This window comes from Eptesicus fuscus, chromosome 7 (genome assembly GCF_027574615.1).
Source record: "Eptesicus fuscus isolate TK198812 chromosome 7, DD_ASM_mEF_20220401, whole genome shotgun sequence".
Classification (NCBI taxonomy): domain Eukaryota; kingdom Metazoa; phylum Chordata; class Mammalia; order Chiroptera; family Vespertilionidae; genus Eptesicus; species Eptesicus fuscus.
This window is the reverse complement of record NC_072479.1, coordinates 59,777,115-60,063,657: the sequence shown is the minus strand read 5'-3', so window position 1 is coordinate 60,063,657 and position 286,543 is coordinate 59,777,115. Positions and strand designations below refer to the sequence as shown.

Sequence of the window (286,543 nt, the reverse complement as noted above, 5' to 3'; positions counted from 1 at the left end):
GATATCTACCCAAGCATTAGAAGGATGAGGAGGCTTGCTCTAAGAGAGTTGACACCCCAAGCACTTTGTCCCATGATGACACTATTCCTTGTATTATATAAAGTGGTCCACAGGGACTTAGTCCATTCTATATATTTTTTTAAAATCCTCTGGTATGGTGTCATCTATGATATATTCTCTTGTCAGGTACATGCTTTGCTGGCATGTGCACATGCACACACACACACACACACACACACACACACAAAGTCTTTTGGGATTTTGGTTGGAATTGCATTGAATCTACAGATCAATTTGAGAACTGAATTTTTATGAGATTACTCTTCCAACCAATGGACTAAATATAATAATTCCATTTGTTTAGGTGTGCTTTAGTGCTTTTCCAAAAAAGTTATATTAAAATGCATCTTGCCCTGTCTGGTTTGGCTCAGTGGATAGAGCGTCGGCCTGTGGACTGAAGGGTCCTGGGTTCAATTCCGGTCAAGGGCACATGCCTGGGTTGCGGGCTTGATCCCCAGTTAGGGGTGTGCAGGAGGCAGCCGATCAATGATTCTTTCATCATTGATGTTTCTATCTCTCTCTCCCTCTCTGAAATCAATAAAAATATATTTAAAAAAATTAAAAAATACAATAAAATGCATCTTGCTGCCTGACTGGTGTGTCTTAGTGGTTGAGCATCAACTCATGAACCAAGAGGTCATTAGTTCGATTCCCGGTCAGGGCACATGCCCAGGTTGTGGGCTTGATCCCCTGTGGGGGGCACACAGGAAACAGCGATCAATGTTTCTCTTTCATCAATGTTTCTATCTCTCTGCCCCTCTCCATTCCTCGCTCTAAAATCAGTAAAGGCATATTTGAAAAAATAAAACTACTTGTCTCAGCAAATTTTGCTAGTAGCATGTAGAAATGTATTTAAAATGCATCTTGTGGAACACCCAAGATGGCAGCATAGGTAAACACCTGTACTTGCTGCCTCTTACAACCACATCAAAACTACAACTAAAAGAAAAAACGGATATCATCCAGAACCACGGGAAGGCTGGCTGAGAGGAAATTATACAACTAGAAGGAAAGAGAAAAGTGCATTGAAGCTGGTAGGAGGTGCGAAGGTGTAGAGGTACAGAGGCGCATGTGAAACGGGCTGACAACTGGGTGCACTGTTGTTTTTTTTAATCAGGAGGGAGATACAAACTCCTGATTGCTCTGAACTCCAGTTCCGGGCGAGACTCTGGGGACTCAGACTGATATGAGGAGAAACTGGACTGTCTGGCATCGGCCGGAACATGAGGGCAGCTTTCTCTCAGAGGTGCTCAACAGCGATCATTGTTCCTGCATGGAGCTGCGGGACACGGAGACCCGGGGACCTCTCTGGAGCAGGGCTGACTGGCAGCCATTGCTGTTTGCTCAGTCCTGGTGATTCCCTGAGACCCCGCCCCACCCAATTAACTCCATCCAAGCTGTGCACAGAGGCTTTTGCATATGAATGGCCTGTCCTTTTGCAACCTAAAACCTAACAAACTGCAGCTGGGTCAGAGAGCTACAAAGCTTCCAAAAGAAGGCCCAAGACCTGGCAGCAGCAGCCTGCATTGCTTCACAGCTGGGCCTCATCTGGGCACTTCCAAATCCCAAAGAGAAGGAATCTGCAGATCTCTCTGTAGCTCCTGCTGGGTGGCCTCAGGCAGTGGCTGACTTTGCACCTCCTTGGAGATCCAAGAGCCAGTGTACCCAGTGGTCAGTGTGAGATCATACAAGATTACAACTCTTCACATTCACAAGTGACATACTCAAGGGGCAGACTCAGTGAGCACCAAAGCCCCACTGAAGCAAGTCCTGCCCCATGAGGGTGTCTCTAGCACAGAAGTTCTCCCATTGTAGACACAGCTGGTCCTCACAGCCAGTTGGCCTGGAGATCAATTCCTCCCAGTGATACCAACAGCAATCAAGGCTTAAATATAACAAGACTGTGCACACAACCCACAAAGGGGTGCACCAAGAGTGTCCACCTCAGGTAACTGGGGAGGCTGAGCCACTGGGCCCTATAGGACACCTAGCACACAAAGCCACTCTATTAACTCAGGGAAGCAGCCAAAATGCGGAGACAAAGAAACAGGTCACAAATGAAAGAAATGGAGAAAAGAAAATGACTGGGTATAGAGTTCAAAACCACGGTTATAAGGTTTTTCAAGAATTTTCTAGAAAAGGCCGATAAATTTAGCAAGACCCTCGAGGATATGAAAAAGGACCAACTAGAAATTAAGCATACACTGACTGAAATAAAAAAATAATATACAGAGATCCAACAGCAGACTAGAGGATCGCAAGAATCAAGTCAAAGATTTGAAATACAAAGAAGCAAAAAAAACACCCAACCAAAAAAGCAAAAAGAATCCAAAAATATGAAGATAGTGTAAGGAGCCTCTGGGACAACTTCAAGCTTACCAACAGCTGAATTATGGAGGTGCCAGAAGAAGAGAGAGAGCAAGATATTGAAAACCTATTTGAAGAAATAATGACAGAAAACTTCCCCTACCTGGTGAAAGAAATAGACTTACAAGTCCAGGAAGCGCAGAGAACCCCAAACAAGAGGAATCCAAAGAGGACCACACCAAGACACATCATAATTAAAATGTCAAGAGCAAAAGACAAAGAGAGAATCTTAAAAGCAGCAAGAGAAAAGCAGTTAGTTACCTACAAGGGAGTACCCATATGAATGTCAGCTGATTTCTCAACAGAAACTATGCAGGCCAGAAGGGAGTGGCAAGAAATATTCAAAGTGATGAATAGCAAGAACCTACAACCAAGATTACTCTACCTCGAAAAGCTATCATTCAGAATTGAAGGTCAGATAAAGAGCTTCACAGATAAGAAAAAGCTAAAGGAGTTCATCACCACCAAACCAGTATTATATGAAATGCTGAAGGGTATTCTTTAAGAGAGGAAGAAGAAGAAAAAGGTAAAGATAAAAGTTATGAACAACAAATATGTATCTATCAACAAGTGAATCTAAAAATCAAGTGAATAAAAAATCTGATGAACGGAATAAACTGGTGAATATAATAGAATCAGGGGCATAGAAAGGGAGTGGACTAACAATTCTCAGAGGAAAGGGGTGTGGGGTGTGTGGGAAGAGACTGGACAAAAATGGTACACCTATGGGTGAGGACTGTGTGGATGGGGTAAGTGCAGAGGGTGGGGTGGGAACTGGGTGGAGGGGAGCTATGGGGGGAAAAAAGAGGAACAACTGTAATAATCTGAACAATAAAGATTTATTAAAAATCAATAAATAAAATGCATCTTGCCCATTTTTATCCTTATGTTTTGCAATTTTATCCCTACGCACTTTATACATGTTATTTGAATGATATCTTTTTAAAAAATATATTTTTATTGATTTCAGAGAGGAAAGGAGAGGGAGAGAGAGGTAGAAACATCAATGATGAGAGAGAATCATTGATCAACTGCCTTCTGCATGCCTCCCACTGGAGATTGAGCCTGCAACCTGGGCATATGCCCTGACTGGGAATAGAACCATGACCTCCTGGTTCATAGATTGACACTCAACCCCTGAGCCATGCCAGCTGAGCTGAATGATATCTTTTTTAGGTTAAAATTTCCAATTATTTTTAGTATATAATATGCAGTTGATTTTTATGTACTTTTGTGTCCAGCAATCTATATATATTTTTAAGTATTATCTTTTCTTCTTCTGTTCTCTTTTTTCTTCTGGAACTGCTATTATTTGCATACTAGAGGCCCAGTGCATGAAACTCATGCACGGGTAGGGTCCCTAGGCCTGGCTGGTGATAAGAGCCAATCTGTGGGGCGACTGGTGGGGTGATTGGGGGGCCCCCTCACTAGCACCCATCTTGGCCGGCCTAGCGCCATCTACTTGCTGTCCCTGCCCCACCGCTGCCGCTGGTTGCCTCTCTCTGTGGGAGGTGACTGGTGGGGTGATCAGGGGGCCCACTTGCACCCACGTTGGTTGGCCTGGGCCTGTGGGCTGTGGGCAGCTCCTACATTGAGCGTCTGCCCCCTGGTGGTCAGTACACATCATAATGACCAGTCATTCCACTGGTCATTCCGCTGTTAAATTTATTTTCATATTAGGCTTTTATTATATAGGATTAGATTGTAGGCCTGGCTAACAGCATGATTGAAACCCATGAGTTCTGGCATGTAACTCATTTGGTCTCTTCTAGAAATTGTTACTGAACTTGGGCCTTTTGTTCTGTGATATGCTACAGTGAGGATTCCTATGAATGCTTCCTGAATCCTGGGTTTTTGTCTCCCTCTCCAGATTAGACCTTGGATATCTTGACCTTCAACTTGCTGGACACTTGAGCTTTTAGCTGTTATTTCCCTAATAATGCCTAATAAGGGAACCAGACAGTCTGCCTCACAGGCCTTAGCTTGCATTCTTGATTTATTCTCTTTGAACTATTTCTGGGTACCTGGTCTTTTTTCCATGGTTAGCTTCTCTTTGCCATATTATCTAAGACCCTTCTGTCTTATTATGTCTTTTACTGGATTGGAACTGTTGGTCTATAGCAGGAGTTGAGAATGTCTGGCCTGAGGGCCATATAAAGCCCCCAAAATCATTTGGTTTCACCCTGCCAAGGCATTAGGAGTGAGTTAATTGAATGTTTGGCCAAATATAGCAGGCTAATTTTTTATTTTTATTTTTTAAAATATATTTTATTGATTTCAGAGAGGAAAGAAGAAGAAGAGAGAGAGAGAAACATCAATGATGAGAGAGAATCATTGATTGGCTGCCTCCTGCATGCTCCATATCGGGGATTGAGCCTGCAACCCGGGCATGTGCCCTTGAATGGAATTGAACCTGGCACCCTTCAGTCCACAGGCCGATGCTCTATCCACTGAGCCAAACCAGCTAGGGCTAGCAGGCTAATTTTTAAGTTGATAATTTTGTATGGCCTACTGATGGGTTGTAAATATCCAAATGTCCCTTTGTAGAAAAAAGGTTCCCTACCTCTGTTCAATAGTATTGTCATGCTCCTTCCAGCCCTCGGCCCTATCCCACCTCATTTATCAGATGGAAACCATGCCCTATGTTACAGTCGTTTTTTTTTCCTGTCCCAGTCAGTTTTTTTAAAAATATTTTTATTGATTTTTTACAGAGAGGAAGGGAGAGGGATAGAGAGCTAGAAACATCGATGAGAGAGAAACACCGATCAGCTGCCTCCTGCACACCCCCTACCGGGGATGTGCCTGCAACCAATGTACATGCCCTTGACTGGAATTGAACCTGGGACCTTTCAGTCCGCAGGCCAACGCTCTATCCATTGAGCCAAACCGGTTTCGGCCCCAGTCAGTTTTTATCCAGGTAGGATCTAACTCAGTTTCAAATTATACTCAGTTCCCATCATGGATGTGCTATTTATTTTATTAAAATTTTTATTGCTTGATTTTGAGAGAGAAGAAGGGAGAGAGAGAAATATCAATTTGTTGTTCCAATTAGTTAGGCATTCATTGATTGCTTGTTGCATGTGCCCTGACTGGGGATCAAACCCGCAACCTTCGTGTATTGGGACAATGATCTAACCAACTGAGCCAGGGCGTGGCTGTGCTATTTATGATGATAGTTGAATATATCCAGCTGGTTCATGTATGCAACTACATTTTTACCACTTTATGGTCTGCTTTTGTCCATTTATTTGTGTATAATTTTTGGGTGTATATTTTACATGCGCATGTGTATATATTTTTTGTGAAGAGTTTTGGTCTAGCCCTAAAATACTATCTAAACTTGTTTTGCTTTTGGAGAAGGGAAAGGATGGTCCAGTAAGTTTCCTCATTTTTCACCGTAAGTTGTCAGTCCCATTAGATTGCTAAAACATATGACCTTTTATTTAATTGCCAAATTCAATGCTATAATCTGCTTATACAGGGCAAAAGATTATAATCTTAAATACATTGCTGGTAATATCCCTCAGAAACACTGAAAAAAGGAATATTCATGAGATACAGACAGTCTCAACTTATGATTTTTCTACTTTATGTTGGTTAGAAAGTGATATGCATTCATACCATACTTCAAATTTATTTTATTTTTTCCATCACCATCTAAAAAATTGAATTTAAAGAGAGAGAGAAAGAGAGAGGTAGAGAGAGAGAGAGGTGAGAAGGGAGGGAGGAAGAGAGATATATATATATATTGATTGTTGTTCTACTTATTTATACATTCATTGGTTGATTCTACATTGTGCCTTGACCAGGGATCGAACTCGAAACCTTGCTGTATCAGGAGGACGCTCTAACCAACTGAGCTATCCAGGGCTTACAATGTAGTATTAAATGCATTTTAGATGTACAATATTTTCAACTTAATGATGGGTTTATCCTATGTAACCCCATAGTAAGTTGAAGAGAATGTGTATTTCCTAAAGAATTTTCAGTGTTTCAGTCCTCTAGTGGTTTTGTTTTGGAGAATCTAATGAAAAATCTCTCCACTTATGTGTGTAAGTCTTGTTTTAGTTATCTATTGGTATGTATCAAACCACCCCAAAACTTATTGGCTTAAAACAATGATTATTTACAGTATTCTTATGATTCCATGGATTATGGACAGTTTGTTAGTTCCATGTAGTGTCATCTGGTTCACTCATGCAGCTGCATTCAGCTGGGATCTCAGCTGGGGCTGGAATGCCTAGGATATTTGAACTCACAAGTCTGGAGGCTTTGTGCTAGCTGTAGGGTGGGGTGCCCTGGTTCATCTCCACATAACCTCTCTGAATGAAAACAAGTTGCCAGGCTTCTTAAGGGCTTGACCTGGATCTGGCACAAATTCTCTATGTCAGTTCTATTAGTAAAAGCAATCATAAGGCCAACTGAGATTTAAGGAGAGAGGAATAGACTCTACTTTTTTTTTTTTTTTACAGAGAGGAAGGGAGAGGGACAGAGTCAGAAACATCGATGAGAGAGAGAAACATCGATCAGCTGCCTCCTGCACACTCCCCACTGGGTATGTGCCAGCAACCAAGGTACATGCCCTTGACTGGAATCGAACCTGGGACCCTTGAGTCCGCAGGCCGACACTCTATCCACTGAGTCAAACCAGTTAGGGCTAGACTCTACTTTTTGATGGCAAAAGTACTTTGTACCTACAGGGATGAGATAAATGGTTAGTGGCTATCTTTGGAGACAAATCTACCACGAGCAAATTCACACAGAATTCTGCATACAACACCAGGGAGTTCTCCAATCCTTGAGAATCATCTATGAATACCCTATGCTTTCCAGAGCCTTGGGTTTGGAATCCCTGCTTTAAAATATAAACCAACTGTAGTTTAACCCAGGAATGCAAGCTTAGTTTCATATTCAAAAGGCAATGAATCCAATTCACCATATTAATAGAAGGAAGGGAAAAAAACATATGATCATCTCAATAAGTGGATGCTGAAAAAGAATTAGACAAAATCCAACATCCATTTATTTAAAAACAAAAAAGAACCTTGCCCTAGCTGGTGTAGCTCAGTTGGTTGAGCATTGTCCCATACACCAGGGAGACAGATAGCAGAAATCCAGTTAGTGCCATTTGCCAAGCACTCCCAAGGACAGATGAAGTTAAGGGAATAAATCTCATTTTGGTACATCAGCATAAAACTGATGAATATTCTATTGAGGTCCTCCCCTGAGATCGCCCCTAAACTTCCAGCCTTTAAAACCCCTCAGACCGAAGGTTGCATCCCACACTCTTCCTCCCAGGAGCATGCCCACAGTGCCTTTCTCATCCCCCTCCCCTTCTTCTTCACCCTCAGGCATGCATCTCCTAAATTCTAAGAGAACCCACACGGCTTGCAACCAGGGCAGCAAAGGGCAGCTGCAGTTCCTCCTGAGCAAACCCCCCGAACTGTCCCCAAGGCTCCCTTTCCTCTGACTTTTTAGTGAGCCAAAGCAGCCAAGCCTAGACTCATTTCCCCACCTAGTTCCTCTCCTGTTATCCTAGGCCCTTCCTTGCTTCACTGTCCCAGCTTTAATAAACATACTCTAAAAATCACCTGGACTCATGTTGTGAAATCTTTCCTGCATGAAGTTAAGAACCCACACACTACCGGCCCGCCCTAGGCAGACCAGGGCCAGGTCCCCTTTCTGGTAACAGGAATAGACAATCAAATCACTGTGTTTTAAAGTCATGTGAAATAATTCCCCACTCTGTAGTTAAGTCACTAACTTTTTTTTTTTTAAAGTAGATTTTCATTGATTTCAGAGAGGAAGGGAGAGGGAGAGAGAGAGAGATAGAAACATCAATGATGAGAGAGAATCATTGATCGGCTGCCTCCTGCACATCTCCTACTGGGGATTGAGCCCACAACCCAGGCATATGCCCTTGACTGAATCGAACCTGGGACCTTTTAGTCCACAGGTCAATGCTCTATGCACTGAGCCAAACCGGCTAGGGCAAGTCACTAACTTAAAAAAACACACTTTATTGTTGAAAGTATTACATATATCCCCCTTCCCCCCCATCGATCCCCTCCAGCCACCCCTGCCCCCCACCCCAAGCCCCCACCCCCCCACAGTCTGCGTCCATGGTCCATGGGTTATGCATATATGCATTCAAGGTCTTTGGCTGATTACTTCCCACCCACCTTCCCTCTGTTCCATGCTTCCATATCTCTGGATCCACTCAGTTCATCAGTTTATTTTGTTAATTAGATTCCACATATTAGTGAGATCATGTGACACTTACCTTTCTCTGACTTTAAGTCGCTAACTTGATATTAGGTTAAATTCATTTGTTTCATATGGATTAATTTTTAGAGATATTTTTCCAACTTGATTTAATTCTTTATTATCCTATCTAATAAAGAGGGAATATGCGAATTGACCCTCATGCCGTTGCAAAGATGGCGGCACACACAGCCAATAAGGAGGGAATATGCTAATTGACTGCCCCACTCTCAAAGATGGCGGCGCCCACAGCCAATAAGGAGGGAATATGTTAATTGACTTCCACACCCTCAAAGATGGTGGCGCCCACAGCCAATAAGGAGGGAATATGCTAATTGACTTTCACGCCTTGAAAGATGGTGGCACCCACAGCCACAAGATGGCAGCACCTAGTCGCCTCAGCCCCCGCAAGTTGGCAGGCGTGCAGCAAGGTCGGGCCTGCCCCTGCCATGTGCCTGCCTCCAGAGTGCCCCAGGCCCTCAGCCCCCAAGCTGCCCAGGGCCGGCCCAAGGCGCAGGAAAGCCTCGGATGGGGCAGCCACCCAGGGCCACCCAAGGCTCAGGTAACCAGGACCGGCTGATGCTTGTGCTGCTGGCAGTGGTAGCAGCAGAGGTGTGACAGGGCGTCACCTTCCCCTGATTGCCAGGTCGCCTCCCTCCCCTTAGGGGTCCCGGACTGTGAGAGGGGGCAAGCCTGGCTGAGGGACCCCCCGCTCCAGTGCATGAATTTTCATGCACCGGGCCTCTAGTCTATAATAATAAAAGCGTAATATGCTAATTAGACTGGACAGCCAAATGTCCTTCAGGACGAAGCTGGGGCTGTGAGAGCTGAGGCAACTGCCCGGATATGAGGGCCAAGCCCCTTGCACGAATTTCGTGCATTGGGCCGCTAGTAATTTTACAATACAGTTACACGTTTTTATAGTAAAACTAGAGGCCTGGTGCACGAAATTTGTGCATGGGGGGTCCCCTCAGCCCAGCCTGCACCCTCTCCAATCCAGGACCCCTCGGGGGATGTCCTAAATGGCAGTCAGACATCCCTCTCACAATCTGGGACCACTGGCTCCTAACTGCTCACCTGCCTGCCTGATCACCCCTAACTGCCGCCCCCCCCCCCCCCCCCCGCCAGACTGATCACCCATAATTGCCTTTGCCTGCCAACCTGATTGCCCCTAACTGCCCCCCCTGCCGGTCTGGTCACCCCTTACTGCCCCACCTGCCAGCCTGGTTGTCCCTTACTGCCCTTCCCCCCCTGCCGGCCTGACCTCCCCCAACTGTCCCCCTCTGTTGGCCTGGTTGCCCCAACTGAACCCCCCCCCTGCTGGCCTAACTGCCCCTAACTGCCCCCCTGCCAGCCTGGTTGCCCCCAACTGCACTCCCCCACCGCCGAGCTGGTCGCCCTTAACTGCACCCCCTGTTGGCCTGGTCCCCTCTTACTGCCCCCCCTGCTGGCCTGGTCGCCCCCAACTGCCCCCCCCACCCCCCGCTGGCCTGGTTGCCCCACGCAGCCTGCTTGTTCAGTCCTTTGGTCGTCCCTCACTAACCCCCCTGCCGGCCTGGTCACCCCACGCAGCCTGCTTGTTCAGTCCTTTGGTCATCCCTCACTAACCCCCCTGCCGGCCTAGTTGTAGGCAGTCATTTTGTGAGGGTCAATTTGCATTTTACCTCTTTATTATGTAGGATTTTTTGAAAAGCTTACACTTGATCTACTTTCCACATTAAAAAAAAATCTGAATGAGGACTTTTATTTTTTGTTCATCAGATATATTTGCATTGGCTTCTAGTAAAAACTGCTGAGCAGCCCTGGCTGGGTGGCTCAGATGGTTGGAATGTTATCCTATACACCAAAAAGGTTTCAGGTTAGATTCCCTGTCAGGGCACATACCTAGACTGTAGGTTCAATCTCTAGTTGGGGCATGTACAGGAAGATAACCCATCGATGTTTCTTTCACACATCGATGTTTCTTTCCAATCACTTGGAGGAGAGATACAGCAACAGGGTGGTAATATTAAGAAACCCACTTCTGTCTAGCTATCTCTATGGAGAAAAAGGAGCACAATGGTCTGGAAAAGCAGAGCTTGATTCTTATGTGCTGAAAGTCATTATGCTAATCTAGTTTTTGAAATTACTGAGTAATTACTAATGAGTTAGGATGAAAAAAAGTATAGTAAATACATAAATTAGTAGGATGGTTGTTTATTACAAGTATTATGGACTGTACACAATTGTGTGTGCTCTACTTTTAAACAATTGGCAACACAGTAAGTTTACACCAGCATCACTACAAACATGAGTAATGTGGTATGCTAGAATGTTACAGTGGCTACATTACTGGGTGACAGGAATTTTTCAGATTCATTATGTATGGGACTTCTGTCTTATATGCGTTTGTCACTGAAATGTTATGTAGCACATGACTGTATTTCCATTAACTTACATTAAACTTAGATTCCAGTAGCTACAATAGTATTACACCCCTTAGTTGGCAGTGTCAAAGGAAAGATAAATAGGCTATTGATACTAAAACAAACAAAACAAAATAAAATTTTATCACCACTGGATATTTTACCAGAACAAGGTAACATGATAGCACAAGACAATTTGTTATCCTGGATCCTTAGCCTTTTGGTCAGGTGGACTAGCAGGTGAACTCTATTGTTGAAGAAACCATTTGTTCAAAACTCTCTCTTACCATGTTGGTGCTGATGCCTACAATTGCACTATGAGTTTTATTCTTTGAAGTGATTGATCCATATTAAAGTAAGAATATCTTTGGAGAGCTAAAATTCAGATAAATAATTAACACATTAGAGTGAATAAAAAATTTTTTTTTTGTAAGAGAACATTTATTGGGTAAATTAGAGATAGAAAAAGTAATTCCTAGAATAAATGGGCTTAGGAAACAAGTTATAGAGATAAAGAGCCCTTGGGGTTGGGGAGTGAGGAACCTATTGGTAACATGAGGGAGAGGGGTGTAGGAAGGAGGGGAAAGGGAAAGGCAAGGGCATGCTCCTGGGAGGGAGAGCGCATAGTGAATAAATTTATAAAGATTTTCCATTGTCACATTCAGCTGAAAATAAGTTTGGAAAAAAGAAAGAACTAGGTAGAGCATAGGGGAAAACTGCTTCAAAAACAGACTTCTTTCGCAAACCCAGACAGAGGAAGCATGATAGCACTAGACACATGCCAAGTAGGGGGTATGAAAATAAGCTTGTAAGACCTGATGATGCATTTGGACACTCACCATTTTATGTTAGTTGTGTGAGACTCAGCAGCCAATTAGACATTGGCTGTGTATTAGCAAATGTCAGTTGTAAAAAGTACTGGCATTTTAAGTAACTATTAGAATGGAGTCAAAATTTAAGAATAGCATGGATATTATTTAATTATAATATTAGATATACATTTTATAATTTGTTTTATAATATATGAAGATAATATGAAATAAAGTCACTTTGTAATATATGTATATATCAGTCAACATTTGCCCTTTCTACTCAACGTACTAAATAAGCACATAAATATTTTCAGACACCCAAATAGAAAACACAAGTCTGAACTCATTTAAGACAGGGAATACTTTATTCAAACCCATCAGAGAAATTGACAATTTGGATCTGTAACAAAGCATTGTTTTAAAGCATAGGCCAGTAATTGTATGAGAGTTTACACTGCTCTACATACAGATGAACTGATCAGACCAGAACTTTTCAATGTTTAAAACAGAATAAGTTTCCCTGTAAAAGCAGCACCATTGTGACATTTTAAATTTAGTATTCCTCTCCTTCTTCCTCACCCTCTCCTTCAACAGAATCCACACCAACTTCCTCATAATCCTTCTCAAGGGCAGCCATGTCCTCACGGGCCTCAGAAAACTCTCCCTCCTCCATGCCCTCACCCACATACCAGTGGACAAAGGCACGCTTGGCATACATCAGGTCAAACTTGTGGTCCAGGCGAGCCCAGGCCTCAGCAATAGCTGTGGTGTTGCTCAGCATGCACACAGCTCGCTGTACTTTGGCCAGGTCTCCACCAGGGACCACAGTGGGAGGCTGGTAATTAATGCCAACTTTGAAGCCAGTGGGGCACCAGTCCACAAACTGGATGGTACGCTTGGTCTTGATGGTGGCAATGGCAGCATTGACATCTTTGGGGACCACATCACCACGGTACAAAAGGCAGCAAGCCATGTATTTACCATGGCGAGGGTCACATTTCACCATCTGGTTGGCTGGCTCAAAGCACGCATTGGTGATTTCTGCTACAGAAAGCTGTTCATGGTAGGCTTTCTCAGCAGAGATGACAGGGGCGTATGTGGCCAGCGGGAAGTGGATGCGAGGATAGGGCACCAGGTTGGTCTGGAATTCAGTCAGATCAACATTCAGGGCCCCATCAAACCTAAGGGATGCAGTGATGGAGGACACAATTTGACCTATCAACCTATTCAAGTTAGTGTAGGTTGGGCGCTCAATATCGAGGTTTCTACGACAGATGTCATAGATGGCCTCGTTGTCAACCATGAAGGCACAATCAGAGTGCTCCAGGGTGGTGTGGGTGGTGAGGATGGAGTTGTAGGGCTCAACTACAGCTGTGGAGACCTGGGGGGCTGGGTAAATGGAGAACTCCAGCTTGGACTTCTTGCCATAATCGACGGAGAGACGTTCCATCAGCAGAGAGGTGAACCCAGAACCAGTTCCCCCACCAAAGCTGTGGAAAACCAAGAAGCCCTGAAGGCCGGTGCACTGGTCAGCCTGTCAGAAAAGAATAGAGGAAGCACAATTATTGCTTTTTGTGATGTATTTTCGCTTTTCATACATTCCAATGATCTAAATCTTATTTTGACAGGAAACACTTTAGAAAAAATGTATGCCTTTCTGGAATAACTCAGCATTTATAAATTAAAAATATTTCTTCATTAAAAATTATGAAATGATTTCAAATAATTCATGTTTTAACAAACAATAAAGAAATAATTCATCTCCCACTCTATTACATTTCAATTCTGTGTTTTAAAAAAAGAGCATACTTTAAATGTCTACCTTAGGCTCATTAATTTCTTTATCTTGAGAAGAAACATACCAATTTCCGAATTCGGTCCAGGACGAGGTCAATGATCTCCTTGCCAATGGTGTAGTGTCCACGGGCATAGTTATTGGCAGCATCTTCCTTGCCTGTGATCAGCTGCTCAGGGTGGAAGAGCTGGCGGTAGGTACCAGTGCGAACTTCATCTGCAAAAGGGAACCAAAGCAGCCACCCATCACTAACAACCTGCACAAGCCTGCTCAACCCCAGGGCCTCAACGGAGCCCCCTGGCCACCCCTCGTGTCCCAGACCCCGGGGTATGTGTGTCTTACTTGGGTTACTGAGGTCAACTCACCAATGACTGTGGGTTCCAGGTCTACAAACACTGCCCTGGGCACATGCTTGCCAGCGCCTGTCTCACTGAAGAAGGTGTTGAAGGAGTCATCTCCCCCGCCAATGGTCTTGTCACTTGGCATCTGGCCATCGGGCTGGATGCCGTGTTCCAGGCAGTAGAGCTCCCAGCAGGCATTGCCGATCTGGACACCAGCCTGGCCAACATGGATGGAGATGCACTCACGCTGTTAAAAGGAAACAAGAAAAATTGTAATATTAAGTTGTGGTAGCATTTTGAATTTTCAGTAGATTTAAAAAAATATTTCTAGTAACATACAGGTTGTCTTCAAATTTATCAGAGGTCATATCCCTAACATGATAAAAATGATTTAAACAAAGCACCTGCTACAAATACTGCATATGGGTGTGGCCTGAATAATAATGTTGCACTGTTTAGCACATGGTGCAAGTCCATTGTTCCCATAGTCATGCTTAAATAGATTGTCCATATTAAAAAAATACTCAAAGCACAAATTTTATAAAATGAAGTTAAACTAAATCATTAATTGGAATCAATATTACTACCACCTTCCCCTTTAAATAAAGATAGGAGTTTCTTCTAAATATGATTTAGTATTTCAACATGGACATCTGCACTGCAGCTGAGGCTAGAAGCCACACCCTTCTGCAGCCTATCTGCAGAATCCATCTGTACCAGGGGGTTGGAAGCTCAACAAGGGCTGACTCCTGCATTGCTGAATTTGTGGTGCCTGGTGCTAGCCTGTACTGTCTGCTACATTATTTAACAGAGCAAGCTCTATTTCGAGAAACTGCCTACATGATCTCATTGTGCCATTCTGCCAGTTTTCCTCCTCTGAGCCAGGCTAGGACCATATGCCTAAATTGAAATGAATTAATGAAGATGCATTCGAACAAAAGACAGCTGGACACAGAGTATAATTCTTCTTTGTCTGCAGCAATTTCATTACTTTTTAAAAAAGTTTCTCCAGAATTTTCTCCACTGTAAAAAACTGAAAATTATGAGTATCTTTATTTTTTATCTTTTTATGAGTATCTTTAAAACAACAGTTCCTAAATTAGAAACAAATATCACATGAGAAGCTACCAAACAAAGAACCCAGTGAAAGAATAATAAAATATATATTTAAAAAACAAAATAGTACCTATTTTCATTGAGATTTTTCTACCCACCATAGGATGTTCATATTAATCACATTCAATAGATATTTCCTTCTCTATGGTCTTTATGACTACAACTTCTATTGTCTATCCATTGTCTCTTCACTGACATATGGGGGGGAGGGGCGGGGAAGGGCGTTTCCCAGGGTCCTGAACATTGGGGTACCCTGGCTCACACAGTGGTCTTTTTCATTGAACAGGCGGCTAAGCCCCCCCCCCCCCCTCTCTCCTCCTCTCTCTCTCTCTCTCTCTCTCTCGTCAGTCAGGGTGGGGTAGCCAAGGGCCAGACTTTAAAGGGCTTGTCAAGTAAATTGTGAATTTGCTCAAGTAAAACTATTTCATCTACAGTTTAGCAGTGAATGAAAAACCTTTTAACGCCTACAATTCTGCAATGATGAAAGACTTTTACTAAGTCTTCTCTTGACAGAAGAGGTTTAGCAAGAGTGAACCCCGCCTAGTGGCTCCAAGGCCAGAGAAGCCAGAAACAAACAACGCCCCTGCGCCGCCCCGACGCCGGCACCAACAGAAACTAACCACTTTCCCCCAGTAATATACGGGTATCTTTCTAAAATGCCGACTAGCCAGCGAGGGAACTTCTTTTTTTTTAACTAACCCAAGGCTCCGCTCTGTTCCAGTCCTTCTCTGCCCCCAACTCCTCCCGGATACACCCACCGACCCCTGGTCTTTTGGGCGACTCCTCTCCCAGTCCCTCGGGAAACACGCGAGGAGGAAAAGAGCCTCTCGGAGTCACACGAATTCAGTGTACATTGTGGGGAGACGCCACGATCGTCTTTCCCTGCCCGACCCTTTCATCGCCAACAGATGGGCTGCTTGTGGCTTGGAAAGGCTCAGATAACAAAAAACCCTTCCACGCCGCCTTTGTTCTTCCCCCACGGTTCTGCGGCGCCCTGGGCGCAGTTCTTGCTGGGCTGGTGCGCTCCGCACTGCGGCGGCGCCCGGCTCAAGGATTTGGGGTAGACGAAGGTTAACCTTGCCAACAAAGCGTAAGGCTACCCTTACCCAAGAAGTTGTAAAGGGAATAGGGCTTCAGATTTTCCAATAGACCCTGGAAGACTGACCCCACCCAACGGCCACAAAGAGCCTGGGAAAACAAATTCTTACCATGGCTGCTGCTTTGAGGCTGCCGAGCGGATGGCGGAGAGGAAGAGGAGAGGTTGCTGCTTCTTACAGCGCGACTCTTAGGCGGTCGATGTAAGAGAACCTGCGGCACATGGGCGGATGCAGCTCCCTATATACAACTCAGTCACCATGGGGATGGGCTGGGGCCTTTTCCTGTTGGTCCAGACCCCTCAATCTGCCCAGAGAAGCCACGACAGGAGAGTTGTGATTGGTGCAAACGACATGGGATGAGGTAATTTCTCCCCCACCCCCTTTTCCCTAGCATCCATAGACTGTTTGCATCCTTCAGACAAAGAGACCGAGAAAAAACAGTCGAGCATCCATTGTGGGGTGGGGCTGGGAAGGGGAGTGCAAAAAGGAAGAAAGAGAACTGGGGTTGGATGATTTTATGTTGCTTAAACCTCAAACTACAGTTAAAACCACCAATGTAAGGGTTTTTTTCCCCCAACACTTAATCGCAGAATTTGTGTTGTGATAAAATATTTAATGGAAAATTACTCCCAGTTCCTCCGTCAAAGTATGTTGAACTTGACCATATTCGGTGAGGATTCAATATCTCTAATTGCTTTAAAATAAAGTAGGAGAGACGACAGGAATGACGCTTAAAATGGCTTGGGTAAATGTGATTTTTAAAGGTTCAATAATAGAGCCATCCAAAATGGTTTCTCTGGTTCCAGTAATTTATTTTCAGACCTTCTTTTGCACCCCTCCCCGAAATAGCTAAACAAAAATGGAAGATGGAAAGAATAACCATACTAAATATGGAAGCACACAAGTGGTTCTAACATGCCAATAATTAAGATCTAATGAACTAAAGAGTTTACTACAAATATTTCTTTACCAGAAGTCTATGTAATATGAATCATATTTCATGATAAAGAATTGAGAAAATACAAGGAAAAGGAATTGAGTTGAGAAGCTAGTACTACTTGTGCATGCACTTAAATTCTACATTGTTCTGTTTTTTTTTGGAATGAGAAAAATAACTGAAACACCAAATTAAAAAGAACTGTACATTGTAAAAGGAAGACCATTTTGTAATGTTGCCTCCATCCACAGACAACTGTGTGATGTTAGCTCAATAACTGCATTTCTTTTTTTATGGATCTTATATGAATTCAGTAAAACTCCTCTGAGAGGCAACTGTGGGAATTGTAGCCAGCCTCACACCGTTGCTATTCAACTAGAGACTGGTGGTTGCTCAATTGCCTCTTGGGACAAAAAGGCCTTGCTTTCACCCCTTAGGAAATGGATTGCAGTAACATTCTTTTGCTACTTGGAAAGGCTCCATTATCAACAAGGATAGGCTATGCAGAATAAGACGGGACTGAGTACTCCTGACATGGCTAATTAAATCTCAGAGGTAAAGAGGTTTGTAATGGCCACAAAGTTGAAAATTTGTATTTTCCCTTCGGTTTTCAGCGACATATTTTTAGGGTCTGCAGCACCATTTACAATGCTCTGCGGAGCTCATTCATTCCTGCTGGGTTGGCAAGCAGAGCTGGGCGTGAGAGGGAAGGGCTCGAAGACAGCTGCTACAGGTTGTGGTGTTACAATGGTGGCCATGTAATTTTCTAGCCTGCTATCCACAGCTCAGCTTTACTTACTCAGATTTGCTTCAGTAGTCTTCCCTGGGAAGGGAAGGCGGGGGGCGCCCAACATACAAATTACTTTATCTACTTCTAGCGTAATTCATAGGGAAAGTAATCTTTAACATCATCTTATCTTTCTTTAGCAAATAGAAGTATGTATCAGTAAAGAGACAGGAAAATTAAGAACAACTTGAATGCTTCTTTCTAAGCTCAGAAGTACATTTAAGAAAAACACGAGTTAAATGTCATGGGCAAGTTTAAAGATTAATTAAGTAGCTCATTAAAAATATTTCTTTCAAAATTTTAATAATGAAATAAATTAGGTACTGCTGGACCATGGTAAAGTGTACAAATCTCCTTTTGGGAATGAAAGGCACAGTCTTGAATTTTATTTTCTTTACAATATAAAAAATATGTCATTGCCCAATAGTCCCAATTCTTGATGCAATTTATGCTGAGGATTAAATAAAAGAGAGGAGGGTTCTTGCAATTGATTCTTTGTAATTCTATCTCAGAGCCATTCTGTTCCTTATGTAAATGAGGATTTTTTTTCTCCCTCTGGGCATAAGTAACAATAAGATCTAGGTCAGAAATAGACTGTATGAGCATTGATAATCTTAAATATATAAATGGGAGAGTAGGGGAAATAACTAACCTAGTTTTGTTACTCATCTGATTTAATAGCATGCAAGCTATGGGAGGCAAAAAAATATATATATTTTTTACTAGTTTACTTCTTACCTTTACTGCCAATTTACATCAAATATTCCACTAATGGATTCATTCTTGTTCACAGTAAGATTAGCATAAAACATTTTTTCCCTTTCATAATATTGTGGAATTTAAATTATTTCTTTGTGATCCTGGCCACTGTGGTTTCCTTGATTGGAGGGTATGGCATACACCAAAAGGTCTCGGGTTCCACTCTGGTCAGGCACATGCCTAGGATGCAGTTTTGATCCCCGTTGGGGTACATGCGGGAGGCAACGAAGTTTTCCCCTTTCACATCATTGTTTTTCTCTCTCTCTCTCTTCCCTTCTCTCTGAAAATCTATGAACATATCCTTGGATAAGGATTAAAAATAAGTAAATTATTCATTTGTGTGTCAATACTTCTCCTCCATTAAAATGTGAATCCTAGTAACCTGGCAAAGTGCCTAGCATAGAGTAGACATTATATATATGTTTATTGAATTAAATGAACAGTTTCTGTCTGTGCATATTTTTCACTAACTATTACCATGGTGAGTAATTTAAAGGTATTTAATAAAGTATTTTACTTTTTTATACAATAAGAATGTGCTATAGTAAGCCCTGGACCATTCTAAATACTATGAGAATTCAGAGGTAGTAGCATGGTCTCCTTTCACTAGAATCTTCCAATCTAATTGAAGAAATAAAACAAGTACATGTATCTAGGTTTGAGAATGGTATGTGTTTGTGTGTGTATGGGAAGGAGTCTTGTAGACTCTATTGCATGTATCTAACTTATGTAGGAAACAAGAGTTGTCTAACACTTTTTTTTTCCTATTTCTTCACCTTGTACTTATCCCTAAATTCATTCCAATCTGTATTCTGCTCCTACCACTCCGTAAAACCAAATGCCCTCCATGTTTGTTGCTAAATTCACTTGACACTTTGTAGTTCCTGTTGACCTGTGAAAGCTTTGTTACAGTTGACTATTATCTCTCTCTCTCTCTCTCTCTTTTTTTTTTTTTTATCTCTTTCTTGAGACACTTTCTTCCCTTGGCCTCAAAAACTCTACATTATCTGGGTTTCCCTCCTACATTTTTTGTGGTGTTTTCTTTTTTCTCATTCTCTGCTGGTTCTTCCTCCTCTCCTAATCTTTAAATGTTGAAGTTCCTCAAGGTTCAGTCCTAGACCTTTTCCTCATTTTATTCTGTGTTTCATACACTCAGGATGGTACGTGCTTTCATTCCTAAGGCTGAAGATCCTTTCTATATGCTAACAACATCTCTTGACATCTCTTCTTAGATTCAGATCCTATAGTAAACTTTCAGTATCTAGCTGGTTTTCTCACAGGAATCCCAAAATGAACTAGTTATTTTCACATAAACATGCACCTCCTATAAGGTTTTCTTGCTCAGTATAATGGGGCAGCATACACCTGATTTCTCACATCAGAAATGAGAATTACTCTTGACATCTCCCCTTTCTTTTTTGACCACCATAGAGTCAGTCACTAAGTCCTGTTAAATCTACCTTCTAGCCCTGGCTGGTGTGGTTCAGTTGGTTGAGCATCGTCCAGTGATTGAAAGGTCACCAGTTGGGTTGGGGCATGTGCCTAGGTTGTAGGCTTGATCGCTGGTCAGGAAGTAGGCAATCGATGTTTCTCTTTCACATCCAGCTTTCTCTCTCTCTCTTCCTCTCTTTCTAAAGTTAGTAAAGACATATATTTTAAAAAATCAATCTTCTAGCCTGGACAGTGTCACACAGTGGTTGAGCATCAAACCAGGAGATCACGGTTTGATTCCCAGTCAGGGCACATGCCTGGGTTGCAGGCTCGATCCCCAGTAGGGGGCGTGCAGGAGGCAGCAGATCAATGATTCTCTGTTATCATTGATGTTTCTATCTCTCCCTCTTCTTTCCTCTCGGAAATCAATAAAAATATATTTTTAAAAATCTACCTCCTAAATATCTCTAAAATCTTATTATTTTTTTTCTATTGCTACTGCCTCCACTTTAGTAAGTACATTATCTCTTGTCTGGACAACCTCAGTACCCTCCTGGATTTCCTCTACATTCACTCCTACTCCTGCCCAGTCCAGTCTCCACACAATAGCCAATGATCTTATTATAGTATATATCACAGATTATGTCACATAATATCATGTCACTCCACTGTGTAAATCAGATCGATGGTTGCCTATTAGTTTTAAGGTGAAGATACCAAATCCTTAATATTGCTCCTTCAATTTTAAAAAATTTTATTGATTTTTAGAGAGAGGAAGGGAGAGAGAGAAACACCGATGTGAGAGAGAAACATCTATCGGTTGCCTCCTGCACATGCCCGACTGGGATCGAACTCAAAATCTGGGTAAATGCTCTGTCCAGGAATTGAACCCAAAATCTTTTTGGTGTATGGGATGATGCTCCAATTAACTGGGCCTCACTGGCTAGGACACTCCTTCAGTTTGATAATAGAAGTAAATCTTATACTTAAAAATCTCCTAGAAGACATATTGATTTTAAATTACATTAAAGTTCAGATAATTTCCTGAGAGTTGGTTTTGATAGAGAAAAGGGAGGCAAAGGGTATAAAAGCTAAATGTTCACTTAATAATTATGTATTATGCAATAAAAGTGTGTTTTATGCATTCTTGTTTTTATGCAGTTTTTATAATAAAAGTTTTAACAATATAAACCCATGAGTTCATAAAGATATTCCCACAAAGCAAAAATAAAAAAATTAAAAAGATAGAAAAGGTGAATTAAAAATAATCATCTGATATCATTGCATTACTGGAAGGAACTAGGGTACCAACTCCATACTCTACATTCAAATAAATACTGACATTCAAATAAATAAATAAATAATTGAGCTTTTGTCCTGCATTTCCTGTACAAACTGTATTTCAGGGAAACCAAATGACCCTGGTTAATTAGGGAAAATCATTCTTTTATAGAATATGAATGCCAGCTAGTAAATATGGGAGTAAACATAGAATTAGAAAAATCACCCTTTATATCTTCTAATAAAATAATTTATTCAGGCAAAGATAATCAGTGGATGAAAACTCAGACAAAATATTGATGGGGATATTTTAAATAGAAGAATTAGGCTATTACCATCTGAACTCACTTAGTTTAGCTTCACTAAAAGTGGGACAGCCAGACCTTGTCAATGTATTATGTGATCCAATAGGAAGTACATGGCATCATCTGTGAAGTGATCTAGCAGAAACAATTGTGTGGAATCTAATCAAGTCTTCAGATCCTTTAGAGACTCTTAACTTTCATTTATAGGAAATGCAGGAGACAGAGGGCTAACTCAGAACAAGTCATGAGAAGACAACAGCCAAGTGCAGAGTGTGGGACATTGAACAGGGCAAATTATCTGGTTCTGCAATAAATCAGTGGTGGAGTGGAGTTAAAAAGGCTCAGTGGATAGTTGGCCTGTGGACTGAAGGTCCTGGGTTCAATTTCGATCAAGGGCACATGCCTGGGTTGCAGGCTGGATCCCCACTTACATCAGGGTGCTCAGGGCGCCTGCGGGAGGCAATCAATTGATGTGTCTCTCTCACATTGATGTTTCTCTCTCTGAGTCTCTCCCCTCCCTCTACTCTTTCTAAAAATCAATGGAAAAATATCCTCAGGTGAGCATTAACACAACAAACAAACAAAAAAACACATGGATCAGCTGCCTCCTGCATGCCCATTATTGGGAATGGGCCCACAACTGGGGCATGTGCCTGACTAAGGAATGGAACCAGCCATCTTTCGGTACACAGGACAACACCCAACCAACTGAGTCATACCAGCCAGGGCTCATTTCTTCTTTTGGAAATAAATATTGATTGCCTACTAAGGTGCATATATTGGGCCAGGCATAGTCTAGGTATTTGTTTGGCTAAGATTTAAATGCATGTGGTACATTCTGAAAACTTTCAAGGAAGAGGCATGGTATGATCCTGTTCAAAGAGAAATATATTACCTACTAGAGGCCTGGTGAACAAATTCGTGCATGCGTGGGTCCCTCAGTCTGACCAGAGATTGGGGCCAATTGGGGCCAGCTGGCCGGCTGTGGGGAGGAACCACGGGAGGTTGGCCACCGTGGGAGGTTGGCTGTGGGAGCGCATTGACCACCAGGAGGCAGCTCCTGCATTGAGTGTCTGCCCGCTGGTGGTCAGTGCATGTCATAGCGACTGGTTAACCACTCAACCAGTCATAATGGTCACTTAGGCTTTTATATATATAGACTAGAGGCCCGGTGCATGAAATTCGTGCCCGGGAGGGGAAGTCCCTTAGCCCAGCCTGCACCCTCTTCAATCTGGGACCCTCAGGGGATGTCTGACTGCCTTTTGCAACCCAGGACCGCTGGCTCCTAACCACTTGCCTGCCTGCCTGCCTGCCTGCCTGATTGCCCCTAACCACCTCTGCCTGCCTGCCTGCCTGATCGCCCCTCACTGCTCTCCTGCTGACCTGATCACCCCTAACTGCCTCTGACTCACCCTGCACCCAGAACCCAGGCTTCCCTCCCTCTGGCTGGCCACAGGCACCCAGGACCCGGGCCGGCTTCACCTGGGCTGGCTGTAGCTACAGGGGACCACGGGTGGGGCGGGCAGTTTGTCCCTCTCCTGGGCTGCAGGCATAGCTGCTGGTGCCTGGGACCACGGGGACCGTGGGGCGTGAGGATTGTCCCTCTCCCAGGCCACAGGCACAGGCGCAGCCACTGGCACCCAGGACCGCAGGGCAGGTAGCTTGTCTCTCTCCCGGGTCCCAGCCTGGCTGGTCCCCATTCCTCTCTTGTGAGCTCATTTGTGCCTGGCTGGTCCCCATTTCTCTCTCACCAGCTCATTTGTGCCTGGCTGGTCCCCATTCCTCTCTCCCCAGTGTTGAGTGTCTGAGCCGTTACAGTGTGACGGCGTGAGGGCGTGATGACCATTTGCATATCAGCTCTTTATTATATAGGACTAGAGGCCCAGTGCATGATTAAATCATGCACGTGTAGGCTGTCTGTCCGCTGGTCGGGACAATTATGAAAGGACTTTATTCCAAACTCAATGAGAGCCACTAAAGGAAAGGAATAATGAACTTTGCATTTCACACAGATCCTTCTGACTGCTGTGTGCAGAGAGAATAGATAGAACAGAATTGGGGGTGGAGGACCATAACACAGGGAAACTGGTTAGAAGATTGCTGGTTAGTATGATAAGACAGATTGTAATAGCAATGGAAAGAAGTAGAAATATTTGGTAAATATATGGAGGGTTGGATCTAAAGGAGCTGGTGATGTGTAGGAATGAGGAGCAGTGAAGAGTGAAGGATGGTTACCGGCTCCAGAATCAGGCAGACCTAGGTTCAATTCTTTTTGTCACAATTCATACCAGATTAGAAAGACTGTTAGGGTTTTGAAGAATGGACTAGAAAGGTTTGAGATGGAAGGAAAGGAGACTATTTAGGAGGCTATTTTAGTCATCTAAGCTTCATGATAAGGGCCTAAGGCTAATAGAAAGAAAGAGAAGGATTGGAAGGAAAGAGATAGATTTAGGGGATATTTAGCAGCTTGACTTACCAGATTCAGGAACAGACTTAATAAATTAAAGACAGTAAAGTACTGCAAGAGAAAGAAGTGTCAGAAAAGGAAACAAAGAAAAACAGGTCAAAGAAGGAGGAGGAAAAGCAGAAGCCATTGATGTTATAGAAACAAAGGAAGGACAGTGTCAATATAGAGTGCTGAGCAATATCAACTACTGCTGAGAGGTTGTTCGTAAGGACAGAAGAATGTTCATTGGACTTAGCAAAAAGGAAATAAGTATACAGCATGGGCTTGATACAAAAGGCATAAAACTTGTTTCCTGGTCCAGAGTAGTTCAAGGTCCAAGGACAGAAACTATTATTACAATATATTATATTGAGTGCTGTGAGAGCAAGGTTTATGCAGGAACTGCTGGACACAAAGAACTGGGTTACATTCCTTAACTTCATCCCACAATGATGTTCACTGTCTCATGCTATATCACTGCCTCTGCATTCTTTGTAAAATGACCATCCTATCCACCTCACACTGCCTTCCTTGTGCAGGTTTGAGTTTTAAAAGGACAAATTCAAGCAAGTACGTTTTCCTTAAATTCTCTAACAAAAATACACCTCACATTCTAAATTTAAACAGGGTGATGGAGATGATTATGCTGACATGCTGAATTTACATTTATCTTTATTTCAGGGTTCAATACTGATGCATGTTTTGAGTGACTTGGTATTCACTGTGTATGGTCTTTAAAGACTATCTGCTGCATTCACATTGGCCAAATTCAAACATTAACAATTTAGGTAAGAGTATGATCCCACATCCTAATTCAGAACTTTATTTAAAGCTTAATATTATCTTTCTCAAACTCTGGTCAACACAATGCAATATGACTAAATAATAATTTTATTTATTTATTTTGGATAATGATGGTAAGAATTATCTGTGGTCGGCTGGCTGGCGTGGCTCAGTGCTTGAGCATCAACCTATGAACCAGGCGGTCACGTTCAATTCCCTGCCAGGGCACATGCCTAGTTTACAGGCTCAATCTCCAGTGTGGGGCATGCAGGAAGCAACTAATCAATGATTCTCTGTCATCATTGATATTTCTGTCTTTCTCTACATCTCCCTTCCTCTCTGAAATCAACAAAAATATGTTTTTAAAAAAGAATAATCTGTGGTAATTTTGGTAACTGAGTTTCATCTATTTTAGGAAGGACTTTTATGTATATAGCAGAGATAAATATTAATGAATTTCTGTTCCAGAAGTAAGACATAAAACAATGCAATAAGGCCTAGCCAGTGTGGCTTAGTTGGTTGGAGCCTTATCCTGTACACCAAAAGGTGGTGAGTTCAATTCTCTATCAGGGCACATACCTAGGTTGCAGATTCAGTTCCCCACTGGAGCATGTGCAATGTTTCTCTCTCACATTGATGTTTTTCTCTCTCCCTTCTAAAATTAATTAAAAAAACCCACATATAAAAACAATGCAATAAACATCTACACTCTGTAATCTACACTAATAAAAGAGAAATATGCAAATTGACAGTACCTCCGTGACACCCACCAGTCAATCAGGAGTGAGTATGCAAATTAACCCAACAAAGATGGTGGGTTAATTTACATATGCAGGCATGGAGCAGCTGGGCAGGGCAGGACGCCTGCTATGAGGGGGAGGGTGGGGGGCGGAGGGAGCTACAGGAGCGGTGCTCCGGCTGGAGCAAAGGCTGAAGGCTCCGGCCAGAGTGAAGGCCTGGGTCTCAGGTGCTGGAGGAAAACTGGTGCTGGCAGCCAGGGGAAGGAAGGCCTATTCTTGCATGAATTTCATGCAACGGGCCTCTAGTATTAAAAATATATCTCTGTTATTGTAATAAAATGCTTTGAGGTTACTCATTGATGTTTAGTAATTTACTGAACCACTCTTTAACAAAATACTTTTGCCTTGAGCTACACATTTTAATTTGTAATTTTGCTCTGGTACATCAAGTCTCCTGATGAAATCTGACATTTGGAAAAAGGGATACAACTTGAAGAGGCTCAGAAGCATCCTGAGAGGAGAAGAAAATGGAAAAGATGGATAATCTCAGTTTTCCATGCAACACAATCTATAATTTGGTTGCATTTCATTAACTCAGATTACACACACTCACAAGAATGCACACTGAACCACCTCTGTCCCGCCCCTCCCCTTCCTTCCAAAGCAGATGGAAATTAGGTAGCAGACTGGGAAGGTTGCCATGGTGCTCTGGCGACAGGGATTTAATAGGAATCAAAAGAAGCTCCAGAGTCCCCTCCCCCAAGTATCTAAATGTGTGTTTCTCTTTTTTCTCTCAAATCCTTGTCTTAATTCCATGTTATAGATAACCAGGGTGAGACTGATTTACTAGTGAACAACAACAAAAAATTACTGTTTCCAAAACTGTTTATAGGTGCATTGCTATTGTTAGAAGTAAAATACTGGGGAATTACAACTGGCCCATTTTTAAGTAGAGCCAGCCACACAAAAGGTAAGAATTCATTTAAAAAATATTTTATGCAACATGCCCCCAGAATTTTTTTTACTGATTTTACCCCCATCTATGACCTGTAGGCATCTCAAATTCAGTATATCCAAATGAAATTAGTTACTTTTCTCCATTATCCTCTTTCCTGTTCTAGAATCTAAATTATTCTATATCCTCACTACCAGTTCATTGTCACTATATGTCTAGTCTACCAAGCTAGATTAAAATAATAATAACCTCATATAATACTTATTATGTGTCAGACACCATTCCTGGCACTTTATGTATATTAACTCATTTAAGTTAATCCCAACTGATAACTAAATTCTGTCAATTATATTTCAAAATTGTCTTAACAAAAATTTACAGAATGAACAAATGACTAATCTTCTGAAGTGTGACCAATTTTATTAGCCAAGGGGCCTAGTTCAAGGGGAGGATGTGGCATAATATTTAGGACTTGGTCTTTGAAGTTTCTTCTTTAAGTGTTACATGTAAAAATCCAAGAGCCACTTCCTATCACTATTCTCCCCTCTCCCCCCGCCGCCCCGCCCCAGCCTCCGACTCCTCTCTATCTTTTCTGCCCTGGGAGCAGCTCCCCTCATCCCCTAAAAATGTATGCCTGCACCAAGTTTGTCTCCACCCCTCCTTGCTCAGGAGCACCTCTCAGCTGAGCTGGTCACTGTCTGCAGTGGTCCTGAAACGACCAGAGACACTGACAGATGAGAGCCTCAGCAGCTTGGCAGCCCCAAGTCCCCTGACCTCGCTTATTTCTAGCCGCAGCTTCCATACCAGTGCCATTTCAAGGTACATCAACACAGCTGCCAAGTTCATTGGGGCTGGGGCTGCCACAGTAGGGGTGGCAGGCTCTCGGACTGGAACTGGGACTGTGTTTGGGAGCCTCATCATTTGTTATGCCAGGAACCCTTCTCTGAAGCAACAGCTCTTCTACTACGCCATTCTGGGCTTTGCCCTCTCAGAGGCCATGGGGCTCTTTTGCCTGATGGTGGCCTTTCTCATCGTCTTCGCCATGTGAAGGAGCTGTCTCCACCTCCTATAGTTCTTTTTCCCGTGTCTTGTCTGCCCTGTATGTTCCTTTTCCTATACCTTCCTAGGCAGCCTGGGGAAAGTGGTTGGCTCAGGGTTTGACAGAAGGAAGACAAATAAATACTGTATTAATAATAATAATAACAAAATCCAAGAGCCAAAGTAGAAAATCCTTTGTAGCATATTGGAATCATCTCTAACCAGTGTTTCCTATGTGTGCTGAAATAACTAGAGTGCTCATTAAAAATACTGATTTCCTGCCCTACCCGGTTTGGCTTAGTGGATACAGCATCCGCCTGCAGACTGAAGGGTCCCGGGTTCAATTCCAGTCAATGGCACGTGCAGGCTGGATTCTCAGTAGGGGGCGTGCAGGAAGCAGCCCATTAATGATTCTCATCATTAATGTTTCTATCGCTCCCTTCCTCTCTGAAATTAATAAAAATATATTTAAAAAAAATACTGATTTCCTGCAACCCGCTTGGAACCCCCTCTCTGCTGCAAAGAGCTTTGTTAGTTTACCTTCTCTAATAAAGCTCTGCTTTCACTAAAAATATATACGAGAGGCCCGATGCACGATTCGTGCAAGGGGCTTGGCCCTCGCAGCCACGGTGGCTGCCTCTGCCTCGGCCCTCGCACCCGCAGCTTTGTCCGGAAGGATGTCCAGAAGGTCGTCCGGTCTAATTAGCACATTACGCTTTTATTATTATAGATATACATATTGGTTTCCAGTTCTTGCAACAGAGCATCTGATTTAGTAGGTCTAATTCTCTTAGAAGTACTAGTAGTATTTTCTTAGAATTAATAATTTACCATTTTGGAACTACAGAGTTGTAATGCTTTTGGGTGGTGTGGTTCAGCTATTTCTAAATTCTGATAACTCCTGGATAAGTTGACAGAGAATTACTCTCTAGACAGTTGTAATCCTGAAAGACACAACTCCCAATGACGCCGAGCCTAAAAAGGTGTTTTAGGAAACATTTCTCCATCTTCCTTTAGATTTAAAAATCAAATGTGCATGTGCAGAAGAGAGGAAAGGCTGCATTTTTCTTCATCTGCCCGGCCTAAAAGATCATTTAGGAAACAATTCTCCCCCTTAAACACTGATTATGCATGTGTTGCAGAAAAAGGATTAGAAAAGGCTGTGGGATTTTAATTTATCTGCTTTTAAGAAAGGCAATCTGTTGTTTTAGTATACGGCTTATAAGAGATGTAGAGGTTTACTCAAGACCGTATGGCCTGAAGTAAGTCCCCCTCCATGATAAGATCATCTCTGAATTTCGTATATTTTAATAAATAAGCCCCACTATTAATTTTTTAAGAATGATTTCAGTATTTCTAGATATGTAAGAGAAATACTCTCACCCCTCATGTTACTAAGCAACGTATCATACAGTTGCTAGGAGACAAACTCAAAAGCTGGGGGGATACTTCAGTGTTTCCTTATCACCTTGCATACCACATGATTCTATTCTAGAATGTTTTACAGCCGTAGAGAAAAGAGACAAAGGTTAAAGGAATGTAGAAAAGATGGAAAAGGAGAGATAATGGTGGGGAAATAGAATAAGGAAAATAGCAAGGTATTTAAGAAGAAGAATGTGTGAGGTTAGCAGAGGAAGGGCATTATGCAATTTCCTTGACTGAGTCATGGAAAAACCTTAAATTGCCAGTGTTTTAAATTCTGTATGCTTCTACATTTTCTAAAAATAAAAATAGAGAATAAACTTGGAGAGGACAATCTTTCATATAGTATTTCTGAATATTTTCAGAAGGGTAGAAATCAATTGTAACTCTTACAGAAGACTGGTGATTACAAACACATTAAACAAGTCATACATTATTTAAAATTCCAAATTCAGGTATACAACACTATTTCCTTTCATTTCTCCCTCAAAAGAGTAAAATGGGACAGCACTAAGAGGGAGGTTAGAATATAAGTGTTTTTGGCTCTTGGACAGGATATGTTTTTGTACAAAAATTTAAAAATCTAATATGAAAGGGGGAAAGAAGAAGCTATTGTGCTGTATTTGGAGGACTCTCTTGTATCTGAAATAAGAAACCAGGCTCCAGGTTTCACTGTGAGCATGTGAAAGGTTGAGTCTTTGTGTCTCTGTGGCATTTACTGTTGCTGGCAACCAGGAAGCTGCCTAGTGATTATTGCTAGGTCCTCAGTGCTTCTGTTTGCCTGAAACCTTAATCAGTGCCAGAAACACCAGAGATAAAAATCATTGCAGAGAATCCAGCGCCTGTTATCCTCAATGGTCCTACTGCGAACAGTCCACCTTGTGTTCTGTGAAAATCAGTGTAAAATGGAGACTTCACAGAAGGAGTTCATCCTCAGCTTCCTCTTCATGAATGCCAGTTTTCTCAGCGCAGAGTACTGAGAGGACTGGGGTATGGTTTAATTAAAATATGGTTTATATTTTGGTGTCCTCAGCTTTATTTTTTTATTTATTGAATTATTTAGAGAGAGGGAGAGGGAGAGAGAGAGAGAGAGAGAGAGAGAGAGAGAGAAACATTGATTTGATGTCCCACCTATGTGTGCATTAATTAGTTGATTCTTTTAAAAAAATATATTTTTATTGATTTCAGAGAAGAAGGGAGAGGAAGAGAGAGATAGAAACATCAATGATGAGAGAGAATCACTGATTGGCTGCCTCCTACATGCCTCACGCTGGGGAATGAGACTGCAACCCCGGGTATGTGTCCTGACTGGCAATCAAACCATGACCTCCTGGTTCATAGGTCGAAGCTCAACCACTGAGCCACTCTGGTCGGGCCATTGGTTAATTCTTGTATGTACCCTGACCAGGGATCTAACCCAAAACCTTGGATAATACTCAAATCAACTGAGCTGCCCAGCCAGGGCTTGCCAGCTTTAAATAACACATAATAAAGAGTCTGAAATAAGGAACACAGAAAAGAAATTTTTTTTTCAGATTTAGATGACTTCCAGTTCTGAAGGCAGAAAGGACCTGGCAACATTGCTGACAGCTTGAGTTGGCCTTAGTGGCCATAGAAGCCATGATACAAATGATGGTACCATTTCAAACAGGAGTCCAGAAGATTCTGATAAAGATTTATGTTAGCATCATCCCCAGAAATAACTGAAGTTCTCTCTTGAAATTAAACATTGGTTCATAGATAAACCTCACAAATCAGTACAGCCCATTTAAGTCATCTTGTGCAAGTGCAGACTTTAAATTTTGTTTCTTGCATATCTCCTACCCAGATGTAGATATTTATAGCTCTGAACTTACCAGGGAACAACTGCAAATCTCGGCAGATGTTTAGTAAAGATGGTGCTGAGATGACATAAATATCTACTTATATTAGACATCTGGCTTCTAAGAGTGAGTCTAAATATTTATTGTTGTAATTATTACTAATTTTGAACACCTAAGCAAAACTAAGTACTGTGTTATCTAATTTAATCCTCAAAATAATTCTAGGAAGAGATACACTTATATTCACTTTTTCCTCAGTTGAGAAAACTGATTCAGAGGTTCAGAAGAGTTAATATGCCCAAGGTCTCCCAGAGCTAATAAGTGACAAAATAAAAAATCAAACCTGGATCTATCCGGCTCCAGTATTTAATTCTGAACCACTATTCTATGTATTCTGCTTAAAAAGAATGCTTGCTCTAGCTAGTTTGGCTCAGTGGATAGAGCGTCAGCCTGTGGATTGAAGGGTCCCAGGTTCGATTCCGGTCAAGGGCACATGCCCGGGTTGTGGGCTCGATCTCCAGTGTGGGGCGTGCAGGAGGCAGCCGATCCATGATTCTCTCTCATCATTGATGTTTCTATTTCTCTCTCCCTCTCCCTTCCTCTCTGATATCAATAATATATTTATATAAGAGAATGATTTTTATATGGTAATAAATTGTGTAGTGCATCATTATGTCAAGGGGAAGAGCACAGGCTCTGGAGTCCCTCTGTCCCTTATAGAATGGTTGAGACTCAGAATGTCTGCTCCCTCTGGGGTTGGCTTTGCCATACAGGCCCTAACAGGACAGTCTTCCAGAACCCGGCAATTCACTATCCTTGCATTTCCCCAAATCTAGATTATTCCTAATATATTAACACCCTATGGGGTCTTTAGATGGACGGTTCTGATTGGGCTCTGCATTCCCAGTCCACTGAAACTGATAATTCTTTTTCAATGAGAGGCAAAGACTTGTCCCTAGAGCAGCGATTTTCAACCTTTTTCATCTCATGGCACACGTAAACTAATCACTAAAATTCTGTAGCACACCAAAAAATATGTTTTGCCAATCTAACAAAAAAAAAATAGGTATAATTTTGATTCATTCACACCAGATGGCTATTGTGTTGGCAGTTGTAATTTTTTAATTTGACAATCTAAGGGAAAAGAGATTAGTGCTCCGGACCAAATAGTCAAGTATAGCATGTTGTACAAATTCTTGTGGCACACCCAGTTGAAAATTGATGCACAAAGTGAAAAAAGCTGGACATGGGTGAGGCCGCACCCCTGGGTCCGGGTGAGGCTGCGCCCCTGGGTCCGGGAGAGGCCACACGCCCCTGAGTCCGGGTGAGGCTGGGTCCCGAGTCCAAGTGAGGCCGCGCGCCCCTGGGTCCGGGCGAGGCCGTGCCCCCCTGGGTCCGGGTGAAGCTGGATCCTGGGTCCAGGTGAGGCCATGCGCCCCTGGGTCCGGGAGAGGCCACGCACCCCGGGGTCCGGGTGAGGCCACGCGCCCCTGGGTCCGGGAGAGGCCACGCACCCCTGGGTCCGGGTGAGGCCACGCGCCCCTGGGTCTGGGTGAAGCTGGATCCTGGGTCCGGGTGAGGCCGTGCACCCCTGGATCTGGGTGAGGCTGGGTCCCAGGTCCGGGAGAGGCCACGCGCTCCTGGGTCTGGGTGTAGCTGAATCCCGGGTCCGGGTGAGGCTGTGCGCCCCTGGATCCGGGTGAGGCTGGGTCCTGGGTCCGGGTGAGGCTGCGCGCCCCCAGGTCCGGGCGAGGCCGTGCGCCCCTGGGTCCGGGTGTAGCTGGATCCCGGGTCTGGGTGAGGCCGTGCGCCCCTGGATCGGGTGAGGCTGGGTCCCAGGTCCAGGTGAGGCCGCGCCCCTGGGTCCGGGTGAGGCCACACGCTCCTAGGTCCGGGTGAGGCTGGATCCCGGGACTGGGTGAGGCCACGCACACCTGGGTCCGGGTGAAGCCGCGCCCCTGTGTCCGGGCGAGACCAAACCAGAGGGAGTCGGACCTGCATTACTATCATTTGTCCACCATCCAGAACTGAAAAGTCAGTGCTGACATGTACACATAAGGAACTGGTGGACATTGAAATTGGGTCTCAAAAGAACTCTTGGTCCAGAAAGAAACTTACTACAGACTGATTCATTTGCCTGTCAGCATAGCTATTATTGCTCGTCTCACATTCAGTTCTTATAAGTATATTTCTAGTAACACATGATCTCACTCATCTAGGGGAAATGATGAACAACATAGACTGAGGAACAAGAACAGACCCAGAAACAAGGAGGCATCGATCAGACTGTCAGGCCTCAGAGGGAAGGTAGGAGTAGGGGGGAGAGATCAACCAAAGGAGTTGTGTGCATGCATACGAGCCTAACCAATGGTTAAGGACAACAGGGGGGTGGGGGCATCCGTGGGGAGGGGTGGGGGATGGGAATGGGGGATGAGGACAAATATGTGACACCTTAATCAATAAAGAAATTTTAAAAAAAAGAAAAGAAAAGAAAAAAGCTGGACATAAAAGGCACATATTGTATGATTTTATTTATATAAAATATCCAGATTAGAATAATCCATAGAGACATAAAGTAGATTAATAATTGCCTGGGGCTGGTAGGGAGAGATGGTATAGGAAAAGATTGTGAAGGCTTAGATTTAGAATTTCTTTGTGGGATGATGAAAATAATCTAAAATTGATCATGGTGATGGTTGCACAACTCTGTGAATATACTTAAAACCATTAAATTGTGCACTTTACATGAATGAATTGTATGATATGTTAATTATATAGAAATAAAGCTTAAAAATTATAGCCATGAAAAAAATTATTTCCTGGTTCTGTTCATTGAATAGGCCTAGAAATAATGGCATCCCAGCAGCAAAAAGCTCCCTTAGCACCAAGATTGCAAATTTTAAAAACCATTCCCAAACCATTTAGGACGTCAGGGGGTCCCAGAATAGGACGTGATAAAACCATCTGTTAAAAATGTATGGAACAACTTCATTGAAGAGGATGGAGAGAAAAGGTGCTGATCTAAGTAACTTTGGAGACGAGTGGAGTCTGTGAGACTAAGGGCAAGAGGAACTGTGTATAAGTAAGCACTATACTCAATAACGATGTTTCCCAGGAGGGTACAGATGAACAATTCGGAAACCACTATACATGTATATTGGAGTTGAACAATTAGGTAAATGGATGGCAGCTGATGGTGGGAGCCAGGGTTCTTTCTTACTGTTGGAGTTGGAGGTTACAGACAAGCAAGAAGCTAAAATGATCCATGTGAGAGTTGGAGACATCAGTATGAATGTTTAGCTTAATATAGATACAGTGTTGCATATAGAAATACTAATAAGTATGTGTGTAATATACAGATTATATATATATTCATATATTTCCTCTCTCTGTCAGCTGAGAGTGCCTAGAAGCAATGATACCCCAAGAGCAACAGTACACTTATTTTGTGTTTCTAATAACGTTCTTTAATAAGAGGAACCAAGGCTCCTTGGAGAAGTAGGTTATTCTAGGATGAGGGCAATAAATATACAAGTTGATATTGTAGCATCTTTTAGTGCCAGAAAGTAATAAAGTGTTAAAAAAACACTCTCACAATGTTGGGGGTATGTCAAAGGCACACAGGAGCCAACTGAAAGAGCCCAATGACAAAGCTGGAGCAATTTGAGCAATAAACAAAGGAGTATTGGATTAAAACCCAGGATATAAAATAAATATCAGCAGATACCGATATAAATAAATAATTGAATAAATAAGTAAATGGAGGCAAACAGACAAAGCTATCCTGCACAAAAGTTTCAAATAATTTATGTAGATGCTCCCCATTTAAGGAGATGGAGCATAATTTACCACTCTTTAAGTGTGGGTTGTGCATAACTTCCTTCTAAGTATGAAAAGGGAAGAAAAGAGTGAGTTTACAGTGGAAAAGCCTGACAAACATTGCCTCATCCAGATGATCAAGGTTAACATCATCAATGATAAGTCATGCTGATAGCATGTACCCCTGATATGATGTGATGAGAATTGCACTTTATCTGCATGGTCTTCCTTCCCAAATCCTATGACCTCCAGTCAATCATAAGCAAAATAATCAGATAAATTCCTGTTGATGGACAGTCTACAAAATATCTGGCCAGGACTCCTCAAAACTGTCAAGGTCATCAGAAACAAGGAAAGTCTGAGAAACTGGGGTCAGAAAAACACATTAGGTAAAAACTAAGGAAATCTGAATTAAGTGTGGGCTTTAGTTAATAATAATGTAGCAATATTGCTTCATTAATTGTGACAAATGTATCATATTAATTTAAGATGCTAATAATAGGGGAAACTAGGTGTGGAGTATATGAGACTTCTTTGTACTATCATAACTTTTCTGTAAATCTAAAACTGTTCTATAACAAAAAGTTTATTTGAAAAATATTTTCTATTAAAAAAAAATCAGGGCTTCATTGAGAAGTGGCTAATTTCTATTAAATGGGAAAATATATTCACCAATGATACATCTGATAAGGAGTTAATATCCAAAATTTATAAAGAACTCATACTACTCAACACCAAAAAAAAGAACAACCCAATTAAAAAATGGGCAGAGGATCTGAATAGACACTTCTCCAAAGAGGACATAAAGAAGGCCAATAGACATATGAAAAGATGCACAACGTCACTAATAATCAGAGAAATGCAAATTAAAACCACAATGAGATATCATCTCATATCATCAATAAATCCACAAATGACAAGTGTTGGCAAGAAGTGGTAGAAAAGGGAACCCTAATGCACTGTTGGTGGGAATGAAGATTGGTATTGGTGCAGCCACTATGGAAAACAGTATGGAGTTTCCTCAAAAGATTAAAAATGGACCTGCCTTACAACTCAGTGATTCCTCTTCTGGGGATTTATCCAAAGAAACCCAAAACACTAATTCAAAAGAATATATGCACCCCTATCTTCATTGCAGCAATATTTACAATAGCCAAGCTATGGAAGCAACCCAAGTGCCAATCAATAGACAAGTAGACAAAAAACCTTTGGCACATATGTACAATGGAATATTACTTGCCCGTAAAAAGAATGAAATCTTACCATTTGCGACAGCATGGATGCATCTAGAGGGTATTATGCTTAATGAAATAAGTCAGAGAAAGACAAGTACCATATGATTTCACTTGCAAAATAAACAAACAAAATAGAAACAGACTTTTAGATACAGAGAGGGAACTGATGATTGCCAGAGGGGAGGGGAGGGTTGGGGCAATTAGTAAAAGAGATGAAGGGACTAAGAAGCATAAATTGGTAGCTACAAAATAGTAATGGGTAAGGAAGAAAAGCATTGGAAATCTATATATATAAAAGCCAAGTGACTGGAATGACCAGAACGACCTGAAGGACCAGAATGACCAGTCGCTATGACGTGCACTGAGGCCAGCCAACGGCCCTATCGGGGGCAGGGCCAGCTGGCCAACCTCCTGCAGCCCCTTCCCCCACTGGCCAACTGCTCCCCCTCCACACACACCGAATTCATGCACCAGGCCTCTAGTATAGTCAATAATAAAGTGATAGCTATGTATGGTGCCAGATGGGAATTATTGAGGGGAACACTATGTAAAGGGTATGATTTTCTAACCACTAAACTGTATACCTGAAACCAGTACATAATAAAAAGAGCTGGGGGAGAGAGAGAGGGAAAGAGATGAAGCAAGTGTTGTGAAATCTTGATTATTCGTGTATCTAGATGATGGGTATGTAGGGGTTAATTATACTATTCTACTTTTGAACGTGTTTGAAAATATCCAGGAAAGATTTTGAAAAGCAACTTGCAAAAAACATATTCCATTTTTATAGAATTCAAAGCTAGTGTGGTGGGCTCTATGAAGCACTGCCCAGATAGATCCCCCGTTACTGAGGGCTTGTTGCCCTGGCTGCTGAGAGTGCTGTTGGCCCCAACCATCAGTCCCTTCAGAGACTGTTTCAACTGCAGAGAGCTTTCTTGCCCAAGGTCATGCCCTTTCCTAAGGTGACCAGGTCTAATGACTGACTGATGTGGTAGTATAAAGCTCTGGCCATCTTGGCCCAACTTGGGACAATTCTAAAGGACTGTTGTTGTTCCAGAGTGCCCTGTGGAGTCGGCTAAGGCTATTGTTGAGTCTGCATCACAACTTGACTCCTCCATCTGCCTGATCCTGCTCCCTTCCCCTGTCTTTCCCAGATGTTGATCCCAAGCACAAGCTTGACAAACATTGTGATGCTAAACCCCATCTCAGAGTCTAGTTCCTTAAGGACCTCTATTTGTGACAGTTTAATGGGTAGAATTGTGTCCCCCCTAAAATTCAAATGTTGAAGTTCTAACCTCCAGCACCTCAGAATGTGATCTTATTTAGAAACAAATTCTCTAAGGAGGTAATTAAGTTAGAGTGAAGTCATTAGCATGAACCCTAATCCAATATGCCTGATGTCCTTATAAAAAGGGGAAATTTGGACACAGAAACAGACATGCTTAGAAGAAAACGATGCACATAGATACAGGGAGAAGATGGCCATTCACAAGCCAAGGAGAAAGGCCCGGAACAGCTCCTTCCCTCACAGTCCTCAGAAGCACCCTGCCAACTCTTCCATCTCGGACTCCTAACCTCCAGAACTATGAAACAAAAAATTTATATTGTTTAAGTCACCCAGCTTGTGGTATTTTGTTATGACAGTCCTAGCAAACTAATACAGACAACAAGCAGAGCTGAACACTTTTGTCCAGGGATGCAGATATAGGTAGCAAAGCTATCAAGAAAAGCAAGAGAATGAGAAGTACATGTAAAAAATCTGTCTGAATGGTGGGAACATGTGCAAAGCTCTCTTTGCAGAGTTTGGCATTACAAGAGAAGGAAGTATGGACAAACACAGAAATCTGTTCCTTTGTCAGTATTGAAGAAGACTTTCTTCGGTAATATTCATTTTTGGTCCTCCTGGGCCTCTTTCATAGCCAGTAGAATGTGTGTGTGTGTTAGGGGGTTGGGGGTGGGGGTGGATTTCCCTACTTTCATTTTTAATGCCCCAGGAAACATGTTGCTCATATGACCTCAACAATAAATCAGCTGGAAAGACTCATTTATATAGTTTTGAGAATGAGTTCAGCAGATTTCTTTAACTCCAACATTGACTGCAGTAGAAAATAATGTGCTTGACCTCATTCCACATCTTCCTGGAAAATAGGATTAATGTTTACCTCAGAACAGTAATAGGAGGCTTAATGTTTTAGTGGAGGTTTCTGATGAGAGGTGTTTAAGAAATCCAACCTGTTTAGACTGCAATTGAGATAGACTATTTTCTTGTTTAGCTAAACAGGAACTCTATATTGTTCTCCCTTTAATGCTAGCCGGTGCCTGGTACTACCCCAGAGGCCAATAGTCCTGGCCTGCTCACCTTTTGGGGATATTTACTAGAGTTCCTGAAGCCGTTGCCAGGTAGGTCACGGCCCGGCGCCTTGTGCGGTGTTGCCTTGTGAGGGTACGCCTTCCCTGCTGCTCAGGTAACGAGCTTCTTCCACAGCTAACACTTTCCATGCACAGGAGGATTGCTTAGGGCCAAGCAGCTTCAAAAAGGCCATTAGCACAAAGTGGGAAAGTAGTCCAGTCTCAGAACCTGGCAACTAAAGGGACTGTAACTCAGATTACACATCTAAATTCTGGGAGTAGGGAAACAATGAAAAGGAACAATTGCTTAGTGGACATTTAAAACCTTTTTCCTAAAGCATCGATTGTGTCTCTCTCTCTCTTTTTTTTAACCCAAAGTAAAAGACACACTGAAGCTCTTCTCGGAAAACAGGTGGGATGGAGGAGATTTATTTATGACTTTCTGGAAGCACAAAGAGAAGCTTTTATTGTTGATAGGCTAGGCTGGGTGGATGCCAGGAGACACATCCCAGAGGAGCTGTGCTGCCAAACGCTGACACACAAAGGGAGCTGACCTAGTCCTTTTTCATGCCGACTGCTTGCTCAGAAATTATATCAGAGGACAGTCCTGAAAATCCTAGTATGGCTTAGAACAATTAGGGAGACTTTAGAAAAATCCTAATTCTAAGGAACCATTTCAAGGGAAATAGAGAGGCAGTGTATTCATTAGCTTTGTGTAGAACTACTGTTCGGCTCCTGTACGGAAACTGCCCCGAGACAGTCCCATGGCTAGCCATTCAGTATCACATCCTTCCTGTTCCTTTGAAACTACAAATTTTAAGTCAAGTTTCACTAAATGCCTTCTAGACACCAACAGGGCCAGGGAGGGGAATGTAAGGAGCACATTATTGTAACCAATATTTTTAGACTTGGAAATATTTTTGAAATTCTGAAGAAATCAGAGGGAGAAGGGAATAGGATGTGCCTTCTGGGAAGGTTTGGGAGGAAGGGAGAGAGAAAGATCGATGGAAAGAAATAATATAAAGTACAGAATAATGCATAGATTTCTTAGACTCGATAGAATCATAAAATGTCAGGACTGGAAAGAGCTTTAGAGATCACATCCCTGTCCCTCACTGGTCATCTGATTGATGAGGAAACTTGTACCAGAAAAGTTCAGTGACCTGTCCGAAGAGGCAGAGCCAGGTGGGTGGCAGAACCAAGCAGGAAGCCAGGTGTGCTCACTCTTCTCATGACACCCCTGGCATCCCACCACATCTGCATCTGATTTCCACCTTGACCCACAGCTCTGGCTTTAAGAGGTTTTGGACAAAGAGAACCATCAGCAGGTAGGATTGTGATTCAGTGCAATTGCCTTCTAGCCTCCTTGTCTTGTATCTTCACAAATACATTTTATTTTTCAACCAGCTCTTATTTTTAAACCTTTCGTTGGGAAAATATGACACTTAAATGTAAAAGAAGAGGAATAACCTCAAGGAATTTTTTTAAAGTACTCACATTCTATGATCTTTTATGATAGTATGGGTCCCACACACCTCCCATGACTGTCTATGTAGTAGCAGCTGCTACAGTCTCATATTCCTCCTCTACAACAATAATTTATTTTCTCTATAGTAATATGAGTCGCAAGGATTTTATAGGATGCTTCCAGGGACTACATGGACTCAAGGCTTTGGCTCTTCCAGATAAGCTAGTTGAAGCCATTTAGTTTGTAGAGCATTGTGGGGAGGGGCATACGTGGTAATTGGTATAATATAAAATATAATAATAGCCTGTGTCTAGAGCTCAGCCTTGGGTCTTTAATTATCTCCTTCCCATCTTTATTATTGTCTTGTACTCTACTAGACATACTGTCGCCTCAACTACCAATAGGCCAATTTATGTTTGTTTCTTTGAGGCATGTACAATCAAACACAGAAAACTACACAAATGGAGACTTTTTAGTATGGATCTTAGCAGATGAGTTGGCACCCAGAATACTCTAGGCATCTGATTTCTATCTTGCCATTTAATGCTCATTCCCTGTTTCCTTATGAAGTGAGAGATTTAATCCTCTTGATTTCCTCACCTGGGTTCCAGGATCCAGGTGAGGGAATACATGAGGAAAATTATAAGATGTTCCTCAATATTTAGGAAGTAAGCCTGGCTGGTATAGCTCAGTGGTTAAACATCGACCTATGAACCAGGAGGTCATGGTTCGATTCCCAGTCAGGCCACAAGCCCAGGTTGCTAGTTCCATCCAGTGTAGGGGGTGTGCAGGAGGCAGCTGATCAATTATTCTCTCTTATCATTGTTGTGTCTATCTCTCTCTCCCTCTCCCTTCCTCTCTGAAATCAATAAAAATATATTTTTAAAAATTTAGGAAGTAGCCCTAACCGGTTTGGCTCAGTGGATAGAGCGTCGGCCTGCAGACTGAAGGGTCCCGGGTTCGGTTCTGGTCAAGGGCATGTACCTTGGTTGCGGGCACATCCCCAGTGGGAGGTGTGCAGGAGGCAGCTGATTGATGTTTCTCTCTCATCGATGTTTCTAACTGTCTATCCCTCTCCCTTCCTCTCTGTAAAAAAATTAATAAAATATATATATATTAAAAAAATAAATAAATAAAAATTTAGGAAGTAAAAGTGTCCTGATAAACATTTAAAAACTATTATTGTCTGTACAAATGCACCCTTTATGCCTCAACACAAGATTTCAGATTCCTTTAGACATTAAAAGATGTATATGCAACTTACTAAATCAGCAAAAAATAACTTTTAAGCATTTACACAGAGTTCAATGATAAGCTAAGCAATATGAGAGATAATAGTAAGAGTTAATGTTTACTAAGTTCTTACACTGTGCCAGGCATCTGCTGGGCACTGTACATGAATTGCCTTATGTAGCCATACAGCCAACCCTATGAGATAGGTACTTTTTTTTTAATCTTCATTTTAAATATTAGAAACTAAGGCATAGAGAAATTAAGCCATTTGCCCAATGTCACATACCTAACAAATTGAAGAGTAGGATTTGAGCATAGTTTATTCTCAGAATTTATGATCTTAAAGAATATAAATCATGGTTTCCAACCTCAATAAATTTATAATCTAGTTGGGGAAACATAACTAACATACATTAAAACAACAGTAAACTATGTTAGATGAGCATATATTACTAAATGCTAAATCAGATGCTATTAACTATGAATGCAGCAGGAGTTCAGAGAGCACATGGACCAAGCAGGCAGGATTTCAGGTAGCTGAGTTTTGAATGGTCCCTGAGATGTGCATAGGAAAAGGATTGCCCCAGACAAGGGTGTCAAAAAAGTGCTAGAGCCAGGAGTGAGCAAAATCTCTGCAGGAAAAAAAAAAATCTCTGCAGGAGAATGAAGCAGCCAGCCTGGCCACAGCTGGGTGGGGCCGATGGGAAGGGCTGGACCAGCTCTGAAGGCCTTTAAAGCAAAGCAGAGTTTAGGCTTGGTGCATTAGCCAGGACTCATTAAAGGCCCTGGATCAGTAAAGCAATATTAGGAAAGGAATGTGTTTGGCAGGATACAGAGGATCCATCCATCTTGTTAAAATTTCAGACGACATAAACACAGTGGAAAACATACTATGAAATTACTTTAAGTTGTTACCAATTCTTATTCCCAAGTTCACTGTTTGTACCAATTTTGTCTCCTTAATACTTTTCACATGTATCCATTTCTCTACACTTCTCTTGCCGTTATAGCACTTCAGTTTGGCCACCATCCCAAGGGTGAAGGGAGGTGTTAGGGAAGCCTTCCTGGAGAAGACAACATTTTCCCAGGGTCCTGAATACCTAGCAAGACTTAGCCAAGTTGGGAGGGAGGAGGTGGGAAGAGGGATGGGTGTGAGGAAGTGGGAAAAAGAGGCAGTGAAGGATAGCTGGTTGGGCAGAAGAAAGCAAAAAACAAAGAAACATATACAGAATTTGGTGTTAGACCTGGGGTGCTGCAACAAGAAAAATTAAATGTGGCATTCACTTACTGAAAGGGGTCACGGTAGGGCCCAAAGATTCTAAGCTGGAAGGTTGGTGATCCTTTTTGCATGATATCAAAACATTTAACCAAAACAAAAACAACAACAACCTTTAGCCAAAATGTCACCTCTTCTGGAAGGCAGACCACTTCCAGTTTGGTGGAGAGGAAAGGCCTTTGAAGAGGTGACAAATTGGCCTTCTCAGTGAAGGGAGCAATCTTGGCAAAGGCACAGGGCCTGGTGTTATGAAGAACAAGGATCCTAAGTGCCAGAATACACTCTGGAAAGGTTAATCTGTTTGTGGGGTATAGGGCACTGGGAAATGGACCTAAGTAAGGGAATCTAAATTTAAGAATAAGACCCATTTGGACACTGACTATAATCTTAGAGTAATGTTGAAGAATGAAGTAAACAAAAGTTTTAAATTATTTTTCAGAATCCAGTGAGTAGTGTTAGATTTTTAAAATAGCTTTACTGAAATCTAATTTATATATCATACAACTCACTTTTTGAAAGTGTATAGTTCAATGTTTTAGTATATTCACAGACTTGTAAAATCATCATCACAATTAATTTTAGAACATTTTCTTTACCCTAGAAAGAAACCCTGTACCCATTTCCACCACCTATCCCCAGCTCCTGGTAATTTTTAAAAAATATATATTTTTATTAATTTCAGAGAGGAAGGGAGAGAGAATCATGGATTGGCTGCCTCCTGCACACCCCACACTGGGGATCGAGCCTGCAACCCGGGCATGTGGCGTTGACTGGAATCGAGCCCAGGACCATTCAGTCCGCAGGCAGACACTCTGTTCACTGAGCCAAACCAGCTAGGGCAGCTCCTGGTAATTTAATGGTCTACTTCTATCACTATGGAACTGACAGTTTTGGCCATTTCATATAGACAGAATCATACAGGATGTGGTCTTTTGTCACTGGCTTCTTTCACAAATGCTAGATTTTGAAACTGATTTGATTAAATAACCAATGGTTAAAGTATATATTTTCAAATATACTAGGAAGGAATAACAGTAAATATTTGGAAAGCAGTCAATGGTATGAGATGCTAGAGTAACAATAAAGATCCTGAGGCTCTCTCCCTCCCAGAGCATGCTGGAGGCTTTCCCTCCCCTCCTCCCCCTCCCCCAGGCACATCACCTTAACCTTCCTCCTTCTTAAGCTCCTTGACCTCTATAACTTGTTTCCTAAGCCCATTTCTTCTACGAATTACTTCTACCTCTGTGATTTTCCAAAATAAATGTTCTCTTATAGTTTTAGTCTTGGCTCTGAATCCTTTCTTAGCCAGAACTCAAGTACCAAGTTTGCTGAACCCAGGTCCAGTGTGACCCCGTCAGTCCAACTCTGGTGCCGTTCCCACTTTCCCCAACATTATGGTGCCATGATTCGAATTGTGTGGCAGGATTCTGGAGAAGCCCACTTGGGACCACCTTGCAGACCCGGACCAGTGCTAGGTGCCAGCAGGGACCCATTGAAAACCCTTAGGACAAGGACCCAGGGCACTCTCCCTCCTGGGAGCACACCGGTCTGCACTTTTCCTTCCCCCCCCACCCCTCCCTTCAGGCACAGTCACCTTTACCTTCCTGACTTCTAAGCTCCAAGAGCCCTTCCCTTCCTTTACCTCTATAGCTTATTTCCTAAACCCATTTCTTCCACGAATTACTTATTCTACCTCTGTGATTTTCCAGATAAATGTTCTCTTACAGTTTGAAAAAAATAATAAAGACCCTGAGTCACGAATTATAGTCTTGATTCTGCTGTTAACCAGGTATGTGATCTTGGACAAGCCAGCAGCTTCTCTGAGCCCCAGGCTATCATCTGTAAAATTAGAGGAATGGGATTAGAACAGTGATTCCCAGCTTTTAATGTACAGCAGAATTGCTTGTGAAGCTTTTTGAAAAAGATACAATCTGGGACCTCACCTGAGATGTTTCAAAAGCTCCTAAGGTGAGTTTGTTGCTTATCAAAGGTTAGGAATTTCAGGGCCTGCATGCTCTTTAGGTTTCTTTCTAGATCTGATGCGTGTCCTATGAGATGCATTTTGCCTAGAGCCACACCTATGGCTTTTGGTCAAGTCCCTCTGTCTGTGGTCAGTAATGATATCAAATGAGAGGACTATGATGATATCAGCTCTGGATGAACAGTTGCTGGAGGCAGTGCCCCTGGGTGCCTGACTTGAACTCACCATGAGTCATAGTAATAACTAAGAGCAATTGACTTTCCTAATGCTTCCCACTTTGCAGAGGACAGAAATAACTGAATATAAGGAATGAACTTGGTGAGTAAGTAGCATTTATATGGTGTATTGCTAAGCACAGAAATGTGTGTGTGTGTGTGAGAGAGAGAGAGAGAATGCTTGGGATTTTTTTTTAGCCCACTTCCCCATGGACAGCTGGTCAAATTCCTAACTTGTGAGGCTGCTTGGATAGAAGTAGTTTGTAATAGAGTAACGCTTACTGAAAGTTTTGCACACGCTACAAGAGATACAGAACACACTTTAGAGGAAGCCTTGAGTTCCCTATAATCTGTAGACATGATTCTTCTCCTTGAGTATTAGTCACCATATCTTTTTATCTCTCATCAGCTGCCAAATCCCTTCTTTCTTTCTTTTTAATCCTCACTCATGCTTATTGATTTTAGAGAGAGGAGGAGAAAGAGAAAGAAACATCTATTGGTTGCCTCCTGTACGTGCCCGACAGGGATCATACCCGAAACCTAGGTATGTGTCCTGACTGGGAATCAAACCCACAACCTTTTGGTGGACAGGAAGACGACGTTCCAACCAATTGAGCCACCGGCCAGGGTGCCAAATCCCTTCTTTAAACAGGAGAGGGGGATCTAAAATTACAAGCCTGACTTCCACTTAAGAAAAAATAGAGAAAGAAACCTCACAAATGTAAGTGAATTAGCACTCACTGTTACCCAAATTAGCTGCTTGCTCCCTTCAGTTCAGTGACAAAATTAGCCTTTGGTACATGTCTCTGTACCCCTTCTGCCTCTTCTCAAAGCCTTTCTCTAGCTTCTTTTCACTAAAATAATTTTGTTCTGTAAACCTTAAAACACTTCTCCTCTTGAGTTTATCTTATCTAATGATTTTCATGTCCCATTTTCCTCCATCCCATCATCTCCACACATAATTTTTTGCCTCTAAACATATTATATTTGGTTAATTCTAAGATATATACTTTTTCACATTTTAACACCTCTGAATTCAGGAAACATTTTACAATCAATGGTATCTGAAATTCAATGAAACACAGTAAGTTCTTTCTGAGTGGTTGTTACCATTTGGCTCCAATTCATAAGTCTTACAAGAAGTCTTGCCTTACTTTTATGAAATCATTTGATATTGATATAATTCCAATATTTCTAGCACTCTGATATGTATGTTCATAAGAAGTGGCATATAAATCTATATTATTATTTTAATTATTATATAATATTCTATTTTTTAAATATATCGTAATTTTATTAGCCAGTCCCTATTGCTAAACATACTTTGTGAACTTAATTATTTCCCTACAATACATTTCTAAAAGTAGACAATAACTACTAGTGTTATTGGTCCAGTGCAACAAGCTTTCCTGTTCCTTAATTTCTGGTCTAATGATGACCTTATTCTTTCTTTTATTCATTTTTTTTTTTTTAATATACAGGGGCAAAGTAGATTTACTGTTGTTTGTATGGAAAAAGCTATTACAGCCCTAGCTGGTTTGGCTCAATGGATAGAGCACTGGCCTGCCGACTGAAGGGTCTCGGGTTTGATTACAATCAAGGGCACATATCTGGGTTGCAGGTTCGATTCCCAGTAGGGGGCATGCAGGATGCAGCTGATCAATGATTCTCTTTCATCATTGATGTTTCTATCTCTCTCCCTCTCCCTTCCTCTCTGAAATCAATAAAAATATATTTTAGAAAAAAGAAAAGCTATTACAATAGCTTTATTAACTCAAAAGAATGTCACTCACAACAGTAAACCTGCTTTTGCCCACCCCTGTATAACATCTTTAATTGAATAGTTCAGTGGCATTAAGTATATTCACCTTCCACCATCCATCTCCAGAAGGATGATCTTTTTTAAGGCTGTGGGTACATATTGCCAAATTGCCCTATAGAAATAAATAATTGCCGTTCCTCATACAACTTATTTATCTATTAAACACACATTCACTGATAGTCCCATGTGTTAAGCAATGTACTAGATACTCATAAATATTATATCAGTTAAGATGGTTTCATGAGAAACCAAGATGGCGGCATAGGTTAAACACCTAACCTGCAGCCGGGCACAACAATTTCAAAAATACAAATAGAGGTCAGAACGGACATCGTCCAGAACCACAGGAGAGCTGGCGGACTGAAATACCCACAGCTGGGGGGAAGGAGAAGGCCACGGGGACAGTCGGGGAAGCCGTAAAAACCTGAGGTATGGAGAAACGGGCGGAGACACGAGCACACGCGCCTGCGAGGAGGATGGAACCGGAGAGGAGGGGGCGGCTGATGACCTGGCCGGAGTTCACTGGCAGGAAGGAGATAAAGGCTCCGGAGTGCGCTGAGCACCGGCTCCGATTGCACTGAACCCCATTCCGGGCGAAACCCTGGGAAACTCACTCACTTTCGCAACTCTGCCGCCCCCGCAGGCCGCCCGGCCCGGGACGCTGGGGACGCCGCCGCAGCTGCGGCGCCCGGAGCCCGGCGGCCTCCCAGCACCCGTCCCCGCCGCGCAGCCCCCGCGCACCGGACGGAGGCCCGGGCGCCCTCTCCGTGCACCTCCCGGCGGCGCTAGACTTCAGTAGAGTTGACTGAATTCAAGGGATTAAGAAGTATAAATTGGGGGTACGCCGCGGCGGTGACGTCCGGAACGCGGCGATGGCGATGCCTGGAGCTCGGCGGCCGCCCAGCGCCCGTCCCAGCCGCGCGACCCTCGCGCGCCTGGTTCCGCGGGACGCGCGCACCGCGCACCGGACGGAAGCCCGGGCGCCCTCTCCGTGCACCTCCCTGCGGCGCTAGACTTCAGTAGAGTTGACCGATTTCAAGGGATTAAGAAGTATAAATTGGGGGGACGCCGCGGCGGCGACGTCCGGAACGCGGTGATGGCGGTGCCTGGAGCTCGGCGGCCGCCCAGCGCCCGTCCCAGCCGCGCGACCCTCGCGCGCCTGGTTCCGTGGGACGCGCGCACCGCGCACTGGATGGAGGCCCGGGCGCCCTTTCCGTGCACCTCCCAGCGGCGCTAGACTTCAGTAGAGTTGACTGAAATGAAGGGATTAAGAGGTACAGATTGGGAAGTATGAAAAAGATGGCGGCGGAGGTTAGGGGCTGTTCTGTTGCCTCGCACCCAGCGAAATCGGAGGGGATGAGGTGTGGAGGTGCGTGGGTCAGGCTGGTGGCGGGGGAGAGGGGCTTTTGTTCCAAACCTAGGGGAGATTGGCTCTCCATCACCCTGAAACCCATCTTCGGGCGAACCCCGGGAGACCCAGATGCCTGCGGGGAGAGGCGGGACTCTTGCGGAGGTGCGCCCAGCAATCAGTGTTTGCTGCGCTGGAGTGCGGAACGAGGGGACTTAGATACGTGGAAGGCAGAAGGACCAGACTCACAGCCATCTTGGCTCGCCGCACCATGGCCTGTGGGCGCCCTGAGACCCCGCCCCGCCCTGGGACCCGCCCCGCACGTTTTGAAGACCTGCCCCGCAAATCTTGCAGGCACACCTGCGCCCCAAGCAACGGCTTATGCATGTGGGTGGCCTGCCCTCTGGCAGCGGACCAGATGATCTGCTGTTCTAGTCGGACTGCTCCAGGGCCACTCAGACAGGAGGAAGAAACTACAGTTTTTGCTGTAACCCTTGCTGAGTGCCTAAGGCAGTAGCTGATCTACACCCCATTGGAGACCCAGAAACGAGGGCATCTGGTGGTCTGTGGGAGATGACACCAGATTTCAACCACGTGCATAAGGGACACATTCAACGGGAATATTCAGTGAGCGCCAAAGCTTTGCTGCACCAAGACCCGGCCCATAAACGTGTCTCCTACACAGCAACTCTTCCTTTATAGACAAAGAGAGCCCCCCCAGTGACACCAACAACAATCAAGACTTAACTATACAAAGGAGGACCAAGATGGAGGCATAGGGCGGAAGCCTGATTGTTGCCTACCACAACAACTTTGAGACTACGACAAGAGAGCAGAGCAGACACCATCCAAGACCACCATAGGGCTGGCTGAGTAGATGCTCTACAACTAGAATAAAAGAGGGGTATGTGGGATGATGCTGATGCCGGTGACCCAAAGACCACACTTTAAGAACTACGGCTCAGGCGACACAAAAGAACTAAGGCTCAGGCGATACAACAGCGGCCTGGAACTTGCTCGGCGCAGATCCCCCGGCGGTCTCCGGCTGAGGGGACGGCTCCACTGGCAGCCAAGCACGGACAGACGAACCCCTATGAGACATGGGGTGGGAGACTCCGCGCTTGCTGACCTCTGAGTCCGTCAAGAATCTCAACGCCCCGGAAGCGGCCAGGTGCGCATGCTCGGCGACCAGCCACCGATGCAGACCCAAGGGCCGACGCAGCGACGCCAGACTGGCCCACCGCCATGCACCGGGTGCACCGGAGCTTCGCCGAGCCGCCGCCCGACGAGTTCTGAAGCAGCCATACTGGAGCTCTGGAAGGATGGCCAGGGGAATTGCTGAGGGGGGATTGACCGGCAGGAATTGGGATCGGGAAGACGGGGCCCCGCTGAGACCCGGGTGCGGGCGGGGTTGCGCGCCTCTGGGCTCGGGTGTGGTCACACGCCTCTGGGTATAAGTGAGGCCTCACGTCCCTGGGTCTAGGTGAGGCCACATGCCCCTGGGTCCAGGTGAGGCCGGACTCCGGGTCCGGGTGAGGCCAAGTGCCCCTGGATCCGGATGACGCTGGATCCCGTGCCCGGGCGAGGCCAAGCTCCCCTGGGTCTGGGAGAGCCCACACACCCCTGGGTCCACGCGAGACCATGTGTCCCTGGATCCGGGTGAGGCCGCGTGCACCTAGGCCCGGGTGAGCCCAAGTGGCCCTGGGTCTGGGGGAGGCCAAGCGCCCCTGGGTCCGGGTGAGACCATGCGTCCCTGGATCCGGATGAGGCCTCGTGCACCTAGGCCCGGGTGAGCCCAAGTGGCCCTGGGTCTGGGAGAGGCCACGCGTCCCTGGGTCCGGGTGAGACCATGTGTCCCTGGATCTGGGTGAGGCCTCGTGCACCTAGGCCCGGGTGAGCCCAAGTGGCCCTGGGTCTGGGAGTGGCCAAACGTTCCTGGGTCTGGGTGAGACCGTGTGTCCCTGGATCTGGGTGAGGCCTCGTGCACCTAGGCCCGGGTGAGCCCAAGTGGCCCTGGGTCTGGGAGAGGCCAAGCATCCCTGGGTCCGGGTGAGACCATGTGTCCCAGGATCCGGGTGAGGCCTCGTGCACCTAGGCCCGGGTGAGCCCAAGTGGCCCTGGGTCTGGGAGAGGCCAAGCATCCCTGGGTCCGGGTGAGACCATGCGTCCCTGGATCCGGATGAGGCCTCGTGCACCTAGGCCCGGGTGAGCCCAAGTGGCCCTGGGTCTGGGGGAGGCCAAGCGCCCCTGGGTCCGGGTGAGACCATGCGTCCCTGGATCCGGATGAGGCCTCGTGCACCTAGGCCCGGGTGAGCCCAAGTGGCCCTGGGTCTGGGAGAGGCCACGCGTCCCTGGGTCCGGGTGAGACCATGTGTCCCTGGATCTGGGTGAGGCCTCGTGCACCTAGGCCCGGGTGAGCCCAAGTGGCCCTGGGTCTGGGAGTGGCCAAACGTTCCTGGGTCTGGGTGAGACCGTGTGTCCCTGGATCCGGGTGAGGCCTCGTGCACCTAGGCCCGGGTGAGCCCAAGTGGCCCTGGGTCTGGGAGAGGCCAAGCATCCCTGGGTCCGGGTGAGACCATGTGTCCCAGGATCCGGGTGAGGCCTCGTGCACCTAGGCCCGGGTGAGCCCAAGTGGCCCTGGGTCTGGGAGAGGCCAAGCGTCCCTGGGTCCGGGTGAGACCATGCGTCCCTGGATCCGGATGAGGCCTCGTGCACCTAGGCCCGGGTGAGCCCAAGTGGCCCTGGGTCTGGGAGAGGCCAAGCGTCCCTGGGTCCGGGTGAGACCATGCGTCCCTGGATCCGGATGAGGCCTCGTGCACCTAGGCCCGGGTGAGGCCACGTGCCCCTGGGTCTGGGAGAGGCTAAGCGTCCCTGGGTCTGGGTGAGACCATGTGTCCCTGGATCTGGGTGAGGCCTCGTGCACCTAGGCCCGGGTGAGCCCAAGTGGCCCTGGGTCGGGGAGAGGCCAAGCGTCCCTGGGTCCGGGTGAGACCATGCGTCCCTGGATCCGGGTGAGGCCTCGTGCACCTAGGCCCGGGTGAGCCCAAGTGGCCCTGGGTCTGGGAGAGGCCAAGCGTCCCTGGGTCCGGGTGAGACCAGGTGTCCCAGGATCCGGGTGAGGCCTCGTGCACCTAGGCCCGGGTGAGCCCAAGTGGCCCTGGGTCTGGGAGAGGCCAAGCGTCCCTGGGTCCGGGTGAGACCATGCGTCCCTGGATCCGGATGAGGCCTCGTGCACCTAGGCCCGGGTGAGCCCAAGTGGCCCTGGGTCTGGGAGAGGCCAAGCGTCCCTGGGTCCGGGTGAGACCATGTGTCCCTGGATCTGGGTGAGGCCTCGTGCACCTAGGCCCGGGTGAGCCCAAGTGGCCCTGGGTCTGGGAGTGGCCAAACGTTCCTGGGTCTGGGTGAGACCGTGTGTCCCTGGATCCAGGTGAGGCCTCGTGCACCTAGGCCCGGGTGAGCCCAAGTGGCCCTGGGTCGGGGAGAGGCCAAGCATCCCTGGGTCCGGGTGAGACCATGCGTCCCTGGATCCGGGTGAGGCCTCATGCACCTAGGCCCGGGTGAGCCCAAGTGGCCCTGGGTCTGGGAGAGGCCAAGCATCCCTGGGTCCGGGTGAGACCATGTGTCCCAGGATCCAGGTGAGGCCTCGTGCACCTAGGCCCGGGTGAGCCCAAGTGGCCCTGGGTCTGGGAGAGGCCAAGCGTCCCTGGGTCCGGGTGAGACCATGAGTCCCTGGATCCGGATGAGGCCTCGTGCACCTAGGCCCGGGTGAGCCCAAGTGGCCCTGGGTCTGGGAGAGGCCAAGCGTCCCTGGGTCCGGGTGAGACCATGTGTCCCTGGATCCGGATGAGGCCTCGTGCACCTAGGCCCGGGTGAGGCCACGTGCCCCTGGGTCTGGGAGAGGCTAAGCGTCCCTGGGTCCGGGTGAGACCATGTGTCCCTGGATCTGGGTGAGGCCTCGTGCACCTAGGCCCGGGTGAGCCCAAGTGGCCCTGGGTCTGGGAGAGGCCAAGCGTCCCTGGGTCCGGGTGAGACCAGGTGTCCCAGGATCCGGGTGAGGCCTCGTGCACCTAGGCCCGGGTGAGCCCAAGTGGCCCTGGGTCTGGGAGAGGCCAAGCATCCCTGGGTCCGGGTGAGACCATGCGTCCCTGGATCCGGATGAGGCCTCGTGCACCTAGGCCCGGGTGAGCCCAAGTGGCCCTGGGTCTGGGAGAGGCCAAGCGTCCCTGGGTCCGGGTGAGACCATGTGTCCCTGGATCCGGATGAGGCCTCGTGCACCTAGGCCCGGGTGACGCCGTGCCCCTGGGTTCGGCCGAGACCAAACCAGAGGGAGTCGGACCTCCGTTACCACCATTTGTCCACCATCCAGAGCTGAGGGGTCAGTGCTGACATGTACACATAAGGAACTACTGGACATCGAAATTGGGTCTCAAAAGAACTGTTGGTCCAGGGGGAAGCTCACTACAGATTGATTCATTTGCCTGTCAGCATAAATATTATTGCTCGTCTCACATTCAGTTCTTATTAGTATATATCTAGTGACATTTGATCTCGTTCATCTAGAGGAAATGATGAACAACATAGACTGAGGAACAAGAACAGAACCAGAAGCAAGGAGGCATCGATCGGACTATCGGGCTCAGAGGGAGGATAGAGGAGGGTAGGGGGAGGGAGGGGGAGGGGGAGAGTTCAACCAAAGGACCTGTATGCATGCATATAAGCCTATCCAACGGTTAAGTTCAACAGGGGATTGGGGCATGCGTGGGGAGAGGGGTGGGATGGGAATGGGGGGATGAGGACAAATATGTGACACCTTAATCAATAAAGAAATTAAAAAAAAAAAAAAAAAAAAAAAAAAAAAAAAAAAAAAAAAGATGGTTTCATTGCAAATGACAGAAAACCCAACACAAACTGACAAGCAATCACTTTTTTTGTTTGTTTTTCTGAATTCATGGCTGAATTCAGCTCTGTTTCCATCACTAGGACTCTTGTTTCCATCTCTTTTTATCTTGCTTGTATTCTCTCCAAGTATTGTTTTCATTCTCAAACAAGCTTGTGCCTTGAGGTATCAAAATGACTATAGCAGGCCTGCTCCTTTATTGACTCCATTCATGTCCAGCGGGGGGAGAGAGAGAGAGAGAGAGACAGAGAGAGAGAGAGAAAGAAAGAGAGAGAGAGAGAGAGAGAGAGAGAGAGAGAGAGAGAGAGAATCCCTCTTCCAGTAACTCGGAGGACTGATTAGGAAGACTTAGAGCTCATATTCATTCAAAGCACAGGAATGGGATAATAACTCGCTGATTTAGGCCTGTGGTCTCGTTCTCCACCCTGGGGCCAGGGGTGGAAGGAGCCCCATCCAGATCACATAGATTCAGAGCAGAGAATTGGAAAAAAAAAATAATCAGGCCTGTTGCCAGAAGAACAGGAAGGGAAACTAGGGTACAAAAACAATGTCCACTGTCATTCAGGAGTAGAGTGAAACTATCATATAAGAACCATATCATACTTTATATAAAAATGCAGTTAAAGAAAAGAAGAAAGTGAACAAAACTCTGTTCACTGTATCTTTTTTGTTTTTTACTATATATAGTACCAGGAGTTGTGGTAGGTAAAACAAACCAAAAAAAAATAATAATAATAATAATAAATAGCCTTGGCTTTTGAGAAACGTATATTCTAATGAGGGAAACAGACATATAAGCAACTCTAATTGGCTGAGCAGCAAGGGCGGTGGGGGTGCTGCAGAAGCCCAGACAAGGGCACCCATAGCCAAGTCTGAGAACCCAGGAAAGACTTCCTAGAATAGGTGACACCTGGGATGAATCTTCCTGTATGACATAAAGAAATGTGGAAAGGGATTTTAGGGTAAACTGCATGAAATGCTTGGAGGGGGATTATATAGTTCAATGTCCAAAAACTAACATCGATTGAATGCTTCTATATGCTAGATACTTCTCAGCCCTTTTTCTATAATATTTCATGTAATTAATATGTCCAAAGAATAGTGAATAGCCTGACATTCTTTTTTTTTCTATTTTTAAATAAATCTTTATTGTTCAGATTATTACAATTGTTCCTCTTTTTTCCCCCCATAGCTCCCCTCAACCCAGTTCCCACCCCACCCCATGCCCTTACCTCCTCCCCCCCACACTGTCCTCATCCATAGGTATATGATTTTTGTCCCGTCTCTTCCCGCACCCCCCACACTCCTTTCCCCCCGAGGATTGTCAGTCCACTCCCTTTCTATGCCCCTGATTCTATTATATTCACCAGTTTATTCTGTTCATCAGATTTTTTATTCACTTGATTTGTAGATTCACTTGTTGATAGATACATATTTGTTGTTCATAATTTTTATCTTTACCTTTTTCTTCTCTTCCTCTTCTTAAAGAATACCCTTCAGCATTTCTTTTTTTTTTTTAATTTCTTTATTGATTAAGGTGTCACATATTTGTCCTCATCCCCCATTCCCATCCCACACCCCTCCCCACGGATGCCCCAACCCCCTGTTAAACTTAACCGTTGGATAGGCTCATATGCATGCACACAAGTCCTTTGGTTGATCTCTCCCCCCCTCCCCCCAACCTCCCTTATCCTCCCTCTGAGGCCCGCTAGTCCGATCGATGCCTCCTTGTTTCTGGTTCTGTTCTTGTTCATCAGTCTATGTTGTTCATCATTTCCCCTAGATGAGCGAGATCATGTGTCACTAGAGATATACTTATAAGAACTGAATGTGAGACGAGCAATAATAGTTATGCTGACAGGCAAATGAATCAGTCTGTAGTGAGTTTCTTTCTGGACCAACAGTTCTTTAGAGACCCAATTTCAATGTCCACCAGTTCCTTATGTGTACATGTCAGCACTGACCCCTAAGCTCTGGATGGTGGACAAATGGTGGTAACGGAGGTCCGACTACCTCTGGTTTGGTCTCGGCCGGACCCAGGAGCACGGCTTCACCCAGACTCAGGGGCACGTGGCCTCACCCAGACCCAGGGGCGCGTGGCCTCTCCCAGACCCAGGGGCGCGTGGCCTCACCCGGACCTAGGTGCGTGAGGCCTCACCTGGATCCAGGGACACATGGCCTCACCCAGACCCAGGGGCGCGTGGCCTCTCCCAGACCCAGGGGCGCGTGGCCTCACCCGGACCTGGGTGCGCGAGGCCTCACCCGGATCCAGGGACACATGGCCTCACCCGGACCCAGGGGCGCGTGGCCTCTCCCAGACCCAGGGGCGCGTGGCCTCACCCGGACCTAGGTGCGCGAGGCCTCACCCAGATCCAGGGACACATGGTCTCACCCGGACCCAGGGGCGCGTGGCCTCTCCCAGACCCAGGGGCACGTGGCCTCTCCCAGACCCAGGGGCGCGTGGCCTCACCCGGACCCGGGACCCAGCCTCACCCGGATCCAGGTGTGTGCACGTGGCCTCAGCATTTCATATAATACTGGTTTGGTGGTGATGAACTCCTTTAGCTTTTTCTTATCTCTGAAGCTCTTTATCTGACCTTCAATTCTGAATGATAGCTTTGCTGGGTAGAGTAATCTTGGTTGTAGGTCTTGCTATTCATCACTTTGAATATTTTTTGCCACTCCCATCTGGCCTGCATAGTTTCTGTTGAGAAATCATCTGACAGTCGTATGGGTGCTCCCTTGTAGGTAACTAACTGCTTTTCTCTTGCTGCTTTTAAGATTCTCTCTTTATCTTTTGCTCTTGGCATTTTAATTATGATGTGTCTTGGTGTGGTCCTCTTTGGATTCCTCTTGTTTGGGGTTCTCTGTACTTCCTGGACTTGTAAGTCTATTTCTTTTACAAGGTGGGGGAAGTTTTCTGTCATTATTTCTTCAAATAGGTTTTCAATATCTTGCTCTCTCTCTTCTTCTGGCAACTCCATAATTTGGATGTTGGCACGCTTGAAGTTGTCCCAGAGGCTCCTTACACTATCTTCATATTTTTGGATTCTTTTTTTTATAATATATTTTATTGATTTTTTTACAGAGAGGAAGGGAGAGGGATAGAGAGTTAGAAACATCGACGAGAGAGAAACATCGATCAGCTGCCTCCTGCACACCCCCCACTGGGGATGCACCCACAACCAAGGTACATGCCCTTGACTGGAATCGAACCTGGGACCCTTCAGTCTGCAGGCCAACGCTCTATCCACTGAGCCAAACCGGTTAGGGCGTGACCTGTTTCTTTGTCTCCGCATTTTGGCTGCTTCCCTGAGTTGATAGAGTGACTGTGTGTGCTAGGTGTCCTATAGGGCCCAGTGGCTCAGCCTCCCCAGTTACCTGAGGTGGACACTCTTGGTGCACCCCTTTGTGGGCTGTGTGCACAGTCTTGTTGTAGTTAAGCCTTGATTGTTGTTGGTATCACTGGGAGGAATTGGCCTCCAGGCCAATTGGCTGTGAGAATCAGCTGTGTCTACGATAGGAGAACTTCTGTGCTGGAGACACCCTTATGGGGCAAGACTTGCTTCAGTGGGGCTTTGGTGCTCACTGAGTCTGCCCCCTGAGTGTGTCCCTTATGGATCTGAGGAGTTGTAATCTGGATGGTCCCGCTCTGACTACTGGGTACACTGGCTCTTGGATCTCCAAGGAGGTGCTAATTTAGCCTCTGCCTGAGGCCACCCAGCAGGAGCTACGGAGAGATCTGCAGATTCCTCTTCTTTGTTTGGGTTTTGGAGGTGCCCAGATGAGGCCCAGCTGTGAAGCAATGCAAGCTCCTGTGGGGCCTTGGATGTTCTGGGTCTCTCTGTCTCAGCTGCAGTTTGTTAGGTAATTTTAGATTTCAAAGGACCAGGCCATTCATAAGCAAAAGCCTCTGCGCACAGCTTGGGTGGGTCGGAATCTCAGGGCGGAGCAAACAGCAATGGCTTCCCGTCAGCCCTGCCCTAAGAGGCCCCCGGATCTCAGTGTCCCTCGGTAATCAATGCAAGCAGCTCTGAGAGAAAGCTGCCCTTGAGTTCCGCCCAATGCCAGACAGTCCAGTTTCTCCCCGTATGAGTCTGGGTCCCCAGAGTCTCACCCGGAACTGGAGTTCAGAGCAGTCGGGAGCTTGTGTCTCCCTCCCAATTGAAAAAGACAGCCACGTACTCAGTTGCCGGCCCTTTCCACACAGGCCTCCGTACCTCTGCACTTTACTTCTGCAGCTCCTCTAAGTCTCAGTGTGCTTTTCTCTTTCCTTCTAGTTGTAGAATTTCCACTCAGCCAGTCTTCCTGTGGTTCTGGATGATGTTTGTTTTGTCTTTTAGTTGTAGTTTTGAAGTGGTTGTGTGAGGCTGCAAGTTCAGGTGTTTACCTATGCCATCATCCATCTTGGTTTCTCCTTTAGCCTGGCATTCTTGAAGGAAGGTTCATGAAAAGGAAAACAAAACAAAAACAAGCAAACAAACCCAAAAAGATGGAGCTGTAAAAAGTAGGTTAGGCCAAAACCGGTTTGGCTCAGTGGATAGAGCATTGGCCTGCGGACTGGAAGGTCCCAGGTTCGATTCCGGTCAAGGGCATGTACATTGGTTGCGGGCACATCTCCCGGTGGGGGGTGTGCAGGAGCCAGCTGGTCGATGTCTCTCTCTCATCAATGTTTCTAGCTCTCTATCCCTCTCCCTTCCTCTCTGTGAAAAATCAATAAAAAATATATATATATATAAAAAGTAGGTTAGGATCAGATTATGGAAGAGCTTTAAATACCTATATTATACTTAATTCAGCTAATGGTAGTTTTGGGGCAAGGGTCTAAAGACTTTCCTGATCTGATACCTGCAAGATGGTATGGAGTGGAGGGAACTATATGTGGAAGACCATGAAAGAGGTTGTGAAGATACACCAACCAGCGGTCAAAAGAATCCACCTCTGTCCTCCTGATATTCAGACACTACTGACTTCCTTGTAAACATTCTTCAGAGGGCCCTCTGGAATCTTTGTTTCATTGTACCATCCCTATGTTCTTCATCTCCTCACCCTCCTCCTACTGCCTTAACTAAAATCTCTGTGTTCCCTCCACCCCCACCCTCTGCTCAGCAATCCACTTCTACTAAGCCCCCCTTGAGCAGAGGTTGGTGGTCATCCCATTGGACCCAGAGCTTGCCCATTTACCAACCATTTCATAGCCGCCTCCCTGCCAACTCCCTGTTCCCGTGAGGACCACGCAATGCAGCCATCCCCCATCTTCCAGGCTTCATTTGCTCTTCTCTCATTCACTTTCAGCACATTACACTCTCCTGAAAGTTCTTTGGTAATTGTTGCTTAAATCCATCGGGTTTCATATTTTAATTTGGGGCATTTGATTCCGTTGACCCACTGTTTCTTGACAGATTCACCAGAAATTATTTTTTTCCTGTTTCTCCTCATATCCCTTTGGCCATTCTTCTCAGTCTTTTTAATTTCTTCCTCTCCCCCACTTCTTAAATGTAAGTATGCATTTGGCTTCTCTCTCAGCTATCTTCCCTTTCTCACCTTCAATGCTCTTTCAGTGGTTTGAATCCCCACTTATATATTGGTGAACTGACAGCTCACAAATCCACACTACCAGTCGCAGGCTTTAAATGTTCATATCTGGGGGGACAGTAGTAACTCAGTGTTTCACTGAAATTCCAGTTCCACATGCCAAAAGAATAGACTAGTTTCCATCTACCCAGGCACCCAAACAAAAACCTGGACATCACTTTCTCTTCAACTTCAGTGACCACTTTTAACCAGTCACTGAGTGTTGTTAATTCTGCCTTTTTTTTTCTATCTCAGCTCTGTCCTCCTCTCCATTTTCACTATAACTTTTAAAAATATATTTTTTTATTGATTTCAGAGAGGAAGGGAGAGGGAGAGAGAGATAGAAACATCAATGATGAGAGAAAATCATTGACTGGCTGCCTCCTGCATGCCCCACATTAGGAAATCGAACCGTCACCTCCTGGTTCACAGATCCACACTCAACCACTGAACCACACCAGCGGGGCTCACTGTAACTTATGTAATTTAAGTTTGCATTATTCTTTGTCTAAAATGTTAGCTTTTTGTATTGAAGTTTTACAAATATACATAGAGTATAATGAACTCTTACATTTCCATCATCTGGATTTAATAGGTATAACTGTTTGCCATATTTATTTCATCTATTAGTTCTACCGTATTTTAGAGAAATCCAGATATCATGACATCTCACTCATAAACACTTTACTATGCTATTTTATATTACCATAGTAATGTTATCACACTAACAAAATTAACGATAGTGCCTTACTATTACCTAATACTTTGTCTTCCAACTTTTCTGTTTACAGTTGGTTGGTTTGAATCAGGATCCAAACAAGGTCCACATACTGCATGTAGTGGAAGCCGCTTGGGTACCAAAATGGTCTCTCCCTTTGATCCTTCCCATTGACTTGTTGAAGAGATTGGGTCAGCTGTCTTATCTCACCTAAATTTTTTGCAGTTGTCTCCTATGGTCTGTTTGCCTTTGTTCTTGCTCCTTCCCACCCCTTCCCCAATCTGTCTTCCACACTGCCATCAAAGTCATCTTTCTAAAATGCATTTGGGGTCATGTTATTTTCCTGCTTGAAACTCTGTCAATGGTTCCCATGAACTGCCACAACAAAATTCAACTTCTTTCTTTATCATATAATGTTTTCACTGATCACTACCTAAATTTCCAGCCTTACCTTTGGTGATACTTCCTCACACTATGCAGGCCAAAAGCCATCCTCCCCTCCCCGGCCCCGTAAATAAAAGCCACATAAAAAGAAACCACACCAGGCTCACTCTCTGTCTGAATACCTAGAAAATAACCTTTATTTCCCAAAGCTCACTTCTACCTAGAAAATAACCTTTATTTCCCAAAGCTCAGCTCAAGTATCATCTCCACTATGACGTTTTTCTGATTCCTTAAACCCCAATGAAGGAAAATTGACCATCTCCTCCTTCTATCCTGACCCCCACAGTGCCCCACTGGACATAAGTGTTTGCACTGCTGGCTCCTCCTGAGGCTCCTTAAAGCTGGGTCCTACGCATTATACTAGTCTTATCAGCCCCCAGATGCATAGAAAAAAGGGGCTTTTAATAAATGTTTATGAGTAGGTGAATTAACAATAAATGAATGGTTTTGCATTGCAACCTCAGAAACAGTAGATCTGTTCCCAGAAGAAATTCCTGAAAGTCTCTCCTGCTAACAGCTCTTGAAGCGGTGGGCACAGTCAGACTTAGGTCAAGGTCAAGGCCATTCTTAATTGGAAGCAGGGCCCCAGACCTCCAGCCTGTTGAGTTCCATCCTGTGCCCCTATGAGAGTCATGTGGTTTTGGGTGACTCAGGTTCTATTACAAGACCATTGGCGTCTCAGTAAAGGGAAGCATTTCTGAAAACATAGTCCTTGGGTGAGGAGATTCTTTCCTCAAAGGAAGTTTCTTTCCTGTTTAATATGACTTATTATCAAGCATAGTATAAATTGGGGAAAGGCAGGTTAGTGACAAAGCTGATTAGCATACTATTGTACACTGCCAGGTGTTTAAAGTCTGTGAACTAATTTCATGACACTGTGCATGTCACCTCCTTCTCTTGGCCTGTGTTTTTCTAATCTTCCAAATGAAAACATTGGACTAAATGATCTCTAAGATCATTTCCAGCTCTATCATTTTATTATCTAATTCTTATATAATACCATTGTAACGTGTTTGACATGATAAAGGCTCGAGAATTATTGGTGGCATTTTACAGATGTGGAAACTGAGGGGAATAGGGCAAGGGATTTGTTTCTGACATATGGAGGTAGTGCAGGGCCTGAATCCTTCCCAAGCTCTGCTTCATTAGCAATCCTTATTTCTTGGCTTCAGGCAGAGCTGCAGTATCTTTCTCTTTAGAAAAGCTGGTCTGCTTTGTCCCCCAGGGCTGCAGAAAAATACAAGGTTCAGAGTATTAACATGAAAAACATTAGAGCACACATTGCACTTCCACAGCCTATGAGGGTTTGAGGCTCATAGTACTGAAAGTAAGAAAAGTCGGTGGTGCTGAGACTGCGGGGGCACAGCAGGACGAGGCTGGAGGAGCAGAAGGAGAACAGATTTGAGCTGCTGGGGATACAGTATCTGTGGACTAGGATGGGGGGTGGGGGCGCCGATCCCAAGGGCATAATGACAAGGTCAGCCTCCTCTCTTCTCTCTGTTCTTGGCAACAGCCAGTCTAGCTAGAAAGAGCAATCTGTCAAGTCTAATTAGAGTAGAAGAAAGTGAACAATGGGCGCCCAGCTCTAAAATGACAGCTCAGTTTAATGGGGTGGAGGAGCTTGGGAGGGCTGTGTGCTTTGTGTGCTTGGAATTGGTCCCTTCAGATGTATCCTTGCTGAACTCACACTGCAAAACAACTTAAACTGGATTCTTAATTTACTTGACCAGGAATCTTCAGGTCCCCAAGCTTTTTAACATATGCATATCCAACAAAAGCAGAAGAGAACATGGCTGTTTCAAAGGTGAGGCTGTACTTGAAAATAGTTACATCATGTGGTGTGGACACTGCTGTGTGCATGCAACTGATATTTATTCATTTGCTCATGTTTTTTTTTTGTGTGTTTAATTATATGGGTGGTATTAATGTTTCTCTTATTATTTTTGTAACCCTTTTTATTAAAAAGCTTATAATTGAATTCTTGAAATTTAAGAGCAGCCTGAAATTTCAGTAAGACTGCAAATAAGCACATTTTCAGATGCAAAAAATTAAATTATATTCTCAGCTTATGCTTTAAATGGCCTATGTGATTTGGATATTTTAGTTCTTGCGTGAAAGTGGGTTTCACAGGAAAGGGGTATCTTTTATAAATGGAATCAAATAAATATATTCCTTAAAATAAATACCTGAATACAGGTTATTGAAACTTAGAAACTCTGTATGTGCATAATCTAAAAACTCAAATAACGAAGGCCTATTTGTTATCAGCAAATATATCAAAGATTAATGTTTTTCTAATTTAATTATATCTCAGTGTGGGGCACTTAAAGGTGTGAGAAAAATAATTTTCTGAAGTGGGAGAGAAAGAATGGGAAAAGAGTAAACACAAATGCAATTTAGAGGTTATAAGCCTCAGTTGGCATAATTTTGTTATTCTTTCCTGTGCATTATCTCATTTAATCCTGGAAGAACCCTATGAAGTATGTTACTATTATCTTCACTCCATAGATAAAGGACAGTAAGGCCCTGAAAAATTAGCCCAAGGTTACAGAGAATTGCAGAGTCAGGCCTTGAACCCAATCATCTGGCTCCAAGTCTAATGTACTTCTCAGCACTGCATTTCTGGTAGAGTCAGGAGATATTACATTTTTAAAATCATCCCATTTATTATAATAATGCCAACATGAGGACTTTCTTCTAATCTACTGATCTCTTATGGACCTGAATGAGGCCGTGGATTTTAGTTTGGTGTATGTGTACCACTTACCTTTACTGCGTCTTATTAAACCTTTATTTTCTAACAGCAGCATTTGTTTCTTTTCTGTCCTCCCCCCCCCCCCTTTTACATACACGTATTTGAATAAATTATTTTGTACAAAGGTAAAGGGAAAGTCTGACAATGCTATGCACCTCCCCTTGGGCCCAGTCCTCTCCCCAGAGAAACCAGTTATTTGGGGTATAACAAACTTGTTTCCTATGTGTGTTTGCATCATTATTTTGTGTGTATGACTTTTGAAAACATAAATGGTACCATGCTGTACTTTTTATTCTGTAACTTGCTTTTTATATTTTTTAACTTTATATGCCTGCTGAAGAGCTTTTCATGGCAGTATGTTTAAATCTAATTCATTGCTTTTAATTGTTATGTAGCATTTTATGCACTGTCACTTGTACTGTTTCCTCTCTACATTGCCTCCGATTTTAAATGCCTTAGTGACACAGCAAGTCAACATTTAACCAAATTTGTTTTTATGGAGTACGTAGAGACAGGCATAAGCTTTATGGCTCATTGGAGTGTTCATTAGTAAGAAAGGAAGAAAATGTAAAAAGCGCTCTGAGCTGAGCTGGGAGGCCTAGGGCAGGCACAGTGTTATCACAGCTTTGTTACCTCTCAGGTGCAGAATTTTAGCATTCATTTTTTCTTGAACTCACCTGTTCTCCAGAGATATATTTTTTATATGTAAGAAATAGTGCCTGGCTGGTGGGCTCAGTGGTTGAGCGTCAAGCTATGAACCAGGAGGTCATGGTTCGATTCCCAGTCAGGGCACACGCCTGAGTTTCGGGCTTGATCCCCAGTGTGGGGTGTGCAGGAGGCAGCCAATCGATGATTCTCATCATTGATGTTTCTATCTCTCTGTCCTTCTTCTTTCCTCCCTGAAATCAATCAAAATATAAAAAGAAGAGGGGGAAAAAAAGCTCTAGTTCTTTCAGAGCAAACTTAAAAAAAAAAAAAGTAATAACACATTTGACAGGGTGCTGTGAGGATGAAATGAGAATGCACAAGAAACCACACATACTGAGACGTATAAGTTATGAATTGGGTTTGCTTACCTTTTTCCCTCTCTCTCCTTCCCTCTTCAGATATTCTGTCGTCAGTAATTCCTCAAAGAAGGGTAGTTAGTACCTGGAGCTATGAATATTGCTATTAGACATTCAGGAGCAGGAATGTTCCTTTGGAAACGGACAGGTCTCTGGATTCAAGTCCTAATGTGGCTATTTATGAGTTGTATGACTTGGGTAATGTTTTGTTGTATGTAAAGAAAGGGTAGTAATCATAGTAAACGTAGCCGTATGGTGAGGTTTAAAGGAGATATGTATGTAAAGTTTCTGTTATATAGGAAAGTCAGCAGCCGTCACCGTAAGTCAGAGAAGTTGCAATATCCTCATTTCTGTTTTCCGTCTATAAAATATCACTATCCAGTTTCCTCAGATGTGACAATAAAGGCAGGCCTAATCTCAGGATTAAAGTGCAGCCATTCATTGTTCCTTTTTCCATAATTTCTTTTTTTTTTTAAAGCATGTATTCCCTAAGTGCCTACTGCATGTCTAATACCCTGCTGAGTCCTGTGTGAAACATAAAGGAAGTGCTGGCAGTTAAGATGAAGTGCCTTAATGTGCAAGGTGAACACTGGGAAGAACTTTGAACCTGCCAAGTGAAGGCATTCTGTAATACGCTCTCTGGGGAACAGTTAATAACATAAACACAGGGTAGTGTTATGGATATACATGCCCAGTGGCTATTTTATCAAAATTTTCTGTTAATTACAAAGGTGTATGCATATATACCTTTAACACCTGCTTATTTGTTCCTTGCCTAGCTTCAGGATTATTTTGGAAGCTGACCTGGGTCTCATCTATAGAACTTGAGCCATCAGATCCTGGGCTGACACGGGCTGGTTTCCTGGCTGGGGCTGCTCTCACTTCCTCTTGAGAGTGCGGCAGTGCGGCTGCTGCTGAACGGCTGCTCTGAGCCACATGCCCCAAGGCTCAGTTGAGTAGAAATGTGCAGATATATTCCAGAAAAAATAGCTGATATTTAGTGAGCAGATTAAAATTCCCAAAGAATAGGAACTGTCTTAAGGAGCCTGAGGATGCCATGTGAAGGGACTGAAAGTACCTGTTTTGATGGTGTGTGTGTGTGTGTGTGTGTGTGTGTGTGTGTGTGTGTGTATGTGTAAATTCCCAGGAAATAAACCTACAGTATTTCCAAAATGTCAGCCTAGTCCATCTCAGCCCACTAATCTTTTTCTGTGGTGTGTGTGAACCAATTCCAGCAGGCCCCACTGGACATAAAAGGCCATCTAAGCTGTCAAGTGTAGAAGCCACATGTGGCTTTTGTTTTAAAATCAGTCCAGAGATCTGGTCAGGTAGTTTGGTTAGTTACAGCGTCATCCCGATATATCAAAGCTATGGGTTCGATCCCCTGTCAGGGCTCATACAAGAATCAACCAGTGAATGCATAAATAAGTGGAACAACAAAAATCTCTCTCTCTCTTTCTCAAATCAATATGTTTTAAAAATAAATGTTTAATCAGTCCAGGCAGCAGATGCTCTGAGTGCTTGGAGAATGGCATGCTTATTCAGGAACAAGCACCCTTTGTCTTAATTCCACACTTAAATTAGGGATAGACAATTCTGAATGTTTTTAGTTTTAAAGGAGCTAAGTTAAATCATTCTTATAAGGAAAAAAAAATCACAATGTAAAAAGATGTAATTTTCCGAGAGCCCTTATACTGCTGAAGGGGTTTCTTAGCAGACAAACGAATTCGCTCACTAAACCCTACCTCTGTGAAGACGAGACTCTTAAGTGTAAGGTGCAGGGCCTGTAATTATTAGGTTAACTGGGATTCAAAACGTCTTTGTCTCTACCAACCTTTCTGGAGGTGAGTTATTTATTTATTTATTTTTAAGTGACGCTCAGACAGGCGTAGCCCCGGGAAGTGACCTTTTTATTTTTAATTTTATTTGATAAAGAGATGCACCTTTCTGAAATTTTTGCCTTGAAACCCAGAATAAAAATGTACAGCATGTGAGAACTTTATAGTTTGACCCTGCTTTTTTACTAGCAGAGTTCAGGGCTCCAAAAATATGCTTTTCAAATCATTACTGGCAATGAATTTATTTTGCCCTCCTGCAAGAGGTAAAAGCAGTTGGTTTATGAAACCTGAGAGAGAGCCGGCTTTCCAAGGAAGAACAAAGAGAAAGCGGCACCCCTCCCCCTCGGAGAAGCCTCTTGGCTTTGTCTGAGCCGACTGCCTCCCTCTGAGGACTGCCGCAGGGAGGCTTAGGGCCGGGTCTCAGCGGATTAGATTAGTAACACTTGGTTCAGCAGTCCTGGGGCTGTGGGAAGATGTGTGCCGGTCTGCACACTATTAATGCGATCAGCTGTCCTGCTCACACATCCTCTCCCCCAAGGACACTTCATAACACAGTAACACTTAGGGAGACATTGCTCTCCTTCACTTCAGTTTCTCTGCGAATACACACATCAGGCATCATCTTGGATCCTGTCCCTGGACAAGAAAAAAAATTCAGAGGTGTTCTAAATGCAAAGTACAGCGGCTGAGAGTGAAAGAAAGATATAGCACATTTAGTCTGGTAATAGCTGTGGTCCAGCTCTGACAAAATACTGCTCACATTTCCTGTATAGCTGTTGAAAGTTAGGATTAATTTCTAGATGGCTATTTCAGAGTTTATCCAAAAGAGAGAACAGCCAGGTGCTATTGAACCCCAGATGCCTCCGCTTCTCACTTAGACTTTCCAATCCGCTGCCCACAGGGAATCCACAGGCCGACACTTCTTCCTAGAGACTCCGCTGCACCTAGCGTACAACGCCCCTGCTTCACCTTCTCCCACCCCCTTTGTCTATAGCCAATGTAAACCCTTTCAGAATGGCTCACAGCTTTCTCCCCATACCTGAGGTATAAAAACACTTGCAAAACTCCGTAACGATGGACATACTGTCTTTTCTACCTAGCCAGGCTGCCTGTGGTTTAGACCCCAGGCCCTAAGACCAGTCTTCCTTTTTGCTAGCAACGACCTAATAAAATCTTTCTCCTAAAAAGATTTGTAGCCGTGCCAGTTAAAATGTTTAACACTCTGATTCACTAAGTTACTATATATCCATTCCTCTTTGTCCTCCGGACACTGAGCTCTCTGCGGTGCTCATCGGCTTGGATTCAGATCGTGAAGACTACATACAGCCCAAGTGGTCATGTACAGGACGTGGGAGCCCAACCTTTCTTCTCCTGGCCCCCCAAGAAGACTTCTGTTCCAGTTACATTCCTAATTACAGTGTTTCTGATGCTACTGGACGAAAGAGAAGGCCCTGTTTTGAACCAATGCCTGTAATTTATGCCTACAGCTACGCCCTGTTGGGAGCCGGGAATTTTCATGTCAGAGAACGGAGATCTGATAAACAACAGGACTAGTCCAAATTGTTACCAACTGAAGGGTAGGTTCTTGTTTTCCCCTAGATAGAAATCATGGGAGGGGACGAACAGAAAAGATTTCTCAAACTTTAGAGGGAAGAGACCAAAGCTTGATGCATCAAGGGAGCACATACAGGAAGTGGATGTGGCTCCCAACCTCTGCTGAATCTGCGTTTATACAGCACCGGGCGGGTCCCTTTCCTGGTTGATCTCTCAGGTCTCTCTTTTGGAGGGCTGGCGTTGGCTGGAGAAAGTGCTGTATGGCTACATGCTTTGACATACTACGCATGTCTCATTAGCATCTTAAATCTCCACACAGGGGTGTGTTTTTTCCTATTATAAAGAGCAAAAGTCACCATGAGGATAGTCTTAAGAGCTACTGTGGAGCGCAATTTTAGGGACTCTCCCTTAGCCTGATTGCATCTTGTCTTTAATGGAAAGCATTCCTAGACCTGTGTTTTTATTGGTAGGGGGAGAAACGGTATGCTGCTATTCTGGCTTTGTGGTTGAATCCAGGCCCCTATCACTTTCTTGCAGGTGGCCTCCTACAAAATGAAACTGTCCACTTATGGGTCTTCATTTCCTTACTAGAAGAAAGCAGAAACGTACAATTCTAACACTTAGCGCAGTCTCTGTAAGTGGAAGGGACAAAAGGTTATTAGCACATCATTTGGGCAACCTGAAGGACAGGGCTCTAGAAGCGAAAGCATCAGCTTAATGAAGGGCAACAAAAAGCTCTCTGCAGTATAAAAACCGGGAAGCTGCACGTTGGCATCATCTTGCAGGTCACAATTCCCAGCAATCACGCTGGCTCAAGAGCAGAAGTGCAATTCATCTTTCTGTGCTTCAGCCATAGGGGGAGAAAGGTGGTACCACAATTCTCCCCCAGTGGATGACGATGACGTGTTCTAAGCAGATGGCTGCAGAGGCTCCTGTCAAATGAGTGAAGAGGAAAAGGAAGTGGGGAGAGGAGGAGGGACTCTAAAATGGCACTGCAACAATCCTGGAATAAAAATGAGAGGCCATAATGAGAAATAAGCACAACCACCTTTGAAACTCAACCTCCTGCCCGTCCCCGCCCCCCCCCCCCCCCAATTTGCTTCTGATAACCTCTTTTAATATTGTGTAAACAACGTAAAGCAGGATAAGATAAATGAAAGAGAGAGAGCCCCTACCAGGTTCTATTTTTCACTCTCCCTTAGAATTGTCCTAACAATTATACCACAAAAATCAAATCCACTCTGTTTAAGCTTTAGGAAGCATTAAAAACAGTCAAACCCTCTGAAACATTGTATACCAAAACCATTTTAGGCCTCTAGGTTTCTCTTCTCAACGCAAAGGCTGCTCTGGTTGTACGCATGACTTTCAGTTTTGTTTGGTGGAGGCATTACGTGCTGCGCCCTGAGTGCAACCATGTTTGGAAGCTTGCGGGTCCTAGCGTCCCGGGAGCGACGCCACAGGCCTTGGCTCCCCTTTTTCACCAGCAGGCGGCGCTGTGCTCGGGGCTCCGGCGGCCGCCGCCCTGCCCGCCACGAAGGTCACTTCCGCCCCCGCCCAGCGGAGCTGCCCTCCGCCACGCCTTGCTGGTCTTTTCAGAGGCAGCCTGCGCTGCCTGCTAACATTTCTGAACCACTGTGCCCTTAAGAAAGTTTATGATACGTGATAACTTGCTTGTTGGGCCCTTTGAAAGAATGGAAATCTTAAACAAACATATTTGGGATTGCGTAATCACTGAATTTTTAAATAACTCAAATGAATTTCAACTGAGTAAAATAAAGATATCCTCTGATGTGTGTGTGTGTGTGTGTGTGTGTGAGTGTGAGAGGGAGAGAGAGAGAGATATATATATATATATGTTGAAAATTACAATGCTTAAAAAAAAAAAAATCCTCCTTCCTGTTTATTTCAGATTCCTGCAAGCTTAGAGAGCAACTCGCGAAAATTCAGCTGCGGCGCCATCTGCTGGACGCTCCGCGACGCTGCAAGGCCCTGCCCGGGAAGGAGAGATCGCGTTGCAGGTGAAGGCCCAGCCTTGGCCCAGGAAAGACTGGCACCAAGGTAGCATTTACATGTAGTCAACTTATCAAAAATGAGACTAAATTGTCCCTCTACAAGAAAATGATCTCAGTTCTGAGAAGCCCCCGAGCATAAATGAAGTGGCATATGTTTTTTAGGTGTCCTCTTAGGAAAACCTGGGGCTTTGGAGGAGGCGTAATTCATTTCATTACAGCTGCAGGACTGAAAACTAAAACTGTATTTTCCATCTCTGTACACAGAGAAGTACTAGGAACAGAAGTTACAATGTGGTTGTTCCCCTGAATGGAACTGATTTTGCTGAATGGAAGGAATTTTAAAAGTGAAGAGGGTGACAGAAATAAAGTTAATCTGGGAGTGGGGAGGTGCTAAAATGTGACCTTGGCCGTGTTTGTTATAAAGTCACTAAGCCCTGCTACCATTTTCCAAACTCTTTTTTTTTTTGTCTAAAGTTTTACATATGTCTCCTTTTTCCCCGATTAACGCCCCCCCTCCCCCCGCCCAGCCATTCCCACCCCCGCATTTTCCAAACTCTTAAGTCTGTTCTGATTTACTTGATAAATATTTTCTATTTAGGAGACTTCAGACCCTTTCCACATAAGGGTCTAAACCCATTTGCAAGCACATTTATATACAGCAATATAAACTTATCTTCACCATTGTTGCAAACTTTTTAAAGGCCATAATCAGATCATTTCATAATACATGTAAGTCAGATCATTATGCCCTACCCCTTAAACCTATACTGTGCTGTATGTCAATTATCTCTCAATAAAACTGGAAAAAAAGAAAGAAAGGGCTCTAGCTGGTTCGGCTCAGTGGATAGAGCATCGGCCCGTGAACTGAAGGGTCCGGGTTCGATTCCGATCAAGGGCTCATGCCCAGGTTACGGGCTCGATCCCCAGTGTGGGGTCTGCAGGAGGCAACCAATCAATGATTCTCTCTCATCATTGATGTTTCTATCTCTCCCTCTCCCTTCCTCTCTGGCATCAATAAAAATATATTTTAAAAAAGAAAGAAAGAAAGGAATCACTTTCCTCCTGTACTTACTAACATTGGCCTCCAGTTTGGCTGCCTTCCCTCCTTGTGTTTGTAGCATATATTCCCCATCTTATGTGAATGTGCACGTTTCTAGGGTCCTTCATTTTCACTGAATTCTTAGAACCTAAGGAGGACACCAGAAAAGTTCATGAGCAGCACTGGTGGGCAGAATTTGCTTCGGCCCTCTCTGTTGCCAGCTGCCTAAATTAAGAGCTGCACCCAGTTCAGATCCTCTGCCAATCGAGTGAGCTGGGAGAAGGAATAGTGTCCAAGCCAAACCCATTTCAAGCCACGATACCAGCCCCACTTGGTCAGGCGTCATGTGTCCCTCCACATTCCTCCATGTAGCCACAGACTGCATGGCTAGTGGGGCCAGCAGCAAAACAAGATGTCTGGGTTTCTGTTGAGGGTTGAAAGGATGACAATCATTTGTTCTTTGTATTGTGCTTTTGCTACCTAGATTTAGCCTCCACAGTGTACTAATATCAAATGTGTATTGCCGAAAAGGTGAGACTCTCATCACCCTTACCCAGAGGTTTGCTACTAGATGCTTACAACCAACTCTCAAAATAAAGCCCTGGCTTTCGGTGTTAAATATCTCTACATATAAAAGCCTAAGCGACCGTCGCAACTGAAACAACAGAACGGACAACTGAACAGGCTGTGTGGGCAAACAGGCTGGCAGGGGGCTTAGTGAGGGCCGACCAAATGACTGAGCAGCAGGCTGCGTGGGGAGACCAGGCCAGCAGGGGGCTTAGTGAGGGCCGACCAAATGACTGAGCAGCGGGGCTGCGTGGGGAGACCAGACCGGCAGGAGGGGCAGTTAGTGGTGACCCAGGCTAGTGGGGAGGGAGGGGCAATGAGTGGCAACCAGGCCGTCAGAGGGGGGCAGTGAGGGGCAACCAGGCTGGTAGGGGGGGGGGCAGTTGGGGGCAACCAGGCCGGCAGGGAGGGCAGTAAGGAGTGACCAGGCCAGTGGGGGGGGGGGAAGTTAGGGGCAACCAGGCTGGTGGGGGGGGGGCAGTTAGGAGTGATCAGGCAGGCAGGCAGCCAGTGGTCCTGGATTGTGAGAAGGGATCAGGCCTAAACCGGCAGTCGGACATCCCCCAAGGGGTTCCGGATTGGAAAAGGTACAGGCTGGGCGGAGGGGACCCCCCCCCCCCCCCCGTGCACGAATTTTGTGCACCGGACCTCTAATATATATATATATATATATATATATATATAAAGAAGTAAAGGCCATAATCAGAAAATGCTTGGGGAACTGGTAGAAATAATAATTGTAGAGCAGAATTACAGTTGGCCCACCCATCTGGAAAAATATGGTATCACTGATAGGAAACATTTATAATGGAAAAATATCCAACACAGGTCTGAGCCTGTAGAACTTGATAATAACTTTTTAACAAAAATAAGTTTATGTGTTCTGGGATGAATTTATAATGGTTTTCCTGAAAGAGATGAAGTAGCTTTACCAACAATATAGCCTGTTGGAACCTCACTCGTTATGGAGTCCTTGGGGTCCATGTCACATGACTTCCGTATATAGTCAGTGTTTATAAGGACATCCTTTGGTGCTTCAATAACTAAGCTGTCATGAGTGAGACCTACTGATTCTACTGCCATAGTGAATAGTGTCCTAGAGATGATGTTAACCTGCATATGGGTACTTGAAGAAGAAAACAGGATGAGAAAGAAAATAAAAATCTATTGTGATGGTACATGGGTGGACTGTATCAGAGAACTAGAACAGTGAGTATATTTTCTATTTTGAATGAACAAAGAGTTATTAGGAACTGAATTGTGACCAGTACAGGAAATATTTGATGCCGAATGCCACATCTGTCACGTCTCTCTACTATTGTATTTGTAGAGGAAAGTCTTCCATAGAAATAGGTAGCTTCATAACAAATGAGCATTGTGAGTGGTGGCGTGAAGTGGAGAACTGTACATCTCTCCGGGGAGTGCCTCCAAGGCCTCTCGCTTGGGGATCAGAGGTGGAGCAGTGGGAACCAGGTACCTGGAGCCCTCACAGTCTCTTCTGTGTGGCACAGGGCAGTCCTGGAAACAATGTTTTCTCTTTTGTGGTTCTCCTTGTTTCATTTTGTTTGTTTAGAGGGTGGCTCCACCCTCAGAACAAGCTACATGTATAAACTACCTGTCAGTTTCTTCACAGACATCCCAAGAGTATTCACTGAGCACTATTTCTGGTTAACCCTATATAAAAAGACTACCCATTCCCCCAGCAATTGAGGTTGGGGTTCAAATATTTTGTGTTTGGCAAATAGTGAGGGAAAGTTTTTCTGGAGATGACCTCTCCCTTGACTTTCAGCCCGTTCTAAATTAGGCCTTTGAGAGAATGTGACCATTCTCGCAAAAACACTGAAATAGATTGAACTTGGTAGAAATTTATATCTGGACCCTAGAATTAGGTAACTGTGTCTCTTATGGTCAAAACCCTGACTTCACAGAGGAATTGCTTTAACAAAGCCGATCCAACTCACTTTTGTTCCCTCAGCGTAGATCAGTCCTCTTCTCTCCCCTCCCTACAAAATGTCAGACTGACTCCTGTGTATCATTAGGGTTTGGCTTTTTGGCCACTTCCTCTGAGATTTCCTTGACACCCTCCCCCAAGGCTGAGTTCCCAACAACCTCAGGGTTCCCCATCATAGCTCTGTCATACCATATTGTCGCTGCTTATCCGTCTGTCTCCCATACTAGAATCTCATAGTCTATGAAAATTGGGCCAAGGCTATTATTATGTTTATTTTGCATCCTCAATGCCTAATTAGTGCCACAGATCAAGCAGGTGTTAGATAGGAATTCAGCACACTCACAGAGATGGGAGGGAAGGGTATTTCCCATGGAGGAACTGGCATAAGTACGTCCACAGTTAGAGTGCCCAGGGGCATGAGTGTGGTGTGGCTAACGCCTGGGAAGGACTGACAGGAGTTGAGCTGGAAAAGAGTGGGGTGGTTATGAATATTGTGAGTGTTAGCTTACGATAGTGGTCATCAGAAGCTGAAATAGTTACAAATGATGACATTTAAGGTATATTGTCTATTGGGTGTTTTGCATATATTTTCATCCAAAATGTGGAGCCACAGATGTAGCCCATTCCACTTGTGGAAAATATAGTCTACATAGTCAAACTGGTCAGTTAATTAGACTTAATTTATATCAGAAAAAAAGTTTAGCTTCATTTTTAAATTAAAAGCACTATCTTACTACAAGTTCTTCTGCAACCTCACTTGTGACTTCTAATTCTAAGATAGCCATTGTCCAAGGCACAGAGACTTGCCAGAAATTTGCCCAGGATGAAAGAAGGCACTGCCCTGCCAGTGTTTCTTACTTAAGCTCTCAAGAGATTCTCTCTCAGGGATGATGCATTCTCAAGTCATTCCTTCCTTTGGGGACAAAGCACAGTTCAGGATGGCTGAGGGTTGTCTTTCTGTTGTGAAAAGCCAGAGCAATTGGGAGGGGGAGGCTGGAAAAGAGACATCGGTTCAATGCCAGCCATTCCCAGGCACATCACTTTCAGGAGAGGGACCTTTGGTGGTTCGGAATCTGGAAACTGACCTTAATACTACCTGCTGGGTACTCTCAAGAAGACTATGATTCAAAAGAACCTGGATTTTATCTTACAAAGTGGGCTGTGCAAGAGGTACAGAGAGAAAATATTAGAAACTCTATACTTGTTCATGTATTTTGGTAGATGTTTGTAATGTACATAAAAGTGAAATGCAATAGCATATAAATAATTTAAAAATAAATTACGTGTGTGTGTGTGTGTGTGTGTGTGTGTGTGTATCAGAGAGGCTCTGTAAACATTGGTTTACTGATAAGCACATACAACCAAAAAATATCTGAGGACCGCTTTTAGGGACAGTGGAGAGTCACTGAAGGTTTCTGAGTGAGGAAGTAAAAATGAGCATAATTGTTGACTGCAGGTGACAGCAAGAAACAGTGCCAGCCCTGGAGGAGGATGCTCAGGGAGAGGTACCATGGCTGCCTTCAGAGAGCTGGCAACCTGGCTGACACATGAAGAAAACAATAGTGAATGGTAATTGGTGCATAGCTAATTAAAGGAAGGACAATGGGGAAGAAATTTAAGAGAACCTGGGGAGAACAATAGTTTTATATTCTGTTTTTAAACATGCATTTCCTGCAGAAATAGCTGAATTTTCAGCAAGGCCCTAAATGGTGATGGACTCACCACACTATTTTCTTTTCAAATTCCAAACATTCTGTTTGGCCATGTTCCTCCTTCTCCATTTTTAACCACCAAATAGATGTTTTATTTCTGATGGGGAGGGGGTGATGTCTTTCAGTTCTTAGAAGAAGAAACATCTAAAAATGTGAGTTGGTGATTAAGAAGGATTTACTTCTGTAATCCTGGTCGTTCAGAAGATATAAACATTCTAATGATTAAAATGTCCAGGGAAGAAGGAAGTTAAGGGAGTAATTTCAGGAGCTTCCCTATTTTTAGAAATTCTACTATGACCAAAATTTCCCAGAGAGGGATTTTTAAAAGTTCCCAAAGAACATCATAGTAAGACATAATAATACCGTTTAGATGTGTATAATAGAGCCAATCTCAAAGGATTTCCATGATCTTATCCTTGCATTCCCACCAGTTTATCTGCACTGAGTGTAAGGGTGATAAAAGAGGGTAAGAGGCAGCCCAGACTCGGTCTGAACAGGCTCTCGGGCCTCCGGATAAACACTATGTTGTCAAAGAACCCTGCAGTGTCCGCCCAGATGCTTATTCAGACCCCACCCTCCTCACAACAACACCAGAAGCAGTATTTTAGCCATTTAACAGATGAAAAAAAAAAACATGCTTGGAGAAGATAAGTATACTTGTCAAGGGCACAATTAACTAAGGAGAGCTGGAATTCAGCACAGGTCGATCTTAACCAGAGCCTGCTTTGTGCCTGGGAGACAACTGATAATTTTTGGGGGGACAGTTTCAGTAGAGTGGTAGAGGTAGAAAAAAGATTATCTTATTTATCAAATATTTATTGAAAAGGGTGGGACTTCTAGTTATGGCAAGTGAGGAGGTGGGCAAATCCTCTCCTCACAAAAAAAGCATCTATAAAGCTAGGGGGAAAAAATAGATGAAAACAGCCATTTTTAGTACTCTGGAAATCACCAAAGACATATAATAATTAGAAAAGTGTTTATGCTTGAATGCTGCTGAAGTTCAGCAATAACAGTGGAAATCTGTGGCATCCTTGCCTGGGAATTTTTCCCTTTCCCAGCCCAGTCAGCATGGATATTTTGCCAGGTTGGGGGATGCTGTGAGGACCAACAGCTTGCTGCCACAGTCGAAGAGGGCTCACTTTAATTGGAACAGGGGAAAGAGCCAATGATTCTACTAACCTGATGTTATATTGTGGTTGGGGCAAGTGTATTCCTGGGTGAGGTTTGTACACATTTACAGCTGAGAACATAGGGTCTAAGACAGCCACATACTCCTGGCTAACCTTGTGGGTTCATGCATAGAGGAGCTGTGAAATGGAAAGTAAAAGTAGAAGCCCAAATAGAAATGAAAACAGCCTGAACTTTGAATATGTTCCCCTGCCCCCACACAAATTAATTATCAGAAGAAGGAAGGAAGCCTTACTAGCTTGAGGTATTTGAGCACAATTTCTTTCCCATCATCGGTTGACCATTAGGCTCCTAAAACAGAGAGGCAACCCCTAGGAAATTAAAATAAAAACAAGAAAAAATAAACTGAGCAAAGATAGCAACCATACACTTCAGTGGAGACAGATTTCATAGATTGAACCCAGGCAAGTTACTAAACACACAGACACAAAAGACAGCCTTGAAGAAGAAAATCAGAATCAGGAGTTGCCACAATATATTTTTTTAATATATCCAGTTTTCAATAAAATATTCAAGGAGTTAGAAAGTATGACTCATTCTCAGAAAAAAGCAAGGAAAATATGACTCATTCTCAGAAAAAACAAAAGTCAATAGAAACTATTATCTGAGTGTCCCCAGAAGTTGGATTTAGCAGGCAAAGACATCAAAGCAGCTATGATAAATAAGTTCAAAGAACTAAAATAAATCATGTTTAAAGAATCAAAAGAAAGTAGAACAATAACGAATCAACAAATAAAGACTCCATAAAGAAAAATTATTAAATTTTAAAAAATATATATTTTATTGATTTTTACAGAGAGGAAGGGAGAGGGATAGAGAGTTAGAAACATCAATGAGAGAGAAACATCGATCAGCTGCCTCCTGCACAACCCCTACTGGGGATGTGCCCACAACCAAGGTACATGCCCTTGACCAGAATCAAACCCGGGACCCTTCAGTCCGCAGGCCGACACTCTATCCACTGAGCCAAACCAGTTAGGGCAAAATTATTAAAATTTTTAAAAATATTTTTATTGATTTTTTTTATCAGAGAGAGAGGAAGGGAGAGAGAGAAAAACACCAATGTGAGAGTGGAACATCAATCAGCTGCCTCCTGCACACCTCCTACTGGGGCATGTGCCCTGACCAGGAAGCAAACCGGCAACCTTGCTGTGCACAGTACAATACTCAACCAAGTGAGCATCACCAGCCAGGGCAGAAATTATTTTAAAATTTCAAAGTGTAATTTCTGGCCCTAACTGGTTTGGCTCAGTGGCTAGAGCGTTGGCCTGTGGACTGAAGGGTCCCAGGTTCGATTCCAGTCAAGGGCATGTACCTTGGTTGCGGGCACATCCCCGGTAGGGGGTGTGCAGGAGGCAGCTGGTCGATGTTTCTCTCTCATTGATGTTTCTAACTATCCCTCTCCCTTCCTCTCTGTAAAAAAAATCAATAAAATATTTAAAACAAAACAAAACACAAAAACAAACAAACAAAAAAACAAAGTGTAATTTCTGGAGGTGAAAATAAGCAATACCTGAAATGAAAAATTCAATAGAATGGCTGAAAAGCAGATTCAGGACTCAGTGAACTTGAAGAGATATCAACAGAAATTATCCACTGAAGAATAATAAGAATAAAAATTGAAGAAAAAGGAACAGAGCCTCAGAGACTTGTGGGACAACATCTAATATTCCAACATATGTGTAGTGGGAAAGGAGAGAAAGGGTCAGAAAAAATATTTGAAGAAATAATGTCCAGCCCAGCCAGTGTGGCTCAGGGTTGAGCATTGACCCATGAACCAAGAGGTCCCCAGTTCGATTCCTGGTTCGTGCACATGCCTGAGTTGCTGGCTTGATCCTCAGTAGCGGATGTGCAGGAGGCAGCCGATCAATGTTTCTCTCTCACCTATGTTTCTATCTCTCTATCCCTCTTCCTTCTCTCTCTAGAAAATCAATAAAAACATACTTTAAAAAAAAAAGAACTAATGTCAAAAACTTGGAAAATTTGATTAAAAACATTAATCTGCACAACCAACTAGATAACTAACTACAAAGACATGTAAACTGTTGAAAGCCAACAACAAAAAGAAAACATTAAACATCAAGAGCATCAATATAATTGACAGAAACAAGGGAGTTTTCTCATTCGAAACAATGCACGCTGGAAGGCAGTGGAATGGTTTATTAAAAGAAAAAAAACTAACAATTTTATATCTCACAAAACTATCCTTTAAATGTGAAGGGGGAATGAAAACATTCCCAGATAAACAAATCTGAGGGGATTTGTCACTGGTAGATTGCCCTACAAGAAATTCTAAAGGGAGTCCTTCAGGCTGTAAGTAAAATACATCAGATGGTAACACATCCACAATAGGAAATGAAGAGCACTGGAAATGGTAAATATGTGAGTTAATATAAAAGATTCTATAAATATATATTTCCTTGTTTCTTCACATAACTTATTTAAAAGATGTGAAATTGTATAAAGCAATAATTATAACAATATATTGATGGGTTATAACATGCATGTGACATGTGATAATGATCATTAATAATATATTATTTAATATAAATACAACTAATAATACATAATATTAATTATTAATATAAAGATATATCTGAGATATATAAAATAACATGAAGGGAAGGAATAGAGTTACATTAGAGCAAAGTTTCTATGTTTTACTGAAATTAAGTTAGTATTAATCTAAATAGATAATAATAAATTAAGTGTGTATTATAATCCCTGCAGTAACCATTAAGAAAGTAACTTGAAAATATATGGTAAAGCTCTGGCTGGTGTGCTAAGTGGTTAGAGCATCGGCCCAGTGTCCAAAGGGAATAAGGTTTGATTCTTAGTCAAGGGCACATACCTAGGTTGCAGGTTCAATGCCCAGCCCCAGCCAGTGTGCATGTGGGACATGCAGAAGGCATGTTTTTTTTTCTCTCTCTCTCTCTCTCTCTCTCTCTCTCCCCCATCCTTCCCTTCCACTCTCTCTAAAAATCAATGAAATTTAATTCTCAGGTGAGGATTAAAAATAAATAAATAAATCTATATATATAAAAAGCCAGTGACCGTAACACCGTAACGACCATAATGGCCGGTCGCTATGACGCCCACTGTGACCAGCGAACCGCTCGATCAGGTACATATGTCTCCCTTTTTCCCCCATTGACCCAAGAGCTCTCTATGTGGTTCGCTGAGGCTGATCCCTGGCCAGCATTGCAGCTTTACTTATTCCTCTGCTCAAACCTGCTCTTTTCCCATTCTTCCCCGTTACTGTTCTCAAAAGTATCCTTTAATAAGTACTGCCCACTACCAGACTCTCCCACCCCGATCAAGGGTGGGCTGGCAGGCCAAACGCCCCACCCCCTTCTCCCAACCCCCTCCACCCCGCCCCCAATTGGCCCACCCCACCATGATAGGCCCGCAGCCCCTCCCTCCGGCTGGCCCCACCCCTAATTGCCCCTCCCACCCCAATAGGGGGCAGGGCTGGCTGGCCAACCTCCTGCAGCCCCTCCCCCCACCCCAGATCAGCACCCCCACCCTGATCAGGGGCAGGTTCTGCCGGCCAACAACCCATGACCCCTCCCTTAGGCCGCTGGCCCCCGATCAGCACCCCCTACCCCATTTGGAGGCTGGGCCAGCCAGCCCACTGCCCACAGCCCCTCCCCATGGCCAGCCCCATCCCCAATTGGCCCCCCAACCCCAATCGGGGGCGGGCCAGCCGGCCAACCTCCCGCTATCTCCTCCTCCTGATAGGCCCAGCCCCGATCTGCCCTGATTGGGGCTGGGCTGGCCAGATCCCACCTGTGCATGAATTCATGCACTGGGCCTCTAGTAAATAAACAAATGGTTTAAAATCTACATTAAACATATATAGTAATATATATAGTTACATATATAGCTATATAGAGTAAAAATGTACATAAAAATAAATGGCATCCTAAAAATATTTAATACTATGGGTGGCAGTAAAGGAGGAAGAGGTGAACAATAAAGGATGGAAACATATTAAATCAGTGGAAGGGCTAGATGGGGAGGGGGAGAGAAAGGAAACATATAGAAAACAAATACCAAAATGGCAAATGTAAATCAAATCACAACAATAATTACATTAATTGTGAAAGGTCTGAACATCCCAATCAAAAGACAGAAATTTGCAGACTGGATAAAAAAAACCAACACCCCAAGATCCAATTATAGGGTGTCTATAAGAGATACCTTAGATTTGATGACGTAAATAAAAGTAAAAATTGAAAAAAGATATACAAGGGCCATTGTAACCATAAGAGAGCTAGAGTGGCTATATTAATATCAGATGACATAGAGAGGTAAAAAAAAATGCTATAGAGATAAAGAGGGACATTTAATAATGATAAAGGAATCAATCAGGAACATAGAATAATTATAAACATGAAACATATAAAACCAGATCTGCAAAATACATAAAAGAAAAATGAACAGAATTGCAGGGAGAAATTCAACAATAGTTGGAGATATCAATACCTCACTCTTGTTAATGAATAGAACAACCAGATAGAAAATCATCAAGGATATAGAATATGTACTTGAACAACACTATCAACCAACTTGACATAAATAGAACTCTGACCAAGGACTGGAAACTAGACATATTTTTCAAGTGCAAATGGAACATTCTCCAGAAGAAACCATATGTCAGGATATAAAACAAGTGTTCAATAAATTTAAAATAATTCAAGTCGTACAAACTATGTTCTCTAACCACAGTGGACTTAAATTAGAAACCAGCAACAGAATGAAACCTGGGAAATCCCCAAGTATTTGGAAATTAAGCAGATTTCTAAATAGTCCATAGGCCAAAGAAGATAGCACCAGGGAAATTTAAAAATCTTTTGAACTGAATAAAAATGAAAATACAACAAATGAAAGTTTCTGGAGGAGCATTTAAGATCTTGCTCCTTGGCATATGTCCTCAGTTAGACTCAAATAAACTCTTAAAAAAATTTTTTTATGGAATACAAGCTAAGAAGAGCTTTTAGGGAGACACTTATGTCAGAAAAGAAGAAAGGTCTCAAATCAATAACCTAACCTTCTACCTTAAGAAAGTAAAAAATACAAAAAGGTGCAAACTAAACCCCAGGCAAGCATAAAGGGGAAATAAAGATTAGAGCAGAAATCAATGAAATTAAATACACACACAGAAAAACAATACTTCTGTATTTTTGGTTCTTTGAAAAGATCAACAAACTTTTAATTAGATTAACCAAGTTGGGGGGGAGGACAAAGAGAGAGAGGGAAGATACAGATTGCCAATATCTGGAATAAAAAATGTCTACCCTACAAGAGTTAAAATATTACAAGGGTATGTTATGAATAACTTTATACCAATAAATTAGACAACTTAAATGACATTTAAAAAATCCCCAGATACAAATTACCAAGACCAACTCAAAAGAAATAGAAGCCTGAACAGACTTACATAAATTTTTTAAAAATTAGTATTCAAAAATTTTTCCACAAGGAAGAGCTCAGTCCCGATGGCTTTGCTGGTGAATCCTATTAAATATATATATATTTTCAATCCTCACTCCAGGATAAGTTCTTATTGATTTCAGAGAGAGAGCGGAAAGGAGAGGGAGAAGGAGAAGGAGAGAGAGAGAAACTTTAACTGGTTGCCTTCCATATGCACCCAGACTGGGGATCAAACCTGAAACCTGGGTATGTTCCCTGACTGGCCACCTTTTGTGTATGGATGCTCCAATCAACTGAACCACACCAGCCAGGACAATATTTAAAGAAGAAATAAGACCAATACTTGACAAACAATTTCAGAAAATAGAGAAAGAAACATTTCCCAATTCATTCTATAAGAGCAGCATGATACCAAAGCCAAACACACTACAAGAAAAGAAAACTGCATACCTTTATAATATCAATGCAAAAGTCCTCAACAAAATATTAGCAAACTAAATCTAGCTCTGTGTAAATGTGGAAAACACAATAAGCTATTTTATGGGTTCACTTTTATCATTTCCATAGGTTACACAATTGATCACGTAGACATTTTACTAGTGTTTGCCATGCTAAGCCCCACAACAGTGGTGCCTTCAGGTTCCTCTGAGCTCCATGTCCAGATCCCCATAGTTACTAGATCTCGCTACTGTGTGTTCTGAGGGAATCCGAAACTCTCTAATGGAAGGCCAAAAGCAATCTCACTTCAGCCTCACATCAAAAAAATTTAACAGAAGTAACTCCACACCCCTCCCCCACCACACACGCCTCCTCTGGTGTTTCCTATCATGATTTCCAGCTCAGGTTCCAAGACAGAAAATTCAGACCTTTTCATGTCCCAGTTAGACACCAATTTCTACACTGCAAACAGCTCTCAAAGCTTGTCCCTCCTCCTATTAGGATGACTCACAAACTGTCCAAAATCTTAGAAGGTTTACACATTCCAAATCGGGGCAGGGGAGTGAGGCAGATTGGTGGTGTTCCAACCCAGGCAGCGGGAACTAGCTCTCCCAGGCCAAATTTGCACACACACTTGGACGGCTAGGCTGCACAGGGCTTCCAGTCTCTGGTTCTCTTTGTGCGGGAACTCCCACATCAGTACTTGGGGTCTTGTCTTAAACTGCATCCCTGGCCTAAACCTCCACTTTCCTCAGGGTGGTCTCAGTGTCCTTTTCTGCCACTGGGCTATTGTCAGGCACTCCTAGTCTACCCAGACCGGACCCTGCCCACCCCGGGATCCATATGCATATTGATTCACTTCCTACTTCAGTTCTCTACTTGGATGCCTAATAGGCATCTCAGACTTTTTTTTTTTTAGTATTTTTTTAAATTGATTTCAGAGAGAAAGGGAGAGGGAGAGAGAGAGAGAAACACCAGTGATGAGAGAGAATCATTGATCGGCTGCCTCCTGCATGCCCCTACTGAGGATCGAGCCCACAACCTAGGCATGTGCCCTTGACCAGAATGGAACCCGGGACCCTTCAGTCCACAGGCCGACACTCCATCCACTGAGCCAAACCAGCTAGGGTGCATCTCAGACTTAATATACCCAAAGCAAATTCTGATCTCCTTGCTCATTACCACCCTTAAACCTGTTTCTCCCAAAGCTCCTCATCTTAATATCAGCTCCACTTTTCCAAATTCTTGGAGTCATTTTTTAAAAATATGTATTTTTATTGATTTCAGAGATAAAGGGAGAGGGAGAGAGAGATAGAAACATCAATGATGAGAGAGAATCATTGATTGGCAGTCTCCTGCACGCCTCACACTAGGAATTGAGCCTGCAACACGGCATGTGCCCTGAATGGGAATCAGACCTTGACCTCCTGGTTCAGAGGTCGATGCTCAATCACTGAGCTATGCCGGCTGAGCTTGAAGTCTTTCTTGATTCTTCTTTATCTCACAACTCACATCCAGTCCACCAGAAACTCCTATTCAGAATCTACCCACTTGTCACTATCTCTTCTCAGAAAAGAAGTGGCTCCTGCCCAGTTATTACAGTAGCCGCTTAACTGGGTGGTCTACTTCCGTTCTTGCCTCCCTCCCTACATTCTATTCGAAGCACAGAGACCACAGTGATCCTATTAAACAAAAGTCTAATCTTGTCATTACTTTGCTTAGAACCCTCCCATGACTTCAATCTCACGCCTCTGAGGACTACACAGTCTGGGTCCCTCTCTCTCTCTTTCTCTCTGATGTCATCTCCTGTTGCTTTTCCCTCACTCACACTGCTCCAGCCATTCCGAGTGCTCATCCCTCAGAAATCCACATGGCTCAGTTCTTCCTTCAAATCAGACAGGTCTTCTCTGCCATGTTAGGTAAAATAGTGCTCATTACCCTCTCGTGTCTCTTTCCCAAAGGCAAGGTAAACCCCTTGAGGGGCTTTGTCTTGTCTTCAGTTCCTAGTACGGTGCCTCGTACACACTAGGAGCCAAATAAATATTTATTGAAGAAAATAAAGAATAATGTAATTTTGCATTTCTAGAATAATGTAATTTATATTTTCAGGGAGCTATATAAAAGGAAGCTTAGAGGCTATATTTTATTTTACAAATGACAAGACTAAGATCCGATCAGTCAGTGGTACTATAATGAGACTCCAATCTCCTAAATCCCAGTGCAGTGATCTACTTACAGGCGGTTTCAGAGCAGGTCTGGTCCTCACCCCGCAGATGGAAAACTCGGGCTCAGTGCAGCCAGGGACCTGGCCAAAGGTTGTGCTCTTTCATCACACCAGAACCAGAACTCCCAGTTCCTACGTTATAACGGCTCCGAGAGTTTACACTCCTGTCACTGGGGAGTGGATAGAATCCTTACTTCAATGTTTTGTTATTCTAATCTTTACTTTCCCCAACCCCAGGGTCTTTCCCTTTGTGTTTTATTCTGTCCTTTCTCTAGAGGTCAGAGTGATCCCTCACCAACATCCATAACAATGTGCTTGAGACTCGGCTGTCTTTGCTTAGGCTGCTTAACAAAACACCAGAAACGGGGTGGCTTGTGTACAACAGGAACTTACTCCTCTCAGTCTGGAGGCTGGAAGTGCGAGTTCAGGGTGCAGCATGGCTGACTCCTCCAGGTGGCAGACTGCCACTTAAAAGAAAATTTTTGTTAATCCTCACTCAAGGATATTTTTTCCATTTTTAGAGAGAATGGAAGGGAGGAAAGAGGGAGGGGAGAAGGAGAGAGAGAGAAAAAGAGAGACAGAGAGGGAAAGAAACATTGATGTGAGAGAGACACATTGGTTGGTTGCCTCCTGCACATGCCCGGACCTGGGACCGGGGACCGGGGAGGGGATCGAACCTGCAACCTGGGTTGGTGCCTTTGACTGGGAATCGAACCCCCAACCCCTCAGTGCCAGGTGGCAGACTGCCATTTTATTGTTGTATTTCACATGGCAAGAGAGCTCTCTGGAGTCCCTTTTATAAGGGCACTAATCCCATTCAGGGGCTCCACCTCCCAAAAGCCTCACCTCCTATTAACATCACAGTGGAGGTTAGGATTTCAACATATGCCTTTGGGGGTGACACAAACACTCAGTCTATTGCAGGCTCTCTGGGCATTAAACCCCCCAATGCAACCAAGCAAATGATTGTCAAGGAAACAGGTTTCATAGCTCGCTAGGTGACCTACATTCCTGGTTAATTTTTCTTTCCTCTGAAACAACTTGGGTTTACTACCGGTCGTTTCAGGCAGAGTAAAGGAGGCTAGCAGCCCGAATGTAAAATTTGTTTCTTTGTTTTGAACACAAAGAATTCTTTCCTTCTCTCTCTTTCCCCCCCATAGTATGTGAACCAAGCTCTGTCCCTTGGGTTCTGTACAAACAAATGGAACTGGGTAAGTAAATTGATTTTGTAGTTACAGGCTGTTCCACATAACTCATTTACAAGGTCAGTGGGGACCACAAGTTACCAAAACAAAGAAGTATGTGATTTAAAATGAGAATCTCTTGATTTATCAGAAACAAGCAAAGACCTTTCAGGGTTTCTAAAAGGCTTATATTCCTGACTCTATCAGAACACAAAAGCTGGAGGATGAGGGGGAAAGTACACGGACGAGAGGATCAAAATAGCAAGTGCTATAAAAAGAGGCCGAGCGGGCCCACATCTGCTAGAACACTGTACCAGCCTCCTCCCTTCACGGAGCCATAACTGAAGGGTTTGGGGATCATTCCAGGTTTGGAGGACTTGGAGAAATAAACATGCAATTACAGTTGTAGATATAAAAGTGGTTTCATAGGAGTGTTTTTGGAGAGAAGGCAGTGGTTTGAAACTGAGAGCATTAACGAGCCCTCCCGAGGAAGGGCTGAGGATCCCAGAGAGGAAGGCTGGGCCTAACACAGCCGGGCCAGCGTGTCTCCAGACACACTCACCCACCCCCCGAGCCTCAATTTCCTCTTCTGTGAAATGGAGTTAATAAGAGTTTCTACCTCACAGGGTTAATTGAGGAGAATAAATAACTTAAAGTGTGTAAACTCGTCAGCCTGGGTGGAGATGGAAGCCGAGAATCCTGACACAGGAGTGGGGAGGGGGGAGAATAGAGGAGCTTGGGGGCTTATAGGACCGAAGAGATAAAAGGGCTGGGAACGCCCTAACGGTTTGGCTCAGTGGACAGAGCATCGGCCTTTGGACTGAAGGGTCGCAGGTTTGATTCTGGTCAAGGGCATGTACCTTGGTTGCGGGCACATCCCCAGTAGGGGGTGTGCAGGAGGCAGCTGATGGATGTTTTTAACTCTATCCCTCTCTGTAAAAAATCAATAAAATATATATATTTTTTAAAAGGGCTGGGCCCTAACCAGTTTGGCTCGGTGGATAGAGCGTCGGCCTGTGGACTGAAAGGTCCCAGGTTCAATTCCGGTCAAGGGCATGTACCTTGGTTGCGGGCACATCCTCAGTAGGGAGTGTGCAGGAGGCAGCTGATTGATGTTTCTCTCTCATCAATGTTTCTAACTCTCCCTTCCTCTCTGTGAAAAACCAATAAAATATATTTAAAAAGGGGGGGGGGGGCCTGGGAAAGAACCATGAGGAAGTTGATTGGGAGGTAACCCTTTCTTAACCCTGAAAGCCCAAACTAGAAGAAGCCAGGCTGGGCTTTGGGGCTTTGGCTGGCTGTGAGGAGAGGGTTAAAAGAACCAAGAGAAATGGCCTGACTTGATTAGTGTGGAAGGAGGGGCAGTGGTTTGCAGGGAGTGGAGGTGAGAGCCTAACTGGTAGATTCACCAATTTCCATGGTGTAAATGCATCCCCCACTGCTGATTTCAAACCACCAACGCAATGTCATGTCCCACTGGCTCACAAAATTCCTGAAAATCTAACCATTGGCTCTCGGAGGCTCTAGCACCGCAGGGAGTAGGGGAATCAGCACAAGAGTCCCACGGGGTTCAGTGAGGGGGACTCCCAGTGACCCTAAGGGGGAGAGACAGGCACTGGAAGAGGCCCAGTTCTGTCAGCCAAATTGAACAAATTACTTGAATACAGGAGACTGTTTCACCCCCAAGTTTCCTAACTGTGTGGAATTTATGCACTGATACTCCCTCGCATTGAGGTGCTATTGTACTAATTAGGTAGGAAAAAACAGTTCTTGGTGTACTTGAGAATGGCTGGTTCTGTGTCCTGGGAGGAGGGGGCAGGTGGAGAGATACCTGGAAAGGGGAAAGGGGAAAGGGGAAAGGGTATCCTGAGAGTCACAGGCTCTAAGTACATCCCCCGCTGTGCTCCCTGCTCCCAGAATTTACAGTCACAGGAAAGAAGATGCTCAGGCCTTCTGCTGGGGGTGCTTTTTAGGCATATGAAAAAGTGAAGTGATGAAATTAGCATCGCCATAAATAGGAAAGATTCCCGGATTCCAGGACACGCGTGGCCCACTTACTGGGTAAATAATGTAGGCAAGTGAAGAATGTGAGTCGTTCCTTTTAATTTTCTGCAAGAGAATTTTACCTGTTTCTCCTAAAGGGATGGGGAAGGGGATTAATTACAGAAGAGATTAGAAAGAGCTTGGGTAAAAGGGCTTGGCTGTAGTATGTAGAGCAGAAATATAAGGGGAACACAACCTATGTCAGTCAGTCACTGTGAGGAAACAACTCAAAGTATTACATGTTTAGGGGTTATAAAGCAGATTAGATCAAGTCAAATGATGTCTCAGTGGAAATAAAATGTGAAATTTCGGAGCTGAAAGCCAGTCTTCTCTGGTCATCTCCCAGAATGGAGCTAGCATTTCACATGCAGAGTCCTGCGGAAAGGGAAGAAGTCCAAGACACTCCCGTCAGGGGGAGGAGAGCTTTGAAAGAATGTGTAAAAAGTTGTAAAGGCTGTAAATATTTGCAGGATAAAAAGAGCAGTGAGTGAAAGTTAAAGAATTAAGGATTAGTTTTCTCCAAAAATAAAATAGCATATTACCTAGGAGATAATGTTCTGCTCTTCTGTATTTACAAGGATAAAAAAAAAAAAAACTGCCTGGAAATGCATAGGTTTTTAAAATACTTATTGTAAAAAAGGTGGTTGAACTTAATTGCAAGGAGTTCTAGCTGTCCTTTGGAGGTCTTGAAAGTTGGACAAATCCTCTTTTTTCTTGTTTTTATTTGCTTGGTTTGTTGTTGTTAATCCTTGGGGAGTGGGGGGAGCGGGGACGGAAAAAAAGAAACAGCGATCAGCTGGTTCTTTCCACACCTTCCCGCATGCTGAACCTAGGTACATGCCCTTCACTGGGAATCGAACCCAAGACTCTTTGGTCCCCCAGCCAACACTCTAATCACTGAATAACACCGGCCAGGGCTCTTTTTTTCTTGTTAAATTAGTAGTAGTGAGGAGGAAACTGGTCTTGTAAGGCATGTCAGGCCATAAAACTGTGAACAATGCACTGCCCTGGGGGGTGGGAGGGTTATTATCGCTGGCCCCAGGACAGATCATCAGATTTGGCCTGGGGACCCCCAACACCTGGGGGCCTTCCCACAAAAGGGGGCGGAACCACATCTGCAAGACAAAGACCCCAGAAGGTTATAAAAAGTGAAGCCCTCTGTGTGTTTCTTCACTCTGATTTGAAAATTATTCCCAGAGCCCTCTAGGGTTAATAAGCGGGGTCCCTCCCTTTCTCTAGGAAGTGTGCTTGGTATTTCTCTGGTCTTCTGCAACAGTAGCTTTGCCTTAAAACAATAAATTCAGCCCTAGCCGGTTTGGCTCAATGGATAGGCAGGCGTCCTCAAACTACGGCCCGAGGGCCACATGCGGGTATTTTTGCCGTTTTGTTTTTTTACTTCAAAATAAGATATGTGCAGTGTGCATAGGAATTTGTTCATAGTTTTTTTTTAAACTATAGTCCGGCCCTCCAACGGTCTGAGGGACAGTGAACTGGCCCCCTGTTTAAAGTTTGAGGACCCCTGGATAGAGTGTTGGCCTGCAGACTGAAAGGTCTGGGTTCGATTCCAGTCAACGGCACATGCCTGGGTTGTGGGCTCGATCGCATGCAGGAGGCAGCCAATCAATGATTCTCTCTCATCATTGATGTTTCTATCTCTCCCTCTCCCTTCCTCTCTGAAATCAATAAAAATATATTAAAAAAAAAACACAAACCAACAACAATAAATTCAATAAAGGACTTTTCTGTGACTTCCTCTCCCTGTGAACTACAGCCACTTCTAGGGAAGGGCCCAGAATTAAAAGAGGCAGGCGACTGTCATTTTAGGCATTTATTCTGGTTCTACCTCTTGTGTAGGGTAATCATTTCAAGTCTTAGGCTCTTATTTCCCATATTTCTATAATATATTTCTTTGTTAAAATATTTTTGAGCCGAAACCGGTTTGGCTCAGTGGATAGAGCGTCGGTCTGCGGACTGAAGGGTCCCAGGTTCGATTCCGGTCAAGGGCATGTACCTTGGTTGCGGGCACATCCCCGGTAGGGGGTGTGCAGGAGGCAGCTGGTCGATGTTTCTCTCTCATCGATGTTTCTAGCTCTCTATCCCTCTCCCTTCCTCTCTGTAAAAAATCAATAAAATATATTTAAATATATATATTTTTGAAAACTTTTCCAGGCACTATTGGAGTAGAAAGTGTTTTGTTATAAATTGCTATATAAGCACAAACTATCCTCGCATAGAAAAACAGGAGTTAGAAGAAAAAAACAGGAGGTTCAGTTTTATCTGAATTATTTTCTCTTTATTAATGTTTTGTGGACGTGCTATATTTATCACAGCAATTTGAAGTGTAAGCTCCCTGGAGCCTGAGTAGCTATGCAACACTTCTTTCCCTAAAGCATTGTAAGACTCCAGCAAAAGCCCATCTGTAAGTATTTATCTAATTTACTTGTGTTTCTTAGAAGACCTGAGTGAAGTTTTCATAAGTGGCTAAACTCAGTGGTCAAAGTTTTCAAGTTTGCTCATTTTTCTGCAGCTCACATGAACAGCAGAAGCCTCAAGTCACAGCATCACAAAATATTAGGGCTGGATGAGGCCTTAGAGATAATCTTGTCCAATTCCCTCATGAGAAACCTGGGCCCATGGAGGAGAAATGCCTGACCGGAAGTTATAGCACCAAAAATGCAGAGCACTGGCTCTGTTAATAATTCAACATGTTTTTGGTGACTTCTGCAAAATTTCAACTTCTGGAAAGTAAGATCAGTTTCTGCATCTCATTCAGTAATATTTAGGCCCATAAAGATCTGTTTGCTTTAATAAAGGTTAAAATTTTAACTGTCCACCCAGGAAAGAGATTCCCCACCTCCTCAAACACACACACACACACACACACACACACACACACACAACAATCTACTAGGGGGCAGCAAATGCAACAGGATGCACCTTCACCTCTAATTTTGTCCCTTACCACCCCCACCCACAACAGTAACAGCTACTGATTTTACTTAGTGCCTTACTATGTGTATGTGTTACGTATTATTTATCTTATTCAAATCTTATAACAATGTATCCACCTATGAGTTACATACTATCCCCATTTTAAATATATATTTTTATTGATTTCAGAGAGAGGAAGGGAGAGAGAGAGAGAGAGAGAGAGAGAGAGAGAGAGAGAGAGAGAGATATTGAAACATCAATGATGAGAGAGAATCATTGATTGGCTGCCTTGAGCCCACAACCTGGGCATGTGCCCTTGATCAGAGTCGAACCCAGGACCCTTCAGTCCACAGGCCGATGCTCTATCCATTGAGCCGATCCCCATTTTATAAAGGAGGAGATTAAGAAATGTGCTCAAACCCTGGCCGATTTGACTCAGTGGTTAGAGCGTCGTCGGCCCGCAGACAGAAGGATCTCGGCTTCATTCCTGGTCAAGAGGGCACGTACCTAGGTTGCAGGTTCCCCAGCCCTGGTAGGAAACAACCAGTCTCTCTCTCACCTTCTCCCTCCCATCTCTCTCTTACCCTCATCCCTCCCTTCCATCTCTCTAGAAATAAATGTGGAAATTATCCTCAGGTTAGGAGGGAAAAAAAGGAAAGAAAGGAAGAAGGAAAGGAAGGAAGGAAGGAAGGAAGGAAGGAAGGAAGGAAGGAAGGAAGGAAGGAAGGAAGGAAGGAAAGAAGTTCAAGGACCCATAGCTACAAAACAAAAAAGCCAAAATCAAACCAAGGTAATCAGGAATGCAAAACCCTTAAACATATTGTGGTTCCTCAGGGACTATCTGTTTGAATATGAGGCAGGAGGCAGTGAGTGGAAGAAAAATAAAGGTATTTTGTTAATAAACCATTTGCAAACAATCTAAAAATAAAATGCCTGTTGTTTTTATTTTTTTATATTTTTTAAAAATATATTTTATTGATTTTTTACAGAGGGGAAGGAAGAGGGATAGAAAGCTAGAAACATCGATGAGAGAGAAACATTGACCAGCTGCCTCCTGCACATCCCCCACTGGGGATGTGCCCACAACCAATGTACATGCCCTTGACCGGAATCGAACCTGGGACCCTTCAGTCCACAGACCGACGCTCTATCCACTGAGCCAAACCGGTTTCGGCATGCCTGTTGTTTTTAAATTGCCACGCTGAACTATTCTTATAAAGGTTACTACAGTGCTCAAATAGGCCAGGGTTTGAGCACATTTCTTAATCTCCTCCTTTATAAAATGGGGATAGTATGTAACTCAGAGATGGATACATTGTTATAAGGATTACTACCCAATGGTTATTTTTGAGTTCTCATCTTACTTGACCTGTCGGCAGCATTTGGCACTGCTGATCACTCCTTCCTTGGTTTCTAGGACCCCACACTCTTGTGTTTCCTGCTAACTCACTGGCTGTTCCCTCCCACTGTCCTTCTGCTGCTCCTCCCAGAGCTGTCCTGGGTCCTCTTCTATTCCTACACTCCCTCCCTCAGTGATCTCACCCAATGCCATGACTTTAGGGTGGCATTTACCTGTACATCTCTACCCAGATCTCTCTCCCTTGAAATCCAGACTCTCATGCCCCAGTGTGTATTGGCCGTCACCACCTACACGTGGATGGCAACATCTTGACTTGACCCAAAACAAACCCTTGATATCATTCCCCTCCAGCCTGCACCATTCATAGCCTTTTGCATCTGTCGGTGGCAAACCCACTTCTCAGCCGGTCAGGCAAAAAACTCTGGAGTAATCCTTGGCTTCTCTGTCCCTGACATGTGAGCCTTTGGGGAATTATTTTGGCTCTATCTTCAGAATGTGGCCAACTCTAAACACTTTCACCACTTCCTCCGCTACCACTCTGGTCTGAGTCTTCATTATCTCTCAAAAGAATTACCATCACAATGAGTTATCATCTTAAGTTTTCTTCCTGCTTCTACCTGTGTTCTTCTGGAATCTAGTCTCAACTCAATAACCAGAGTGATCTTTTAAAAAAAGGTAATCAGGCCATGTCACTTCTGTGTTTGGAACCCTGCATCCCCCGCCACCCCTCCACACACCCCCCACCCCCACCCCCTCCCCTGTGTCAGAGTAAAAGCCACAGGCCTTGCAGTGGCTTACCAGAAGCTACAAGATCTGGCTCTCTCCCATCTCCTACTCTTCATCTTTTCCAGCCAAACTGGCCTCCCTGCTCTCCCTTCCAAGAAGACGCTTGCGTCTGCTCTAGCTGCTCACTGTTCTGGGACCATGCTTCTCCCAGAGTGCCACTCGGCTAACCCCTCATGACCTTCAAGTCTTTGTTCAGATCTCATTTATCATGAAGGCAAATCCTGACCATTTTGTTTATATTGCAAGTGCTGGAGTCCAAGGTAGCCCTCCCCAAAATACCCCACAGTGGCATATTGATTATTTTGAATTAAAATCACTTTAGAAGCAGCAGGAGCCAGAGGAGCTCTCAGACTCTCTGTCTAAATGCAGGAAATAAATCTCCATGTGAAAAGTACCTTCCCTGCTATAGATGAGCAGGGAAGGAGCAATCCAAGGAACAAACAGCCTTATCTCCAGAAGTAGAGAATCCAGAGCCGAGAAGTCTCTGTAAACAAACCTTTGTTAATTTTACTAGCTTACTGCCCTAGTTTACGTTCTACTTACATTCCTCACTAGCCAGAATCGGCAAGAACTCAAGAAGGGTAGAAGAGGGAATTTCCTCTCCCAGACAGAACCTGCCTCCCACCCCACTCCTGCTAGAACTCTCATTCCACTTTACCTTGCTCTATATTTTTCTACAGCACTCTACACCTTCCAATGAATTATGTAATTTACTCTTTAAAAACATTTTTTTTGACAGGGTAGTTGTAACTTTATGGAGGATCTTTTTTTTTTTTTTAATATTTTATTGATTTTTTACAGAGAGGAGGAGAGAGGGATAGAGAGTTAGAAACATCGATGAGAGAGAAACATCGATCAGCTGCCTCTTGCACACCCCCTTCTGGGGATGTGCCCGCAACCAAGGTACATGCCCTTGACCGGAATCAAACCTGGGACCCTCGAGTCCGCAGGCCGACGCTCTATCCACTGAGCCAAACCGGTTTTGGCTGGAGGATCTTTTTAATTAAAATGCTTCACAGTGGAGACCACAGCCTGGAGGGGAAGCAGCCTCCTAAATGTTTCCTGCCCAATGACCCAGAGACTGCCCCAGAATTGGTTCATTCCCCATCTCCTTCAGGCTAAGGTGTAGTGGATGGAAATGGAGACAATGACAAAGAAGAGTCAAGACTGAGGCTCAGTCTTAAAAGAAATCCTAAAGGACTTCAACTTAAACTAGCTGAAGTTGGTTTTACAGCTGTTCTTCACCCAGTTCCAGCCAACCAGGAATAAGTTAATGTTAACATAAAAACATTCAAACTTGTAAAGAATTTTTGTGAGTTTATTTGAGCCAAACTGTCGACAATTGCCAGGAAGCAGTATCTCAACGGATAGTGCTCCAGAGAACGGAGGGTTTTTGTCTATTTTTATACATTGCAATCAAAGGAGGAGAGGTAGGTGGGTTACAAGAAATCCATTGGTGATAGGTTAGAGAGGCAGAAGAAAGCAAAGGGCGGGGTGGGTGGATGAGAGGAACCTCTGGGATTGGATAAAATGTAAAATGATAAGACACATACTTAGATGGGTGTAGGATAGCCAACAGTCAACAATTAACGTGGTAACAATGAAGGGATTTGTGGTATCTGTCCTGGCGCCAGGCACATCAGGTTGCGCCTCAAGGGGTCCAGGAGAGGGGAAGTTACTAGTTACCCAGACATTTCAAGGGTATGTTATTATAGATGCAAAAAGACAGATAAGCTCAGTTAAGGTAAAGGTTGACCTTGTCAGTGAGGATACCAACCTAGGACGTGACTACCCATCATAACCTGTTTTTTAGTTTAAAAAAGTTTTAATTTCAGGCCATCCTTTGTGGTGACTTTAGGTCTCTGAGTTTGCAAGGCTGCCATGCAGGCCTTCCCTGAGCTTGTCAGGTCAGCATGTGGCCCCTTTCGTCCACGTTAATATAGTTTTGCCACCTAAGCTGATGCCCATAGTATCAGCTGTCCAGAAGTTGGGCCTAATTGGCACTAGTTGCCAACATCACAGCTACCAAAATTGCCAAAGGAGATTTCCGCGCAGCTCCTCTCCCCTCTCCTCTCAGCGAGAGGCCAGGCTTCCCTCAGTGATCAGTCCAGCCGTCAGCCTTCATTTACGCTTCTTCTCCCGTTGCTGGTGAACCAAGAGTCTAGGAGCTTGTTGCTGTAGCATAACTTAATTTAATTTTTATTATTTTCATTGTCTTTCTTCCCTACCACCCTCTAACAGTGGTTCTCAACCTTCCTAATGCCACGATCCTTTAATACAGTTCCTCATGTTGTGGTGACCCCCAACCATAAAATTATTTTCGTTGCTACTTCATAACTGTAATTTTGCTACTGTTAATGAATCTGTGTTTTCCGATGGTCTCAGGTGACCCTGCTAGCGGTTCTCAACCTGTGGGTCGCCTAAGACCATCGGAAAACACACCATCGGAAAACACAGATATTTATATTACGATTCATAACAGTAGCAAAATTACAGTTATGAAGTAGCAACGAAAATAATTTTATGGTTGGGGGTCACCACAACATGAGGAACTGTATTAAAGGGTCGCGGCATTGGGAAGGTTGAGAACCACTACTCTAGAACATTCGCTCCATGAGGCAGAGATCTGTCAGTTTTGTTCCCATACCTCTTCCTGATGCCTATTCCTGTTCCCGGAAAGGGACCAGGCCCAAAGCGAGTCTGCCTCCGGCTGGCCTGTAGTGTGTGGGTTCTTGACTTCGTGCAGTAAAGATTTCACAATACGCGTCTAGGTGATTTCTAGAGGATGCTTATTAAAGCTGGGGACAGTGAAACGAGGAAGGGCCTAGGATAGAAGAAGCAACAGAAGAGCCTAGGTGGGGCCGCTTTGGCTCACTGGGAAGTCAGAGAAAAGGGGGCCTTGGAGACAGGTTCAGGGGGTTGGCCCGAGGAGCTGCTGCTGCCCAGTGCTCCCCTGGTTGCAAGTCTCTGTGAACCTTAGAGTTTAAGAGATGCATGCCAGTGGGGAAGAGGGAGAAGGGCAAGGTGCTGATGTGCTCCCAGGAGGGAGAGCCATACCAGGTCCTGTGTTTTGAGGGTTTTAAAAGGCTGGGAGTTTAGGGGAGTTCTTAGGGGAGGGTCCCAATAGAATATTCATGAGCTTTTCTAAGGGTGCCCTTTCAGAATCATGGTCTCTACTGATTGGTCAGTGCCAAGACAACTGGTTCTGGCATCACCCACCTGATTTTGCTGCTTTTGGGGGGCCTGAAGCCGAAATACAACTGAAGCCTAGATGCTCTCTCTAGGGAGGAAAGGTCAGGGGTGTAAACTGCGTGACCAGTGATATGCCAGGGGAGGAGAGGCCACCCTGGGGGTCGTCTAGCACCAGTTTTGCTCCTTGCTTGGCACCCTGGGCCTTCCGTCTGTATCTGGCTGTAAATTGTTCGCCCAGTTCAGCTATCTTCTCAGTTTCCCCATTCCACCTGCCAAGAAATTTTCCTAGCTTCTTACTATCCTGCCTCTTTCTTAAGTACCTAGAAACTGTGCTAAATATGGTTGTGGGATGAATCAAAAAAAGTGAAAAGCTCTACTAATTAAGACTAAAATATTTAGCAACAGACTAAAATGTGAATTTTTCCAAATTTCAAAATACCTGCCACACAATAGGAATTCAATAAGCGTTTGATGAATGAACTATGTACTGTAATCTCTGTACATATTTCCAAAGCATCCATTTTGTGTGTGTGAGTTGGAGTCTATTCAAGTTCTGCCTATTCGGTATCCAAAACCCATTTTTGCTTTCATTTTGCCTTTTTCTATTTCAGGAAAAAACTCTTTAACTTTTATTCTGTATAGCAATCACTATTGTTCCCTGAATATTTCCATAAGCTATCACCCAGAGCTGGTTAAGGAATTGAAGAGCTAAGATAACATAACGAAGTTGCAAAGAAAAACAATTGAAATAAAGGATGCTAAAGCCAGGGCAGGGGAAACTTTCTCCTAATCCCATTAGTTCTCCTGGCTGCTCAAATAATTCAAATGACATACAGCTGATTAACAGGAGAAAATAAAATTTTAATACAAGTGCACAGAGGAATTCACTAAGCATGAAAATTCCAAAAACAGTGAGGCAAAATGCGGTATGTATGCCATTTAAACTGAGGGGTAGGTTGCCAATTCACTGGTAGATGACAAAGAGCAAACATTTGTCAAACAAATTCTTGCAGAAAAAAATGGGACACAAACAGGAATCTAGCAAAAAGCTTTTTGAGAGAGAGAGAGAGAGAGAGAGAGAGAGAATCAATTGCCTCCCGTACGTGCCCAGACCAGGATGAATCCGACACCTTTTGGTGCACTGGATTACACTTCAACCAACTGAGCCACCAGGCCAGGGCAACACACTTAATGTTTCTTTTTCTTTTTTTTAAATTTTTTATTGATTTCAGAGAGGAAGGGAGAGGGAGAGAGAGAAACATCAATGATGAGAGAATCATTGCTTGGCTGCCTCCTGCATGCTCCCTACTGAGGATGAGCCTGCACCTGGGCATGTGCCCTTGACCGGAATCGAACCGGGACCCTTCAGTCTACAGGTTGATACTCTATCCACTGGGCTAAACTGGCTAGGGCAGTGGTCGGCAAACTGCGGCTCGCGAACCACAAGCGGCTTGCCTCGGTTTGCGGCTCTGTTGACTAATGAGTTTGCCGACCACTGGGATAGGGGCTTAATCACAAGGAACAACAACAGCCTGTAATTATTGGAATCGAGAGTCTAGGGCAACACACTGTTTCTGTGCTAAGGTGAATATGCTAAGATTCCCTTCCAGAAGCAGGTTTTGCTATGTGAATCTCTTTAGGCAGATGAGGGGTAGGTAAAAACTCTTCTTGAGTTTGTTGGGCTTTAATTATTTTCAGCTGGAAATAATCCGGATGCCAGAGTGGCACAGTCTGGGGAGACTCACTCCTGAGGGCCACACTTCTGGGAAATAAGGTAGCAGGGACAGTCTGAGTGGTGTATTTCCCGAGTCAGCACAAGGTGGTGAGGGCTTAAGCCAGCTCCACCAGGCCCGCTGTGTTCAACTAGTGTAATTCCTCAGTCCTAGTTTGCTCACTTGTAAAATGGGGATAACTCCCAGTTTGTTGCATGGATGGAATGTGATTGATACAGTGTAAAAACCAGCTCCTCTGCATAGTAAGCAATCAAAAATAGGAAGCTATTATTATAATGAACTTAAAAAAAACAAACCCAGCTTTTGCACTAAGTGGAAAGAGATTGTTGTTAGGAACCAAAAGGTTCATTTAAAAAAAATCTTTACTGTTGAAAGTATTGAAAAGGTTCATTTTAAAAAGGAAACAGGAAAATGAGCAAGGAAAAGTAACCAAAAAGGTGAGACCTCAGGCTGGCTGGTGGAAATGAAGACCTGGAAAGGGCAACAAGCCTCTCTGGTTTTGTGAGTGTGTGTTGTACAGTAATATGTTTTTGTTGACTTTAGAGAGAGGGGAGATAGAAACATCTATTGGCTGCCTCCTGCTCGCCCCCACCGGGGATCGAGGCACCGGGAATGGAATCGGCGACCACCAGGTTCCTGGGAGGTCGCTCCACCACTGAGCCACACCCGCGGGGCCAAGCCGTGTCTCTTGGAAACCTCTCGGCTCTGCCACGGCGACTGGCTAGAGAGGCCGCGCGGACCGGGCTCCGGGCTCCGGGACCGAGGGTGCGGCGCGCAGTGGGAGGCGAGGCGGCGGCTCCCTTTACTAGGCGCCTGTCCTCCCGAGGCTCGGCCCCCGGGCGCCCGTCACCCTCCCACGGAGGACAGCGCGGACTCTGCGTCTTCCGGCTCCTTCCAGTCTCCATCCCCTTCCCCAGCCGCCCCGCCCACGCTCCGGCCCCGGGAGTCTCCTCCCCTTCCTGATTCTTCTGGCTCCTTCCGAAGAGTTTGGTTTGAACTTTTGAACTCGCCAATCAGCGCCCTGTGCCCGTCCCCTCTCAGCCCGCCCTTGTAGGCGGGGCGCCCGGCCAGGTGCCGCGCAGCTGGAGGCGGGCCCCGGGGGCCGGGCGGGGTTCAGGGCCCGCCCTCCCGACGGGCGGTGGGTATATAGGGTGCCGCGGGCGGGCCGTCGGGTCACTTCTCCCCCGGATTCCTTGGTAATCTGTCAGTGGGAGGTCCTTGTTCCCGTTCCCTCGCATTTTTCAGCCCCTCCGAGCCCTACAAGTCTCAGCTATGGTGAGTTGTGGAGGTGGGGGTTCCCGGGGGTGGGGGTTCCTGGGGGTGGGGGTCCCCGGGCGGTGGTATGTGGGGCGGGGAGAGGGAGCCATCCGCGGAGCGGCGGGACCCGGGTTGCACGTGGGGCCGCATCCCGGAAGCCTCCAGGCAGACTGGCTTCTGGTGCCCAGGCTGGGGGAGTTGACTTCACCGGGCAGACTCCTCTGGGCTGGAAGGCGCGGCCCGGCCACTGCCCTCGGTGAAAGGGGGAAGCCCTCTTGGCCTCGGTGAGAGGGTATCGTCCTAGAGCCCGCCATCGCCCGAGGACGGCTATGGAGCCTTCACTTTGGCTCCCAAGGGCTTGTGGAAACTGCGAATCCCTCCCTTCCCATTTCCCCAATGACCTCACCTTCCCTTGCGCAGTGGAAGCACCTGGGGCACCTCGTGCGCTTCCGCTCGGAAGGTGCGAACGCTGACTGCCCCCCCCCCCCCCCCCCCAGCGCCCTGTGACTCGCTGCTGAGTCACCTGTGGCCGGGCTCTGGGGAGCGGCTCCCATTGCGCCAGGCCACCTGAAGGCTGCAGGCAGCTCCGCCCCACGCTGTCCGAGCCGGTATTTCTGGGGCTCATTTAGAGGGCTGTTTATAGCTTAAGCCAGCTTTTTAAAAGCAAGCCCATGAAAGGATTTTTTCTTGTAAAACCACAGAGTAAACTAGAACTGACGATGTATTTGTAGCTTTTTGTGTTGTTTTTTATATGTATTTGTAGTTTTAAAGAAACATGAAACTATACACTTGAGAATTTTCTATGTAACTTCCAGAGGTATTGGAAACAACTAAAAGAGAGCCTCTGTTTGTCTACAATAAGCCATGTTTTAAAACCAGTATTTATGTATCAACTGTTTCAAAACAGTATCTTTAGAAAAGAAGAAACAGTATCTTTAAAAAAGAATAGCCGGCAAGTTACATTCTTCAGAGATTACCGCAGTTACCAAAAGTATGTCTGACTGGAACAACTTGAGTGCTTTTCACCAAGCAAACCCCAAAATACTGGTAAAAGTGTAGTTAAGAAATCACTGTTTTAAAGCAGCGATTTCAACCAGTGTGCCACAAGAATTTTTAAAACATGCAATACCTGACTCATTTAGTTAGGGGCACTGGCCTCTTTTCCCTTAGATTGTCAAAACAATTTGTTTTTCAGGATGCTGCAGAATTTTATAATTAGTTTATGTATGCCCTGAGATGAAAAGGGCTGAAAATCGATGGTTTAAAGTGCAGCAGAGCAGCAGACCTATTTCAACAATAACATGTTACATTAATAGTTTTTTATGTAGGTTGCCAGTTCCATCCCAGGTCAGAATGCATATGGGAGTCAACCAACAAATACATAAATAAGTGGAACAATGTGGGGCGCAGCTACAGTGTTTGGACAGGTTCAAGCCTCGGACTAATGAGAGGGCACAGTCCTCTCATGGCCACATGCAAATCCCAGCTTGGAGGGCAGAGCCCTCCCAGCACAATGATAGCCAACAGCTATAGTTGTAAGCTTGAACCTAAGATCTGAACACGTGGCCCCACGTGCCTGAGTGATGTGGGCTTGATAGAGTTCAGGTGCATGTAATTAAGCAGATTCCAAAACCACGAGAATGTTGTAAACATCTTGACCACGCCCTTACTTTGCCTCCTGGAATCTGGCTATAAAATAGAGACAGCTTACAGGCCCTGGTGCTGTCTCTCTCCATCAGAGAGGGCAGCGACCCATTGAGGCCCAGCTTTCTTTCTCTTGTCTGTCTTTTCTAATCCTTCACCGCCCCGACTCAGGGTCATTGAACCTGGCTGAGCTGTCACGGCACATAAGGCACCTTGGGGCTGCGTATGCCATGGCCGTGCGGGCCCCACAAAACAACAAATTGATGTTTCTTTCCCACCCCTCTCTCTAAAATCAACAAAAAGAGAGACAGTGGCTACTTATCCAGTTAAAGCTAAACTAACTGACTCTCATCTGTGTAGGTCTGTCCATCTCCCTAGTGGCCATCGGGTAGTGGAGGACACAATTTAAACAAGGAATCTAGTTAGCCTGTTGAGCAATGAAAGAAAGTTTGGGGGCTCAAAAGGTTTCAATAGAAGAAGTGTTTCATTAGATTGAGAGTATCTTCTGAGATACTTCATCTCCTTAGACCTGGTTCTGTCATGGACAGATCTCTGACTCTCCAACTTTCTTGAGCTGTGGGATTTCCAAAGTCTAGTTAAAGGTAAACATGATGCAATGGTGAGTAGTCATGGGTTCATTAGCACAGACAACTCCTTTCTCCCACAGCCCTAGAGCTGGGCGAGTGGGTGCAGGTGACCCCTGAGCTTGCTTATGTGATCAGGAACCCGTGATTGTTTTATGGGGAGTATAGGTGGGAAGGAGGGGACCACAGTTCAAGGTTACGAGTGATAAGGGTTTTATTACCTCAGCTTATGAAACTAGACTCTTTGAGATCTTAGCTGGTGTTGAATTTTCTTTAACTAGTTTTCCATTAGTGGCTTTTAAAGACTTTAAACCTTATTTGAGGAAAATGGGAGATATTTATTGTCAACATTTTGAAAGTCCTCGAGTAACCAGTCCCCCAAATAACCAAAATAACACAGTAAATACTCCTTTTTTTGTTTTGTTTTGTTTTGTTTCCCTCTTAAGTCTGTGGGTATAGATTTTCATTGCCTTGTTTTACTAAACAGGAATGAATTTGGTAACAAACTATTTTGTTCAGCAAATAAAGGAAAACTTTTTCAATAATATTGTTAAATTCTTGAAACTGTAGATTTTTCCCACAGTTGCCAAAGATATGTGGACATTTCACTAGGAAACTGCTAATTTCCAAAATTGTTAAGTAAAGTCTTGGCTTTTATTTAGATGTGTCTCCACCCCACCCTACCTTCCCTCAGTGAAGGGAAAATGTTGTTCCTTAAGATCAAATTCAGTTAGAAAGCTGCCTCTGACCAGTTTTTAAAATACAGCTAACCACTGCTTATTTGGCACTTTCTCCATGAGTCATATGGCTGTAGTTTGCTGGTTTAAACTGGTTTTAAAGGGAGGGAGAAGCTCTTTTACTATTTATTGTTAAATATTTTTATTGATTTCAGAGAAAGGGAAAGGGGGAGAGAGAAAAAAAACACATCAATGATGAAAGAGAACCATTGACCGGCTGCCTCCTGCATGCCCCCACTGGGGATCCAGCCCACAACCCAGGCATGTGCCCTTGACCAATACAAACCTGGGACCTTTCAGTCTGCAGGCTGACACTCTATCCACTGAGCCAAACCGGCAAGGGCAAACTCTTGTCTTTTAAAGAATAGGATTAAAGAGGGACCAGAATGAGCTCAATAGTTACACAATCTCACAGAATGAATCACGGCTGAAAGATGAATTTTTGCATGCCTTTTAAGGGCTCAGCCAGCATATTTTCCAGGAACTGGGGGAAATGGATTGCTCTACAGCAGCTTTGTTTTTCTGAGGTGGGTAGAAACCTGACCTCTAATGTGGCTACAGAGGAAGGGTCTGGTCTCTAGCCTGCCTAATAGTTAATTAACATATCTTTGGTTTTCCCAAACATTTTTTTTTCTGAATCAGTCTTCCACAGACTGTTGCTTATGCAATAGTCCTGGGGCAGGAGTGGCCTTGAGGAAGTTGATTAATCTATCCTGAAGTTTAATTAGTCATCTTGGTGTGAATCATTCCTAAATGTCCCATCTGATGTGTCACATTCTGACATTTTCCTTTCTTCCTACCACAGCGTGAGTGCATCTCCATCCATGTTGGCCAGGCTGGTGTCCAGATCGGCAATGCCTGCTGGGAGCTCTACTGCCTGGAACACGGCATCCAGCCCGATGGCCAGATGCCAAGTGACAAGACCATTGGCGGGGGAGATGACTCCTTCAACACCTTCTTCAGTGAGACAGGCGCTGGCAAGCATGTGCCCAGGGCAGTGTTTGTAGACCTGGAACCCACAGTCATTGGTGAGTTGACCTCAGTAACCCAAGTAAGACACACACACCCCGGGGTCTGGGACACGAGGGGTGGCCAGGGGGCTCCGTTGAGGCCCTGGGGTTGAGCAGGCTTGTGCAGGTTGTTAGTGATGGGTGGCTGCTTTGGTTCCCTTTTGCAGATGAAGTTCGCACTGGTACCTACCGCCAGCTCTTCCACCCTGAGCAGCTGATCACAGGCAAGGAAGATGCTGCCAATAACTATGCCCGTGGACACTACACCATTGGCAAGGAGATCATTGACCTCGTCCTGGACCGAATTCGGAAACTGGTAAACACAGTACTTTATTTAAAATGGGGTGAGCCCTAGCCAGTTTGGCATTTTTAAATTACTAAAAAAAATCAATGAAATAGGCCTTACTAAATAACTCGATTTCTAAACTAGACAGTCCTGGGTGTGGGACTACTATTTGGGGTAGGGATAAGAACGATAGGCAAAAGAGCAATGCCTTACAAGCAGATTTGGACAATTGCTCATTCAGTGAGGGCATTTTACCAGGAGTCGGGGTGATTTTCCACAGAGAGGAAAAGAGAGAGGGATAGAGAGTGAGAAACATCGATCAGCTGCCTCTTGCACACTCCCCACTGGGAATGTGCCCACAACCAAGGCACATGCCCTTGACTGGAATCGAACCTGGGACCCTTGAGTCCGCAGGCCGACACTGTATCCACTGAGCCAAACCGGTTTCGGCTAAATGATCAAACTTTTGAAAAGAAAAATCTGGGCTGGTGCCTTATGTTGGTACAAAAAGTTTGGGGCTCCAGAAGCCAGTATAGCACTGATTAGAAATGGCCAACACTGGAAATGTTGAACAACACTGAAAGTAGAGTTGGGGGAGCTCCCTTATCCTATCTAATAAAAGTAATATGCAAATTGACTGTCACTCCACTACACCCACCAGCCAATCAGGAACAATTATGCAAATTAACCCAACCAAGATGGCTGCGGCCATGGAGAGAGCAGGAGGGAGGCTTGGGTTTCACCAGCAATGGAGGAAGCCAAGCTTTCTGCACACCCTGGCCGGCCCAGGCCTCTGCTTAAGGCTACAAACTTTCAATTATAGAAGATAAATCCCAAGAAAAATGGCGGCAGCCACGGAGCTGGAGAGAGCAGGCTAGGGTTGCCCCTGGCGAGAGAGAAAGCCAAGCTTTCCACCTGCCCTGGCCGGCCTAGGCCTCCACTCCAGGCTACAAAGTTTCAATTATAGAAGGATAATAAACCTAAACAGAAATGGCTGCCACCAAGCAGAAGGCTTGGCTCCACTCCAGGCTACAAAGTTTCAATTGTAGAAGATAAATATATCTCAGATACCAGGGCCTCCTCTTGGGTCGCCGGGGGGCATGGCCGGCCTGCAAACCACCACAGGCCCCTCGCCCAGGCTGCCCCATGCCCTAAGGGAACCCCCACCCTGATCCGGGACACCCTTCAGGGCAAACCAGGCCTCTATCCTATCTAATAAAAGAGTAATATGCAGATTGACCATCACTCCAACACACAAGATGGCTGCCCACATGTGGTCAAAGATCGTGCCCCCATGTGGACACAAGATGGCAGTTGGAAGGGACCAGGCCTGCAGGGGAGGGAAGCTAGGGGTGACCAGGCCAGCAGAGGAGGGAAGTTGAGGGCAAACAGGCTGGCAGGGGAGCAGTTAGACATAAATCAGGCTGGCAGGAGAGTGGTTAGGGGGTGATCAAGCTGGCAGGCAGAAGTGGTTAGGGGCAGTCAGGAAGGCAGGCAGGTGAGCAGTTGGGAGCCAGCAGTCCTGGATTGTGAGAGGGATGTCCCAGATTGGAGAGGGTGCAGGCTGGGCTAAGGGACACACTCCCTCCCCCCACACCTTGTGCACGAATTTCGTGCACCGGGCCTCTAGTTTTATATATATATACATACATACACTTGAGTGGCCAGGTTATTATGATCTCTGAACGCATAATAATCTGGCCACTCAGTGTATAAACTATATAATAAAAGGCTAATATGCAAATTGTTCCCTCGACCAGGAGTTCGACCAGCAGGCAGCTGGCCAACCGCCCACGTCCCCTCTCCCTGGCCAGGCTGGCCGGACCCCACCTATGCACGAATTTATGCACCGGGTCTCTAATATATATATATGTATACACACACACTCACACACACATTCTCCAGAGGCCCAGTGTATGAAATTCATGCATGGGTGCAGTCCCTAGGCCTGGCTGGTAATCGAAGCGTGAGTGTCTGGCATGGAAGGGCAGCTGACCTCTGGGCCCCTCTGAGCCCCCATCCGCCTGAGTCATTGGGCCCCTGCCCAGCTCCCTCAGTGCTTGGGAGCCGGGCGGCAGCCCCAGCACCCACTTGCACCCACCTTGGCCAGGTGCCGCCCACTCACATGCTCCACCACCTTGCTGTGGTCCCCTTTGCACCCGCCATGTTTTGCACTGCCCCCCCCCCCCCCCCCCCCCCCGCTGGTCAGCGCACGTCATAGTAAGTGGTCGAACTCTTGGTTGAGAGGATAATTTGCATATTAGGCTTTTATGATATAGGATATATATATATTTTAATATTTTTATTGATTTCAGAGAGGAAAGGAGAGGGAGAGGGAGATAGAAACATCAATGATGAGAATCATTGATCGGCTTCCTCCTGCACACCCCACACTGGGGATCGAGCCCGCAACCCCGGCATGTGCCCTTGACCGGAATGGGACCTGGACCCTTCAGTCCACAGGCCAACACTATCCACTGAACCAAACCAGCTAGGGCTAGGATATTTTTTATTGATTTCAGAGAGGAAGGGAAAGGGGGGAGAGAGAGAAACATCAATAATAAAAGAATCATTGATCTGCCTCCTGCACGCCCCACACCAGGGATCGAGCCTGCAACCCAGGCATGTGCCCTTGACTGGAATGGGACCTGGACCCTTCAGTCCGTAGCCTGACGCTCTATCCAGTGGGCCAAACCAGCTAGGGCAGAGCTCCCTTATTTTAGAAGCAAGTATCGATCACTGAAACGAGGAAGGCATTGAGATAGAAACACAAAAAGCAGCAGGCTTGTTTTTCTAATAGAGCTCCGGGCGATCGGACTTGCCCTGTGGTAGAAAAATCTTAGACAATTGTGTTCACTTCAATGACGTTGATAACTGTTCTGTTTGGGTCATTTTTAAGAGTCTGGCAGTCAGCTGACTCTGCTCCTTAGACAGCTTGTAAGTAATTAACCCAAAATCAAGAATGAATGCTTGGGTAGACTAGCTTATTAGCTACCAAGTCCAGCCACAACTGGTCTATTCTAAAAAGAATGGCCTTGCATCATTCATGGCTTGATACTTTTCCAGATGTTTATCATGGTCGCCCCAGCAAAATTGGGTTATCGGTTCCTATGTTTGCAAGTCAAGCTACAAGCACTGACTTGGAAATCAGGACCCGCCTTTAGGGACAAATAAACCTACTAAAAGCCACTGAGGGTTTATGAGTGAAGTTCATTAACTACCAAAACCATTGTATTTGTCCTTGGTGTTACTACTGTGTCCATATGAGTAATGGATGTAATTGGTAAACTAGGGTTTGCCTTCTACATTGATCTCATTCAGTGCAGGGATCTACTGGAGAAGTGAGCTCTGAGGGGTTGGTAGAGAATGTCCACAAACCTCAGCACTTTTGAGAAGTGTAAGGGTTGTCAACAGGGTACTTTGTTTGAGAGGTCAAATAATCTTGGAGTTGGCTAACCAGAACAGCTCCGTTGAGTGCTGAAAGGCCCTCACAGTCTTATGGAACCGTGACAGTACATCACCTTTCCCGAAATGGCTGGGTTTTCGGGTGACTGGTGCTCACTGTGCCAGGCACTGTTCCAAGAACTCATGTAGTTCTCAACAACCTGAGGTAGATCGCTATTCTCGTTGATGAAGAAATGAATTTGCCGAAACCGGTTTGGCTCAGTGGATAGAGCGTCGGCCTGCGGACTGAAGGGTCCCAGGTTCGATTCCGGTCAAGGGCATGTACATTGGTTGCGGGCACATCCCCGGTAGGGGGTGTGCAGGAGGCAGCTGGTCGATGTTTCTCTCTCATCGATGTTTTTGGCTCTCTATCCCTCTCCCTTCCTCTCTGTAAAAAATCAATGAAATATATTAAAAAAAAGAAAGAAGAAATGAATTTGGTCAAAGTCACAGCAAGGCCCTGGTAGAGCCAGATCCAGACCCAGCCTGATTCCAATACCAGAGCCTTCAACGGGGCTGTTCTGTTGTATTCCAGTTCTGAAAGCCTCTGCCAGGTCTCTGTAAGACAGACATCCATTGTACGGAGCTGGTGGTCCCAGGCCTGCCCTTGGTAGCTCCCCAGCTGATAAGAGTTGCCCTTGTTGTGCTGTCGCGGCAAGGGCACCAGAGGCCGCCCTCCCAGTCACTAAAACTTGGCCCTGCATCCGTTCCAGACCTCATGATTCCTCTGCCTTCAGAGATGAAAATATTTTACTTTAAAATAGCCTTTTAGAAAATATAAAATAGCCTTTTAGCAGATTTCCCCTTCCCCCAGGAGTTGATTGTGAAAAGTTTCTCTGAATCACTTAGCACTTTGGAAGCTTTTTGCAACTGCTTTCCTAGCAAATATTCAAAAGAGTTTAAAAATCTCAATCAATGTAGTAATTAAGGATTTAAAGAAGTCACTACAGCTTTGACCAAGGCTAAAATTAACACTCTCTTTCTTTTCTGACAGGCTGACCAGTGCACCGGCCTTCAGGGCTTCTTGGTTTTCCACAGCTTTGGTGGGGGAACTGGTTCTGGGTTCACCTCTCTGCTGATGGAACGTCTCTCCGTCGATTATGGCAAGAAGTCCAAGCTGGAGTTCTCCATTTACCCAGCCCCCCAGGTCTCCACAGCTGTAGTTGAGCCCTACAACTCCATCCTCACCACCCACACCACCCTGGAGCACTCTGATTGTGCCTTCATGGTTGACAACGAGGCCATCTATGACATCTGTCGTAGAAACCTCGATATTGAGCGCCCAACCTACACTAACCTTAACCGCCTTATTAGCCAGATTGTGTCCTCCATCACTGCATCCCTCAGGTTTGATGGGGCCCTGAATGTTGATCTGACTGAATTCCAGACCAACCTGGTGCCCTATCCCCGCATCCACTTCCCGCTGGCCACATACGCCCCTGTCATCTCTGCTGAGAAAGCCTACCATGAGCAGCTTACTGTAGCAGAAATCACCAATGCGTGCTTTGAGCCAGCCAACCAGATGGTGAAATGTGACCCTCGCCATGGTAAATACATGGCTTGCTGCCTTTTGTACCGTGGTGACGTGGTCCCCAAAGATGTCAATGCTGCCATTGCCACCATCAAGACCAAGCGCAGCATCCAGTTTGTGGACTGGTGCCCCACTGGCTTCAAAGTTGGCATTAATTACCAGCCTCCCACTGTGGTCCCTGGTGGAGACCTGGCCAAAGTGCAGCGAGCTGTGTGCATGCTGAGCAACACCACAGCTATTGCTGAGGCCTGGGCTCGCCTGGACCACAAGTTTGACCTGATGTATGCCAAGCGTGCCTTTGTCCACTGGTATGTGGGTGAGGGCATGGAGGAGGGAGAGTTTTCTGAGGCCCGTGAGGACATGGCTGCCCTGGAGAAGGATTATGAGGAGGTTGGAGCAGATAGTATTGAGGGAGAGGATGAGGGTGAGGAGTACTGACCTGTCAGCTGTGATGTCACACTCCAATGTCTTGGGATTGTCTTATTTCTGTTGTTCTGTCAAGTCTATTGTGTCCTAAATTTTGCAATAAAGTTGTTTTCATTTTGAATGTCAAACTGGTTTGTTCTGTATCGCAGTAAATACTTGCCCCTCTTATTCAAGGCCAGTCAGGGATGGAGGCTGGCCGACAGACCATCCTGATCATTTGATCAACCTTCCCAGTGACTTCTGTGTGTGATGTAATGTGCTAAGTGGTGTGTCTGTTTCACTTAAACCTGATTTGATGAGTGGTGATGAAATCATTTAAGTGAGGCAACAGGCTCAGATTGGGCCGGTTTCTCAAACCAGCGTGGATGTGTCACCTGTAGCTATTGAAATGCAGATCCAAGCTTCAGATACTGCATTTTTCAACAAGCTTCCAGCTGATGCTCTTAGTCTACCAAAATTCAACTAACCAGTCAGGCTGCCATGAGGTATGTCAGTATTAAAACACTCAAGTCTCATGGGGAAGCCTTTGGAATTGTGTTGATAAAGAACATAATTAGCCCTGGGTGGTAGCTCAGTGGTTAGAGCATCAGACCATGCACCAAAGGGTCATGGGTTTGATTCCTGGTCAAGGGCAGGTGCCTGGGTTGAAAGTTCATCCCCAGCCCCTGTCAGGGTGCATGCATGCAGGGGGCAAACAATGTGTCTCATCGATGTTTCTCCCTCCCCACACTCCCACTTTGAAAAATCAGTGGGAAAAATGTCCTAGGGTGAGAATTAAAAATAAAAAATCCATACTTAGACAAAACCTACAATGGCAAATATGATTGTACTTTGCGGATTTGCTGCTTGGAGGCAGTGAAGTTGGCCGAGACAAAATTAGGAGTTACAGGTGGTTGTATTATTGGTACTTGACCCAAGGTATGTCCGGAATATTTGAAGTAGGGGACCCAGGGAAGTTGAAGAACGATGTGTATGTAGGAAAGATTGGAGAGGGGAGGTGTCCTGATGAGGATCCTCTTCCAAGCACCTGTTGGAAGCAGTGTGGTCCTTAAGGGGAGCGAGAGGGACTATGAGGTAAGGGTGGGGGAAGAAGGGGCAGTAATGTGAGTGGCTGGGGAGCTTGGTGACTGGTCCTTGGGTGCCAGTGGTGTAGCCTAGAAGGTTGAGCTGAGCAATGGAAAAGGACAGGATGACCCAAGGGCCAGGGCTCGTGCAGAAGGGAGGGGCCAGTTTGGTGCTGGGGTACTGGCCTGGGTGGAAACGCCCACGAGTGGCAGGAGATGGAGGCCACTGCAGAGCTGCAGACGTGTTGCCTTTGCTCCCTGGTGGCCCTTTTCTGATGGTGCTCAGTTGCCATCTCTCCCCCACTGGTTTTCACCCCTAACCCCTTGCTCACCCCCTGGCTGTGAGAGAAGAGCATCTGAAATGTGCCTGTTCCACCTCCGAGCTCAGGGCACTGTGTCCACGGGAGGTGCTGCACCCTTGTGCTCAGGGAGGGTCTCACCGCATTCATCACAAGTGCAACCCTGGCCCTACGCCCTCAGGCCCGCCCCATCCTTGCGTACAAAGCCAGCTATTTCTGCTTATCATATGGGACAGATTCCTCCTGCAGCCCGAGCATCGCGGTCAGGGATGAAAATGAACCTTGGATAAGCCGGCCAGCCAGCGCAGCCACCAGAGGGGCGCCCTGAGACCTTCCCGACCTAGGAAATAAATCTGCCGATTGTCAGTGTGAGCACTGGAGGAAACGGGGCACTCACGTGAAAAGGAGCAGGTGAGTCATCCAGCCTTAGCTGAGCGTGATGTCCCGTGACACCTGAGAGGCCCGTCTCTGAGCCAGCACTGCCCAAGCACAGCGCCCTGGGAAGGGGATGCGGGGTTTCCTGGGCTGATACCCCTGGCCAGGAGCGTTCCTCCAATGACCTCAGTAAGCCTTAAGGTCAGTCATTGTCTACATGTGCCAGCAGCTGCCATGGTGTGGGGGTGAAGGAAGGTGAGGACAAGTTTAGTTGAGGAGAAATATTCCAGTTCAGTGGTCAGCAAACTGTGGCTCGTGAGCCACATGCGGCTCTTTGGCCCCTTGAGTTTTTAGCAAAGGCCAGCTTAGGGATACCCTAATTAAGCTAATAACAATGTACCTACCTATATAGCTTAAGTTTTAAAAACTTGGCTCTCAAAAGAAATTTCAGTCATTGTACTGGTGAAATTTGGCTCTGTTGACTAAGGAGTTTGCCGACCACTGTTCCAGTCGAAGAGCCTGGGGAAGGGTTTCTTGCAGTGATGACATTCCCCTCCTGTGTCAGTGAGAGTGGATAGAAAGTTGCCTGCAGCAAAAAACAAATACACCCCAAGGTCGAGGTCACTGCTTTGTGGCTGCCAATCATCTGATCTGCCCTTGAGCACAAATGGCAAGTCTGGACTCAGAACGGCAGCCTTTGCTGATGGTGCGGAGGCTCCGTGGGGATACATGGAGAAAGCCTAGGAGTGCAGGCTCCGAGATCGGCTGGGGCCCCAGACTCTGGCTGCGCAGACATAGGGCTTAGGCTGCCCTCGCCTGCCCTGAGCAGAGAAACAGTCTGCTCCCACCCCCACTGAGGGCCCAGCAGGCCCAGCGTAGCTGCTTGGAGCTGGGTGAGGAGGAGAGAGGGGCTGTGAGGGGCAGTGTGCTGGCCTGTCCACCTGTCATCCTAAGTGTTTGGGGAGCCGCTGGCAAATGCCTCTGCTCCAGTGGAACTGGTCAAGCATCCCGCTGTCGAGACAGGTAGCCCGTGGTTTTGAGCTTTGACAGAGCCTGTCTCCAGGCCCTAGACTTCTGGAAGGTGTGTGACAGCCCTGAGTGGGTTGTGGGGGGAAGGGGAGACTGTCCGGGCGGAAGTGTCCCATGATCTTCACCACACCCTGTGAGGAGGTGCTGCACCCGTTTCCACAGCTGAAGAAGTCGAAGCTCAGAGAGATTAAGTATCAGCCTAAGGCTACCGAGCAAGCGGATGAACTGAAATTTGACCCACAACACTGGTCACATCCCTCGTGGGCCTTTCCAGTGGTGGGGAGGAGGGCCACCTGCTGGGGCGAGGCAGGCCTGAGGCCCACAGGGCCAGCCCTTGTGTGCAGCACTGGATGGAGCCACGCCACAGAAAGGAGATCTGTGATGCCACTGATTGTTAGATCACCACTCAGGACCCCCATCCTGGTGACAGCACACTAGTCCAATTAGCAAAGCAAGCTGGTCCCCACTCAGATGGCGGCCTTCTAGTGGGGGACTCCATTGGCCCGGCCTCCCTCTGAACTCAGTGAGCCCATTGTCAGATCGTGGGCTAATGGGTCCCTGCAGGGAAGTTGTTACCACCTTCCTGGACTCCTGCTGACGAGACTGCAGCCACAGGGCAGACAGGACAGCTCACACCTGGAGAACCGCTGCCCTAAGCACAGGGGCCAGAATGGTCTCCTGTCAGCCAAGGACACGGGGAAGCTGGCAGAGATGACCTGGGCAGGTGGCTCCTGGAGGCCAATGGCAGGGCGGCTGTCCGAGAGGCAGGGCAGCATAAGGCGGGAAAGACAGACCCGGGTGTCAGGTGGGGAAGGCTCCCATCTTCAGCCTCGAGGAGAAAGTCCCCCTTTGCTGACATCTCGTTAACCTGTCACTGCCCCACTCATTCCAAGAGCCTGTCTCTGAGTTTATTCCTCCTGAGAGCAGATTCTGGGAAAACAGTTCTTTCCTCTTCTGACGCTCCTCACAGAACTAGAGTCTTGTGCCCTAACCAGTTTGGCTCAGTGGATAGAGCGTTGGCCTTCGGACTCAAGGGTCCCAGGTTCGATTCCGGTCAAGGGCATGTACCTTGGTTGCGGGCACATCCCCAGTAGGGGGTGTGCAGGAGGCAGCTGATTGATGTTTCTCTCTCATCGATGTTTCTAACTCTCTATCCCTCTCCCTTCCTCTCTGTAAAGAATCAATAAAATATATTAAGAAGAAAAAAGAACTAGAGTCTTGTGTTCTTTACAGAAAATGTTCTTCAAAAACTCGTATCACCACCACAAGACTTATTTTTCTCTCTTTTAAAAAAATGAGAACAAACCCCGGCCTGTGCGGCTCAGTTGGTTGGGCGTTGTCCCGGGCACCAAAAGGTTGCGGGTCAGATTCCTGGTCAGGGCACATGCCGGGTTGAGGGCCATTAGAAGGCGTGCAGGAGGCAGCTGATCCATGTTCTGCTCTCACTCACATCTGTGCGTCTCTCTCTCTCCCCCCACTTTCTGTTTCTCTAAAAATCAATTTTAAAAAATCTTAAAAAAAAAAAGAGAACAAAATATTAAGCTTTCCTAATTACACAAGAGTTTTGTCTACATTCACAAATTAATTCATTGGGGTGGATATTAAGTCAGTCTCACTGCTGTCACCCCCCGCCGCCCACTCTGTTCTTCCCAAATCTCATTTGGCTGACAGTAAACTGATACTGAAGTGCCCCTGGCCAAAGTAATCATGTCCAATTATACTCTCACGACAGTCATTTCCGTTTTTAGGTTTCATTCATTCATTATTTCTGGGAAAACCTATTTGGTGCAAGTCGCTGTGCCAGGTACTACGGGGAATGTAGTATGTTTCTGGTCCCCCTCAGGCTATAGAGACAGGTCATATAGGCACCACCCTAATTCAAGGCAATATACGCCACATGTCAGGAGAGGAGGCCACATGTAGCAGCCACTATTGCATATCTACCCCGAAGCCATCCCAGCTGGTTGTTTTACCTGCCAACACACCCCGGCTTGTTCCGGTGCTGTGACCGTGTGCATCGGGAGCGGCTGGGCCTCCCCACCAACAGGATGAATTTAGCCTAAGCTGATCAAGGTAATTCCTAGCCAGGGATTGGTTAAGCATCCAGCATGTGATACAATTGGGGAAATGAGAGGTGAGGTACCATCTGCTGGTTGGGGACAGTGGGGATGGGGGAGGGTGTGGTGTTCTTGGAAAAATGTTCTTGCTCTTAAAAAGCAATGCAGGGGAAGGATTCTCTGATTTGCAGCCCTGGGTAATACCGTGTGTGCACATGATTCTTGAAGTTGCTGTAGTCATCGTATGACCACGAGGAGACAAACTATGAGGACAAAAGCTGTCACTGAGCGTGACACAGCAGAAAGATGAAAAGAACCTGGGTCCTTGGTGGGAGGTTGAGCCCCTGAACTAACTAGCCCTGAAACTCCTCTGCCTCTGGGTTTTCCGTTATGTGAGATTATAAATCTCCTTACTGTTTAGGTCATTTTGAGTTGGGTCTTCTAGTGCCTCCTGCCAAAAGCATTCTACCTAATATAAAAGCCTCACATGGTGATGTGATGGTTCATAGAAACGTTCAGTAAAATGATAATAAAAATATCAAGGCCCTTTAAATCTGTGTAGCCCTTTGAGTGCAAACATTGCCCCCTTTCCTTTCCTCCATCTTTGGCCTCCTCCCAGCTGCACTTCCTAGTCATCCAAACCGATCTGCTTCTTGTCAGTGTTCCCAGGAGTCTTGGTTGAGCTTAAACTATAAATTGAAAGCACACAGAGCACATTGATGGCCCGAAAAACGTCCCCCCTTCCCTTTTACATGCGCCTGTGAATGGAACCGGAGTCTGATCCTTTAGTGGAGGACTAAAGGCACGGAGCGCCCCCCCACCATGTCCCCCCACCCCCACAACACACACCCCAGGAAGCCTGACCCCAGGGCGGCCCCAGATCTTCCAAAGCCCTCAGAGCTTTGCGCTGCCCTTGCAGACAAGGGGGTGGTGCCAGGCGACTTGGGACAAGAACCAGACCAGGTTCTGGGGACTCCAGAGGGTGAATAAAGGTCACCTGACTGGCTGTTCCCTGTGTGGGGGCACTTGGGTCCTTGAGAGGAGAAAGCCCGAGGAATTTTCTCCTTTTCTGGCCCATTTGGTTTTTTCTACTTTTCCTCCCTTCTCTCCTCTCTACCCCAGCCCTCCCTCAGCCGCCCCTCCCTCCCCTTCCATTTCTCTCCCCCACCCTTCCTCACTCATCTCCCCCTCCCCACCTCCATGTTCTCCTTCACCTCCCTTCCTTCCAGCCAGTGCTCTGCGGGGAGAGTTCACCTGGCGAGTGAGGGAACAGCTAACAGAGGGCCAATTGTCAGGCCCCGGCCGGCTGGGAGTCCACTGGCCCTGGCCGGCCGGTGTCAGGCCTGCCAGAGAGGGCAGGCAGGGCAGTTTGTGGGGCATCAGACTCTTTTAACTCGTCTGTTCAGCCGTCACCCGGCCGCTCCCTGCGGAGATGGGATGGGATGGACGGCAGGATCATGATGGCAGAAAAGAGCCTCCCGGTGGCCGGCCCCCTAGTCAGGAGTCCCTATCCTGTTTCTTCTCGCTCAGGCCCTGGCCTGGACAGGGAGGGGTGACCAAGGTTCCTCTCACAGGGACCATGAGCCGGGGCCCTATCTCTCACGGCCCCCTGAACGGTGAGGAGTACCTCCCATCTCAGCAGCTTCATTAGGAACATGAGGGAGGGGTGCCTGGGGGATCCCAGTTTCCCACCTGCTGTAACTTGCTGGGGTTCCAGGCCGCAGGGCTCATGCAGTTGTGTAGAAGGAGGGAGGGGGATGTCTGCACCTGGCCGGTGTGGCTCAGTGGTTGAGTGTTGGCCCATGAACCAGGAAGTCACAGTTTGATTCCAGTCAGGGCACATGGCAGCGTGCAGGAGGCAGCCGATGGGTGTTTCTCATCATGGACATTTCTCTCTCTCTCCCTCTCCCTTCCTCTCCGAAATCAATAAAAATATATTTAAAAAAACAATAAAGTCTGCCTCTCCCGGGCAATCCCAGTACGTGGAGGTGGGGAGGAAATTCCTGCCCTCCTTGGACTCCCTGACGGTGGTCTTCTCTGAACATGGACCCTTCATGTGGGGATGAGACCACATGGATGCTTCAGCTCGCAACATCCCAACACAGGCTGCCTCCCCTCCCCTCCCCAGCCCTGCCCTCCCCTTTCTGAAGAGGGGCCGCCTCTCATTCCCACCTGGAGGCTCTTGGGGCATCACCTTGTGAAAGAAGAGCTGAAAGCGCCTGGGCCAGTGCCCTCAGACCCATCACAACCTTTAACAAATGCTTCTTTTATTACCCACACCCCCACTCAACAACCGTCCTCCTGGGAAGAGCATCGGAGATGATTTAATCTAAGCCCCCCCCTTTTTTTAAATATATTTCTTTATTGATTTCAGAGAGGAAGGGAGAGGGAGATAGAAACATCAATGATGAGAGAGAATCATTGACTGGCTGCCTCCTGCACGCCCCCCACTGGGGATCGAGCCCACAACCCGGGCATGTGCCCTTGGCAGGAATCGAACCCGGGACCCTTCAGTCAGCAGGCCGACGCTCTATCCACTGAGCCAAACCAGCCAGGGCAGTCCCTTTTTTTTACCAATGAGGATAGCAAGGCCCAGTGACTGGCCCTGGTCTGGGACCAGTGAGGTGGGAGAGGAGGAGCGGGGGAAAGGTGAGGTTTCTTGCACATCTTATGCCGGAAGGTGAAGCGAAACCCTCAGCAGGCACAGTCTCTTCTGAGCCGTACAGAACCAAGTGGGGACCAGGATGAGAACCCCGGGTTCTATTCTGATAAGTGATGTCACTCACTCGGCAACTTCTCCTCCGTCTCACTCACCCAGTAGCCAGAGCCATTGCCTTGCACCACACGATGGGGAAGACGATGGGCCTGACCCACTAGAAAGGGGTCACAGACAGCTTGCCTCCTCACCCCTGCACCTCCTGCAGGCACCTCCTAAGAACGGAGCATTCCCTTACACAACCACATTCCTATCTTCACACCTAAAAACAGGAATAAGTCACTCCATAGCATGTAATAGCAACATTTCTTTGCATCCAGGATCCGATCTAGATTTGAACATTGCCTTTAGTTGTTATGTCTCTTAGTCTCTCCCTTGTCTAGATCAGTCCCCCAACTGTAGTGGGTCCCCCTAAAAAGATATGTCCATATCCCAGAACCTGGGAATGTGACCTTATTTGGAAAAAGGGGTCTTGATAAGATGTGCTAAGGACCTTGAGATCATCCTGGATTACCTGGGTCCCCAAACCCAAAGACAAGTGTCTTTATAAAGGAGGAGGAGGAGTGTGAAGGCAGAAGCAGAGAGAGACGAGGATGCAGCCACAAGCCAAGGGCTGCCGGGAGCACCAGCCGCTGCAAGAGGCAAAGGCCTCTCCCCGGAGCCGGAGCCAATGGAAGCACAGCCCTGCCAGCACCCTGGTTCTGGACGTCCAGCCTCCAGAACTGTGAGAGAATAAACTTCTGTCGTTTTAATAAGGCACCAAGTTTGTGGTGATTCCTTATGACATCCTTAGGAAACAAACATACCCACCATTTTTTAAAAGAAAATGACAGACTTCTCAAAGAGTCTAGGAATCTTTGTCGTATAGGATGTCCCAAATCTGAAACTGTCTTCGCATTAACCTTTTAAAGTCACAAATCAGACCAAGTCAGTCCTCTGCTTAAAAGCCTCTAGTTTAAAATAAGCTATAAACTCCTTACTCTGATTTACACAGTCCTATGTGCTCTGACTCCTTCCCACTCCTCTAACCTCACCTTTCCCTCCCTCCTCCTTTCCCACCTCACTCCAGCTCACCGACCTTTCTCCAATTCCTCAAACGTGCCAAGCTCACCCCACATTTTGGCTCTGTCCTCTGCCCAGGTGACAACCAAGCACAATGCTTGATCTTTGAATCTGGATGGGGAGCGGGCGATAGCTATGAAGGGCATTATTGGGACAATTGGGGAATTTAAATATGGACTGTGTATTGGGTTAACGCGTGGGTTAATAGTACCATTATGGGTTAGGTAGGAAAATAGTACCATCCCTGTTCTCAAGAGCTGCATGCTGAAGTACTTAGGGGTGAAATATCATGATGCCTGAAACTTTCAAACAAATTGTGGCAAAATATTGACAATTGATAAATCCAGGAAGAAGGGGCTATTGGTGTTCATAGCAGCATCCTTTCAACTTTTTTCTGGGTTTTAAAATCAAAAGTAAATGGGGGGAAAGATGGACAATTTAAAGAAAAGAAACCTTAATCCAGGCAGGCTCAAATTTTCATGTACATTAAAAATGTAGGACGTTTGTTAAAATGCAGACTCTAGGGATTCAGAAGATCTTAGTGGGGGACTGCTTTCTCCAGGCCCCAGGTGATTCTGAGTCAAACATGCCCCCCCCCCCCCCCCCGCCCCATGAGAAGGAAGTTGCACTTAGCATTCTGAGGCCATAAGCTGCAGTGAAGGGCTCTGTGGTTGGAAGGTCAGGCAGGCAGATGGAGATGCGATCTGACGATGATGGCAGGACTGGAGATTGTGGACAGAGCACAGGCCAGGCGGGAGGTGAGGACAGATTCTGCTCTCCTTTCCTGGCTTTTGGCTTCTGGATGTGGGGTGGGGGCAGAGGAGGCTCCTGGAGGCCACGGGAAGAATAAAACCAGGGCTCTGAAGCCCTAACACCAGCACTGCTATTCTATTTCACGTGCCCTTAGTTCATTCTCCTCGCTTGTAAAAGGGAGGTCATCATTTTGAAGCATCCTCCAAGTCCCAACGTTCCTTTTGCTTTGAGTCTTAAATACAAGCCTGGATGCATTCAGACTGCAGACATGTCATTCTGGATTCTGGCCAGAAGGTGGCAGCAACACATCTCTCTTTATTTTCCAGATTAACAAGCAGAGGAAAGATTTTTTTCAAGTGCCTCAGGGTTACCCTTCAGTTTAATCAACATTTATCTGACCAAGGTCCTGTGCTAGACACCACAGATGCAAAGGCGAATAAGACCTGATTACTGCCCTCAAAGGTCATATTGTCAGACCTGGCTGGTCGCGCAGTGGTTAGAGCTTTGGCCCAGTTAATGGCACATGCACATACCTGGATCCCCAAGCCCCGGATGGGGCATGTGGGAGACAACCAATCAATATGTATCTCTCATATCCATGTTTCTCTCTCTTCCTCCCCCTCCCCCCTCCCTTCCCTCCACGCTCTCTAAAAATCATTGGAAAAAATATCCTTGGATGAGGATTAACAAAAACAAACGAAGTTCATATTGTCAGGGAGGGAAGAGTCAGACATACAAACAGATTACTAGTTTACTAGCTGTGTGACCGGGGTCAAGTTGTTGAACCTCTAAGCGCCTCCGTTTCTTTAACTTTAAAATGGGAACATAATAGTACCTATGTGTAGGGTTATTGTGAAGATTGAAAGTGGTAACAGATGTAACATGTTGGCCATTACGTAAAATTCAGTGAGAGAAGTGATGAGATAGAAAAGATACCCAGAGCGTTCCTTAACTGGGAGGAGGGGAACCCCAAGATGGAGACAATGGGGAAAGAATTCTACTCGGTGGAGCCACTCTGCCCGTGGGGACCCAGCTGGACCGGCCTGGGAGAGCCCACCCTGAATGAGCTGGACCCCTGGCTGAAGCTCATCCTGCTCCCACAGGCCCAGAGCACAAACCCCGGCAGGGCCGGACCCACCAGGACGAGCCCTCCCGGAGCGGCAGCTGCCGTTCGCTCACTGTGCAGCCTCAGACAGGCAACTCTGTCCCGTGGAGCTTCAGGTCCTACCTGTGATGGGGACCGAGTTCCACATCTCGGACGCTGTGGAGAGAGCGGTAACGTCAGCCAATTCAGGAGCATCAGGGATGGGGAGCTAAGGATGCAAAGAGGAAGCACCAGAAAGGCAAAGGGATCTTAGGGAGCACACTACATTTCCCCAGCATGTGGAATGGAGGTTGGGCCGGTCCTAGACCTCAAGGGGCAGGGAGACCCCAGCTGACACTTAGTTACAAGTACTTAAGGTTGTGTCCTCGCCCCTCTGTGCCTGTTTCCTCTCTGTCACGTGGGAGAGGAAGAAGACAAGCAACAGTGTCGAGCACCCACTAATTGTTTTATGTACAACAGCTCATCTAGAGCTCACAACAACCCTGGGGGAAGGGGTCACCCTCCCCATGGCACAGATGAAAAAACGGAAGCTCAGAGAGGACAAGTAACTTGCCCAGGGTCATACCGCTAGGCAGGGCCCAGGCTGGTGTCCTGATCTTTTCTCCCCTGACCTTTTCCTCCAGTCCCCCTCAGAAATGCCCTGGGAATCTTCTCATCCATCAATACCCAGCTCCAGAAACACAAATTCACACAGCCCACCCCTTGGTGACTCTTTCCATTGCTTTGTACTGTGACTGCTCCTTGGCCTTGGCTGGGAGTCCAGCTCTGGACCTCTTTACTCTGCCGACCTCCCACACTCCCCTCCTCACCCGGCTTCGCGTCCATGGCCCATCATCATTCGCTTGCACTCTTGCTAGTGACCTAAACTTTGTTTCTCACCTTCCAAGCAAACGTCTGAATGCATCCAATTGTCGTTTTTCTCCAAGCCTTCACCACAGCAGCCAAGGGTGGCAGAAGGAAGAAGGGAAAGAATCATACTGGCTAATACACAGCATGTCCTGTGTGCCAAGCGCTAAGTGCTTCCCATATTGTAATTCATTCCAGCCTCCAGCACTATGAGGGAGGTACTATCATCCCCACTTGTGGATAAAGACAGTGGGGTGAATTGAGGTTAAATCACTCACCTACACCCAAAGCACACAGCTAATGAAATTGAGGAGCCTTGATTGAACCCAGGCAACCTTACTCGATCTCAGCGCCCACGTCTTAGGCAGTATACTATCTGCCCAGTACAGAGGAGATGAGGCCACCTTTCCCTCTCTCCATCAGCCAGCAAATACTTGGCTCCTTCAACCCGGGGCCTAGCACTGCTTGTAGCCACTAGTGGGGATACTTAAAAAAAAAAAACAACCCTAGCTGGTTTGGCTCAGTGGCTAGAGCATCGGCCTGTGGACTGAAGGGTCCCAGGTTCGATTCCGGTCAAGATCATATGCCTGGGTTGCAGGCTCGGTCCAACGTGCAGGAGGCAGCCAATCAATGATTCCCTCATCAATGATGTTTCTATCTCTCTCTCTTCCTCTCCCTTCTTCTCTGAAATCAATAAAAACATATATTTTTTAGAAAACATCAACAGATGCCTCCTGCATGCCCCTACTGGGGATTGAGCCCCCAACCTGGGCATGTGCCCTGACCAGAACCAAACCATGCCCTCCTGAAGTATAGGTCAACGCTCAAGTCAACGCTCAACCACTGAGCCACCGTGGCCAGGCTAACATTTTCAGCTATTCTGTATTATCTAGACATTTTACTTATTCATTTAGTCCTCCAAACAACACTATGAGGTGGAAACTACAATTACCCCCATTTTACTGAAGGACATGGGAGAACAGAGTATCAAACTAAATTCATACAATAGAAGGCATTGAGTCAGATGGGAAGCTTGGCAACTGGATGGCAGAGGCCTGAGTCTTAACTGTGACCCTTCCTGCCTTTCTTCCCGCCCCAACATCTCCTGGGCCTGGCTCCTTCTGAGTAAGTGGGACCAGTCTCCTTTGCTTGCCAGCCGGCCCTTCCCCAGGAGGCCCTGGCCTTACTCCCTCCACAGCTCCCTCAGCCCTGCTGAGGAGGCCCTGGCCCGCTCACTCTAAGGCATCTGGGTTGTGAGCTGGGAGCTCAAGCAGAGGAGGGAATGGGAACCCCAACGGGAACTCCCTGGTCCCAGCCCAAGGGGCCTTTACTCTCAAAGACCCAGGTCTACCAGCAGCTCCTTAGGAAGACAGGGCTGAGCTGGTCCTCCCAGGTCTTGCCTGCCCCTCTGCATGCAGTACCAGCTCAGACTACCAGTTTGCGCCCTGAGGACAGCGAGCAGGGCAGGCAGGGTCTAGGCTGGAGTAGACGGGGCTCCAGGCCAGTAGCAGCTGGGACTCAGAGCCCAGGGCTGTGGCAGAAAGCGCCAAGGTTTCCCCAGCCCCCTCCTCACATCTACCAAGACCCTTACTCCCAGCCCAGGCAGGACCCGCTCCCTCCCCACTCCCAGGGGTTCCAGGGGACAGGTCCTGGTATGTCTGTAGCCTCTCTCCCATCCTCCCTCTTCCCATTCCCCTGGCAACCAGAACAGACCCATCAAGGAGAAGGACCTGGCAGCTGTGCAGGGAGAGACTAATGGCCCGGAAGGAAGGAGGGGCCTGGAGAGAAGAGGCGGTGGGGATGGGAGCCTGCGCTTGGGCGTTGGCCCTTCTCAGAGGACGGACACACAAAGCGGGGGAGGCTGCTCTGCCCTGCAATGCTGAGGGAGCTGGCAGCCAGGGAGCCGCCCTCCTCACCGCCTCAGCCGGACAGCCAACCCGGAGTCCCAAACCTGCCTCCCCAGATGCCCAGCTCTTGTCCTCAGGGTCAACCCAAGGCAGACTTGTCCCTCCTGGAGAGCCCTGGAGTCCCCCGCGGCAGCAGCCCCCTGGCTCCTGGCAAACGCCGAAGGTCTCAGCACCCCGGCTCCTGCAGACCCTGCGAGCTGCCCCTGTCCACTCCCCGGCAGCCTGGGCCTGCGTTCTGGAAGCCATTTGACATGCAAAGGCCGGACCTCAGCCTCCCAGCTAACTCCAGGGTGGGGAGGGGAGGAAGGGGAGTGGTGTGTGTGTGATGTGTGTGCACATAGGTATGCAGTGCTACGATACATATGCGTCTGCTGTGTGCACCGGCTTGTGCATCTGCTCTGTGGCCTTCTTTCTCCTCTTTCAGTCCCTGAACCGTTGGGGATGAGCATCTTCTCTTTCCCCATCTCTTCCCCATCCAGCCCCACCCATCCTTGGGTACCTGCACCTCCCTAATACTGGAAACCGGTTCCTGTCAGTCCATCCATCTCTCAGCCTTGGCAGCAGCCGCCACCCCTCAGCCCCCTCCCCTTCCTACCTCAGGAATTGTCCTGGTTCCCGTAAGGCCATGACTGCGCAGCAGTTGGTTGGGGGAAGGGAGAATCCAGCAAAGCCAGACAGCATACACTGGCTCAGTCAGCTCAGCTTCTGGCAGGACACAGACCCTGCCCAGTGGGTCCCAGAGCTGGGCCCAGTCACCCTCAGCCCCTTCTGATGTGCCCACCCTGTTAGGGCCTGGATGGGCCCAGGTTTGGGAGCTGTGTCTTCAAAGCTGAGACATAAGCAAGCAGCCCCCGGCCAAGTGTCCGGGGAGGGGGAGGAGAAGTGGCTGGTCCATTAGCCGCAGAGCTGGCGCCAGGCAGCAGCCCGCACTGGCCCTGGGGATTACAGAGCGGCCGCCCTTCCCCACTCCCTTAGCCGCGTCTCCCCTCCTGTTCCCCAAGTCTCGCTGGGTGAGGTGACAAAGGAGGTAACTGACAGCAGGTGAACTCAGAGCACAGCCTTCAGGGGAAAAGTGGAGACACAGGCTCTGGGGCCTACGCCAGGCCAGCTCTCCATCTACCTGAGCCACCTCCTCCGTACTGTGCCAGAAGCCCTCGGTCCTCCTGTCCCCCAGTTTTTACCAGGTCTTTCAGGCAGGGACCCCAGCTCACATCAGCCCTCCCATCCTATTCCCCAGCTCTGGATGCTTGCTGGAAAGCGCTGACCTCCAACCCCTCCTGCCTGGGGCCTGCAGTCGCCATCCCCGCTTGCTTCCCTACCAGCAACAGGGGGAACCAAGGAGGCAGGGCGCCAGCAACCAGGGAGGGAGGGCGCGGCGCTCCCGCTGCTGCAGGGGTGGGGCGTCCCCCTCCCCACTTAGCCGCACAGTCAGGCCAGTGGGAGGAGCCGCCCGTGCCCCCGCCGAGCCTGCAGGGTTATAAAGCCTCCTCGCCGCGGTCTGCGGCTCTGGGACCAGCTCCGCCAGCCGCGACTGCCCGTCCTCGGTCACCATGAGCCACCCGTCGGGCCTCCGGGCCAGCAGCATCAGCTCCACCTCCTATCGCCGCACCTTCGGGCCGCCGCCCTCACTGTCCCCCGGGGCCTTCTCCTACTCGTCCAGCTCCCGTTTCTCGGGCGGCCGCCTGCTGGGCTCGGCGTCCTCCAGCTCCTCCGTGCGCCTGGGCAGCTTCCGCGGGCCCCGGGCCGGCGCGAGCGCCCTCCTGCGCCTGCCCTCGGAGCGCCTCGACTTCTCCCTGACCGAGGCCCTCAACCAGGAGTTCCTGGCCACGCGCAGCAACGAGAAGCAGGAGCTGCAGGAGCTCAACGACCGCTTCGCCAACTTCATCGAGAAGGTGCGCTTCCTGGAGCAGCAGAACGCGGCCTTGCGCGGGGAGCTGAGCCAGGCCCGGGGCCAGGAGCCGGCGCGCGCCGACCAGCTGTGCCAGCAGGAGCTGCGCGAGCTGCGCCGGGAGCTGGAGCTGCTGGGCCGCGAGCGCGACCGGGTGCAGGTGGAGCGCGACGGGCTGGCGGAGGACCTGGCGGCGCTCAAGCAGAGGTCAGGGGGCAGGGCCGGGCGGCGACCTCGAGGAGGCTGCCCCACCCTTCCCTTCCTTCCCTCTCCCCCAGCCGCTCCAGGGAGGCGCTGCCAGGCTCAACCCGGGAGGGCGTGTGCCGGCAGCATCCTTGCCCTTCCTCTACCACTTGGCTGAGTCTCTGGGGGGCAAAGTGGCTCTGTCTCTCCGTGTATAAAGCGGCCTCCGCTCAGCTCCCAGCCCACTAGACAGAACATGGGGCGCGCCCATCAGGCAGCCAGAAGACCCCTCCTGGGAGTCCTGGGCAGTACCCCAGATCCTGGGGGGCGGGGGGGGAGGATGGTGACCCTGCAGCTCAGCCTCTGCGCCTCTGCCCGCTCTGCCCACCAGGCTGGAGGACGAAACACACAAGCGGGAGGACGCCGAGCACAACCTCGTGCTCTTCCGCAAGGTGAGCCCGGGCCCCGCGTGGATTTCCGTCTCCCTGCCTCTCCCCCGGGCCTGTGTGTCCAGGGTAGCATCTGTGGGTGCGGGGAGGCCATCAGAAGCCTTCAGAGGCTCTTCCTCGTGCTGAGCAGCCCCTCCCTGCTCTTGAACCCCCACTGCTGCCCCACGAAGGACGTGGACGATGCAACCCTGGCCCGCCTGGAGCTAGAGCGCAAGATTGAATCTCTGATGGATGAGATCGAGTTCCTCAAGAAGCTGCATGAGGAGGTGGGTGAACCCGGATGTCAGGGGAGGCTTCGGAGGTTGGGAGCGGTCTCTTTGGAGCTAGGAGGCAAGCCCTGGAGGAGACTGGCAGGTGGAGCGGAGGAATGGCCCCGGGGAAGCGAAGTGAGACTCTGTGGCTAGACGACAGCCCCGCCCCCTCGGCCTACAGGTGGCTTGTCTCCCGCCCACGCGCCACCTGGTGGCGAACAGCGGAGCTGCATCCGACAACCTAGCCGCGGGCTCCGTGTGGGCCAGGCTCAGGCTGCGCTGTCCGGTGCGCTGCACTCCTTGGCGCCCCCTTTTGTTCACTCAAGTGTTTGTGCTCTTTTCTGTGCGCCAACTACACGGCCCGCGTATGATCTGCGCGGTGAACTCGACGTCTTGTCGTCCGGGGCGGCAGGAGTTGCGAGACATGCAGGTGAACATGGAGAACCAGCAGGTGCAGCAGGTCGAAGTGGAGGCGACCGTGAAGCCCGAGCTCACCGCAGCGCTAAGGGACATCCGCGCGCAGTACGAGAGCATCGCAGCGAAGAACATGCAGGAGGCAGAGGAGTGGTACAAGTCCAAGGTGGGGGAGCCCAGAGGGCTTGGGAGGACCCCGGAGGGTAGGGCGCTTGGGCGGCGGCGCACCCTGTCGGCCCACACCTGGGTTGCCCGCCGCCCTGCAGTACGCGGACCTGTCGGACGCCGCCAACCGGAACCACGAGGCCCTGCGCCAGGCCAAGCAGGAGATGAACGAGTCGCGACGCCAGATCCAGAGCCTGACGTGCGAGGTGGACGGGCTGCGAGGCACGGTGAGTACCGGGCTGCCCGCCGGCCCCGGGGGGGGGGGGGGGGGACAGGGAAGGCGGTTCCCTCCCTGACCCGAGCTCCCGCCCCCGCCCCAGAACGAGGCGCTGCTCAGACAGCTGCGGGAGCTGGAGGAGCAGTTTGCCCTGGAGGCCGGCGGGTACCAGGCGGGCAATGCGCGCCTCGAGGAGGAGCTGAGGCAGCTCAAGGAGGAGATGGCGCGGCACCTGCGCGAGTACCAGGAGCTCCTCAACGTCAAGATGGCCTTAGACATCGAGATCGCCACCTACCGGAAGCTGCTGGAGGGCGAGGAGAGCCGGTGGGGGCGGGGCGGCCGGGGGGTGGCAGGGTGTGGTCATGGAAGGGATGTGTTCGGGGCTGCGCAGAGGAGCTAACCACTTGCTTCGCCCCCAGGATCTCCGTGCCCGTCCATTCCTTCGCATCCTTTAATATAAGGACGACTGGTGAGTCTCCCACGCCTGGCCTCCAGCCGGTCTGTCCCCTTGTCCTCTTCTGCCCTGACCGACTCTTGCTATGGCTCTGCCCAGGGATTATGTCTCCCTGTGAACTATTGAATCCTGGTCTACTCTCGTCCTTCTTGCTAAGTCCTGCCCCGCCCCTCACAGTCGGTATGAGGGCTTAAAAGAAGGTAATCGCCAAGCCTCTTCCCCCCTCGCCTGCTTTTTCCAGTGCCCGAGGTGGAGCCTCCGCAGGACAGCCAGAGCCGGAAGATGGTTCTGATTAAGACCATTGAGACCCGGAATGGGGAGGTGAGATGGGACCCTAGGGGCCAGGACCCCATCGTTTCCAATATTACTTCTGAGCCCCAGCTTGGCTGCAGCTGATCTTAGGATACTGTGGGTTAGTGGTTCTTGGGGTGGGAGGGAGACAGAGAAGGTGGATGGATAGATTGGAGCCTCAGCTTTTTATGCCGGAGAGGAGATACCAGGTCCCAAAGGAGCTGGGGGGAGGGTGGCACTGAATGGTTTGTGCCCTTCACATGCCTTGCCCCCAGCAGGTGGTGACAGAGTCCCATAAGGAGCAGCGCAGTGAGCTGGACAAGTCCTCTACTCACAGCTACTGAACCCCTTGGTCCAGAACTCCCTGGCCCTGCCCTCGGCCTACTCAAAGCCCATACCCTAACGCCAGCCCTGAATTAGTCTCCTCTCCATCTGCATGCACCTAGGGGGTGTACCAGTCGCCCCTTCCCTGGCCTCTAGCCAAACCCTACCCGGGCAGCGTAGCTGAGCCTCTCCCTGCCCTGAATATAGATGTGACCCATACGTTCCCCTTTTCTGACCTTGGTAAGAGGCCAATGATTCCCAAGTCTACTTCTGCCACGATCCCACGATCAGGGGGTGGGCCAGGGTCTGAGTTTAACTTATGAACCAAATAAAACTGCTGTCAAAGAAGCCTCTGCCGTGCATTTGTGTCTGTGGGAGTGGTGGTACCTGTGAGGAGGAGGCTCAGCAGTGCTTCTCCTTGTCTCGAGCCATTTCTTTTCTGCATCCCACTATCCGTGCATCCTGCTAGGCGGCATCAATGACTCCTGTCTACCTTTCTGGCTTTCCTCCTACCTCTCTGTCCATTGCTTCCAACTTCTGTTCCCCCCCTGCAGCCCTGAATGCCCAGTTGCCCCTGGGTGTCCCATGGGCCCACAGATTCAACATGTCCCAGACTGAGCTCAACTCCTTCCCTGCCATCTGCAATCATGTCCTTCCTTCTGGGTTCCCCACCTTGGAAGAAGGCACCACTAGAACCTCTATGGCCCAAATTAGAATTCAACTCATCTTACACCCTTTTCTTTTCTTTACCTCCCCACCCCAGGCAATTCTGTTAATTATTTTCTTAATTCATTCAAGCTTGTCCAGTTCTCCCCATCACCCCTACCACCACCCTAGTCCAGGCCACCATCATCTCTGGCCTGGGTCACACTATCTGCCTCAGTAGTCTCTCCCCTAGCCCGTCCCTGGCATCCACTTAAACCTAATCAACACGTAGCCAGCAAATCAGATTCTGCCACCACCACCCCTCCCCCTACTTGAAAATGTCCCCTTCTGCCCTGGCCCGGTAGCTCAGTTGGTTAGCATCATCCCAATATGCCAAGGTTGTGGGTTCAATGTGGTTCGATCTCCAGTCAGGCACATACAGGAATCAACCAATGAACGCATACATAAGTGGGAAAACAAATCAATGTTTCTCACCTAGCTGGCTTGTCTCAGTGGATAGAACATCAGCCCACAGACTGAAGAGTCCCAGGGTTCCATTCATCTCCAGGATGTGTACCTCGCTTGCAGGCTTGATCCCCAGCCCTGGTTGGGGCACATGTGGGAGGCAACCAATCGATGTGTTTCTCTTTTTTGTGTGTGTGTGTGTTTTTTTATATATATATATGTTATTGATTTTTCACAGAGAGGAAGAGAGAGGGATAGAGAGTCAGAAACATCGATGATAGAGAAACATCGATCAGCTGCCTCCTGCACAACCCCCTACTGGGGATGTGCCCGCAACCAAGGCACATGCCCTTGACCGGAATCGAACCTGGGACCCTTCAGTCCGCAGGCCGACGCTCTATCCACTGAGCCAAACCGGTCTCGGCTAATCGATGTGTTTCTCTCACATTGATGTTTCTCTCTCTCCCCCTCCCTTCCACTCTCTCTAAAAATCAATGGAGAAATATCCTCAGATAAGGGTTAATAAAAACAAAACAAATTGGTATTGTTCCTCTCTCTCTCTCAATCAATCAATAAATTTTAAAAATATTTAAAATCTACCTCTGGATTTTAAATGATCTTCTTCACTCAATTGCAGTGCTAGGTGAAGGAAATAAGCTAGAGTCCGCTCTCAAGAAGCTCACAGTCCGGGGTTGGGTAAAAAGACAGTTCCGACCTGGTGAGGAGGGCTGTGACCGGGGAAGGAGACCGGTTGTGGGAACACAGAGGAGCACCTCACACAGCCTGGATGTAAGGCTTCTCAAAGGAGGTGCCATCACACGGAGCGCCGAGGAGCAAACAGGAGTTGTTCAGGGGAAGCAGGAGAGGAGGAGGACTTTCCAGGTAAATGTCAGCCAAGAGGTAAGGGAGCAAGTTTGGAAATGAAAAATACTTCTATAATGCTGGAGCACAGGATAGAAAGGGAGGAATGGTGTTGAGGTTGGAAAGATGAAATGAGAACCGGTCATGGGGGATCTTATGTGCCCCATTAAGGCCTTCAGAATGTAGCCTAAAGGAAAGGGATTTAACCAGGAGGATAAAGTGTTTAGATCTGCATTTTAGAAAAATCAGTCTAGCTGTAGTGTGCAAAAACAATTGGAAGGAGAAGGAGGACCAGTTCAGAGGCTGCTGCAGTGAAATATGCAAAAGATGATGTTGGGCAGAGAAGTGGATGGATTTGAGAAATATTCAAGGAGTAGAATCTGCAGTGCCCGGGGAGAGATTGGCAGGTGAGGGAAAAGGGAATAGCAAAGGTGACCCAAGGTTTTGGCTTGAGCAAACAGGCAGATGGTGACGCTTTCACAGAAACAGGGAAGATTCGGGTCATGGGAGAGGGGGCCCAAGACAACAAGTCAGTTTTGGACTTCTGGGTGTGAGAGCAATCAGGAGGAAGGCCGGCCGGCCGATGGAGCCACAGGTCTGGAGTCCGATGTGATGGGATAGTGTAAGGCAGGGGCCCTCAAACTTTTTAAACAGGGGGCCAGTTCACTGTCCCTCAGACCCTTGGAGGACTGGACTATAGTTTTAAAAAAAACTATGAACAAATTCCTATGCACACTGCACATATCTAATTTTGAAGTAAAAAATCAAAACGGCAAAAACACCCGCATGTGGCCCGTGGGCCATAGTTTGAGGACGCCAGGTTTAAGGTACCGAGTCTTTCAGTATCTTTCTGCTTTGATGCTTTCTTCTACAAGTAGCATATAACCCCATTTTTTAAAAAAAGAACAAAGGAAGTAAAGGAATATCTCATGTAGCAGGAGCCAGAGGCAGGCCGACTGAGATGGTTCATTCGGCAGCTCAATGATGTCATCGAGGGCCCTGGCTCTGTCCACGGTTCTGCTCAGCCTCAGGGGAAGCTCTGCCCTCAGGGTGGTCTCCTCGGGTCCCAAGTGGCTGCCAGAAGCTGCTGAGTGAGGCTTCTCTCTTCACAGCCAGTGGGGGAAAGAGAAAAGCCTCATCTCCTTGTAACTCCGACCTCCCAGGGATGAGTTAGGAGTCCTTTCCCTTGGTCTGTCCGGCTAAGGCTGTTGGTGTGTCCACTCCTGGAGCAATGAAGTGGCCAGGAGAAAGGCACCCATTGGTTTGGGCCAATTGTCTGGTGTGGGATAGATGCGAGGAACCAACCACAGTGGCCATTGTAAACACCGCCAGGATCTCCACCTCCCTCAGCCACCCTCCACACACAGGCACACATATATTCACACTCCCACTTCATTTTGTTTGTTTAAATTTTTTTGCTGAGGTAACATTGGTTAATAACATGACGTACGTTTCAGATCTACTGCTTTATAATACATCATCTGCATATCTCACTGTGTGCTCACACCTAAAGTCTAGTCTCCTCTCATTACCACAATTTTACCCCCTTTATCCTCGTCATCCTCCCTCCACTCCCTTCCCCTCTGGTATCCAAAATACTGTTGTCTGTGTCTAAGAGTTGGTTTGTTTTGTTTGTTCACTTGTTGCTTTTTGTTTAATATCCCACATCTGAGTAAAATCACGTGGTTCTTGTCATTTTCCGTCTGACTTATTTCACTTAGTATGATAGTCTCGAGATCCGTGTGGTCGCAAATGGCAGTATTTCAGCACTTTTTATGGCTGCGGACTCACATTCTTTATACCACTTGCCTTCTCTCCCTTTGATTCAGCGGCAATTATTACCTCAGAGGAGAAATGTCACTGCAGAAAAGCAGACAAACACTTTAGAGTTACAAATGTTTTCAAGTGAGCAAAATTTCAAGTTTGGAAACTTTCATTTCAGAGCCTGTGGCCTGTGATATGCATGGGATAAAAGGAAGAGGTTGAATGGAAGACAGGGGCATGGGGCCTCTCAGGTGTGCTGCGTGAGAAGAAATGAAATTACCAAGAACGGTGTATAAAGTGAGGGAAGAGAAGGGCCTTGGGAGGCTCCTGGAGCAGCAGCAGAAGATAATCCTGAGGATTAAGCAGCCGAGGTGCAGGGGGAGGATTAGGAGAGTGCGGCCCAGGAAGCCACTGGCAGAGCCAGCGCTCAGGAAGGAGCGGCTGGATGCCCGACAGTTGGGACATTTGGATTTTATCAACAAGGAAGATGGTTGAGACCCCGTGAGACCAGCCAGGGGAGGGTCCGAGACAAACCTGCTCAAATGAAGAGTGAATGAGAGATGAGGGACGGGCAGCAGACTAGCCTCGAGATGTGTGACAGTTAAAAGGAAGAGCCAGCCCTGACCGGCTTGGCTCAGTGGCTAGAGCGTCGGCCTGCGGACTCAGGGGTCCCAGGTTCGATTCCGGTCAGGGGCATGTACCTTGGTTGCGGGCACATCCCCAGTACGGAGTGTGCAGGAGGCAGCGGATCGATGTTTCTCTCTCATTGATGTTTCTAACTCTATCCCTCTCCCTTTCTCTCTGTAAAAGGTTAATAAAATATGTTTTTTTTAAAAAAAGGAAGAACCAGAACAAAGAAAGACCTGTGTTTGAGAAGTGAGACTTTGAAGAAAAGAGAAACATGACCAATAATTTTCAAACTGTGAGTCGTGAAACACTGTTACACAATTATTGTGTCAAGATCAATATTTTAAAAGAATAGAAAAATTTTAGTGTGGCAAAACTTTTATTTTCAATGTATTTATGTACATGTGCACTGGGTTGCCATATAAAATTCATTTTTTGCCTTGGATTTTGGTTAAAAAAAAAAAAAAGGAAGAAAGAAAGAAAGAAAGAAAGAAAGAAAGAAAGAAAGAAAGAAAGAAAGAAAGAAAGAAAGACAAGCAGACTGGAACCTGTTTAAATGCTGAGGAGAATTAGAAAGAATCAAGTTGTCATGAAAGGGCCCAGCCATGTACAAAATAACATCATCCCAGACTTGGCTGTGATTGAAGAGTTTTAGGAAAACTCAAAATCCAATTCTAATCAAGAGGATCTGATGCTAACCTCAGGAAGACAAGGTGGGATTTGCCTGTAATTAAGAAAGCTTATACCACATTGATTTTATTGTACTCTGCTCGTTAGAGAAGGGAGGTAGTTTCCAGGACATCTATAAGAAGGTCATCTCAAAAGCAAGGATGTGGCCACATTCATTTCATACTCTTCCTGGAGGGAATCAGGCTGTGGCGGGCACCTGGGTCCTGGGCCCCAGGGAGTGCCCGCTGTGGCCGTGGAAATTCTTCAGGGGCCACTTGCCGTGAGTGGAAGAGGCAGTTCAGTTACTTGGGTTGCAAAGAACAGAATATAACCAACTATCTCAGGCAGTTCATTGTGAGGTTACACACAAAGGTAAAGGGGACAAGAACTGCAGCTGCCTGGGTGGAGTGGCAGTTGCTTCACTGGAGCCTAGAAACACCTGTGTGACCTGCCTCACAGGAAGAATGGGCTCTGCAGCCCCTCGGGCCTCACAGAGGCTCAGAGGGGACAGGAAGCGCCCTCAGCAGCCGGAACACACTGCTCCGGGGCCCAGGGTCCTGCTGCTTCTACTCCTGTCACAGTGAGCGGAGGAGCTCGCCCTCCACTCTGGTTTTTGCTGACTCATAGTTTCTTCTTACTCATGGCTTCCATTGTCCTAGGGCTTCCATGCCCAATAGCAACCGAGTGACAACTTCTAGGGCTTTCTTTGGTTCTGCTCTCGCTACCTTTCACAGAAGATGCCCGCTTTCCTAGCCTTGCAGATTAACGGGCACTCTCCGTTCCTTCTGTGAGGCATCACAGATATCCAAACACGGAGCTCTGGTTGGAGCCGATAGGCGGCTTCGGCCCTGTACCCCTCCGCTCCCACCAGTTAACAAACGTTGAATGCATAACTAATGTTGACTGTATGTGTTCCTAAACCTGTTTTTGACACGTGTTATAAAAATCTCACAGTTCAAGCAAATATTTTTAAACGAATGAAGAGTGTGAAATGTACAATTTTTATTCAACACATGACATCGTGGTTAAAATCTGCATTTAAATCTTGGGATCTTCTACTTACCAGATGTATGGCCTTGGGAGGGGTACTTCACCTCTCTTTACGTTGGTTTCCTCATCTGCAAAATAAATAGCAGCTACTGCATAGAATTGTTGGGAAGATTAAATGAGATGATTCATGCAGAGTTGAGTGGACTTGCTATGCTGGAGGCAGGAGAATGGGTGATGGCCCCTAAACTGCTTCCCTCAGCAAGGTAACAAGGGACCTTATAAGTTGTAAACTAAGGATCACAATTCCAGTTATTCTTTTTTTTATTTTATTGATTTTTTACAGAGAGGAAGAGAGGGGGATAGAGAGTTAGAAACATCGATGAGAGAGAAACATTGATCAGCTGCCTCTTGCACACCCCCTACTGGGGATGTGCCCTTAACCAAGGTACATGCCCTTGACCGGAATTGAATCCGGGACCCTTGAGTCCGCAGGCCGACACTCTATCCACTGAGCCAAACCGGTTTCGGCTCCAGTTATTCTTTTTTAGAAATACATTTTTATTGATTTCAGAGAGGAAGGGAGAGGGAGAGAGAGATAAAAACATCAATAATGAGAGAGAATTATGGATCGGCTGCCTCCTGCACACTCTACAGTGGAAATCAAGACTGCAACCTGGGCATGTGTCCTGACCAGGAATCAAACCTTGACCTCCAGGTTCATTGGTCACCACTCAACTACCGAGCCACGCCAGCCAGGCTCCAGTTATCCTTTAACAGTGTAAACATCAAAGTGCTTTTTCTCTTTCAAGGGGAAAGCTCAAGCATGTGCAGCAACCTTTTTTCATACTGTATACATTTCCTATTGCTGTTGTAATAAATTACCACAAACTTAGTGGCTTAAAACCACAAATTTATTACTGTGCTGGAGGTCAGAAGTCTAAAATGGGATGGCAGTCCTAGTCAGTTTGGCTCAGTGGATAGAGGGTCAGCCTGTGGAGCAAAGGGTCCCGGGTTTGATTCCGGTCAAGGGCACATACTTTGGTTGCAGGCTTGATCCCTGGCCCAGGTCAGGATGAAAATATCCTCGGGCGAAGGTTAACAAAACAAAACAAAAAATTCACTTAAAATGGGATGACAGATCTATGGTCCGGCTGGAGGGTCTGGAGACTGCCCACTTTCCTTGGCCTCCGGCCCTTTCCATCTTCAAAGCCAGGGCGTCACTCTGACCTCTGCTTCCGTTATCATCTCTTCTATGACTCTGCTCCCCCTGCCTCCCTCTGATAAGGATCCTTGTCATTACATTGGGTGCACCAGATAATCCAGGATAATCTCCCCAATCTCAAACTCCTTGACTTAATCAAATCAATTACCCAATGGGCAAAGAACTTAATATACGTTTTCCAAAGAAGATATACAAACGACCAACAAACACATGTAAAGATGCCCAACATCATTAGGTATTAAAGAAATGCAAAGCAAAACCTTGAGATATCATTTCACACCTGTTAGAATGCTATTAAAAAGAAAAAAATAGAAAGTAACAGGTGTTGGGGAGAATGGAGAGAAACTGGTACTCCCCTACATTGCTGGTGGAAATGTAAAATCATTCAGTTGCTGTGGACAAGTTTGGCAGGTTCCCAAAAAGTTAAACCGTATGAACCAGAAGCTGCACTCATGGATATTACACCTAAAAGAATTAAAAACAGGTACTCAAACAAGTGCATGTGCATGCATGGGAGCAACCCAAGTGTCCATCAAAGGGTGAATGGATAAACAAGGTGTGATATATACATATAAGGAAATACTATTCAGCTACAAAAAGGAATGAAGTACTTATGCATGCTACGATGTGGATGAGTCTTGAAAACATTATGCCAGGTGGAAGAAGCCAGACATAGGAGGCCACATATATATGATTCCACTTATCTATACTAATAAAAGGGTAATATGCTAATTAGACTGGGTGACTGAACATCTTCTGGACATCTGACTTCCTTCCAGACAGTTAGGGGGTGACCAGGCAGGCTGGCAGGGGGTAGTTGGGGGGCAACCAGGCCAGCAGGCAGGCAAGTGGTTAGGAGCCAGCGGTCCCAGATTGTGAGAGGGATGTCCGACTACCCTCAAGGGGTCCCTGATTGGAGAGGGTGCAGGCTGGGCTGAGGGACCCCTCCCCCCATGCACAAATTTTGTGCACGGGCCTCTAGTGTGAAATATTTGGACTAGCAAGACAAAAAGCAGATTGGTGATTGCCATGTGTTGGGGGAGGGGAGAATAAGTAGTAACTGATTTGTGGGTATGAAGTTTCTTTTTGAGGTGATGAAAATATTTTGGTGATAGAGATAGAGATGGTGATTATACAACGCTGTGAATGTACTAAGTGCCACTAGTGCTCACTTTACAATGTTTTATTTTATGTTATATGAATTTTACCTGAATTATTAAAAAAATACTAAAAAGAGCTTATAGCTAAGACCAAATAGAACCAATATTTCTCTTTTTTTAATGTATTTTATTGATTTTTTACAGAGAGGAAGAGAGAGGGATAGAGAGTTAGAAACATCGATGAGAGAGAAGCATCGATCAGCTGCCTCTTGCACACCCCCTACTGGGGATGTGCCCGCAACCAAGGTACATGCCCTTGACCGGAATCGAACCTGAGACCCTTGAGTCCGAAGGCCGACGCTCTATCCACTGAGCCAAACCGATTTCGGTAGAACCAATATTTCAAATGAATATAATTAACATTCTTAGAGAGATAAGGAATAATCTAATCTCCATAAAAATAGATAGTTACAAGAAAAGAACAATTAGAGACCTTGGAAATAAAAATTATAATTGTTGAAATGTAAAATTCAGCTTTTGTGTTCCTTATGTTGGTCAGTCAAGTTCAGCTCCAAGAGGAGGCACAGAAAGAAATAGGAAAACAAAGTTGCTTATATTCAGAGGTCCTAGAGAGGGGTCACCACAGGCCACACAGCGTCACAGGGGGAGCTATGGGTTTTGGTCCAGTGGCAGAAGACAGGAGGGAGAGAAGAGGTTAGGCCACCACACTTATTGGCGTTCCCAAGGGAAAGGCCGGGCAGGGCAGGGTGAATAGTTTGGGGTCGGCTAGAATGAACACTTTCCGCAGGCTCTAACTATAGAACGGTCATTTGCATGTAAAGGGGATTCTCCAGGGGGAGTCCTTTGCTATCTTTAAGAACTAGCTGGTGCTGGGGAAGCAGTCTCTCCAGTTTGAAAGGTTTTGGTGTTTTGTTTTTTTATTTTTATTTTTTATTTTTGGTGTTTTTTTTTTTTAAAGATGTCAAAACATTATCATAAGTAAGAAAAAGAAAAGAAACATTATCATAAGCAAAAATATGTATCATATATTATATCTGAGTTATATATATAACACATACTAGGGGCCCAGCGCACGAAATTGCGTGAGACCCAGAGCCCAGAAAGAGTCCCGCAGCCGCCGCCACCGCACCGCCGCGGCAGGAGGCGAGACCTAGAAACCTGCCTGCTGCCCCGGTGGTACCCAGAAACCCACCCGCACCTCTGGTCAAGTCCTCCAGAGTCAAGTCCCCGCCCACCCACATGCGCCTCACTGTGCACGCAGCCCCACCCACCCCACACACGCCGCCTCCTGCTGATCGGTCGTTACAGTGTGATGGCATGATGACCACAGGCTTTTTATATAATAGACTAGAGGCCCGGTGCATGAAAATTCATGCACTGGAAGGGGGGTCCCTCAGCCCGGCCTGCCCCCTCTCACAGTCCGGGAGCCCTCAGGGGCAGGAGGTGACCCGGCGATGCCCCACCACACCTCTGCTGCTGCCACTGCTGGCAGTGCAAGCCTCGGCCAGCCCTGGTGACCTGAGCCTCAGGCGGCCCTGGATGGCTGGGCAGCCACCATCCAAGGCTTGCCTGTGCCTCGGGTTGGCTCTGGGTGGCTGAGGGGCTGAGAGGACTGGAGGACTCCAGAGGCAGGCGCACTGAGCAGCTGGACCCGACTAGGAGCAGGCCCAGCCATGCCGTGCGCCTGCCACCCCAGTGGGGCTGAGGGGACTGGGAGCCACGATCTTGTGGCTGTGGGCACCGCCATCTTTTCGAGGGCATGATGGTCAATTAGCGTATTCCCTCTTTATTAGATAGGATTACAGAGCTGACTTGAAGAATTCCAGAATGCTCCTATTAAAAACTAAATTAGTCCCTGGACCATGTGGATAAGTGGTTAGAGCGTCGGCCCGCACATCGAAGGGTCTCGGGTTCGATTCCTGACCAAGGGCACGTAAATGGGTTGCAGGTTTGATCCTTGGCTCGGGTCAGAGCATGCGCAGGAGGCTCTCTCTCCCTCTCCTCGCTTTCCTTCTCCCCCTCCCTCCCTCCCTCTCTTCCCCTCTCTAAAAAATCAATGGATACTGGACATCGAAATTGGGTCTCAAAAGAACTGTTGGTCCAGGGGGAAGCTCGCTACAGATTGATTCATTTGCCTGTCAGCATAAATATTATTGCTCGTCTCACATTCAGTTCTTATTAGTATATATCTAGTGACATTTGATCTCGTTCATCTAGAGGAAATGATGAACAACATAGACTGAGGAACAAGAACAGAACCAGAAGCAAGGAGGCATCGATCGGACTATCGGGCCTCAGAGGGAGGATATTGGAGGGTAGGGGGAGGGTGGGGGGAGGGGGAGAGTTCAACCAAAGGACCTGTATGCATGCATATAAGCCTATCCAACGGTTAAGTTCAACAGGGGATTGGGGCATGCGTGGGGAGAGGGGTGGGATGGGAATGGGGGGATGAGGACAAATATGTGACACCTTAATCAATAAAGAAATTAAAAAAAAAAAATCAATGGAAAAAATATCCTCCAATGAGGATTAACAAAAAAATTCTATATAATAAGAGAGGAATATGCTAATTATCCATTACACCCTGAGGCATAATGACCAACCATGTAACAACTGGATCACAGATCTGCAGGAGGGTGGGGCAGCAAACTACAAGGGGACGGTGGAGAGCTACAGGAGGGGGCAGGGCAGCAAGCTATGAAGGGGGCGGGGGGAGCCACAGGAGGGCGGGGCAGCAGGCTGAGAGCTACATGAGGGCGGCATCAACCTACTGATGCATGGATTCGTACGCAGGGTTACTAGTAAATAAATAAAAGTAAAAACTAAATTAGGGCTGCATTCTTCCAGAATTTACAAAAGGATGAAGAGAAAGTATAAAAGTAAAAAACATGAATAACAGATGCAGAAAATCCTAAATCTGTCCAACAGGAGTTTTAGTGGGAGAGAATAAACTAGTACTTCCCAAACTTTAGCAAGTATCCGAATCATGTGAGGATCTTATTAAAAAGCAGATTCTGGCCGAAGCCGGTTTGGCTCAGTGGATAGAGCGTTGGCCTGCGGACTGAAAGGTCCCAGGTTTGATTCCGGTCAAGGGCATGTACCTTGGTTGCGGGCACATCCCCAGTAGGGGGTGTGCAGGAGGCAGCTGATCAATGTTTCTCTCTCATCTATGTTTCTAACTCTCTATCCCTTTCCCTTCCTCTCTGTAAAAAATCAATAAAATATATTTTTAAAAAATTAAAATAAATAAAAAGCAGATTCTGACTCAGAGGATCCATGAACCAGACTTTAATAAAAATTCTCCAAAGCAAAAGATGGGTATAAGTCTTGAGGTTGAAAGGCTATTCAAGTGTTCATTTGAATAAATTCAAAACATACACCAGAATATAGTGAGAGAGGAGAGAGGGCTGAGATGAAGTTGGAGAGGAGACAGGGAAATCAGGAAGCCCCTTATAAGCCATAAACTCTGGAAAAACTTGGGTTGGTTCTGACTGCAACTACAAATGACTCTTCAGAATAAACCATATTACAATATTTCCTTTTCTGGAGAAGAAATAGAATTGATAAGTTATCATTATTGTTACTGGATTAAGATCTGTCTAGTTCAAGAGATAATTTATACATTTTGCAACATACAACAAAATTCTTGCAACTCTTTGCCCAGACTAGTATGCTTGCTACTTTAAAAAAATATATTTTTTTATTGATTTCAGAGAGGAAGGGAGAGGGAGAGAGTGATAGAAACATCAACGATGAGAGAGAATCATTGCTCAGCTGCCTCCTGCACACCCCATCCCTTCCCTGGGGATTGAGCCCACAACCTGGGCATGTGCCCTTGACCAGAATCGAACCCGGGACCCTTCAGTCCACAGGCCGATGCTCTATTCACTGAGCCAAACCAGCTAGGGCTGCTTGCAACTTTTAAAGATTTCTGTTACAGAATGGAAAATGCTGGCTTCTTAATACCTCTGCACTAGTAAATATTATAAAAGGGGAATACTGAAACCTTATTTCTTAGGAAACAGTTACCAGGCCACATCCATAGAATTTGACCATAAATGAATCTCTCTTTGCTACCTCTTTTAAGACAAAGGAGCATCAAATATTTGAAACGAAAGAATAAACTTCACCAGCAGAGGGCTAAGAAACCACTACAAGTTATGTCTGGTGCTTACTTAACATCTGGATATATACATTGTAAATAAAACAACTATTACCCTGGTCAGTGTGGCTTGGTTGGCTGGGCATCGTTTCATGCACCAGGAGATTACCAGTTCCATTCCAGGTCTAGGGCACACGTCTAGGTTGTGGGCTCCATCCCCAGTGTGGGGCCAGCACAAGGCAGCTGATCAATGTTGCATTCTCATATCAATGTTTCTCTCTCTCACTCTCCCTTCCTCTCTCCCTCTAAAAATTAAAAAATGAATTATTTTTAAAAAATAAAACAACTATAGAAAAGCCTTTTTTGGGTGATCTCTGTCTCTCTTTTTCTTTATTGATTAAGGTATTACATATGTGTCCTTATCCCCCCATTGTCCCCCACTTCCCCCTGCTCATGCCCTCACCCCCCTTAGTGTCTATGTCCATTGGTTAGGCTTATGTGCATGCATACAAGTCCTTCGGTTGATCTCTCCCCCTCCCCCCACCTTCCCCTTCCCTCCCTCTGTGGTTCGATGGTCTGATCAGTGCTTCTGTCTCTGGATCTGTTTCTGTTTATCAGTTTATGTTGTTCATTATATTCCACAAATGAGTGAGATCATGTGATATTTATCTTTCTCTGACTGACTTATTTCGCTTAGCATAATGCTCTCCAGGACCATCCATGCTGTTGTAAGTGGTAGGAGTTCCTTCCTTTTTACAGCAGCGTAGTATTCCATTGTGTAGATGTACCACAGGGTTTTTTAAAAATATTTTTTAATTGATTTTTTACAGAGAGGAAGGGAGAGGGATAGAGAGCTAGAAACATCGATGAGAGAGAAGCTTCGATCAGCTGCCTCCTGCACACCTCCCACTGGGGGTGTGCCCGCAACCAATGTACATGTCCTTGACCGGAATCGAACCCGGGACCTTTCAGTCCACAGGCAGACGCTCTATCCACTGAGCCATATCGGTTTCGGCGATGTACCACAGTTTTTATAATCCACTCATCTGCTGATGAGCAGTTAGGCCGTTTCCAAATCTTAGCTATTATAAATTGTGCTGCTATGAACATAGGGGTGCATATATCCTTTCTGATTGGTGTTTCTAGTTTCTTCGGATATATTCCTAGAAGTGGGATCACTGGGTCAAATGGGAGTTCCATTTTTAGTTTTTTGAGGAAATTCCACACTGTCCTCCACAGTGGCTGCACCAGTCTGCATTCCCACCAGCAGTGCACGAGGATTCCTTTTTCTCTGCATCTTCACCAGCATTTGTCATTCGTTGATTTGTTGATGATAGCCATTCTGACAGGTGTGAGATGGTACCTCATTGTCGTTTTGATTTGCATCTCTCAGATGATTAGTGACTTTGAGCATCTACACTAATAAAAGAGAAAGATGCAAATTGACTGTACCTTTGTGACACCCACCAGCCAATCAGGAGTGAGTATGCAAATTAACCCAACAAATATGGTGGATTAATTTGCATGCACAAGCGCTGAGCAGCTGGGGGTGGGATGCCTGCCATGGTGACAACGCAGGCATTCCGCGCCGCCCCAGTCGCTCCTGGCCTCTGGGCAGCGTGGGAAGGTGGAAAGGCGGCTCCGGGCTGGAGCAAAGGTGGTGCCGGCAGCCAGGGGAAGGAAGGCCCATTCTTGCATGAATCTTTGTGCATCAGGCCTCTAGTGTTTTCATATGTCTCTTGGCTCTGTCTCTTTTTAATATCAATTCATTAATTGGAGCAAAGAGAAGAGAGCCTACCTTATTTCAGCAAGTTCCTAAGAAAGATATTTGTAAAAACAATAAAATGCCTTTGAATATTTTAAAGCAGGCAACATGTTGGGTTTTTTGTTTGTTTGTTTTTTAATCATATCCTTTTTTATTGATTTTAGAAGGGAAAGGGGGAGAGAGAGAGATCAATTTTTGTTGTTCCACTTATATATGCATTCATTGGTTGATTCTTGTATGTGTCTGAGCAGGGGTCAAACCTGAAACCTTGGCAGGGGAGATTGGGACAGTGCTGTGGATAAGAAGGGGTCACATGCCCAGCTGGTGTGGTTCAGTGGTTGAGTGTCCACCTATGAACCAGGAGGTCTTGGTTCCATTCCCCATCAGGGCACATGCCTGGGTTGCAGGCCTGATTCCCAGTAGGGGGCATGCAGGAGGCTCTCATCATTGATGTTTCTCTCCCTTTCCCTTCCTCTCTCTGAAATAAATAAAAACATTTTTTTTAAAAAAAGAAAGGAAAGGGGCCACATACTAAACCTGACAAATTCAGGGGAGGCCTGACAAAGTCAGAAACCTAAAATAACTACATAAAATGGTCTGAAATTATAACTTTTGTACTAAAAGCAATTTATGGCAGGTACTAGTCATCATGTCCTAGGCTAGAATCTTCCCTGACAAAAGTCAATCTTTACCTTAATGGAGCTTGCCTATTGTCTTTTTGAATCTACAATAACATACCTTTGGGATATCAGAGTAATTTCCTTTTTTCTGGACTCCTTGCCCTGACCAGTGTGGCTCAGTTGGGACCCATCAAAGCACAGGCACTGCACCAGAGTGGAGACCACAAATCCCCTCATTGTTATTTATTTTTTTTTTTTTAAATATATTTTATTGATTTTCTACAGAGAGGAAAGGAGAGGGACAGAGAGCCAGAAACATCGACCAGCTGCCTCCTGCACACCCCCCACCGGGGATGTGCCCGCAACCAATGTACATGCCCTTGACCGGAATCGAACCTGGGACCCCTCAGTCCGCAGGCCGACGCTCTATCCACTGAGCCAAACCGGTTTCGGCCTCATTGTTATTTTTTCATGTTAATTGTTGACTGATAACTATCCTGTGTCCACTTATATAAAAGAAGTATTGTCTGCCCAGCGCTGGCATGGCTCAGTGGTTGAGTGTTGATCTATGAACCAAGAGGTCACTGTTCGATTCCCAGTCAGGGTATATGCCCGGGTTGAGGACTTGATCCCCAGTGTGGGGCATGCAGAAGGCCAATCAATGATTCTTTCTCATTATTGATGTTTCTCTCTCTCTCTCCCTTCCTCTTTGAAAACAATAAAAATATTTAAAAAACAAACAACAAAAAACATCACTATCAGTTATGTTAAAAAAAAAAAGATGTGTCTATCATTTTACTTTTTATCATTTTATTTATTTATTTATTTATTTATTTATTTATTTATTTATTGTTAATCCTCACCCTAGGATATTTTCCCATTGATTTAGTTATTTATTTACTAGTATTTTTGGGGGGAGAGTGGAAGAGAGAGAGCAAGACAGAGAGAGAAACACATCAATTGGTTGCCTCCCCCACCCCCACACCCAGATCAGGGCCAGGGCAAGAGTCCGGGCCGAGGAGCCTACAACCAAGGTATGTGCTCATGACCAGAATCAAACCCGGGACCCTTTGGTCCACAGAACCAAACCGGCTAGGACTATCATTTTACTTTTAATCCAATCCTAGAGGTTTCCCTGCTTTCCCTCCCTAATCTGTCACCAATGAATGTCATGTAATCCATTTACTTGTAATCCTATCTAATAATAGAGTAACATGTAAATTACCATCACTCTGCTACGCCCACGATTGGGCGGCAGGAGGCTGGGGGGCGGGACTCGGGGTGGCCTATCCGGCCATTGAGAGGCACGGATCCGCTGCCACTGAGGGGGGCTACCCTGCTGTTGAGAGATGCAGGGGGCGGGACTTCTGCCCCCTGCGCCTCTCAACGGCCGCTGAGGGGGGCTGCCATGGACACCTGGCTACCCTTCCGTCAGCGGCCGTTGAGAGGCGCAGGGGGCAGAAGTCCCGCCCCCTGCATCTCTCAACAGCAGGGTAGCCCCCCTCAGTGGCAGCGGATCCGTGCCTCTCAGGGTAGCCCCCCTCATCGGCCACGGACCATCAAAAGTGGGGGAGCTGGGTGCCTGTCTGCTCTGGCACCAGACCTTTCAGAAGCCTCCATTGAGCTGTAGGCTTCTGAAAGGCCTGGTGCACCAGCGGACAGGCACCCAGCTCCACCGCGAAAAGCGAAAGCGTGTAGGGGATCCTACACGTGCATGATTCAATCATGCACTGGGCCTCTAGTCTTGTATAATAAAAGAGTAATATGCAAATCGACCAAACGGCAGAACGACTGGTCGCTATGACCTGCACTGACCACCAGGGGGAAGATGCTCAATACAGGAGCTTCCCCCAGCCCATAGGCCCCAATCACCCTGCTGGCCTACCTCTCGGTCCCTTCCCCTGGCTGGCAGGCTCCGATCGCCCAATGGAGAATGGGGAACCGGGGGTGGGTGGCAGTGGACGCGGGAGGCATCAGGCCAAGGCCCCCGCCCCACCAGTCACCCCACATACAGGGCAACTGGCGTCGGGGGACAGGGCCAGCGAGCGGGCGGGAACTGCCAACCTCTTGGTCCCTCCCCCCAGCCGACAGGCTCCTATCTCCCGATGGCAAATGGGGAATTGGGGGTGGGTGGCAGCGGGGGGTGGGGCTGGCTGCTGGCAGCTGGGGAGGATGGCCCTGATCACAGGCCAGGCCTAGGGACCGTACCCATGCATGCATTTCGTGTGCCAGGCCTCTAGTCTATATAATAAAAACCTAAGCAACTGTTACGGTGGAACAACCAGAATGACTGATTGCTATGATGTGCACTGACCACCCGGGGGCAGACTCTCAATGCAGGAGCTGCCCCCTGGTGGTCAGTGTGTTCCCACAGGGGGAGCACTGCTCAGCCAGAAGCTGGGCTCACAACTGGTGAGCGCAGTGGCGATGGGGGGAGCCTCTCCTGCCTCCGCAGCAGCGCTGAGGAGCAGCAAACCAAGCAGTAAGGAGCAGCGAGCAGACAGGTGGTAAGGAGCAAGGGCTCCTGGACTGCGAGAGGGATGTCCCACTGCTGGCTTAGGCCCACTCCCCACAGGTATCCCCCGAGGGCTCCCGGACTGCGAGAGGGCGCAGGCCGGGCTGAGGGACCCCACCCCCCCGGTGTACGAATTTCATGCATCAGGCCTCTAGTGTATAATAAAGCAGGGTGCACAACTTCCATTTTCTGAAGCATTTTCTCAATTCGTTCAGATTTGCTTTCCAGCAGTTGTCATTAGTTTGCCTCAAATAAACTCACAAAAATTATATACAGTTTTGAATGTTTCTTATGTTAACAACTAGAGGCCCAGTGCATGAAATTCGTGCATGGAGGGGGGTTGTCCCTCAGCCCAGCCTGTACCCTCTCCAATCTGGGACCCCTCAAGGGATGTCCGACTGCCCTCTCACAATCCAGGACTGCTGGCTCCCAACTTGCTTGCCTGCCTGCCTTCCTGATTGCCCCTAACCGCTTCTGCCTGCCAGCCTGATCACCCCCTAACCACTCTGCTGCCAGCCTGTTTGCCCCCAACTTCCCTCCTCTGCCGGCCTGGTCACCCCTAACTGCCCTCTCCTGCAGGGTTGATCACCTCCAACTGCCCTCCCTTGCAGGCTGGGTGCCTCCCAACTGCCCTCCCCTGCTGGCCATCTTGTAGTGGGCATCTTGTGTCCACATGGGGGCAGGATCTTTGACCACATGGGGGCAGCTATATTGTGTGTTGCAGTGATGATCAATCTGCATAGTACTCTTTTATTAGATAGGATAGAGGCCTGGTGCATGGGTGGGGGCCAGCTGGTTTGCCCTGAAGGGTGTCCCTGATCAGGGTGGGGTTCCCTTGGGGCGTGGAGCGGCCTGAGTGAGGGGCCTGTGGTGGTTTGCAGGCGGGCCACGCCCCCTGTCAATGCAAGCGGAGGCCCTGGTATCTGGGATTTATTTTCCTTCTACAATTGAAACTTTGTAACCTGGAGCAGAGCCAAGCCTGGGGCTCCCTCCCAGGCCCACAGCCATTTGTGTTGGGGTTATAATTGAAACTTTGTTGCCTTAAGCAGTTGGGCCCGGCCAGGGTGTGTGGAAAGCTTTGCTTCCCCTGTTGCCGGCGGCAATCCTGGCCTGCTCTCTCAAGCTCCATTCTGCCGCCATTTGTTTGAATTTGTTTACCTTCTGTAATTGAAACTTTGTAGCTTGAGTGGAGGCTTAGGCCTGCAAAGGCTGGCAGAAAGCTTGGCTTCCTCTGTTACCTAGGAAACCTTGCTCTCTGTGGCTGTAGCCATCTTGGTTTGGGTTAATTTGCATACTCGCTCTGATTTGATGGCGGGCGTGGCTTGTGGGCGTGGCTTGTGGGCGTGTCGGAGGTATGGTCAATTTGCATATTTGTCTCTTATTAGATAGGATACTCTAACTAACTGAACTGCTTGGTTAGGGCAAAGCAGGTAACATGGTTTGTATTTATTTATTTATTTATTTTAAATGTGTTTATTGATTTTTTTTAGAGAGAGAAAGTAAGGGAGAGGGATAGAGAGATAGAAACAGTGATGTGAGCCCTGGCTGGTTTGGCTCAGTGGATAGAGCATTGGCCTGTGGACTGAAGGGTTCTGGGTCCGATTCCGGTCAAGGGCACATGCCTGGGTTTGGGCTCGATCCCTAGTAGTAGGCGTTTAGGAGTAAGCCGATCAATGGCTTTTCTCTCACCATTAATGTTTCTATCTTTCTCTCCCTCTCCTTTCCTCTCTGAAATCAATAAAAATATATTTAAAAAATAGAAGAATGTTTAAGAAAAGAAACATCTATGTGAGAGAAACATCAATCGGCTGCCTCCTGCACGCCCCCTACTGGGGATTGAGCCCGCAACCAGGCATGTGGCCTGACCGGGAATCAAACCAGTGACCTCTTGGTTCATTGGTTGGTGCTCAACCACTGAGCCACACTGGCTGGGCGGTAACATGGTTTGTAAAGGTCAATCTTGAAATCATGGTTTTCAGTATATTTAGATATAGAAATAAATGTAAATGTGGTGTGTGTGTGCACATGTGTGCCTGTGAGTGCATCCCTTAGCTCTGTCCACTGAGAGAGCCTGGAGCAGCAATATCCTAATGGCAATGAGCACAGCTAGTGTCCAGCTCTTGGTTTCAAATAACATTCTCTATTAAAAGGAACCAGAGCTCCTTAGAGAAATGGCTGATTCCAGAGCTGATGCAGGGAACGTATAAATTGAGCCTGAAACATGTTGCTATGCCAGAAAGAAAATAAAACTAAAAATGATGAATGCTGAAAGAATATTTGAAAGGAACCAAAGTTTTGCCACCTTGAAGCTGCCTTTTTGGGATATTGATTTTAAGCTGTTTATTAAGAAACTAGAGGCCTGGTGCACAAAATTTGTGTAGGGGGGGGGGGTGGGGGTTTCCCTCAGTCCAGGCTGCCCTCTGGCAATCTGTGACCCCTCGGGTAGGGTCCTAGGCCTGGCCGGTGATCAAAGTCTATCGGGGTTTTCCTTCCCACAGCTGCTGGCAGCTGGCCCTGCCCCTGCTGCTGCCACTGCTTGCCATCTGTGCGGCGCTGCCTGTCCCCCTCCCCCCCAATCACCTCCCTCTGCAGGCGACAGGCTGGGGTGTGATTGCTCTTCTGGCCTGAGCCTCCCTCTGTCCGGGGATCTATCACAGAGCCCTGCAATTTATCACTCAGCAGAGGGAGGCCCCGCCCACCCAGCTGGGGCTCCTTGATCGCAGGCAGAGGGTGGCCTGGGCCTCCTTCTTTGGGGTGATCATGGAGCCCCCCTATCTATCGCCCTGCAGAGAGTGGCCTGGGCCTCCCTCTGCTGGGCGATCATGGGGTGATGGCAGGCCCCCCAACCAATCGCATAGCACCCACCTTGGCTGGCCTGGAGCCAGTGCGTGTCATAGTGTGGTCGTTGGGAAGGTTGTCCAGAAGGTCGTTCTGCTGTTCAGTCGGTTGGTTGATTTGCATATTACACTTTTATTATTATAGATAGAAGACTCAGAAAGAACCTTTGACCATCCCCCCTTTTCCTGCCCCAAAATTTCAGTCAGAAAAACCTACTTCAGGAAGGAAATCCAAGGATGTTCGACTTAACCAAAATAGCCTACCTTGAATTAAGTATGCTAAAGAAGAGGGCTCACGCAGGAGCCTGTTAGACTAGAAATCCCAAGTGCCATTGCTTCTGAGTTGCCCAGCAAGAATTTGCCTGCCACGTATGTTCTGGTTAGATATAGAAACATATATATCTAAACCTGTAAGTCGCCCATTCTCACTGCTGAAATCGAAGACCCCTTTTCTCTCCTCCCTTTTCTTCTTTGCCCAACATGTCACATACACCTAATGTTGCTTCACTGTCTGGAATTGTCATGCTTATGTGAATTCCCCATGCACATACATGTGTTGAAATTTTTTATGTTCTCTTGTTAAATCTGTCTCTGTTAATTTGATTATAAGCCCACCTAGAAGAACTTAGAAAGTGGGAGAAAAAGTATTCATTTGTTTTAGCTCCCATACAGTCATGCTGAAGGATACAGAAGACAACTTGAAAGGACTCCCGGTGACCAAATCAGACAACTCGAGTATCAAAATGAACAATATTAGTCATTGGATAATAATTCACTGAATGTAATAGGACTTTGAGTCCATACTGATATAATTAAGTAAAGTGAAAGCATGATGAGGAATGGAATATTACATAATCTCAAAGTTCTCCGCCCCCCCCCCCCCCAATACTTACTAATTACAAAAAGGAAAGAGTACTGAACAGTAGAGAAACCTGGCAGATACCACTTTAACCAAGTAAAGTAAAAGGACATGGGAACAGGCACAGCCTGATAGGACCAAGTAGGAAGAAAACAGCATCATTTCTGTGACTGTCCTGCTGATGATGCGTAACCTGAGTCTAATTATAAGGAAATTTCAGACAAACCCAAACTGAGGGACATTCTACAAAAAAACGGACAGTAATTCTCAAAAGTGTTAAGGTCATGAGAGTCAAGAATGAAACACTGTTGCAGATTGAAGGAGACTAAAGAGACATGACAACTAAATGCAGCATATCACTGTGGACTGGGTCCCTTTGCTATAAAAGACGTCACTTGGAAAACTGGTGAAACTTGAATGGGGCCTGAGGTTTAGGAATAGTGGGAATGCATCAATGTTCTTTTCCTGGTTTTGATGGTTGTATTGTGGTTAAGTAGGAAAATGTCCTTGTTAGCAGGAAATACACACTGATGTATCAGGGTAGGGAGGGGATGGCAACACATTGACAACTTACCCTCAAACGGTTGAGGTAAAAAGTTCTTTGTACTATTCATGTAAATTTTCTGTTTGATATAATTTCACAAAAACAGATTTTTTGTGAAAAAGCCCTGGCCAGTATGATTCAGTTGGCTGAACATTGTCCTGTGCACCAAAAGGTTGCTAGTTGGATTCTGAGGCGGGACACATGCCCGGGTTTCCGGCTCAATCCCCAGTAAGAGGAGGGAGCCAATTGATGTTTCTCTCTCTCATTGATATTTCTTTCTCTCCTCCCTCCCTCCTTTCTCTCTAAAAATAAATAAAAACTATACTTTAAAAAATAAAAATAAATGGAAAAAAGGGTATTCTTTGGAAAAACTTTAGATGGTTTCCCACAATCAAGTTGCCCCTAGTACTGCTACTGTTTAATATAATAATGGAAGTTCTATACCAAGATTTAAGAAAAAAACAACAAAACCAAACAAAACACAACAAGAATAAGAAACCCATGCCCGGCCAATGTCACTCAGTGGCTGGGCATCGAATATGAACCAGGAGCTCATGGTTCAATTTCTGGTCAGGGCACATGCCTGGGTTGTGGGCTCAATTTCCAGTGCAAGGCCTGCAGGAGGCAGCTGATCAATGATTCTCTCTCATCATTGATGTTTCTATCTCTCTCTTCCTCTGCCTTCCTCTCTGAAATCAATAAAAACAATTTTTTTAAACCAACAAAGTGAAAAAACTGAAAGGTACATATAAAACTTTTTATTTGCAGAAGATATAATTATCTCTATAGAAACCCCAGCAGAATCAATAGACAAACTAGGAAAACCAAGAAAAGAGTTCATTAAGGTTGCCAGCTACAAATTCAATTATCTTCTTCTACAGACCTAAAGGAAATATTTGCAATATCTAAAACGGATATGGGGTTAATATGTGAATATACAGTGAAATATTTTATTTTATTTTATTTTTACAGTGACATATTTTAAATCAACAAAAATAAAGACAGGAAAGTCAATTGGGAACAATGTGCAAAGCATATGAGTAGGCATTTCAAAGAGGATGAAGCTCTACTGGCTAACAAGAATATGAAGTAACACTCAATATAATCAGAGAAATACAACCAAAAAGAACTAAACGTCCACTTAATACCCATTAAAACTATAAAAATTAGAAAGTTGTATAATATCAAGTGTTGGAGACAGTAGAGATGATAAGAACTTTCAATTAACATTAAGAATGTAAATAGATACAGACATTCTGAAAAATGATTTGGCAGTAGTTAGTGAAGTTAAGTGTGCATAACCCTCATGACCCCAAAATTCCATCTGTACAAGGTATGTATCCCAGGAAAGTTCTTGAATGGGTTCAAAGGGGACCAGGTAAGAAGATATTTCTCTAGAATTGTTTGTAGAAGTGCAGAATGGATAAGTAAACTATGAAACTATGATGGATATCTACTATGGACTCCTATGCAGGACACAGTCGGAAGCTGTCGGAAGCAATAAACTTGATTATATATAGCAATAAGGATGGATCCTAGACACAGTTGACTGGAAAAAAGTACAAATAAAATAAAATGGCAATGCCACTTATGCAAATTTAAAACGCATACACTAAACAACCTGTACTAGGTTGAATAATGCACCCCCCCCAAAGATGTCTACATCTTAATCCCTGAATCCCCTATATATGGCAAAAGAGATTTCACAGGTGTGATTAAGTTCAGTACCTTGAGATGGGGATATTATCCTGATTATATGGTAGACCTGATTTGATTACAGGGTCTTTATAAGAGGGAGGCAGAAGTGAGTGAGTAGTAAATGTGATGACAGAGCAAGAAGCTATAGAGAAGGAAGAAGGGGCCACAAACTGAGGAATGTTGGCAGCTAGAAGCTGGAAAAGGCAAGCAAACAGACTCTCCCCTGAAGCCTCCAGAAGGAATGGAACCCTGCCAATACTTGATTCTAGATTTCTGACCTCCAGATCAGAAAGAGAATAAATCTGTATTGTTTTACAAAGCCACTAAATTTATGGCAATTTTGATAGCAGTAATAGGAAACTCAAGCATACATGCATAGTTAGGAACACACGGCAATCGCATTTGAGGGGGTATCTATGGGGAAGAAGAATAGGAGAGCAGACAGAGAATGAAAGGAGGTGATAGAATAAAACAAGAGAGATGGCTTGTACATCAATGAAAACACTGTTATAACCTGAATAAGAAGATTAATTCAAGTCTCTGTAGGTAAGGTCCAGCAAAGACAAACAGAAGCAGACCACTCTGATTGATGTGTAGAAAACAGGTTGTGCCCTAACCTGTTTGGCTCAGTGGATAGAGCGTCGGCCTGTGGACTCAAGGGTCCCAGGTTCAATTCCGGTCAAGGGCATGTACCTTGGTTGCGGGCACATCCCCAGTGGGGAGTGTGCAGGAGGTAGCTGATTGATGTTTCTCTCCCACCAATGTTTCTAGCTCTCTATCCCTTTTCTTCTCCCTCTCCCTTCCTCTCTGTAAAAAACCAATAAAAATATATATTAAAAGAAAACAGGTTGTATGCTCTGAGAGGTATGGCAGATATTCTGAGTATTGGCTCTTTTAAAGACTTCTGATATAAAACCAGTCTCCCTTGTGCCTTGATTCTGTGAAGCTGGTGCCCTGAAGACTAGGCATATATATTTTGGTTATCAAAAGGTATACCACTCATAAGAAATCACTTAATTCCTCTTACAAATTTGATTAGTGTGTCAGTCCAAAGATCTACCCTAGGTAGCCTGACAAATTCTAGTTTCCAAGTTTGTGAAGATGAGGACCAACCTGCACTACCTTAAATGGACATGAAGACACAGTGCAGCCAACCTCCATCCTGGTGCTTCCCCATCCTTCAAAGCCTCATTCCTTCTGGTATCCCCAATGCCTAGCAAAGGGCCTTACACACAGCAGGCACACGGTGCTTGTGGTTAGGATTTAGGATTTGGCACATGTATAGCACCTGTTAGTGGGATAAGGTGACCTTCCCTTTCCCTCAGCTCAGACCATCTTTCTAGTTTTATTTCCTATGTTGCATCTACCCCTAAGGACTCAGTATTCTCCGAACACTCCATAGTCTTTCATATTTGCTTGATATGAATAATGTTCTGTTTTTAAAGAGGAAGTTCAAATATTGCTTCTTCTTGGAGATCTTTCTTGTCTTTCCGTGCATTCATTTGATCAATTATTCATTCATCTAGTGACTCATTCAACAAATATTGAGCACCTTTATAAGCTGGGCACAATGCGAGGCATTGAAAATGTGATAGTAAGCCAAACATAAAGGCTCACCACCACCCTCATGGAGGCCTAGCGGGGGGAGACCGAGTTTAATAAACATCATTTATTGTGTCCACATTCATGAATATACAATTAGCACCTGACATGTTCAGAGGAAACAAGCACTGTTCTTTGGGAGCACATCACCAAATCCGTTTAGAGTAGGGTGGGTTATGAGTAGAGGGGTTCAAGGAAGGCCCCTCGGAGGAAACGTTTTCTTAGGTGTCTGGAATGGCGTCCCCAAAGCTGGGCGCCGCACTCCGATCAGCGTCGGGGTCCGGGGACTCCCCATGCCGCCGCCCACGGAGCTAGCCCCAGCCAGGACGGCCGGCCCTTCCCTCACCAGTCCCGAGACCTCGCGAGAGTACAAGGTCACCCGTTATGCCTCAGACTTCCCGGCCTCAGAACGGCCGCCCCCTTCCTCCTCGCCTCGCACCCCGCGCTCCGCTCTCGGATTGGCTGACGGAGCCGCGACAAGCTAGAAAGTGGTTCGACTACTAGTCCTATTTTTGGTCCCGCCCATGAAGCCTGCGGATTGGACGGCTGAGTCTTGCGTCACGCGCCTCCTAGAGCGCGGACGAGCCAATCAGGAGCTTGGCGTATTTTACAAACTGGAGAAGGAGCTGCCCCAGAAGGCAAGTCTGGGAAAAAGCGAAGAAGAGGGGGAGACCCTGAGGGGTTCCGGGGAAGGTGTGGCACGGGGATCTTGGAGGTTTTTAAGGAGGAGAGGCAGCTCGGGGTCCTGGGGCGAAAGAATAGGCTCAGGGTGTCTGGAAGTGGCACCCAGAAGAGCCGGCCTTGCAGGCGCCGGGTCTTCTGGGCGCAGGCATTTGAGCGAAGGTGGAAGTAGCAGGGGTGTGAGCACCGCACCAATGCCCCATGCTGGCTGACCTTTGATTCCTGGTCCTGCCTTCTTCCCCATCTCAATTGTAGCCGTCATGACCACCTTCCAAACCAAGAAGGATCCTCTCCTCCGGGGTGTATCACCCACCCCGAGCAAGATTCCGGTTCGCTCAAAGAGATGCCCGCCTCTCCCCACACGCAAGCCCTGCGACTTGGAACGGGAGAACCAAGATCCAAAGGTAAGAGGGGCTTGGTGAAGACAGTAGCTACAAGGAGGCAGCACACACCAGCAATGGACCCCAACGCTGAATTTTTTTTTGTCCTTCCCTCCCCCAGAGATTGGAGCAGAAGTTCAGTACTCAACGTCCCCTTGTTGACTCAGCAGGCCACAGGCCAAAAGTCACACATCAAACACAAAAATCAGAGAGATTGGTGGGGAGCACTCTGCTTCGGAAACCATTGGAGGAGCTGAGGCCTAGCCCTAAGGAGCAAAGTGTGGGGCCTGGGCCCCCTCCCCAGAAAGGTACTTGTTGGAAACTAGAACACAGTCTCCTGGTGGGGAGAATGAGATGGAGATGGTGGAGTATGGGGGCTTTGTACTGCTCTAGTCTCCTGCTGACGTTATATGAGTCCTTCCTAGTCCCTGCTCCTGGAAATCTCTTTGCTCTTAGAAACCCTCTCCTTCCTTCAGCAAAATGTCATCTCTTCTAAAGCCTTTTCCAGCTCTCCAGTCACAATCAATTGCTCTGTGTTCTAATACTTTGCTATACTCTGTTATAACATGTCCATAATTGGTTTTTGGCTTTTAAATTTTAGAGAGAGGAAGGGGAGGAGAGAGAAACATCCATTTGTTGTCCCACTTATTTATGCACTCATTGGTTGATTCTTGTCGGCGCCCAGACTGGGGATAGGACCTGAACCTTGGTGTATTGGGATGACACTAACCAACTGAGCTACCCAGCCAGCGCGCATGTCCATGCTTTGGCTTGAGTCTGTTACCTCTCTATAGTTTGATGATAGCTTTTTGAGGATGGGCTTTGTCTTATTCATCTCGGAGCCCCAGGGCCTAGAATAGTGTCTTACATAAAGTTCTGTGAACATTTGGTGAGTTGAGTCCTATTATATGAGTCTCTGGCTTACTGTTGCACCTCCAGGTGGCTACATTAGGGTACCGGGCCCCTCTTAGCTTTCCCTCTTCCTTTCCCATGTCACCTTTCATTCTCTTCCTTTACAGAGATTCCAGGGGTCATAGAGTTTGTGGCTGACCCTGAGGCCCTGGCTACCATCCTGTCAGGTGAGGGGGTGCAGAGCTGTCGCCTGGGGCGCCAGCCCAGTCTGGCTCAGAGAGTACTGGTTCGAGAGAGCCAGGGAGGCACCATCCGGAGGGGCCAGGTAATGAGACAGAATATGATGAGATCAGGCTGGGGTGGACTGAGGAGGGATTCCTGAGCTGATAGCCTCTTTTGGGATCCCAGGGTACCCGCGCCTCTGCATATTTGGCTCCCAGAACCCCCCAAAACCGACTAGACCCTGCCAGGGCTTCCTGCTTTTCGAGGCTAGAGGGACCAGGACCCCGCAGCTGGACCTTGTGCCCCCAGAAGCTAGAGGCGGTGGTGAGTGCCCTTGGGGGGCTGATACTCAGTGTTTCTGGGAGCTCCTTCCGGGGAGATGGCTGACCTTGGGAGAGGAGGTATCTCATGGTGACCCAAAGCGGGTCTGCGGAGGCAGATGGGGTTGGTGGTGAAGCCTGAAGGTTTGGGGCTCACCTCTGACTCTGCTTTTTTTCTTTTGCTTTTATGGGTCAGATTCCACCTTCAGGACCTTCCTTTCACTCCTCTGCTCGCCCCAGCTTCCAGGAGCTAAAAAGAGAGACAGGTGGCAGCAGCCGGTGAGAAGGAGGAGGTCATTTGGAAAAGAATGATCCAATGCTCCATACAGGGGTCCCTCAGAGCTAGGGTCTTCCAGTAGCTTTAGGACTTCCCACCAACCAGGAGGGGAAAAGGGAGGGTGGACCTGTGACTGCCCAGGTGAGCCCTTGGAATAGGATTCAGGCCTTGTTATCCAGGCTTCAGTAGGACATCAGTTCCTTCCGGTTGTGGGGGTGGAAGGGTACAAAAATGAGAGGTGCTATCTCTTTTGATTAGTGGCTCAAGCACAGATTGTGGCAATAAATGGAATCTGGGTTTGATTCCTGACTCTTAACAAACTTGCTAGTTGTGCAAGCTTGCCTTAATCTCCAGACTTCAATTTTTTTTTATCTGTCAAATGAGGGTAATGTTTGTGCCATCATTAGAAGTTGTGGTGAGAATTAAATGAGCTGATGTTTGTAAAGCAGTTAGCACAGTGCCCAGCTCATACTTGATACTCAGTGACTTCTAGATGCTGCCCTTATTGTCATCAGGACTGCAGTGAGCCAGGCCTCGGGATTGCACCTGGAGACCCCAGACCAGCGTGGTGAGTGTGTCTGGCCATGGGGAGAGAACAGGGGCAAGTGGGCTGTCTGCAGTGGGGATCAAGAGGAAAAAGCTCAGTGGGCTGGGGGGAAAGGGGCAAGGCCAGATCAGAAGGAGCTGGAGAGGAAGAGACCTTCTTGATAGGCCAGAGGTTGGCCCAGTTGCACTTTTCGTCAAAGGATGTGATCCCTACCCTCTTCCTGCCACTTCCTACAAGAATTGCCTTCCACTCACTATTTTATCCGGCTCATCCTGAGCCCACTCAGGGTATTCAGATTAATAAGTGATTACTGAGGTATTAGATGGATCTCCACCCTTGATGGGGCAGTGGGGGCTGTCAAACTGATATACCCTCTTTTGAGGTTGCAAAGCCCTGTGCCAAACTTTGGTAGGTGTTCCAGATACCACAGAAATTTTCTATCTCCTCCTAGCTTCCTCTGTCCTGGAAGGAGAACATGAAGTAGTCACTCACTCAGATGAAGGAGGAAGGGGCCCTCCTGGTCTGGCCCAGTGGGTTCCATTAAGAGATAGCCGGGGGCTAACCCACACCAAGGTGAGATGGGTCCCTTCTGGGATAGGGGAAGTGGGGCAGGGGAGATACCTGGGGAAGTTCCCCAGCAGCAGCTAACACTGAGGATTGTGGGTATAGCCAGGTAGTCCTGGGCTTCAGATGTTAATTGGATCTGGGTTTGCTCCTGATGAGCCCATGCCCTCTCCAGAGAGGGACTGGCCTCTGTTTACCAGGTATCTGGGGCCTGGAGGTGAGAGGTCACAGTCTGGTATATATTTGTATCACCATCAGGTCAGTGCGGAGAGATCTGACACATGTCAGCCAAAGCATTCATTCATTCACTTCACAGTATGAATAGAGAAGCTACTGTGTGTTAAGCACTGTTCTAGGTTCTGGATATACAGTAGCAAATAAGTTCACATTCTAGAAAGGGGAGACAGAAAGTAAACACATTGTAAAAATATATAGTGTGTCAGATGGTGATAAGTTCTCTGTAATAAATAAGGCACGGAAGTGGAAGTGGGGAGGTGGTATTGCAAATTCAAATTGGTTGGTCAGGGGGATCTTATTGAGAAGATGACATTTAAGTGAAGACCAGAGGAGCTGAGGGAATAAGCCATCCAGATATTTGGGGGAAGAACATGCCAGGAGAACTGCAGATGCAAAGGCGCTGAGGAGGAAATATGCCTAGTTTATTTAAGGATCAGCGAAAAGGAGACCGGCAACTCTGAAGTGAGGAAGGAGAATGACAGGAAGTGAGGTTAGAGCAATTTCGGGATTGGACTGGGGAAGGATTTACAAACCAGAGTAAGACCTTGGATTCTACTTGGAATGAGTGGAAAGCCATGGGGAGAGGGAATGAACAAGGGAGCAACATGATTTGATTAAGTCTTAAAAGAATCACGCTGGCTGGCAAGACCGAGGAAGGCAAGGAAGGAGGGATCACTCTTCCACCTTGTTCCTCTCCACAGGACAGCCGTGACGGCCACCTGATGCCCTCCCCTGGCCCTGGGCTGCTACCATCCATCCCCCGCCCATCCCCCTTTGGATTGGCCAAGCGTGTTCCCTCCCCTGCCTCCTCAGCTCCGGTTTGTGTCCACAGCTCCTCGGGGCTGGGCAAGGGCAGAACAGTCTGGCTGGGATCCCTGCTAGGTCTAGGTTTTGTCACTGCTCAGCCAACTCCATCTCTCCCCAGCCCTCATATTCAGTGTTGCGGCGTCTTGCCATTCGCCCCAAAACCCAGTTCACACCCATCCCATCGGCCCCCAAGGCTCAGCAGGTAAGAGAGGGCAGGGGAGGTAGCTGGTATAGGAAGGGAATGGATGGGTATAGGAAGAGTTATGATATCTCACTTTTGTCCCAGGCTCAGTGTTTGAGTGGCCTCTCTCCTCAGTCTTGCCCTGAAGAGCCTGCCCTGCCCTGGGTAAGTGCCCAAAGCCTTCCCATGCTGAAATCCCTCACTCTGTCCTGTTGGCCTGACAGTTTGTGGCAGGTGGGCTCTCTAACTCTCCCTGCTTCTCTGCTGCCCCTCCTAATCTTAGTCTAGGGCCTCTCAATTTAAAAACCTGACCCCTTCCTCATGAGGGTGGGACTCAGGCGGGTCTTCCTGTCCCAACCAGGCTTCCTCACATGGCCCCTCTCTCTTCCCATGTGGCAGGAGCAGATTGCAGTCCGGCTATTTGACCAGGAGAGTTGTAGAAGGTTACAGGAGGGGTCTGGGAAACCGCCTGTGGCAACTCCTCATGGACCCCACCCTAGTAGAACTCCCAACCTCCAAGAGCTGAAGATGCAGGTGGGTCTTTGTGGGCAACAGCTTTGATGCCTAATGGGCAGAGACATGGCTGGGGAAGGGAGAAATGGGAGGCGAAAGGGGGTATGGGACTAGGACAGTGTGGGCAGAGACTTGGACCCTCATCTTGACATCACACTGGGGTCTTCTCTCCCACACACAGCGCATCAGTATCCTGAAGCAGCTTTTGCAACAGGAGGTAGACGGGCTGGCAGGGAGCAAGTGTGCCCCCTCTAACGGAGGCTCCTCTCTGGATATGGTTGAACTTCAGTCCCTGCTGGCAGAGATTCCTAGAACTCTGAACGCCCCAGAGCAGAATTCTGGGGCTTTCCGCCTTCCTGAACTGTTACAGCACTCTGGACTGCCAAAGCCCTGCTTTCCAGAGGAGTGTGGGGAACCACAGCTGTGCCCTGGAGCAGAGCCTGAGGCAGCTCAGCCCTGCCCTCCGGTAGAGCCAGGGCCCCCAGAGCCCTGCCATAGGAGGGAGCCTGAGATACCAGAGCCTACCACCCAGAAGCAGCCTGAGGTATCTGAGGCTTGCCCTCCTGTAGAGCCTGGATCCGTTCAGGCCTGCCTCCAGAGGCAGACTGTTCTTCCAGAGCCCTCCCCTCGGGTAGAGCCGGAGGCATCAGAGGTCTGCTCTCTGGAACCTAGGAGTACAGGGCCTAGTCCACAGTCCTGCTGCGGTCAGTGGGCTCCAGCGACCACCAGTGTGATCTTCTCCTCTCAACGCCCACTTTGTGCCAGCCCCACTATCCACTCACTCCAGTCTCTGAGGCCCCCAACAGGCCAGGCAGGTAAGTAGTTGGTTGGAAGGGGTTGTGAACAAAGGAGGTCCTCATCTCACTGGGAGCAGGACCTCTGCCCTGTACCAGGTGATCCCAGGCTTGCTTGCTTCCACCTACCTTGCCCAGCCTGGCTTTCCTTCATGAAGATGGGAGGAGCTGGGCTCCAGTCCTATGCTCCTAATTGGCTTGCCTCTTGGTGGGGGATCGAGAAAGGGCAATATAAGGTGAGAGTAAGGAACTCCAGAGCCCACCCTGAACTCTGGCCCATGGACCCCCAGGCCCCAGCAGTCTGGCTCCTCGAACCCTGGCCCTGAGGCAGCGCCTCAAAGCATGCCTGACCGCTATCCACTGCTCCCATGAGGTGCGCCTGGATGATGAGTGTGCCTTCTACACCCGCCGAGCCCCTCCCTCCGGCCCCTCTCGTGTCTGCACCAATCCAGTGGCCAAGTTATTGGACTGGCAGGATGCCCTGGTGAGCCTCCCCATCCACAGCCAAGCTGCGCCTGCACACCAAGCTTGTGGGAAGTAGGAAGCAGAGCTAAGGGGCCAACCTTGGCTCCTTCGTAAAGATTATTGGGGAAGCGTTGGCTCAGTTCAAGGATGGCTGGGCTGTGACAAGGTCTTTCTCTCTCTCCAGTGTTTTATTCCAATTGGTTCTGCCGCCCCTCCGGACTCTCCGACATGAGGCACCCACTTCCACCCGTTCCTGCCCTGTCTTAATCCTTCCTTTTAGCCCTTATTTATTGTCGGTCCACCCTATGGGATTGGGAGTCTGGGAGTCGACACCCTTTTATCCTTCAATAAAGTTTCTAAAGTGTCTGAGTATATCTTTCCCGCTGGTCTGACCTGGGCCAGCACCTGCTGTTGCTCTCCAGTTGCCCACTTGGTGGCAGTGTCCTCCAACTTAGAGCCAGCTCTGGGCTGTCAGGATCCCCGGCTCCCTCACCTTAGATCTGTCCTGAAGGGAAGAAATCATCCCTCTCTTGTTCACCCCACCCACTCAGCAAGCTCTATGAGTGTGGGGGCAACACTCATTGTCCCCTTTGGTCACCTGTTTTTCTCCCTGGTTCTTAAGGTCAGTGCCACTTCCAGGAGCCATCAGCAACTTCTTCATCCCCCTAGAGATCCTCTTAGAATTTTCCCTGCATCAGGCAGAACACCGAACACTAGACCCATATCCTTGCCACCTTGTTGGTGTCTCCCTACAGTGTAAGGCTGGAAGCTCTCCTGAAGCGCATACCGTTCCCCTCCCCCTTCACATCACAGCAGAGGCCCTAGGCTACTCCCCTCCTCCAGAGGTAGGCTCGCAGGGAAGAACTAAGCTTTTGCCTCAGGCAGGGTGGGTGGGAGTCCTTGAGAGGAGTGTGGGTAAGGGTCAGCCCTCTGTCCCCACTCTGTGCACCAGTTAAGAGGCACACACATTCTCTAATGTCACTTTATTGGAAGAGGCAACAGCAGCCCAGATAGAGGTGAAATGGGGACTGTACAGAATGGATTTTAAATGCGAGGAAAGAATTCACTGGTTCCTCCAGTTCACAAGAAGGCTGCCAAGGCAGGAGCCTGGAGCCTGGAAAAGGGGGATGGCAAGAGAGGTTTCATGACAGAGGACCAGTGCCTACCCCAGTCCCAACATCTCCTCCCACCTAGATGAATTCCTATCTCTGTTCTCCCTCCTACAATGCCACGTCTGGCTTGTGACTGTTCCCCAGTTCCCAGCGGGAGAGAGGGCCACAGCCTCCGCCCTTCTCAGACCTGCTTCCGCAGGATGCGGGTGGTCCGCTCCCCAGCCACTAATTCCTGGACGCACCGAGAGAGACTGCCCAGTAAGGCCTCCTCCGGGAGCAGGCAGGTCCACCCCACAGCCTGGGTCTCAAAGGATGGGGTGGCACCTTGGGTGGGGCCAACTGAAAGTGGGTGAGGAGGGAAGAGAAGACAAAGGGCAAGCGAGGGGGGTAGAGGACGGGGCCGGCTCAGTCCGGGTAGATGATGAAGCCAGAGAAAGTGCTGTACTTGTTGGTGTTCCCGCCATGCACCTTCCCGCCGTCCAGCTTGATGAAGACTTCATCGCCCACATCCAGGTGCAGGATGACGCTGTTGCTGGCGTAGTCGTAGTTCTGGTCTGCGTCCTGGGCAATGGCGCTGGCCCGGACCTACGAGAGAGAACAGAACAACCCCCTCACTCCCTTTGCGGAGCTGGGGTGGTGAGAGGGGTCGGGTGGAGTAAGTGCAGCGGGGCCAGTGAAGGTAGCTGGCGGCAGGGGCTGGGGTGGACAAGGAGAGGCCAGGAGATCGCAGAGCTTCTCAGGCACTAGTCTCACTAGCTGTGTGACTCTGGCAAGTCTCACACCTTCTCTGGTCCTCAATTTGAGCTGTAAGGTGGAGGTAATAATAGAGCCTACCCTAAAGTAGTTACTACATGTGAAGTGTATTAGAACAGTGCTTTGCTCATAGAAAATGCTATAGGGCCTTGCTATTATTATTATCATTTAATAAATAAAATTAGCCTGTAATTTCTAAGATTCTGAACCTCCTCTGTCCTCCTAAACTTGCATTCCTATCCCCAAGTGTTAGGGCACAGGTGTGTCCATGCATATCAAGGGTGCAGGCCTTAAATGGGAAGGTGCAATGATGCATTCGTGCCTTGGGGTGCCCCTTCCCTCCTAGTTCCCTCTAGCGCACCCAGAGGGGTCGCCTTCTTCCCCAACAGGTAGCCCCTCCTCCTCTCTGGTCTTCCTGTTGCTGCTGTTCACCTCGCGCTGCCAGCCCTGCCCCCCCAACCCCCCTCTTCCTATCCCGCAGGGGCTGGTTATTAACTCATTAATTATTCATCATTATTCTAATCACTATTTACTGTCCTCAGGGCCCGCAGCGCCCGTGCAGTGCAATTCTGAGTGGGAGCCACGCAGCCCCGGCCCCCTCAGAAACCGGCACACTCTAGATACACACTGCCTCTTCCACCCCCTCACAGATATCCCCGCCGCATAGACCGCACACCTACTCAGTGCCACATGCAAATAGACAGGCTCTTTGTTCACACCTTTGCACCAGCCCAAGCACCCAAAGACACACTCAGATCAATACACACTCACTTGCACACATAATCTATCTCATACAGACGGACACACTTACACTCTCACTCCCTTTCCCTGGGTTCCTGGGGCGGCCCTGCTGGGAGGAGACCCCAAAGCAGTGCCTGCGGGCCTTGCAGCAGGAGAGGGCTGTAGCCCAGCAGGAGGGGGGGTTCCCACAGCCAGGAGGAGCCGGCCTGATGCAGCACCGCACCTGCAGCACCACCCAATCCCAGCGCGTGGGGGGAGGGAGCATTCAGAGGTCACCGCTAAGTCTCCACCTGAACCAACCCCTACGCCTGAGGCCTCTCACCATTGCTGTGTGCCTGGGTCCTCGAGCTAAGCCGAGGCAGCAGTGACTCTGGCTCTGACCGCAGGGACAGGGAGCAGCAGCACCTGGAGGCCAGAGGTTGCCAGGGAGGATGTGTGGCCTTCTGGGCCAGGTCCCACCTTCTCTGCTTTGCCTTTCCTCCTCCAAACCCGTCCTTTGCCTTTTTCCTTCTCCAAATCCGTTCCCTCAAGCTGCCTGGCTGGTCCCTTGGCTAACAGACCATTTCTTACCTCTGACCACTGACTCAGTATTAGCTGAGTGTAAGGCCGCTCTAGAATTGGCCCTAGGCCCTGGGACTACCCATAGAGCTGATGGAAAATGAGCCAGTATTTTCCTTCTTTTTTACTCTTTCCTTAAAAAAAAAAAAATCCAAGCTGAATGCCCCACATGGGAACACCTGCCTACTGTGCACTGCCTGGGACCTGGCAGCCTGGCATTCCTGGACTCAGTGACGCTGTTTGGAGAAGGGGATGGGCTGTGTAATGAGTGCAGGGAAATTTAAGAAAGCTACTTGGCCTTGGTGAATCTGAGGTTGGGGCGGGGGGGGGGGGGGGATCTCACCTGTCCGTTCTTCATCAGGTCTGCCCACATGCTGGTGCCGTCGCCGCCGCGCATGAGCACATGGTAAGCGAAGAAGTAGACGCCCGGCATGGGGCAGGTGAACTTGCCGCTGGCCGCCTCGTAAGCGTTGCCCACGTTAGTCACCACGTCGTCGAAGCGCAGCACCTCGTAGCCCTCGTGTGGCCGCCGCAGGCCCGCATAGAAGGCAATGCGGGGCACGTAGCCGGCAGGGGGCGCCACCCCGCCGGGGCCGGGGCCGGGAGGGCCTGGGGGACCTGGCCTGCCCGGCTCTCCTGGTGGCCCTCTGGGACCTGGTGGTCCCGGGGGCCCTCGAAGACCTGCCCTTCCCCGCCGGCCCACCTCTCCCTTGGAGCCCGGCGGGAAGGGGGGCGCGGAGACAGGCGCGCCGTCGGGTCCCGGGCCTCGAGGCCCATGCGGGTCGCATACCATGCGACAGCGACCCAGCATCTCGTAGTGCGCTGGCCCGCGGGAGCTGTGCACCAGCAGCGGGATCGCCACCAGCAGCAACAGCACCATGGCCACCCCGACGGCCGCGCCCGCCACCCGCTTGCGGCGGCTCAGACGCGACGCAGCCAGGGCCAGCAGATCCTCCTCACTCTTGGGCGCAATGGCGTCGGAGGCTCGGGGCTCTAGGAGGGCCCCCGAACCGGTGGCCGGGCTCGCGCCTGGGTCGGGACCCCCCTGACAGCTGCGCCCGACCTCCCCCCCTCCCGCCCCTGCGGCTCCCGCCTCAGCGGCGCGGTTCCCCAAACCTTCCGGCAAGGCGAAGGTCCCGCGTGGGTTGGGTCAGGGGCAGCTCCCGACGGTTCGGCGCCGGTGGTCCTCGGTTAACCCCCTGCGCAGCCTATCGTTCCCGGGAGCCTGACATCTGCGGCTTCTCGGACGGCTGGCTTCTTACAGACCTAGGATGCTTGCTCTCTGGACAGCTTCTTTCTCAAGGATGGCGGAGCTTAGGTCCCCAGCTACCCAGACGGATCTCTCCCGGCCGGAGCGGGGACTACTCTCCGCGCTCTGGACGTCCCGGGCTGTGCGCTGGGGGTGGCACCCACCGGACACGATCTCCTCATAGGTTTGCGCTCTACCTCCTGGCGAGCACGGACCCGCCTTCCTACCCCAGCCGCGGCCCCAGCCCCTGCTGGAGCCCTGGCCCCGCGTGTCCCCCCTGGTAACGTGCTCCCTGTCTGCGTCCCCAACCTTCCTCTCCTCCCTCCCGGGGCGGCAGTGACTGTGGTGTGAGCAGCCTCGCGCCGGGAGCCGCTATAAGCGGCCCGGGGCGGAGCGACCCCTGGCGCCCAGAGCGGGAAACGCGGGGGCGGGGCAGGCAGCGGCCCCCACCCGCGGACCCCCGCCTCATGGTTGATGCCCGGCTCTGGGCGATTCTGCATGGGTTCACTGTTCCCACCTATCCTTACTTTCACCCTCTACCCCGAGTTGGGTATTCCCGGAGCCCAGAGGAAGCCAGAAAATAACGATGGGATAAAAAGGGGTCGAGATACACAAGATACACACAGAGAAAAGACAGGTGGATTCCTGAGATAAAAAGAGCCCCCCCCCAAGAAAAATTAAAATAAAATATAACAAGCAAACAAACGAGCAAAGGGGGTGAAAAAAAAAGAAATTCACCACCCATGCCCCCCAGTACCCATAACCAAATATCGTATGGTAAAGGGTTCAACGGTACATTTTGTCTTGAACTAGAAAAGCCAAATCTCCTGCCACCGTGCCCTCGACCCCCCAGCACTGGGGAGCACAGAGCCGCAAGAGAGAGTGAGAAAACGGACAAGCCTGTGGAAGCCAGCAGGAATCCGACAGGAAAGCAGGAGGAGCGACAGAAATCAAAGAGACAGAAAGCCAGATAGAGACGCAGAGACAGAGACAAAGCTTGGAAAAGAGACTAACTGACAGCCCCAGAGGGGGAGAGGGAGAGACAGAGACGGAGAGAGAGAGAGAGAGAGACAGGAGCCGAGACAGGTTGACAGATCGAGAGAGAAATGTAAATGGTGCGCTGCAGAGAGACACCCAGGTCCGTGTTTGGACTCCAATGTGACATATCAACGGTGGGGAAGACGCGGGGGCGGGGCGGTCCTCCAGCAGAGTGGTAGGCTGTGGGCCTGTGCATTGTGACAGTGCGCTGGCAGGTGTGGATGTGGATGTAGCCACGGGACCCTGGCCTTGTGTGTCCCTGGGTGAGTTGGGGTTGTGGATTGTTTTGTCCTGGTGTGTGTTTTGTGAGGGCTATTGGAAGAGAGGTTTTGTATTTGTCTTCCTCTTCGTCCTTAAATGTGGGACCCTATGAATGCCATCTCTCCTGTCTCGGAGGAGTGGAGTCCACTGGGGAAAAGGGTCCTTTCCCCTGCCCAGCCCAGCCTAGTTCCAGCCCTGCCCTACTCCCAGGTTTTTGTCCAGCCCTAGGATCTCTGCCACCTTCCTTCCCCCTTCCTCAGAGGTCTGTGGTTAGATAGAAAGCCAGAGAAGTTGGACCCCACATAACAAATGTTTGGAGGAGGGGTTTGAAGTTGGTTTTACAAATTAACATAACCAAAATGCAGATGAAGTTCTAGACAGCCTCCTGTGAGAGATGACTCTATCGGGCACTCCGGTGAAAAAGAGGGCACACAAGCTTTGATAGATCCCTCTCTGTGAGGGGTCAGAGTCCAGGGAAAAAGCTAGTGGCTGCATTCCTCCTTAGGGCCTGGCCCTTCTGGGGGAAATTACTTGCTTACAGGGACCCCAGGGCCAGAGGCATGAAGAAGAGGCTCTAGGACTGGCAAAGTGGGGATGTTTGAAGGCCCTGAAGGTGGACAGCTGCAAAGGACTTCTTAGAGACTAGGATAGGCCAGGACTGTAACGTATAGGAAAATGATGTGTAAAATGGAGGGCACAAAGCACACCAGGGCATGATTATTGGGTGAAGGTGATTTCCTCATTTCTTTACTGTGCCCTGTCCCTGCCTCTCCCAGCCCATAACGGTACAGGGAGAAAGAGGTTGCTGAGGGTGGGCCTGTGTGGAGGGAGGCCCCTATATGCTTGAGAGGGTTGGGAGAGAAAGAATTGGCAGTCAGTGGGGGAGGGGCCTCCTCCTCCAACCATAAATACAAATTTTATTCAAGGTCTTTGTCGCCATTTGTCTTCCTGGGGGTGGGGGGGGGGGAGGCTGAGGGCCATGTCGGGGCCGTGCATGTCTAATTCCAGATCTGCTCCCCCAGGCTGGATGATGGATGGGTCAGAGAGAAGAGAGCAGGTCAGGGCTCACATCAGCCTCTCCTGCCTGATCCTCAAGCCCCATCGACCCCAGGTCCTGCCACTCCTCTCCTTTCTCCTCCCCACTCCCTCCACTCACCTGAGGCAATCTTTGCTCAGCCCTGCTCCCCACCCCACTCTCGGACTCACCAAGACCCTCTTTTTGAGCCCCTCACCTCAGCCCTCTTCTCCCTGGAGCTTCCCTTCTCCGCCTATCCCCAGCCCAGGCTACGAGCTGCTGCGTTGACCGGCAGGCTGCAGGCGGGTGTGTGTGGTGGGGGGAGCAGGCTTGGCTCACAGGGAGCTGAGGGGCCAGCTCCATGAATTTATTCATGTTCTGTTGCTCTTTCCCCACGCTCTGGAATGAAGCTGCCAGCTCACTAGGTCCTTATTTCTTCCCCTGCAGCTGTCACAAGGAGGGATCTGGGTAGGGTCAAGGCCAGTGCTCCTGAGGCCAAAAGCCAAGTGTCTGGGTTCAAGAGGAAATTCTGGGGCCCAGGCTGGGACCTGGGATTATTTCCCCAGAGCTCTTGGGGAACCAAACTCGGAGGCCCCAGGGAGGTGATACGGTTGGGAAGGGGAGGTAGGAGAGAAGGTTGTGCTACAGGACACAGAAGGAGCAATGGAGGTGGGGACAAGGCTGATGGGGGAGAAGAGGAGAGAGGAAGCCTTCAAGGAGGTCCCTAGGCTCCGCTCTATAAAAGCACAGTTTAGCCTGAATCTTGCCTTAACCTCCACCCTGACTCTGCACTAATCCTGACCCTAATCCCAAATTATACACTTGACTCCTTTCCAATCCTAATATGAATCCTAACTCCATAACCTCACCCTAAATGGAGCCCCTCCCCACTGGTCCTGTCCTGGAACCCAGGGGTCTCTCAAGAATTTCCCCCCAGGGCTTACAGCCAGGTGTGCCTCAGAGTTCTGAGGACCAGACTTTTGATTAGCATGTGATTAGCATATTATTTGCATGTAATATGTGCCTTCTACTCTGTGGAAGTTTTCATGTTAAAATTTTATGAAGTCTAGCAGAAAGGTCCTGGCTTCTTGAAGGTTCTCTCTTTTTGTTCCTTTTCCCACCTTCCTAATCACTGATCCCAATGCCCTCAAGGGGAAAAAAGGGGGTGAGGAGATGAGCAATAAAGGGCTCATGGGAGGGAAGATTCTGGCAGTGTAATCAGCTCTTGTCATTGCAGTGTAACCTCCACAAGCCTCAGTTTCCTTATCTGTAAAAGGAGAGGAACCAGCTGGCTGATGTTACATTAAGATCTAAGGAAGCACTTCCCCCCGCCCCCTTGCACTCCTTCCTTCCCCACCTTTTAGAGTCATTCATAATGTGGTTCTCCTCCCTCCCCACCCCATACACACATTCTGGCTTTCAGCTCCCATGTCTAAGATGACACAGGGTTGGAAGCGGCTTGGGTTGCCTGGTACTAGACCCTTGATATGAAGAGAAAGGGACATTGCCCGCCTGATAGCATAGAAAGGGAAATAACATTATTGAGTGTTTCCTGTGTGTTAGGGCTTTTACATGCAAGTTCTCATTGCAGCCTCGCAGCATGCTGAGAGGCAAATATATTGTCTCCATTTTACAGATGAGGAAACTGGGGTCCAGAAAGGAGAAATGGCTTGTCCTAGATAGCCCATAAGTGGCAGCACTGAAACGAATTCTCATCTCCTGGCTTCCTTCTCAGTGCCCCGGAGAAGAGAAAGGGCAGTGGAAGGGCGAGAGAAGCAGGACAGGAGTAGGGAGAGAGATTTGAACTCCCGTTGGAGGGGAGATCTGTGTGTGAAGCCAACAGGCTACGTACTTGGCTCAGCATAGTCCCCATCTCCAACCACCAGCTCTATGGAGACTGAGGGACACCCAATGGGTGTTCAGTTTCCAGCTAACAGATGCCAGTGCACATTGGCTGAGGAAAAGAGCTGTTCAGAAGGAGAGAGGAATATGAAGCCAGCCTGAGGAAAATGTGCTCAAGAGGTGGAAGGGAGAAGAGCTGGCCAAGAGGACTGAGGACCGCTCTTCCACTCCCACCTCCAGTGGGAAAACAGTCATGGCCCTAAGAGCATGCACGCACTTTGCCCCCTTGCACAGAGGAGGATCCAAAGGCCTCAGCCGCAGGGCCTAGGGCCCCCACTCATCTGCTGCAAGAGCCCCTCGAACCGCAGCTCCGTGCAGCCTTGGGTTCAAAGAACCGCGCCAGCGCCCAGAGGGCAGAGGAGGGCTCCTAGCCCCGCAGGGAGCGGGTAGAGATTGCCTCTAAAGTGTCCGTCAGGCCACAGCCGCTGCAGACTTGCTTCCGCAGCCCTTGACCCCTGGCCAGGTGCAGCTCCTCGCCCTAACCTTCCTCGCCACCTCCTTTTGCGACCCCCTCGTCCCCACCGTCCTCCTGCCCAGCCGCCAGTTAATGAAATGCGGCGAGAGGCTGCACAGACAGCTGTCAGACCCCTCAGTTCTCCGCCGGGATATTGGATCCCGCTCTGGGAGACCGACAGGTGAGCAGAGGAGGGGTGGTGGGGGCCGAAGGAGGGGTGCTGGCTGGTGCGGGGGCCGGAACCCAGGAGACGGCGCCCTGTGCAAAGCCCCGAGGGTTCGGCTAAGCGTCGTCGGCCCTAGGATGCTCTTTCTGCCTAGCACCCCCAGCTTTTCCCTCTCCTCCAACAAACAGGAGACGGAAGGAGCCCCACACCCACCCGGCCCCGGGTCGATCCGCGACTCCTGGTCCTGCACCCCAGGCCAGCCTGGCTCGCGTGGGAGTCGCGCGCAGCGGCTCAGATTCGGCGGGCGCGGCCCGGCGTTCCCTCCCACCTCCTTCCATTCCTTCCCTCTTGCTCCCCCTCCTTCCCGCGCTCCCTCCCCGGCGGCCGCGGCCTTTATTAGGGATTCCGTGGCTGTCGGTCCCACCATCCATCCTGTCCGCCGGCAATTAGGCGGCCAGACAAAGAGCAGCTTCGGATGGATGAGGGTCCCGGCGGATCGGAAATGTGAAGGGTCAGCGCAGCCGCCCGCGGCGCACCCCGCTCCCCGCTCTGCATAATCGCCGACCGCCGTCACTCAGCCGGCCGCCGGGAGAGCTCCGGGCCGGGCTGGGGAGCGGGCGGGGCTGGGGCTGCAGCCTAGGCGCCCGGGGCCGGGCGAGAGGGGACCTGCAACAGGGCGCGTCCTGCGGGAGAAGAAGGGCTGAGGGCGACTGGAAGCGCCTGGCGGAGAGAGGGCAGGACATGGCCCCGGGCGTTCCCTGAAGGCGGGCAGGGGAACGCCTGCCGGGGGGCTTCCAGTAAGGAAGCGGGGACTCCAGCTGCAAAGACTAGAGGCTGGTGGCCCAGACACCCACGGCTGGGAATCTGGGGGACCGAAGGTCTAGGGTCGGTCTTCCGTCGGTGTGAATGGAACTGCGCCTAGGACGAGCCCCCGTAGGGAAACGGGGTCTGTGGCCTGGTGCGCCCCTATCGGAATAGAATGGTACTGCGCTTCTATCCCCCATCTCTTAAGTGACATTCAGCCCTTCCACCCGAACAGAACCGAGGGGAAGTTCAAGGAGTCCGCGCTTTTACTGCGGATTCTTTGGCGCTAGCTTCCAGCTGACAAATCAACATTTCAATCTGACAATTAGTGGTCGAGATGGGGGGTGAGAGGCTCTCGCTGCCAGGACCGGTTAACCCTCCCTGCGAGCGGCAGAGAGGTGGGCGGTGCTGGCAGTGATGAACGACTCCGAGGGGGCCCCGGGCCCCGAGCGCGCATTCATTACTCTTCTGACAGGCGGGCGGCGGGCCGGGCGGGCCGCGCGTGGACGTGCCGGGAAGAGGCCTGTGGCAGGAGGGAGCGTAAGGGAGGCGTTTCACAGCCCCTCCGCCTGGTCAGCTCCCGGTTCTTCGCCTCGACCTTGGTACTTGACTTACTTCTGCGTGGCCTCTCAGCTGTTGGGGCTGGCCCTGGTTGCGGAATTTGGAGAGCGGGGACAGGGACTTAAGCCCTCTTCAGGTTAGGCGATTTCAGATCTGAGATGCCAAGAAAGGGTGTAGACAGGCCTTAGGGCTAGAAGCTTTTGTCTGACCTGGGAGGAACTGTGCGTGTCTGTGCACACAGAGGTGGTGTGTGACAGGTATCGATGGGTGTGGATCACGCGTGGGGGGCAGTGATTGCGTGTGTTAGTGTTAGCGAAGTGTCGGCCTGATTTTTGTTAGCGAGCTTCGAATGTCTGAGGATGAGCTGCAGCCGCTCCTTGCTGTCTGTGCCCCTCCCAACGCCACTTGCTGTCAGGTCTCTGTCTTCAGTTCTGCAGGAAATGGCAGTGTCCATGGTGACAGCTGAGGTGTGCTGCTGGGGTTGGGAAGATAGATGTTACCTGTGAGAATGCTAGGTCTGGACAACTGCTCCCTTCCACCGCCTCCACCCCAAACATCATCCTTTTCCCACGCTTCCTGAAAGTAGTGGATATTTATCCCCCAAAGTCTGGAGACCCAGCTGCTGAGGAAGTGGTTAGTACCAGCTATCTACAGTCCACACACAGTCTCCATCACATATACAGTCTTTAATATATGATCTCAACCCTCTGGCTTCCCCAGGCCTGTGGTGAGCAGAGAGGAGGAGGTGGATCTCAGGAAGGGAAGAGGCAGACTATCAGACCTCCAAGACAGCCTACCTCTTTGGGGCCTGGGCTATTGGCCCCTGGGATTCTTACCTTGGATCTCAGGTCCAGTTACTAGTTGACACCTGGGGAGGATAATGCTAATCATATTCTAATTTCTATCCCTAATTACTTTCATCACCTGACTTTGTCTCCATTCTCCTACCCACTCTCAAACACACCAAAAGGTTGATCTTTCTCCCCAGCTCTGAATCTCCCTGGTCTCCAGGACAGAGATTTGGGGTGATTCTGAATCTCCGTTTGTTCAGTGTGTCTTTCAGCCACCTTCCCTTTGCCTTGCTCTTCCTTATGTCAAGGGTACTTCTTGGACCCTCTATATCTTTGTTCCTGCAACCCCTCCTCCTTGTGTCGGCATGTCTTGACATTTAAAAAAATATATATGTTTGTATTGATTTTTAGAGAGAGAGGAAGGGAGAGGGATAGAGAGATAGAAACACCAGTGAAAGATGAGAAACCTCATCCATCGTTCAGCTGCCTCCTGCACGCCCCCTACTGGGGATTGAGCCTGCAATTGTGGCATGTGCCCTGACCGCTTGGTCCCTGGGTCGAGGCTCAACTGCTGAGCCACACCGGCTGGGCTGCATGTCTTCACTTTTAGGGATCTTTGCCAAATTTCTCTCCCTACATTTTGTGGTCTCTATGTCCCTCTGGGGCTTCTCCCTCTGGGAATACCCCAGGACAACGGTGAGGCCTCACTGGAATGAAGAGAGGGAGTAGGACTTCCTTCCTACTCCCGCCCAGTGGCTACTGCAACCCACGGATGGGCCGGCAGTGCCAGGGCCACGGCCAGGTCGCTTCTCATTCAGGGCACAGGCGCCCGGTCGATGCCCCGCTGTCCGCCCCCCTCCCAACTGCCCTTCTCCAGGCCCGCGCCCCCTCCGCCCTCCTGGAAAAGGCAAATTTGACATTTTTAAATCCCGAGCCTTAGAGGGATCGATGCGGCCCGGGGCCCCACCCGGGGTCGATATTCCTGATTGGGAAGCGGCCGCAGCGCGGAGCGGGTGTAAATCACGCGAACGGGGAGAGGGAGCTCCGGATGCAACCGCGTCCCAGGCACGTGGAGTCAGACAGGGTCCCGGCCTGGGGGGGGGTTGGGGGTGGGGGGGACCCCAGGCAACGGAAGGACAGGTCTTAGAGACCCGGACAGACGCCCGCCCCGAGCTCCCCGCCTCCCCTGCCCAGCTCTGCCAACTCTGCGGGCCGGCTCCGGTTTCGCTTCAGCGGCCGCTACCCTCCGTTGCCCCTGGAGCCGCCAGGGAGGCCGGTGCCGGAGCCAGCCATGCGGCGGCTCCTCCGCGGCCGCTCCCGCGGGGCCTGGGCTTCGGCGGCGGCTGTCACGAAGCCGACAGGCCGGCCGGGCCGGGAAGGGGTGGGGGGTGGCGGGGGAGGGGGGAGGCCGGCGCGGCTCTGGCTCGCCGTGGGCGCGCAACAGATACGTGTGGGACTGAGGGACGGCGAAGCGACGTGGGGCGCGGAGCCCGGCGGGCAGGGAGTGGGCGTCCAGCCCTCGGAGGGGCCGAGCTGGGAGAGATGGCCCCCTCCCTGTGACGGGGATAGTGAAGAACAAAAAGAACCGAGTGAGCAGGGAGGTTTAGGCCCCAACCTACCCCTGCCTCCACCGCCGCCCCCGCCCCCAGTCCTCGAAGAAGTTCCCAGTTGGGGAAACTGAGGCAGCGCGGTCGAGAAGGACCAGGGAGGTTCAAAGCGGGATCCGCGACGGGCAGCAGCCGGAGTCCTGCGTGGGCCTCGGAACCCCCCTGCCTGCCCGGGGTCCGTTTGGGGAAATGCACCCCCACACCCCCGCGCAGCGCGGACCCTCGCCCCCACTTCAGTGTGTCGGAGCCCCCCACTCCCCACCCCGCGCCGGTTTACAGAACAACAATTTGGGGAAAACAATCCGGGCCGAGTGACGGCCCCGTAATTGTGACAAAGTGAGTGCGGGCGGCTGGAGAGCGCGCCGGGGCGGGCCGAGGGGAGGCAGCTGCGCCTGGCGCCCGCCCCGCCGCCCTCTCGTTCTCATTCCGGTCACCTCCCATCCCTCTCCTTGACTCTTAGCCAATTCTTCTTCTCCCGGCCCCTGTCGCCTCCCTTCGCTTGTTCCTCCATCGCTCTTCCCTTTCCCCTCGGTTACAGCTCTCCTCCCGCCCCCGCCCCGCCGCCGGCCTCCCCGGCGCGCCCTGTCCTCGCTCGCTTCGCCCCTCTCTTCCGCCCGCCACTCGTTTCTCCATCTTTTCTTCGCGCTCGGGTCGCCCTGGGGCCCCGGGCTCACACCACACAATCCGCTTCCTCCCCTCCCCAGTCCCAGCTTCCGGAGCCGGCTCGCACAGAGGCCTTCGCAGCCTCGTGGACTCGGGCGGCCTGCCTCTGTCCCCGCCGCCCCCCACCTCCCTCCACCGCTGCCTTCTCCGCCCCTTTCTCCGCGCCCGAAGCTAGTTTGTTTGTGCAGCGGCGGCGGCGGTGTTTGCGGAGCTTAGCGCACCGCCGCGCAGCGCGGGCCCAATTAAGTCTCATTCATTATTCAGCGCCCGGGCCGGCCCGACCCCAGCTGGCGGCTCCCGAGACGCTTTGGGGCCCCGCCCCGCCCACCCCCAAATCCAGGCTGGGAGACCTTGGAAAGCCAGGCTTTTCCTGTGCAGAGGAGGAAACGGTCCCCGAAGCGGCGTGACTTGGCCAAGGTCACATCGCAGAACCAGGACGGGGGCCCAGGCTCCTGAAACGAAGGCATCCTTCCTCCCAGCTCAGTCCCAGCATCCAGGCGGGGGGAAGGCCTTGCGTTCCTGGTGGGACGTCCCTCCCTTTTTGCTCCTGGTTCTCCCTTTCGCCATAGCTGCCGGGATGCAGCGGACTTGGGCTCCTCAGGCCTCAGGCTCAGGCCTAGATGTGGTGACCCCTGAGTGACACGCCTGGAACGGGGCAGTGAGACAAGCTCGTGTGTGTGTGTGTGTGTGTGTGTGTGTGTGTGTGTGTGTGTGTGTGTGTTGGGGGGTCCCTCTCTGCAGCCTGTCTGTGGGTGTTTCTGCGGTAGAGGCTTTGGAAGTGGAGCCATCCGAGGCAGTCTTGAAGGACAAGTAGAGAGAGAGGACAGTGCAGCCTGAAGTGAGGGGGAAGTCACCTTCCCACTTGTGGGGTGGAAAGGGGCGACCCAGGACCTATTTTTGCGTTTGTAAGGGACTGTTCTGGGCTGTTTCCCCTGGGCTACAGCACAAGGTGTCAGGGGACCCGCAGGGCCCTTGTGGACGCGGCAGCGCCACCTGGCGGCCGCGGTGCTTCGGTGCCGCGGTGCTGGCGCGCCTGGCCTGGACGGGGCACTCGCCCACCCCGTGGAGCTGGGGAGGCTGGATTCGCCCAGAAAACCTTAAACTGACTTTACCCGAGAGGGCGGGCGAGAGGAGCTCGAGGTGTTCCAGAGGCGGCCGGGGAGGGCCTCGGGGAGGAGCCTGGCCCCAGGGACCCGACTTCCGTGACACGGCAAACACAGAAAGACAAAGTCCATTTGGGTGGAAGTGGGAGCGGAGTGAGGGGCCATTTTGACGCTGTGGTCCAAGGAAATGACTGGTCAGATCAGATGCGCCTGGCAGCCGGGGTACCCAGGTACGGCCGCTCATGCGGGACCAGCAGGGACTGGCTGGTGGTCATGAGTCCCACTCTAAGTAGAGGGGAGGGCAGAGACCGGCAGGCACACTTTGGCATCTTGTTTTATATTCTGGGGATTCATGGCTGCTTTGGAGAGACTTTCCAAGTCGGCCCTGGCAGGAGGTGGCCGAATGGTGGGGCACCAGGTTTCAGGTCAAAATGCAGTTTCCCAGAGCTGTTTAAGTGGAGGGAATTGACGACTTTTTTTATGTTTGACTTGTGGGAAGATTTCTTTGCCTGGAGAGCTGGAAGGCTGGAGAAGGGCTAAAACCTTGGGTCAGTGTCGGAGGGCAGCCATAGTCAGAGTTGGATTGGGGGACAGGAACTTTCAAAATGTGTAGGAACTTTAGAAGGGCCTCCTATTCACACTTATTCACTCCACTCCCCATGGAGTCATCCCCAGGTCAGTGGTCCCAGGGGAGCTCTAAAATGTAAGCTTATGATTTTTTTTTGTACCTGTTCTGAGTTCTCAGTTACTCAGCTGAAAGCATTTATTTTGCTTTTGGTTTGTTTGTTTTCTTAAAAATATATGTTTATTGATTTCAGAAAGAAAGGGAGAGGGAGATGGAGAGATAGAAACATCAATAATGAGAGAGAATCATTGATTGGCTGACTCCTGCACACCCCCTACTGAGGGTCAAGCCAGCAACCCAGGCATGTGCCCATGACCTGAATCGAACCTGGGACCCGTCAGTCCGCAGGCTGACGCTCTATCCACTGAGCCAAACCATCCAGGGCTACTGAAAGCATTGAAAACATTTTTCTCTCCTAAATTTGGAGTCGCTGTGGTTGTTAAAAAACAGACATGAGGTGCTAGACTCAAGGGCATGGAAGAACCAGCATTTCAGGGACACTCAGGAAACTCTGGACTCTGTTATTGGAAGAAGAAATGGTAACTGTGTTGGGACATGGATATAGTCTTAAAGCTGCTTTTCCCCCTACCTCCTAGGGTCTAAGGATAACGCTGGCTATGATGGCCGTGCTTCTCACAGAGGACTACAGATTTCTGCACTCTGAGCAGAGTCGGGTGCCACTGGAGTTGTTCTGAGACACTTTCCCTAAAGGATGGCCAAGGGGCTCCTGGTGACCTATGTCCTCTGGGCTGTAGGGGGCCCTGCTGGGCTCCACCACCTGTACCTGGGCAGGGACAGCCACGCGCTGCTCTGGATGCTTACCCTGGGGGGTGGTGGGGTGGGCTGGCTCTGGGAGTTCTGGAAGCTCCCGGGCTTTGTAGCTCAGGCCAACAGAGCCCAAGGACAGAGGCAGAGTTCAAGAGGCGGGACACCCCCTGTGAGTCCCATTCGCTTTGCCGCCCAGATGGTAGTGGGCATCTATTTTGGCCTTGTGGCTCTCATTAGCCTTTCCTTCATGGCCAGCTTCTATATTGTGGGCCTCCCACTGGCCGTCGGCTTAGGAGTCTTGCTGGTGGCCGCTGTTGGCAACCAGACCTCAGACGTTAAGAACACTCTAGGGGCAGCATTTCTCACTTCCCCTGTCTTCTATGGCCGCCCCATAGCTATTCTGCCCATCAGCTTGGTGGCCAGCATCATAGCCCAGAAGCATCGCCGCTACAAAGCTTCCGTGGTGTCAGAGACACTCAGTGTGCGGCTCTACCGCCTGGGCTTAGCTTACCTTGCTTTCACCGGCCCGCTAGCATACAGCGCCCTCTGCAACACAGCTGCCACCCTCAGCTACGCGGCAGAGACCCTTGGCTCCCTCCTGAGTTGGTTCAGCTTCTTCCCCCTCCTTGGCCGCCTCGTGGAGTCTGTCCTCCTTCTGCCTTACCGCGTCTGGAGGCTGCTGGTGGGGGATCATGGCTTCAGCAGCGGCTACTTCCAGGAGTGGGAGAAGCTCTATGAGTTTGTTCGCAGTTTTCAGGATGAGAAGCGTCAGTTGGCTTACCAGGTGAGGCTTTCTGCCCTTGCATTCCTGTCTGGGAGTTAGACGAAGCCTTATTGGAGCTGGTGCCCCTTGTTTTCATGTCTGCTGTGTCAGGCGGGAGGGTGTCCTGGTTTCTTTAGGTTGTGAAGGTGCAGAGGCTCTAATAGTGAGTGAGTGTGTGTGTGGGGGGATATGTGTATTTTATTTACTTTTAATTGAGGCATAACATATAGAAAGTATACTAATTTTATGTATATACCTATGTAACCATCACTTAGATCAAAGGATGGAATATTCCATCCCTAAGAATGTTCCCTCCTACCCACTCCCAAGCTATAATCCTTTCCTTGGAAGTAACCTCTATTCTGACTTCTGTTACCATAGTTTAGTTTTGCCCATTCTTTTTTTAAATATATTTCTTCATTGATTTCAGAGAGGAAGGGAGAGGGATAGAGAGATAGAAACATCAATGATGAGAGAGAACCATTGATTGGCTGCCTCCTGCACACCCCCTATTGGGGATTAAGCCCACAACCCGGGCATGTGCCCTTGGCCAGAATCGAACCTGGGACCCTTCAGTCTGCAGGCCAACGCTCTATCCACTGAGCTAAACTGGCTAGAGCTAGTTTTGCCCATCTTGAAGTTCATATAAGTGGATCATTCAGTATGTACTCTTTTGTGTCTGCTTTCATTCAACATTATGTCTGTGAGATTTATTCATACTGTTGCACACAATTGTAAAACGCTTGTTTTCTTGTTAAATAGTATCCCCTTATATGAACATACCAGAATTTATGTATCCACTCTGTTGTTAATGAACATTTGGGTTCCAGGAGGGGACTATTCTGAATAAAGCTGCTATGAACATTCTTGTACATGTCAGCTTGGTGGACATACATGCTTATTTCTCTTGCAAGAAGGAGATCCTGTCAGGGATGTGAAGTTCTAGGTTGGAAAATGGGCAGCTGTGATTAAAAGCAAATTTTGGTTCTTGCCATGAGATCCAGAGCTGGAATTCTAATGTGAGGCTCTCGGCCTTTTTCAGGTCAAGTAGGAGCCAATCACAGAGATACCACAGCCTGATTTAAGAAGGGAGCAGCGAAAGGCCCAGGGACCCTCACAGCTTATGGGATTCTAATTTGTCAGCTTCTGTTTCCCTAAGGTTTTGGGTCTCTTAGAAGGGGCAACAAATGAAGACATACATCAGCGATATCGGGAGCTAGTGAAGATCTGGCACCCTGACCACAACCCGCACCAGACAGAAGAGGCTCAGAGGCACTTCCTGGAGATCCAGGCTGCATACGAAGCCCTGAGTCCGCCCAGGAAGCTCAGGGGATTCTAGAGGTGAGAAGGACATTCCCCTTTGAGGATGGACTCTTCCTGGCAGAGCTGGGCAGTTTGTCCCAGCTTATCTTTGCCTACAGGGGGCACCCAACAGCATCAAAGAAACTGCTTGTAGTTGAGAATGAGAAAACCTTAAATAGGTGAGAAAGCTATTGTGGTGGGAAAATGTATTTATGTATTGAATTTCTGAGTTCTTGGCTGTTGTATTCCTATTTTTCTTAAAACCATATAGTGAAATGAAAAACATTATAAAATCAATAAAATATCTTTTAGAGACTATACCACTTTATCCCACTCTTGGTAACATTGATGAGTGAGGGAGGAAGGTTATTTAACTTTTTTTTTTTTTTTTTAATGTACAAAGCACTGGATTAGGAGATCGAAGGAAAAATATGAAGGTTTAATATTTCACAAGTTATCCTGTGACAAAAAATATTTGATCAATTCTGTGGATTACTGAGGGGTAAAACTGATGTTAAATTTTAAGATTTCAGGAAAATATTTTAGTTCCATTTATAGAACTTTCTAGGAGCTACACTTTCCCCAAGAAGGAACAAGCTGCTGTGGAGTAGGGGGTATTCCCCCCTTACCGACTCCTCTGCTTGGAGGAGTATTGTGGAGAGCCCTCAAACTTTACATGGGTGGTTGGACTGGCTGACCTCGGGTCTCCCCCAAACTTGGTGTCTGATTCTGAGCTACAACACCTTGCTCCCGGGGAGTTTACAATCTGGTTGAGGATAACACAGGTACACAGATATCAAAGTTCACCTCATTCAGTCTTTTGAACTAAGTGTCACATGAGGTATAAATAGGGTTCATTGGGATATTGGAGAAGGGATAGATGAGATTGTTTTATGAGGACTTATGGAAAAATTCATGATTTTACATTTCATATGACTTTATGGGGACTTTGGGGAAACTCTAGGGAGCCAGCATCTCGAGCATCTCAAAGGAGCCTTACTTAATTCCCAAGATACTAGCCAAATGTGGAAGAAACAGTCCAGGATGCACAGGATGACTGGAGACCAGGCACAGGATGTGAAAATTATATACTTTTACTCCAGCTTTCTTGTTCTTTTTTATGTGTGGTTATCTTTCACACTTTCCCCCCCTTTTTTTCTGGAAGTTAATTCTGAGCAGTATATATATATTTAAAAAGTAGAATTATTTTGGCTACTATTTTCTATAAATTAAAAAAAAAAAAAAAGCCCAGCCCTAGCTGGATTGGCTCGGTGGATAGACCGTCGGCCTAAGGGTCCCGGGTTCAATTCTGGTCAAGGGCACGTACCTTGGTTGCAGACTCCTCCCTGGCCTGGGCCCTGGTCAGGGCTCCTGCAGGAGGCAACCAATGGGTGTGTTTCTCTCACATTGATGTTTCTCTCTGTCTTTCCCTCTCTCTTCCACTGTCCCTAAAAGTCAATAGAAAGATATCATCGGGCGAGGATTAACAACAATAAATAATAATAATAAGAAGAAGACTAGCAAGCAAGAAGTCTTCCTTAGTCTCTACCTGAATTGATTTAATGAAATCCAGTAAATTTGTATTCTCCCATTGCCACAAATAAAAAATTTATAGATCCTTTAAAAAGAGTTGGAAGAGAACTGAAAAGGCCTCTACCTCAAGAACCTATCCAATGCAGAGCCTCGAGAATAGCTTGCTTCAAAGATGAAAATTTTGGCTTTTTTTGAGTAGGAACTTTCCTTCCTTTCCCACCTTTTGAATATCTGTAATAGTTAAGTTGTTCTTTTATTTAACTGAAATTAATTTCCTTGTAATTTATTTCTCTTTTCTTTTTAAAATATATTTTATTTATTTTAGAGAAGAAGGGAGAGATAGAAACATCAATGATGAGAGAGAACCATTGGTCGGCTGCCTCCTGCACACCCCTACTGGGGATCGAGGGCACAACCTGGGCATGTGCCCTTGACCAGAATTGAACCTTGGACCCTTCAGTCTGCAGGCCAACGCTCTCTCCACTGAACCAAACCAGGTAGGGTTGTAATTTCTTTCTAGATTAGCCATCTTTTGCTACAAAGAACAAAAAACAGCCCTACGGGTATGACTCAGTGGTTGAACCAGGAGGTCATGGTTTGATTCCCGGTCAGGGCACATGCCCGGGTTGTGGGCTCTATCCGCTGTGGGAGGCATGCAGGAGGCAGCTGATCAATGATTCTCTCTCATCATTGATGTTTCTCTCTCTCTCTCTCCCTTCCTCTCTAAGTCAATAAAATAAAAAGCCCTTTCTTGATGAGAACCTGCCCTTTAGGTCATATCCCTCTAAATATTCCCTTTTCCACATTAAACATCACATTGTTTAAGGAAACACTGTAGTTTATTAGAAAGAGCACAGATGGAGAAGTGATGAAATGGGGTTCTGCTTCTGCCTCTTGCATGACTGGTCAGCTGACTTTGATGAGTCACCTCATCACTCTAGGCCTCAGTTTTTTTTCCTTATAGTGTGAGGAAGTTGGACTAAGAAGACTTTTTTTTAAAAGTACAATTTCCATTTATTTTTCCCCCAGAGAACTTCTCTTCACTCTGTAAAGATTCAGCTCCTCACATGGGCTTTGGGGGAGGCCGTGGGGCGGCGCCCGCAGGTCTAAATCGGGGAGGGGGTGTTTGGTCCTTCCGGGCTTCACGAGAACGCTTCCCGACTACCTTGCTGTGAGTGGCACAGCTCACACAGGAATGCAGCTTCACACACAGCTTGGGAAGCACATAGGCGTCGAAGACTCTGGCTTCGGAGATGTCCCTAACGGCCGGCCGCGGCCTCTACTATGTTTCGAATGACAAACTTCTTAATGGCCTTGTCCTTGGGCGCAGTTGGTGCAACGAATAGGCTGCACATGGCCTCGGCCTTTTTTGGCACGACCGTTATTCCTTCTTTTCTTGGTCATCTTGGAAACGAGGACCCGAGAGAGTTAGAAGACTTTTAAGATTGTTTTCAACACTGGATTCTGGGGTCTTTTCAGCCCAAACTTATGTTAAATGGTTTGTTTGTCATCTGCTGTGTGCCCTCTTGTGGATACTGTCTTGGGAAGAAAATAAAATATCTGCTCATAGGACAATATAATGGTCACCACCACCCCCAATAAAAAATCCACCTCTATCAAACTGTCTGTTTTCATTTATTCATAATCTCTTCCATCCTCATCCATAAACTTACATAATTAAATTTACATGATTGAATCATATCGGGAATATAATTTTATACTGTTTTATCCCGCTCCTGGAATCAGGAGCATTTATGTATATTACTATGAAGACTTCATATATATATTTTATTGAGATGTAATTCACATGCCATAAAATTCAGCCTTTTAAACTATACAATTTAGCGGGTGTTAGTATATTCATAAGGTTGTGAAAACACCAACACTATGTAATTCAGGAATATTTTTACCATCCTAAAAAGAAACTCTATACTCATTAGCAATTACTCTCCATTCTTCCCTGCCAGCTCCTAGCAACTACTAATCTACTTTCTGTCTCTATAGATTTGCCTGTATTGGACATTTTATACAAATGGAATCATACACTATCTCCTTTTGTGTCTGGCTTCTTTCTTATGTTTTCAAGATTCATCTTTTTTTTCAAATAATAATATTTTAATGCTGTATAATATTCCCTTTATTGGGAGACATTTATGCTATTAATATGTATTTTTGTTATAAAGAATGCTGCATCAATATCTTCATGTTTCTAATTCATCTATTCTCTTGAATTATTTCAGAATAAATTCCCATGGGTGGGATTACTGGGTCAAAAGGTATGAACATTTTTATGGCTCTTGTCAATATTGCTTTGAAATTGTGGTGCCCAGAACTAAATGCAATTCTCAGATGTGTACAGACAGGACAGGGTACTGTGGGGTTATTAAGTTCCCAAGGTCTGGACAATATATCATCCTTTAAATCAAGCAGCCTAAGAATTTATTAGCTTTTTCTCATTGCTCATGGAGCTTATAGCCAATAAGTCCCTTAGATATTTTCCTAGGCACTATGTTTCAAACCTATGTTTGTATCTACTCTATAACCCAGTGCTTCTGAGGACTCTCTGACATGAATTTTGTATTTCTTTGTTTTCTTTTTTCTTTAGTGGTTGATCCTAACAAGCTATAAGGTGTGGGTTTATTGCAGTCTTAGCTGAGAACTGCAGATGGCGCCTTAAGGCTGTTACAAGGGTAAAATATGTACCTTCACTTCTTTTAGGATCTGATAGTGGCACCTCCATAGCAGGTTTATTACCAGAGTTCATTACCACTTGAGGGGAAGGAGAGAGCAACTGTGAAGTTGGATTTGGGTGTTATTCAGGGAAAGCTCCAATTGAAGCATGTTTTCTAGTTGTCATTTGATCCCGTAGGGCAGTGGTCGGCAAACTCATTAGTCAACAGAGCCAAATATCAACAGCACAACGATTGAAATTTCTTTTGAGAGCCAAATTTTTTAAACGTAAACTTCTTCTAACGCCACTTCTTCAAAATAGACTCACCCAGGCCATGGTATTTTGTGAAAGAGCCACACTCAAGGGGCCAAAGAGCCGCATGTGGCTCGAGAGCCGCAGTTTGCCGGCCACAGCCCTAGGGGACTCTGGGGCAGTGTATTTCATGTTAGAGGTTTCTTTGCTTGAACACACATTTCATGCCACTGCTTTGGCTTTTGTAGTTGACACCCTGAGAAGCTGAGATTTTTTTTTTTTTTCTTTCTGTTCCTTGCCATCTCTTTCTTTTAGTCACTGCAAGGGATTGAAACTTGTTCAACTAACTGGTTTTGTTCGTTTTGGTAAAGTGGGTTTTGAACAACAAAAGCAGAAAATTACATGGGGTTTCAGCTAAATGAGATTTCATTTCAATGGTTTGTTGCTCTTTTTATTTTCCTTTTTCTTTTCCTCCCAATTCTCTCCTTTCTCCTCGCTTCTCACCCATCCTTTCCGAGTCCATCTACTTATTTGCAAATTATTATACATTTAAGCAAGACCTTTTCTGGATTTAAACCTGACAAGTTTCAACAGAACAAAGCAGTGCCTTGTGTGGGAAAATAGGAAGGGACTAATTTTAACTCAGTCTGTGACAGACTTTAGTCTCATTTCTGGGCTGAGAAAGGTTGTAGGGAACAACAACCTAAAAGGACATTTTTTTCCTAGCGTTAATAGGTCAGGCACCTTTCAGATGAATTAGTAGCAAGAAAGGAATGAGAAGAGTATGGGGGGGTGGCATTTTAATGTGTTCTATTCATGTTTCCCAGTCACAGATCTGAGGGCCAATAAGGCTCATGTTACTCCCCCACCTTTTCTTCTATACCCATAACCACCAGTTTAGACTTGGCCTCTCTTGTTTCTTTCTCCTTTTCATTCCTGGAGTCCATAGCAGAGAGTGTACATTTACTGCTCTTCTGTATAATTTGGGTTGGAAAGCAATTAACTGCAAATGGTGCCATATCATTTTATATTAATTGACTGGAAACCCATTGTCTCTTAGGAGTGGACTTTTCTTGCACAGTTAAGAGACGAATCCTTTCAGACTCATCTCCCTTCAAACTCAAATTCTTTTTCCTTGTGTGTTTCTTGTTCTCATGTTAATGCCTTTGCTGATGTCACTCTTCTTTCCTGTAATTTTCTTGCTGCTAATTGAAATCTTACATTTCTTTTATGATCCAGCTTAAGGTTTATTCCTAAATGATGCCTTCACTGATTAATTCCAGCTCCAGTAATCTTTCTTCCTTGAATTCCTTCAGCATTCTTGTCAATTTTGTACCATTCTATCTAGCATTTTCTTACATGTTGCCATATAATCATTCCATCTCGTGTTTGTAAGTCTTATGCCAAAGCCTCTTAAAGGAATGGGTCATCTTCGCCCAATTTAACTAATAGAACATATACTAAGTGTGTTAACTTGTTATTTAACAATTTAAAGCCTGTTTCCTCATTTATTACATGGGGATAATGATGCCTGCATCACAGGGATGTTGAGACAATAAAATAAGACAATGTCTTGAGAGCAGTTTATAAACCAAAAAAAGTATACAGAAGCATTATCAATTTTTATAAAATGGTAACAGACTGTATAAATGAAAGAGTATGCTGAAATTCCATGAATGAACTTACAAAAAAGCAGTATTAGTTATATATATTGCACATAGAAATAAATTCACCAATGATTAAATTCAAGTTTTTGATGAACCTGCAAGGCACTCTCACTGAATTGGTGTTTAAAATCTGAGTTTTGGTTCTGACATATTGCCACTAATTTTGCAATGTAACAAGTTAACCTTTGATAATTTAAGGCCTTTTCCAGCTCTAAACATCTGATACACAACAGAATTTGGATATCTGACCCAGGTCTTTGGACCTCAGTTTTGTTCTCTGTAAATGGGAAGTGCCAACCTAATCAAAACCCTGTAATAGAACTTTATAGATGGATGATCAAAGAAACATTAGCCCTGTACAAAAGTCTCCTGGGAGAATTAAGTTTCCTTGGGGGAAAGCTGCATACTATATAGTGCATTCCCTTCAATATTAGCAAATCACATTACCATATCAAATGCTCTGAGAAGTAAAGCAAGCAGTTCAACTTGATTTTGACTAGTGTTTCCTAAACTTATTTGGATCTGGAACAGTTTTTTCAGATAACATCTATTTAGCATCCCATGAAACTAATTTTCTAAGACACACAGTTTGGACTGCCAATATGAATATTCTTAGGTATTAGAAGTAGTCCAAGCAAAGGAGAAAGTACACCCTTATGAGTGTACTAGTCTTTGTGCTTGCTGTGGCTTGTAGCCTTATCTTTAGTCAACAGAGACTTTGAAAAATCATGTTCCTCAGTTAGTCATTGATTATCAAGTCTCCAAAATAATGAGTAAAAATTTTAAGTCTCTCAGATTATTGTTTAACTTGAGCTTTTTTTTCTTCATCATAAAAACATGGAATGTGGCAATCAATCATTTCAGATACAAAATACCAACTTAAAATAAAAACACAAGAAAAGTTCTCATCTCCAGGATCTATTTGAAACATATCAAATTAGGTCAGGTTAATATCTGCAGAATATATCTGCCAAAGTGAAGATTATGTCATAATTTATTCTTAGTTCTAGTTTTGCCACTCAATCATTAGGTAACCTGGGGTAAATGAATTTCCTTAAGGCTGAGCTGAGACATATGGATGTTATTTCAAAATGATCTTCTTTTGTAAGCCTTAGAAGTTATTCTAATAATTTCAGAAATTTGGTGTTTTTTGGTTTGTTTTCTTCAGAGTAGGTCACAAGAATTATGTGGAATTTATTACATCATTTCTTTTCCTCCCATATAATTTATAGATTGTAAACAATTTGCAATTATTTCAAAGAAGGCAACGTTCACTTTGTTTTACTGTGAAGTATAGCATACAAAATGAAAAATGTATAGGTAGTATATACAACAATGATAAAATTAATCTTTGTAACCAAGTTCCAAAGAGTATTTTAAAAAAATATATATTTTTATTGATTTCAGAGAGGAAGGGAGAGGGAGAGAGAGATAGAAACATCAATGATGAGAATCATTGATTGGCTGACTCTCACATACCCACAACTGGGGATTGAGCCGAAACCGGGCATGTGCCCTTGACCGGAATCGAATGCGGGACGCTTCGTTCCGCAGTCCAATGCTTCAGAGTATTTTTGAGACATTTGTTCAATGTCTTTTTAGAGAGGTAGAGTGCTGCATGGAGAAAGGGCAAAGGTGAACCATGAGTTGCAGTAGGGGTACTTGCAAACCCCAGTCAGCAAGACATATGCTCTATGGGATCCATCCTCCTTGGAAGGGCTATTTAAAAAAAACAAAACAAAAAAACCCATACACACACACACACACACACACACACACACACACACACACACTAGTGGTAGTGGCCCGGTGCATGAAATTCGTGCATGGGGGGGGGGGGTGTTCCTCAGCCCAGTCTGCACCCTCTCCAATCTGGGACCCCTTGAAGGATGTCCTATTGCTGGTTTACAGGGATTGGGCCTAAACCGGCAGTTGGACATCCCTCTCACAATCCAGGACTGCTGGCTCCAGCTGCTCACCTGCCTGCCTGCCTGCCTGCCTGATTGCCCCTAACCACTCTGCCTGCTGGCCTGCTCGCCCCCAACTGCCCCCTGTGCCAGCCTGCTCACCCCCAACTGCCCCCCCTGCTGGCCTGCTTGCCCCCACCTTTCCTCCCCACTGGCCTGCTTGCCCCCACCTTCCCTCCCCACTGGCCTGCACGCCTCCAACTGCCCCCCTGCTGGCCTGCTCACTCCAAACTGGCCCCCCCCCCTGCTGTCCTGATCACCTCCAACTGGCCCCCTTGCTGGTCTGCTTACCCCCAATGGCCCCGCCCTCCCCCCCCCCCCCCCACTAGCCAGATCATCCACAACTGCCGTCCCATCCTGGCCTGATCACCCCCTGGTGACCCAAGCTCCCAGCCCCTCCTTTTTTTTTTTTTCCAGCACCTCCTTGAGCGGAGGCCCTGGCCAGCTTGGAAGCAAGTATCTAGGATTTATTTATCTTCTATAATTGAAACTTTGTAGCCTTGAGCAGAGGCCAGGGCCGGCCAGGGCGGGCGGGAAGCTTGGCTTCCTCCATTGCTGGGGCAACCCAAGCCTCCTGCTCGTTCCAGCTCTGTGGCTGCTGCCATCTTGGTTGGGTTAATTTGCATACTCACTCCTGATTGGCTGGTGGGCATGGCTTGTGGGCGTAGCGGAGGTACGGTCAATTTGCATGTTTCTCTTTTATTAGTGTGTGTGTGTGTGTGTATAATTTTATTGATTTCAGAGAGCGTGAGGGAGAGAGTCAATGATGGGAGAGAACCATTGATTAGCTGCCTCCTGCATGCCCTCTACCGGCCATCGAACCTGAAACCCTGGGCATGTGCCCTGACTGAGAATTGAACTGTGACCTCCTGATTCATAGGTCAACGCTCAACCATGGAGCCACAATGACTAGGCTGGAGGGCTATTTTTTGAGTAAAATCTTTGGAAGGAGCTTACCCTTACCTACTGCCACCCCAGGGACTTAGCAAAATGTACCTTTCAACCACACTCAATTCTCCCTTGAAGGAGATCTATAAAATATGATATTCCCTTGTTTATTTGTTTTATTAATCCTTACCCGAGGATATTTTTTCCATTGGATTTTAGAAAGAGTGGAAGGGAAGGAGGGAGGGGGAGAGAGAAACGTCAATGTGACAGAGACACATTGATTAGTTGTTGCTTCCTGAATGTGCCCCGACTGGGGCCAGGGATCGAACTTGCAACCCAGGTACATGATCTTGACAGGGAATGGAACCCGAGACCCTTTGGTGCTTCGACCAATGCTCTAACCACTGAACTACTGGCCAGGGCGAATATGATATTCTTTTTTTTTAAAAATGTATTTTATTGATTTTTTACAGAGAGGAAGGGAGAGGGATAGAGAGTTAGAAACATCGATGAGAGAGAAACATCGATCAGCTGCCTCCTGCACAACCCCCACTGAGGATGTGCCTGCAACCAACGTACGTGCCCTTGACCGGAATCGAACCTGGGACTCTTCAGTCTGCAGGCTGAAGCTCTATCCACTGAGCCAAACCGGTTTCGGCTGTCAATTTCTATTTGAATCTTTGAAAGCATATCCAATAGGAGCAACACATGGCTTAGTGCACTAACTCGTTGGATGACTTTTCTGTTTCTTTAGATCTGTAAATGATATGGTTGCATTAGATTAGGCATTATTAACCAGGGGTCAGTGGGTTCCAGGGTATTTTTGACTCTCTACCCCATACAAAGTTTAAAACCAAAGGCCTAGATGACTTCGTAGAGATATATTACTCCATAACGTGTACTGCAACTGCAATAAATAACAAATATGTGGAGACCAAAACTGCATCGTGCCTGTGGCTATACACATTCACACACACTCAGGTTTGTCTAGAGCCCCTTAGGCTTTGACCTCAAAAGATAAAAACACAAGGATAGATTCTGATTAATTTTTATTTATTGATTTTAGAGAGAGGAAGGGAGAGAGACACGAGAAACATCAATTTGTTGTTCTACTTATTTATGCATTCATTGGTTGCTTCTTGTCTATGCCCTGACTGGGAATAGAACCCACAACCTTGGTGTGTCGGGACAATGCTCTAACCAACTGAGCTACCCCGACAGGGCCTGATTAATTGTTTAAAATGCCGATTATCTAAATTCCCAGCCTATAGCCGCTCCTAAACGGCGGCTGACCAGCGGGGTGAGCGCTTCACCCATGCAGGACATTGGCTAGGTCGTGCACAGATATGAACGGTGGTTCTGGCCTTGGGGAGGTTGGGAATCTGACCACGAAGACAGAGGGCTATTTAACAGAAAGATTCGACGGGCGGTGAGACAGACCGCAGCCGACGAGGAGGATGCAGGCAGCTGAGACCAGAACACCGACTCGGCCAAGTATTTGGGCAGTGCGTCGAGGGCCTGTGGCTGGGGTCGAGAACCTCCGCCTGGTTCGGGATGTTTCAGCGCTCCAGGCCTGGGCGGCGCCTCCACCCCGTCCCACCCCCCACCGGCCTCCCGGGAGGCTGAGCGGCCACCAAATCCGGACCTCCCGGTTTCCCGCCGCTGGTGGCTCTTAACTGGCCTTTTGTAAAAAATTGGGTCTGGAAGCAGGCGAAGGGGAAAGCGGTGGAAAACTCACGGGGCGGAGACGTGAGAGGCGAAAGGGAGGGCGACTTGAGAGATCAAGTCCGGGCCAGAACCTAGAGAGAAAAAAACCCTCGCGTGGTGCCCCTCGAGGCGCCCGCCTTCGGCTGCCTCCGGGAGAGTTTCGGTTCTTTCCGGCATTTCCAGCTCGGGCGCTGCACTACCAGAGCGCGGTCCCCCACCCCCACGCCGCCCGCTCGGTCTGGGCCCCGGCAGTTCTGCTTGGGGACGCAAGCTTGCGTTCCACCCGTCCCCACTTCTACCTAGTTTGCTTCCGACCTACTCCTCCAGCCCTTTCCCTTCCCCGTAATCCCAACCCCTGGCGAGGCCGGGCCGCCTCAACTCAGGCGCGAGGGGCCCGGTCACGACGGTAACGGTAACGCGAACCCTGCCTCGACCCCGCCGCCTTCCCACTCGCGCGCCGGGTTCGCGCCGGCGCGAGTACGCGCCCTGCGCGCTGGCTGGCTGGCGCGCACGCGCCCGAGCGGGCTTCCGGGCGGGGCGCGCTGCTCGAGCCCGGGCGAGGTCGGCGTGGATCCGCAGGCGCGCCGGCCCCTAGCCGCCACTGCGATTCCCAGCCCGCGGGCCGGCCGAGGAGGGGAGCGGGGAAAGGGGCGGGAGGGGGCGGGGCGGCGTCCCGCTCTGGGAGAGTTGGGGGAGGAGCGCGGCGGCGACGGCGGCGGCTCTAGAAGAGGCGAAGGAGGCGGCGGCGGAGCTGCTTTCCTCTTCACAGACCCGGGAGCGTCCGGGACGCGGAGCCCGGAACTGGGGGGACACGGCGACTGCGGGGGCCCGGCGGAGGTGAGGCTGAGCATGCTAGGTGCGGAGGGGGGGCGTTGGTGAAGGATGAAGGGAGCGCTGAGGAACTGAGAGCGGGCTCGAGGGAGGGCACGGGGGAAAGAGTAGTTGTTGGGGGTTGGGTACGGAGGAGAGGGGGAAGTGAGCCCTTGGGACTTGGAGTGCCCAGATGGTGAAAGGTGTTTGGGGTCAGTGGGGCGGGCCGAAGCACACCGGTCGGAGTTGGGGTGTTTCCAGAGGCTTAGGCCGGGGAAACAATGGGGTGAGGGAGTTCTCTGGTGTGACCGTGTGTGGGGTATCGGATTTTAAGAAACAAGGAGAGATGGAAAATAATGGAAAAGATGGGTTATTTGGGAGTGGAAGTACAATGAAGTGGGAATGCAGTGGGAATGCGTAAGGTCATCTGCATGAGTGCCGGAGGTCCTTAAGATTTGGGGCAAAAGTGGGATTTGAAAATAAGAGATAGAAGAGCAATTTCGGAATTGAGGGGGGAATAAAAGAGCATTCTTGGAATTGGGAGGGTGGAAGAGAACGGAAAATTATGCGAAGTGGGGCAGAGAAATGAACTAGATGTGGTTTGGGCTTGAATTAAATCAGAGGGTAGATCTAGTTGGAGAGGGTAGGGGAGGTGGACCAGAGTTCTCCTAATTCATCCAGGATGATTGGGTTATTTTAGAAGGTGGATCTTTCTCAGGCTTGTCCCTCTGCTAAGGAGGACAAGCTGCTCTTTTAGTAATTTGGTTGTCATTGATAGTCCGTTTCATTGATAAAGCATACCTGTAATAATTATGTCTCCTCTGCTCAGGTTACAGTACGTATTTTACCTGTGGTTAATGAAGCAGGAGAGGACAGATCGCCAGAAACCGGCATCTATCTATGCTTTTGAGTCAGGTCAGTGATAATGCAGAGTTCATGGTGTTTGAGAGGGAACCAAGAGTTTGTTTTCATTTAGACCAAAAGGTGATGAATAGCCTCGATAAAATCGAGTTATCTGTACTTTGTTTAGAATTGCAGTTTCTCGCTGAGAAATGTTCATGTACCATCTGCTACTGGTTTTATGTTCGTGAGAGAGCTTGGGTGCTGCCTCAAAATCTTGATGCTGATTTCAAATTATCAGGCTGCCTCATATTTTCCAGTTTGAATGAAGGTGATTTGAAAATCACCTTATTTGAAAATATTGTGGGGAAGTATTTCCTTGATAACTTGGATTTCCAGACTAAATTTTGAATGAATGGTATGAGGTACAAGATTGCTGGTTTTGAAACTAGTTACCTTTCTGTGTTCATAAATAGTCCACGTTAAGCTTTTTATTTGTTGGGTATTAAGTTTTGCTGACTCATCCAAGATTTCTGGGAATTCATCAGTTTATATTTATTTTTCAGCTAGTAGCATTAGGCCACTTTATAAAGGTCCAAAAATAATTATGTAAATTGTCACTTTCCTTCTATGTTATAAAAACTGAACAAAGCAAAGAGTGAGTGCAGTGTCCTCATTAATGATAATATGGCTCTTTATTGACCTCTTTCAGTGGGCTAGGCAAGGTGCTAAGATTATTTTGCATACATTATCTCATTTAATTGAATCCTGACAATTATTTCCTATTTTATAAATTAAGAGGTGCAATAATTTACTGAGGTCACAGAGCTAGTAAATAAAGCTGAATTCAGACCCAGCTCTTTTGGATGTCTTCTTTAAATCTTCACTGTCTGGCCCTAGCTGGTTTGGCTCAGTGGATAGAGCCTTGGCCTGCGGACTGAAGGGTCCCAGGTTCGATTCTGGGCAAGGGCACATGTCTGGGTTCCGGGCTTAAACCCCAGTGGGGAGCATGCAGGAGGCAGCTGATCAATGATTCTCTCTCATCATTGATGTTTCTATCTCTCTCTTCCTCTCCCTTCCTCTCTGAAATCAATAAAAATATATTAAAATAAATAAGTAAATATTCACTGTCTGGTGGTTCTTCCTGCCCTCTCCCTCCTCTAGTTTTGGTTGTAATACAAGCAGCATGAATTGGTTGCAACTTGAATCTGATATAATATTAGTTATTTAGATGAAGATTGGGTTAGTGGGCTACATCTCTAGAGTTAATTGAGTGTTGACTCCTCCTGTGATTTACCAAATCTGGGGTCCTGATAATAGGGCTAACACATCTTACTAAGGGTTTGTCCTGTGAGCACACTTCATTTTCTTGTTTGGTGTACTACCGGTGTGCTGTGCATAAATGCCACTCTTCTTTGTAGAAGTCAAGACAACCAATTGTGGAATCAAAACTAGTTCACACGGGAAAACAATGGAAAACTGCTGAGTACTCAAGTGCCCTCAAAGCACCTGTTGAGTCCACAGTTGGTACTAGCATTATCTCTAAATATAGATAGAATCCTCTTAGAAACCCCTAGTGAAACAACTAGAACTGAGAAACAGCTGGGGCCTGAGGGAAGAGCCATAGGTTACTGGCCAAAACATCAGCATAGCCCCTGGAGGCTGATCCAGGAGTAGCAAAGGGCTACAGATACTAGTGAATGGCAGGAGAGGGAATTGTTGAGCATTTCTGTAGTCTAGGCATTGAACTCAGTGTGTTTTATATATATTATAAGATCTTCAATTAGTCCTTAAAAGATAGCTATAAGCATTATCCCAATTTTTCAGATGAGGCTCAGAAAGGTTAAGTAACTTATGCAGAGTCAGTTAATAATAGCAGTGAAGGATGTTTGTATGTACTATTTATTGTTGTTATTATTATTATTTTAAATTGCTGCTTGCAGTTTCTCACTGTAGAGCCACCATGTTAAAATTGGGAACTTAACAGTTACTCTTTAAGATCCACTGTGCTTCTTTGATAGAAGAAGTAGAACTGATTATTTCAATCTTGCTGCTTCCACTGGAGATTGGAAGGAAAAGCTATTTATTTTTTATTTTTCGGATTTAATTATTGGGAAGGGGAGCCCATTCATTTATTTAACAGATGACTTCTTGTAGAATATAATTAGGTTTCTTCATTTGCTCGGTATCTATCTATCTATCTATAAAACCCTAATATGCAAATAGACTGAATGGCGGAACAACTGAACAACTGGTCACTATGACGTGCGCCGACCACCAGGGGGTGCACTTGGAACATGGCGGGTGTCGGCAGCAGCAGCAGAGCGCAGAACATGGCTGATCAGAACATGGCAGGCATCAGCCGGGGCGGGATGGTGGAGCAGGTGAGCGGGGGCGCCAGACCAACATGGAGCCCCTGTCACTATGATTGGGGTGAGCCTCTGGTGGTTACTGAAAATTCTTTGCTCCAGTGCGCCATGGTCCCATGTGGCGCTCGCACTTGCTGCTAGCACTGGCCCTGCTCACACCTGATGCTGGCCCCAATTGCCCCTGAGGGCTTCTCCACCTCCCCCTGCTCCTGAGGGGCGATCGGGGCAGCAGCCGCCACTTGCACCCACTGCTGGTGCCAGCCCCAATCGCTCCTCCGTGCCATCATCCGAGTGGAGTCGGCACCATCAGTGCATGGGAGCAGCAGTGGCAGGAGCGTGGCTGCTGGCAGACAGGACTGGGGGCAGGGGAGAGGGGCAGATAGGGATGCGGAGGACGGGCCGAGACCTGCCCCTGTGCCCACTGCAGCTTCACGGCTCACAGTTCCTTTCAAGATGCATGAATTTGTGCAATGGGCCCATAGTATAAATATATACCTGTAGCAACATGAAAATGGTATGTCCGTCTCTATTTTGGGATCTTGACTTTCAGGTAAATCATCTAGGCTCTGCAGGATGACAGTGAAGCATGCCTGTTACAGACTTTTACCGCTTCTGATATATTTTTAAATATATTTCTTTATTGATTTCAGAGAGGAAGGGAGAAGGAGAGAGAGATAGAAACATCAATGATGAGAGAGAATCATTGATCGGCTGCCTCCTGCACGACCCCCACTGGGGATTGAGCCCGCAACCCAGGCATGTGCCCTTGGCCGGAACCGAACCTGGGACCCTTGAGTCGGCAGGCTGACGCTCTATCCACTGAGCCAAGCCGGCCAGGGCCGCTTCTGATATATTTTTGCCACAATAGTTTAATCATGTTCTTGCTTGGTTACTTAAAAAAAAAATTGTGGTAAAATATACATAACAAAAGTTACTTTTTAAACCATTTTAAGTGTATAGTTCAGTGTCATTAAGTACATCCACATTGCTGTGTAATCATCACCACCATCAACCTCTAGACATTTTTATCTTCTTAAACTGAAACTCTGTACCTATTAAACAGTAACTCCCTAATTCTTCTCTTGAGTCCTTGGCAACCATCATTCTACTTTCTGTCTCTGTTAATATAACTACTCTGCACATCTTGTATACTTGAAATCATAGTATTTGTCCATTTGTGTCTGGCTTATTTAGCACAGTGTCCTCAAGGTTCACCAGTGTTTTAGCCTGTGTCAGAATTTCGTTTCTTTTTAGGACTGTACAGTATTCCACTGAATGTGCATACCACATTTTATTGATCCATTCATCATAAACACTTGGGTTGTTTCCACCTTTGGCTATTGTGAATAATTCTGCTGTGAATATTGGTGTACAAATATCTGAGTCCTTGTTTTCAATTCTTGTGGGTATATACCTAGAAGTGGGATTTCTGGGTTATATAGTAATCAGTGTTTAATTTTTTGAGGAAGCGTGGTTACTTGTAAATGGTGATTTTATTATGTGTTCATCTGAAGGTAGCAATTGGCTTTATGTTTGCTGGATGATGTTTCTCTACTGACTTTTTCTGTGCTGTTTTCAGGACACTTATACTGGAAATGATTCAAAGGAAATGATTTACCTAGTTTTGATTGCTTTCTTTAGCTTCTGCCTACTTATATTTATGTATCATGACATCTGGCAAGCACATGAAAACATGTTTCAACTTAGCAATAAAATTACTCTTAAAAAATTTTAAACATTTCAGCTGATGAGTAAAATGGGAGTTTCTGTTCTAAAGTGTGAAATGTACCCAGTGTGGAAGGAGCCATTTGTTATGTGCAGATCTTTTCAGTCATACCTAAAAATGTGGATAATCATCTTAAGAACATTATCTGTATGTATGTGAAAAATGTGTCAGTAGTGTAGAGCTTTTTCAGTTTATTTTGCTGCCTTTGATTGAAATTCAAGGTACTTTTTTCATTTTAAAATGTTTTATATGTATGAGCTACTGATTACTTCTTATCTTTGGTATACTTTCTTCATTCATTGAATAAGGTTTTAGTGTCTGCTGTAGGCTTTAAATACTTCAGGCTTTAAATATAGCTGTAATACTGGAAGTAAAATTGACTGAAGTTATTTGTTTAACTCAATTTTCTTTCCCTCCATATTTGAGAAAGTTGACACACAGTATGAAATACAATAGGTTGAAATAGCTGCAGACTGACAGTGAATTGTCTCTTCTGATGGGTCTACCTCTCATTTCATTTTTTCTTTTTTTTAAAAATATATTTTTATTGATTTTTTACAGAGAGGAAGGGAGAGGGAGAGAGAGTTAGAAACATTGATGAGAAACAACAATCAGCTGCCTCCTGCACACCCCCTACTGGGGATGTGCCCGCAACCAAGGTTCATGCCCTTGACCGGAATCGAACCTGTGACCCCTCAGTCCAAAGGCTGACACTCTGTCCACTAAGCCAAACCGGTTAGGGCTCATTTCATTTTTTCTAAATGTCACAAGGAGGTTAGTTATCCCTGCATCTTGCTTCTTGAGATTAATGGATTATGAAGGAGCTTCAGGCTCATTTGCCATATTTTGGGAACCTCATAGGAGACTTAGTGAGCCCATATTACCTTGGAGGTGGTGTGTTGATTCTGAAATATTTCTAAAGATTTAAAGTTTGTAAACACCTTTTCTTTAGATTATTGGATATTAAGCATTGGTCAGAGGCCAGCATTTAGTATTCTTGTTAAAATCTACCATGGCGGCCTGTATAAGGGTGGGTTCTTGGAATATACATAATCTCCAACACAGATTCTGTAGCAGCCCCAGGCCCTTAAAACATTCTGCAGTATCTGAGGACATAGCCCAGGTGTCCTCAAACTACGGCCCGCGGGCCACATGCGGGTGTTTTTGCTGTTTTTTGTGTGTTTTTTTAAAAAAATAAATCTTTATTGTTCAGATTACAATTGTTTCTCCTCTTTCCCCCCCATATCTCCCCACCACCCGGTTCCCACTCCCCTTCTGCCCTTACCTCCCCCGCCCCCCCGCCCCGCTGTCCTTATCCATAGGTGTATGATTTTTGTCCAGTCTCTTCCCGTACTCCCCACACAGACACCCCTTTCCCCCTGAGAATTATCAATCCACTCCCATTCTATGCCTCTGATTCTATTATGTTCACCAGTTTATTCTGTTCCTCAGATTTTTAATTCTCTTGACTTTTAGATTCACTTGTTGATAGATATGTATTTGTTGTTCATAATTTTATCTTTCTTCTTCTTTTTCCTCTTTTTAAAGAATACCTTTCAGCATTTCATATAATACTGGTTTGGTGGTGATGAACTCCTTTAGCCTTTTCTTATCTGTGAAGCTCTTTATCTGCCCTTCAATTCTGAATGATAACTTTGCTGGGTAGAGTAGTCTTGGTTCCTGCTATTCATCACTTTGTAGTAGTAGGTTCCTGCTATTCATCACTTTGAATATTTCTTGCCACTCCCGTCTGGCCTGCATAGTTTCTGTTGAGAAATTAGCTGATAATCGTATGGTGCTCCCTTGTAGGTAACTAACTGTTTTTCTCTTGCTGCTTGTAAGATTCTCTCTTTGTCTTTTGCCCTTGGCATTTTAATTATGATGTGTCTTGGTGTGGTCCTCTTTGGATTCCTTTTGTTTGGGGTTCTGTGTGCTTCCTGGACTTGTAAGTCTATTTCTTTCATCAGGTGGGGGAAGTTTTCTGTCATTATTTCTTCAAATAGGTTTTCAGCATCTTGCTCTCTCTCTTCTTCTGGTACCCTCATAATTCTGATGTTGGTTCGCTTGAAGTTGTCCCAGAGGCTTCTTACACTATCTTCAACTTTCTGAATTCTCTTCTCATCTTGTTTCTCTGGAGGAGTGTCCTTGGCCTCTTTGTATTCCAAATCTTTGAGTTGATTCTTGCGATCCTCTAGTCTGCTGTTGGGTCTCTGTATAATATTTTTTATTTCAGTCAGTGTATGTTTAACCTTTTGCACTCGGATGTCGAGTGTGACTCGACACGGTTAGCATCGGTAGCAGCTCGAGAAAAAAGCAAGCGAGTGCAAAGGGTTAATTTCTAGTTGGTCCTTTTTCATATCCTCAAGGGTCTCATTAAATTTATCTGCCTTTTCCATGAAATTATTGAAAAACCTTATAACCGTGGTTTTGAACTCTATGTCCAGTCGCTTGTTCTCCATTTCTTTGGTTTGTGATCTGTTTCCTTGCCTCCTCATTTTCACTGCTTCCCTGAGTTGGTAGGGTAGCTTTGTGTACTAGGTGTCCTATTGGTTCAACAGGTCAGCCTCCCAGTTACCTGAGGTGGACACTCTTGGTGTACCCTTGTGTACTGTGTGTCCCCCAGCAGGAGCTACAGCAAGGACTAGTTTTCTCCTCTGCTTGGGCGGTTTTGGAGCAGTCTGACTGGAGCTGTAGTTTATTTGGTTAAGCTGCCACAGAACAGGCCATTTATATGTAAAAGCCGCTGTGTGGAGCCTGGGCGGGTTTGTAGAATGTGTGGGGCGGGGTCTCAGGGTGGGGCGGGGTCTCAGGGCGTCACTAGGCTAGGGCGTGGCAAACGGCGATGGCTGCCGTCAGCCGTCTCTGCCTTTCCACGTTTCCAAGTCCCCTCGTCCCACGCTCCAGCACAGTAAACAATGATTGCTGGGCGCACCTCTGCAAAAAAGTCACTCTCACTTTCTGACCCGATGGCCGAAAGTCCAGCTTCTCCCCGTAGGTGTCTGGGTCCCCCGCGTGTCCCCAAAAACTGGATTTCAGAGTGATAGGGAGCTTGTCTCCCTGCGGGTTGAAGAAAAGCCGCGTGCCCAGTCACCCGCCTCCAGCCTGATTCGCGCTTCCGTACCTCACTCAGCTTTTCAGCGTTTGTGCTCCTTTCTCTCCTTAGTTGTAAATCTACCACTCAGCCAGCTTTCCCGTGGTTCTGGGTGGTAGACATTTTGTCTTTTAGTTGTATTTTTGAAATTGTTGTGCGAGGCAGCAGATTAGTTGTTTAACTTTGCCGCCATCTTGGTTCCTCCCCTAATTTGTCATTTTTTCTCCCGTTTTGTTTTTTTACTTCAAAATAAGATATGTGCAGTGTGCATAGGAATTTGTTCATAGTTTTTTTTAAACTATAGTCCGGCCCTCCAACGGTCTGAGGGACAGTGAACTGGCCCCCTGTTTAAAAAGTTTGAGGACCCCTGATGTAGCCATTAGCTTAAAGGCAATTTCTTCAGTCATTGTTCAATGACTAATTTGTGGTTAGGGGTTAGCTAGGAATTCTTACTAGTTCAAAACCTAAATAATAACCTTGGATTGCTAGTGGGGCGGATTTTTACATTACTTAATTAGCAAAATTACATGATTCCTAGTTGTGGAGGATGTGTATGTGTGTTTTCCAGGATTGGCAAAAGGGTTTTGGGACTGAGGAAAAGAAAGAAGTATGTGATGAGGCCATTATGTAACTGTAGATGAATCATCTATATATTTCTATATATATATAAAAGCCCAAGTGACCAGACGACCAGCAGGTAGCTATGATGCACACTGACCACCAGGGGGCAGACATTCAACACAGGAGCTGCCCCCTGGTGGTCAGTGGGCTCCCACAGTGGAGTGCAGCTCAGCTGACAGGCACAAGACGCAGGGCTCATGGCTGGCGAGCACAGCTGGCAGTGTGAGCCTCTCCTGTGGACAATCCCCCTGCATGCATCAAGTGGCAGCTGCGGCAGGCACAGTGGGGCCGGGATGAGCGGGAGTGGCACAGCACCCAGCCCGGGCTTGGCTCCTCCCCGGCCGCCTGCCCCTTCACGCACGACTTTGTGCTGTGTGGGATTGATGCAGACAGCGGGCTGAAGCCCAACGAGCTGGTGGGTAAGGCTGGGCCGTGGCGGCATGGAGGTCCACTGATCCCCACAGGCCAGGCCGAGGGACCCCACCAGTGCACGAATCCGTGCACTGGGCCTCTAGTTGTGGATACATGAAGATGTCTTTTGTATTTGAAGATGCTGCTAATGATGTTAGTTCCTATTGACCTGCATTGGACTGAAAAGACCATTTTGAAAAACTGGCAGTCCTTCCTTTCTTGGGTACATATGATGTGTCCAGTAGTAAATGATTTGCTGTTGTTTCAAGGCTAACACCAGTAGTAGAGCAGTACTTTTCTTTTTCTTCTTTTTTAATTTAATAAATCTTTATTGTTCAGATTATTACAATTGTTCCTCTTTTTCCCCCCCATAGCTCCCCTCCATCAGGTTCCCACCCCACCCTCTGCCCTTACCCCCCCATCCCACTGTCCTCATCCATAGGTGTACAATTTTTGTCCAGTCTCTTCCCGCAAACCCCACACCCCTTTCACCCTGAGAATTGTCAGTCCACTCCCTTTCTATGCCCCTGATTCTATTATATTCACCAGTTTATTCTGTTCATCAGATTTTTTTATTCACTTGATTTTTAGATTCACTTGTTGATAGATATGTATTTGTTGTTCATAATTTTTATCTTTACCTTTTTCTTCTTCCTTTTCTTAAAGAATACCTTTCAGCATTTCATATAATACTGGTTTGGTGGTGATGAACTCCTTTAGCCTTTTCTTATCTGTGAAGCTCTTTATCTGCCCTTCAATTCTGAATGATAGCTTTGCTGGGTAGAGTAATCTTGGTTGTTGGTTCTTGCTATTCATCACTTTGAATATTTCTTGCCACTCCCGTCTGGCCTGCATAGTTTCTGTTGAGAAATCAGTTGACAGTCATGTGGGTACTCCCTTGTAGGTAACTAACTAACTGTTTTTCTCTTGCTGCTTTTAATATCCTCTCTTTGTCTTTTGCTCTTGGCATTTTAATTATGATGTGTCTTGGTGTGGTCCTCTTTGGATTCCTTTTGTTTGGGGTTCTCTGTGCTTCCTGGACTTGTAAATCTATTTCTTTCACCAGGTGGGGGAAGTTTTCTGTCATTATTTCTTCAAATGGGTTTTTAGTATCTTGCTCTCTCTCTTCTTCTGGCACCCCCATAATTCGGATGTTGGTACACTTGAAGTTGTCCCAGAGGCTCCTTACACTATCTTCATATTTTTGGATTCTTTTTTCTTTTTGCTTTTCTGGTTGAGTGTTTTTTGCTTCTTTGTATTTCCAATCTTTGACTTGATTCTTGTGATCCTCTAGTCTGCAGTTAGATCTCTGTATAATATTTTTTATTTCAGTCAGTGTATGCTTAATTTCTAGTTGGTCCTTTTTCATATCCTCGAGGGTCTCGCTAAATTTATCGGCCTTTTCTAGAAAATTCTTGAAAAACCTTATAACTGTGGTTTTGAACTCTATATCCAGTCATTTGCTTTCCTCCATTTCTTTCATTTGTGATCTGTTTCTTTGTCTCTGCATTTTGGCTGCTTCCCTGAGTTGATAGAGTGGCTTTGTGTGCTAGGTGTCCTATAGGGCCAGTGCCTCAGCCTCCCCAGTTACCTGAGGTGGACACTCTTGGTGCACCCCTTTGTGGGCTGTGTGCACATTCTTGTTGTAGTTAAGCCTTGATTGTTGTTGGTATCACTGGGAGGAATTGACCTCCAGGCCAATTGGCTGTGAAGATCAGCTGTGTCTACGCTGGGAGAATTTCTGTGCTGGAGAGACACTTATGAGACAAGACTTGCAAAAGCCTCGTGCTCAGCTTGGATGGGGTGGAGTCTCAGGGTGGAGCAGACAGCCTGGTTTCCTGTCAGCCCTGCCCTAATAGGCCCCTGTGTCTCAGTGTCCGTGGTAATCGCTGCAAGCACCTCTGAGAGAAAGCTGCCCTCGAGTTCCGCCCTCTGCCAGACAGTCCAGTTTCTCTCCAAATGAGTCTGGGTCCCCAGAGTCTTGCCCAGAACTGGAGTTCAGCGCAGTCGGGAGCTTTTGTCTCCCTCCCGGTTGAGAAAGCCAGCCGCGTACTCAGTTGCCCGCCCTCTCTGCGTGCGCGCCTCGGTACCTCTGCCTTCCGCAGTTCCTCTGAGTCTCAGTGTGCTTTTCTCTTTCCTGACAGTCCAGTTTCACCCCGTATGAGTCTGGGTCCCCAGAGTCTTGCCCGGAACAGGAGTTCAGCACAGTCGAGAGCTTTTGTCTCCCTCCCACTTGAGAAAGCCAGCTGTGCACTCAGTTGCCAGTCCTCTCCGCACGCGCACGCGCACGCGCAAGTCTCAGTACCTCTGCCTCCTGCAGTTCCTCTGAGTCTCAGTGTGCTTTTTTTTTTTTTTTTAATATATTTTATTGATTTTTTACAGAGAAGAAGGGAGAGGGATAGAGAGTTAGAAACATCGATGAGAGAGAAACATCAATCAGCTGCCCCCTGCACACATCTGAACCGGGGATGTGCCCGCAACCAACGCACATACCCTTGTCCAGAATCGAACCCAGGAAAATTCAGTTCGCAGGCCGACACTCTATCCACTGAGCCAAACCGGTTAGGGCCTCAATGTGTTTTTCTCTTTCCTTCTAGTTGTAGAATTTCCACTCAGCCAGCCTTCCTGTGGTTCTGGATGATGTCCGTTTGTCTTTTAGTTGTAGTTTTGAAATTGTTGTGCGAGGCAGCAGTTTAGGTGTTTACCTATGCCGCCATCTTGGTTTCTTAGTACTTTTCTTTAAATTATCCACTTGGTCTCTCATTACAGCATACCAGTGTGGTCAGCTCACTGCTGGTTCTTCCTGGTTATCTTCTGTTACACTGACTTAAAGTATGCATTAGTGTGTGATGGAAGTGACTCTTCAGCTTACTTTGTTTGGCTATCTTATATCTTTACTAGAGGCCCGGTGCTCGGATTTGTGCACCGGTGGGGTCCATCGGCGTGGGATCAGGCAGAAAACGGCAATCCAATGCTGCCTGCCACTTCTGCCTGCCACTCCTGTTAATCCCGGCCCCGCTGTGCCTGCTGCGGGCTCGCGCCCAGTCAGTCCTGATCGGGAGAGGCTTGCGCCGCTGCAGCGGCCTCACCAGCCGTGAGCCCTGTGTCTGGCGCCCGTTGGTCAGCTGAGTGGCGCTCCTGCTGTGGAAGCTCACTGACCACCAGGGGGCAGCTCCTGCATTTTGAGTGTCTTCCCCCTGGTGGTCAGTGCGCATCATAACATCTGGTCATTTGGTTGCTTAGGCTTTTATATAGATAGTAAATTGCCTTCATAGCTTACCTAACTCCATATCCTGCACAAGCTCTCAATACAAGGATCTCATCATAAGAAGCTCCCTTACATTTGATGAAAATGGTGAAACTTGTCTATAATTAAGATAGAATGACAGGAAGCTAAAGTATTGTACCTGAATGGTAGGTGGTATAGAACCAACCTAGACTAAATCAGCCATTTAGTTTAGATACAAACTTGATGTTTTGTTAACATCGTACTAGTCAGTACCCAGGAGATTTCTTGAGATGGTTTATCTAATTCCTTGTTACATGGACATTGCTTTAGATAAGGCTTAGTTGGGTAATCTTTTTCATCTCTACTCAAAGCTTGTACATATTTTATGTTAATCTTTTTTTTAAATTTCTTTAATGATTAAGTTATTACATATGTGTCCTTATCCCCCCATTACTCCCCTACTCCCCCCCACTCATGCCCTCACCCCCCTGTTGTCTGTGTCCATTGGTTAGACCTATATGCATGCATACAAGTCCTTTGGTTGATCTCTCCCTCTTACCCCACCCTCCCCTACCTTCCCTCTAAGGTTTGACGGTCTGATCTATGTTTCTCTGTCTCTGGATCTGTTTTTGTTCATCAGTTTATGTTGTTCATTATATTCCATAAATGAGTGAGATCATGTGATATTTATTTTCCTCTGACTGGCTTATTTCACTTAGCATAATACTCTCCAGTTCCATCCATGCTGTTGCAAATTGTAAGAACTCCTTTTTTACTGTAGCATAGTATTCCATTGTGTAGATGTACCACAGTTTTTTAATCCACTCATCTGCTGATGGGCACTTAGGCTGTTTCCAAATCTTAGCTATGGTGAATTGTGCTGCTATGAACATAGGGGTGCATATATCCTTTCTAATTGGTGTTTCTAGTTTCTTGGGATATATTCCTAGAAGTGGAATCACTGGGTCAAATGGGAGTTCCATTTTTAACTTTTTGAGGAAACTCCATACTGTCTTCCACAGTGGCTGCACCAGTCTGCATTCCCACAGGATGGAGAAAAAGGGTTCCTTTTTCTCCATCCTCGCCAGCACTTGTCGTTTGTTGATTTGATGATAGCCATTCTGACAGGTGTGAGATGGTACCGCATTGTCGTTTTGATTTGCATCTCTCAGATGATTAGTGACTTTGAGCATGTTTTCATATGTCTCTTGGCCTTCCTTCTGTCTTCTTTCGAAAAGTATTTAGGTCCATTGCCCATTTTTTGATTGGGTTGTTTAATCTTCCTTTTGTTAAGTTGTATGAGTTCCCTTATGTCAGTCTTTTATAAGTTCATATTTGACATTTGTCATTGGTCTGCCTGTCCTGTAATGTTATGATGATTCTATAAGTTAGACTATAAGGTATTAATATGTGATGCTGTGTAATTTGGGAGCAAAGGAATGCAACAATGAGGACTAAATTTGTGCTTGGGTATCTAACTTAATAACATAGGAAATGCTCCTGGAAAAGGAGGGATATTTGGTACCTTCATCCTGATTACTTGTTACTTGACATCTTAACATTTAAGTAAGATTAAGTAGAATTCTATTCAGTTTTGACATGATTACATTTTTAATATATATATATTTTTATTGATTTCAGAGAGGAAGGGAGAGGGAGAGAGCGATAGAAACATCAATAATGAGAAAGACTCATTGATCGGCTGCCTCCTACCCACCCTACACTGGGGATTGAGTCAGCAACCCAGGCATGTGCCCTGACAGGAATTGAACCACGACCTCCCGGTTCATGGGTCGATGCTCAACCACTGAGCCACACCACCTGGGCTACATGATTACATTTTTTTATTAGGCAGTAAAGCTGAGAACACATCATGCTTTCACTCTCTACTGGCTAATCATTTCCATTGTGAAATAACCCCAAGTATATTACTAAAGTTGTTGGCAGATAAACTTTTTTTTTTTTTTTTAGAAAAGAAAGCAAGAATTTATTGACCACAGCAAAAATATACTTAAGACAATGAAACAAGGAAGAGCATAAAGAAGTAACAGGAGAGCCTAGGTTGGGCTGATTTGGCTCTGGGAAGTTAGAGAAAAGGGGGCCTTGGAAACAGGTTCAGGGGGTTAGCCCTGGACAAGCTGCTGCTGCCTATCGCGCTCCTGGTTGCAAGTCTCATGGGGTCCCTTAGAGCAGCGGTCGCCAACTGGTGGTCTGCGGACCACTGGTGGTCTGTGAAGTTCAAAAGGTTGGCGACCACTGCTTTAGAGGTTAGGGGGTACATGCCTGTCGGGGAATGAGAAGGAGAAAGGAATGGCAGGGGTGAGCTCCCTGGAGGGAGAGCCAGCTGGGACTGATGGGGTTGAACTGCTGCTGCCGCCCATTGCTCCCTGGTTGCAAGCCTCATGGGCTCCCTCAGAGGTTAGGGGATAAGTGGCTGTGGGGGAAGGAGAGGGAATAGGGAATGGCCCAGGCATGCTCCCTGGAGGGAGAGCACACCTGAACTTTTTTTTTTAATTCCCACCCAAGGATGTGTTTTTATTGATTTTTAGAGAGAAAGGGAGAGAGGGAAAAACATTGATGTGAGAGAAAAACATCGATCGGTTGCCTCCCGTATGCACCCTGACCAGGGATCAAATCCTAAACCTAGGTATTTGCCCTGATCAGGAATCAGCTCATAATCTTTTAGTGTACTGGATGAATCTGCAACCTATCATGCTAGGACGATGCTTCGTCCAACTAAGCTACTTGGCCAGGGCAGAAGCAGTTTGTAAGTTTTCTTCTGATTCTTTTTATTCTCAGTGAATTAGGAATCAAAGTACTCAGCTGAAAGTGAGGGTGGGAGCAGGAGGTAATGGAGGTTTGTGGAGAAAGGAGAAGGTATGAAATTGTTCAGGAGAGTGGGAGAATGTCTGAAGCAGGGAAATATTGTATGATTGTCAGGTGGCTTTAAGAACCCCTTGAGGTTTGTGGTCATGAATTTAAAGTGAGATGAGTCAGTATGGTTTTTTTCCTCCAGCCACATTCAGCTGCAGTGGTATGTTTGGAGTAGATTTAACCATAGAGAGGTTTTACCAAGATAGTAGAACAAAACACAAGAGGGTCGAGGAATAGAGGATATGTGCAAGGGAGCGAATATGTATGCTGTGGAATTTAAACTAGGTAAGGAGAGGAGAGAGAACATTAAGTGACTAAGAGATGGTGAAAAAAATGGTTGAATCAATGCATTGATGGGCCTGCTGGGATAAAAAGATGTTGGAATTTGGATATGTAAGAGACAGCTATAAAAATAGTAAGTTGTGGTCAGGCAGCAGAATACAAAAATTAGATCGTGGAGGCATTATTATTGGATGCATGGGTAAAGGGTGAGATAATCAGAGGCAAGGAATTTAGAGAAAGAGGAATTCAGAGAGATGCGGTGTTAGAAACATCATCAATTTGAAATCATTTGGACTTAAGAGCGGTGTTGTAGAGAGTCACAGTGTTGGGGCTCTCCAGAGAAAAAGAACCAATTAGATCTCTCTTTCATCTATGTCCGTGTCTATTATTTCTCTATGTATTTGTCTTGAATGAAATTTATTTTAAGGATTGGTTCATGCCATTATGGGGGCTGAGAAGTCCCATGATCAGCCATCTGCAAGTCACAGACCCACGAAGGTTGGTGGTATAAATTCCAGTACAAGTCTGAAGGCCTGAGAACCAGGACCTAAGTTCCAGTGCAAGGGCAGACTGATAACTCAGCTCCACAGTCAGCCAGAGAGAGAGAGAGAGAGAGAGAGAGAGAGAGAGAGAGAGAAGGATGCTCTCTTCCTCTGCCTTCTTGTTCTGTTTCTCACTGGATTGGTTGATACCCACTTACATTGGGGAGGGCCATCTGCTTTATTCAGTCTGCCTATTCAGATGCTAATCTCAGATGAAAACACCCTCTGTGTTTGGTCAAATATATGGGCACCTGTCGTCTAGTCAGGTTGACACATAAAATTAGCCATCACAGCCAGATAATGGGTAATAAAGTTTTCACATGATATTCAAGTAGAGGTGTTTGTTTATTTATTTTTAAAAATATATTTTATTGATTTTTTACAGAGAGGAAGGGAGAGGGATAGAGAGTTAGAAACATCGATGAGAAACATCGATCAGCTGCCTCCTGCACACTCCCTACTGGGTATGTGCCCGCAACCAAGTTACATGCCCTTGACCGGAATCGAACCTGGGACCTTTGAGTCCCCAGGCCGACGCTCTATCCACTGAACCAAACTGGCCAAGGCTCAAGTAGAGGTTTTTTAGGGAAGAGGGAAGGAGACTGATTTGGAAACATCATTGAGGAACAAGGAGGACACTTTCCTCACTCCCAGTTCCAGTGGTAGGAGGGGTGGAGAAAGATAATTTTCACCACTTGAAGGCTGTGAGGGGTGTTTGGCCTGAAAGGAGAACCAGGTTTCAATTAGAACAAGAAGTTGAAGGGAATCTTCAGAGTGGAGGTTGAAAATGTAGGGCACAGTGGAATGGCTTAAAAATTTAGAGAGATGTGTAAGGCAGATGGGGACAGAGCAGAGGATGTGTAGAACTGTGTGGGGATTAGGATATAGGAGATGAGATTAGATTAGAATCATCTGGGGATTCTTTTGATGGACAGCATAATCACAGATCAAGAACATGAAAAGATTAGGCCTGATAGCAGGCAGATAATGGAGGTGAGGGTATGAGTGTTGGGAAGAAAGGAAGGGCAAGGAGTCTGGATCCTGGGAAAGGGCATTTTTATTTTTAATTAGTTTTAAAAATAAAAATTATATATATTTAAATTGTACAACATGGTGTTTTTTTTGTTTGTTTGTTTTTTTCAACATGGTGTTTTGATATGAATATACACATGGTGAAATGATTACTAGTACTATAACTTTGTACCCTTTGCCCATTTCCCTGCCTCGGGTAACCACCATTCCACTCTCTGCTTCTATGTATTTGACTTTTTTAGAGTCCAAATATCAGTGAGATCTTGCAGTATTTGTCTTCCCACTTAACATGATGTCCTCCAGGTTCATCCTTATTGTTGCAAATGGCAGGACCTCAGGAAGGACATTCTTGTTTTAAATACTTGGTCCCACTTCTTAAATACAGTATATGTCCATGGTGGGGAGGGATGTCTTACTTTAGATTAAGGGGTGCACTTTTGATGAATCCTGTGGGCTCTCTCTTTTGATGACCACATATTAATGATTTTTGCTTTAGCTCGGCCAATGTGGTTCAGTGGTTGAGCGTCAACCCATGAACCAGGTTTGATTCCCAGTTAGGGCACATGCCCAGTTACGGGCTTGATCCCCAGTAGGGGGCATATAGGAAGCAGCCGATGGATGATTCTCTCTCATCATTGATGTTTGTATCTTTCTTTCTCTACCTTCCTCTTTCTGAAATCAATAAAAAACATTAAAATTTTTTATAAATGATTTTTGTTTTAAATCTTACTGTGTCTGATATTAATATTGAATTTTGTTTAGATTAATAATGTACAACCTATTTTTCAATTTTCCTTTTTTTAAATAAATAATTAAAAAATATATATTTTTATTGATTTCAGAGAGGAAGGGAGAGGGAAAGAGAGATAGAAACATCTATGATGAGAGAGAATCATTGATCGGCTGCCTCCTGCACACCCCCTACTGGGGATCGAGCTCACAACCCAGGCATGTGCCCTTGACCGGAATTGAACCCGGGACCCTTCAGTCTGCAGGCCAACACTCTATCCACTGAGCCAAACCGGCTAGGGCTTCAATTTTCCTTTTAGTTTTCCACCTTTATGGGTCATTTTGCTTTATGTGTATCTTGGTAGTCTATACATAGTTGGATTTGAAAAAAAAATTGATAATCTGTTTTTTGATAAATTTAATCTGTATGTATGTATATATATATGGTGTGTGATTACTGATACTTTTAGACTTATTTCTGCCATTTTAGTTTATACTTCTTTTTTTGGCTATACTTCTTACTTGCTTTCTATTATATACATAGAGTTCTCTCATCACACATACATGCTGAACTCTAAAATTAATATCTTGCCTAACCAGCGTGGCTCAGTGGTTGAAGAAGCGTTGACCTGTGAACCAGGAGGTCACGGTTTGATTCCCAGTGAGGGCACATGCCCAGGTTGCAGGCTCTATCCCCAGTGTGGGGCATGCATGAGGCAGCTGATCAATGAATGATTCTCTCTCATCATTGATGTTCCTATCTCTCCCTTCCTCTCTGAAAGCAATAAAAATCTATAATAATAAAAGCATAATATGCTAATTAGACCAGACAGCCTAACAACCTTCCAGATGTCATTCTGGATATCCTTCCGGATGAAGCTGTGGTGGTGGGGGGCCGAGGCAGAGGCAGTTAGGGGCGATTAGGGAGGCAGGCAGAGGGGTTAGGAGCGATCAGGCAGGCAGGCAGAATGGTTAGGGGCGATCAGGCAGGCGAGTGGTTAGGAGCCAGCGGTCCTGGATTGCGAGAGGGATGTCCGACTGCCAGTTTGCAGTCAGACATCCCCTACGGGATCCCAGATTACAAGAGGGTGCAGGCTGGGCTGAGGGACACCACCCTCACATGCATGAATTTTGTGCACCAGGCCTCTAGTATATAAATAAAAATAAAATTTTCTCTGAACAATATAGGAACTTCAGAATGCTTTAAATCACATTCCTTTGCTCTATCTCAGTCTGTTTTTATTGTTTGCTATTTTAGTTTTATCTCTCTTTTTAAAAAAATATATTTTATTGATTTTTACAGAGAGGAAGGGAGAGGGATAGAGAGTCAGAAACATCAATGTGAGTTAGCTGACTCCTGCACACCCCCTACTGTTGCCCTTCTTTCTTCCCAGAGGTGGCCACTATAACATACTCAGTGACAATTCCTTGAATGCTTTACAATTTTTTGCTATCTCTCTATATAAAACCCTAATATGCAAATAGACCCAATGGCCTAACAACCGGTTGCTATGATGTGCGCTGACCATGGGGAGGGGACGCGGAACATGGCGGGCATCAGCTGTGGTGGGATGGTGGAGCAGGTGTGTGGGGGCACCAGACCAAGGTGGGGCACTGGTTGCTGTCATCGGGGTGAGCCTTTGGTAGTTACTGAAAATTCTTTGTTCCCGCTGGGCACTCGCACCTGCTGCTGGCGCCTGCCCCAGTCGCTCCATGCCATCAGTGGGTTCGAGCAGGGCCGGCACCATCAACGTGTGGGAACAGCGGCGGGAGCGGGGCTGCTGGTAGACAGGGGACCAGGGGCTCGGAGGATGGGCTGAGACTCGCCCCTATGCCCACCGCAGCCTCATGGCCCACAGTTCCTTTAAGGTGCACGGATTTGTGCATTGGGCCCCTAGTGTATACTAGTATATAAGTATACACAAACTATAGAGTATTTCATGGTTCTTTATCTCCTCTCCCCCAACTCCCCACCCCCATTTAATCTCTGAATTTGTGATGTGTTTTACAATTGATTATATTTTGACAGAGTTTTTTTTCCCTTAGTGGTTTATAAGGTAACTAGAGGCCCGGTGCATGAAATTCGTGCATGGGGGTGGGTCCCCTCAGGCCAGCCTGTACCCTCTCCAATCTGGGACCCCTCGGGGGATGTCCGACTGCCATTTTAGGGATCGGGCCTAAACCGGCAGTCGGACATCCCTCTCACAATCCTGGACCACTGGCTCCTAACCGCTCACCTACCTGCCAGCCTGATCGCCCCTCACTTCCCCCCCGCACCAGCCTGGTCGCCCCTTACTGCCCTCCCCTGCTGGCCTGGTTGCCCCCAACTCCCCCCCTGCCAGCCTGGTTGCCCCTAACTGCCCCCCCTGGTGGCCTAGTCACCCCTACTGCCTCCCCTCTGCCTGCCTGGTCACCCCCAACTGCCTCACCCTGCCAGCCTGGTCACCCTTAACTGCCCCCCTCCCTGCTGGCCTGGTTGCCCCCTATTTCCCCCCCTACTGGCCTGGTCGCCCCCAACTGCCCCCCTCTGCTGGGCTGGTTGCCCCTAATTCCCCCCCCCCCCCCCCCCACCGGCCTGGTCGCCCTTAACCCTTTGCACTCGCTTGCTTTTTTCTCGATTCCTTTATTCTACTCGGGATTTAATTTTTTAAATACCCCAGATTTTACAAAGCGCGGCAGTAGAATAAAAAAACTGGAGTTTCTTTTCATACAAACTTATTTATTTGGATTTTTTTATATTTCAAATTATTGATACATTCAAAGAGTAATTTTAATCTCGATGCTAACCGTGTCGAGTCATACTCGACATCCGAGTGCAAAAGGTTAACTGCCCCATTCCCGCTGGCCTGGTCACCCCTCACTGTCCCCCCTGCCGGCCTGGTCGTCTCACGCAGCCTGCTGTTCAGTTGTTTGGTTGTCCCTCACTGCCCCTTCTGCCAGCCTGGTCACCCCATGCAGCCTGCTGTTCGGTTGTCCGTCCGGTTGTTTCGGTCATCATGGCCCCTGGCTTTTTATATATTAGGATGTGTCTGGCTTCTTAGATTAGAAGGAAAACAGTATTTAAAATTTACTCTTCATAAAAGTAGCATCATATTGGCTTATCTTTTGGCAATTTGCTTTACTTGTTCAGATGGTTTTTGAGATTTGTCCCATATTAATGTAGCTCTAGTTTTTTTTTAAATTAATCTTTACTGTTGAGATTATTACAGATTCTTTATTGTTGAGATTATTACAGATGTCCCTCTCGTTTCCTTCCATAGCTCCCCTCCACCCGGTTTCCACCCACTCCCAGGCCCTCGCCACCCTATTGTCTGTGTCCATAGGTAATGCATACATGCATATAAGACCTTTGTCTAACCTCTTCCTGCACCCCCCCCCCGCACCCCCCTTTCCTCTGAGAATTGTCAGTCTGTTCCATTTCCATGCCCCTGATTCTATTCCATTCACCAGTTTATTCTGTTCATCAGATTTTTTATTCATTTGATTTTTAGATTCACTTGTTGACAGATATGTATTTGTTGTCACTTTGTTCATATTTTTTATCTTTACCTTTTTCTTCTTCCTCTTAAAAATATGGAATGCTTCACAAATTTGCATGTCATCCTTGCGCAGGGGCCATGCTAATCTTCTCTGTATCGTTCCAATTTTAGTATATGTGCTGCCGAAGCAAGCACATTGGTTGATTCTTGTTTGTGCCCTGTTTGCGGATTGAACTCACAACCTTTGAGTATCAGGATGATGCCCTAACCAACTGAGCTACCTGGCCAGGGCAGGGAGAGTTGGCTTCAGGTTTCTTAAATCTGGCCAAGGAAACAGAGGAGTTAGAGGGAAAGAATTTGAACTGTGTTCTGGGAGGGGAGAGTAAAATACTATTTGGAACGAGGGAACCTGCCCAAGGACCTGTATACTGACAAGGTTCCTGAAAGAGCTGTTGCTGGATGGGAGAGTCATTCGTTTCAAGGGATATTTACTAGTACCTACTATGTGCCAGGCACTGGGCTAGATCCTCAGGATATCATGTTAAGAAACTAGATAGGTTTCTGCTTACATGGATTTACAATCTAGCTACAAGCATATCAAACTCGCAACCCGCGGGTCGCATGCGGCCCACAATGAATATTTTTGCAGCCCAGCCAATATAACGGTATGTAAGAAACATATTAATAAAAATTTTGTAACAATTTTTACAATATCTTGTTGTACATAATTATTAATAATGAACTACAGTGTTCGCTAATGACTGATTACTAAAATTGTGTTGCATTCATTTCCCTTATGTGTCTTACGCGCAGGCGCACCATTTCTCTCCACTAATACTAGCAGAGAATATTTTAGCATCTGATTGCCATGTCATTAGTCTTGTACTGACTTGTTTGGTGTGTGCAACCGGAAATATTTCGCTTTCAGATAATAAGAAAATAGGTTTATTTGTGTTACGCTTATTAATTTGTGCGGTTATTCAGTGTCTGGTAAATTAATGTTCAAGAAAAAATATTAATTTTTATTAAAATGTTCTATTATTTTATGTTAATGATTACTCATTTATTTCAGCCCTTTGTATTCAGCATGTGTCTATCAAACTAAATCTATGTTTCTATGAAAATTGACCCTTTTGTTTTTTGCGGCCCACAGAAACTTAAACCTTGTTCATTTGACTCAGGTCAGCCTTTGCGTTGGACATGTTTGATCTAGCAGGAAAGACAATTAAACAAGAAGTTAAAATTTAATGTGAATGCTATGATAGAAGTAGTGAGGGTTCTTTAGAAGCCTATAGTAAAAACATTGGATTAGTCTCAGATAGGGGTAGGGTAGAGTGCAGATTCTGGAGTTAGTGACATTTGAACAGAGACCTGAAAGATGAGCTGGAATTAGCTGGGCAAAGAAAATAATGAAGGAGAGTTTTATGTCCAGCAGCCATCCAAAGTCAGTTTTATTGTAAGATTGGGACTTTGTGAGAATGAAGAATTAGGTAAATGGATTCTCTGTGGGGAGTGACCTTAACTTATTTTAAAATTTGTATAGGGCCTAAACTTTTTACCCTCTGAACAAGAGAAAACCTTTTTATCTACCTTTGTATTGTATGGCTCGCTGCTCTAACCCAGAACCCAGACTGATATTTCAAATCAGCCATATTATTGGTTAAATAGATTTTTGCATACGGACCTTTTATTTTAGTTACCCAAATTTGAGTATAGGTATTACTCAGTGTTCAAAGCAGAATGCATTTTGTTCTTCAAATTTTCTTCTCAAACTGATTATGATTATATTTTATTTCTTCTCACTGCTTGCTGGCTGGCTAAAAAAATTCAAATATTTGACAGTCTAGGAAAGAGTAAAAAAAGTTTAATTAAATGGCTACTAAATAATGTTTGTTTTAGTTATTTGGTGGCATAGAGGATTAACGCTTTTTTCCCCCCTTAAAATGTGTAGTTGAGCCCTGGCCACCAAAGGCTGGTGGGTTCTATTCCTGGTCAAGAACAGGTACCTCACATCAATGTTTCTCTCTTTCTCTTTACTCTCTCTAAAATCAATGGAAAAAATACCCCCTGGTGAGGATTAACAAAAACAAACAAGCAAAATGTGTAGTTGGAAATGCTTATACAATGGATAAAGTAATTCCATTTTCAGAGTATTATCTTGACTTCAGGCCTCCTTGTTCTTCCTATTCCAGAGTACCTTCTGCCATTCTGCCAGTTAGTTTTCAGCTCAGGTGTTTCAGTGTCTCTACAGAAGTTGAGCTTAGCTATGTTTATAATCTGTGAATATCAAATTCTTTTTTTCTTCTGACAGCTAGAACATTAAGTTCCTTGCCAGTAATCTAAAACACATTGAATTCTACATCTTCAGATGTAAAAGATTTATTTTCTCTGAACTTAGATCATGATGTTTAAAAACGAAGAGACCTTAGAAATGAAGAGAGCTTAGGTTATTAAATATTAGTGATGATGATTCTAGTTCTGCTGCAGATATATACACAGTTAAAAACACTACAAATTAGCCCTAGTTGGTTTGGCTTTAGTGGATAGAATGTTGACTGTGGACTGAAGGGGACTGAAGGTTCCAGGGTTCGATTCCGGTCAAGGGCAAAGTCTAGGACATGGTCATGGGCACATACCTTGGTTGCAGGTTTGATCCTTGGCCCCGTGCAATAGGTAACCAATCATGTCTCTCTCACATCAGTGTTTCTCTCTCTCTCTCTCTCTCTCCCCCTCCCTCCCTCCCCCTCCCTCCCTCCCTCCCTCCCTCCCTCCCTCCCTCCTTCCCTCCCCCCTTTCACTCTCTATAAAAATATCAATGGAAAAATGGAAATCCTCCGGTGAGGATTAACAACAACAACAAAAAAATCAACAAACAAAAACACTACAGCCCTAGCTGGTTTGGCTCAGTGGATAGAACATTGGCCTGTGGGCCAAAGGGTCCTGGGTTCGAGTCCCGTCAAGGGCACATACCTTAGTTGCAGGCTCCTCCCTGGCCTGGGCCCTGGTCAGGGCCCGCGCAGGAGGCAACAAATCGATGTGTTTCTCGCACATCGATATTTTTCTCTGTCTTTCCCACTCTTTCACTTTCTCTAAAAATCAATGGAAAAATATCCTTGGGTGAGGATTAAAAAACAAAACAAAACAAAACAAAAACACTATAAATTAGTGTTTTATTCCAGAGTATGTAGTATGACTTCCAGTCTCAAATAATTCAATAATTTAAAAAATATTTGTAAATAAGTGAAATCATGCTAGTAAGCAGCAAGTCATTAACTGTGTGTGTGTGTGTATAAATATAGGTGATTTTAAATGACACTTAGATTGGCATACTATTTAAAATATAATAATTGTCACATTGCAATAGTGAAAATTAAATTAAATCTGTCTTAAAAATATCTTTTTACCATGATCAAATCAAATATTTCAGTTGGAGGATGAAGGAACTGGGTGAGCATAATGATATTGTTTTATGTTATTTGGTTGTGGTAATATAGAAAGCCAAGCTAAGTTTGACCTAACATTTCAGGCTAGGGTCTCCAGGCATGTTGTTGCAGTTGTCTATTGCTGAGGAACAAAACCACTCCAAACTTGGCATAAAACTCTTATGGTTCTGGGTGTTGACTTGGCTCAGGCTAAGTTATTCTTGCACAAGTTCTGTCATGCACCTGTAGTCGCCTGGGGCCTGGAGTTATCCCGAAGGCTTTCTTTCAGACTCACATGTCTGGCACTTGAGCAGGGAAGTCCAAATAGCTAGGAACTGGAATAGCCAGAGCTCTTTAAACATCTTTATTTTTCACTGTTTCTTTGTAGACTCTCCAGCATAGGGACTGCATAGTAGCCAGAGACTTCTTACATGAAGAGGCTTAGGGCTCCAAAAGCACTTGTTCTGAGTAAGGGAGCCAGAAGGGACTTGTTGTATTGTCTTTTATGACCTAAATTCAGAGTCAGTGTCACTTCCACTGCATTTTGTTCATTAGAAACAAGTCACTATGTCCAACCCATATTCAAAGGGAAGGGAACTAGACTCCACTTCTTGCTGGGAGGCGTGTAAAAAATATGCAGTTGTATTTCAAAATCATTTCAGTCTTCCCTCTGGCCACAAATTATTTACATTCCTCCTACATTCAAAACACACCGCTTTTCAAGGCCCCCAAAGTCTTATCTAGTTACAGCATCAGGCTCAGGCTTGAGGTTCAGGATCTTGTCATCTAAATCAGGCCCAAGTGCAGGTAAGGCTGTTTGGATATGGTTTCTTGGGTATAGCTTCTTGAGTACTGTTGCTTTCATTTTAAAGACCTGTGAACTAAAGAGTCACGTTATCTCCCCTTATATCCAGCCCACCCAATATGCAACAGTGGACAGGCATAAGATAATCACTATAGACACTCCTGTTCAAAAATACAGATGTTAAGGAACACCCTAGTCACTGTTCAAAGCAGTTCTGAAATTCAGCCAGGCACATATTACCAGTTCTGTGATCAGTCCTACTGCCTAGGAACCATTCTCCACAGCTTTTAGTTTTGCCCCTGAATTATTCTTTTCCATAAAATGTATCTAGTGTTTGCAGCTCTGTGGTTTTCTTAGCCTATTTCCTGGTCAGAGAGGTTTGAGTGTGTGTATGTGTGTGTGGGGGGGTGCGGGGCGGGGGGGGGGGGGCAAAAGCCTCTTTTCATTTTGTACTGTTTCTGTTCTTTTTAGTTCAAGATGACAATGTTTCTGAGTATAAAATTATCTGAATCTTATTGATGCGTTTACTCTATTAGACACATTGATATAAGTCCTTTTCTTTCTACTTTAGGCTCTGTAGAGGAGGAAAAAGTTTTCCTTGAACCTCTTAGGTCCATGGATGGGTCTGAAAATTAAACTGACAAAGACAGATTAAGAGGAGAAAGTATACATATTTATTTATATGTTTTACATGTCATAGAGCTTTCATAAGTAACTGAAGACCTGAACAGAATGTTTAAACTTAAGTATGTTCATGCTGTGTTTGATGAAGAGTGGACAGTCGTGAAGGAATGTGATAGGTTAAGGAGTATGAATTAAGTGTATAAACTGGGGAAATTTGGCAAGGTCTGTTTGTTAGGATTCTTCTCTGTGTCACTTTGTATTTGTAGATAAGGGTATTCCTTTCCTCTGGTTATAGGGAGGACATGTTTCTCATGATTTTATTACTTGCTTTAGGGGAGAAGGGCAGGGGAAGGACCGAATGACCTTCCTGCTTCTGCCATTTGCTCAAGTTCCTTCAGCTTAAAATATTCAGTATGCCAAAATGCCATATTTTGGGGTAGTGTTTTCCTGAACCCTATCAGCTACCTTTAAGACTTTTGTAGGGCAACACCTTTAAGATACTTAGAAAGCCTTTTGTTTGAAAGTATCTATAAGGCATCACCTTAAATCTCTTTGGAGTCTAAATTAGGGGTAGGCAAACTATGGCCAATAAGCTACATTTGTTTTTACATTTGTGTTTAAAGGGTTGTAAAAAAAAAAATGTTCACCAGACACTGTATTGGCCCTTAAAGCCTAAAATATTTATATGACCTTTTATAGAAAAAGTTTTCCAATCTTTAGTCTAAACAAAAGCTTAATTTTTTTATTAGATATTTTATTGATTTTTCTTAGAAGTGGGGGAGAGAGAGAGAGATCAAAACACCCCCTACTGGGGATTGAGCCCACAATTTAGGAATCAAACCAGCAACCTTTTAGTGCACAGGACGATGCCCAACCAACTGAGCCACACAGTCAAGGGCCAAAAGTTTAATCTGGTTTCCCTGCCTTGGATTTGACCTTTGTCCAGGGGTGTTTCTTAATTTGAGAAACATTTTGTTATATGGGGGCTATGGAAATAAGAAACGGGTTTTTTTTGGACCTAATAAGTCCTTTATTTTATATTTTCTCTATATTCTGCTTGAAAATTGTATAATTTTTTTCTTATTTCTCTCTACCTGTATTTTATGTACATAGCTCAACAACAATAACAACAAAACCAACTGGTTGATACTTTTGACATTCTGGAAATATTCTTACCCAGATTAATAATTTCATTTGTTATATTTTTTGTTTTCTACATTACTGCAGGTGACAGCTTTACTAAACTTTACACCATTATCTAGTAAGATTCTTCTTTTCTTCAGCTTCCAATAACACTTTCTTTTAAGGCAAGAATCAGTAACCTTTTTCTGTCAAGGGCAAGATAATTAATATTTTAGGTTTTTTGGGCCATATGATTTCTGGCACACCTGCTCAATTCTACTGTTATAGGAGAAAGCAACCACAGACAGTAAGTAAATGGGGATGACTGCGTTCCAATAAAACTTTATTTACAAAAACAGGCAGCAGGTTGAATTTCACCAGTAGATTGTAGTTGGCTGTTTTGAAATCATTATTGACATCTCCCTTGAGGCTTTTCCTAACATTGTCTTTAAGACCCGTCAGGCCCAGCGGGCATGGCTCAGTGGTTGAGCATCGACCTATAAGGCAGGAAGTCACAGTTTGATTCCCAGTCAGGGCATATTCGCGGGTTGGAGGCTTGATCACCAGTGTGGGGTGTGCAGGAGACAGCTGATCAGTGATTCTCTCTCATCATAGATGTTTCTATCTCTCTTTCCCCTTCCCTTCCTCTCTGAAATCAATAAAAATATATTAAAAACAAACAAAACCTTCAGGCTTTCACTAACACTTTCAAGGCCCTTCTTGCCTTCTCCTGCCATTCAGTCCCAAAGCCAAACAATTTAATTACTAAAATCTGTTTTGGCTATCTATTGCTGTGTAACATAACATGCCAAATTTAGTGATGTAAAATAACACTTCTTATCTTTTATGGTTCTGGAGTTTAGGCTTCGCTAGGCAGTCATGTCTCAGTGTTTCTTATGAGAATACAATCAGATTATAACTGGGGATGGAATCATTTAAAAGGCTTCCTCACCGAAGTCTCTTAATGCAGTTGGAGTCAGCTGGTAGCTGGGCCTGGAGATGACTCCTCATTCACATGTCTGATGGCTGAGCTGGGAGGACTCAAACAGCTGGCCCTCCTCAGCCATCTACTAGTAATTCTCTATGAGGCCTGGTCCATAGTCTCTCTAGCACGAGGCCTTTAGAGAATGTAGATATCTTATATGGTGATTCAGGCTCGCTCCAGGTTGCCTGTCCTGGGAGAGAACCAGACATGAGTTTTCTCAGCTTTTATGACCTAATTTCTGAGGTTGCTCAGTGTCACTTCTGCTTCATTCTCTTTATGGGAAGGAGAATTTGACTGTCTTTTGATGGGAGTAGGATCAAAGAATTGCAAATATGTTTTAAAACATAAAATGTCTCCCTGCTCCCCAGCTCCAATATAAAAAAGTTTTGGAAGCTGGAATGTAGTGGATCTTGGTTGTTAGGATAGGCTTTCTCTTTCTTGTTGGTGGGGGTGGAGGTAGGAGATAAATTCCCTTCATTTAATGTTCCAGAATGGATTTGTCAAGATGTCAAGAGCTGTGGAAAGAGACTTCACAGTAACAAATGCCTCTTTTCTTCAGTAGAGAGAGGGCTGGGAGCTTTGGACTTGACATTCTTTTTCCTTTTGTATGAGAGTAGGCATGATGGTGCTTCCATCCCAAAAGAGAAAACAAACGAAACAAACAAAATCTCTGAAACTATTGAAAGTTCATTATCTGCATTTTCTTTTCTCTTTCCTTCCAGTTGACACACAGTTGGTTTGGAGGCAGTAGAGGTGGGTGAAGGAAGAGTTAATTTTTCATGCTTTTAAGTCTGCTAATATTATTTAACTGATTTCACCTAGATGAAAACTTATTTTTTAGAATATTCAATGCATGGTATGTTGCATGCATTATGTATTCATTTAAAGCACCTTATTTCTGCCAAGGGCCATACAAAATTATCAAGTTAAAAATTAGCTGCTATATTTGGTCAAACATTTAACTCATCCCAATGCCTTGGCAGGGCCAGACCAAAAAAAATGATTTTGAGGGTCTTATACGGCCCACGGGCCAGATGTTCCCCATTTAAAGAATTATAGTAGCATGAATTTATGAATGACATGGATAGCAGATTATTTCAAGTCTAAAGTTGCTCTGTTCATTTTTGGACAAAGTAATTACCTGCTAGAGCAATATTTTTCTGGCATGTTATAAGCCATGAAAATGGTTTGGAAGGATCTGAATGAATGCTGAGTGTAAAGGTTTTTGGTGCAACTTGATTTTATTCTTTCTTTCCTTAGAGTGTTGGTGGAGTAATTTGATCTTGAGAGAGGAGAGGGAAAAAGCTGCTTTGTGAAAACAGTAATTCCATAGAGACTGGTATTAGAAATATTTTGTTTTGGGGGTTTAGAAAGTCAGAAGACCTAAACACATGTTGATGTGCTCTCTCCCATGTATTAGTGAATTTAAAATATGTTGTTGAGCTCTGATTGGTGTGGTTTAGTGGTTAGAAGTTAGCCTGTGCACCAAGGGTCATGGGTTCGATTTCCAGTCAAGGGTTGCAGGTTGGAGTGCGTGCAGAAGGCAACCAATCGATGTTTCTCTCCTCTCCTCCTCCCCCCTCCCATCCACTCTCCCTAAAAATCAATGGTAAAAATATTCTCCAGTGAAGATTAACAACAAAAAATAATAAAATAAAATATATGCTGCTGATTTAATGTTGAGTTTGTATATTGACTTCTGGTTTGGGCTTCTTTAAGCTGTATGTATATATTGAATCAAGTTAGTTTGTTAAAAAATATTTAATTATTCTATCTTTTCAACTGACATACAATATTTTGAAAATATTATTTTGAAAAGACAGCTATTATTTTGAAAGTAACAGATGTATTTAATATTTTGGGGATTGTACAAATGTTACTGGCAAAAAATCTTTGGATCATAAAAAGCGTTTGCCAAATGTATATTTTTAGTTTGGTCTAAAAATGTACCATCTATATTTTTGGTGAGTGTAATTAACAAAAGTAGTTCAGATAAAAGAGTCAAAGTCTGAAATGATGAAGCTTCTGTTCTTAAGACAGTGCTTTATTTACACTAAGCATCAGAAAAAAACAGCTGGAAATATCATTTGAAAGAATTCTTATGTTAGTTATGGGCTCTTTCAAGAACTACCAGCTTCAGCCCTAGCTGATTTGACCTGTGGATAGAGCGTCAGCCTGCGGACTGAAAGGTCCTGGGTTCTATTTCAGTCAAGGGTGCATGCCTGGGTTGCGGGCTTGATCCCCAATAGGGGTGTGCAGGGGGCGGCCGGTCGGTGATTCTCATTGTTGGTGTTTCTATCTCTCTCCCCCTGTCCCTTCCTCTCTAAAATCAATAAAAATATGGTGTGTGTTTAAAAAAAAAAAAAAAAAAGAATTACCAGATTCAGCAATGACTATGACTTTTAAAGAATCTTAAAAATTTCAGAGCTGGAAAGAGATAAGACAAAGTTTTGTTTGGTCTTCCTTAAATATATACATGAATGGAAAAGGATGTTTTCTTCCCTTGAGCTTTTGCATTAAAATTTTCATTTTCCATGGTACTTACTACATGTTGTATGAAATTCATTGTTAAAGGATTTTTTTATTTTTAAATAGGCAAAATCATGATTTTCATACAAACATGAGATGAACACATCTAAAAAATATTACTAAACTGATTAATAAGAGAACCAGTAAGAAGTTAAAAGTAGTTCAAAGGAAAATTCAAAGTACCATTCTTATTTAGGATCAAGAATGCTGAAATGTATTTACAGGTTGACACAAAACTGGCTTTTTCCATTTGACATGTGGGAAATCATTCCTCCTTTCACTGGACAGAATCTGTTTGCTTATGTATAGACAAGAATCCTTTGCATTGCTCTCAGTTATCTACAACTTACATTTCTAAAATAGCTCAAAGATCATAAAGGGTACAAACCCTGTAGAAAATCAGATAACTAGGAAGGGTGCACATTACACAATGCCAATTTAAAAATATAGGTATTTTTATTGACTTCAGAGAGGAAGAAAGAGAGAGAAATATCAATGATGAGAGAGAATTATTCATCGGCTACCTCCTGCATGCCCCACACTGGGAATTGAGCCCTCAACCCGGGCATATGCCCTGACTGGGGATTGAGCCATGGCTTTCTGGTTCATAGGTCAACGCTCAACCACTGAGCCATGCTAACCGGGCCACAATATTAGTTTTTTCATTGAAGATGCCCAGTGATCTTTTTGGTTCATTTCAAAGTCTTTTACAGTTTTCTCCATCATAAAAGGACAAAAAAATGGGTCTGTATTCTGGTTTTTTACAACAAGGCAATGTCTGTTAGTCTTAGGGTCTTACTGTTATTCCTTGTAAATAAAATAAGTTTTTAAAATAAAAGACAATCAAGTTATTCTTAAGTGGATGTTTTCTGGTATTTTAATCAGCATTAGAACACTTCCTCAGATTAGTGTTTGAAGTTTGGACAAATAGTTAAACTGTAGCTTCAAATGGTTAGGTAGTAAGTTCTGTAAGACTACCTCCTCCATGCCACCCACCAGGGATTGAGCCCGAAACCGGGGCATGTACCCTTGACAGGGAAGCGAACTGGCAACCTCCTGGTGCACAGGATTACACCCAACCAACTGAGCCAAACCAGCCAGGGCTTTCTTTTACTGTTTTGAAAAAGTGTTCCCTATTTTGGGGTAAAACTTACCTTTTCATTTTGCCTTGATAGGACACTGGCTGATACCCTATTTCTTTCATTTCTTTATTGCCAAACTTCTCAATTGAGTAGTTAAGGGGTTTGGCCTCCACTTTTTCATCACCTGCTCTTACAGTAAACTGCATTCTGATATACTGTAATTCTCCCCTGAATCTGAAACAGCAGCACTCTCCCACTCAATCTCCCATAAAGTTTAGAATGTACTAGTGGTAGGCATTCAATGAATATTAGTTGGATAATGAATGAAATAGAAGCTTTAAAAGACTATCACTGAGCTCTAGCTGGTTTGACTCAGTAGATAGAGAATCAGCCTGTGGACTGAAGGGTTCCAAGTTCGATTCCAGTCAAGGGCACATAACCAAGGTTGCGGGCTCAATCCCCAGTGGTGGGCGTGCTAGAGGCAGCCGAACAATGATTCTCATCATTGATGTTTCTATCTTTCTCTCCCTCTCCCTTCCTCTCTGAAATCAATAGCATATATATATATATATATATATATATATATATATATATATATAGACTATCACTGAGAGCTATCTAATACTTTCAATCATTGGATTTAAAGAAATCTGATAAGAGCCCTGGCTGGGTGGCTCAATTGGTTGAAGCATTGTCCCATACACCAAAAGGTTGCGGGTTCGATTCCCAGTCAGGGTGCATACCTAGATTGCAGGTTTGATCCCTAGTCGGAGCACCTACAGGAGGCAACTGATCGATGTTTCTCTTTCACATCGATGTCTCTCTCTCTCTCTCTCTCTCTCTCTCTCTCTCTCTCTTAAATCAATAAAAACATACCCTTTGGTGAAGATTAAAATAAAAACAGAAACAAAACAAAACTTAAAAAAAGAAAAGAAGAGCCCTAACTGGTTTGGCTCAGTGGTTGGAGTGTCAGGGTCACGGGTTCAATTTCCGGTCAAGGGCACGTATCTGGGTTGCAGGTTCCCCAGCCCGGGTAGGGGCAAGTGCTGGAGGCAACTAATTGATGTGTCTCTCTCACTTCCATGTCTCCTTCCCTCCCTCCCTCCTTCCCTTTCTCCCTCTCTTCTACTCTCTCTGGAAATCAATGGAAAAAATGTCCTTGGATAAGGATTTAAAAAGAAAAGAAGAAAAACAATTGTTGCTTGAAGCAACAATTGTTTTTCTTCAGGGTTAAAAATGTATAAAAGTATGTTATGTGTAATTATTCTGTAATGCCATAAATGATAATGCAAAACAAATAATATGGTGGCCTGGGAGGCTGCCTTGTATTTGAAACATGCTTTCTATCATGCATTGACTGTATGCATTTTGTTATGCACATTTCATTTGTTCAATAAGGTGTGTAAGACACCTTTCTAGATGAAATGCGTGTGCCACACTTTGCACTACTCATAACATAATGATAACCTCAAGACTATCAGGAGAAATATTTAAATTTCCATTTTATGAAGAACCAAATTATTAGTTATGCTTTTTTAAAAAAATTACCAGTTTACATAATTAATCAGGGTGCATTTTAAGTTCCAACTTTTTTTGTTTATTGTATAATGCATCATTTGAAAATACCAAGGAAATAATCCTTTTGTTTTTAATGATGCATGAGTGGAAGTAATGCTAGTTGGCAGTATTTGATTGTAAGAAATCAATAAAGTAATTGTGTTTAAAAAATAATAATAAGAAGAAAAGAAGAAATCTGATAAGAAACTATTATACCTAAATTCAGTCTAACTGGATGCTTTTGTATAATGTGAGTTTTGGTGTGTGTTTTTGTTGTTGTTGTTTTTTTGAGAAGCCCATGGTTTGTATCAGATTCTGGAAAGAAATTTAATATACGTTGTTTTAGAGAAAGTTTAACTGTCTCAAGGAAAATTTTTTAGCTAAAGTATCTTTTCTGTTTTTCCTATCAAGAGAACTCAGACCATTCTTTTCCCAGTTCAGTGATACTCAGACCTTGGTTCTTGAACCCCATGTAGGCCTTTTAGCAGCTGTCTTCTTCTAAGACCTCCATTGTTTTAACCAGATTATGCCACGATAGGGTAATAACCATGCTGCCTTTGGTTAATGGTAACTAATATGGCACCAAAGGTATATTCTTTTAAAAACAGCAGTTCCAGCTTTGATCAATTGATTTCTCTTTAGTCATTTTAACAAGTAGCCTTAATAGTTAATATTTTTGCTTTAGCTGTCTAGTAGATAGTATTAATTTGCCAAAAGTTGTTACAAGTTTTCTTTGATTATAGTAGAAGTCTTTTTATCTATTGCTATTCTATCTTATATAATTTATTGTTAATTGAAAAGGTTGGTTAAAGCAGGAGATTAAAATGATACATACACACCATAAGCATTTTATTTCAGCTTAAAACAAATAAATATACATTCATTCACCAACCTTATGATGTATTAAGTATGCGCCTGCTGATTAGAGTTCTTCATCTTTTTGGCATTAATTACATCCTGTGATGCATTGCTTGAAACTTCCAATTACAGTTTTTCTAAGTGGAGTGAGAGCTCTTAGTTACTTGAAACAATGAGTATAAGCTCCTCCTGGATTTTTTAATTTGCCCTAAGCTTATTTATGTGTCTTACCACACTTCAATTGAGGACAGTTTATTTATTTATTTTTAATTGAATATATTGGGGTGAAGTTGGTTAATAAAATTATACAGGACCATGCTCTAACCACTTTACCATACTGGCCAGGACAAGGCTCTTACTCTCTCTTTTTATTTTTAAAGTTTTTTGTATTTTTTTTTAATCTTCAACTGAGGGTATTTTTCCATTGATTTTTAGAGAGAGTGGAAGAGAGAGGGAAAGACAGAGAGACATCGATGTGAGAAAAACACATCAATTCATTGCCTTCTGTACGTGCTCCGACCAGGGCCCAGGCCTGGGAGGAGCCTGCAACCTAGTTTCGTGCCCTTGACCAGAATCAAACCTGGGACCCTTCAGTCCACAGGCCGGCACTCTCTCTGTCCACTGAGCCAAACCGGCCAGGGCTTTATTCTATTTTTGTTAATTATCAACCGAGGATGTTTTTTCATTGATTTTTAGAGAGTAGAAGAGAGAGGGAGAGACAAAAAGAGAAACATTGATTGGTTGCCTTCCGCACTCGCCCCCGACCTGGGCCAGGGATCAAGCCTGCAACTGAGATACATGCCCTTGACCAGAATCAAACCCAGGACCCTTCAGTCTGAGGACTGACTCTATCCACTGAACCAAACCCACTAAGGCAAGGCTCTTGCTCTTGATGGATTAAAAAAAAAACTTTCCCCAGGCTATCTACTCATCCCTTCATTCTCCTTCCACATTGGAAAGTATTTCATATAAGGTTACTTTTATTTTCTTTTATTCTTGGGTTGCGTTTTATGATATGTTTTTTTCTGCCAGGTGCCACGTATAAGTTCTGTAATCCTTATCATGCTTTTTAAACCCAGAAATCTTAGGCATGTATTTTTAAAATGTTCAGTAATGTGGAAAAAATAGCATTTGTATCTTTTTTTTAAAGAATATGTTTTATTGATTTTTTACAGAGAGGAAGAGGATAGAGAGTTAGAAACATCGAAGAGAGAGAAACACTGATCAGCTGCCTCCTGCACCCCCCCCACTGGGGATGTGCCCTCAACCAAGGCACATGCCCTTGACCGGAACCGAACCTGGGACCCTTTAGTCCGCAGGCCGACACTCTATCCACTGGTTAGGGCAGCATTTGTATCTTTATAATTTACTAGAGGTCTGATGCATGAAATTCGTGCAAGGGGCTCGGCCTTTGCAGCCGCGGTGGCTTGCCTTGGTCCTCACAGCCCTGGCTTCATCTGGAAGGTCGTCCGGCTGTCCAGTCTAATTAGCATATTTTGCTTTTATTATTATAGATAGATGCTTCCTGCAGTATGGACTAGTCCAAATTTTGATGTTTTGGTTTTCCTTATTAAAATTCCTTTGTGGCCCTGGCTGGTTTAGCTCAGTGGATAGAGCGTCGGCCTGTGGACTGAAGGGTCCCGGGTTCGATTCTGGTCAAGGGCACATGCCCAGACTTTGGGCTTGATCCCCAGTAGGGAGTATGCAGGAGGCAGCCAATCAACGATTCTCTCTTATTGATGTTTCCACCTCTCTCTCCCTCTCCCTTCCTCTCTGAAATCAATAATAATATATTTAAAAAATAAAATAAAATTCCTTTGTGTGCTTCCCATTCACCCCGAACCCCAAGTTTCTTGCAGCTGTATTTGAGCTGGGAAACCTGAGGAGAGGTTAGAAATAGGAAATTCTAAAGAAAGAAAAAAGACCCTTGATTTGGACAGGAAGAGCAGGTAGCAAGGAAGATCTTAGGGAGTGATGAGATAATATTTTCGTTTGTGAAGCAGAGATTGGGATAATATTTTTGAGATAGATACAAAATATAAGATGACTAAGAGAACATGCTTTCTGAAATAAGAAGATGGTTTGATTCTAAGATTAAAGTTTCTAAAAGAGCAAATAGCCATACTAGAGGCCCAGTTCACAAAATTCATATATGGGTAGGGTCCCTGGTGGTCAGAGCACATCATAGCGAGCGATCGAACTAGTTGGTCAAACTCCCTAGGGGACACTTTGCATATTAGGCTTTTATATGTATAGATTTTTTAGAGTACTTTTCCTCTAATCACTAGTTTTGTTTAGAAAAAATACAAAACAAAACCTGTGGATATCTCTTAGAAATTTTGTACAAATAGCTATTACTATAACTGTAAATATGTGTATTTTTCCTCCCTCTAGAATCATCCTGGAGAGACATGAATGTCTGCAATGATATTTCCTGACAAGAAGATAATAGAAGGAAAGGAGATCACCAGTTAGCAGAATTTCAAATGACCAGGATTTTGTATTTAACACTTCCAACTGCAGACTTCTCTTGCCTACCTTTAAATCAGAGATAACTACAATCAGAACCCAGACAAGGCAAAAGAATTCTTTTCTTCTATATCTTTTGAGATAAAAGAAATTGCAATGTCTAGGAAACAAAACCAGAAGGGTAAGAGTATATATGGGCATAAATTATTAAAAGCATAGTTGTGGAGTAATGATCACCATTTATATCTGTATTTTCAAAAAACATTCTCTTAATATGTTTTGAATGGTTTTACTTTCCCTCTGTACAGTACTACTGTTAGTTACAACTTTTATCATGACAAATTAATTTTAGAAGAGTACAGAACATTCATAACTTTATCTGTTATCTCATTAACTAAGTATCTGTAGATATTATTTTACAGCTTCGTGTATTACTACTTTGGAATTCATATAACAGTTGCTTTTATCTTAAAAACCTAATAAATTGGAGTATACTTGCAGGATAGCCAAATGCCTCTTGAAAATGTACTTTTTGGAGAGTGAACATATGTTAGGGGAAATGCTAGGAGATAATTTACTGCAGGATATTCTGTATCCTTTGATTTGATGTTTCATTGGAGATAGGCAATGAAACAAGAGAAAATGCTTCTAGATTTTGATTCGTTCTTTAGCTTTTCTTCTGGGATCATTACTCTAGTTTCTTGTCAAAAGTAAAATATAAGGTGCAAAGAGTCAAGAAATATCAAGAATAGTTATAAGTAGGGGAAGCACAACAGGACTGTATAAAATCACTTTTCCATTTCCTAGAATAGCTCCAAAAAGGTTAAGGGACAAATTTAACAATAGCACTAGAACTCACAACTGGAATATATTTATTAAGGGAATGACCATAGCTATTCTACCTTCCCTCCCCCTCATTCAATTTAATTTCCAACTTAATGTTCTTTAATTGAAAACAAAGCTGTAGATACAGATCTCACATTAAATATGAAAAAAAAATGCTTTTAAACTTAATTCTGACATTGCAGTTAAAAACCTCATTATAAGAACAATATATCAAAGCTCCTTTTGGTCTTGAGAACTGTTGTTTCATTGTATAGTAAATCAATATCAAGAAAATCTGGGCTCTAAGGAACTGTTTAGATTCCTAAAGAAGCTGAACTGTTCTATGGAATGGGATTCATCAACTGAAAAGTTTTTATAACCTTTTTCTTTCTTCTTCAGACTTTAATTTCATCATAATTCAGTTTGCTTTTCCCCCAGTTATGCTTGAAACACTGATATCTGTTTTCCTTCTGCAAATGAGAAACATTATAGTAAAAATAGGATTCCAAACTTTAAAATAAAAGGTTAGCATTTAATTTTTCCTAAAGAGTTAACTTTAGCAGATTGCTTTGACCTCTAAAAACCTAGTCTTTATTTCATGTCTGTGTTTTGCTAGAGTTATAAAAATGTCTTGATTACTATAGCTTTATAGTATTCTTGAAATCAGGTAACATCAGTTCTTCAACATCATTCTCCTTCAGTATTATGTTAGCTATTCTGGATCTTTTGTCTTTCCATATTAACTTGAGAACCAGTTTGTCAATATCCACAAAATAAATTACTGGGGATTTTGATTGGGATTGCTTTTACTATATATTAAATATACTCGAGACCCGATGCATGGATTCATGCAAACGGTGGGGTCCCTCGGCCTGGCCTGCAGGGATTGGGCCGAAATCGGCTCTCTGACATCCCTCGAGGGGTCCCGGATTGTGAGAGGGTGGTTCTTGGGTGACGCACACTGGAATCCACACTGGAATCTACCTCCTTCCTCTCTGGCTCCTGGTGACGCACCCGAGACCCGCAGCTCCTGCATCGAGCGTCTGCCCCCTGGTGGTCAGTGTGCATCATAGCTACTGATCTAACGGTCAGACGGTCGCTTAGGCTTTTAAATAGCTGGTGTGTGTGTGTGTGTAATTTCAGAGAGGAAGAAAGAGAGAAACATCAGTGATGAGAGAGAATCATTGATTGGCTGTCTCCTGCATGCCCCCTACTGGGGATCAAGCCCACAACCAGGGCATGTGCCCTGACCAGGAATCAGTGAGCTCCTAATTCATAGGTCAGTGCTCAATCATAAACCACACTAGCTGGGTTTGGGATTGCTTTTAATCTACATACCAAGTTGGCAAGAACTGACATCTTGATAATATTGAATCTTCCTATTCACAAACATAGAATGTCATTCTATTTATTTAGTTCTTTTCTTTCTTCAGAGTTTTGTAGTTTTCCTCATATAGGTCTTATGCATACTTTGTTAGATTTATACCCAAGTATTTTTGGGGTGTTAAAGAAAATGGTATTGTGTTTTTTATTTTAAATTCCACATATTCATTGCTGTTACAGTGATGGAGTTTTGTATATTAACCTTGTATCCTGCAAAGTTGATATAATCATTATTCGTTCCAGAAGTTTTAAATAACATTTATTTTTTAAGTTTATTATTGACATTTAAAAAATTTGTTGTTTTTTTACTTTCAGAGAGAGAGGAAAGAAGAAGGAGAGAGAGAGAGAGAGAAACATCAATCGGCCCCCACCGGGGATCGAGCCTGGGCATGTGCCCTGACTGGGAATCTAACTGGTGACCTCTTGGTGCACAGGATGATGCTCAATCAGTGAGTCATACCAGCCGGGCTATTGAAATTTTAAGCTTATCAAAAATAGAATAGTATGGCCCTGACTGGTTTGTCTCAGTGAATAGAGCGTCGGCCTGCAGACTGAAGGGTCCCAGGTTTGATTCTGGTCAAGGGCATGTACCTTGGTTGCGGGCACATCCCCAGTAGGAGGTGTGCAGGCAGCTGATCGATATTTCTCTCTCATCGATGTTTCTAACTCTCTATCCCTCTCCCTTCCTCTCTGTAAAAAATCAATAAAATATATTTTAAAAAAATAGAATAGTATGGTGCACTCACCAATAACCATAATCCAGGTCCAGTAATTAACAATACATGGCCAGTCTTTTTTGTGCATACTTTAACCCCCAGTGGATTATTGTTATTATTATTTTTGTTTGTTTGTAAATCCTCATCCGAGGATATCCCTCCATTTATTTTTATTTATTTATTTTTTTATATATATTTTATTGATTTTTTACAGAGAGGAAGGGAGAGAGATAGAGAGTTAGAAACATCAATCAGCTGCCTCCTACACATCCCCCACTGGGTATGTGCCCGCAACCAAGGTACATGCCCTTGACCGGAATCGAACCTGGGACCCTTGAGTCCACAGGCTGACACTCTATCCACCGAGCCAAACCTGTTAGGGCCCTCCATTTATTTTTAGGGAGAGTTGAAGAGAAAGGGAAAGACAGAGAGAAACATTGATGTGAGAGAAATACATCAATTGGTTGCCTCCTGCATGAGCCCCGACCAGGCCCAAGCTGGGGAGGATCCTGCAACCAAGGTACGTGCCTTTGACTAGAATCAAACCCAGGGCTCTTTGGTCCTCAGGCCGACGCTCTATCCAACTGAGCCAAATGGGCTAGGGCTATTATTATTTTTAATGTTCAAGGATCTCTGAACTTTTTTATTGGCCTTCTGCCCTCCTCACCCTCCCACCCCCCCGCCAAGGAGTACCCCAGAACTTTGGTGTCATTGACCTTAGCTACCACTTTGCTATCCACAGTCCTACGGCTGGTGGTCTTTTGAATGGATTGCATGGAGTTGCTGTTGTCCAGGCCATCACCAAGATGGAAGTCCTCCCCTTCTTCGAGCAGGCAGTGGTAGGTGGCGATCTCAGCTTCCAGCTTGACCTTGATGTTCAGCAGGGCCTTGTACTCTTGGACCTGGCACTTTCCCTCTGCCCAGGTCTGGGGCAGCTTTGACTCCAGCTGCAGCAGGATCCCATTGAGCTGCTCCATCTGCATGGCATAGCTCATCTCCACCTCCCACAGGCTGTTCTCCAAGCTGGCCTTCAGATTTTTCATGGAGTCCAAGTTAATCTCCAAGGACTGGACTGTACATCTCAGCCCCATGAGTGTTATCTCAGGAGCTCCTATCTCAGCAGTCTGTGAGGTGCTCTCCTCTGTGACCAATAATTGTCTAGCTGGGTCCAGTACTTGTCTAGCTCCCCTTCTTTCCTCAGAGTCAGCTCGTCATACTGGGCCCAGATGTCCGCCATGATCTTGCTGAGGTCCTGAGACTTGGGAGACTTCCCGGTCAACACAGAGTTGGCAGTCTGATTTGGTAGAATATTTACTTCCTCCTCGTGCTTCTTCTTCATGAAGAGCAGGTCCTCCTTGAAAGCCTTGCTCTCTATCACCAGCTGCAGCCAAGTGATATTGATGTCATCAGTGACCTTATCGAGCCCATTGATGTCACTCTCCATAGACTAGCGCATGACCAGCTCTGTCTCATACTTGACTCTGAAGTCAGCAGCAGCAGGACAGGCATCATCAGTCAGCAGAACAATGTGGGCTTTGTCCACAGAACTTTGAAAAAATCTGAGCCCTCAGGTCCTCAGAGGTCTTTGGAAATAATGACCCCAGTCTCTGACCTGGGGTCCCTTCTTCTCCAGGTGTTCCTGAATTTGATCTCCAGGCTTCTCACCCTCTCGAGGTAGGAGGCCAGGCCATCATTCAGGCATTGCATAGTCTTCTCACTCTGGATGCTCCCTATGCCCAACAGACCCCAACCATCCCTGCAGGCAGGCCCCCAGACCTTCAGCTGTCCCACATACTGGTGGAGTGGGACACAGAGATCCAGGAGCCCCTGCCACCTTCATACCTGATAGATGCTGACTGTGCTGCTGGTTGCCCGGGCCTGGTCACTGGGCAACTGCACTGAGTCCAGGGTCCAGTAGTTTGTGGAGAAGCTGGAGTGGGTGCTGAAGCTCAGGTTGTTCAGGAAAGAAGGCAAGAAGCTGAGACTCTGGGTTAGCCACCCCCCAGTGGATTATTTTGAAGCAAGTTTCTGACATCTCAGGGAAAGACTTTTTTTTTTTAATCCTCACCTGAGGATATGTTTTTACTGATTTTTTTTTTTTTCAAGAGGGAGAGAAACATCAATGTTGAAGAGAAATGTCAATCTGTTGCCTCCTGTATGCACCTCAACTGTGGGTTGAACCTGCAACCTAGATATGTGCCCTAACCGGGAATTGAACCCGCAACTTTTTGGAGTACGGGATGATGCTTGAGCCACCTGGCCATGGCTCAGGGACTTTTTAAATAGACATAAAAAGCACTAATCAGAAAGAAAAAGAATATCACTGCATTATTACATTAAAATTAAGAACTTCTGTTCATCAAAAGGCACAGTTAAGAGAATGGGAGAAGAAATTTGCATCATTTTTAAAGAACAGGGAACTACTATAGACACGTAAGAAAAAGATAATTCTGCCTTCTAACTCTGGGCAATAGTAGGCATCCCAGAAAAAAAGAATATCAAAATGGCTAATAACATGTAAAGGCACTCAGTATTTTTTGTTGTTGTTAATCCTCACCTGAGGATATTTTTTCCATTGATTTTTAGAGTGGAAGGGGTAGGGGGGGAGAGAAAAACATGGATGTGAGAGAGACACATCAATTGGATGCCTCCCACATGTGCCCCCTATTGGGCCTGGGGATCAAACCTGCAAGCTAGGTACATGCCCTTGATTAGGAATTGAGCCCATGACCCTTTGGGTGTGAGGGCCAACATTTAACCACTGAGCAACACCAGCCAGGGAGGCACACAGTCTCTTTAGAAATGAGTGAAATGCAAATTGAAATGATAATGGGATGTGGCTCAGTTGGTTGGAGTGTCTGGTGCACCAAAAGGTTGCAGGTTTGATTCCCAGTCACATGCATACCTATGTGTGGGCTCTATCCCTGTCCCTGCCAATCAGGACAATGTGAGAGGCAACCGATTGCTGTTTCTCTCTCACATCAATTCTTCTATCTCTCTCCCCCTCTCTCTCATTCTCCCCCCGCTTTCCCCCCTCTCTAAAAACATCAATGAGCATGTCTTCGGGTGAGAATAAAAAAAAAAAAAGATTAATAATACCAAGAGAGTATTTGGAGCAATAGAAACTTTTAAAAAACTGCTAGTGGAAGTTTAAATTGGTATTTTGAAAAATTGTTTGACATTATGTACTAAAGTTGAAGATATACATACCCTATGACTGGGTTGTATTTCTGGGTATATTTGGTAGAAAGACATTCCCAGTTATGTGAGGAGATTGTACAAGAGTATTCAAAACAGCGTTATTTGTATTGGCCAGAAACTAGAAGCAACCCAGTTTCCCACTATCAGAATAAACAATGGCATAATCATACAATGAAATATTATTAAGCAAGAAAAATGAACAAATTATTTACTTATAAGAACATGCATGAATTTTACAAACACAATGTTGAACAAAACAAGCCATGCATCAAAATTAAATACATGTGGAGTTAGTCCTTTTTAGACAAAAGCAAAGCTATGCCATAATACTTAGCTATGTGTTTTTAGTTGATAGCAACTATAAAGAAAGGAAGTTTAGTTACCTTTGGTGAATGGGAGGAGCTAAAGGACCGGGGCACATGAGGAGACTTCTGGGGTACTAGAAATGTTTTCTTTCTTAGCCTGATTAGTAGTATTTGGGTATTTATTTCGTGCTAAATTAGCAAGCTGAGATACTTTATGTGTGTATGCACTGTAAATGTTATATTTCACAATAAAATTATTTAAAGAGAAGATATTTCCTTAGAACAGAATGGGCTTAAATAAGTGTGTTATTTAAGTGTAGCGAGTTTCCTACCTTCACAAGTATAACACTTAAAAGCTAAGGTTTGCCTGGCCGGTGTGGCTCAGTTGTTGAGCATCGACCTGTGAACCAGGAGGTCACGGTTCAAGTCCTGGTCAGGGCACATGCCCGGGTTGCGGGCTCTATCCCCAGTGTGGGTCAGGCAGCCAATCAATGATTCTCTCTCATCATTGATGTTTCTATTTCTCTCCCTCTTCCTTCTTCTCTGAAATCAAGAAAAATATATTCTTAAAAAAGAAAAAGAAGCTAGGATTCACCTTGTGATAATTAAAACAACTATTTGGAAATAGAAATATTTATAATTAAAATAGGTTATTGATCCATAAGTCAATTTAAGAAAGAAGAAGCTAATAGATTTAATTCTTATTTGCATGATGTTAATGAGTGAAGAGTAAGATTTTGCAGTGCTGTGGTTTTATGAGAAGGATGTTTTTGTTGGAGACAGAAGCATGTGATTTTTAGAATTGACTTGTTCATTTCTGTACTTCCCCCCTCATTATTTAGAGAATACTTTATTAATTTCTGTAATCAAACCCATGTGGATTAAGACCTTATATATTTAATACTGTGCGAACTGCATTTCTGTACTTTGAAGCAAGGGGATAGGATGGGGTGGAGAGGGATGACATTGACTATTTGACAGGGCTAGAAGGAACATCCAGAGCAAAGTCTTTTACAATGATAAGAAAATATCTCATCCCTAACCGGTTTGGCTCAGTGGATAGAGCATCTGCCTGCGGACTCAAAGGTCCCAGGTTTGATTCCGGTCAAGGGCATGTACCTTGGTTTGGGCACATCCCCAGTAGGGGGCGTGCAGGAGGCAGCTGATAGATGTTTCTCTTTCATCGATGTTTCTAACTATCTCTTTCCCTTCCTTTCTGTAAAAAATCAATAAAATATATTTTTAAAAAAATAAAATATCTCACATCTATCATACAGTTTTAAAAAGATGATTTCCGCTAAAACCGGTTTGGCTCAGTGGATGGAGCGTCGGCCTGCGGACTGAAAGGTCCCAGGTTCCGGTCAAGGGCATGTACCTTGGTTGTGGGCACGTCCCCAGTGGGGGGTGTGCAGGAGGCAGCTGATCGATGTTTCTAGCTCTCTATCCCTCTACCTTCCTCTCTGTAAAAAATCAATAAAGTTGCCAAAACCGGTTTGGCTCAGTGGATAGAGCGTTGGTCTGCGGACTGAAAGGTCCCAGGTTCGATTCCGGTCAAGGGCATGTACATTGGTTGCGGGCACATCCCTGGTAGGGGGTGTGCAAGAGGCAGCTGGTCGATGTTTCTCTCTCATCGATGTTTCTAGCTCTCTGTCCCTCTCCTTTCCTCTCTGTAAAAAGTCAATAAAATATATTTTAAAAAAAAATCAATAAAGTCAATAAAATAAAATAAAAAGATGATTTCCTCACTCTCCTTCAGATTCTCAAAAATTCTACCATTAGTCTGTACTAATCTTAGTAAATGAAGATTTGTTTGACTTTTTTTTTTTTTTTTACTTTTTTTGGAGGTGGTGGTAGTAATCCTCACTCGAGGATATTTTTTCCATTGATTTTCAGAGATAGTGGAAGTGGGGGGAGAGACAGAAAGAGAGAAGCATCAATGTAAGAGAGACACATTGATTGGCTACCTTCCGCACTCGGATTGAGTCTGCAACTGAGGTACGAGTACCCTTAACTGAAATCGAACCCAGGACCCTTCAGTCCATCGGCCGACACTCTCACCATTGAGCCAAACCATCTAGGGCTGTTTGACTTTTAAATATTACAATTCTTAAATATTTTAATTTTTTTTTTTGACTTAGGGAATTGAGTTTTCTGGAATAGCTGGTAGAATTCTTGAGAATATGAAGGACAGAGAGGAGTAGGAAATAATTTTTTTAAAAAATGTGTGTTCAGTTCACCTAATCCATCTAAGCTCAGAAGTATGCCATAAGTTGCAATAACATCCAAGAATAACAATCTCATAAAGTAGAAGATCCCATTAAATAGAGAAGTGCAAGGGAAATTTAAAAATGAGGGTTTGACTTGTGAGAGAGACTGAAATAGGCCCTTAGTAGCTGAAAGTATATTTTTCTTCAGACTTAATTGACCAGCTCACACAGAGGCATTTTATAAGACGTGATTTATTTGCAGACTGATTATCTGGCTTTTAGATCATTCATGTTTCTTGATTTCTTTCCTCCCCTCTGTTTTTATTGGCTGTCCATCTTTTAGCCACATCATAATTTATTTTTACCTTTCCCTAAAGAAAAGGAGAGATTAACAAGTAGAAAGGTAAAACTCAAATCAGTCCTTCTCATTACTTGGAAATAAATAAAGACTTAACGACATATTTTAATTTTTATTCGATTTTAGTGCCCCTTTCCTTAAAAAAAGCCTGAATGTTGGCTGTAAATAGATAGCAAAATAATCCTCATATGGCTTCATAATTTTCAAAGTAACTTTGAATTCATGTAATCCCTGGGACTACATACAAAGTTTTTTTACAAAGTTTTTTAAATGAAGCCAGCTCAAAGATGATCTAAAACAGCAGAGAATATGTACTAATGTTGGTAATGCAAAATTTGAGTTGTGGTGTTTTGTTTTGTTTTTATAAAATTACAGTTCTTAGGTGCTTTAATTTTTTTGACTTATGAAATTGAGTGACTTTCCTTGAACAGCTGGTAGAATTTGAAGGATAATAAAGAGTAGGAAAGAATTATTTTAACAATTTATTTCATTTCATATGTGGGATAACTAATTCCAGACTAATGAGAAATGACATGGAGACAGAAGAGGTTGGGCATTAAAATCAATATTATTGCCTCACAGCTATTCTCTAGAGCAGTGGTTCCCAACTTTTTTTGGCCATGCCCCACCTGAGCATCTCTAAAATCCTGATGCCCCCTCCCCCTCGTGACATATAATTCTTATTATTCAAAAAGTCAACTTTTATTCATGTGGAGAAAGCCTAAAAGGCCATTAACTTTGTCTGAACAAGCTTCCAGAGAACATGGCATCCATGAAAGAAAAATAAAAGAACGAAAGGACAGTTAAAGTACTAAGGAAGAAATCACTAAGAAATTGTTCAAAAATAATAATATGAAGTGATAATGAAAAAATAGCAAAGTTTCAAAACAGTAGAGAACTGAAATGCATAAATTTGTCACAATATATATTTATATACTGTATATGAGGCCGCTAAACCATAAGAAATGCAAAAAATTCACTGTTAATAACTCATTCTCAAATTGCCCCCTTAAAAATGTGCCCTACGTTGGGAACCACTGCTCTAGAGTATATTACTAAGAATGTTTTTGAAAGGTAGACTGACTTCCCTATCCAACCGTGGAAGAATTGACAGAATTATTATTGGAACAGCAAACTTTTTAAACAATGAGAGACCCTCAAGAATACTTGGAACTTAAAAAGAAAAGCTTATTCTGTTGCCCATGCTAGTAACCTGGAAAAATCTATTGGTGTGAGTAAGGTAGGATTTAATTGCTTGTGTGTAGCTTTAATAAAAACCCTGATTTTTCATCAGGTTCTACCTGGAAAAATCAGAACTCACTCTAGAAGTTTGGAAATTCCCCAGTGTAAGTGTGTTGTCTTAAAAGAAGAGGCCTAACATCCTAGAATGTATTTGAGGAAGCACTCAAAGGAACAAAGAAAAAAATTAATCAGCTGTTAATGCTATATGACACATAAAAGCAGAGATAACAGAAAGATAAAAGGCTGTTTTCATCATTCAAGATCCACTTAGCAGATTGATCATTTAAGTGTGGATTTTTCTGAACATATAAGCCACAGTGGTCATCTGAGATGGCTGGAAAGACAAGTTGATGAGGCTGTACTGAGAGGATTTGTGTGTTTAGCCATGGCAGCCAAGATGGAGGTTTCTTTATAACTTTTAAAGAACTAAATATTAAAAAGTATTAGCATTTCAGGAATCAACTACAGTCCTCCGCTCTACCAGCTGAGCTATCGAAGGGGCAATATTAGCATTTCAGAGGCCACAACAGTAGTATAGTAAAATTACAACAGACAAGGAGTCTTATAAAATGGCACTTTGACATAGTTGTCTTTGAAAATTTTTCATCTCTGATTTGCTTCTCCGAGCCTGATTCCTCATTATTTATACATTCTCTCCCCTTTTAAAAATATGTAAGTATTTTGTTTCTTATCCAAATAGTCATCATTCTTCCAAACTTAGGTGGTAAATTGGCAGAAGATAGTATTACTACTACCTAGGAAACTGAACTTGGTGGCATATTTAGTTTTGAAGTTATAAATACACTCTAGGCTTTAGCTAGTAGTGTCTGTGACAATGACTTCCTTTCAGTCACATTTGTTCAGTATAACCCCCATCACTGCATTTGCTACTAGTGCACATGATGAAATGAAACTAAACTCCATTTGTTCTTTTATTGGTGACTTATATGTGGATTATTCTCAAAATTGGCTTGAGCAAAAGCTATTTGAAGATACTGGTGGTTGAGTATTGTCTGTTCACTCTAAAGGAAAACTTCAGATTGTTTAATTGTTCATGAAATAACACTTCTGCAAGATTTGGCACTTAAATAACCTCTGCTCTTGACTTGACTTTTTTAATTTTTAAGAGCAAGAGTATACAGTTTGAGATAATAAGACAAGTGATCATCACACTTGTTAGATTATCTGTTTGGATAGGCTTCCTCACCTCAGAGCTTATCTGCATTTAATTTGATCTTACCTCTGTGGCCTCTCTTTGGCCATGGTAAAATGTGATTAATTTTGTTACCCAATTTGTTTTATGTATGTGTAAGGAATATCAGTGAGTAATAACAAGAATCTGAGAGCCCAGCTGGTGTGGCTCAGTGATTGAGCATCGACCTATGAACCAGGAGGTCACAGTTCAATTTCTTGTCAAGGCACATGCCTGGGTTGTGAGCTCTATCCTTGATGTGGGGTGTGTGGGAGGCAGCTCATCAGTGATTCTCATCACTGATGTTTCTGTCTGTCTCCTCTCCCTTACTCTCTGAAATAAATAAATAAAAAATTTTTTAAAAAGAATCTGCGATCCTTAGAAGAAAGATAATATAACAAGGTACTGTTAAAATAATGGCAACTTGAGAGCCAGTATATTTGGTGAGTTACTATGATTCAGAACTTGTTAGGATACTTGTTCAGTTCCAAAGAAGACATATAGATGGCTAACAGGTACATGAAAAGGTGCTAACATCACTAATCACCAGATAAATGCAAATCAAAACCACAATTCTCACACCTGTTAGAATGACTCTTATAAAAAAGACAAGAGCCCTAGCTGGTTTGGCTCAGTGGATAGAGTGTCAGCCTGTGGACTGAAGGGTCCTGAGTTCGATTCCGGTCAAGGGCACATGCCCGGGTTGCAGGCTCGATCTCCACTAGGTGACGTGCAGGAGGCAACCAATCAATGATTCTCATCATTGATGTTTCTATTTCTCCCTCTCCCTTTCTCTCTGAAATCAATAAAAATATAAATAAAATAAAGGTAAGAAATAACAAGTATTGTCCAGGTTGCAGAAAAAAGGGAACCTTGTGTTGGAATGTGAATTGGTGCAGCCACTATGGAAAATAGTGTGGAGTTTCCTAGAAAAATTAAAAAATTGAACTACTATATGATCCAGCAATTCTACTTCTGGGTATTTATCTGAAGAAAACAAAAACACTAACTCAAAAAGACAGATGAACCCCATGTTTACTGCAACATTATTTACAATAGTTAAGATGTGAAAACAACCTAAGTGTTTATTGATGGATGAATGGATAAAGAATGTGCTATGTGTATGATTATGATTATTATTATTCAGTCATGAAAAAAGGAAATCTTACTATTTGTGACAACATGGATGGACCTTGAGGGCATTATGCTAAGTGAAATAAATCAGAAAGACAAATATCAAATGTGGAATCCAAAAAAGAAAATCAAAACAAAAGTAAACCTAGCTCATAGTTAACAGAGAATATAGATTGCTGGTTACCAGAGACAGGGGTAGGACATAGGGTGTGTGTGTGAAATGGGTAAAGAAGGTTAAAAGGTACAAACTTCCAGTTATGAAATAAGTCCTGAGCTGTAATATATAGCATGGTGACTGAGTTAATTATATTGTATTTCATATTTGAAAGTCACTAAAAGAGTAGTTTTGTAATCATGTATGGTGAATGATGTTAACTAGACTTACTGTGGTGATCATTTCACAGTATATACAAATATGAAATCATTATGTCGTAGTCCTGAAACTATATAATCCTAATATATAAAAACCCTGGGTCGTAACGACCAGTAATGACCGGAGGCTGACCAACCGGAAGTCAGTGCTGGCCTTGCCCCCAAGCAAGTGGTAAGGGGCAATCAGGCAGGCAGGCAAAGGGTTAAGGGTGATCAGGTAGGCAGACAGCCCCTTGCTGGGCTGGCTCCGCCCCCAAGCAAGCGGATAGGGGCAATCAGACAGGCAGGCAGAGTGGTTGGGATGATCAGGTAGGCAGACCAGTGGTTAGGGGTGATCAGGTAGGCAGGCAAGTGGTTAGGGGAGATCAGGTAGGCAGGCCAGTGGTTAGGGGTGATCAAGTAGGCAGGCAAGCAGGGGAGATCAGGTAGGCAGATGGCCCCTCACCGGGCTGGCCCCGCCCCCAAGCAAGTGGTTAGGGACAATCAGGCAGGCAGGCAGAGTGGTTAGGGGTGATCAGGTAGGCAGACCAGCAGTTAGGGGTGGTCAGGTAGGTAGGCAAGTGGTTAGGGGAGATCAGGTAGGCAGGCCAGCAGTTAGGGGTAATCAGGTAGACAGACGGCCCCTCGCTGGGCTGGCCCTGCCCCTAAGCAAGCAGTTAGGGGCAATCAGGCAGGCAGGCAGAGTGGTTAGGGGTGATCAGGTAGGCAGACCAGTGGTTAGGGGTGATCAGGTAGGCAGACAGCCCCTCGCAGGGCTGGCCCCGCCCCCCAGCAAAGAAAGAGGGAGGCCCAGGCCAGCCAAGCCATTGCACCCCAGCCTGTCGCCTGCAGAGGGATGCCACCAGTGGCGGGGGCGGGGGGAGGGGGCGGGCAGCACTGCACAGATGGCAAGCAGTGGCAGCGGCGGGGCTGGGGCCAGCTGCCTGCAGCCTGGGGAAGGAAAGCCTCAATAGGCCCTGATCTCAGGCTAGGCCTAGGGACCCTACCCGAGGGGTCCTGGATTGCAGGCCGGGCTGAGGACACCCCCCCACCCGAGTGCATGAATTTTCGTGCACCGGGCCTCTAGTCCTATATAATAAAAGCCTAATATGCAAATAGATGAACGTGGAATGACCGGTGGAACAACCGGTCACTATGACGCACACTGACCACCAGGGGCAGATGCTTAATGCAGGAGCTGCCCCCAGCCCTGAGGCCCCAGGCCAGCCAAGGCTGGTGCCAGCGGGGACCCCCCAATCGCTCCGCTGGTTGCTCTGCAGAGGGAGGCGACTGGCGGTGGCAGCGGGGTGATCAGGGGGTGGGGCCGGCTGGCGAGCGGGCCAACGCCACCCCCGTCACCCCACCGAAGCAGGTGGTGCCAGGCCAGCTAAGACGGTGCCAGCGGGGGGCGGGGGGCCCTGATCATCCCACCAGTCACCCACAGATCGGCCCTGATCGCTGGCCAGGCCTAGTGACCCTATCCACGCACGAATTTCGTGCATCGGGCCTCTAGTGTTATATAAATATTAATTATACTTAAATTAAAAAACTTGTTCATGGTTAGTTTGCTGTATGGTATAATCAGACTCAGACATTTCTGTGTCATTCTCAATGCCTAAAATAACTTTTGCCTTATTTTGTAATCCAGCAAAAACAATAATAACAAAGCCTGAAGTATTTACAGATATGTCAGTGATACTGTAAAGACATACTTTTTCCAAAATGTTCCTAATAGAGGGAAATAAATGATAAAAAGAAAACTCAATCTCAAGGGTTTCTCATATCCTTTATGAATCTATGAATCTTGCCTGATAATAGTATTTGCATTTTTTTTTTTTTTGCTTTAAAAATTTATTTCTGATAGAGTATGCATGCTCTTCAGTCATAGGATGAGATCCTTCCTTTTTTTCCTACCAATGAAGTTAAATAAATCTTGGGCTTTCTTTAATGTAAAAATAAGAGAACTGTTAAATCATTAAATATTGTTGATGGGAATTAAAAATAACTTTCTCTGTAATGCTGAAAGGCACTTAAGCTCTAGTTCTTGGATACAAGATATGAATGTACTTGATTTGTTGGTTTAAGAGGCAATATAGCTGATGAATAGACAAGTTAAGTTGTTAAACTATTGTTTTCCCTTTTTGGTGAACTCATGATTGAAAAGATAAATACTCCCTTAATGGCTCTCTTGCCCTCTGGCTTCTGGTTGGGTTTAGCTATTGGGTAACATTGAGGCAAGGAGAAGAGTGAGGTAGGGATATTTACTTCCCCAATCTTTCCCTGAGGGGTCACTGTGGGCTTACTGTGACCAAAGGTTATAGCTATTGTCCGAGGGCCCTTACCACATCAGATGAAACAAAGATGAAAAAGCCCTCTGTCTCTGGGTTCTAGTAATTGCTATTTCCTTATGCCTCTTCAAAACCTCAGGATAGCAATGCAGATTGCTGTTATTAGCCAAGGGATAACTGTACTACATCTTGTGGTTTCCCTACTCCCTACTAGCACCTTCTAAAATAGTCTTTTTTAACAACTCCTCAGTTTTCCTGATTTGAGTGTGCCATTTGTTTCATGCTGGGATCCTGACTGAAATAGCTACCCTATGTATTTTTAACCATTATCCTAATTGGTATGCCAGATAAAGCCTAATAATACTGTGCTAATTTTGAGGGGATAACAACTGAAAGTGTTTGCAAAACTACTCTTGTTTTCCTTGCACTTTGTTTCATCTAAAGAAAAAAATAAAGTGTTAGATGATGTATAAGAAGCTAGTAATACTAATAGTTCATTTTAAGATAGACACTGAAATGTTGCTTTACTTTGTGTCTCCTCTTTTCCCTAAAAAAGATTGGTGGTTTGATTCTCTAATAAGATAATTGAATTCCAAGGTATCATCTCACTGCTCATTAATATGTCGTTTGGCTGACCTACAGCAATTCTGAGAAGATTGCTGGATAGTATTTTGGCTATATAGGATTTTCATTGTATGTACTGTGTCTCTTAAATTATTAAAGACTAGAGGCCTGGTGCACGAAATTTGTGCATGAGGGTCATGGGGGTCCTTCAGCCCGGCCTGCATCCTCTCACAATCCGGGACCGCAGGCTCCTAACCGCTTGCCTGCCTGCCTGCTTGATCATCCCTAACCACTTTCCTGCCTGCCTGATGCCCCTAACCACTCTGCCTGCCTGCCTGATCACCCCTAACTGCTTGCCTGCCTGCCTGATCGCCCCTAACCGCCTCTGCCTGCCTGCCTGATCGCCCCTAACTGCCTCTGCCTTGGCCCCTGCTGCCACGGCTTTGTCCAGAATGACATCTGGAAGGTCGTTTGGCTGTCTGGTCTAATTAGCATTACACTTTTATTATTATAATTGGGGATTAATCATATGTAGTCATCTGGAAAACTCAGGCTTAAATACTGAGTTTGTGTAAGTGCAGTCTGATTTTTTTATTTGTTTACAGTCTCAAAACTGCCAGTATTACAGAGAGGTTAACTGTAAATGAATTCATGGTTCATTAGTAATTGGCAAGCATAGTTTCTCTTGGAATGACATACATTGTATTCATATCCTCTTTTCCACTTTTATTACCAAAATGCGTTATCATTTTAACTTATCAATCTTCCATAGCAACCAGGAGGTATTTGAAAACACAGGATAAAGACTGAGCTGTAAAAGAGGCTTTAATTGAAATATATCTGTTATAATAGAAAAATAATTTGGAAAATGTACTAGAATATTGCTATATTTTTTAAAACCCTTGTCCCTTCAGGTTACTATAACAAAATGGATGGCTTATAAACACCATAAATTAATTTCTCACAGTTCTAAAGGCTGGAAGTCTGAGATCAGAGTGTCAAATGATTGGGCGAGGGCCCTCTTCCCACTGACAGACTTCTCCTTGTGTCTTAACATGGTGGCAGGGGCTAGGGAGCTCGGTGCAGTCAGCTTTATAAGAGCACTAATCCTATCCATGAGGGCTCCACTCACGATTTATTTACCTTGCAGAGGCCCCAATCACTAATACCATCACTTTAGAATTTTGACATATGAATAGGGGAGGGGGGCGCACAAACATTCAGACCATAGCAACCCCTTTTTTCAAAACTTTCCCTTTTCCTTGCTTTGTTGAAATTCTAAACCCCAAACTACTCCCAAGTATGGTGCTTGGATCAACAATGTTGATACCACCAGGGAGTTAAAATCTTAGGCCACAGGCTAACCTAAATCAGAATCTACATTTTAAGCTAAAATGCCCCAGATAAGTATACACATCATAATCTGAGAAACAGTCTGACCATTTCCTGGATTGCATCTCATTAGATTAAAACAAAGTTGTTAAGTGTTTAAAGTGGAGGTAATTTATTGATTACATAGTCTCAGGTAAAGAAATGGATTAAATTTGCAGATAGCCTTTTCTTTACAAGTATAGGGAAGCCAAACTCTTTTCTGTAATAAATCACATTAAACTTAAGTTTTCCCGAGTTGTGCTGGTAATGTAAATTCAAGTACATTGCTTCGTCAAGCATTAAATTGAGGAATGTATTCATGGAGTCCATAGTCTAAAAACATGATGTGTGTGGTGCACTCTAGAAAATTGAAATTACTTTCATGTGTTGTTATTGTTATTGTTATTGTTATTGTTATTGTTAATGCCACAGGAGCTCTCATCCTCACTCACATTTTTAGATTTGTTAGTGTTAAATTTTACCTTGGGGAGCCATTGACTTGCAACATTTATAGAGGGCCTTTTAAATTAAGATAGTTAACAAAGATAAGGATTATTGGACAGTTTAATATAGTTGATGTATTTAGTGTTTTTCTTAAGTTGTTACAGTTTCTGTTAAAACTTTATTTCTATAATTGTAATTCAAATGTAGTTATCAGTTATCTATATAATAGAGTTTGCAAAGTACATAAGTTGTTAACTGTTTAAGGCCCTTCTATTTGGGAGATGATCACATGTCAGTTTTAGATATTGTTGAATATATTTTTTCTTCTCGTTTTTTCAGATTCATCAGGGTTCATTTTTGATTTGCAGTCCAATACTGTACTGGCCCAGGGAGGAACTTTTGAAAACATGAAAGAGAAGGTATGATTAGTTACTGTATGTAGATGAGGAATTTTCTTTAAAAAAATATTTTTATTGATTTCAGGAAGGGCGAGGGAGGGAGGGACGGAGGGAGGGGGGTGAGAGAGAGAGAGAGAGAAGAGAGAGAGAGAGAGAGAAAGAGAAAGAAACATCAATGATAGAGAATCATTGATTGGCCTCCTCCTGCAAAGCCTACAACCCGGGCACATGCCCTGACCAGAATCGAACCATGACCTCCTGGTTTATAGATCAACGCTCAACCACTGAGCCGCTGGCTGGGCAGATCAGCAATTTTCAACCAGTGTGCTGCAAGAATTTTAAAACATGCAGTACCTGACTATTTAGTTAGGGACACTGACCTCTTTTTCCTTAGATTATCAAGTGAAAAAAATGACAACAGCCAGCATAACAATAGTCGTCCAGTGTGAATGAATCAAAATTATACCAATTTTATTTTTTGTCAGATTGACAAAAAATATAGTATATTTTTTGGTGTGCCGCAGAATATTAGTAATTGGTTTATGTGTGTCATGAAATGGAAAGGTTGAAAATCACTGTGTGGATAGTAAACTTGAATGTCATAATAAAACTTAGGTACTAATATAGTCAGTGGTTACACAATCTCATTAAGAAAAGTGAAACTTTAAGAACAAAACAATACCAATGTATATCATAGCATAACTACCATGAAGGTTTTGAGGAATCAGCCTGTTAAGCGCAAACATTTTTTTGCATATCTCTCTATATATTCATTCTAAATTATTTTGAAGACACCTTAATATTAATTAATATTATAATATTTATATGGCTAAGTGAATCTCATTTGGCAACTTTTAAAAAATATTTTTATTGATTTGAGAGAGGAAGGAAGAGGGAGAGACAGAAACATCAACGATGAGAGAGAATCATTGATCGGCTGCCTCCGCACGCCCCCCACTTGGGATCGAGCCTGAAACCCAGGCATGTGTCTTTGACCGGAATGGAACCTGGGACCCTTCAGTCTGCAGGCTGACGCTCTATCCACCGAGCCAAACCAGCTAGGGCTGGCAACATTTTTTAAGGAACAAACTGATTAGGATCTTTCCATTCACTTGAAGAGGATTCTTTTTTATTATTATTATTATTGTTTAAAGTATTACAAATAATAGTACATATGTCTTCTTTTTCCCTCATTCTGAAGTTCAGGAGACTTCAGAGTAAGATGAGAAATAGATCTTCCAAGTAACATTCCTTTGGAAGAAAACCAGGTGTTTTTAGTAATTTAACCCTGAATGAGCTATACTGAGAAAAACATAAAACAAAAGCTTTATGTGCTCTCAAAAAAATTTGTCCTATTAAAAAAAGTATATTGTTGATTATGGAGTAAGAGATATATATTATTTCAAGAATATAAACACTTCCACATTTTAAGTTACCAGAATATTACCTTTATTGCTGAATTTGTAAATTTTGCCTAAAGTCCATTTTCTAGTGATTAGTGCTAAGTATTTTGTTTATCTCAAAAATGTATAATTATAAATTATCCCTCTTTGGATTATAGATTATATACCTTTCCACTTATATGGTTTTAAACCTTATCATTAATTAAGCCTGAAACAGTAAAAGTATAGAAAGATCTGAAAGCAAGTGTACTAAATAAGACTTAGGTTCTAATACAGACTCTGCTTATTACTTGGACAAGATACCCCTTCTCATCTATAAAAGGACTTCCTTTTCAAGCAATTGAAAGCATAGATTATATAAACTAGATAATTTGAAAGCATTCATTATATAAAATACCAAGAAATATAGAATGAAAAATAATATACATAATTTTAAATGTATAGCTGAACAGAAGTTAGGAAAATCCCTAGGGACTAAGTGTATAGAGGGAATGTGGTTTGCCAGTCTTCATAACAAATGGGTTTTACCACACGGGGCCCTAAAGCTCAAGGTTTGTCCTTGGTTAGGAATTGGAGCTGAGGTCTTATAAAAGATGAGGTCCTAAAAATATTTTACCTTCATGGAAACGGTGAACTAGAACAAATTTTCTTGTGACTTTTGAACACAGTGTTCTTACTGTACATATCTAGAGGAATATATTTAAAGGACAACAAGAATTGCAAGTAAACCTTAAATTTTATTTAATGTTTTATCAGTAGTAATACATCATAGTGTTATTAATATATTATTTTATGAATATTACAGAATAAACCAAATCAGTAAAGAACTTAACATTTTTAGGAGCTAAAACTTAGTTTGGAAGAAAGAGATATATGTTTAAAAGCATGAGAAAATGCCTTTTAATATTATATTTGAATTGAAGATGTCAATAGGAACTCGTGCTGTAAAAAACAAAACCTTCTGGTTCTATCCAGTGAAAGGGCCTAGAAATAAATGACTCCCCAGAAGCAGTAAACACACCTAGTTCTTAGATCTTGGTTTCTAACTACCACTCCCTACCAAAAAGAACTAGGTCATTTTAAAGAAAAAACTAATTTTAAATTGTGGAGTAAGACAAGAAATTAAAATTATAAGGATTGAAAAGGAAGAAAAAAACCTGCTATTATTTATAGACAATCCAGTTTACATAGAAAAACCAAGAAAGCAACAAATTGTTAGAAATAATAAGAGTTCACCAAAGCCCTGGCCGGTTTGGCTCAGTGGATAGAGTGTCCGGCCTGGGGACTCAAGGGTCCCAGGTGCGATTCCGGTCAAGGGCATGTACCTTGGTTGCGGGCACATACCCAGTAGGGAGTGTGCAGGAGGCGGCTGGTCGATGTTTCTCTCTCATCGATGTTTCTAACTCTCTATCCCTCTCCCTTTCTCTCTGTAAAAAATCAATAAAATATATTAAAAAAAAAAGTTCACCAAGATTGCTGGATAGAAATTATTTATATATAAAAACTGAAGACAAGCAATTATTGTAAATTGTATATTTTTAATCTCCAAAAAATAAGATACCTTGGGAATAAATCTGACAAAATTGACATACCTATCTTAAAGAACAATTTAGCATTATCTAATTTGTAGATACCCTACTATTCAGTAATTCTACTACTGGTTATATAAAAAAGAGACATTCTCTCACTGTTCACAGAAGACCTGATTTTTTTTTCTTTTCTTAAAATATGCTAGACATTGTTTTAGGCATTGAGGATTCAGCAGCAAATAAGCCTAAGAATGTTCAGCAGTTTTTATTATAGCCAAACATTGAAAACAATGTATCTATTAACCGGAGAATGAATAAATTGATTATATTAATACAATGGAAATTCTGTGTAGCAGTTAAATAACTAAGAGATGCATTTATCAACATGAAAAAACACACACACAAAAAACAGTATTATATGAAAAAAGCAAATTGAATATAGACATATGATATGATAATATTTTCATAATGCAAAACAATAGTATGTATTACCTGTGGATACATACATGCATTGTAAAAGTACAAAAACATGTATTGAAATAACATAAAGTTGAAGGTAGTAATTTCTGTGTCGAGGAGGGAAATGGGATTTATGAGGGACTTCATGGGAGCTTCAACTACATTGTTTTATTTTATTAAACTGGCTGTCACACAGTGAGTGTTCATTATGTTTTGTATGCCTGAAATAGTTTATAGTAATTTAAATTATCTTTATAGTGTTATACAATTAAATGAACGAAATAAAATGTTTCAAAAAATGCTGTATAAAAATCTAAGTTCTTATTGGTGGTGGTTCATTAAATTTGCTACCTTTCTCTACAGTATGCTAAAAATGAGGAAGGGTTGATGCTAAAATTAATACTTGATATCTAAATTAGACCTCCCTTTCTTTGAGCAAAATCTAGCATATACCTTCTATTTCTAGAAATGTTCTGCTTTTCTAAGTTTTGAAATTAATTTTTATGTGATTTATCACTCATCTATTAATCATTCCTAGTGAGATGGTTGTATGTACTCTCACTGACGCTAAAGAGTGATACATATTATTAAGAATGAAATGTCATTCTGTAATAGGTCTCAGTTGCCAACTGACCTACTGATGTTAAAATTTAATGACCCTGTCATCTTTTCCAGATAAATGCAGTGCGTGCAATAGTTCCCAGTAAGAGCAACAATGAAATCATCCTGGTTTTGCAGCACTTTGATAATTGTGTGGACAAAACAGTACAAGCATTTATGGAAGGTAATCCTAGTTTAGTTTTTTAATAAGTTTGTGTTTGTTCAAATAGAAGTTGCTTCAAACTTCTATAACATCCATTAAAAAACCTGGTATTTCATAGATGATATAGTAGACCCCATGATAATATAACATATCATGCCATTTAAAAAAGATATCTCATCATTGAATATAGGTACATCAGATTAGGTCTCCCTGTTTCTGTTTTTCTGCCAGTATAGAATAAACAGGTCGAAATACTATACGGTTTTTTTTTATTGTCATCTGTTTTCTTTATAATGTTAGCATTTGGGTCTAGGGCAGTGGTCAGCAAACTCAGTCAACAGAGCCAAATATCAACAGTACAACGATTGAAATTACTTTTTGAGAGCCAAATATTTTAAACTTAAACTATATAGGTAGGTACATTGTTATTAACTTAATTAGGGTACTCCTAAGCTGGCCTTTGCTAAAAACGTCCTCAATCTGATTGAGGCATGTGGCTTGCGAGCCGCAGTTTGCCGACCACTGGTCTAGGGTAGTGTACAGCTCTCTAAAAGAACATAGCCAAAGTGGTGTGTAATCTTCTGGAGGAGAGGGGATAGCATTCTTGGGCTGAAACCACTCATCTTTGTATTTGGTCTGAGTTATATAAAAGAATTTCAAAATGGTCAAGCTACATTAGTCTCTTCTTGGAAGAACTTACTGAGAAAATTACATGGAGAAAGGGAATCTAAATGGGCGGGTATTGCAAAAAATAAGCATGATATGATTATCTCATTACATTAGCTCAGAGACTTGAACCTTAACTTTCCTGTTACAAACTTTAGGAATTCTCTAGCATTTACAAAATGCAGGGACACCTATTCCTTCTTGACCATGCATGTGCTAGGAGAGAAAATCTGTGATTGGTTTCTCTTACAGGTAGTGCCAATGAAGTACTCAAAGAATGGACAGTAACAGGCAAGAAAAAGGTAAAAGTGAATGAAATTTAAAAGCATGATGTTGATATTATAAAAATATTTAGGCTCTGCAAAATACTTGAAAGAAAAGATTTACATAGGCATCTTCAGTTCACCTGGTTTAAAAAAGTCTTCTGTGACATTGAAATACAGCTGTGTACATAGAGTACCATACAATCTCCTCCATGTGATTTAAGACAGGGAACAATGACACTGCCATGGTGGAGTTGCTGAGGATGTATTAATACTATGCAGGAATGAAACGAGAGAGTATGTCAAGGAAAGCAGAGCTCCGCTAGAGAAAGTGATCTAGTCCAATGGTTTCAACATTATTCTTAACATAGATGAGTTAAAATAGTTTAGGTTCCTAGGTCAGACAACTGTGTTGTAATCTCTGGTTTTTATGAGCTTTGACTTTAAGCCCAAAGAGGTCTTTGCTATTATTAGTTATACAGCGGGGTCTGGTGTTCCAATTTAGAGAGGGAAAGGCACTTAGGCTGTGGAGTCGATCAGAACAGGATTTATATCCTGTTCTACTTACGGGCTTTGCAACCTAGGAGAATTGTTTAACCTTATGTGCCTTAGTTTGCTCATCTCTGAAATAGGAAAGTAATAATAATAAATACTAGTGCCTAATTTCTAACATACTAGTTCTCATTTCCTTCTCCTTGTTCACTTGAAACCAAAATGCTTTCCCCAAAGGATACTAGCTGGTGTCAAAATGCTTCCCACAGCCCTAGCTTCTTTAGGAAATGCTTGAAGTATGGATTTTAATCAGTTATCTCTATGAAAGCTCTTTGGAAAATTCTTTTCCTATATCAGGTTAGTACTAGAGTTTTGAAATGCTTTCTTGATGACTCTAAATCACTTCATTAAGACATCTATGAAGTCTTGACCAAACCAGGCTTGAGAGTGACCCTTGAGAGTTTTTTCCAAGGAGAACCTAATATTACTACAGATTCCCCTGCAGCTCTCCATACCTAGAACTTTGAATATTTGCTTAACTTCTTCTTATTGCTTTCACCTAACATAAATAGCTCTGTATGCTCTGGAAACATCAGTTTATTAATTTATTGATTCAGAATAGTAAGTTATTTAGTGATGTAACATATGCTTGCAGCTGGAAAAGGATGTGTTAGAGACACATAAATTTCTTAAAATTTAGAGAAAGAAAAATGGCTTCAGTTTGGCAGTCCCAGATGCCCGAGCCCAGTCCAGTTAACTGTTGAGATTAGTTCAATAGGATATTACTATGAGTAGTTACTGGGACAGCTATTATATACATGGGACAATGATATGAAAACTTACTCAGTTCACATGAGAGAAAATATTTAAGAGAAAAAAAAGATGAGAGCTGTGAAGAGGAAAAAGTTATATCTAGAGTTCCAGTAGTGTTCCTGTTAGGGTCATGAGAAGGGTTTGGGGGAAAACTGAATCAGTCATGTCAGTACAGCCTTAGGAATAGAATTAACTATTGGTAGTAGAGCTGTGATTTGTCAAAATAAAAGGTAAAGGACTTTTTTTGTTTGTTTTAATTTGACTATTTGCCTAGGTAATATATTCATGTGGCTCCAAATTCAAAGCTACAGAAATTAATACATAAACTGAAACGTCTTTATCCTATCCCTGTTCCCCAGCCATTTGGTTCCCCACCCCAGAAATAAACAGTATTATCAATTTCTTGTTTATCTTCCAGGATATTTTATGCATAGATGAGCAAATATGAATATATATAATTTATTTGACTGCTTTTTTTTTTTTAGTACTTTATTTTGTTAATCCTCACCCGAGGATATTTTTCCATTGATTTTTAGAGAGAGTGGAAGGGAGGAGGGGAGACAAAGAGAAACATCAGTGTGACAGAGACACATTGATTGGTTGCCTTCTGAGCTCGCCCCTTACTGGGCCGGGGACAAAGTACATGCCCTTAACCCGAGTCTAACCCAGGATCCTTCGGTCGGGGAGGCTGTGGCTCTATCCTGAGCCAAATCAGCTAGGACTCTTGTTTTTAATGTAAGCATTTATAACTATAAATTTTCTCTTGGCACCGCTTTCACTGCATCCTATCAAAACTCTTCATGCCCTAGGACAGTATGTTGTACAGACGGACCCCAACTTAGAATGGTTTGACTTATGAACTTTTGACTTTGCAATGGTGGGAAAGCGGTAGTATTCAGTAGAAACCATACTTTGAATTTTTATCTTTTCCCAGGCTAGCAATATGTAGTGTGACACTTACTCATGATGCTGGACAGCTGCAGCTCCCAGTCAGCCACCTGATAATGAGTGTAAACAACCCATAGATACTCTACATTGTATTCACTGTTAGATGATTTTGCTCAACTGTAGGCTAATGTAAGTGTTCTGAGCCTGTTTAAGGCAGGCTAGGTGGGGCAACAGATTCCTGATGCTTCCTCCTCTGCCATCTTCCCAGAATCCTCTGCAGTGCAGTTTTAATTTATGTCTCTTATTACTGAGGTTGTGTTTCATTTCATATACTTATATCCTTTACCATTTTTTAAAAATATATTTTATTGGTTTTTTACAGAGAGGAAGGGAGAGAGATAGAGAGCTAGAAACATCGATGAGAGAGAAACATCGACCAGCTGCCTCCTGCACACTCCCCACTGGGGATGTGCCCGCAACCAAGGTACATGCCCTTGACCGGAATCGAACCTGAGACCTTTCAGTCTGCAGGCTGACGCTCTATCCACTGAGCCAAACCGGTTTCGGCTCTTTACCATTTTTTACTATAGAGTTTTGTTTCTGTTAGAGCTCAAAATATATATTACTCTTTGTATATAAGTTGCACATATTTTTTCACATTTTGTAATTTATCTTTTGATTTTGCTTTTGGTGGATTTACTATGCATAAATTTCTTATATTTATGTGTTTGAGTTTATTCAAAGTATTTTACATAGTTATTTTAGTTAGTAATTTCACATATACAGAAATGTGTTCAGTTTCTGGAAGAACATATGAGAAATTGGTAACATTGGTTGCCTTTGGGTAGCTAGAGTTACCTCTCTGTGTGTGGGGGGGTCTTCTCTTCCTTTTCTTTTTTTCAAATCTTTAATAATCATTAGAACAAAAAGAAGAAAAGCAAACCAAAACCTGCAGTCGAAGCAAGTAACAGTATCCTAGATTCCAGTAAATTGGTTTCTATTCAAGAGGAGCAGTCCACGCCTTCTCCAGAAAAAGGTGATATTAATGGTTACCATGTTAATGGTGCCATCAATGATACTGAGTCTGTGGACTCACTCAGTGAAGGTATGGAGACACTTTCAATAGATGCCAGAGAATTGGAGGATCCTGAGTCTTCCATGCCAGATATGCTGGACAGAACAGGTGAGTTTATTAACAGATCTTTGAAAAGTTGCATTCTCAGCCAGGGGCTTCCTGGTTGAGAAAGCAATCAAATTAAACCTAGTTAGTCTCTTACTTTTTAGTTTTTGTTACTGCTCATGTGAAAGAGTCACATTTTATAATTACCAAAGGCCTAGAAAAATGTAATTATTTTTCATTGTCTCATTTTAATTTCAGTTTAAAGCAGTCGACTACAGAAGATGCCCTTAAGATTTTTTAAATTGTTCACTTATTAAAGAAAATTATTATAATGAATTGATGTTGATATTATTCTAAGATCCAACACAGTGAGAAATATATGATAACTGTAAATCCAGAAGTAGACTGTTGGTTTTTATAGTCTCACATTTGTTTTTTAATACAGAGTTAAGATTAGTGTTAGTTGTAAATTTACATATTTTGTATGTTTTCCTTTGTTTTATTAACCATTTTGATGAGTGTTGGGAATATCTCTTAAAGTAGTTTTTTTAATTACTTATTTGTTAATCCAGTTCTCCTTGCTCAGTTGCACTGGCTTTATAAATGTAATGGCAGTTTAAGAATTATGCTGTTCTTTCTTACGTTCTTTTATTTGCACAAGCACAAAAAGACAAAGAAAAATATAATGCCTAAAGTGACCTCAAACAAACCAAAGATAGTCAGTGGCTCCATTTTTTTTTTGGAATTAGCTCTCTTGTTTTCTAACTCTGCCCTTTCTATTCCCTAAAGATTTTAAACTCTTCATGCCCTAGGACAGTATAAAGTTCTTTTTCCCTCAACATAATTTATAGAAGCTATCAGAAGTTACAAGGAAGCTATAGGTACAAGGAACAAGCTAGTCTATCTAGAGATGAGTTAGCACAGACTTCTTTTCTTCTTCATTCAGGATACTGCCTGGAGCTAAGCCAGAGAGCCTCATTCAGCTGATTTGGCTTGATTTTGTTCACAGCCATTTAAGAAAAATCATTTTTGGGGAGAGAGATAAAAAGAAATATAGTTTTGCCTAAAATATTTTTTACCTTTTTTCTTTGTGTACACTTAAGACTGCTTGATTGATTTATTCTTAAGTCTTGTCTAAAAAACACTGTTTCTTTGACAGGATCCATGCTGGAAAATGGTGTCTTTGATTTTGAGTCCAAGTCTTTGACTATGCACCCTACTCAGAATTCTCAACAAAACAGGAATGCTATCAAATCTCTCTCAAGACCGCAGTTTTCAAATCTGGGCATGGAAGATGTTCCACTCTCCTCCACAAACAAAAAGCTAGGTAAATAGGGGCTTAGCCTACCTTTTATTTATTTATTTATTTATTTATTTATTTATTTATTTATTTATTTATTTAAAATATATTTTATTGATTTTAGAGAGGAAGGGAGAGGGAGAGAGAGATAGAAACATCAATGATGAGAGAGAATCATTGATCGGCTGCCTCCTGCATGTCCCTATTGGGGATCGAGCCCCCAACGAGGCATGTGCCCTTGGCCGGAATCGAACCTGGGACCCTTCAGTCCTCAGGCCGACGCTCTATCCATTGAGCCAAACCAGCCAGGGCTTAGCCTACCTTTCAGAGAGGAAAAAAAAATCTGTGTTTTTGGCTAAGGAGGGCAAGTTACCTCTTTGTTCCCATAGATAAGGTCTGAGAAGGTTCTGTAGGTATTCCTTTTCCAGGTGGTGACTATCCAATTCTTACTTGACTCTGTGTAAACAGTTGGAGTCTAATAGTAGCTCAGATGCTATACAGCCTTGTTACAATAGTGGAGATTTTTTTTGTGTGAATGAAAATCAAACTCTACTGCAAGGATGACTTTTATGCTACCATTAATATATTTCTTTTACTTGTTTTACTGCTACATTTTTATCTTGTTTTCTTCATTTTTATCTCCTGGCTCTGACATATTTGAAATAAATATTTTTATTTCTCTTCACAACTTCATGCTCATATTAAAACCTGCCAGACTCTAGTTTTAAACAAGGTCATTTTCTCTTAAATACTTAGTATTGACTAGTGGTAGCTTTTTGCTTTTTTAAATTTAACTATAATAGTCATTTAAATAATCAGTTAATTAAACAGATGGAGATAATAGCCCTTGTGAGTATCATGCATACACACGTGGTGGTCCACTCCACTAAACAAATGAAACAGAAATGTGAAAGACACTTGTAACCTGTAGCTCTTTACTGAATTATTTATTCCACATGAGCTAAATTTAATCAGTGAAGTTCTCCTTTTTCATCTTTCTAACATAACCGTCAGCTTGGTGCAGAAAAGCAAGTCTGAGAATATTCAGTTAAACAAAATAAAGGCACAAGGCTTGAAAGCTTTTAGGTAGATTTTAAAAGAAATCAAATTGATAGGAAGAATTGAAATAAAAAAATTAATCTATATCTGGACACATTATTAACTTCTAAGATCTGTGATGCCAACTATCAATTGTATATATAACTTTGACATTGGTGAGTATAGAATGGTTAATAGAACTTTAGAAACTGGCTAAAATTGTGCTGAGTACGTAAAATATTTTATCTTATTTTTTAAAATGTACTTTTATTGATTTCAGAGAGAAACATATAAATGAGAGAGAAACATCAATTGGTTGTCTCCAATGTACACATCCCAAACGGGGATTGAAGCCACAATCTTTTTTGGTGTATGGGACAAGGCTCCAAACAACTGAGCCACCTGGCTTGGGCTTTCTAGTAATTTAAAAAATATATATACCATATTTTTATTGATTTCAGGGTAGAAGGGAGAGGGAAAGGAAGTGGGAATCATTGATCGATTGCTTCCTGCACACTCCCTACTGGGGATCAAGCCATCAACCCAGGCATGTGCTATGACCTCCTGGTTCATAGGTCGATGCTTAACCATTGAGTCACACCACCCGGGCTAGTAATTATTTTTGAATGCCAGACGTTATGAATTTTGCTTTGTTATTACTGGATATTTTTGTATTTTTTAAAATCTTCTTGTGATTTGTTCTGGGACTATTATTTGGAAACAGTTTGAGACTTGCTTTTAAGCTTTGTTAGGTTATATTGGAGCAGCCTTTATTCTAGAGGTAATTTTGCATTATTACTAAGCACTTCCAAGTGCTGTACCTTGTACCTCACTCTGGCTGGTATGAAAATGAACTATTCATGGCCTGGGTGTGCTCTGGGGATTGTTCCACCTGCTCCTTTCCAGCAGTTCTTTTCCCTGTCTTGGATGGTTTCCTCACACTCATGCATTCAGAATCCTCTGTAGGTCTCTGTACAATTCTCTCATCTTTGTGTAGCTCTCTCCTCTCCAGTACTGCCCTGAGAATTCTAACCTTGACCTCCCTGAATTCTCAACTCTGTCCCCTCAAGTCAGGGAGACTTCCAGTTCTGCTCCTTGCATTACAGCCTGAAAACTTTTCTTGGACCAATCATAGACCTCACTTCTTTTATTTCTATTTTCTCAGGGAAAAAGTACTGCCTATTGTCCACTGTCTGAAAACCATTGATTCAGATTGTGTTTGTGTGTGTGTGTTTTGTGTAAGATAGGAGGGTAAATTTAAAGTCCTATTACTTCTTCTTGGTCAGGATACTTATTATTATTTATTTATTTATTTTTTTATATTTTCATTGATTTCAGAGAGGAAGGGAGACGGGGAGAGAGAGAGAGAGAAGGTCTCTCAATGATGAGAGAAAATCATTGATCGGCTGCCTCCTGCATGTCCCTATTTGGGGATCAAGCCCACAGCCCGGGCATGTGCCCTGGACTGGAATCAAACACGGGACCCTTTACTCCACAGGCCGATGCTCTATCCACTGAGCCAAACCAGCTAGGGCTTATTTATTTATTTATTTTTTAATCTGTGAAAGCATTAGTTTTCTTATTAAAGAGGGTGGCCTTTGGGAAACTTCCCTAGTCCACACATTTGTTACTTTACATGTTTAGGTGTTCAGATCCATGTTTCAAGTTACCTATACTTTTAAAGATTAATTTTTGGGACTTTTTCCCCAAGGTTCCAATATTGAAAAATCTGTGAAAGACCTCCAGCGCTGCACAGTGTCTCTTGGACGATATCGAGTTGTAGTTAAAGAAGAGATGGATGCTTCCATTAAGAAAATGAAACAAGCTTTTGCTGAATTGCAGAGCTGGTAAGTTAACTTACATTTGATATCAGTAGCACAAAAATGATTATTTGTAAAGATGGTCAATCATTCATCAAATTATTTAATTCCTGACTACTAACTACTTTACATAGTGGGAGAGACGTTAAAATCCTATGATAGATTAAGCTTTCTGCTTTGTTCTGTTGCTTTTGGTGATAGTGTGTGAATGAGTGGGACAAAGAACTCATAATGCTCTAGATATGGGCCTGAAGTTCATATTGTTTGGAAAAGAGCAAATAATTATAGAGTAGATCATGCATTCTCACTTTAGGGATCTGTAATCAATGACATGATATTTGTGAATAAAATTATAAAGGAGAAATCTGTCTTTGTTTTCCTACCTCCTTTCATCCTTTGTAACACATCCCATTCTAATTTTTGCTCTGTTATGAGTCATTGATTTGTTTTAATTTTGTATTTTTTAAACTGTGTCTTAAAGATACTCATATCTGCAGGAGTTGAAGACTAGGTGCAGGGAGCACAGGATAAGATACTCATATCTTAAAAGCCTATCTATTAAAATAGTAATATGCAAATTGACCATCACTCCAACACACAAGATGGCTGCCCCCATGTGGTCAAAGATGACTGCCCCCATGTGGACACAAGATGGCCAGCAGGGGTGGGCAGTTGAGAGGGACCAGACCTGCAAGGGAGGACAGTTGTGGGCGATCAGGCCAACAGGGGAGGGCAGTTGGGAGGGACCAGGCCTGCAAGGGAGGGCAGTTGGGGGCGATCAAGCCTGTAGGGGAGGGCAGTTAGGGGTGACCAGGCCAGCAGAGGAGGGAAGTTGGGGATGACCACGCCTGCAGGGAAGGGCAGTTGCACGGGACCCAGGCCTGCAGGGGAGGGCAGTTAGGGGCAATCAGGCTGGCAGGGGAGCAGTTAGGCATCAGTCAGGCTGGCAGGGGAGTGGTTAGGGGGTGATCAGGCTGGCAGGCAGAAGTGGTTAGGGGCAATCAGGAAGGCAGGCAGGCAAGCAGTTGGGAACCAGCAGTCCTGGATTGTGAGAAGGATGTCCGACTGCCCATTTAGGCCCGATCCTACTGGGATCAGGCCTAAACGGGCAGTCGGACATCCCTCGAGGGGTTCCAGATTGGAGAGGGTGCAGGCTGGGCTGAGGGACAACACTCCCCCCCACACCCCCGTGCACGAATTTCGTGCACCAGGCCTCTAGTCCTACCTAATAATAGACAAATATGCAAATTGACCTACCTTCGCTATGCTCACGATTGGCCAGGAGGCACGGGGGGGCGGGACTCGGGGTGGCCGGGATAGCTGATTGGGCCGGCGGGACGCTGAGCTGCGTCGCCAGCAGCGGCGTGAGCTCAGCGTCTGCGCCATGGCTGTGCTGCGGCACAGAAGGGGCCTCTGGGGCAGCGAGCTCACGTCCCGCCGCCTCGCGGACCATCAAAAGCGGGGGAGCTGGGTGCCTGTCCGCTCAGGCAGCAGGCCTTTCAGAAGCCTCCGCCGCCTGGTGCACCAGCGGACAGGCACCCAGCTCCCCCATGATCGAAAGCGTGTAGGGGACCCTACACGTGCATGATTCAATCATGCATTGGGCCTCTAGTATATTAATATGTACTCTGTAGGGGAAATATAGTTTGGTAGTTAAATAAGTTTGAAAATACTTTTAACAAAAATTTTACTACTGCACTTCTAGTGCCTTTAAAATGTTCATGTGCATTGTGATCTTCAAGAGGGAGGTGTACTACCTCACATGTATTTGATCATAGAATCTTTTGGGACGAGAAATATATTCTAATGTTTTCTAGAATACTAATGCTGTTTTAATTATTTGGTATTAGTGTTTATTGATATCTGAACCATAATTCCTTTTTGGGAAGCATTTGCATTTTATAAGGGACTTTTTTGAAATTAGAAAGGACTTAAAGAGCAAATTAAGTAAAACGATGGGAAGAAAGCACCTATATAGACATTTTGAGATAGAGGACTGTCTGCTCTGCTTATTTGTAAAACTTGCTTGGATTTCTGAAAAATTAGAAGAAGTATTCATGAATAGAGAGAACCTATGCCATTCTTTCTCCCAGCCATCTGTTTTCTTGCCTGTCATGTTCCCTTAGGTCATGTTCAACTGTGTCTCTATGTACAAACTTAGTCTGGTTACGTTATGCCACAGCAGACCAGAAATAGAGGGAGTATGGGTAGCTTCAGTCCTCCTGTTCTCTGGGATTGAAGAGGAGTGAATTAACAAAGATGTAGAATATAACCTCCAAAAAGTTCCTGACCCCTGTGTTTACCATCTGTAGATTTTAGAATGCTTTATTCAACCATTATAACCAAAAAGTACTTCTAGGATAGGTAAGTCATTTACTTGTCTATCCATGCTTTGTCCTAAATCCCAAGTTTCCCCTTTCAGGCTTTATAGCTAGAAACTTAATGTCCTATCTTCTGTTTTTCTTACAAACATTTTTGCTCCAGCCTGATTACCTGTTGTTTCAAAAACTTAACATTCACACTTCCTCTCCACTTCCCCAGCCTAAGATGTAATATGCTCTTCTATATCTTTGTACTTAACTAAGTCCAACTAATTATCCCAAACTCACTTAAATTAAGTTCTAACTCCTGGAAATTTTTCTAAGTAACTGATTTCTTCTCTTTCTGCACCTCTTCAAGGAAGCATTATGCCCTTTGCCCTGGATTATGATCATATCAGATATTGTTGGCTCATTTGGAAAAGAATAAAGTGCTAAAAGTAGGTCATCACAACTTTGCCTTGATAATCCTCTGGTCTCCATGATTGCTTAGCTTATTGGTTACTTAGCCACAGGATCTGATTCCATTCAGAACCAGCCTAAAGCAGGAAACACAGTTCTGGGAGAGAGATTTGTGAGTTCCTGTTGACTTGGAACCCAGCCAAGGGGGAGCCTCCTTCAGTAAATGACAAACGAAATGGTTTCCTGCCTGGGAACTGTGTATTTAGGATTGATTAGCAGACATAGCAGCCAGGTCAATTTACCTTGAGGAAAGAGATTACCTGCCCCTTCCTGCTGATATAAAACCCTTCTCTCTGGCTGATTGCGTTTTTAAACTACCTTATTTCAGTGTCCCATGTAGTTGTTACTTCAAGACATAATTGGCAGGTGAGCTAACTCCATTTGGCACTGAACCAGAGCTTGGAATTAATGTCACTTAGGAAGCCATTTTTAGTGTTGGTTATATTGTAAAAGAAAAGAAAAGAAAAGAAAAGGATTCTAACAAATTTTCAACAGTAAGATTACATTACCCTTGATGGGGCACTAGGGGAATTATACAGATAACTGCTTTCATTTTGAGGCCAAATGAAAGCTGAGACATACCTGTGGGAAGGTAAAATCAAAAGCTCTAGCATAACACTTAAAAATCTGGTTGTATTGTTGATTCATTAATAAACATCTCTGGACTTAAGTTTACTTTTATTATTAGTAAAATTTGTCTGACATTGTTGGAACTATTAGTTGACTTGAGTTTAAGGCTATTAAGGAGCAGGATATGGAGTGGAACATGAAGCTGGAATATACTATTACCGTGGTCGGCAAACTACGGCCCGCGAGCCACATGCGGCTCTTTGGCCCCTTGAGTGTGGCTCTTCCACAAAATACCACGGCCTGGGCGAGTCTATTTTGAAGAAGTGGCATTAGAAGAAGTTTAAGTTTAAAAAATTTGGCTCTCAAAAGAAATTTCGATTGTTGTACTGTTGATATTTGGCTCTGTTGACTAATCAGTTTGCCGACCACTGTACTAGTATAAACTACTTTAGACGGTTGTCATATGTGTTGTTGAAAAATACAAACAGGATACAATACTCTGCTTGCCTTTTAAATAAAAATTTCTATTTTATTGACATCAAAAGGTACTTACAAAAGGAGAAAAACAGGTAAAAGAAAAAGACTGTCAAGAAATTTGAGGTTATACATAAAGTCAATGTAAGTCTGTGCTTAAGATTGTGAAAATGTCCTAGCTGATTCCTCATTGACCTTAGAAAAGTTAGTTTTATTTGAGCTTCTCTTTTCTTCTTACATTAAAAAAAATTTTAAATATATATTTTTATTGATTTCAGAGAGGAAGGGCAAATGAGAGAGAGATAGAAACATCAATGATGAGAGAGGATCATTGATTGGCTGCCCCCTACTTGGGGATCGAGCCCACAACCCGGCTATGTGCTCTTGACCAGAATTGAACCCAGGACCCTTTGGTCCACAGGCCGACACTCTATCCACTGAGCCAAACCGGCTAGGGCTCTTTTCTTCTTATATTAAGTGACTAGCAGTATTACCAAAGGCTTTTAGATCCTTAAACTTACAGTCTAGGTGGAGATGCTGGAATCATTTTATGAACTTCAAAAATGTCTGAGTACTTAAAAAATGTCTCAGAAAGCATAGAAATAAAGGAATGGGCTAATGTGTTATTAAATATGTATATATCATTCTGTTGTTTTACATTATTTCAGTTTTTGATGTTTAGCACATTGATACCTTATTTCTACTAGTACTTAGCTCCATTGCTCTCTGTTCTTTCTTTCTTTTTTAAAAAAATATATTTTTATTGATTTCAGAGAGGAAGGGAGAAGGAGAGAGAGATGGAAACATCAGTGATGAGAGAGAATCACTGATCGGCTGCTTCCTGCATGCCCCCTACTGAGAATCCAGCCCACAACCCGGGCATGTGCCCTTGACTGGAATTGAACCTGGGACCCTTCAGTCTGCAGGCTGATGCTCTATCCACTAAGTCAAAGAAGCTCCCGGGTTCAGTGTTCTTTGATTTAAAAATTTAACTCTTTAATCATTTCTGAAAATAACTAAAAACATGAAAATTACATTTCACCAAACGTGTTTAATCATATTATCAGATACTAGCGTTCCCGTTGCAGGAAAAATCCTGCAATAGGATTTCCTGCTGCACTCTACCCCACCTCTGTTCCTCCCTTGTCGCCCGCCTCGCCTTCTCCTCCAGCCCGCCCGCGTTTCCCTTCGCCCCCGGCCCCGCCTCCGCCCCGCCCTTGTCGCCCACCCCGCCTTCTCCTCCAGCCCGCCCGCGTTTCCCTTTGCCCCCGGCCCCGCCTCCGCTCCGCCCTTGCTGCCCGCCCCGCATTCTCCTCCAGCCCGCCCGCGTTTCCTTTCGCCCCCGGCCCCGCCTCCGCTCCGCCCTTGCTGCCCGCCCCGCCTTCTCCTCCAGCCTGCCCGCGTTTCCTTTCGCCCCCGGCCCCGCCTCCGCTCCGCCCTTGCTGCCCGCCCCGCCTTCTCCTCCAGCCTGCCCGCGTTTCCTTTCGCCCCCGGCCCTCCTTTCTCCTTCCCCCCGCCCCCCTGGCTTGCTTGCTTCTTCGAAGCTTTACTCCCTTTTGCAGCTCTTGGCTTCTTTTGACACTGCCTTGATATGCAAATTAGCCGCCATCTTTGTTGTGGTAATTTGCATACTCGTCCTGATTGGTTGGTGGGCGTGGCTTGGCTGGTGGGTGTGGCTTAGGTGTAGCGAAGGTGCGGTCAATTTGCATATTTGTCTATTATTAGATTAGATAGCTATCCAGATTTTTGTCCTAGGAAGTAGGAATTTTTTATTTTACTTTACTATTTTTAAGAAGAAATATTTTTTCCATTCACTTTTTAGAGAGAATGGAAGGGAGGGGGAGAGACAGAAGCATCGATGTGAGAGAGACACATCAACTGGTTGCTTCATGCAGGTATCCTGACCAGGACCAGGGATAGCCAGGGATTGAGCCTGCAACTGAGGCACATGCCCTTGATCAGAATCAAACCAATGACCCTTCAGTTCTCCAGCTGAGGCTCTATTTTTTTTTAAACATATTTTTATTGATATCCAAGAGGAAGGGAGAAGGAGATAAAAACATCAATGATGAGAGAGAATCATTGATTGGCTGCCTCCTGCACTCCACCTACTAGGAATCGAGCCCGCAACCCGGGCATGTGCCCTTGACCAGAATTGAATCTGGGACCCTTGAGTCCACAGGCCGACGCTCTATCCACTGAGCCAAACCTGCTAGGGCTCTACTTTACTATTAAAAGCGATTTGAGTCTAAGGTGTTATGCCAATCAATGCTTCTCTCTCATCGTTGATGTTTCTATCTCTCACCCTCCCTTCCTCTCTGAAATCAATAAAAATATATTTAAAAAATTGTTTTAATATAAGAAGAAAAGAGAAGCTCAAATAAAAGTAACTTCTAAGGTCAATGAGGAATCAACTAGGACATTTTCACAATGTTAAACACAGACTTACATTGACTTTATGTATAACCTCAAATTCTTCACAGCTTGGGAAGAAGGCTGGAGATTGTTGTTGCAACAATGTCACATATACAGAGAAAAATCCCACTGTAAGAGAATTTGGGGTCTAAGGTATTTAGTCATTAGGGAACAGGGTAGAATGAGGACCAAGATTTTGACTGAGCCTATGGAAGGCTTTATAAGTATATTTTTAGTTAAAAGTAAAACTGTAAGAAGGAATATTCTGCCTTAGCTGGTTTGGCTCAGTGGATAGAGTGTCGACCCGAGGACTGAAGAGTCCCAGGTTCGATTCCGGTCAAGGGCACATACCTCAATTGCAGGCTCAATCCCTGGCCCTGGTCACGGGCGCATGTGGGAGATAACCAATTGATGTGTCTTTCTGACATGGATGTTTCTCTCTCTGTGTCTCTTCCCCTCCCTTCCACTCTCTCTAAAAATCAATGGAAAAATATCCTTGGGTGAGGATTAACAATAAAAGAAGGAATATTCCATCCAAATATTTTGTATTTCAGAAGACCCTAAATTATTTTTCTTTTTTTTAATATATTTTATTGATTTTTTTACAGAGAGGAAGAGAGAGGGATAGTTAGAAACATCGATGAGAGAGAAACATCCATCAGCTGCCTCTTGCACACCCCCTGCTGGGGATGTGCCCTTAACCAAGGTACATGCCCTTGACCGGAATCGAACCTGGGACCCTTGAGTCCGAAGGCCGATGCTCTATCCACTGAGCCAAACCGGTTTTGGCTAAATTACTTTTCTTAAGTCACAACTTGGAGTGACTTTTGATTCAGATATCCTTTTCAGGTCTTAGTTGTGGGAAAGGTATGACAATAAGGGAAAGGTCACTATGGAATTGAGTCAATTAGAAGAGATTTTTTGGAGGAAATGGATCATTATGAAGCTTTGAAAGAAGCATGGAATTTACATTTGCAGAAAGAATGGGGATAGAACACTGCATTTAAGAAATATGATGTAAGCAAAGGGATAGAAGGAACATTCAAGGACTTTACACAGTGTAGCTCAAGTTAAGGAACAATATATACTAGAAAGTAGTGAGGGGTGAAGACAGAGACCAAGGTAGAATGAGAGCATTTGATGAAGTAATCTGAATTTTGTTTTTCTTTTTTGTAAAGGTTCCATTATTTTCTTATTTTCACTATATTTTCCATAATTATAACAATAGTTTTTTAAAAATGGAAATGAAAGTCATGTAACTCCATAACACAATTTTCTCGGTTGCTTTGGGTCCCTTCTCTATCTGCATACATAATCTTAGTAGTTATAATCATAGTGAGACTATAATTTTGTAATGCATTCTTTTCACTTAAAGTTGTCTTAGATTCACCTCTGTATAACTGCCTACACTGTTAGTGTGTGTATGGGTTTATTTAAGAACTAGAGGCCTGGCACATGGATTCCTGCAATGGTGGGGTTCCTCGGCCTGGCCTGTGGGGATGGGGCTGAATCTGGCTCTCCGACATCCCCCGAGGGGTCCTGAATTGCGAGAGGGCGCAGGCCAGGCTGAGGGACCCCATCCGTGCAAGATCAGGGGAGGGACCACGGGAGGGCTCCAGGGCGTGAGTGGCCCGTCTCATTCTGTCCTGATCAGCCAGACCCCAGCAGCAATCTAACCTACCAGTCGGAATGTCTGCCCCAGTGGTCAGTGCTTGTCATAGCCACTGGTCGAAAGGCCAAATGAGTGGTCGGGCACTTAGCATATTAGGCTTTTATTATATAGGATTTCTAGACAATGGATCTGGAATGTATAATGATTTATCAGAATTAATATGAAGGCATTTTACTAAATAAATATTCTGAAACTGGGAAATCAAGATTAGTACAGAAAGTTAGAATAGTAATTGCTGTTGCCATTATTGAGCTGTTATTGTATGTCAGAAGCTTTTATGCACAATATCTCTAATGTATATAACAATATCACTTGTATTATACTCATTTTATAGATAAGAAAAGATGAATACAGAAAAAAAATACTTTATCCAAAGTCATACTTGGTGTTAAGTGACTCTTTCCCACTGTACCATGCTTCCCTTTTCTGTGTCTTATCAAGTATCTGTTTGCCTTTATTCTTCAATTGGTATCATATTTCCAGAAGAAGATTCAAAAAAACAAATCAGTTTCAAATGAGGATCTCATCAGCAATGTGAAACAAAACTAACCAGTTTTCCTTACCAACTAGAAACTTAAACAATAAACTCCTTGGTAATCTAGATTGCTGCTGCTTCTTTTTTCTAAATGTATTATAAAATGTTATTGAGTTGTATGGTCTCTAGTGTTACTTTAGAATTAAGATGCTTTTGACCACTAGAAAAGAGGAGAAAAAAGGTTATTCATTGAGGGCCTGTCCCACAAGAACAGCTTATGTTCACATTCTACCTTCTTAAAAAGTTACTTTAGATCCTTGAAATATGAAATCACATGTCCACATGTTTTGTAAAGGACTCCTGACAAAGAGGAACTCATTAAAATTTTTCATAAGATCCAATTTTTATTTAATATGTTAGTTTTTTCAGTTCATTTTACCTAATTGTTCAGCTTTGTATGATTACCTGGCTACCTAACTGGTGTTTTTTGTTTTGAGCCCAGATGGCCAGTAAGGCCAGTGCAGGGAATATAAAGTGTTACAAAACATATGAAGCATTATTAAGTCTCTGCTAATAAAAACTGACAATTCTCTTTTTTGGTTATTTTATATGTGAAGAGAGAGTGTCTTCAGAGAAATGAAGGTATTTGCATTGGCTTTGCTTGGCCTTCTGATTTGCTTGGCTAATAGAATCAGAATAAATAGGTTTTAGGTTATCAGCAAATAAAATCAAGTACAAATGTTTTCTAAGAACATTATTGAATAGTTTATAAATCATTGGCTGTGGAATTACTAGAATTGTGTTTCCATTATAACATTGTTTTCTAATTTGGTATTGAAAGCAAGAGCTAGAATCAGTAAGCTATATGTTAAATATAATAATTAAAGGGCTTGCTTCACATGACAGACCCAGTATGTCATAGAGATACTAATGGTAATGCTACAGAAACAACTATTCTGAGCAACTAAATTACACAGATGCTTTAGAATAAGTTGAACAAATGTGAAGGTGATAAAAAGTTCTGGTAAGGAGAAAAGGAAATAACAGAACATTCAGTGACATTCAGAACTTAGTAATAGTGACTAATCATTTAAAACCATCTTTCATGATTGAAGAAAGGATGTGGACATTCTCTACACCACATAAGGCCCAGGCTTAATAATAGTGTCTTTTTAGTAGCGTCCCAGCAATATTTAGCTGAATTGCATTAGGAGTTTCAGAATCCACTATATCAGTTGCTTATTATGATATTTCCATTCAGGAAAGCCTTAAGAGAACAGTTGCAAGCTTAGTGCCCTCATGGATTGGTACCCTCATCTCAATATAACAAGGTTGGAGTGAGCAAGACTGGAAAGTGTGAAAGTCTGAATGAGCCTTCTTCACTCTCTTATGGGAGTCACTGCTTGCATTTATGGCATCTAAAAACTTGCCCCGCTGAGTAGCTCAGTTGGTTAGAGCATCATCTCAGTATAACAAGGTTGCAGGTTTGATCGTCAGTTAGGGTACATACAAGAATCACTGAATGAATACATAAATTAGTGGAACAACAGATTTCTTTCTTTTTCTCACTCTCCTCCCCCCCCCCCAAAGCAATAAAAATTTTTTTTTAAACTATTACCTCAGAGTACAGGTACTTTTGAATTTCTTGGCCACAGATCTGTACTGGGATCACCGTTTCTCTTTGGAACAGGTGGAAAACTGTAGCTTAACACTCTTCATTGTTAGTTGTATTATAGTAAACTATTGTTTTTAATTGTAAATAATGCCTCTACTATTTATCCTTATGCTTATCCTGCTTTCCACTTTTGAACTCTTCCTACCATCTCTATTTATTTTGTAATCCACATAGTTCCCCAACATTTTATTATGAAAACTTTCAAAAAATAGGAAAGTTAAAGGATAGTACAATGATCATTGTATTTACTCTGTGTGTGTGTTTTGGTGGAACCATTTGGAAGTTGCAGACATGATATAGCACCCCTAAATGCTTTAGTATGAATGATCTGAAGATATGGTTCTTCTACACAACCGAAATACATTATGTGATGTACCTTTTAAAAAATATATATTTTTATTGATTTCAGAGAGGAAGGGAGAGGGAGAGAGGAATAGAAACATCAATGATGAGAGAGAATCGTTGATCAGCTGCCTCCTGCACGCCCCCTACTGGGGATCAAGCCCACAACCCAAGCATGTACCCTGACCGGGAATTGAACCGTGACCTGGTTCATAGGTTGATGGTCAACCACTGAGCCACACCTGCCAAGCTCTGTGATGTACTTTTAATAAGAAGGTTATATGTTTTGTGTTGGTCTCAGGATATCAATTGTGATGCTCTCAGTTAGGAATGCCTGGGGCACTCACCTGGGCCCGTACTACTGTGGCAATCTCCCAAATGAGCCAATATTGTGGCTGCACTGGCCCTTGTGGTTCTTATGATTGCAAGATACACCTCAGCAACAACATCTGGGAACTTTAAAAAAACAATATTTACTATTCACAGGTTCTGGAGGATAGGGGCACTCCAAGGGCCACACAGCAAGGTCGCAGAAAGAGAAAGGAGGGGGTGGGAGGAGGGAACACCTAGGATTCCATCTTTATTGGAGTAAAGTGTGGGGTGCCTAGGGTTTCCAGGTTCACTCTTTATTGGTGAATTTAAAAATAAGAGTGGGAATTAAAGTGCAAAAGGGAAAAGCAGGGTCATTCAAGTGGCCAGTTACCTAGGTCACCTAGGGTTTTCTAAAAGGGGAACTTCATGGGTGGGGTAACCTGGCTTTTTTACCTAGTTGTATAGCTGGCAATGTGTTTATTAGAGATGGATGCCTTTGAAATGGACGTCTCAGCAATGAAAACCTTAATGTCAAACAGTTACACTATATGTATTTGAACATTTATTCCTTTTTGTATTTTAAAGACTTGTGAAGAATTTAATGGAAAATTGCAAATATTCAACAATTTTTTCTCCAAGAAAATATCCCAACAGCTTTAGTCAACCAGTAGATTCCTCTGTTTAATGACCTTTCAATAGATGTTATCAATAGGTGGCAACATGGCGCTAGCCCGTTTGGCTCAGTGGATAGAGCGTCAGCCTGTGGACTGAAGGGTCCTGGGTTTGATTCTGATCAAGGGCATGTACCTCAGTTGCAGGTTCAGGGGACAACCAATCGATGTGTTTCTCACATCAATGTTTCTCTTTCCCTCCTTTCTACTCTCTCTAAAAATCAATGGACCCCAGCTGGCGTGTCTCAGTGGTTGAGCATCGACGTATGAACTAGGAGGTCACAGTTCAATTCCTGGTCAGGGCACATGCCCAGGTTGTGGGCTCCATCCCCAGTGTGGGACATGCAGGAGGCAGCCAATCAATGATTCTCTGTCATCATTGATGTTTCTATCTCTCTCTCCCTCTCCCTTCCTCTCTGAAATCAATAAAAAATATTAAAAATCTCTCTATATAAAAGGCTAATATCAGAAGTGTCCCTCCAACCAGTCACTATGATGCACACTGACCACCAGGGGGCAGAAAACGCATGAGCTGCCATGACACACACTGGCCATTTACAGAGCAATGGCACTGAAGACCTGGGGCCCACAAAGCAACACTTGGCTTTCCCCAAGTGGGACACAGGCCCCAACACCACCCCAGAGCAACAGCCCACCAAAACGCATCCAATGCTGCCGAGACCCCATGGCACAAAATGCGGCCCACAGCCCAGCCCAGAAACAGTGGCTGTGGGCACCCGGTAATGACATCACATAGCAACGCCCAGCTTCCTCTCCCTAGCGACAGGCCATTTAACAATAAATGGCCCTGTGGACCTGGCACCCACAAAGCATCACTCGGCTTCCCCCAAGGGGGACACAGGCGCCACCACCACCCCAGAGCGACAGCCCACCAAATCGCAGCTGACGAGGACGAGACCCCATGGTGCAAAATGTGGCTCACAACTCAGCCCAGCCCTGAAATGGTCGCTGTGGGAACTGGGCAATGATGTCATGTAGCAACACCTGGCTTCCTCTCCCTAGTGACTAACCTCCTTGGAGTTTCTTCAGCCCAGGAACACAACTTGCTTTACAGCCAGGTGCAAACATTTTACACTTCAGATGTCTGTGAAGTGTTTTCCCATGCCTCATCTCATTTGATCCTCACAGGAGTCCTGGAGTAGGTAGATAGGAGACTCAGTAGAATCCTATTTTCTTTTCATTAGCTGGAAAACGTAGATTTAGAAGGTTTAGAAACTTGACCTGACTGAAAAGAAGTAAGAAATGGTGGGCCTTGAAAATTACTTCAGTTTTTCTCACTGTGCAGAATATAGTCAAACACTGCTATAGCTAAATATTTTACCCTTTGTTCTCCCTGCATGATCTACAATAATAATATGCTTCGTATTGATATTTACTGCTGTGTTGCTGACAATTACCTGAAAGAGAAGTTGGGGTGCTTCACTGGGCTGGAAAATTTTAGCTACATCAGAAAGCAGGTCTAATTAAGCAAGTTTATTATACATATATATAAAGGCTAAGTTGACTCGCACATGCACGATACATATAAAGCTCTCGCTGGCACCAATCACACACATGTGTTTCAATCTGTCATTGTCCATCGTGAATTTGGTTGACATTTCTATTATAGAGAAAGGGCGAATAGCAATATTAAAATATTTCTTCTAATTTACTTTCAATGTGCACAAATTCATGCACCGGGCCTCTAGTAAATAAATAAAAACCAGTGGAAAAATATCCTCGGGTGAGAGTTAAAAAAAAAAAAAGATGGCAACATGAAAAAAAGTAGAAGTACTTTTTGCTTGTCAATATTTTTTGGCATAGCCGAAACCGGTTTGGCTCGGTGGATAGAGCGTCAGCCTGCGGACTGAAAGGTCCCAGGTTTGATTCCGGTCAAGGGCACGTACCTTGGTTGCGGGCACAGTAGGAGGTGTACAGGAGGCAGCTGATGGATGTTTCTCTCTCATCGATGTTTCTAACTCTATCCCTCTCCCTTCCTCTCTGTAAAAAAATCAATAAAATATATTTTTAAAAAAATAAATATTTTTTGGCATAAAAATGCAAACTAATTTTTTAAATCCTCACCTGTGGATATGTTTATTGATGAGAGAGAGAGAAACATTGGTTGCCTCTTGTATGTGCCCCAGTTGGAGACTGAACCCACAACTTAGGTATGTGCCCTGACTGGGAATTGAACCTGTGACCTTTTGGTGTACAGGATGACACTCCAACCAACTGAGCCAACAGGCCAGGACTAAACTAATTTTTTAAATGTTTTTATTAATTTTTAGAGAGAGAAGAAGGAAGAGGGATAGAGAGATAGGTGGGTTGTGGGCTCGATACCCAGTAGGGGGCGTGCAGGATGATGCTGTTTCTTTCTCATCGAAGTTTCTATCAGAAAGAAACACCATCATCCTGCCTCTTGAACATCCCCTACTGGGGATTGAGCCTGCAGTCCCGGCATGTGCCCTGACGGAATTAAACCAGTGACCTCTTGGTTCATAGATTGATGGTCAACCACTGAGCCACACCAGCCAGGCTAAACTCGGGGGGGGGGGGGCGGGAAGTACCATTGCAATGTACTAGCTCATAAATGCCACAAAACAGTCTGATTGTGATAATACAGATTTTTTTCCCTTGCTAAAAGCAAGGTCATGTGACAGTCTTCTTTTTGTTAAATATATTTTTATTTCTATAGAACCCAGAATCGAACGGAGACTTCCTGATTCATAGGCCAACGCTCAACCACTGAGCCACACCTGCTGGGCACAGTCTACTTTTCTTAATCAAGATTATTATGAGCCCTAGCCAGTTTGGCTCAGATGATAGAGTGTTGGCCTGTGAACTGAAGGGTACCCGGTTCAATTCCGGTCAAGGGCACGTGCCCAGGTTGTGGGCTCGATACCCAGTAGGGGGAGTGCAGGAGGCAGCCAATCAATGATTCTCTTTCATCATTGATGTTTCTCCCTCTCCCTTCCTCTCTGAAATAAACAAAATAATGTATTTTTAAAAAGATTATTATGAAAATTATTAACATAACTACATAAACCCCAAAAAGCTAACTTGTTTTCTGAAGTCTCTTTTTCCCCCAGTATATTTTTATTGATTTCAGAGAGGAAGGGAGCGGGAGAGAGAGATAGAAACATCGATGAAAGAGAAGCACGGACCGGCTGCCTCCTGCACACCCCCAACTGGGAATCGAGCCCGCAGCCCGGGCATGTGCCCTTGACCAGAATTGAACCAAGGACCCTTCCGTCCCAGGCTGACACTCTATCTTCTGAGCCCAATTAGCTAGGGCGTTTGCTGAAGTCTTTTAATAAATAGTATACAAGCTTTGTCAGAGATAAATTTGTCATTTGGTGAACATGGTATCTGCATCTTATGGTGATTTAGTGACAGAAGAGAAGTAATGTCACACTCCAGGCCTGGCAGCTCCTGTATCAGTTGTGCTTTTGTTTTGCCTTTTAGGTATTCCAAATGCTGCTAGAGTTCATGGAGCAAAATATTGCCAAGGTTTGGGAAATGCTTTCCTAACAAAGTATTGCTACCCCACAATAGTTATATATTTTCTCCAGTCTGGTGCTTTTGGATTAATATGCCAACCACATTTGTTCCATTACAAGTCTATTTATTAACATCATGCATATGATTATCAAACCTGTGTTCTCTGGCACGTCACTATAAAGAATTTTGCTCCTTGAGGAAAAGTCCCTGCCTTACACTTTTTTGTATATTTCATACTGTAGTCTCCTTATTAACTACTTTGTGCTAACATAACTACATGCTGAGCTAAATTGAATTAGTGTGTGTGTGTGTGTGTGTGTGTGTGTGTGTGTGTGTGAGAGAGAGAGAGAGAGAGAGAGAGAGAGAGAGAGAGATTGGTTTTACAGCAAGAAACAAGAGTAGAAGTTTTGATCCTTTAATTCCCATTCATAAGGAGAAATCAGAATGATTTCCAAATTTGAAGAAAGTTGGAACATTTCATGGTTGTGTAGATATTAAAATTTTTAGTATTTTTTTCCACCACTAAGCAAAATGGATATGGTAAATATTTTGCATCCAGAGGTTGAATACTAGGACAGCCTACTTACTATCTGAGCTCTTCTATAAGGACATAGAAAAGCTATACATGCCAATTACATTTGCAATGGAGAAAGTGCTAATTGTCCACTTAATGTTCTTTTTCTGTAAAAAGACTACCAGAAAACTTTGATTCCATATTTCCTGGACTACTAGTAAATGTTTACCAGAAACCTGCACCATGTGACTACCCTTCATTCTAAAGATTAAAGTGCCAGTAGAGACTAGTGCAACTAGTGGCAAAAATGTTGAAGGTATACAAATCCTAGTCATGGATAAATTTACCATGCCTAAGCAGAGATACTGCCTGGTAAATGCACTAGAATCAAAGCTGTCCAACTTCATGGACCAAAATATACAATTAAAATATGTGAGCACATATATGGAAATATGTAATTTCCATAAGGACATTTTGCTTTTAGCACAATTTACCAAGAAATGTTTGATAGCTTGCTACTGCCATCTACTGGTGTGCTGTAATATATAGAAATAAAAGGGAATTAGTTCTGTTGAATAGAATACTTAAAATATTCTTTACTGAGGGTAACACAATTTCCTTACGGTTCATACAGTATTTACTTTGTAGTATGCTTTTAGTGAACAGACTCTGTAAATCTTTCTCCACTATTACAATGTGCAATTTTTCTGTTACAAATTTCTGATGAAAACTTTTTTCCCCCTTTGTCATCCCTTCTTAGTTTAATGGATCGAGAAGTGGCATTGCTGGCTGAAATGGACAAAGTGAAAGCCGAAGCAAGTAAGACTGATCTTTAATTAAAGCCATTACCAGTTAGTAGGTCCTTCTTCTCAACTCCTATAGCTAAAGCTTAATAAATGTCAAAAAAAAATAGTTTATATATTTAATTAAACAATCTTGAGCAGTTGTACTGCACTAGTGTATGAATTTTTTCAGGCAAAACAACTTTACAAGAGCCTGTTTTTAAAATATTTCCAAACGTTAATATTTTGGATGTAGAGTTCAATGTATAAGAGACTACATCATGGTGTCTTCCACCACAGCATCAATTTAGGAAAATAAAGTCTCCTGCAGGCACCTGGAGTTTCGTTTTATTTTTCTCCTGTGATTGAAGATTTCCTTTGGCACAGTCAGAGGAGACGTCCACGTTGCCTACAATTTTGCATATACATTCATGTCGTTAGCTATCTCAGAACTTTTTTTTCTCAGTTTATAGAACAGTATTTACTCAGCGTCTAAACATTTGGGTAGAGGAAAATCGATGGATTGAGGGTTCAAGATACCTTGACTAGGATTCCTTGAAAGTTTACAAAATAGATTCTGAAGGAATAGAGTCTAACTTGGGTAATTTGTGGGGTTTTATACAGAAGAATAAAATACCTGTTTTTGGTAATTTCTATAAGTATCAGTTAAAAATAATACAGCTGTTTGAAAGTCAACTGCAGCTTATACAGTGGCATTACTTTGGGGCTTTTCAGCAGCAGGTTTTACTTTCATGCATCAAATGCCAAATTTGTAATTAAGAAGGTTGTTTCTTGCCCTGGCCAGTTCGCTCAATGATTAGAGTTTGGCCCACGGACCAAAGGGTTATGAGTTCGATTCCTGGTCAAGGGCATGTATGTACTTTGGTTGCAGGCTCCCTAGCAGTCAGTGTGTGTCTCTCACATTGCTGTTTCTCTCTCTCTGTCTCTCTCCTCCCTCCCACTCTCTCTCTAGAAATCAATGGAAAAATATCCTCTGGTGAGAATGAAAAATAAATAAAATAAAAATAATGTTTTTTCCCCCAATATATTTTTATTGATTTCAGAGAGGCAGGGAGAGGGAGTGAGAGCTAGAAACTTATCAATAATGAGAGAGAGCCCTGGCCGTGTTGGCTCCGTGGATAGAGCGTCGGCCTGCGGACTGAAGGGTCCCGGGTTTGATTCCGGTCAAGGGCATGTACCTTGGTTGCGGGCACATCCCCAGTGGGGGGCGTGCAGGAGGCAGCTGATGGATGTTTCTCTCTAATCTATGTTTCTAACTCTCTGTCCCTCTCCCTTCCTCTCTGTAAAAAATCAATAAAATATATTTAAAAAAAAATAATAATGAGAGAGAATCATTGATCAGCTGGGGATTGAGCCCAAAACCCAGGCATGTGTCCTGACCAGGAATCAAATGGTGACCTCCTGGTTCATAGGTCGATGCTCAACCACTGAGCCACGCCTGATGGGCAAAGGATGTTTCTTTTAACCTGCTTTTAAACTGGTAAGAATGGAAATAAGTTAAGATAATGATTCACAATTAAATAATTTGTGTCAATGGTCATGGACCAGAGGAGGCAACTTTGAAGCACTGAACTGAATTTAATTTTTATTCATTTTAACCTGAAAAGTTCAATATATAGCAGAGATGTTACCCACTATTTTTCAGAGGTAAGATTTCATTTAAATTGAGTGATATATCCTGAAATTTCTAAATGTGACAATTTTAGTCCATTCATAAACCTGTGTTCTTTTTTAAGATGAAGGTTCAGATAACATAAATCTAGTACATAGTCCTTAATATTTTAAATAGAGAGGCTGATATAATTAACCCCCACCGCCCAGCTTCAACCAGTTATCAATTCATGGCCAATCTTATTTTATCAAATTCAGAGCTATAGTTTTACTGAACTTCATCAATTTTATATCTGTGTCTCCTTTCTCCCATGCTAAAAATCCTGGTTCTCAGTGACACTAATGTAATTACTCATTTACCAAAACTATGAATAAGGTGCTGCTTTTTTTAAATACACTATATAGTTCTATTAATTTATATGTTCATAGCACTTAACAATTCAGAGGGTTTTTTTTTACTGATATGCCATCTTCATGTCAACTTTATGAGATAGGGTTTCCTTTTCTTTTTTCCATTTCATAAATGAAAAAACTAGTTATTTGGAAAAAATGTGACTTGTTCAGAGTCATAATTAGGTTCTCTGAGTTAATCTGATATGTATAGAAATCTTTACTCAACACGTTTTCTCCATTTTAGAATCCTAGAATGCTGGAGCTGAGAGAAAGTGAATTTGATACAAATAGCAAGTAGGTTTTATCTTAGGAGCCAGACCAATAGATCATTTGTAGCTGTTGGTCCTTGGTGTTTGTAGGCATGTTTCTACTTTATTGGGAAAGTATGCCCTTACACATTAACCTGACATGGGTATGGGCAACCTGTGGGTGGTGTATATGTGGCAAGCAGGTTAAGAAAACTTGCTAAAGTGGCTCTGGCTGGATTGGCTCAGTGGATGGAGCATCGGCCTCCGGACTGAAGGGTCCCAGGTTCGATTCCGGTCGGGGGCATGTGCCTTGGTTGCGGGCACATCCCCAGTAGGGAGTGTGCAGGAGGCAGCTGATAGATGTTTCTCTCTCATCGATGTTACTAATTCTCTATCCCTCTCCCTCCTGTCTGTAAAATAAATCAATAAAATATATTTTTAAAAAATAAATAAAGTGGTTCAGCCTGATGTAATACCTCATGTACCTCTTTGAAAATTCTATTTCTTCTAAAATAAATTTGGCTAATTCTCAATAGATTACAGGATTCTGTGTATAACAGTTGGTAATTGAGTTTGATTACATGTTAACAGAGTGGCCTAAATAAATGTGAGTTTATTTTTCTCTTGTGAAATGAAAGGTGATCCAGGGCTGAAGGGAATCTCCAAAATGACCCAGCCTTCTCTATCCTTCTACCCAGACATCCTTAGAGTGTGTTTATGGTCAAAGAGGCTCCAGTCAAGAAAGGGCAAAATGTTATATGCTGCCCAAGACTCCTTTAAAGAGCTTTCCTGTGAACCTCGCCCTGTGAGTTCTGCTTAGATCTCAGTGGCCAGACTGTATCATATGACTGTCTTACTGTAGCAGAGTCAGGAAATACAGAATTTTGCCTAAATAGTTTCATACCCAACAATATTGGACTTCTGGCAGGAAGAACAGGTGAATGAATATGCAGTCATTAACAGTCTTTGCTATAGTCCATCCTCCAATATCTCTTTTTCCCCAAATGAGAATACACTCACCTCGTCAATGACATCACCTCCAATGTGTCATCTAGTTAGTATACTCAGCTGAAAGTTCAGGACTTCTGGGGAATTTCAGATCTTTTAACAGGTCTGGATATGGCACACTGCTGTGTGGAGCCCCATAAAGTAAAACAAAATTAAATACCCCCTCCTCCAATATTATACTGATAGAGAAATAATTATAGCAAGAATTATAGTAAAAGTTCCCATCTGGAAAAGCAGTGATCAAATCTTACTGGACAGGAATAGCAGTCCCTGCCCTGGTGGAAGAGAAGTTTCCTTGGTTTATGTAGCAGCCCCTGGTTCTGCTTTCTAGGAGGACTTTTTTTGCCCATGCCCTCTGTAGTCTCTGTTCTCTACTCTGAGAGGTTTTTACTTTGTTTGTTGTCCTTCTCAGTCATATCTGAGTTACACATCTGGGAGCATGCTAATGATGTTTCTTAACAGGCTGTAAACAACCTAAATATCCAGCATTAGGGAAACTTGATAAATTATTATGGTATATCCATATATCAGACTACTAAGTGGCTGTTCAACAGCGAGGGAGAGCCAATGTATTAATAGGAATTGAACCTCACGAAATGTTAAGTAAAAATAGCTAAGGTAGGCCTAGCCTGTTTGGCTCAGTGGATAGAACTGAAGAGTCCCCGGTTCAGTTCTGATCAAGGGCACATGCCTGGGTTGTGGGCTTGATCCCCAGTAGGGGGCATGCAGGAGGCAGCCGATCAATTATTCTCTCTCCTCATTGATGTTTTTATCTCTCTCTCCCTCTCCCTTCCTTTCTGAAATCAATTTAAAAAAATATTTTTACAAAGTAGTTTTCCATGAACTATTAAAAAAAAAAAGTTAAGGTAATGGGAGGACCATGTATATGATACACTCGCATGAGTGAAAAATAGTTAAGGTAATGGGAGACCATGTATATGATACACTTGCATGAGTGAGGAGAAGATAAAAGGGAGAGAGAGATATGTTATATATGCATAGAATATATTTGGAAGTATACGTAAGAAATTAACTGGTTTCCTCTGGGGAGGGGACCGCAAAGTCAGAAGTAGGAGAGACACTTTAACTTTTCATTTCATGCTCTTTATTCTAGGTAAGTCTTTTTTACCATGTGTGCATATTCTGTTTTAACTTACATGATTCTTTAAAAAGTTTTTCAAATTGATTTTAGAGAGAGAAGAAGGGAGAGGAAGAGAAACATCAGTGTGAGAACAAAACATCGAAAGGCTGCCTCCTGTACAACCCCCACCTGGGATTGAGCCCACAACCTGGGCATACTGAGCCACACCAGCCAGGGCTTCTTGATTTTAAAAAAAAAAAGTATTTTCCTGGGAAGAGGAAAAAGAGAAATGACAAGTGATTTGTGTATCTCTTTTATTTCATGAAGTCTTTACCTTTTAACTGCCTTTAGAGTCATTCAAGAAGGTGGAAACTGGACCTTTGGCTCTCCAGATACATTCAGCAAGGCCTATATTTCCAGTTCTTTATCCTGTTGAGCCAGAACATAGAGTTATACCCCTTTTTCCTCTACAGTGGAAATTTTGCTCAGCCGACAAAAGAAAGCTGAACTTCTAAAGAAGATGACTGATGTGGCTGTTCGAATGTCAGAAGAGCAGTTGGTTGAGCTCAGAGCTGATATAAAGGTAAAACTTCCTTCTCCTTTCTGCCTTTCTTCTTGCCCTCCAGGACTAAAGTAGCAAATCTCCATAATTCATGGCCATATCTAATATATTGAACTCATGATCTTTCCTTTCAAAACCTGGCCCTCCTCCAGGTTCCCTTTCTCTGTAAGTGGTACTGTCATCTATCCAGTTTTCCAAGCTGGAAACTTTGGGAAATTTCTCCTTTCCAGCATGAAGTCTATCAGCAGACTCTGTCCATTTGAATTCCTACTGAATCTCAGATCTGACCTTTTCTCTTCATCTCCACCACCACTGTCATGAGCAAGTAACTATTATCTCTTGCTTGGACTGCTGTAATAGCCTCATAACTGATTCTGTTCACCCTCTCCATCCCTCCAAATCTGTTCCTCACACTGCAGTAACCTACTTCAAATTTTCCATTTCTTTTATTATTATTTGATTTGAAACATTGATGTGAGAGAGACACATCAATTGGTTGCCTCCTATACATGCTCCAACTGGGGCCTGGGATCAAACCTGCAACCCAGATACATGCCCTTGACTAGGAATTGAACCCTGTGACTCTTTAGTGCATGGGGCAAAGCTCTAACCACTGAGCACACGGACCAGGGCTCCATTGCTTTAGGATAAAGACTGTAATCCTTAGCACAGCCTGTAGAGCTCTGTGGAGTTGGCCCTGCCAGCATCATCCTTTCACACTATGCCCCCTTGTTCTCAGTTCCAGCCATATTAACTTTTCCTTTCTGCAGACACATCCTGCTCCCTCCTGCTGGAGGACTATACGCATGCTATTCATCTGTCCAAAATACTCTTCCCTCCCTGTCACTCCCAGCACACAGTCACTCACTATCTACTCATCCTTCCTGGTTTTCTTCCTATTTTGTGCCTTCATAGCAGTTATAACCATGTACATTTGATTAATCTGTTATTCTCACTAGCTGGTGAACTTTACAATGGCAAAACTGCTGTCTCTCCAGTGCCTAGCATAGTACCTTGGCACAAAATAGGTATTCAGTAAATAAATAAATATTTATTTATGTACTAGTGTATATGTATGTATGTATGTTTGTATTTTGTTCATCCCACCTGAGGATATTTTTCCCATTGCTTTTTCAGAGAGAGTGGAAGAGAGGGAAGCAGGGAGGGAGGAAGAGAAGGGGTAAGAAAGAGAGAGAAACATCGATGTGAGAGAGACACATCGATTGGTTGCCTCCTTGCATGCACCCCAACAGGGGGAGTGGCAGGGAGTGAACCTGAGACCCAGGATGTGTCCTTGACTGGAAATCAAACCTGCAACCCTTTGGTGCACAGGCTGATGCTCTAACCACTTAGCACACTGACCAGGGCTATCCTATATAATAAAGAGATAATATGCAAATTGACTATCACTCCAACACAAAAGATGGCTGCCCCCATGTGGACACAAGATGGCTGGCAGGGGAGGGCAGTTGTGGGTGATCAGGCCAGCAGGGGAGGGCAGTTGGGAGGGATCAGGCTTGAAAGAAAGGGCAGTTGGGGGCGATTAGGCCTGCAGAGGAGGGCAGTGGGGGGTGACCAGGCCTGCAGGGGAGGACAGTTGTGGGGGACCCAGGCCTGTAGGGGAGGGCAGGTGGGGGAGACCAGGCCTGCAGGGGAGGGCAGATGGCAGGGGACCAGGCCTGCAGGGGAAGACAGTTGAGGGGGACCCAGGCCTGCAGGGGAGGGCAGTTGGGGGGGGGAGCAGGCCTGCAGGGGAGGGCAGTTGGGGGCAACCAGGCCTGCAGGGGAGGACAGTTAGGGGCAACCAGGCCAGCAGGGGAGGGCAGTTAGAGGTGACCAGGCCAGCAGGGGAGGGCAGTTAGGGGCAATCAGGCCTGCAGGGGAGTGGTTAGGGGTTGATCAGGCTGGCAGGCAGAAGCAGTTAGGGGCAATCAGGCAGGCAGGCAGGCAGGCGAGCAGTTAGGAGCCAGCAGTCCTGGATTGTGAGAGGGATGTCTGACTGCCCTCAAGGGGTCCCAGATTGGAGAGGGTGCAGGCTGGGCTGAGGGACACACACACCCCCTGTGCACAAATTTTGTGCACCGGGCCTCTAGTTTTTAAATATGTTTTATTATTGATTTTAGAGAGAAAGGAAGGGAGAGGGAGAGAGAGATAGAAACATTGATGAGAGAGAAACATCAATCAGCTGTCTCCTGCAAGGCACCCACCGGGGATCACGCCCACAATCTGTGCATGTGTCCTGACTGGGACATGAACCTGTGACCTCTTGGTGCATGGATCGACGCTCAACCACTGAGTCACACCAGTTGGACAGTGTTCAGTAAATATTTAAATGGTTGGTCGAACTCTGGCCGGTTTGGCTCAGTGGATAGAGCGTCGGCCTGCAGACTCAAGGGTCCCAGGTTCGATTCTGGTCAAGGGCATGTAACTTGGTTGCAGGCACTTCCCCAGTGAGGGTTGTGCAGGAAGCAGCTGTTTGATGTTTCTCTCTCGTCAATGTTTCTGACTCTCTCTCCCTCTCCCTTCTTCTCTGTAAAAAATAAATAAAATATATTTTTAATAAATAAATAGTCTATTCTGATTTTATAGAGAAAAATGAGCAATTTGAGATGTTAATTATATTATAATCTGTAAAGATTACTTGTATTTAACACTCATACTTTTTTTAATTTTTTAATTTTATTTTTCAATTATAGTTGACATGCAATATTATTTTATTTTAGTTTTAGGTATATAGCATAGTGGCTGACAATCATATAATTTACAAGATGATACCCACCTGGCATTATACATAGTTATGACAATATTATTGACTATATTTTCTATGCTGTACTTTACGTCCCCATGGCTATTTGGTGACTACCAATATGTACTCCTTAATCCCTTCACCTTTTTCATCCATAACCCCAACCCCTCTCTCCTCTGCCTCTCCCCTCTGGCAACCATCAGTTTGTTCTTCTATGACTCTGTTTCTGTTTTGTTTGTTCATTTTGTTCTTTAGATTCCACATGAAAGTGAAATCAGATGATACTTGTCTTTCTCTGTCTGACTTTTTTCACTTAGCATAATACCCTCTAGGTCCATCCATTTTGTTGCAAATGGCAAGATTTCCTTCTTTTTTATGGTTGAGTAAATTCCACTTTATGCATATACCACAACTTTTTTTTTTAACACTCACTGGAGGATATTTTTTCCATTGATTTTTAGAGAAAGTAGAAATGGGGGGGGGGGGCAGGGGAAAGAGAGAAACATTGACACGTGAGAGGCACATCAATTGGTTGGCTCCCACATGAGTCCAGACGGTCGGGAATCGAACCTGCAACCCTTTGGTCTGAGGGCCAATGCTCTAACCACTGAACAATCGGTCAGGGCTACCACAACTTTTTTATCCACTCATCTTTTGCTAGGCATTTAGGTTGCTTCCATGTCTTAGCTATTGTAAATAACACTGTAGTGAACATAGGATTGCATAAATCTTCTTGAATTCCTGTTTTGGGTTTCTTTGGATATATATATCCAGAAATGAAATCACTGGGTCATAAGGCAAGTCCATTTTAATTTTTTGAGGAACTTCTACCGTTTTGGTTTTTCTTTTAATCCTCACCTGAGGATATTTTTCCATTGATTTTTAGAGAGAGTGGAAGGAAAGGAGGAGGGGGGAGAGAAAGAGAGAAAGAAACATCGATGTGAGAGAGACATATCAATTGGTTGCCTCCTGCATGCACCAATGGGGGCCAGGGATCGAGACTGCAACCAAGGTACATGCCATGCCCTTGATGGGAGTCAAACCTGTGACCCTTTAGTCCAAGGGCTGACACTCTAACCACTGAGACAAACTTGGTAGGGCAGTATGGACATTTTAACAATGTTAATGCTTCCTATCCGTAAACACAGTATATGCTTCCATTTTTAAGGGGGGGCAAAAGTAGATTTACAGTTATGTGTAGGTGAAACACAGAATTTATTCTTGTATTATTATTTATTAGTTATTGTATTTCCCATATGAACAATTATAAACCTATTTTTGCCCCACCCTATATTTGTATCTTCTTCAATTTCTTTCTTTGTGTCTTATAATTTTCCAAGTATAGGTCTTTTACCTCCTTGGTTAAATTTATTCCTAGGTATTTTAGTTTCCCTTTTTATTAGTTCATTACTGGTGTATTAAAATGCATCTGATTTCTGAATACTTATTTTGTTTCCTACTATTTGACTGATTTATTTTTCAGTTCTAGTAGTTTTTTGGTGGAATCTTCAGGGTTCTTAACACATATACATTTTAAATTCGTAGCTAAAGAACAGTGTTTCTGCCCTAGCCAGTGTTGCTAAGTGGTTAGAGCATCGGCCCACGCACTGAAGGGTCATAGGTTTGATTCTGGTCAAGGACACATACCTGGATTGCAGGTTCGATCCCCAGCCCCAGTGTTTTACACAAACCCTAGGTTATGTTATTACTCCCACTTCTTCCCCTTCCACTCTATTGGGGTGAAATAGCAAAACAATGCACATTTTTAATTACCATTTTCTGATTAACTAAAACTATGTTACTAAATTTTATAGAAAGTCGTCTTCATATTGATGCCAGTCAGTCTCATTCAACTATCTGGGAGAAGCCGGAAACCCCTTTGGAATTAAGATGAGAATTCTGGCTCTCATAGGCTTCATCTGTTTTCCTTCCCACGTGGTTGAAAAGCTGCTAGAAATATTTCTGCAGGCTGACTAAGGCTCTGTTTCTCTCCACATTTTCAGTGTACTGAAGTGGGTGCTATGCAATTTAAATGTCTTATTTCCAGATCATTTTATTTCCGTCATTCCTGTTATGTCTTTGGCTCAACAAACTCTAGAATTTGTTTCAGACTTAATCTCAGACTGGTATCACATGTCGAAGGCTTTGTCACAGAACTTTGTGTGCTTTCCTGAGCCACAACATACTCTGAAGCTTTAGGGCTTCAAAGGCCAGAGGTAATTTTTATTTATTCTTTCCCTTTCACTGCTTCTAGACTCATCTCAACGATTCTGATGCATTCAGTTCTACTCCTTGAACATCCGAAGTGGAATTAGAACACTGCCAAGACTGCTCTAAGGAGCTCAATTCTTCTAAATTTTATCTAGAAGAATTATAACTTTTCTTTTTCATCTTAAAGTGATTCCAGGCTATGTTAGAAATTGTTTATTGAAATAGACCCTCAGAAACACTTTATTCCTAACGTGTATTTAGTCCCTCACTTTCTGTAGTATAGTTAGTTTTTGACCCAAGGGGTTGATTACTTCTCAGCTCAGTTAGCTTAAAAGGGTTAAATTATATGCAGCACAAACTTCTCATTTGTAAAGTTGACTTTTTCACATGAATGATTTTTCATCTCAAGAAATTGTTTCTATTTCAAGGACTAACAAATCCTACTTTACAAAGAGTTGAAGTGGGTTTCCTAAGGAAGTTTTTACTAAAAAACCAGACCATCTATTTAAATGGAATCGTTGTTGTAACTTCAGAGCGTTTTTGCTGCTGCCTCTGTTTATAAACTGTGAGCTATATAAAATGTATAAAATGGAACAATGTGGAGAGTCGCCAATAGCGGAAAGTGGCCTTCTACTATACATGAATTCTTTGTCCTTTCTCTGCAGTTTCTGGTGATTATACTTAGTGGGCTTTGACCATCATGTAGTATTTCATAAAGCTCCTAAATAGACTTCTCTTTGGGCTCTGAAGAAAATGACTAAATTTTGTCAATCACCCAGCATCAGTCACCCAGCATTGGTAATATTGTGGCCACTGAGCAAACTTTGAAGCAATAAAAATAATTCAATTGAAAATAATTCTGTTTCATTCATACGTAGCAAGCTGTCGATTCCATGCACACTATGTGTCTCACCTGGAGGCTTTTCTTTGTCCTTTCTCCAGCACTTCGTTAGTGAACGTAAGTATGATGAGGATCTGGGAAGAGTAGCCCGGTTCACCTGTGACGTGGAGACCCTAAAGAAGAGCATTGATTCGTTTGGACAAGGTGAGATAGCGCGAGATTCTGGGCACTGGGAATGGTGATGAGAAGACCACACTGTACTAATTAGAGACTGGAGTGCTGGCTGGCTTCTCTACTGATTCTTCTTTCGTGCCTCTTGTGTTTTGTTTGTTTTTATGAAAAGTAGCTCAGATCTTTAAGAAGTCATTGGATGCAGATGCTTGGAGCACAGGATGGGCTCCCTAAATTTGCAATAAGATTTTTTTCATCCCTTCTGTTGTGTTGAGAGTGTATGATATGAAGTATAAAGAGCACAGAGCTCTGGAGTCAGACCAAAGTTGCCTCTACTCATTTTCTTCCTCTGGAACCTCGTTTTATTCCTCTCCAAAATGGAGATAATAATACCTACCTTGCCTGGCATACAATAGGTGATAAAACAATAGCTTCAAAGGGGGTGGTGCCTCTAAGGTGAGAGTTTGTGTGCCATCAAGCCTGAACTCAGCTCCTTGGTTCTTTCCATCTCAGTATGAAAGTGAAATATTGGCTCTAGGCCAGTGATTGTGAACTCAGCTTTAGTCCAGGCTTAACACTAAGAAAAAAATCTAGTGGGGAGCATTAAACCATTGAATTTTGACAAAATTCTAATTGAAAATGTTAATATCTTTCAGCTAAATTGGTATTTTGAGTTTGGGATCATTATTGCGAAAGAACCTTAGGAAGATACATGTTTGTTGTAAAGACTAGTTCTGTTCATATTAACTAATCTTGATTAGTTATACTGTGCATCATTCAAATTTTTTTAAAAAGATTAGCTCTTTACCTTTTTCTTTGTAGAGTCTATACTTTAGTGTTCCTCACATAGGAACTGTATATATGGCTTATATTATTATTCCTAGGTTTAGTTAATTGCCAGAGCCAGGATTTCAGGTAGTGGAAAGTGTCAAGAAATCACTAGTTGGTAGGGATATAGGTCACTCTGGTCTTAAACTGTTGGCTTGTTTCTAAGAGCAATGGGGATTTGGAGGAAGAGGGCAGAAGAGAGATTTTCCTTTTTGTTACCCTTTTTATAAGTGTTCTTTATCTTAAAGTGCTCATTGTGAAATGGGGAAAACCTTACCCTTCATGCTCTTTCATCATATGACTGTGTATTTCTTATATTTGTTTCAGTGTCCCATCCAAAGAACAGCTATTCAACCCGATCGCGATGTAGCTCAGTTACATCTGTGTCCCTGAGTAGCCTGTGTGATGCCCCTGCTGCTGCTGCTGCTGCTGCTGCTGCTGCTTCCCCCTGTGCCTCTGCTCCCAGCCTTACAAGTGCTAACAAGAAAATGTCGGCACCAGGAGAGACTCCTGCAGGCAGAGCAGACTCCAGTGGCCAGTCCTATCAGCCTCATCGCCAGGTAACCTGGCTTCCACACTGAGCTAGTCAGGAAGAAAGCTACCAGATTATCACAGTTTATTTTTTTCTTTGTTGTTGTTGTTTTAATATATAGATTGTCACAGTTTAAGTGCTGACAGTTCAGTGCATTACCTTCCTCTCTTTATTCCCATTCCACACCTATTTTGAATCCCTCCGGCCCGTTAGTTCCAGAGAAAGCGTTTGGTATGTATGTTCCAAACCACCAGCCAGTTTAGATTTCCTGTTGCCAAGACTGCTGACTTTCTGATGTTGGCAGTGATTCTAGCTGTCGTAGGTAGTATCGCCTGGTAATTAGTCACACTGGGAGTCGTGCATCCATCTCGAGGTAGATAAATACCACAGTGGCAGGTTCACCAGAATGAAGCAGCAACTCCCTAGAAGTACAACATAGAATATACCGGAGAGAGTGTGAACTGGGTTCCCTAAGGAGTGAACACAAGAAAGTTGAAGCATAATCCATAGTTTCTTTTCCTTGGTTTGAAAAAGATACACAAGAGCAATTGAAAGCAGTGCTGTCAGTAATTCTTCAGAATTGAAATTGGAAGATAAAAATAAAATCCCATGCCATAAACTTTCTGGGTTGTAATGTAAAAATGTACTGCATGTCATAGCAGTGTGATTGAACCTATGGTTTATATAGCAAAGCAGATCATAATGATGTTTATTTTATTATAACAAATGTTCATTATCTTTACAAATTATTTATCATCTGCAAAGCTCAGACATGTGATAAGATACTTGCCCAATTGAGGGCTTGTTACAAACTAAGGAATGTTCTTCCTCCTTTAGCGAGTGCCCAGGTAAAGAAAAGTAAACTCCTCTTCAGTGGAGAAGAGCCTAGTGGTGAAAGGCAGGGAAAACTAGTGAAAGAATGATCATTTCTGATAGCAGGCAGAATTCTGTGAATCTTGAGAGAGAACTGAGTCCCAAGTATGGACTACCACAATTATGCTGTCAGAATACTCCTATAAACTGAACTGGAACAAATGGAGTAGCACAATGCCAGATGCTTTGAACATCATATTCTTTCATCCTTAGGTGTTGCCGGGGAACCGACGAGGAGGACAAGGCTACAGGCCCCAAGGCCAAAAGTTCAGTGACCCCACGAACCAAGGACGACATGACAGTATGGGTCGTCACAGAAATAGCTCATGGTTTTCATCTGGTTCCAGGTATCAGAGTTCACAACCCCAGGCACCAGGAAATGCTAGTGAACGGGGCCAGGCGCTCTCTGCAGGGAGCAATGGAACTGGAGCCAGCATGGAACCCAGCCCACCTAAGCCCTCATTCAAAAAGGGCCCACTCCCCCAGCGCAAACCCAGGACCTCTCATCCTGCAGCTGTGAACTCTTGAGGGAAATTCCATTGGCCTCTCTCCTTTATCCCACATAATTCAACTTGGTAACTGGACTTTAGGAAACTTATAGTTAGATTTAATAACAAAAAGCAGTTTTCGCATATCAGTTGTTATACCATTCTAAATATTTCTTTCCTCATTTCCTCTTTATCATTTTTGGAGGGGAATCTGTTTTTTTCCCTTGACCTTTCCCAGTGATTTGGATTCATTCTTGATTGGTCATTTCTACCAGGAATCATGGGCAATGATGGCCAAGTTTCCCAAGAGTAAGCAATGTTCTTCCCAGGGCACCAGGCCTTTCAGTTGCCCACAGAGGTCGTCCTCAGCAACCCCCACGGTCAGGCTCTCAGGAGTGGATGGATCGGAGCTAGTCCTGCTGCCTTTCCAGTCTAAGCAGAGCCACACATGCCTGTCAGGTTCCCTCTTAACAACAGTTTAACCAGGAGAGGCACTGAGGGGATTGTGTACTGCACTCAATTAGTCAGAGAAGGGGAAATTTAATCGGCAAGAAGGAAAAAAGACCAGGAAATATTTGAGAATCTGCCTCTCACAAAGTGCCTGAGATTGACACTCAGATCAGGGTTTCAGTCTCCTGCTTGGCATGATAGCTTAACCTGCAGTTTCTTCAAAATGTCCAAAGCTTTGTTTCCTTAATTTCCTTAGACTGCAAATGTGTCTAGGGAAGTCCATGGGAAAATAGCATTTATTTAAAGTTAAAAGAAGGGGAAAAAGTATTTCTTTGCTTTAATGTTTGAAGATTTTTGTTGTTATTATTCTCATTCCTAAATCGTATTCTTATCCTGAATCAAATTTATAGCTATGTAATTAGTGTTAATCTAAGTGTTACTCATCAAAAAATTGCCGCAGTCTTTAGAGTTGAGTAAATAAAAACAACTGCATAAATGTTCCCACATTTGTTTCCCAGCGGCAAGTGACTTCATTTCATTATCTGTTTTTCTTGGGGCCTCATGCGGTAGAAGCCTCTGAGACAGCTTGTTCGGGGCTTAAATGAGGGTGTCTGATGCCTAAGTCATCTGTCCGCTGCTTAGCTTCAGAACCAAATTAAAATGTGAAGAGCCAGAATGAGCAAATGCAGCTGTTCCTGTGGGAAAGATTCATAGAATAGGGAATGGTGACTTTCCAAAGGAGAGCTTACCAGTTTAGAAAAACCACAGCTGCCAACGGCTCTCCCAGGCAACCAAAGGTTGTATCAGCACCCTCCTCCCTGTCTGTCCCTTGACAGGAGTAGTGAATGTGACCGTATAATTGAGCTCCCACACGTAGCAGGTGGCATTGGTGCCAGACCCTTGCACCCTATCCCCACCCCAGCATCTATGATTTAATAACAGCAGAGCGATTTATTTCGCCAGTGTTTGTTCTCCCAAGTCTGAGTCCCAGACTGTAAGTGGCAGCGGTGCAGAACTCAGCTGCCTCGGGGCTTCTCCTGGCTCTTTGGCTGAAGCTGAGCTGCCTGGTTCAGGTTGGTTGAACAGATTTAGAGAGAACGAGAGAGATTGTGTGTGTCTTTCAGTAATGAAAACAGTAGTCAAGGAGTACTGGGAAGCCATTTTCTAAAAGGCTCATCACCTCATTTTGAGGAATTTGTCCAACAACACCATCGGCCTGCTGGGTGTAGGGAAAAAACCCTGCTTTTCTGATTAATTGCTTCCCTTACTTTATAGGAAATCCAGAGATTGAAACAACCTTGAAGGATTCTGAGGTCTATCTCTATATCCAAGCAGAACTGTATTTAACCACCCAGACAGATGGGAAGCCACTGTTTATGAAAACAGTCTTTAAGTCGAAATTAAAATCTTATAGAAAAGTATTTGAATATATTTTTCTGTGACCATAAAATGTTTGGAAATTATGAAGATTTTTCTACATCTTGTTTTTAATTACAAAAGTAGTGTTTAAAATATCAAATAATACAGAAATGTAAAGGAGAAAGTTAAAGTTTCTATTCCTCAGGGTTAGTAATGACTATTAATAATTTGGGTAGCCCAGCTGTTGTGGCTCAGTGATCGAGCATCGACCCATGAATCAGGAGGTCACAGTTCGATTCTCAGTCAGGGCACATGCCTGGGTTGCGAGCTCAATCCCCAGTGTGGGGCGTGCAAGAGGCAGCCTATCAATGATTCTCTGTCATCATTGATGTTTCTATCTCTCCCTCTCCCTTCCTCTCTGAAATCAATAAAAAATATATATTTTTTTTAAAAATAATAATAATTTGCTGTATACCCTTATAAATTCTTCAAGGCATATATGTGTATATACACATGAATATATAGGGTTTTTTTGTGTGTATGTGTTATACGATTTTTTTAATCATGTCTAAACCATAGTTCATTTAGGATCTTCTGTTGTAGATATTCTGTTCCTAAATTTGCCAATTTGACTTTCTTCGATAAAGATAAGTTAGGTTTATCTTAAGTTTGAATTGTGCAGTCCATTCCCTGCTCTCCATATAGCTCTGGCCTTCCTAAGAGAAGAGAGGCTCTGAACCCTGGGCAGCTCCCACTGGTCAAAGAGATCTACCTAATCATCATTGTTCCTTCCTTTTCCATTGCCTCTTAGTGATCAATGTCTTGCTTTTTCCCAACTTAGAGATAGGACTTGAAACTTCAGGTTGCTTATCTCTGGCAGTTATACGCCCCTGGAGAGAGAACATTTAAGTTAGCATGGCTTCATTATGAACATCAGGTATTTCCTAGGCCCCTTATTTATCACAGTTCTTAAACCCTCTCTCCCTCCCTTCCACTCTCTTAAAAATAAAAATCACTGGAAAAAATATCCTCAGGTGAGGATTAACAACAAAAGGATGCATGATGGAAGATAAAAAAATCTTCCCCTATCTTGTCCCATTGATAAGTTTCATATATATCTTGCTACAAATT

General features: G+C 45.0%; 7 protein-coding genes, 1 long non-coding RNA gene, 1 other non-coding gene and 2 pseudogenes across 16 annotated transcripts; 6 read left to right on the top strand and 5 right to left on the bottom strand.

Moving 5' to 3' along the window:
* Positions 1-12,251: 12,251 nt before the first annotated feature.
* LOC103285264 (tubulin alpha-1A chain) lies at positions 12,252-16,475 on the bottom strand. Its single transcript, XM_008140639.3, has 4 exons — positions 16,369-16,475; positions 14,069-14,291; positions 13,771-13,919; positions 12,252-13,442 (listed from the first exon to the last, which is right to left on the bottom strand). Exons 1-4 carry the CDS (start codon positions 16,369-16,371, stop codon positions 12,462-12,464), a joined length of 1,356 nt encoding a protein of 451 aa, XP_008138861.2. The 5' UTR covers positions 16,372-16,475; the 3' UTR covers positions 12,252-12,461.
* A 10,790-nt stretch (positions 16,476-27,265) lies between these two features.
* LOC103285517 (ATP synthase F(0) complex subunit C2, mitochondrial-like) lies at positions 27,266-27,824 on the top strand (annotated as a pseudogene).
* Positions 27,825-97,512: 69,688 nt separating this feature from the next.
* Positions 97,513-107,387, top strand: TUBA1C (tubulin alpha 1c). Its single transcript, XM_054719107.1, has 4 exons — positions 97,513-97,622; positions 101,375-101,597; positions 101,747-101,895; positions 106,304-107,387. Exons 1-4 carry the CDS (start codon positions 97,620-97,622, stop codon positions 107,276-107,278), a joined length of 1,350 nt encoding a protein of 449 aa, XP_054575082.1. The 5' UTR covers positions 97,513-97,619; the 3' UTR covers positions 107,279-107,387.
* A 14,599-nt stretch (positions 107,388-121,986) lies between these two features.
* PRPH (peripherin) lies at positions 121,987-125,448 on the top strand. 2 transcript variants are annotated; one of them, XM_008140640.3, is made up of 9 exons: positions 121,987-122,574; positions 122,942-123,002; positions 123,170-123,265; positions 123,663-123,830; positions 123,931-124,056; positions 124,150-124,370; positions 124,466-124,515; positions 124,742-124,821; positions 125,070-125,448. In XM_008140640.3, exons 1-9 carry the CDS (start codon positions 122,030-122,032, stop codon positions 125,133-125,135), a joined length of 1,413 nt encoding a protein of 470 aa, XP_008138862.1. In that variant the 5' UTR covers positions 121,987-122,029; the 3' UTR covers positions 125,136-125,448. The 2 variants fall into 2 exon arrangements, with proteins under 2 accessions (XP_008138862.1, XP_028000107.1); XM_028144306.2 differs by having other exon boundaries at positions 125,067-125,448.
* A 25,218-nt stretch (positions 125,449-150,666) lies between these two features.
* TROAP (trophinin associated protein) lies at positions 150,667-157,225 on the top strand. Of its 3 annotated transcripts, none has more exons than XM_054718467.1 (15): positions 150,667-150,714; positions 150,958-151,106; positions 151,204-151,390; positions 152,102-152,259; positions 152,343-152,480; positions 152,673-152,755; positions 153,269-153,321; positions 153,752-153,873; positions 154,803-154,919; positions 155,027-155,110; positions 155,225-155,254; positions 155,489-155,623; positions 155,784-156,417; positions 156,687-156,880; positions 157,046-157,225. In XM_054718467.1, exons 2-15 carry the CDS (start codon positions 150,963-150,965, stop codon positions 157,091-157,093), a joined length of 2,127 nt encoding a protein of 708 aa, XP_054574442.1. In that variant the 5' UTR covers positions 150,667-150,714; positions 150,958-150,962; the 3' UTR covers positions 157,094-157,225. The 3 variants fall into 3 exon arrangements, with proteins under 3 accessions (XP_054574442.1, XP_054574441.1, XP_054574440.1); XM_054718466.1 differs by having other exon boundaries at positions 155,195-155,254; XM_054718465.1 differs by having other exon boundaries at positions 155,027-155,254.
* A 783-nt stretch (positions 157,226-158,008) lies between these two features.
* C1QL4 (complement C1q like 4) lies at positions 158,009-160,905 on the bottom strand. Its single transcript, XM_008140642.3, has 2 exons — positions 160,369-160,905; positions 158,009-158,558 (listed from the first exon to the last, which is right to left on the bottom strand). Exons 1-2 carry the CDS (start codon positions 160,903-160,905, stop codon positions 158,379-158,381), a joined length of 717 nt encoding a protein of 238 aa, XP_008138864.1. The 3' UTR covers positions 158,009-158,378.
* Positions 160,906-167,162: 6,257 nt separating this feature from the next.
* On the bottom strand, positions 167,163-170,050 carry LOC114231115 (uncharacterized). Its single transcript, XR_003617088.2, has 2 exons — positions 169,886-170,050; positions 167,163-167,950 (listed from the first exon to the last, which is right to left on the bottom strand). It is a non-coding gene; the product is annotated as an uncharacterized LOC114231115 (long non-coding RNA).
* A 1,608-nt stretch (positions 170,051-171,658) lies between these two features.
* DNAJC22 (DnaJ heat shock protein family (Hsp40) member C22) lies at positions 171,659-177,731 on the top strand. Of its 4 annotated transcripts, none has more exons than XM_054718463.1 (4): positions 171,659-171,869; positions 172,861-173,816; positions 174,955-175,136; positions 177,660-177,731. In XM_054718463.1, the coding sequence occupies exons 2-3, from the start codon at positions 172,977-172,979 to the stop codon at positions 175,132-175,134; spliced, it is 1,020 nt and encodes a 339-aa protein (XP_054574438.1). In that variant the 5' UTR covers positions 171,659-171,869; positions 172,861-172,976; the 3' UTR covers positions 175,135-175,136; positions 177,660-177,731. The 4 variants fall into 4 exon arrangements, with proteins under 4 accessions (XP_054574438.1, XP_054574439.1, XP_028000112.2 ...); XM_054718464.1 differs by lacking the exon at positions 177,660-177,731 and adding an exon at positions 176,553-176,607; XM_028144311.2 differs by lacking the exon at positions 177,660-177,731 and having other exon boundaries at positions 174,955-175,417.
* LOC103285269 (40S ribosomal protein S26-like) lies at positions 177,663-178,076 on the bottom strand (annotated as a pseudogene).
* Positions 178,077-186,499: 8,423 nt separating this feature from the next.
* SPATS2 (spermatogenesis associated serine rich 2) lies at positions 186,500-284,557 on the top strand. Of its 2 annotated transcripts, none has more exons than XM_054719105.1 (13): positions 186,500-186,619; positions 187,422-187,507; positions 241,191-241,270; positions 245,316-245,424; positions 246,322-246,371; positions 249,447-249,708; positions 250,805-250,972; positions 253,695-253,830; positions 269,968-270,026; positions 274,825-274,934; positions 280,813-280,915; positions 282,038-282,270; positions 283,329-284,557. In XM_054719105.1, exons 2-13 carry the CDS (start codon positions 187,450-187,452, stop codon positions 283,641-283,643), a joined length of 1,683 nt encoding a protein of 560 aa, XP_054575080.1. In that variant the 5' UTR covers positions 186,500-186,619; positions 187,422-187,449; the 3' UTR covers positions 283,644-284,557. The 2 variants fall into 2 exon arrangements, with proteins under 2 accessions (XP_054575080.1, XP_054575081.1); XM_054719106.1 differs by lacking the exon at positions 186,500-186,619 and adding an exon at positions 223,196-223,451 and having other exon boundaries at positions 187,434-187,507.
* LOC114229808 (U6 spliceosomal RNA) lies at positions 207,906-208,012 on the bottom strand. Its single transcript, XR_003615729.1, has one exon. It is a non-coding gene; the product is annotated as a U6 spliceosomal RNA (small nuclear RNA).
* Positions 284,558-286,543: the final 1,986 nt, after the last annotated feature.

Coding starts and splice junctions, on each gene's coding strand:
- LOC103285264 (XM_008140639.3), bottom strand. Junction 13,920..14,068: donor CCTGGAACCCACAGTCATTG/GTGAGTTGACCT, acceptor TCCCTTTTGCAG/ATGAAGTTCGCACTGGTACC. Junction 13,443..13,770: donor TGGACCGAATTCGGAAATTG/GTATGTTTCTTC, acceptor CTTTTCTGACAG/GCTGACCAGTGCACCGGCCT.
- TUBA1C (XM_054719107.1), top strand. Junction 101,598..101,746: donor CCTGGAACCCACAGTCATTG/GTGAGTTGACCT, acceptor TCCCTTTTGCAG/ATGAAGTTCGCACTGGTACC. Junction 101,896..106,303: donor TGGACCGAATTCGGAAACTG/GTAAACACAGTA, acceptor CTTTTCTGACAG/GCTGACCAGTGCACCGGCCT.
- PRPH (XM_028144306.2), top strand. CDS start 122,030: ATGAGCCACCCGTCGGGCCTCCGGGCCAGCAGCATCAGCTCCACCTCC. Junction 123,003..123,169: donor ACCTCGTGCTCTTCCGCAAG/GTGAGCCCGGGC, acceptor TGCCCCACGAAG/GACGTGGACGATGCAACCCT. Junction 123,831..123,930: donor AGGAGTGGTACAAGTCCAAG/GTGGGGGAGCCC, acceptor GCCGCCCTGCAG/TACGCGGACCTGTCGGACGC.
- TROAP (XM_054718465.1), top strand. CDS start 150,963: ATGACCACCTTCCAAACCAAGAAGGATCCTCTCCTCCGGGGTGTATCA. Junction 151,391..152,101: donor TGGGCCCCCTCCCCAGAAAG/GTACTTGTTGGA, acceptor CTTCCTTTACAG/AGATTCCAGGGGTCATAGAG. Junction 152,756..153,268: donor GAGACAGGTGGCAGCAGCCG/GTGAGAAGGAGG, acceptor TATTGTCATCAG/GACTGCAGTGAGCCAGGCCT.
- C1QL4 (XM_008140642.3), bottom strand. CDS start 160,905: ATGGTGCTGTTGCTGCTGGTGGCGATCCCGCTGCTGGTGCACAGCTCC. Junction 158,559..160,368: donor ACCTGATGAAGAACGGACAG/GTGAGATCCCCC, acceptor TCTCTCTCGTAG/GTCCGGGCCAGCGCCATTGC.
- DNAJC22 (XM_054718463.1), top strand. CDS start 172,977: ATGGCCAAGGGGCTCCTGGTGACCTATGTCCTCTGGGCTGTAGGGGGC. Junction 173,817..174,954: donor AGCGTCAGTTGGCTTACCAG/GTGAGGCTTTCT, acceptor TGTTTCCCTAAG/GTTTTGGGTCTCTTAGAAGG.
- SPATS2 (XM_054719105.1), top strand. CDS start 187,450: ATGAAGCAGGAGAGGACAGATCGCCAGAAACCGGCATCTATCTATGCT. Junction 187,508..241,190: donor TATCTATGCTTTTGAGTCAG/GTCAGTGATAAT, acceptor TCGTTTTTTCAG/ATTCATCAGGGTTCATTTTT. Junction 246,372..249,446: donor CAGTAACAGGCAAGAAAAAG/GTAAAAGTGAAT, acceptor AATAATCATTAG/AACAAAAAGAAGAAAAGCAA.